Source organism: Ochlerotatus camptorhynchus, unplaced genomic scaffold (genome assembly GCF_037179485.1).
Source record: "Ochlerotatus camptorhynchus isolate MF236.1 unplaced genomic scaffold, CSIRO-AGI_Acam_v1.1 ptg000136l, whole genome shotgun sequence".
NCBI classification, from domain to species: Eukaryota; Metazoa; Arthropoda; class Insecta; order Diptera; family Culicidae; genus Ochlerotatus; species Ochlerotatus camptorhynchus.
The window spans coordinates 1,236,749-1,450,584 of NW_027040626.1; the positions used below are offsets into that span (position 1 = coordinate 1,236,749).

At 40.2% G+C, this 213,836-nt stretch overlaps 6 protein-coding genes across 6 annotated transcripts; 4 read left to right on the forward strand and 2 right to left on the reverse strand.

Annotated features, from left to right (window-relative positions):
• Positions 1-12,967: 12,967 nt before the first annotated feature.
• Positions 12,968-23,771, forward strand: LOC135700431 (uncharacterized). Its single transcript, XM_065220943.1, has 7 exons — positions 12,968-13,076; positions 13,146-13,226; positions 21,879-22,188; positions 22,249-22,331; positions 22,392-22,489; positions 22,560-23,116; positions 23,178-23,771. The coding sequence occupies exons 1-7, from the start codon at positions 13,025-13,027 to the stop codon at positions 23,755-23,757; spliced, it is 1,761 nt and encodes a 586-aa protein (XP_065077015.1). The 5' UTR covers positions 12,968-13,024; the 3' UTR covers positions 23,758-23,771.
• A 22,929-nt stretch (positions 23,772-46,700) lies between these two features.
• LOC135700425 (uncharacterized) lies at positions 46,701-57,746 on the forward strand. The gene is made up of 12 exons (XM_065220925.1): positions 46,701-46,896; positions 46,972-47,052; positions 47,110-47,404; positions 47,470-47,552; positions 47,616-47,855; positions 54,998-55,253; positions 55,316-55,507; positions 55,570-55,822; positions 55,879-56,053; positions 56,112-56,434; positions 57,023-57,114; positions 57,176-57,746. The coding sequence occupies exons 1-12, from the start codon at positions 46,812-46,814 to the stop codon at positions 57,720-57,722; spliced, it is 2,622 nt and encodes an 873-aa protein (XP_065076997.1). The 5' UTR covers positions 46,701-46,811; the 3' UTR covers positions 57,723-57,746.
• On the reverse strand, positions 57,689-91,056 carry LOC135700421 (aminopeptidase N-like). Its single transcript, XM_065220923.1, has 5 exons — positions 90,540-91,056; positions 60,327-60,473; positions 60,130-60,265; positions 58,237-60,057; positions 57,689-57,973 (listed from the first exon to the last, which is right to left on the reverse strand). Exons 1-5 carry the CDS (start codon positions 91,019-91,021, stop codon positions 57,719-57,721), a joined length of 2,841 nt encoding a protein of 946 aa, XP_065076995.1. The 5' UTR covers positions 91,022-91,056; the 3' UTR covers positions 57,689-57,718.
• A 25,505-nt stretch (positions 91,057-116,561) lies between these two features.
• LOC135700416 (membrane alanyl aminopeptidase-like) lies at positions 116,562-122,700 on the forward strand. Its single transcript, XM_065220910.1, has 7 exons — positions 116,562-116,673; positions 119,487-120,155; positions 120,220-121,555; positions 121,618-121,808; positions 121,882-122,047; positions 122,116-122,255; positions 122,324-122,700. The coding sequence occupies exons 2-7, from the start codon at positions 119,488-119,490 to the stop codon at positions 122,625-122,627; spliced, it is 2,805 nt and encodes a 934-aa protein (XP_065076982.1). The 5' UTR covers positions 116,562-116,673; position 119,487; the 3' UTR covers positions 122,628-122,700.
• A 9,228-nt stretch (positions 122,701-131,928) lies between these two features.
• Positions 131,929-195,464, reverse strand: LOC135700420 (aminopeptidase N-like). The gene is made up of 11 exons (XM_065220922.1): positions 194,719-195,464; positions 153,118-154,101; positions 143,005-143,163; positions 142,569-142,948; positions 142,174-142,513; positions 141,708-142,105; positions 132,945-133,225; positions 132,687-132,886; positions 132,309-132,620; positions 132,165-132,246; positions 131,929-132,103 (listed from the first exon to the last, which is right to left on the reverse strand). Exons 2-11 carry the CDS (start codon positions 154,029-154,031, stop codon positions 131,945-131,947), a joined length of 3,225 nt encoding a protein of 1,074 aa, XP_065076994.1. The 5' UTR covers positions 154,032-154,101; positions 194,719-195,464; the 3' UTR covers positions 131,929-131,944.
• Positions 195,465-204,981: 9,517 nt separating this feature from the next.
• On the forward strand, positions 204,982-205,801 carry Alg13 (Alg13 UDP-N-acetylglucosaminyltransferase subunit). Its single transcript, XM_065220898.1, has 2 exons — positions 204,982-205,127; positions 205,185-205,801. Exon 2 carries the CDS (start codon positions 205,211-205,213, stop codon positions 205,721-205,723), a length of 513 nt encoding a protein of 170 aa, XP_065076970.1. The 5' UTR covers positions 204,982-205,127; positions 205,185-205,210; the 3' UTR covers positions 205,724-205,801.
• Positions 205,802-213,836: the final 8,035 nt, after the last annotated feature.

The window sequence follows — 213,836 nt, forward strand, 5'->3', positions numbered from 1 at the left end:
AATCGACGCGAGCATGGCAGCCTATCACGATGGAGCATCGCAACGACTTCGATTAGCATATGCTTATATATAACTGCGTTCTGATATGCTCAACGATCTAGCCCAGTGGTGCTAATCCAATCCAGAATGATTGCAGTCTGTGGAATGAATGAAACTTTTATCAAATTAAGATTTCCTTGAATTTCATGTCAGAGTTCTTTTGGTACTCATTTTGAAACTTCTAATTTTTTAGCCTTTGAGTTATTTTCGGAATTCCGTCTTCAGTTTTCAGAATTCCTCTCTAATTTTCCATAAAATGGCGTTATAATTTGCCTCCGTTGGACTTTTCCCAAAATCCCGTTATACATATTTTTTAATTCTGTTGAATTCTCCTCAATACTCCCTTGACACCATCCATGAAATTTAACTCAACTACTGCTAAATAATCTCTCAATCTCTCCTTGACGCTGACAAAAATATTAAATTTTTCTTAAGATTCCATTGGAATTGAATCAACTTAAGTTACACATTCCTATTCTTTTCACAATTCGTTTGAAATTAATGTCAGAACTCCTAAAACAGTTCTTGTCAGTTGCATCGGTACTCTTGTCTGAATTTATTTGGAGTTGTGGATATTTTTTGGAATTATACTCTGAATTCTCTTTGAGTTCTTGCAGAGATTCTTTGGACATTTCCTCAGAATTGCCGAAGTATTTTCCTGAAGCTTTTCTCTCAAAGCCTATCAATTTCTTTTCAGAATTACTTTCTAGTCTCTTCGGAAGAATACTTTCCAGAATTCCTTAGGAGTTCTCTTCAGAATAACCTTTGGATTATGTCAATTTTCATCGAAATTTCCATTTCTTTTTTTCCTAGTGTAGATCCATCCAAGTTCAAGACAGATTTCAAGTTTTATTTTTAAGCTGAAGGTTTCACTTTCCAAAATTCAACCGTGGCATTCAGCATAGCAGCCTTCGGGTAATTTTCATGATTCTTTAGCTCGGAAAACTTTTTAATGAGGCCTTGGAAAACTTTCAAGATATCCAACTTCGAAATATTAACTTAATATTAGAGCTCATAAAATCTGTTACAGTTTTAAAGAAACAATATTTTTAATGATTCGTGATCTACATTTTTTTCAAGTTTTAAAATTTAATTTTTGTATTGATGCAATGAATTATGAGGAAAGTCGCTACATAAAAATCTTTAATTACACCTTTTGCTTATCTCCCTTGTTTGTTTTCATCATCTCCTTACTACGGTGCTGAGGGAAACTTGCAATACGCCCCGCCATATGCTTTCAGTTGAGCACCACTGATCTAGCCGAGCGCTCATTTGTGGTGGGGCTCACCTCACCATCAACGTGCACTGCAAAAAGTTTTCACTTAGGTTCTATTATGAACACACATAATATTTTTCTAATTACAAAGTTTTTATCTGAATATCACATAACATAGGAAATTCTATGTGAGTAAGTGAGTGACTTACATATCGACGAAGAGGAAACTGCAAGCGCTCTTTGAGATTCGTACAATTTGAATCGGAACGTAATAGACATGAATGATTTTGGTATTGTTTATTGACAAAATTGAAAAATATTTAAAGTACATAAACCATTCAGTCAAGGGTCTCTCCCCTTGGCTAGTTTTTGCACCTTGCTGTTGGTGGGCGGGCTTAATTTCATGCTTTGTAGTGGAGTGTTGGAGACGGTAGGTTTATGGCCGACGCTGCTGGCTCATGCCGCGATAGAATGGCGCTATGGGCAGGCAATGGGTATAACTAGGCTTCCCCTCTCTGATAAACCACTGCATGGGAGAACCAAAGATCTAGTCTAGCAGTGATAGTATCACACTTGTTACTATTTTGTTTGAGAGCCGCGTCGTAGTACGCTTACGTATAGGCACTGACGTTGGGTATACTGGCAGGTTTTGCCGCAAATCACTCTTATTTTTTTTACGCAGATAGATATATAGATAGATAGGGCTCCTTCTACTTGCGTGACAAGCATTCATTGTTGTTTTCATTGAGGTATTAACATACAGGTAACTCTAAGACTAAAAGGTCCCGAAATAACGTGCTCAACTTTTTGGCTCAGCTCTGGTACTATCTTCGGTCCCAAGCTAATCGATTCTCCCCTCGAAACATAGGAAAATCCACTAACCCCTCATTTTATCCGTCAAACTTTCATAGCGAATCAAAAAAAACCTTGTGTAGTACTAGAATTTTAACTAGAATGGGGTACGTTAATCGATTTGCTTGGGACCAATAGGCTAGTCAAGTAGTGAGCCAATTTAAAATCGATAGTTTCGTATTGATTGTTGGTATTACTCAGGGAACAATGTTAAACACCATTTTTGTACATGGTATTGTATTTAACTAATCTTATATGTGCTTCATTTTGATTTGGGATAAGTTTTTGAACTATGGCTCGGGATTTCCACTGTGGCGTGCTTCTATTGTGACATATCCATACGTAATTTTGTGGGACGACATAGTGGAAACGTGTGAGCGTAGTTGGAGCATATACGCTATATAATTTAAAAATCAGCTAGGAAACTAACATCAAAGTGAAGCATTTTAGTCACTTGAAGGTGTCACTTGGGTCGAACTAATATATAATAAATATATATAGGTCAGAATCAAAAGTACTTGAAACACGTTTAATTTTAGATTACAAGCACAAGTGCAGGCACTTAATAAAGCATGGGTTATGATTGATTAGGTGAAATAGAGATTTCAATAATTTATTAAATTAGACTAATGAGATATCATCATCAAACGAACTTAAATAAGAAAATTCAGAAAGTCTAATAACATTAGGTAGATTAACAAAAGAATTAGGTTGCGGGTGGTCCGCTTAGGGAGGCAACTAACCTTTAAAGTTGTGGAAGGAAGATTTACCTATTTAGTCTTGAACTTCAAAACAATAGCATTTAGCAAATTAACAAGGAGAGGAATAGTTTAGGAAATAAGTAAAAGTAGAGGTATGTGACAATCGATAACTTTTAATCTTTTGTAGGTATTGTTTCCCCCTGAGTTTATTGTACTCGATAACTATGTTATTCTCTCAATACGCAAAATCTCTGATATATGCGGTTAAAACATTTGAGTTAACTTATTTCTTAGTGTTCAAGTACTTACATTTGTAAGCAGCAGTCAATGTTAATCTATGAACTAAACCCTATCTGACTGTAAAATCGATATTTTCTTATGTGGTATTGACGCATCGATGCATGTTTAACTTTTCGCGGCTGTCGGATTTAACGTGCCTACGTCTACGGAGCTTACGCAGAAGTGATTCGCAATTCTATAGAGCTTGCCAAAAGTGTTTTGTTCTTATGTAGTTTAGAATTTGTTCGGTACGGTCGCGAAATTTTGAAAGGATTGATACGTGCGGTAAAATAACTAAATTGAAGCAAAGCTCAATAGTAAAATAAGTAGAATATCTAGGGAGGAAATCAAAATTAATCAACTTGCCAACATAGACTATCACATTTATTTTGGTAGCACTCTTTAAGTGATAATAAGCTGTTTTTTATCTACGGTTGTGTCGCGCGGAGTTCGCTATTTGCGCGACTTTCGTTTCTCGGTTTTACTACTCGAGGTCGTTCCTTAAGCGGTTTTGGTGCAGGTTAAACCTTTGGCGGCTGTCGGTTTCAACGCTTACGGAGCTTACGCAGAAGTGATTCGCAATTCGGTAAAGCTTGTCAAACGCTTTTGAGCTTATGTAGTATAGAATTTGTTCGGTACGGTCGCGAAATCTTGAAATGATTGATACGTTCTTTAAATTAACTAATTTGATACAAAGCTTAGTAGTAAATAAGTAGAATGTCTAGGGAGGAAACCAAAATAGGCTATCACATTTATTTTGGTGGCACTCTTTAAATGATTATACGCGCACACGTCACAGTATTTTTTCCATAACTATCTTGAAACAATACACACGGAGTGTTCAAGCTTTCAACATAGGCTTGTCCTTCTGCTGTATTGTCAAAGATAGAAGCAACATTTATTCACATGGGTCAAGTCTTGAAAACTAAGCTGTCACGCAGCTCCAGCTTGATACCCAACAAAAAATAAGCGATTCAGTCAAGGGTCGTTTGGGGGTGGTCTGGTTTTGATCCCGAGTCATTTTGTTAGTCACTAGAAATAACCCAGGTTGCTTGGCCATCCATTTGTATGACTCTTTTCACACCTACTCTATAACAGTCCCGTGGTTTCACAAAATCGCCATTTCAATTTCTGAAATGCGACTAGTTTCAATGCAAGTATTTCGGTTAAGGGTCACGTGGGGGCGGTCTGGTTTCTTCACCATTTCATTGCATTTTCTTGTACTTTCAATTGCTCAAAGAATGGCCTGCTCGTTTTTGCCCGTTTAGAAGTTATTGGTATTGGAAGTTGGGGAAAATTACCCCAAAAAACCAAACAACCAAAAAATGTAAATAACTGTTTCAAATATTAATGATAGCAATTTGCAGTCTTCTGAATAGATATGTAATTTGATATTTATAACATCTTTGTAGAACATGCCACACATGTAGAAATATTTTAGAAAAAGTTACAGGTACAAAATTGATTTTAACGATGTCTCCACAAAAAAAAAAAACCTTTATATCTCAGCAGTTATAAGAACTAGAAAGTTAAAGTCTTCAACAAAGTTGTTCACAGTAATGTTCTCTACAGTTTTGCTAAGCACAATTATTTTATATCTTATCATATTAAAAAAAATTGCATTTCACTTTTAGGTTTTTTTTTTTTCCTTTGGTTTGTTTTTTCCGTCGATCTTGTTTTCCGTGCTGAGCACCAATGCTACCGACGTGCCAGGAAGGCAGCTCCCACACCTGGACCCTACCTATCGACCCATCAACTTATGAACCGGGGACCAACGGCTTTACTTCCCATCCGAAGGAAGGCGTGATCAGAGATGTTATGCCTCAGAACATCCCGGCGGCGCCGACTGGGATTGAACCCAGGCCTGCTGGGGTGAGCTTACTTTTAGGTGGATTAATCTTTAATTTTCTTTTACTATAAGAAGGAGTATTATTACCCGAGAAACTTCTCAGAAGACACCTATAACCTTTAATCAACCATTTCAGCGTAAATAAAAAAGCGCGTGTTTTGATACCCTTGGCACCACTGTGCAACAGGCAAACAGCACAAGAGAAGCATGCATTAAGCAAGGTTGCAAATACTCATTTCAGCTAAAATAATGTTTTTCGGAATAATAAAACCAAAAGATGGTATGATGGTATGTTTTACTTGTAACTTACAAGAAGAGGTTACAAAGTATGCGTTTGAAACATAAAACCTGTAAATTTTGCTTTGTATGAGTCGCAATCAGCGATTTTCTGATCGCTGAGTGAGTGAGTGAGTGCCCGCATAAGCGCGAACCATAAATTGACCTTACCTAAAATGGTTAAAATTATTTATAATTCCTGCTAAACTTCAACTGAAATGGTTATGGAACTTTACATGAACGTTTAATGATAAAGTTTTAACCTTAAGTATTATAGTTTTTTGGAAGTGGACCTTGCAAATAATGGGTTGTTAAGAACCATTACCATTCAAAATTCTTGTTTTCTCCATACATTTTCGGAAAGAAAACTATACTAAAACCTTTTAACTTATGGTTTGAGAACATTAATGGTAATGGTTATGGTAACCAGTAAGGTCCATGAATGGTTTTGTAACATCGATCAACTTTATGTGGAATATATCGCGAATTGGTTGCCTGTAAATTACTGATTACCAATTCACGATATATTTCACGTAAAGTTGAGCGATGATACAAAACCATTAATGGACCTTATTGACTACCATAACCATAACCATTAATGTTCTCAAACCATAAGTAAAAACGTTCTAATATAGTTCTCTTTCCGAAAATGTATGGAGAAAACAAGAATTTGGAATGGTAATGGTTCTTAACAACCCATTATTTGTAAGGTCCGCTTCCAAAAAACCATAATACATAAGGTTAAAAATTTATCACACAAACGTTCATGTAAAGTTCCATAACCATTTCAGTTGAAGTTTAGCAGGGATTATAAACAATTTATAACCATTATCGGTAAGGTCATGTGATGGTTCGCGTTTATGCGGGTGAGTGAGTGAGTTTGTGAAAAATCGCTGATTGTGACTCTCATGAAGTGAAATAAACAGGTTTAATATTTCAAACACATTCTTTGCAACCTCTCTTGTATCCTACGAATTCAAAATTTGATCATGGCATCTAATTATTTCATAATTTAGAAAAACATTGTTTTAGCTGAAATGAGTATTTGCAACCTTGGCATTAAGTAAAGTAAACCTGCATTACGTTACGTAAAATTGCAGGAAAACCATGCACCATATTTTGCCTCACTGTTCTTTTATCAAATTCATTACTTATCACAGATATCAAAACTCCGCCCCTCCCGAGACGTCCGAAGCAGAACTGGCAGCGTTATGTACAGCCACGTGTCAGGTCGTATGGATGAAAATAATGCTTGGAGATCTTGGATGTTCAATCGAGGGTTTCGAGGAGAACAATCAGTCCACCATTCGCATCGCTGAGAACTCGAAGGACTACGGTTGGCTCAAGCACGTAGACACCAAATTTCATTTATTGCATGATCTTGTGCAGCAAATGCACGAAAAATAAGCAATATTTAGAATTTTTTTTAACTCAGTCGATTGATAAAAGATGTACCGATAATTGATTGGAGGGATTTTAAGCAATAATTTTCTGATCAGATATTCACGATCAATTACGAAATTTCGCATAAAATAGGTGCCTTATTGTTCACCCCGTTTTTTGTGTGTGCTTTTTTATAGCGTTCTGAAGGAAGCCCTTCCTGAATATTAAAATAAAAACATAAATGTAGAGACATAGCACTGATTGTCACTGCTGCACAATTAATCAATAATCATTTAGGGAATATGCATTAATGACGTGGAATTTGAGGGGCAGGGGTACAGTAGTAGACACATTTTCTGTGATATGTGACTGCCTTTGCTTCCGACACAGCTTTAAAATTACAGTACCAAACTAAAATGTCATATGATAGGCTCTGTCATTCGACACTGTCGCCGAAGACCGCCACGAGTGTATTAATTTTTGTTTTTCTCATAATAAGAGCTGCTGATGTTGTGATTGTGTGAATTCTGTCCTAGTAAATAATAACATTTCCGATCAGAAATGGTTTAATTGACAACATGTCATATTAAAGCTATTTGATAATTTTTTTCTTTTTACTCGAACGTTGTTCTACCGTTTGTGTTGTGTATGAGAGACGACGGTAGAACATGAGAGTTAGAAAACAAACAGACTGTCACGCACGACAACGGAGCGAGTGTAGCAAAAAACGTCAACAGTTTCAGCTCCTGGTTGTGACTGGCCATGTATAGGTATAGCAACATACGCTACGAGGCGGAAGGGAGGCTAATAATTTATAAAAAAAAATCTAAGTAATTTATGGATGGTCCCTTATTTTAGTTCTAAGAAATATTTTTAGAACTCGGGATCGCAATCATACAAGCACTCCTGAGTAATATTGCACTAAATAAAAATAGCAGATAGTGGGGGGAGGGTAGTTCAGAATTTATGAGTGAAAATTTGGTGTTTTATAAAACTTACACTTTCCGCGTTACTTAATATTTAAATAACACCCAAGCGGACAATAATACCCAAGTAACAATTTTGGTTTTATGAGGGTTCTGTAGACCATGATTTAGACTTGTAGAATGCTATGAAACCGAGATAAAACCCAACCGGTGAACACTCGTGTTTATTTCAGTTACCGTGGGGACGTAATTTTTGATTAGCCCCGGTCCCTTTCAAATTATATCATTATTTATGTACGGTTCTTTATTTTTTAAAATGACGTTTCACATTCATCTAGTGATGGCCGATTTTCATTCGAATAATTGATTAATCGATTAACGAACCGAAAAGTAAAATATTTGTAATCGGTTATATCGTGCCGATATAAGCATTAAAATCTCCAAAGGATCATCACCGATCGTTTCAAACATGTGCTGCACTCTCATTGATTGAAAAATGGCAGCACAGCGAACAAAACCAAAATCGATTAGTTGTTAATCGAGTAATTAAAAAATGGGACACCTCTGATTTTGGTGTGTTTGTTTTGATAAAAATGAGCGCAAAATTTCATCTCTGTCGAGGGGGCAGCAAAACCACAAAATTACCTTGAATACGGGGGGTATTCATTGGATGAAAGGGACCGTGAAAGAGGACACTAAAATAGAAAGTTTTTCTTCCGACAGTTTCATCTTAGTATTCATCTTTGGTTTCATCTTAGTATTCATCTTTGTAAAACCTGCAATGTTACTTGGGTATTGTAGTCTCACTGATAATCGGTCAATACCACCGATTCATAACAAGAATTTAGCTCTGTCTGTAAACACTTCTGGTCCTGAGAAGGACCGATTGTTTGGTCCGTGCCATAAGGCTTCACCTGCTGCTGCTAGTTCCTCTTGTCCACTACGTTGTCCGATGCGAAAATGAGCTTCGGTACGACATCGTTCCTAAATTATTATATAAATTAGCAGCGCCGGTGGTGTAGTGGTAAGCGTGATTTCCTCTCACCCCAGCAGGCCTGGGTTCAATCCCAGTCGACGCCGCCGGGATGTTCTGAGACATAACATCTCTGATCACGCCTTTCTTCGGAAGGGAAGTAAAGCCGTTGGTCCCCGGCTCATGAGTTGATGGGTCGATAGGTAGGGTCCAGGTGTGGGAGCTGCCTCCCTGGCGTCGGTAGGATTGGTGCTCAGCACGGAAAACCAGATCAACGGAAAAAAAATAATGCTCAGCCCACACCTGACCGATATCATCCGATCGACTCTCCACAAATAAGAGAGTGTGCAGATTGAGCTTAATGCAAAAATAGCTCGTTCAAGAGGTGAGTTTTCTTCCACCCCAACGCTGGTTGTCACGGTGATCAACTCATCACGCCACCCAGCCGGGGGCGTTGGATAAGTAGAACTGCGAATAATTTGATCAAATCTCATGCTCCGTAATGGTGCCCTTTATGTTGTGAAGACTAGTACTTCAAAAAGGGTAACTTTTGAGGCAATACAGGGTGTCCTCAACAAGTTAAGGGAACAGGATGCACTAGATGTACACAACAGGTACAGCAAAACATCACATAGACGCCCTTATTCACACTTACTACTCAGATGGTAGACGGCAGAGCTGCCAGGTGGTTTTATAAAAAATCTGTATCCACTCTATTAAAAAAACTGTATTTTCTGTATTGACGATTTTTTCTGAATTAATCATATTTTGTTGTTTTACAAATACAGTGCATACAAAATAACCATAAAAAGTGCTTAACCACCTATTCGGGCTATCGTACTAACCATACGGGATATAATTGCGCCATTTGTGATATCGTCCGTACTTATTTATAAGAGTGATATGAAGCTGTTTGAAAATGTATGGAGATTTTAGTTTCTATTCATTATCTTCCTGATAAGCAGTTTTAAATGCAAAAAAGTGCATGAGTTCATTACTATTTGATATTTTTAATATAGATGAAAACAATTAATTACATCATTTGTATGGTAGTTACACCGAAAAATCGAGAGATGTCGCCCCGCCAGTGCTGGTAAAATCATTTTTGTAGTATGGAGAATATCAGAACATCCGCAATTTCTTACGAAACACATTTTCAATGCAAGTAAAATGTTTACGAGTACTTGTATTTGTACCATTTTAATGTGCTCGGGCACTTTTCTTGTACTTAACATACATGCTTATATTGGAAATATTCAATTAATACTGTAAATCCCCATACAATCTCAAATCGTTTACTACCAGCTCCATATGCATCCGAAAGCGGTTGGTCCTCTGTCCTCTTAATTTTGGAGAGAAGGGGGTACGCTGATAAAATCGAGCAAGTTATTTTGTTTTTATAAATTTTGAATTTTTTTTTCTCAAGCATTTTATAAAAATCTGTATAAATCTGTATTGTAATTTAAAAATCTGTGATAAATCTGTATTCTGTATCGGGTCTGTATTAAGATAAAAAAATCTGTATAATACAGATAAATCTGCATAAATGGCAGCGCTGGTAGACGGTCAAGAAGAGCCACCGCCCCCAACACGCTTTTTCAAAACTACCCAAATTTGGGTAGAATCCACCCAGATCTGTCAAAACTGAACCTACCCAAAAATGGGTAAACTATGTTGGGAGTGACAAGTTGACAAATTAACAAGGTCGATCGGATTCATGTCGATGTTGTTCATTTGTCAACTTGTCACTGCCAACACAGTTTACCCATTTTTGGGTAGGTTTAGTTTTGACAGATCTGGGTGGATTCTACCCAAATTTGGGTAGTTTTTAAATAGCGTGAACTAAAGCTTGAACCGGGTACCTGGGACTGGGACACGATACACTCACGGCAATGTTCAGCAGACGATGCCCTGTGCGTATTTAGTATGCAATATGTTTTATTTGGATACATAAAATGTTTGAAGCCATGCGTCATCTAAACCATAATTTGCATCACCACAAATACACTTGTCAACAATCTTCAACTAGAACGTACTCACCAAATCACTTCACCCGGAAGCGCATTCCCGATGCTTCCATGCATATTTTTCTCTAGTCATCCCTAAACAATTCCTCCTCCAGCGACTCCAACCACACAACAACCAAACATCACTTTTCTTCGCTTTTCTTTTTCAAGTCAATGCACAAAAGCAATGCACATTGCAAAACCCTAACAATAGATCAGCGCCGTTCTCATCACCGCGTAAATAAACTGAAATTAAAATTTTCACTGACGATGCCACAAAATTCTGGTCCGGGAGAAAAAATCAAACCACGCAGATAGCGCCAAATCCGCGGCGCCGGTGGTGTAGTGGTAAGCGTAATTACCTCTCACCCCAGCGGGCCTGGGTTCAATCCCAGTCGGTGCCGTCGGGATGTTCTGAGGCATAACATCGCTGATCACGCCTTCCTTCGGAAGGGAAGTAAAGCCGTTGGTCCCCGGTTCATGAGTTGATGGGTCGATAGGTAGGGTCCAGGCACAGGAGTGGAACTACGGATCGGAAAGTGGCTCCACTTGTTTTTTGCAAACACTAGCGCATCTAGCGGTAGAAGGCATCTTCTGCCTGCAGTTAAGATAGGCTGCATCCTATGATAGTGTGAGTGCACATAGAAAGCCCGTGTGGAACGCTACCACAATACATCGCTTGTTGAGCAGACAAACGAAGCACCTTTTGATTCACCGATTTGTTTGCACTTCCCCTTCTGTTCTGTGGTCCAGGTGTGGGAGCTGCCTTCTGGCGTCGGTAGCATTGGTGCTCAGCACGGAACACAAGATAGACGGAAAACAAATCTTTGAAAAAAAAACATGATGAATCATGTTTTCTTTCTCGATTCTAAAACTTCACGGGAAGCGAGAAAACCACCAATCACACGTATAACCGTCCGGGAGGCAGAGTGCCAGCGCTAATCCGGCAAATGCAGCCGAAAACTATGAAAGCGAATGCACGCACAAGACAGAGAACAAACTTAAAACACCAACATATCTAAAGGCGTTTGAAACTCGACTGGTTCGCCTCCGAGAGAGAAGAGAAAAAAACAACCTGTAACCACCGACTTGCTCCTGTTTGCTGCTGGCAAGACTCACCACGCCGTTCAAAGCGAAAATAAGCGGAAGCACGACAGCAGCACTGTTTCATATTTTTGCAGGTTCAAGCAGAACAAAGTACAACCAAGTGGTACTCGACTATGACGACTGGGTTTGGGGAAACGTTTATTTTATGAAAACAGTAATACAATTATTTCATCTTACTTGTAAATTTTTCAATTGATTTTTAATAGAAAATTGAAGAGATATTTATTTCAGCTGGTTTGTAGAGTTATTAACTATCAATTGGTGTATTTGGATTTTAATTTTATCTATAAATGACAAAGCTATATGCGTTCAAAACCTTTTCGTGATGTTAGCAATTTTAGATTTTCGATTTACGCTCTGTACCTTTCCGTAGTCTACGTCAAAAACATTATTAGACTGGCAGAAGTTCAGCGAGAGCTTTTCATATCACTTCCCGACGAAAAATTACATGAGACAAGAAACTCAACTACCTCATTTCTCAATTTTATGTGAAATAGGTTGAAATTCTTTTTCGGAATCGTTTGCTGCACTGTTTCGCACACCTCGTTCGAGAACTTTTATTCTCATTTCGTTCGCGATTTTTGCATGGCTCATTTTTCAGCGAAATGATTCTTTGAAGAACAGCGAAATAAATTCTTTTGAAAATGAACTGTCCAACACTGTGCGTTCTGTGGGGTATCTAAATTTGTAATACATTTGTGAAATCTAAAAATGGGAAGACAATATGATACAGTCAAACTGGACTGCTACGAATACTTCAAGGCAATCCACACTGTTCATAACTCCAAACAAAGGAATTACAGAAAAAATACTAAATTGGAATAGAAACTCATTAAGCATATTTATTGAGCTGCTTACGGGACACTGCCCGGTTAGATATAATTTAAAAAAGATAAATCGAAGTCCAACAGATGTCCGTCAGTTTTGTGGTTGTGAAACAGAAACCGCTCAACATTTGCTTTACAACTGTTCGACACTATTCGTGCATAGTAAACAATATTTCAACAAGGTCCTTTTGAAATTTGGCTAGAAAATCCGAATTAATTCTAAGAATCATACCTGATTGGGGTATTCCACATTATCAGGAAACAACGGCAGCTACCCTATAACCCTATATAGTATGTCGACTTGCTGAAAAGATGGAATATTAAGCAACCACAATAAACAAAAATCGTATCATTTTCGCGAAAACAATCAATAAAAAAGGGGGTTTTCTCTCTCATCTACTTCTCCCGGTCGCAAGCTCCTGGATTGTCATGCAAATTGCTACCCACCCGTGGTGCACCATCGTCCCGAAGATGTGCGTTTGATTCAGCTACCACCGATCAGTTCCAATCGAGACATCAGCGTGAACAGTTCGGCAATCAAATTGCCGGTGTGATTTTGTATTTTGACTTAATTCGAATTCAACGCTAGAATGTGTCGTTTTACGATATTTTGTCTGGCTCTGGTTGCAGCGGTATTTCCCGGTGAGTTTTGAATCATCATTCTCGTTGTTTTCTCGGAATTCGTTATTTATTGATCAGTGTGATTTACAGCCTCATGCGAGAGTGGCTTTGCGGGAACGCTGCTGGATTATCGAAATTTTTTCATCTCATACGAACAGAAGGGACTCGAAAGTAAGTAGATTCTGGTGTACTAGCGTTTGATTGCTTAACTTATTTGCTGGGGTTTATTTAGCATCTTGGGTGATGTGAAAAATACACAAATTAAATTTATTCAACAAAGCAGACAGCTGTGCTTATACTGTGATCAAAAATGCTCATGCGTCATTAGTATGTGCCGAAGAAAAGATGTTCGTGGTTTCAAAATCAATAATCTGCTATTAAAGTGCAGTGTGAATAAGAATCATTTAACTTTTCTATTAATATAATGTGTATAATACAATTGCTCGTTTCCGGACAATGAGGGTGATATGCACACCTGATTGTCTGAAGGCTTGACTATTGAATCATCGGGTTTTGATCACACTCACTCTCAATTAACAATATTCAATGTAAAAATATAAACAAAAAAAATATATGCCTCTAGCGGTGATGTGATGTAAATTTCAGTGTACAATTCCTAAGGTTGTAAAGTACCAGAACAGTAAAATGCTTACAACATAGTCTATCCTCAGCGAATCCACATAAAGCAACCAACGATACAGACAAAACGGTTGCTATGACTATCATGACAAACTCGCTCTGTAACAGAGCTTGATCGGAGTGGAAGAAGGATAATGATATATCTAGATAGAGCTGGAATAAGGGCGAATGTCGCAAGTGCAAACAAACTGAGGTTAATACATCACGTTATACTACTATTAAAATGCTACAAAACGATACTAAAAATGTTTGGACAAATAATGTACTTTCTTAAAAAAACGCAAAAAACATAAGGGCGAAACCAACTTTTTTTATTACAAATTGAGTTGGCTCTTACGGCCGCTGCCGCTAGATGGGGCGAAACTGACATATTTTCTCCATACAAGGCGAAAGATATAATTTGAATCTTTTCACTACTCCTTGCAATTACCGGTTGGTAATCAAAAGAAAACATTGTTAATCTGATCGAAATAAGCGAAAACACCCCCAACACATGAATTTATCTAGAATCCAACAAACTGCAATAGGTCGATAGTAACAAACCATCAGGAAAAAGAACGTAAACATTGAGGCGAAACAGACAATGTCAAAAACTAGCAGGCGAAACATAGGGGCGAAATAGCTTCTGTGAACGCAGCCGGGCGAATAACCTCAGGGCGATACAAGATACTGTAAATCAAAAGGGCGCATGCAACATTTTCATTTTTTCGAGCTGTAAAAAAAAATAATAATATTTTTATTTATCTCACTATAATGCTAACCAATAATGTAATAATTGGGAACAGTTCATTTCTAGGAATGGGTTATTATAGTTTAAATTATATTTAATAATTTTTGTTCAAAACTTCAGATTCATTTTTCTCAGTTCAAGCCCATTGCGACATTGGCCCTAATTCCAGCTCTATCTAGATATTGCTTACCTTCTTTGTGCTTGATCTGAATCGAGAAAAGACATAAAAAAAATCCCATTAACACACGTGTATCCTCTGCGGCTTTACTTCGTGAAGCAGCATGCCAACAATTGCTCGTTTCCTTCTACAGCCCCGAGTGAGCTGTGTCGCATGGGCTGCTTGTCATGAAAAAAGGAAGAAGATTATATCAGGGTTGCTTCCACTCACTTGCTATAAAAAAATATTTTTCGGAATTATGCAATCATTAGATGTTATAATGATATGTTGTACTAGTAAGTAACAAGAAGAGGGTGTAAAGTATGTGTTTGACTCATAAAACCTGTCAATTTCGCTTTCAGTGCGTCACAATCAGCGATCTTATGATTCGTGAGCGTTCACTCAGAGTAGCAATGCCATCCGGAAGATATTCGGACGTGGCAAATGCGGTCCTGAGCTCTCACAATGACCTTATATAATCATACAATTATTTGAATTGTTTTGTAATGTAGAAACATAAAATTTCCAAGAATGCTCGTCCGTTTTCTCCGCACCTAGAAAATTATTTGAACTTTTAGACCATTTTTAATGTTTTTAATGACACGTGGTCGGTTAATAAGACCGGTTCATCCGTACGATGTGCGTAGCAAGCATCTAGACGTCCGGTGGACTCCGCCGTCGAACAACGCAGAAGTAGCGGAGTTCACTGCCACTCCGTCCGTTCACCCGTCGAACGAGCGGCGTCCATCACCAGCATCGTAAAAAGGTCCATGACCATTGCTATTACGAGGTGTACGAGCATAAACTGATTTTGCGCCAAAATTGCAGGCTTGATGGAGCCTCGCTCACGAGTTTGAAATGAGCCGAGCGTAGAAAATGCCTACTGCCAAATCATTCCACTGAGGCTGTGTTCCATTTGGAAATTTTCACTTAGATTTGACACTTCGAAAATAAATTAAGATGTTCGAAAATCCCTCTGTTGCCGATTTCCGAGAAAAGCTCTGTCAAAATTGATTCCTTGTCTGTCAGAAATAAGTCTGCTTGAATAGCAGGTTTATTTGATAACTTTACATCTGTCAAATTTAAGTAAAAATTCACCAAATGGAACACAGCCTGAGCTTCAGAGCTTGTGAGCGAAGGGGGATAAAATGAGAATGAGGTTTGCTGCCATTCATGTTCATGTTTTCTATCACACGCTCTTACTACCCAGGTAACAATTTGATGCTTAACAAGTGTTGGTTAATCGATTTCAATTCAGCCTTAGATTGAATAATTGCTGTACATAGACCACGTTAACCTTTGTCCAGCTTTTAAACATCTAAATCTGGTGATTTAAATCAGCCAAAAGCTTAACAGTAAAATACATTATAAGGTTTTTAAGGCATTAAATAACAGTCTTTTCCAACCCTTGTTAAGCCTTCTAGTTTTATTTCAAAAATAATAATGGCGGACCGCTTCATATCTTATCTTATGCATTTATATGGAACTGCTTTAACTTGTTGCTGACTAATTGGATTAACATATTTGTTAATATAAGTCTAAAAATTACCTTTGCATTTCGGGATTCGAACCGGCAGTCGCTGATTCATAGGCGTCAACCATACCTACTGAGCCATTTAGGCATATGTGAGGTAAAAGATATGATCATTAACTTGAAGCATGTCAAATTTAAGTTGAATAACAGCAACCGGAAGAGTATTATACAGCAATGCAGAATTGTAAGCAACAACTGATGACAGTTAAACATTCCTCTCATTTTCAAGTGCAGTTAACACAATGTGGACAGAAGTGCGTGATTTATTTTGATGGTCATTTGGATGCTAATTTAGTACCATAATTGAGTAATATTTTTGGAATGCGGTCTGAAACTTCAGTGAAATATAACAGACAAAATACAGGATTATAAATGTATACTTCCGACCGTCGTCGCAGCCTACATCTACCTGGAGCTATTCCTAAAAATCTCCTTTTTCTTGTCTCTACTGCTGCCACTGCCTGTTAATAGAAAGGTAAGCAGTGAATTTAGTAGAACTAAAATGCCGGACATGTAACGAATGACACAGACACTGACGACATTTAACAAATCAAGCTATCAAAATATATGTTACGCATTGCTGATTTGTGGAGTTGTGTTAAGCTTAAATAAGGCTTGTTCAAGCTTTGGATCAGCTAACCTATTGAGGTTGGATTATGGGGATACAATTCGCTTCATGCACTATTAACCAACTATATATTCAGCCTGATGTAAATCAGCTTTGTACACCTTAAATCAACTAATAATCAGCTTCTGTTCTTAATGTTCAGCTTGAATTGTTACTTGGGTATCACTCTGGGCGAACTCTGAGCTTCTTGCGTCGAACCAAAAAGTTACCCGGAGTCTCGAAAAGCGCATCTCACGCCAAATCATCCTCTCGCTGAAGTTTACTCTCCCTCTCTCTCGAGGAGTTTTTGTTTACTTCTTCCATATTCCTGCCGCCACTCACTCGAGGTGAGGGCTGGCTAAACTCGCAGGACAAGAGTGTTTTAAAACCTCCAGTGAGTTTGCGGAGTTTCAGCAAGCCTGCAAAATCGTTACGTTGCAAAGCACGTGATTGGCAGAGTTGCGAAGAGTTACGCAGACTGAAACCAAAATCTACCTATCGAACTGTCAAACCGTCTACCTTATCGAGCATAGTAGACAAACTGACTCTGTTGCGTGTTATCGAAACTTCCACAACCCAGGTGAAGTCATCCGAGGTGTAAATAAAAACAAAGGTTTTCAAAATAACAAAAATGCCCATTGATCGACATCAGTGTTGCAAGCTTCACTTTGCGTAACTCTTCTATTATCAACTCTGGTGATTGGGATTCAGGGACAACCACACCAATTCACAATAGAAATAGGGATCTATGGAAAGGTAGAATAAGAGTAGGTAAGAGACGATTATGAAGAACAAATGAACACTCTGTACTGTAAATATAAATGGATAAAAGCTCCACTGTTTTTGCAAACCCTACAAATGATTAAAATAAAGCTTTTTGAATTAAAAACTTATTTTCGTAGTTGTCGATGAGAGTAGATCCCGATGAAATGAAACTGTCTAAATAGGTATTCATGTTACTGGGTTTTCGTTGGCAGTTATTTTAGATGCTAATTTACTTTACTGGGGCGGGTAACTCTCTAATTTGATCCGTTTGATTCGTGGGAAAACGAGACGGTTTACCGGTGATGAGAATCGCCGTGCTAGTTAATCTTGTTACTGGCCGACAGTTGATCGCATACTCCTAGTGTTAGAATATGGCCTACCTGACTAATTTTAATCTACCATGAACTTGCTGCTACCTTATATCAAGTACTTTGTATCCTTTGTTTTTGGTTTATGAACTCAATGAAATACAGTTGATTTTGATCTACAGTACTTGCAACATAATAATTGCGCATCATGGTGTCAGAAGTATAAAATACTGTGCAATTTGAGAGTTCAAGAGATTTCTTTTACTAACCGTTCCGAACAACAACAAAAAAACCATGTCAGGCAGCGACGACGATGGCGGAGCACCCGTACCACCAGCACCACCAGCACCTGCGGAACGAAATCCAGCACCGTTTGCAATCAACAGCAGCATTCCGTTTCCGGAGCCGCTCAAGCTGGAAGGAAACATTAAAGAAAACGTCACCAACTTTCGAGGTGCATTCTATATCTATTTCATTGCTTCTGAGCTAGAGCTACGTGACGAGCGAGTAAAAGTAGCTACTTTTAAGGCTGAACCAGGAATGGAAGCACGAACAATCTTCAACCTGTGGCCGTTGCAACCGGAGGAGAATAACACCGTGGAAGCTTGCTTGGTGTCCCTGGCGAAGTATATGGTTCCACAAAAGGACGTCAAGTTGGCACGATACGATTTTTTCCATGGTTGTCAACAACCAGCCGGTGAAGATTGTAATGCGGAAAGTGTGACCCATTTCATCAACAGAGCTCGAGAGTTAGTCAAGGACTGTAATGTTGGAAACCTTGAGGACGAAATGGGCCGAGATAAGATCATCACAGGTATTCTCGATACGAATCTTAAAAAGCGATTCATCGAGCAACAAAATTTGACTCCGGCTATGGTAATCGCACAATGCCAAACCGAGGAAGCAACGCGAGCTGAGATGGAGCGGCATAACTTGCACCAACCGGGACCGTCAACACATTCGGTCAACAAGCTACAATCATCATTCACTGACGGCGGTAAGAAGAAGAAGAAGTGTACGCTCTGTGGCAAAGGATTCCATAACAAGCTAGCAGATTGTCCAGCCCGAGGAGTTACGTGCAACTATTGTAGGCAGAGGAACCATTATGCGGCGGTTTGCCGAAAGAAACCGGAAGACCAACACCGGCAGCAACAAAAGAAGTCGAGGCAGTCAAGCAGGAACCCAAACAGCGTCCGAGCCGTAAAGATCGAAAACCGGAAGAAGAAACAAGTGACGAATCCAGCGAAGTTGCCCAGTATTTGTATCATCTTAAGCACAACGAGGCGTCTGTTCTTCGAGCCAGCATCAAGTTCTACGATGTAAACAAGCGTACCGTTTCGGTGAAATGCATTCTAGACTCGGGACGTGTAACGTCATAGGCAAAGCAGCGCGTGAGGATTTTGGGAACATAACAGCTCCAACTGCACGATCAGCACGTTTTGTTGAAAGCTTTTGGCGGAGTATCATTGAAGTCTTTGGGAAGAACGGAAATAATGTGTGAGCACCGTGACCAACGTTACAGAATGATGTTTCACGTTGTTGATTTCGAGCTATTTCGAGAAGCTATTCGTTGACACATGTCTAGCGTTAAAACTCATCAAGCTATGTTACTCGGTCACAGAGGATCAAACCAAAACAGCCAAGCAGATTGTCGACCGATATCCTGAGGTATTTCAAGGACTGGGTAGGTTCACTGGAACCGTTAATTTGGAAGTAGATACCAGCAACAAGCCGTCTGTCCAGCACCCTCGTATAATAGCGGTAACCCTTCGAGACGAACTTCAGCGAACTTTGATCGACATGGAGCAACAAGGCGTAATTGTGAAAGGTGAACAAGCTGTTACCAGAGCTAACTAACGCGAAGGTATTCACAACCATGGATTCTAAATGTGGTTTCTGGCAAGTTTGTCTCGATGAAAACAGCTCAAAGCTAACGACATTCTGGACACCGTTTGGGCGATACTGGTGTCTTCGGATACCATTTGGTATTTCACCAGCGCCCGAGATTTTCCCAAAGAAGCTTCATGAAGCTCTCCATGGCCTGCGTGGCGTGCGAGCACTTGATGACGACATACTGATTTTTGGAAGTGGTGACACCATAGAGGAAGCGGTAATTGATCATAACCGATGTCTGGAAGCGTTCTTCGATAGGGCGAAGCAACAAAATATCAAGCTTAACATCGAGAAGGTCAAGTTGTGCCAGGAAAATGTGAAGTTCTTCGGACATGTGCTTACCTCAAGCGGAGTTAAAGTGGATCCGGACAAGATCAACAGCGTAACAGCAATGGAAAGCCCAAAGGATGTGCCAGCTCTTCATAGATTTTTGGGTATGGTCACATTAGATATGATACAAACTATCTCCCAAACCTGGCAACAGTTGCGAAACCATTGCGTCGCCTGACAAATAAAGATGCACCGTGGTTGTGGACTCAGGAATAAAAGGGCGCTTTTCTTCAGCTGAAAGAAATGGTGACCTCTGCACCGGTATTGCGGTATTTTGATACGGAAAAGGACGTCGTCATTCAATGTGACAGCAGCAGTGTGGGACTTGAAGCAGTGCTCATGCAAGGCGGACATGCTATCATCTATGCGTCGAAGACTCTCAGCAACACGGAACGTAAATACGCAAAAATAGATAAGGAGATTCTCGTTATCCTGTTTGCTTGCCATGAATTTGAGCTGTACATCCTCGGCAAGCCAGTCATGGTAGAAACGGACCACCATCCTTTGTTGAGAATTTTTCAAAACCATTACTCGAAGCCCCCCTCCGTATACAACGAATGTTGTTGTGTCTACAGCGTTACCGGATCACGCTTCGCTTTACATCAGGTAAGAGTGGTAATTGCTGACATGCTTTCTAGGGCAGCACTCTCCGACTGTGACGGGACGAACCTGGAAATGTACTACTTATGAAGTACAGCAGATCAACAGCATTGACTTCATATCTATCTCTAATGAGTGGGTAGAGCAGATTACATCGGATTCTAGGAACGATCCTGAAATTCAAACGATCATACAATACATCATTGATGGATGGTCTAGCAAGAGTGAAGTACCGGATTCGATTAGGGTTTATTGGCCATATCGGAACGAATACAGCACCTACCACGGATTAGTTTACCGGAACGATAGGATTTTGGTACCACGTAAGCTGCGAAAATTCATTTTGGAACAACTACACTAATCACACTCGGGGATCGAAGCAACGATGAAGTTGTCAAGAGACACTGTATTTTGACCAGGCCTAAATGATCAAATCCGTCAAACTTTCCAAAAGTGTGAGGTTTGTACAAAGTTCTCTGCAAGTCAGCAAGCGCAGCCTATGCAGTCACCTAATACCATGCTACCCGTACCAAAAGGTTAGCATGGATTTGTGCGAGGTCAAGTTTGACGGTAGGAAGTCCGTTTATTTGATCACTGTGGATCATTATTCGGATTATTTTGACATAGACGAGCTGACATCGGTTGTCATCGGAGCGGTCATCAAAGAGGAACTTTGCCCGATTCAGACGACCTCAGATCGTGACCACCGATAATGGTATGCAATTCGTTAGCGAAGCGTTTCGTAAATTTGTAACTGAATGGGGATTCCAACAAACAGTTTCCGCACCCTACCATCAACAAGCAAACGGCAAAGTGGCGTCAGCTGTGAAAGTAGCAAATTCTTTGCTAAAGAAGGCTCACGAATCCAAGCAAGACTTTTGGGAAGTTCTTGCTGAACTTTTTTCAGCAAACCGTTTTGGTGGAAAGGAAACATCGCAATTTGGTATGTCTGTTTAGCAAATATTAGGCGTGTATATTAAGTGATTTGAGTCTTGAACGTTAGCGTGACGTTAGACAATGTATCCTCGTACATATGTACAATACTTTACACACATTTATGAAGGAAGAAAGTGATGCAGTAACAATGTTTCAATCAAATGAAAACTGATACTATTTCCAACCAAAGAAAATCCTTTACTGGGCCGGGAATTCTGTCCATGCTTTATGGCCGTTCGCTTTCTGCCTTCAGCGGCTTTCAGATGCATTAATTTACGATACTTACATAAAAGGGAAACACGATACAGTCAATACTGCTTCCAGCTTGTCCGTTTACCTATTTCCGAGAAGCATGTACCGATAATGCTCATGTGGTTGTTATCGAGACACCTAGAAACAATGAGAGCAATCAACCGTCCATCTGCCTTGGGACATTGATTTCCGAGCAGTTCGTGCTAACAACGACCAGCTGCGTAGCTTCAACTCCTCCAGCCGATCTGAAACTGCATGCCAACGATGCTCACGAGAATATGTTTGTCGCATCCGTTTATCATCATCCAGATTACAAACTGACTGCTACTGCGACAGAACATGGGGATCATTTGGCAATATTAAAACTGAACTCCACAGTCAGGTATGTAAAAGCTAAAGAATGCGTGATTCGTAAATTATAAATTTTTCCATGATATTTTAGATTCAACAAAAAGCTGGCAGCTGCATGTTACTGGACTTCCGATTCGTTGGACATGTATGCAAAGGTTCAAGAGATAAGTTATGGTAGGTATAACGCTATTATTCATCAGGGCAGAGTTATTGTCACGTTTTACGTATTAATAGACTCCATCATGAAAAAGCCGGTTCAAAATACTACAATCTGCTCGGGAGAGCACAAAAACGAATGCCTCAAATCAGCACAACAGCTGTGGTGTCAAAGGGTATCACACACGTATACACTTATTTGCACGGTTCGAAAGCTGATCTTATTTTTTCTTCCCAAATTTTCAGAAATCATCCATAGGGTTTTTACAAATCAGGCAGCTAGGCCAGCATCAGATGCATCCGATGGTAGCTAGCTTTAGCTGCTACAATGAAAATGAGATTATTCCAATTGCGAACAACCTGCTATGGATAAGGGAAGTGACGAAAAGTTCGAATCTTGAATACAATTATACAGACTCCGGTCTTGGAGAAAAGTGCCTTAAAAACGATAACACAACTGGAGTATGTCTGCCGATCGAAGCGTGCTCACAGGCTTTCAAGAATATTAAAAATATTCAGATGAACCATGCCGTCAATCAGTGTGGTTTCGACAAAAATGATATTCCATTGATCTGTTGCGCCACAGAAGAAATGCTCAAAGGTCCCGAAACGGAAGCTCTATTCAGAGACATTGTTCAAGAAATTGAAGATTGCGAAATGCTGTATGATGAATTTAGGCGCACTCCGGAAGAGCACCAACTTCATTCCCAGGTAGCCATTATAGATAGCCATGATTCAATCAATTGCACGGCGACTCTAATCACAGCGCGCTATCTTCTCACTTCGGCCCAATGCGTTCTTTCGTAAGTCCTATGCATAATAGTTCAATTCGTTTCATAATTTTTATCTCAATCTATTTCCCAGTCTTGATATGAAAACTGCAACCGTGTGGCTTGGGCTTAGCAACGATATCGACAATGTGGCCCAGAAGAACGTAATCCACTCAGCTTTTCCCCATCCAAAATTCAACGCAAAAACCAATCACTACAACGTGGCCGTAATCAAACTGAAATATCCGGTTCTAATCCAATCATCAAGCGTTCCAGCTTGTCTGTGGCGCGAGAAGGCGAAGATGCCAACTGACCTGAGTGCCGTGAAATTTCACGAAGAAGTCCCTTCAATGGTTTCAGCCAGCCCGATGTACTACAGTGACTGCCGTCGATTGTATAATCCTGATTTGATCCCATCGGAGATGTGTGTCGATCATCAAGCTCCGCTCTATTGTGATCCAAAGGAACAGGAAGATCTGTGCAGGCAGCCTGGAAGTGGACTGTTCTCTAATCTCTACTACGGAGACGATATGAAGCCTGTAACGTATGTCGTTGGAATATACAACAGCGGATTTCAGTGTGACAAAGGTGGGCCAGCTCTGTATACTCGGGTGAGCGAGTATTACGAATGGATTAAGAGTGTAGTTTATTTGGATTCTCAGAAGGCAGAATAAATGGGGATTTTAATTGTTTTGTAGATTATAATAAAAAATCAAATTTCTACAATGCAGGATTTTATCATATCCATTTTTTATTATTGCTTTGAACTGAAGAACTTTCCATTGGTCGAATTAGGTGTTTTTATTTTTATAGGATCTAAAATTAAAGTCAGGATTTTATGTTCTTTATTGTATTATTTTATAATCTCTCCCCAACCTCAACATAGAGGAGAAGGGATATAATGAGCACCTTAAGCAATGTACACAGTTTTTGGTGACCTAATGCAATACAACTTGAAATTTTAGGCTTGTGTGCTTGAATATAATCATTTTCGTTTATGACCTGTTGATTAAAAGTGTGAAATTAGTTGATTTGGACCTTACAGTTTCAGGATTGGCTGACAACGGCAGCATATTTTATAGGAACGAGGTGAGCTCAGCACCAGCATGGGGCATAATGAGCCTATCTACAATAACGGGTAGTGATGGTTCTTATTAATATTAAACGTGCTCTGATGATTAGTTAACAATTAATCAACCTATAAAGAATGAAGCAAAAAGAAGATAAATAGAGGAAATGGCTTTAATGTTGACCTATGAATCTAAGAGTAGGCCCATCGTTAAAAATCTGCTATTTATCAATTTTATCTAGATGAACGCGTCATTACCAATGGTTCATCTTCTACTCGCTCGGTTGATATCGCGTACGATCTTACGAAAAACATTGACTGGCGAAAGTTCACGACCGCGCTTCTTGATGCCAGTCAATCGGTTGACATACTTTCTCTTCTGGACGAGTACTCCTTTCTCGCGGTCTCATCATCGATTGTGCGCTGCGAGCACAGACAAAACGTGTTCCATGTGTTTCCGTTCGCAAGCGACCTCCCACCCCGTGGTGGGATAAGGATTGCACCGACGCGAACAACGAGAAGTCCGCCGCGTTTAAACGCTACCGCAAACACGGTAAGGTCGGGGATTCCGAGTATAGTCGCTATATTCATAGTCTGGCGGATAGAATTTCGATCTATCAAAAAGTGGAACCAATTCAATATATTTTAGACCAACAATTGAAAAGGTACTATCAACATTTATAAACAAACGTTGATTATTCTTTCCACGCCAACCGAACGCAAATTACCGGCATCATCGGATAGGGGAGACTTTCCACAACCCAAAGATGGCATTAGTTTGCGTAGGCGAGCCTTGAGTCACGAGAAAATGGTTTCCGACGTTTTGTTCGCTATAGCTGAAGTGCTCTTTTCTGTTGTTAGTCGTGATTTGCTCGATTGGTTCCGCTATTTGACAGCTCAATTGGTTCCCGAGATTCTATCCGCCAGACTTTGAATATAGCGACTATAATTTAAGGCGGTACACCGACTTTGAGAAAAATTTTAAGGACTTGACGTCTGGAACGCGCAAAAATTGGTCAACTTCAAATTGGTGTATTTCTGTTAAAAATGCATACAAAAACCTCAAATGCTGCATTTGGAAGTTGAGTGTATATACAATGGTGATACTATGATAAGTTTTCACCGTTTTCAACGTTTGCTCTCCAGTTTTCAAAATGACGTCCAAGCAAGAGAATCCGACGTTCTCACACACCAAGTTGGCAAAATTGCTGGATGTGGCCAAATCGACCGTGAAAAACGTTTTAAAAGTGTTCGGGGAGCATCTGTCGACCGCGAGGAAGCCTGGAAGCGGCGGCAATCGTAATCCGGACGTGGCAGCGACGACGAAGAAGGTGGCGGTGAAATATAAGCGGAATCAAAGACATCATATCAAGAAGACTAGCAACTTTGCCAGAATCCAAGCGACAGATACAAAAGCGCTGCGCTTGAGTGAAGGTGGAAGCAACGCATAGAAAAATGAGCAAATACACAAACCTTTCTTCTGAGGATGTAATCTTTGCTATCAAATTCGTTCGAAGCATTTATCTTTGAGCGGCAGATGACGTGATTGTTCCTGTCTCATAGCGTTCGTATGAGAAAATGGAAATGTTGTCAGCCGTCTTAATTTGTTGTCTTCGGTGGAATCCTAACCTCTCCATCTGGGACGTTGCTGGCAAGCTCAATGTCTCCCATAATACTGTGCAGCGGGCCAAGAAACGAGCCGAAACACTTCGGCAAAGCAGCGGTCCCGAAAGCTGTATACGAATCTGGTCACATACTTCGACTGTGTCGTCATGGATGACGAAACTTATGTGAAGGCTGATTGCAAGCAGCTTCCGGGACAGGAGTTTTATACCGCATCAGGAAAAGGGAAGGTGGCTGAAATTTTCAAAACCATCGAACTATCGAAGTGTCCGAAAAAATATCTCGTCTGGCAGGTCATATGCACGTGTGGTCTAAAAAGCAGCATTTTCATTATTACGGGAACCATAAATCAAGAGATCGACATCCAGGAATGCCTGGAAAAGCGGCTGCTACCATTTCTAAAGCAACATAATAGACCTGTGCTGTTCTGGTCGGACTTGGCGAGCTGCCACTATGGGAAAAAGGCAATCGAGGGGTACGATGCGAACAACGTGGTTGTGTTACCCAAAGACCACAACCCTCCCAACAGCCCAGAACTCCGCCCTATCGAACGGTATTGGGCCTTGGTTAAACGGAATTAAAAAAAAAATTCTAATAAATCCATGGAAAGCAGTTTAAATCTAACTGGCGTTCGGCGGCAAATGAGGTTGATGAGACCACTGTGCAAAATTTAATGAAAGGGGTTAAGCGGAAGGCACGGCAGTTCGGATTTGGCAAACCAAAATAATAAACGAACATTTTTCCTTTAAATATATGAATTGAACTACCAAAAGAAAAATAAGAAGATTTTTGTGGTATGACTGAAAGAACAGATTTTTTGTCGACCAATTTTTGCGCGTTCCAGTCTTTAAAGCAAAACAAACGCGGTTACTGGCGTTGGTTCGTCGATGGTCGCGAGAGACTTCCATGAGAACACTCTGGAATGTCCAGCGCAGTGGCAGGCGCGTAGGCAACATGTTATACAGTGACAGCGGGCCCAGCGCAGCAAAATAAATGATTTGAGCCCGAGACATGCTGCCTACTGTCAAACGCTGCTGTTGGTATAGGCCTTGTCACTGGCCTGGGAATGTCGGCAGGAGAATGCGAAACGCGTCATCACCGGTTAACGAACACAAGGAGTACTCAGAAGTGGACCCTACACGATTGCTTTTATTGACAATAAGTTCAATATTGACGTCAATATATCGGTATTGACAATATTTCTGTATTCACATGATCAATATTATTGTCAATAATTCCCCTTCGCGTCAATATATTGATACGTGTGGGGTTCGCTAGACAGTTGGATATTCAGCTTCGCGCGGAAAGTTTGTGATCGTCCTTCGTGTAGTAACGAAATAGATTCCCCGTTTTCGATGGTGGAATGCTCACTTGCGCTCCTCTCATGTAACAACTCAGCTCCAGGAATGGATAGAATCAAGTTCAGCTTGCTTAAAAATCTCCCAGACGTCGCGAAGAGACGCTTGTTGAACTTATTCAATCAATTTCTGGAACACAACATTTTTCCGGATGACTGGAGGCAAGTAAGAGTTATTGCCATTCGAAAACCCGGTAAACCCGCGTCGGATTATAACTCGTACCGTCCCATCGCGATGCTGTCCTGTATACGGAAATTGTTGGAGAAAATGATTCTTTTTCGTCTAGACAAATGGGTCGAGTCGAATGGTTTACTTTCAGATACGAAATTTGGATTTCGGAGAGGCAAAGGAACGAGCGACTGTCTTGCGTTGCTTTCAATTGAAATTCAACTGGCCTATGCGCAAAAACAGCAAATGGGTTCAGTTTTCTTGGACATTAAGGGGGCTTTTGATTCTGTTTGTATCGACGTCCTTTCGGTTAAACTCCACGATAGTGGGCTTTCACCAATTATTAACAACTATTCGAGCAACTTGTTGTCTGAGAAATATATGAGCTTCTCTCATGGAAACTCGGCAATTTCACGAATTAGTTTCATTTGTCTCCCCCAGGGCTCATGTTTATTTGCCCCCTTCTTTATAATTTTTATGTAAAAGACATTGATGGTTGTCTTGATGAACATTGCTCGCTAAGGCAGCTTGCAGATGATGGCGTTGTGTCTGTTATATGGCAAGTGCACCGGACCTGCAAGGACCATTGGAAGATACCTTAGACAATTTGCCTACTTGGGCTATGAAGCTGGATATCGAATTCTCTCCGGAGAAAACTGAGTTGGTTGTTTTTTTTCTAGGAAGCATCATCCTGCACAGTTACAGCTTCAACTAAAGGGTAGAACAATCACTCAAAGTATATCTTTCCAGTTCTTAGGTGTCTGGTTCGATTCCAAAAGCAAAAAGGGAAAACATATTGCGTATCTGAAACAAAAATGCCAACAAAGAATCAATTTTCTTCGTTTCAAGCCTTCTATAGTTCCTCTGTAAATTTTGATCTGACCATGATGCAAGAAATCCATGGAATACCAGATCACCATCGGTCGATGGTTATTCCCTCAATTTTTGCAATCAAGTACCACCATGTAAGTAACGATACAAGTTTTTTTCACAGATAGGTCAACTATAAACGCTTCCACTGGATTTGGAGTATTCAACGAATTTTATAGCGCCTCATATCAACTGCGAAAACCCTGCTCCGTATATGTTTCGGAACGAGCAACCATATTCTACTCAGTAGAGCTCATTGGAGGCTATCCGTTCAATGAGGCCGATGAAGTAAAATTGAGTACTTTATCTAACTGCTCCTATACCATCACTTTAGTTTCAGTCCCATCTCATTGCTCTATTCCGGGTAACGAGAAAGCGGACTAGTTGGCTGAAGTGGGCGCTATGGAAGGCGATATTTTTGATCAACAAATTGACTTTGCCGAATTTCTCTCAATTACCCGTCAGCAAGTCCTCACCAACTGGCAACAAAAATGGAATGAGAGTTATCTGGGAAGATGGTTACATTCTATTCTCCCACAGGTGTCGATCAAAACGTGGTTGAAAGGGTTGGACATGAGGCGTGACTTTATACGTGTCATGTCGAGGCTCATGTCCAATCACTACTCGTTAGACTCGCATTTCTTCCGAATCGGGCTCGCAGGCAGCACCGCTTGTGGTAGTGGTTATCACGAGATCGACCACGTGCTTTGGTCATGCACCCTCTGTTGTGTTGCTAGATCCGAGTTATCCGCATCCCTCAGGGCCCGAGGAAAACAACTTTTGCGGCCCGTTAGATACATCTTGGCGAGCCGAGATCTCGACTATTGCAATTTAATTTATGTGTTTCTAGAACGGATAGATCAGGGATTTAGTAGTTAGTGTCATCTTGTGTTCTCCCAAGTTGTTAGCTTCCCATCGGTGTACCCCCATGTCTGTCTTTTTCATCAGTATGTCGCTTACACACTTAGAAATAACTAATTTTACACGTGACGGAATCCGTCTTTGACATAAAAGATGAGACGTAAACAAACATGTCATGTAATATTAAGTGCTCCGAGACTGAAAAGTGCGTTGCTCGACGAAAAGTACGTTTGATTGAGTTGAATTTCGCGTCTGTTATGACTCAAATTTATGTCAAAATTGACGCTCGTATATGTCACTCTCAGAGAACCTAAATTTACATTAACTTTTCTAAGTGTGTAGTTATAACTGATGTTGGAACTCAGCACTCACCAACTGCCTACTCGAAGATCAAACATACAGCACCCGGTCGACTCAGGTGACAAGAGAAAGCTCCGGAACACCCAGGGTCGGCTAGCTACCAAGTAATCAGAGGGTTTCGCGATACAAGAACGAAGAACTTTCACTTTTCTTTAAACGCATTTATTCGCCACTTTCTGTATTATGTGCGTGTTGTTCTGTGTTCATAATTTCGTGTAATATGTGTCGTGTAGCATAATCACGTTGTTTACTCTACCCGTACATACCGCTGTTGCCGTTGATGGTGAATCGGGATGGCCGACACAGTGACTCCTGTCCTACTGTGCGGCCGGAACTCTCGCCAGATTGGCGAAGCGAGTGGATGACAGGCCAGCGGGCGTTGCTGGACGGTGGGATGACAGGCGTCTCCCTTCGTTGGCACGATCGGCCGACCGTGGCAAGGCCACTTTGATCAAGCCGAGAAGGGAAAACTCCTTTGCGATTATGGCCTACGTTTGGCCAGATATTAATGTTTCGGTCCTTAACAATTAGGCTCGGAAACTGTTTCCAATTTCCCGAGCCGGCCTTGTGCTGACGGATGACCTGAACTTTAGCTTTCCCTAGCGCACCTAGCTGCTGCAAGGGGGGGGGGGGGGGGGGGGTTCTTGGTTCACGTTCTAAAACACCAACCACTGCACTTAGCTAATTAAATGCGTCTTAGCACACGGACGCCTGATATTAAAAGAGCCCGATTTTGGGCAATGGCCGTTCTTTCCTCCCAATTTTCCTTCATCCCATTTTCACAGCGGCACAGAACCCTATCACTTCTGTGGTATACTGCTGTTTTTGCACAAGAAACGTGAAAGTTCTGAATATATAAAATAAATGACAAAAACCTATGAATTTGTGACCAAACGGTTACATAGTTTAAGATCAAGAGCACATTGCGCTCCAAACCTTGTGTTCTCAATTCCTACCCTGCCATCCATTTGTTAGAGTACGGCAGTATAAAAATTATTGAATAGAAGTTGAAAATGAGCGAAGGGCCTTTAATAGGTGAGACGCAAACCAAGTCAACATAAATTTTACGTGTGTTCGTGTCCTTGCTCATCATATGTCGCTATCGGATGAGTAGATGGCGGTAGTGTTTAACGTATTTTAAATATGGCGTCTTGCGCAAGATTTTGAAAGTAGCTTCTATGAGCTGTCATGTCGGTTCGTCGGTGCTATTTATACTTGTTAGGCAAGAATATGTATTTATGTGGTGAGATATGTTGCGAAAATGGCGCTTCGGAAGATTGATGAGGGTAGCATAGTGGTAGAGCCCACGTCTAGCATACTGAGAGGTGTAGGTTCGATTCCCAACTGTAGGCAGTGGATTTTTTCACTATTTTCGCAGCATATCTCACCACATAAATACATGTTCTTGCCTTCTAGTATCGTTTCATAACAAATTGTTCTTACATTCGTCTTCGAACATAATTATATAATTATATAATAATATGTTTCCTGGTGGTGTTTGTTCACCAGGTCGCCGCTCACAGGATCTGTTGGTTTTTATGTGATTTGTTAGATTTCCCAGTTTGGTTAGAAGTTTGTGACTATGGCATGACCAGACACTACCGGGTAACTAACTCAATAGCATGAGACCCTGAACTGTGCCGCAGGGCCGGCATGTTACTGGATATTCGGAGGGGCTACGCGGACAAAGTATGAAACAAACAGGAATATTCACATTTTCTAACATTTATTTGCCCTTTTCTATGGCGTGTGGGTGTGGGTTTTCACATATATGTGGCGTGTATGCGAGAGTTTATGAACGGTACGGTACTCACTGTTGCAGCAGAATCTCCTTCGGCGTCGCGACGCTGGCGTTGACCCACACGGCTGCTCCTGCACTACCGTGTGGCCGGAAACTTGTGGCGCGGGCTGCAGACAGTGTTGTTGCAAAATTGGGAGAATGACGGATCTGGTGGCGTTCATCAGCCACATACGGCTCAGCAGGCGTTGCTGGCTCGTTTGACTGGCAGGCGTCTTCCGTCGTTGACGGCATCGGCTGACCGTGGCATGACCACCTTGGTCGAGCCGAGACGGGACCCTCCTTGGTAATTAAGGCCACCGGCCTGAGGGAATCGTCCCTGACGGACGATCGAGGACCATTTACTATTAGGCTCGGAAGCCATCTTGACTTCCGAGCCGAGCCGTGTGAGACCGTTTTATTGTACGGTGCGAGTTGTACAAGATGTACAAAAGCACAAGAGGTCCTGAACGGAGGCAGTCCTTCCATCCCGAGCCCCTGAAATGGGGGGGTATAAACAATTTCACTGCACTTCACTTTGGTCTTGTTCACACGGACACCTGTTCTCTTCTGCCTAATCTTCCAAATCTAAGATGGCTAGCTATTCATCATCCAATTTGTTCTTCCATTGTCAAGGTTTTCCTCCCTTAAGTAACGTTACGTTCTTGTTCTTTGCAGCGGCACAAGCCCTCTCGCTTTTGTGTGTGTCTACTGTTTCAAGTTTAACAAAACGTGAATTTTCCCAACCAACAATAACTCATACATAAGAAAATCCGCGGATTGTAACCAACTGGTTACAAGTTTCGAAGCTAACGTCAAAAGATCTAATAGAAAGATAGATAGAAAAAAGTGAACAATGGCTTCGTGAAATACTTTTGTGAGAATATCTTGTTTTGATCATGCCTTGTATAATGCTTTAAAACCTCCATAAAACTTGCAATGTTACTTGGGTGTAGTCACATTCTGTCGGTAGTCAATATTTTATTTTATTTTTTCTGTAATTGGGTTTGTTTAGGGGTATTGAGGTAAATACATGTTCGTCATCTGCATTAAAAATGGAACCGATATCCAAAATTTCATCAATTTTGGTAAACTGGAACTATTTTAAATAAGTACGATTACATTAGAAAAAAATCACCATCTTAGCGCCCCTCGGCAGGACTTTGTATGGGAGCGAGCTGTTAACGAATAGATTTAGTGTCATCGATCAAACATTTAAATCTTGATTTAAAAATCGAGATGAATATTTACGGGATTGTTACAAATATCGTTGTGCTCCGAAAACGAAGCTCCATCAGATGATGTATAAAAATCGGTATACTTTTCGAAGTTAAACAACCCAATTATAGTAAATAATAGTTATTCAATAATAGATCATTCAGCCACACACTTAGAAAAAATCAGGTAAATTTAGGTGCTATGAGAGTGACATATACGAGCGTCAATTTTGACATAAAATTGAGTCATATTAGACACAAAATTCAGCTCAATCAAACGTACTTTTTGTCGAGTAACGAACTTTTCAGTCTCTGAGAACTTAATTTTACATGACATGTTTGTTTACGTGTCATCCTTTATGTCAAAGAAATTACGTATTTCTAATTGTGCATATATAGGAGTAAATTCGATCATTCGAGTGAGACCCTTCCATTTTGTTTGTTTACATTTTATTTTTTAAGGAGCTCGGCTAGCTTGACGACTGCCGCTTTTGCTTACTGAGTAGAAGATTGTGGGTTTATTCCCAAGCTCCTACAAAACAAAACAATTACTAGGGGAAATGACGGCTTCGGCATGACAGACTATTTTCGGCAACCCAAATTGAAACACTATTTTCACTGGATTTTCTTACGAAAACACTTCGCTGAATGCATGCAAACGATTCTTTATGCTTTCAGCTTCAATTTGACTATATTTTTACCACTGAGAAAAAGCAATCTAGCAAGGTTTTCTTGAAACGCAACACACGCACTACAAATTGTAGCTGATTTTGAGTTGCCGATAATAGAACAGCAGATTTACATGCAGTTAAAATGGAACGGTTGCCGAAGAAAAACTGGTTGCCGACAATACTCGCTCTCACTAGAGAAGATTGGAGCTTTGTAAAAGCGTTTCAAAACAGTTTTTGACAATTCTTTCGACTGAAATTGTTAGAGCAGCTGGCAGCAAAAGATTGTAAACAAACCAATACTGCATATGTGTGCGTTCCTTAGAGAAAAAGGCTATAGAAAGAAGGTCGCTGCTTAGGTTGCCGAGAATCCCGACTGGGATTGAACCCAGGCCTGCTGGGGTGAGAGGTGATCACGCTTACCACTACACCACCGGTGCTGATTTATTTAATTTACTATGGTCGCACTTAACTTAAACGACCCATCTTCTACCCAACTATCCAACTCCATAGTATCTATCGGGGCATCGGTGTGTCGCTGCACAGCAAAAAATAAATGTTAATACTACTTCCAAGAGGATGCACTTGAACCATGTCGAAAATCTCATGTAATTTTTATGGCTACAAAAATAAACAAATGCAGTAAAAGCAGCGTAATATCGGTTCATGCACTGTATTAATGATAACTTTGTCGTTTTTGGCAAGTAATATTACACCATATTTTCGACACGATTGAAGTGCATCCACTTTGATGTGATATCAAAATTAATTTGTTTTTGTGTGGCCTTCTGTTAAGTAGATGTTACATCAACAATATCGTTCCTTTTCCCCGTAACGGAGATAATGGACGTGACCAGCAATGGTAATTGCGAGGGTAATTGTCATGCTTTTCCTGAATTCTAATTGGAGAACTATCCATTCCCAAATAGTTTTTACATACCACTGCGTCCTAGCAAGAAGTACGGTCGACTTGTTTCGCGCTCCGTTGTTTTGGAAGTTTTCTCGGTATTCGCTTGATATAAATTATCAGTTTTTTCTCACTAAGTGACTCCTGGCATAGTTCCCGGTAAATTGATCGAAAAGTGAGTTTTTTTTAAGTAGAAAGTGTCATTTTCGGAACGATTAATCCGTGCTATTGGTAATTCGCAAACCAATTTGGGCATCATCGTTGCGTGGTCACGCATACGCGCTCACGCATACCCGCTTACGTATCATCATCATCGAGTGTGAGCACCCGTTTCTACATCTACATCGTTCATCAATCATCGTGCGCCTGTGTGCGCTGAGTGCCGCGCCTCGATCAAGTGCACCACAGCGAAGGTCATCCACGCTGCGCGTCGCTTCCCAGCCATCTGTGTAAACGCCTACACATATAACGCTCGGTGGTAGTAGTATAGAATTATCAGATAAGTTTTTGTTTTTTTGTTTCTTTTTCTCCCCCATTAGTTAAATTTTCATTTTGTATTTCTGTGTTGTAGTGTTTTCTGTGTATTGTGTCTGTGCGTTCAGTGGGAGAGCGTTTTGCGCTCCCACTAGTTGAACAAAATGGATATTTTGTCAGAAGACGACATGGATGACCATTCATCTAAGAAAAATGATGATGTCATCCCTGGTTCGTCGTCTCAGTCTGTCAATGGGCAGGCTGAGAAAAACTCCAGATTGCGGGCCTACCCGAATGACTCGACTGGCCCATGGGTTGTCTATTTTCAGCCCAAAAACAAACCCTTGAATGTTGTTCAGATATCTGATGATCTGACAAAGCGATTCTCTGCCGTGACCGAAATAACGAAGGTTAGGCACAACAAACTTCGTGTGACCGTCGCTAACCTGAAACAGGCTAATGAAATTGCTGTTTCCCAGTTTTTCACACTGGAATATAGGGTGTACATTCCAGCCTCTGATGTGGAGATCGAAGGCGTGGTCACTGAGGCGAGCCTGAACCCCGAGATACTGGAGAAGCAAGCGGTTGGCCGATTCAAGAACCCCTTGCTTCCTCCGGTAAAGATACTGGCCGTTCATAGAATGAAGTCAGTATCGCTCAGCGAGGGTAAAAAGAGTTTTACCCCCACAGACTCGTTTCGGGTGACCTTTTCTGGATCTGCCCTTCCTCAATACATCGAGCTGGGAAAACTTCGTCTTCCTGTGCGGTTGTTTGTACCTCGGGTCATGAACTGCCAGAATTGTAAGCGGTTGGGACATACGGCCTCCCACTGCGGCAACAAGGCACGCTGCTCCACATGCGGGGAGAAGCATGAGGATGGCGCCTGCGCAGCTACTGCACCAAAATGCGTGTACTGCAATGGAACTTTTTTTTTTTTTTTTTTAACTCTTTATTTGTTCCAAATTCAAAATAAATTACATTTCATTTTAACCTAGGTGCTCCAGTTACTGCAGTAACGTACCAGCCTTAATTGTTATGATATATATCTAAGTGTTTTTACATTGTTCATATCTTGGCAATTCAGTATTTTAAACAGGTTTTTTAACCTGCATGTCAGTATAACAATTGATATCTTAAAACTAAAAACTAAAACTAAATCTTATCTAAGTATAAAGGGAATTAATCGTTGCAATTGAGGATTGCAACGATTTTTGCCTGAAATTATTAATTATTTTGTTGGACATTTGTGCTAAAGTCTCAACATTCGAAATTCTATGTACTTCGGTTGTACTGTACCAGGGAGGCAACTTCAAAATCATTTTCAGAATTTTGTTCTGAATCCTTTGAAGTGCTTTTTTCCTGGTAGTGCAGCAGCTAGACCATATTGGTACAGCGTAAAGCATGGCCGGTCTAAAAACTTGTTTAAATATTAGAAGTTTATTCGTCAGGCAAAGTTTGGATTTCCTGTTTATAAGAGGATACAAACATTTAATATATTTGTTACATTTGGCTTGAATGCCCTCAATGTGATCTTTAAAAGTTAATTTTTGGTCAAGTATTAATCCAAGATATTTCACTTGGTTTGACCAGGAAATTGGAACTCCGTTCATAGTGACTATGTGACTACTACTAGGTTTCAAAAACGAAGCTCTAGGCTTGTGTGGAAATATTATAAGTTGAGTTTTGGAAGCGTTGGGAGAAATCTTCCATTTTTGTAAATAAGAAGAGAAAATATCTAAACTTTTCTGCAGTCTGCTGCAAATAACACGAAGACTTTTTCCTTTAGCGGAAATGCCTGTGTCATCAGCGAACAAAGATTTGTGGCAACCCTGAGGCAAATCAGGGAGGTCCGAAGTGAAAATGTTATACAATATAGGCCCAAGAATGCTACCCTGAGGAACTCCTGCCCTAACAGGTAGTCGATTAGATTTGGAATTTTGATAATTTACTTGAAGAGTTCTGTCAGTTAAATAATTTTGAACTAATTTCATAATATAAAGTGGAAAATTAAACTTTTTCAATTTAGCAATCAAACCTTCATGCCAAACACTGTCGAATGCTTTTTCTATGTCTAGAAGAGCAACTCCAGTTGAGTGGCCTTCAGATTTGTTTGAAAGAATTAAATTGTTAACTCTTAAGAGTTGATGAGTAGTTGAATGCCCATGGCGAAATCCAAACTGCTCATCTGCAAAAATTGAGTTCGTATTGATGTGAAGCATCATTCTATTCAAAATTATCTTTTCAAAAAGTTTACTTATTGAAGAAAGCAAACTTATTGGACGGTAGCTAGAAGCTTCAGCTGGATTTTTATCCGGCTTCAAAATTGGAACAACTTTTGCATTTTTCCATTTATCAGGAAAGTATGCCACATGGAAACATCTGTTAAATAATTTTACCAAGAAAGACAAGGTACTCTCTGGGAGTTTTTTGATGAGGATATAGAAAATTCCATCATCACCTGGAGCTTTCATATTTTGAAAATTTTTAGTTATAGACCTTATTTCGTCCAAATCAGTCCCCCAGGAATCATCAAAAATATTTTCCCGAGAGAAAATATTCAGAAAATCCCGAGCAACCTGATTCTCAATAGGACTAGTAAGACCCAAACTGAAATTATGGGAACTCTCGAATTGCTTAGCAAGTTTCTGAGCTTTTTCCAAATTTGTGATCAAAATTTTACCACCTTCTTTAAGCGCTGGAATTGGCTTTTGAGGTTTTTTCAAAATTTTTGTGAGTTTCCAAAAGGGTTTGGAACTCGGGTCTAATTTAGAAATATTATTTTCAAAAGTTTTGTTCCTCAGGGCAGAGAATCGCTTTTTAATTTGTTTTTGCAAATCCCGCCAGATAACTTTCATGGCAGGATCGCGTGTTCTTTGATATTGTCTCCTACGGACATTTTTAAGACGGATCAAGAGCTGAAGATCATCGTCTATTATAATTGAATCGAATTTAACCTCGCATTTTGGTACTGAGGCAGCTCTTGCTTCAACTATAGAAGTAGTCAGAGATTCAAGAGCATAATTAATTTCATCTTTGGTTTGCAAAGGAATGTTTGGATCGAAGTTATATTCCATAAATGTTCGATACTGCTCCCAATCAGCTCTATGGTAATTGAAAGTAGAGCTGTTGGGATTACAAATTATTTCTTGGGATATTTCAAAAGTTACTGGAAGGTGATCAGAACCGAAGTCAGCATGGGTAACCAATTGGCTACAAAGTTGACATGAATCAGTTAAGACCAAATCAATAGTGGAGGGATTTCTTGCAGAAGAAAAGCATGTTGGGCTGTTTGGATATTGAATAGTGTAATAACCTGCAGAACAATCATCAAACAGAATATTACCATTGGAATTGCTTTGAGCATTATTCCATGAGCGGTGTTTTGCATTAAAATCACCAATAATGAAGAATTTAGACCTATGATGGGTAAGTTTCTGGAGGTCACCCTTGAGAAAATTCTTTTGCTGGCCTACGCATTGGAATGGCAAATAGGCAGCTATAAACGTAAGTTGTCCAAATTTTGTTTCAACAGAAACTCCCAAAGTTTCAAAAACTTTGGTTTCAAATGAAGAAAGAATTTTATGCTTGATTCGTCTATGAATAATGATGGCAACGCCACCACAGGGTCCATCAAGACGATCATTTCTATAAATCAAGTAATTTGCGTCCTTCTTAACCTTATGGGCAGGTTTAAGGAACGTTTCAGTTATAACGGCAATATGCACGTTATGAACTCTTAAAAAGTTAAATAGCTCGTCTTCATTATCTTTAAGAGATCGAGCATTCCAATTTACAATATTTAATGCTTTAAAATCCATTACTGAATTTTAAAGTCATGACAATATTATTTGCAAATTTTACTCCAGTTTGAATAACATCAAACATGGAGTTAGATTTAAGCATATCAGAAATCATGTCAATTAATGAATTCTGTAAAAATTCCATTTTGGGGGCAGTAATGCTTCCTAAGTCAAAATTGTCAAAATTTCCATTAGAACGTTGGTTAGTATTTTGATTTCTACCCGCTGCAATAGCAGCATAGGTAGCTCCATTAACTCGCTGAACATTGTTAGCAGCGAGGGGAGTAGGTACAGATGAAACATTTGAAGCGGGGGAGATATTTGTACCTACGGGTACGTATGTAGAATTTGTTCCTCGCTGACCGTTGTTAACAGCAGAGGAATTTGTACCTGGTCGGAAACGTGGAGCGTTTCCTACCTGACGGTTAGAACGAGAATGTAGGATCGCTTTGCGAGTCTTACATTCCCAAAAATTGGATTTGTGGTTTTCACCACAATTTGAACATTTAAATTTCTTAGGATCTTCCTTCACAGGACAGTCGTCCTTTGCGTGAGAGGAATCACCACAATTCATGCATTTAGCTGGCATGTAGCAATTTTTAGTTCCGTGACCCCATCCCTGGCACTTACGGCACTGGGTGAGGTTTTGGAAATTTCCTCCAGTCTTCCTGAAGTGTTTCCACTTCACTCGGACATGGAGCATAAGGCTAGCTTTTTCTAAGGCCTTAAGGTTGTTTAGTTCACTAGTCTTGAAGTGAACTAAATAAAAATCATTAGAAATCCCGTTGCGCGAATCGCCAGGACGGGATTTCATTTTCATTTTGATTACTTGGAGTGGCACAACTCCAAGTAATTTTGCCAGTTCATCTTTGATCTGATCCAGGGATTCACCACTGGGCAGTCCTTTCATGACAACCTTGAACACACGTTCAGTTTTGGTGTCGTAAGTAAAAAATTTGTGCTTCTTCTCAGTAAGATACTTGAGAAGACATTTAAATCCGTCCAAGGTTTCAGCCAATACACGGCATTCACCCCGACGTCCAATTTGTAGTGAAAACTTAACTTTCACGAAATTCAAAAGTTCCATGCGAAGAGCATGGAAATCGGTAGTGGTTATCACAATAGGGGGAATCTTTTCCTTCTTGGCATTAAGCCGGGAAAGTTTACTAGAATTTTTCTTGGATGATGGATCATTCTCATCATCCGTGAGCAAATCAAATTGATTACTCAAATTAATTTCTTCAGAAGGGGGGTCAAGAGTTTGCCCCTTTCTTTTGCGTTTAGGCGCCATGGCGGCAGTAAATTTTTATCCAAATCGACTTCCAAGCAGATTACTATAAGAATCTGAAGGATCGAAGAGGAATTTTCCAAATCGATATCCAAGAAGGATTACCTCGGGTAGGGTCCAAACAAGGATCGAAGAGGAATAAGAGTTGAACAAGGTAGAAATTTTTTAAAGGTTGAGCACTGAAAAGTGCTGTTTAAATTTGTTGTAGCTTTAGGTAGTAGTAACACTTCCTTCAGCAAAAAGCAAATAGATCCGCACGGCAAGAGAGCACGATGCGGACTGTACTGCAATGGAACTCCTCCTCATGCTCTCTCGTCGTGCCCGGCGTACAAACAGCTCGGGGACAAAATGAAACGCTCCCTTAAGGAACGTTCCAGGCGGTCTTTTGCAGAAATGCTTAAGACAGCCAAGCCATCGACCAACGAAACAAATCCCTTCGCTCTTTTGTCAGATGACGAGTCTGGCTCTGACTTGGCTGAGGAGGGAGTTTCTTTCAGTTTTCCGGAAGGTTCTGCCCGGAAACGAAAACGCATCCGTTCGCGGAAAGTTGCAGATCAAGAACCCCAAATCAGCTTGCCCAAATCAAGGAGTGGTGGAAAAAAGGAGACTTCTACTCCACCTGGATTCCGCAGAACTGATTATACCCAGGATTTTCCACCTCTTCCGGGGACATCCAAAACCCCTGATGCCCCAATTTTAAGAACAGAAACCCCTTCTTCATCTGGGCTGTTCTCATTTGATGACATTGTGGACGGTATTCTCAAATACCTCAACATTTCTGATCCTCTGAAAAGCATTGTCCTCACATTGCTTCCCACTGTGAAATCCTTCTTGAAGCAATTGACTTCAAAATGGCCCCTTCTTGCAGCTATCATCTCCTTCGATGGATAATTTTCCAAACGAGGTCGGGGATTTGATCACTGTTCTACAGTGGAATTGTCGAAGTCTTATTCCGAAACTAGATTCGTTCAAGTATTTAGTCCATAACAATAATTGCGATGCATTTGCCCTCTGTGAAACATGGCTCTCTTCAGAAATTGATCTCCCTTTTTTTGATTTTAACATTATTCGATTGGATCGTGAGGATTCACGTGGAGGAGGGGTACTTTTGGGGATCAAAAAGTGCCATTCCTTCTATAGAGTGAATCTTCCCGAATTCCCCGGTATTGAAGTTGTCGCATGTCAGGCTACCATTAAAGGTAAGAGCCTTTGTATTGCTTCTGTATATATTGCTCCTAGAGTCTCTGTTAATCGCAAACAACTTTTTGACATATGTGCGGTACTTCCCGCTCCATGGTTGATCATGGGAGATTTTAACTCCCACGGTACAGGCTGGGGGGAGCTGTACGATGATAACCGTTCTACTTTGATTTATGATCTCTGCGACAACTTCAACATGACAATACTTAACAATGGAGAAGTAACACGTTTGGCTGGTCCATCCTCGAATGGTAGCAGATTAGACCTCACCTTTTGCTCTAATTCACTATCGTTGGATTGCACTTGGCATGTAATCCAGGATCCGCACGGTAGTGATCATCTGCCGATCAAAATTTCGATTGCCAGTGGGTTCAACTTGTCAGAATCCGTTAACGTCGCGTATGATCTAACCAGTAACATTGATTGGACTAAGTTCCAATCCGCGATAGACGATACAGTATCGTCAGTGGAAGAGCTTCCGCCGTTGGAGGAATATAATTTCCTCTCTAATCTCATCGTCGACAGCGCACTTCAAGCTCAAACACGACCGGTGCCGCGATCGTCTATTCGTAAGAAAACACCATCGCTCTGGTGGGATCAACAATGCACGGAGGTTTACCGTAAAAAGTCCGACGCGTTTAAACTTTTTCGGAAACGCGGAACACGCGAGCATTTCGACGCATACACATCTCTTGAACGCGAACTCAAGAGCCTCATCAAGGCCAAAAAACGGGGTTACTGGCGGCAGTTTGTAGACGGATTGTCGCGCGAAACGTCTATGAATACGCTTTGGAGTACGGCGCGAAGAATGCGTAACCGGTCTACTAACAACGAAAGCGAGGAATGCTCGGATCAATGGATTCTTAAATTCGCGCGAAAAGTGTGTCCGGATTCCGTGCCGTCGCAGTTGATTCCTCGCGAAACCGCGAATTCGGTAGACGAAATCAGTCACCCTTTTTCAATGGTCGAACTTTCACTCGCTCTCCTTTCGTGTGGCAATTCTGCCCCGGGATCTGATAGAATCAAGTTCAACTTGCTGAAAAACCTCCCAGACGTCGCTAAGAGGCGCATGTTGAACTTGTACAATCAGTTCTTGGAGCTCAATATTGTTCCCGACGATTGGAGACGAGTAAGGGTGATAGCCATTAAAAAGCCTGATAAACCCGCGTCGGATCACAATTCGTATCGGCCTATCGCGATGCTGTCGTGTATTCGGAAATTGATGGAGAAAATGATCCTTTTTCGCCTCGACAAATGGGTTGAGACGAACCACCTTCTTTCAGATACTCAATTTGGTTTCCGTAGGGGTAAGGGAACGAACGACTGTCTCGCGTTGCTTTCCTCGGAAATTCAGTTAGCTTTTGCTAAGAAAGAGCAAATGGCTTCTGTGTTCTTGGATATCAAGGGGGCTTTTGATTCAGTATCCGTTGAAGTTCTTTCAGAGAAACTCCACGCTTGTGGATTGTCTCCATTAATGAATAATTTTTTTGTACAATTTGCTGTCAGAAAAACCTACGAGCTTTTCTCATGGAAACTCTACAGCTTTTCGATTTAGCTACATGGGTCTCCCCCAAGGCTCATGTTTAAGCCCCCTTTTGTACAATTTCTACGTTACAGAAATTGATGTCTGTCTTAGTGACAATTGCACGTTGAGACAACTTGCAGATGACGGCGTAGTGTCTATCACAGGGCCAAAAGAGGTTGACCTGCAAGGACCCTTACAGGATACCTTGGACAATTTGTCTACTTGGGCTATTCAGCTAGGTATCGAATTCTCCACGGAGAAAACTGAGTTGGTCGTTTTTTCTAGGAAGCATAGCCCAGCACAACCGAAGCTTCAACTTTTGGGTAAACCGATCACTCATTCCATGTCTTTTAAATATCTCGGGGTCTGGTTCGATTCCAAATGCACCTGGACATCCCACATTGAGTATCTGAGACGAAAATGCCAACTAAGGATCAATTTCCTTCGATCAATTACCGGAACGTGGTGGGGAGCCCATCCACAAGATCTTCTGACGTTGTACCGGACAACGATTTTATCCGTTTTAGAGTACGGTAGTTTTTGCTTCCAGTCGGCAGCTTAAACGCACATCATCAAGCTGGAACGGATCCAGTATCGTTGTCTTCGTATCGCGTTAGGATGCATGCACTCGACTCATACTATGAGTCTCGAAGTGCTGGCGGGCATGTTGCCACTATCCGTCCGTTTTTCAGAGTTATCTCTGAGGCTCCTCACCCGTTGCGAAGTAATGAACCCACTGGTGATCGAAAATTTTGAGAAGCTTCTGGAGCTAAATCCTCAAACATGTTTTATGACTTTATACTACCTATATTTAACACAGGATGTCAGCCCTTCAAGAAATATTCCCAATCGTGTAATCTTCTCCGATTTCGGCAATTCAGTGAATTTTGATTTATCTATGACACAGGAAATCCGCGGAATTCCAGAGCATCATCGTCCTATGATTGCTCCGTCATTATATGCTGCAAAGTTTGGCCATATTGATTCTGCAAGAACGTTTTTCACAGATGGATCTCTAATAGAGGAGTCCGCTGGTTTTGGTGTATTTAATGAATTTCATAGCGCCTCTCGAAAACTTGAAGCTCCTTGTTCTGTGTATGTGGCTGAACTGGCAGCAATTCACTACACTTTGGAAACTATTGCTTCACTTCTTCCAGCCCACTACTTTATTTTTACGGATAGTCTCAGTTCTGTCGAGGCTATCCGTTCCATTAGGCCGGTAAAGCACTTCTCGTATTTTCTCTTGAAAATACGAGAACTGCTTAGTACTTTATCCGTGCGCTCTTTCATCATCACCTTCGCGTGGGTCCCTTCGCATTGCTCAATTTTGGGCAATGGGAAGGCGGATTCACTTGCGAGGGTGGGCGCTATGGAAGGCGACATTTATGATCGACAGATCGCCTATAGTGAATTTTTCTCTATTTATCGTCAGCAGTCGCTCGTTAGCTGGCAACATCAATGGAGTGAAGGGAGCTTGGGACGATGGCTACATTCAATTATCCCTAAGGTGTCGAAGTTTGCATGGTTCAAAGGGTTGGACTTGAGTCGAGACTTCATACGCGTGATGTCTCGTCTCATGTCCAATCACTATTGTCTAAACGCTCACTTGTTCCGTGTGGGGTTGGGAGACAGCAATCTCTGTGAATGTGGACAAGGTTACCAGGACGCTGATCACATCCTTTGGTCTTGTGCGGAGTATCGTGGAGTCAGATCACATTTTTATGATTCCCTTCGGGCTCGAGGTAGACAACCTAATGTTCCAGTTCGGGATATTTTGGCTAGACGCGATCTGGAGTTTATGAAACTCATATATGTTTACTTTAAGGATATTAACCTTAGATTGTAAGTTTGATTAACCTTGTGTTTAGTTTGTATTTTGTACGTGTGGGTTTTTTTTTTCAATGTTTGTTTTCAAGATGAATAGAAATAATTTCATGCTTTAGGATTAATTAAATAGTTGTATCGTAAACCACATTTCAAACCTCCTTCTTCCCTTTTCCCATCCAAAAAATTGTAAATCTCCACTAACCTCGAGACAACCGCGAGTACTCGGTCCAGTTCCTTTAACTTTAAATTTAAGACAGTAATAATGTATAACGCAAAGGATAACTCGGCTCTGTAAAGTTTATTCGATTGAGCCTGTACAAATAAAGTAATTATAAAAAAAAAATAGTTTTCCTTAACCAATTAGAATAATTAAATTAAAGCAGTGTTCCATAACGTGGGTAGATCACCTTTTCGTGGTACGTTACAGGATGTAAGTTCTACCACCAATTCCTAGTCTTGACTACTTCAAAGTAAGGGAACAGGATTTTTCAGTAATCAAAGGAACACATCTTAGTTCTTACTTTTTATGTCTTTTTGATAGTGACAATATTCGGCTTTGTCCACGGAGGATGATCTTGAAACAAGAAAAAAATGAGTTAGTTAGTCTTCATCTATGTGATTCCTAACCTTCTATTCGTTGTTCCATAGTGGTTAAGACTAGGGTTCTGATGCATGTTCATTATCGGTGTCAGTGTTTAATTTTGTTGCTAAGGAATTCAATTTTGACTGACAAAAGTGTGCGCCTTTGGAGGGTGTTCCAACACTCCGAAGGGTATAAATAGCGGTACCTTTCAATTAGAATCGATTCCTTGCGATAAAGGCATGAATGACTACTGTATAAAAATCGAATACTTCATCATTTCTCAATAGTGATGGAGTAATACCTTAAACTAAGGACACGTGATATACTACAATAGATCAAATTACTGCTCGCAGTGGTGTTATGTCCCGAGCAGAGAAAAAAAGTAGATACATGACAGTTACCAGTATGCGCGGTCACCGTAGTCGAGACGTTTTCTGTAGTAGTCGAATGCCTTTGCTACGTTTGCAAAACAAGCTATCAAAGTACAGTACCAAACTAAAATATCATATGACAGTCTCTGTCATACTACATTGTCGTCGAGGTCCGTCACGTATTTATGTATTTTAGTTTTCTCTTAATAAGAGCTGCTAATGTTGTACTGTTCTGTAAAATTCTGTAATTCTGAAAATAGCAAGCAGTGATGTCCTAGTAATAACATTTCTGATCAGAAATGGTTTAATTTACAGAAAATGGAGGAATTTGAACGAAATAACACATTGTCATATCATAGTTATTTGATAAAATTCGTTTTGCTCGAATGTTGTTCTACCGTTTGTGTTGTGTGTGAAAGATGACGGTAGAGCATGAGTGTACGAATACAAACAGACTGTCGCGCTCGACAACGAAGTGAGTTTAGTAAAAAACGTCGACTGTTTAAACCTCAGGAGGTGCATCTTGAAAGCCGCAAATGATTTACAATGTATCGTGCAGGCTTCATTATGTATCTTGTGTGCGATGTTCTCATAATTTAAGGACAAGGTTTATGGAATCCCTCCATTTTGCATTTTCAATACTAATTTCGACACCCAAAAGACATACAGATCTGGAAATTAAAGGCGATGCTTACTTCTCTGCATTTTGAACTTCGTACATTAAGAAGATCGCCAGATGTGGACCCATCAAAATGCAAAATGGTATTGAAAGTTGTATGGTCAATCGTGACCTTAACGTTAAATAATCGTGTAATGTAGCGAGAATGCAACATCGGGGATAAGTCTTCATTCGTGGCTTGTTTATGAAGATCGAGCGCACACAGAAAAAAATCAGAATTTTATTGGTGATGTAAACATCCATCCATGCAAACATTCATGCATGTAAACTTCCTTTTCACATAAACTTGCAACTCGTATAACGCTCCTTTTAGGTGCATCATAGTAACGGAAATGGGCGTGACCCCGGCGTAGTGGTTACCATCCATACGCCAAAGTCACGAGTTCAAGTCTCACCCCCGGACAAGTCACGAATGACCCAAAAGTGTTAAAGTGACTATAATAAAAAAAAGTAACGGAGATTTACACTACTTTTTTAACTGTGCATGTTAGACCAGTAGTCTTTGTTGTTTTATGTAGGTAGTAATAATTAATTAATACATCAGTTCGGATCATTTTACCGTAAACGTCAACACCTCAATTTAATTCAATCTTAATTTATCTTGATTAATATGCAGTTAGGGGCCTCAGATAGCCTAGTCGTAGAATCACGGCATCACCAAGCTAGAGGGAACGGGTTCGATTCTCGGTTCGGTCGAGGAAATCTTTTGAGCTGGAAATTTTCTCGACTGCCCTGGGTATCATTACGCTTGTCATACAATATACGATTTCATGCATTGGTTGGCATAGAAAGCTCTCAATCAATAGCTGTGGCAGGGCATTAGAACACCTAAGTTGAGAGCCGGCAAAGCGCTCGCTACAGAAGTGTAACAGCCTAGCAGAAGTTATATGCAGTAAAGCAACCTTATATGCTTGAGTCACCCATATTCCTAATCGCGCCGCATTGACCGTAGAATCCCCAGATCAAAACAAAAGCGGTCATATTTAACCGTTTCAGTAGTATCACTCTAGAGCTCGATGCGTACGGACGCTCTCGTTTGTGGTGAAACAAGTTTTTAAACTAAAACCCTCACTATACGCAGTGAATGTCAGGGACTATCCGAAATGAATGGTAAGATGAGAGCAACGACGGGGTTGATAAACCTGTTGGCATTCATTTGCACGTTCGCTGGAAATGACATCAATGGAGGTAATGTGTAATTTACAATCTGCTACCGACGAAAAAATGTATGGTTTTTTTTGTGATTACCGATGACTCTTACAGAACTGTTGCCAGAAAATGTACCCTTATCACAATCGGTTTCAAATAATCCACTCATGCCAAACGATGAACAAAGTGTTAGAGGTAAATATTTACTATTAATGTAAAATTGTAAATGTTAATCATTTGGCTTCGTTTCAGATTGCCCATACACAAACTTTCCATACGCTAAAAGAGGATTGGCTAGTTCAATTTTTGCAGAACAGTACCAGGATAAAACCTTTGCTCATGTAGTCAAACTTGATACAGTCGAGGAATCATCATGTGTCGGCATAATCGTAGATCAATCTCACATTCTGACTACGAAACAATGTGCACAGAAAGAACCCCAAACGATCAGTTTTCAAAATGTAACTTTACCGCGCTGGGGTATTCTCAACACAAAGTACCATCTTAGCCTTGATGTCGCCATTATACAACTTAAAACCAATTTAAGGTACATACAATTGATAAGTGTTGGTTTTGCGTGCTGCCATCCTCATTCATTACAATATTCTTCAGCATAGACAAACAGATCACACCCGCATGCTTGTGGACCGGCTCAACCAGTAATGGGTTTTCCAGAGTTCAACGTGTTTCAAGGGGTAAATCAGTTGAGCGTCATACAAAGAGAAACGGAATAACATAAGTTGTAAATGTCGTTCCAGATTATCATACTGGTGGATTGACGATTAGTTCAACTGAATGTAAAATTGGAGGGCGAGCGCAGTGTTTCGAAAACGCAAAAAAGGCATCCGATGGTTTTCTACAGGTCCAAGCCGTTTCCAACTACCGACAGCATCCATTTCTGATTGCGCTTGGTTCTGATGCTGATGGATCGCTACTGGAAGTGTCGAGTTATTGGGAGTGGATTCAAACCGAGACGGGTTCCAGTGTGGATCCCATTGGTGAGTATGAAAGAAGTTTACGTTAAATGGAGCGTCATACCGTCATAAAGCGGATTTTGTTCATCTGATTCATTATTTTGTTCTTCATGGCGCAGAATGACTCAAATGTTATCCCTTTTCGCTAATTTCATCAAAGATGGAAACCCTATCGGGTAATAATAACTCGTTACGAGTACATTGATTTTTTTTTGTGATTTTTCCGTGTCATTTGAGCTGTCATAGGACCTTACTATGGAAAATGAGGTGAGGTATTCGTTTTAGATACATTTATCATTCATACTTGCTCTTTTCACGAAATGGCTGAAGGCATTTATTACGCAACTTGCATGTGCTGTTGCTGTTTATTTGTGGCCATTGATGTTGTGGTTCCGAAAGAACCGTTGGGTGATGTTGATATTTGTCCCTTCTAAGATGTTCGTCATTTGTTGATTGAGGAAGTTTTCAGGTATCAAGTATATGCCATGATAAAGTCACACGATGATCTTCTAATCATCGGTTGGATGAAGTTCTGTCCTAGAAGAGTAGTCTAATTAATATTGGTGGAGTTTGGTTTTGTAAAACGCACTGTGTTCAAATCTTCAGTATTGAAAGTATCGGTCTGTGATATGAGAAATATGAACAGTATCTCTTGCATTCGGCACTGCAGTTTGTTTAAAATTTGGGAGGGGGGAGTGGTGGCAAAGGGGGGAGAGGGTTAACATACATTGCTTTTCCAAGTCTCATTCCTCATTGTGGTGGTCACGCCGTGATCCACCTTTAGCCGCTGACTTGGTCCTGCTTGCTGCAGGATCAAGCGCCACGCCATCCGAAGCCACAAGTAATAGAAGAAGTAGTAGTAGTAGTAGTAGTAGTAGTAGTAGTAGTAGTAGTAGTAGTAGTAGTAGTAGTAAAATTATTTATTTCTGTTGATTATGATGCTGCATTGATTTATCATTTTAATTGATTAGCCTACCTGGCTCTTCATCTTTGTTAAATTTGATATTCTAATTTAATATTTGCGTTTTTCAACTAGTTTACAGAATACCCCTTTTGGGGGTGTGTTTTTTTTCAATTGAAAAAAAAAAGTGAAAACCTACCTAACTACGAGTATAACTTAACCTAACGTGCTAGATCACGTATGATCTGATGATTTGATCTCAGACAGGTGTCTCTGAACCTTTCCAGGATGAATACTCTCCGTTCTTCTAATGTCTGAATTCCAGCCAGGAGGTGGATCTCAGAATTTTTAGTCCGCGGAGGACTGTTTAGGACCATCCTAAGGATCTTGTTCTGGATCCTTTGGAGTTTAAGGTGATGGCATTTTGCTCAACTCTCCCGGATTGGCATACCGTACTCGATTACAGGAAGGATGATTTGTTTGTAGACAGCAAGCTTATTTTTCAGGGACAGGGTTGACTTCCTGTTGATAAGTGGATACAACGATCTGATCAAGATGTTGCACTTGGTTTTCGTTTTGTCAACGTGCTCCCTGAAAATAAGCTTGCTGTCTAGTGTTAGTCCGAGGTTCGACCTCTTTGGACCATTCCACCACTGTGCCGTTCAGGCAGATCTTGTTATTCTCCGACGGAACAAGTCTGGGAGATTTAGAGTGTGGAAAGATAATGACCTGGGTCTTTGCCGCGTTGATACGGATCTTCCAGCTGTTGAAATGTTCAGACAGGACGTCCAGGTCTCTCTGAAGTTTGGCAGTCAGAGCTCCGATGAACCTACCCTTGTAGACGATGGATGTGTCATCTGAGAACAGAGACAACGATCCACCATCAGGGAGAGCCGGCATATCGGAGGTGAACAGGTTGAATAGGATGGGGCCAAGGATGCTTCCTTGTGGAACCCCGGCACCGATGTTGAAAGCATCCGATGTGATGCCATTTAGAGAGACTCGGAACGTCCTGTCTGATAGATAGTTGTTTATTATCTTCACTAGGAAGATTGGATGACCGTTGCAATTTGAACACCAGGCCATCATGCCAGACATTGTCGAACGCTTTTTCAACGTCCAACAACGCCATGGCAGATGTTTTCGAAACAGACTTGTTCCGTCTGAGAATGTTTGTTACTTGAGTCAGCTGGTGGACGGTCGAACGACCTTTCCGAAAACCAAACTGTTCCTTGAGTAACAAGTTGTTTTCATCGGCAGACGTTAGGAGCCGGTGGTACACTGCTCTTTCGAACAGTTTTGATAGCCCTGAGAGAAGGCTGATTGGTCGATAACTTGAAGGAGAGGACGGATCCTTCCCAGGTTTCCGGATGGGTATGACTTTAGCTGACTTCCAACACGAGGGGAAGTAGCAAAGTCTGAGGCACAGATTATAAATCAGTGTCAGATGGTTGTAGAATCTGGAACTCAAGTGTTTGAGTTCCAGATTCAGGATGTTGTCGAAACCTGGGGCCTTCATGTTTTAAGATGATTGATATAGGCCAACAGTTCGTCAGCAGTAATCTCGGATTCCTCTGGAAAAATGTTACAGGAATCTGAAGAAGATTGGTTGCATTAACAGCAACCTCAGATTCATGAGGACTGACGATGTTTTGTCCGAGATTATGGGAGCTGACGAAGTGTTGACCTATCGCGGCAGCCTTCTCTTCAGGAATTATCAGATGAACCACTGGGTCGCCGGGACGATCCAGTGGGGTCAGTGGTGGAATGGGCCTAGGCTTGTTTTTTAAGAATTTTTGTAAGTTTCCAGAAGGGCTTTGCACAATCTGGGAGAGAGCGGATCTTAATAGCAAAATCGTTATTTCTGAGATCCACCATCCTGGCGTGAATGATCTTTGTTAATCGATTACAATTGGTCTTCAAGTTAGGCAGGCCAGTACGCTGGTACTGCCTACGAATAGTGTTACGGACTCTAATGAGATCTGGTAGGGCTGTCAAGGTTCAGAGTGTTACTCACCTGTCTGAATACTGGCACGTGTTGTTCCCTGGCCCGGGAAATCGCCTCCTCGATGGTTTGTAGACACCGGTCAACATCTTCGGACGTCCCCGGTTGGACATCGTAGTCGATGGTTGTGTCGACGCAGTTGATTTGATGGCAGTTGCGCTGGGAAGCTTCGAATCGGTTTACCGAGGATCCAACTTCGGCCACCACCGGGTAGTGGTCCGAGCTCAGCTCCTGGAATGCCACAGGTTGCGAGATGTTGTGTCCCATGTTGCTTACGTAGATGTCGATGGTTGCATGGACCCCAGACCGACTCAACCGGGTGGGAGAGTCCGGGGACAAGATGGTATACTGGCCCTTTTGCAGGTCTTCATTGAGGATGATGTCGTTTCTATTGCTCCGACCGTTGACCCAAGCTTGGTGTTTTGTGTTCAGATCGCCAGCAATGATAAAGCTCCCGCTCCTCCGGGTGAGTTTGATGATGTCTTTCCGGAAGGCCACTGACGACCCGTTCCTGATGTTGGTTTGCCGCGATGATGGTGATTGGGCTAAGTGATGTGCTCACCTCCACTCCGATGGCTTCAATTGTTTTCAGCTGAAGGTTTGGTAGCAGCTGGCAACTGATGTTCCGTTTTGCAGCGATGGCCACTTCTCCACCTCCTCCAGAGCAGGTGCGATCAAGTCTGACGAGCCGGAAGTTGGGATGGAATACGTTTAATTCGGGCTTCAAATGTGTCTCGGTGATGATAACAATGTCGACCTCCTTGGTGTTGAGGAAATTGAGAAGCTCTCTATGCTTGTTCGTCAGTGAGCAAGCGTTCCAATTTGCAATTTTTATAGCTTCACGGTCCATACTTGGTGACGAGTGACAAGGCAGCATGAAGCTGTTCAGATCGAGTCTTGCAGGTGCGCAGAATGACGATCACCTCTGCAACGAGCGTTACTAGTTCCTCTGATGTTAACGGAGATTCGTCAACTGAGTCACCTGAGGCAACACGAGCATACGGTAGTCCAGGCGCTGAGGCAGAACCTTGATTTGGTAGAGCTGCAGCAGCAGTGAGGCGATGCTGAGCTGAGGGGGCGGCTCGTTGACTGTTGTTGAGAGGTAGCGGTGGAAGATTTGGGACCAGACGACGAGGATGGATTGCCGGGTATTGTTCGTCCGTGATGGCTGGTGGTGCACGTTTATTTCGATGCCGGCCTGGCTGGTTGCTAGTAGCCACCTTCTTCCTCATGGTGATGAATTCCGATCGCTTGGGGCAGTCCCGAGTAGTGGCACGGTGAGTTCCGCCGCAATTCACGCACTTCGGGATGGTGTCATCAGCTTGAGCACAGGTCGCCGTCGAGTGGGCCATAGCGCACTTGTCGCAGCGTGGTTTCATATGACAGTTCTTCGGGCCATGGCCGAAGGAGAGGCAACTTGTGCATTGGGTCACATCACGGTGTTGCGGCTTGTAGTATTCCCAGTCGACAATGACCTGAAACAGGTCACGTATGTTGCTCTTGAGCGCAGCAAGGTTGTTGGAGCCCTTCGTGAGGTGGATCAGAAACAGTTGGTCACGATAGTTGGTATTGGGCATAGACCGTCGATTCATTGGGTGGACTGCCTCTGGTTTCAATCCGAGCCTCACCAGTTCATCTTTTACGGTAGCCGCTTCGTACGAAGGCAGACCTCGTAAAACAACCTTCAATGGTTTCATCGAAGGCAAATCGTGCATCCACTGTGCATCCCTAAGCTGGGCGACGTCCTTCATCGGGGTAAACAGCGGGGGAAACCGCTCCTTTTTTCGCAATTTCAGTGGCGTCACCACCGCCATTTTCTACTCCGAGCACCGAGAATTGGTTGCTCTGTAGCAGCCAATTTGCTGCGTCATCCGAAGCAGCGCTGGGATCCGTTTGCGCCTTCTTGCTAGGGCCCTCCGAACGTAGCAATAAAACGAACTAGAAAAAACTCGATAGCGAAGCGAACGAACGAACGAACTGTACTGCTAGACGGTCCAGCAACGAATGACTCTACAAAAGCACGACAGCAGCGCTGTTTTATATCTTTTCAGGTTCAAGCAGAACGATGTGCAACCAAGTGGTATTCCTTTATGATGACTGGGTTTGGGGAAAACGTTTAGTTCATGAAAACAGTGACCAAAATTATCACTTGCGCATTTTTCAAAAGTTGTTTGATTAAAAATTGGAAAAAAAAATATTTCAGAAGATTAGTTAAGTAATGTCCTATCGATTGGCGTATTTGGATTTTAATTTCATCTATAAATGACAAAATTACAAGCGTTCAAAACCTAGCACTATTTCACCACACATATTTTTTTATTTGTACCCCAGTATAGTCGACAAAGACGTAGTTCTATGTCAAAATCCGCTTGTAAAAAAATTAAAAATTGTTCAATTTGAGGCTTAGATTTGGAAAACTGTGCAAATGAACTTTGTCAAAGACAGCTAATCGATTCAACTTTTGGGCAAAAAGTTAAATTTTTTTCTTAGTGTTCCGCACATACCTACGAACCGGCGTATACTTGAGCTCGTAGGTATACGCGGAGAACTTGGCCTAAAGTAATTGGTTAGCAAATTAATAGTTTAATTCCGGTTTCTTTCCTTTTTTCAATACAAACTTTAAAGTTCTCCCGCAAATCAAGATCGTAACCAAAATCGTTCAAATTTTGCGTAGTTGCTGAGGTTCTCAATACAGATCGAAAGAGAAGTGGGGAACAGGGAGTTATAAAGTTGACTTTAGGATGGGCACGTTATGGGTGTTCCCTGGGTGGACAGATTTTGACTTGATCCTATGATAATAGACGGTATATTAAATCAGACGAACATGGACATTGTAATTTATCAATACCATAGACCTGAATGGTGTGGAGTCGACCACGTTCAATATTCAAGTTATTTTGCTTGGAAAATATTAATTTTCTTGTCTTTGTTTACATATCAACACTGCTCAAAAATTAGTGCCTTTTTTCAGAGCGAAAATGAGAACTCGTTCGTGACTTTCTCTTTATTTGTTTACAATTGCTTCATTCCCTCAGCCCCGTTTATTTTGATGTTTAATTTTTCTTTGTTGAGGATTATTACGGTCATTAGTGATTTTTGTAATGAATTAATCGTACACCATTTGTATGAATAGATTTGGTCAGCCTTTAAACTACACTTATTTTATTACTTTAAAAATTTAATTTAGGGACCTAATGTTGATACTAATACTTTATCTTTCGAACGAATCTGTTTAAGGGACGTAAGCCAGGGGCTGATCGTTGGATTTTTTATGACAACATCTGTTGGATTTTTTCACCACCATTTCGAGTGACTCCGCACCACTCAGCTATAATAATCATCATTTCTTCTACACTCAACTTGGCTGAAAACGAAGAGAACCTTAAAGGGCCACCCACATTAGATCCGTTTGCGTTGCGTTGACGTAAATTTGACAGTTAGACAATAGATTTAGCTGTCACTTTGCCGCAACGCGTCCGATCCGGATCTAATGTGCGTGGGCCTTAACAGATGGACCGACTGCCTGCATGAATTTGAATTTTTACATAACAGCATTCTCATGATCAAGGCAACCTCTGAGTGTTGAAGTCAACATTTGTTTTTCTTCATTCGTGGCTGGATGTTCATTATCGTCTCCGTTGTTGTCAATATTAATAATTGGTGGGGATGATTTTGAAGATCAAATGCAATCAAATTTTAATATAGCACTGAAGAACGTGTGGTGCTGGTTACAGATCGATGGGAAATTATAATTTATTGCCTCATGCTGAATTGATGATAATATCGAAGTTTTAGGCTCTGGGGTCGACAATATTCAAAATAATCATTTTGCCAAAAATGAAACTGAGGATCGATTCTGATTTTGGCAATTTGGGTTGGATAATCAAGCACTGGTGAATATCAACAAACGCGTATTCGTTGATGTATAATGAACTCATTATTTCACTCGTATACGTAACAGCGATAATTTTCAAAATAAACGCAATTCATCTACACTGGGTTGAAGCGCTACTTCTTGCGTGTGATGGTAAATGATACAGACCAGAAATGGTATGAGTGCTTCCTGTAGTGGAAGTATTGCGATCGTGTCAATAATTAAATCGAGCAAAAATTAAATTGAGGTCTATTAGGTAAGTATTACTTACCGGAAAACTACTACCAGCATCCAACAAAACTAACGGTCTTTATTTCATGATGCAGCCTGATCAAAACAACAAATTCTTCCTTTAACTGTCACCCTTAAATAATATTTAATTTCAGAATGTGCTGTAAGATACTTCAAATTACGGGAGTATGATGACCGAGTCGCCACCGTTCACCGTTCTGATAAATACCAATCAATCCAGTTGATGAACGCATATGTTGCCCCCTCAGTCAATAACGGTTATAAAGTTTTGATTGGTCACTACGTAGAGGATCCAGTTAAGGAAACCGTTGTCACCTATAGTTGCTACGGTACTTTGATACATCGTAACTTTGTGTTGACTACAGCGAGCTGCATTGACGGTTTCAAAAAGTATTGTTGTAGATTATGCTACATTTTTTTGCAATTATAATCCATATATATATTATTTTCAGTGAAGCTTTGATTGTAGAAATGAAACAAGATAGAACATATCGGCTGTCCTCCGATCCAAATTTTTTACTGAAAGCCCAAAGTCAGTATTTGGAACAGGTAACCGTGGCAGAAGTTTTTCTACATCCCAATTTTAGTATATCACCACTGCACGACGATTTGGCACTATTGCTACTGGATCCTGTTGAGTTGAAGTAATATTATTCATCATCGATCCGAATTACGTAACATTAAAACATTAAAATTTCCTAAACAGATTTGACACTAACTTTAAACCGGCCTGTCTGTGGACTTACGACTCTATCAAAATAGAAGCATTTCAAACTAACGGTCATGGCCCCCAGAGGACAGTTGAAAATCTAGAAGAACGAGTTGAGCTGTTGCTTCAGGACAGAAGCGAAACAGAGCTCTATTTGATTTCTAAAGTGCTGGAGGATTGTCCCTTCAATTTGACCAGGAATCAAATGTGCGTGGGAGAAACCGGTACACTCGTACCTGGGACCTGCAAGGTAAGCATGGAGGCGATGATAATTGAAAGTACGATTAAACGTTTACTTAATTCTAGTCCAACTTGGGTTCGGCAATGTCTCGTGAAATTGGAATTTTTCATTCTTTTTATTATGACTACGTCTTTGCGATCAACAGCAAAGGAGATGAATGCGGCATCAATGTACCTTCCACGTTCACGAAAGTTGCACCGTATGTTAAATGGATTGACAGTATCATCTTTGGCGAAAATGGTAATCTTGAATATGTCCTGTCTCCCACAAACTCATTGAACTCAATTTCAATTTTCAGTTGAATTCAACAACTCCGACATCTACTACGGTGACGAATGCAAGTTGCGAGGTGGATCTACAGGAGTGTGTCTAACGGTTGAAGAATGTCCCGGAATTGTTGATGACCTGATGACAGGAGACGCTGCAAACTTGGAGCACTGTGGTTTCATGAAGGGAGACATTATGGTGTGCTGTTCCTCCATGGATTCGGCTCCAAGTAATCTACCAAGCACTGATCTCAATGAGTTGGTGAAAGAAATCGATCAGTGTCCGGAGTTATACTCAGATCTTCGAAAGGGTAGATCTCCATACAATTTTTGGAAGGGTGAAGAGACCTTTTTGGTAAGTATTTACTAGCCTATTACTAACGAATTGACCGAGGAAGGTACGAATCGGGTCGAGCATCCCCTTTACCAAACTCATCCGTTGATAAGGGATGGTGAGGGGTCCCACATTCCTCAAAATTGTCCTTTGCTCGATTTCGACTTTCTATATACAATTTTAACACTGCCGTACTACAACTATCAACTCTATGCTTTCATCTTCTCATCTATCGTATAATCTGTCCACTTTAAGTCTGATATATATTGACGTTAAGCATCTCCAACTAAATATTTTCATGCTAATATTTTCAACAATATTTTCGGGGGATAATCAATCCCCCAGATCATTGTTGTATCCGATGGAATAACTGCTGTAGTCAAACAGAAGGGGAAATATTGAAACATTAAATCAAACTTTCTTGATTTTGCGTCAATATGTTCATCAATATTTTCATCGTCAATATTTGCATCAATATGATTGTAAATACTTTCGAGTATTAACAATATTTTAGCCCGTGTGCTTGCTTAAGAGCATGTGAAAGCAAATATAAAAAATATAACCGTTAGCAGCACTTTTTGACGCATACCTTTTGATTCCATCTTACAGGGATTGATCAAATCAAACTCTTCATCAAACACATGCGACGCAACTTTAATCGCTAAAAACTTTGTCATCACCTCCGCTAGTTGCTACAAAAGGTACTGTAGGATAAAGATCTTCAGAATCAGAATTAATTGTTGAGTTTTCATGACATTTCAGATTTTCCCAGGACGAGCAATTAAGTGTCAAAATAGGTTCGAACAATGTACAACACAGCGGCGTGGAGAAAGTCGTGGTTCATCCTCTACACGAAGCAAACAGCCACGAGAACAATCTTGCAGTGCTGAAGTTGAAAAACGCAGTCACCGTTAGCGAAGAATCGATTCCAGCTTGCCTATGGAATACGCGATCGCACATCCCCTTTGCATTGGAAATAATCGGAACGACGAATAACGAAGTTTTCAAAGTTCCAGCCTATCCTCTGTATCAGAAAAGATGCGAAAAGCAACGATTTTCGAATCTTACCAGTACTGAACTCTGTGCAGCGCACGAAGGATCTGCTGTCAAAGAAAACTCGATGATCTGCCATGACGCTGGAAGTGGTATCTACAACTACTACGCCCATGGTTTGTATGAATCACAAGTTTCGTATCTTGTGGGAATCTATACCCGTGGAACCGACTGCGAAGATAGTGCCGTGGGAATCTTTACTCGAATAAGTCACCATTTCGGTTGGATCAAAAGTGTTATTTATCGTAACTTTTAACGAATTAAAGTAAGCAGCAACATAGCCACTGTTAACAAGAATCCGGCCGCAATTGAAGAAGCCCCTCCTCCGTTCGGTTTGATAGTAGTTGTGCTTAGTGTGTAATCGTTCGCTACCAGCCAATCACCAATCGAGTCGGAGTATTCGTCTGCCCATGCTATGTTGCGATCGGCTTGTACGACAGCTCTTTGGGCTGCAGATTTTACCGAATCCGTAAACGTGGCAGCATACTTGGCTACGATGTCTTGAAGCTGTAAGAAATGTTTTTTAAGACTGTTGCTACACCATAGGGGTCACGTAATAATTACGTAAGCACTTTTTTGGGGTTTTCAACCCCCCACTAAAATCTAACATCGAATATTTGAATAGTCTGTATATGACTTGTTCATGCTTACGTAAGACTTGTCGTAGACACCCTCCCTTCCACGTAAGAAAATGTAAGTAAACTTCTAACAACCGCTTCCCCCTAAGTGCCTACGTAATTATTAAATGATCTCATATTATATGAATCTACCGTTGCAAATGTCTCTTTGCTGTTGATCCTGTTTCCATACTCAGTGAAAATGTTTGCAATCGAGCCGAACATATACGATATGTCCGGGTAGTATTGGTACATCAATTTCAAGCTTTCACGAAGCCCTTCGTAGCTACCGCTCAAAACTCCAACGAAAATTTGGTTCCTTTCGACACCGGTCAGTTGAAAACCAGGAAGGTTAGTAATGGTTAGCCCTAGATAGTATCCGATTATGGTTACATTTCTGCTACAACCCATCCCGTTGATGAATCGACCGATCATCCCGTTATCGCTGTTCTTCAGTGGAAGATATCGATCAAACAGAACCTTCAATAAATCTTCACTTAGAGCCGCATCGTGTTTGCTGACGGCACAGAATGCAGCAGACTGAACTTCTTCGGGAACCATGTACGATTCGTCGTCCAGCATTTGATGCATCATTTTCTGAGCATCGTCAACGCAAGCTTTTACTCCGAAATAGCACGCCAAGTAGATGGTATTACCACGGTGAAGTCTGCTGATGTGATCGTTCTTACCTGATAGGCGAACACTGTCGTACATATTCCCGGTTATTTTCCGCACAAAGTCTTCAAACCGGGAGTAGTTTTTGTTACTAGAGAACATTCTGTTCAAGTGGATTAATGCGTTGTAAGCTGTGCTCCACGGAATGTACTCGGATTCTCTTACCAAGTATTGCAACAGTGAGAAAGCGATTTCATAACTTATCTCTCCAGCTTTCGCTAGATTACTAACGTCATCGACCAGTTGAGCTCGGTTGATTACAGGGATGGTATCTTTCTTCACTGAGTTCAATACCGCAGTCAACGAAGCCCAGTTATCATTGTCATAGTTTACTCGGTAATATCCAGTTTGTTGTTTGTTCACAAGGATCCAATCTACAGCTTCCGGTAGCTCCTTGGTAATCTCAGGAATATCTGGAGTCAACCAATCGACTGCTGTCGTATCCTCAAAATTAGCCTCCACGGAAGTAGCGTAGTTAAGTGGCACGTAAAATTTGTTATCCTTTGGCGCCGTTTCACCTTCCACTGGCATCCAGAAGCGCTTTTGAGCGCACGTCACGTATTTGCCATTTCTTGTCACCATAACCACCGGGTAACCAGCGTTATCTGCCCAATTATCAAATACTGCCTTCACACTATCTGGCACCGGAGCTTGGATAAACTTTTCGATGCTTTCATACAGATAATCAGGCTTCGTAGTTTGATAGCTACGGCTTGCAATGTAATCATTCAGGGCCATCATAAACGCATCAAATCCGATCACATTCTGTATCATTCGAATAACCGAAGCACTTTTCGCGTAGACTACGTAGTCAAACAAACCATTCAACACGTTCGGTTCCGTAGCATAGAAACTCATCGGACGATTACCGCTCTTGTCGTCCTGAGATAGTGCCGAGTGTACATTGTTAACCACAAACTGTTCCCACAGATGCCACTCATCCTCGATCTGAGCCGTCACGTAGTATTCAAAATATCTAGCGAATCCCTCGCTCAACCAGAGGTACGTCCACCACTCCGGTGTCACTTCATTGCCAAACCATGAGTGTACAAATTCATGGGTAATCAGATCAGCGATGTTCTGTTTGGTACGTGCCGTTGTCGCCGTCTCATCGTAGATCAAATAAACGGCGCGGAAGGTTATCAGGCCCCAGTTTTCCATTGCACCCATGTTGAAATCAGGAATTGCGATGAGATCAACCTTTGGCAGCTGGAAGTCATGTCCAATTAATTCTTCTAGGTACTTAAGTGATTTTTGCGCAAAGTCTACAGCGTAGGTCGTATGTTGCACTTGATTTTCCTGAAAATGATCTGGAAGGTTGATGTTTCTAGCTAACAGAGTATCATTAGGCTTCCGCTAGTAGTTACTTACCGGGGCATAAACTCGAACACGGTCCTGATCGCTGGCCAAAGTGGTGTAATCGGAAACAATGAATGCCAACAGGTAACTCGACATGAAAGGTGATGTTTCGAATTGAGTAACTGTGAACTTTTCACCATCCTGGGTTCTAAAATAAAGGTAGTCGTTTTCAAATCGAGTGATATTTGGAGTGATTTATCTGATTTTACTTTTGCTTCACGGGCATGTTGGACAGAGCGTGGTACTGCGACCGATGACGGATTGAGATGTTGAAGTATGCCTTGTACGACGGCTCATCGTAGCACGGGAAAACCGTTCGGGCGTAGGTTGACTCGAAATGCGTGGTTGCAATGTATCTGAAATATATTTTATTAAAACATTGGATGAAGATATGTGCCTAGTATTGAAAGTTGTTGGAAGTTCTGGATCATCCAAATTAGTCTACATTAAAGTTTTGAGCTAGGATAAGTGTGCCAAGATCTTAAGTGTCCCAGATTTTTCGTTATTTAAGTGCAATTTGAATTTTTCTACAATTTAAAGTATGAGTAATGTAACAAATGTAATAAAGTAGCTTTATAATTTAAGGAGTGTGTGCGGAGCACTTTGCCTAAACTAAATGGATGGAGACTTCTTGATCAGAAGTTGAATCAATTTTCTGTTTTCGAAAAAGTAGCTCTGCATAGTTTTTCCAATCTAAGTCTAAGGTTGGTTAAAATAGAGCTATTTTTGAACTTTGATTTATTAATATTATTATAGTCCATTTGACTTCGTAGTCTCAATGAAACATTTCAAACTAAATGTAGTCACTCATGAAAAATTAAAAATTGGCCGACAGCAAACCATGACGAAATCTGGAGGCATTTTTGTCAAAGTCAAATTGATGAATCATGGCGACAAAGGAACTGTTTGCAGCATAGTTGGTTGCATATACTACTTCATGTAGCAAGGCTCTCGGACGGAGTGTTCGGGCAGGAGCATGCAGATTAATTTGGTTACCAATTGCTCTGGTAACATGTCATTCCAGTTACGAAGTCCACATGCATGTTAATATTCTTCTTGGTTTTTTTATTCATCTTATATATATATATAGACTATTTGATTACATTCTTTACGCTTTGTTCATGGCTCGTTTTAATATTATTATTGGATTATTTAAAACAACAATAAAAGTATCACGATGAATTAATGGAAACAAAATAATGAAATGCTTTGTAAATTAGTGTTAAGAGTTATGTGTCTTTTTCCATCATGGGATTTGGCATCTCCTCGAGTTAGAGTGAATTCGATGGCTTTGTGTGACAATCGAGGAGGCCCCAAATTATAAAAAAATAACTATTTGTAGGACGCCCATGGCTATACAAAAAAATGGTGAAAGGACACTTAACACAAACTGAACTAAAACCTAAATAAATATCCTTACAAATAGTCAACCAGCACCAAAAATAAAAACATTTGTGAACCTTTGCATGTAGGACAACATATAACAACCAAAAGAAAATAAAACGATGAAACAAACACACGAATATAAAGTACGTGTTCTTAGTTTGTTCCATCGTTCACTTATGTAAATAACAAAGAAGACGGCAAAGCTCCGCAACTAAATTTTACAACCCTATTAAAATTTACTAACGCCTGGACTGTTCGCATCTCTACCTCATCATTGCCGAATTTGAGAGGATATGGATAATCGCTACTCCACCGCTTCGGGCGAAAAGCGATTTCGCCGCATCTAGATCGAGATAATGGATAATGAGAAAGGAAAGAGGAGGAAGGAAAGAGGGAGACCAAGGAGTGGATTTTGGATGCCCGACCAGTGAAGACGTCAAGAACCGTGTAAAATCTGGAGTATTTTTCTCTCCGAGTGCGGAAAATTAAAGGTCTTTGAGACCGACCGCGAGTGTATTCCACCGCGTTTGTGACCTCGGTGAAGAACACGATCAGCGAGTTTCTCCTGTTACCGAACCAGCCGTGTTACAAGGCCAGCAGTTGCCACTTTATACCCGCTGCGTGGTAGCCGCGTTTTACCGGCAGGCGCCAGCTGCTTCAAGTTTTTAAACGAACGGACGCCTTCTGAGTATCCTCGTGGTTCCGGGTCAGACAGTGCGGCTACCCCACGTATTCCGGAACATTGAACCCGTTCCCAGCCAAGCCAGTCAAGTTTAGAGCATCCGGCGGGGCAGAACAGAAGCATCCCCGCGTCGTAGGTTGGGTGAACACGTGACTACGATACGCCTCCGGCTCCGCCGGCCAAGACCAAGTGTCCCAAGGATTTTTGAGGACGGAGAACCACATCCCGGCCGCGTGAGAAGTGCAGGAGAACGGTACAACGACACGACGAAGACCCTTCCATCATCCTGATCTCCGACGTACGAGACGGGCTAGCCAGTGGCCAACGAGACCCCCTTACTATCGTTGTGCCACACGCGTTCGGTTTGGTGAAACGGACGTTTCTGAGGCAGAGGTACAGTGAGGTCCGGAGGGTTCGCCCCCGCTTATTGTTACTGATGCCCATGAGTTTCCCATCCATCTGCGGGCTAAGGTAGAGCTGCAGCCAACATCCGAGGATCCTGCGATCGATTGTCGTGGACAGCACCTAACCTCGAACAGCTCCACTCTTCCTTCCAAGCCCCTGCAGGGCAACTGGTATGAAACAGAACCCTCCTTCCTATCTCTCCGCATGTAACCAAGGGCCCCAACGTTGCAGATCGGCCGCACCGGTACCATCCCCTTTATGTGATATGTCCCTCAATAAAATTTAAGAAAATGATATCTATTTTGTATGTTATTCTTTTCACACTACACGAGCCCATGCATGTCGACTTAGGAAACTGTGTTGTCCGCTTCGCTTTAGTGTTGGGTTGTGAGTCCTCCGAATAAGTGGATGAGCCGCCCTAGAGACAGGTAAGAGTACCGGTGAGCTAGCCGTTTCTTACAATTTTGACCAGTAACTCAGGAACATCATATTATGCGAGCAAGACTTTAGTAACGAAGACGGCCTGCGATACGTTTCGTCGCTCAGCAAGAGTATCCAAACCTAGCAAACGACAGCGGTCAGCTTACGGTGGTAAATTCAGCGGGTCACTCCAAGGAAGATAGCGCAGTGCGTATCTGACGAATTTGCGTTGAACAGCTTCGAATCGTGCACTCCATACTGCTTGGTAGGGATTCCAAACAACACACGCAAATTCCAGTAGTGAGCGTACCTGTTGCAAACTGGGTGCACTGCCTCAGCGTCGCAACCACAGCGCCAGAATGTCCAACGCCGGCGAAAACGAAAACTGGGTGAGATGAGACGAGCAGCGAGTGAGAAAGACGCCGTTGAACAGTTGCAAAATCAAATTAATTTGTTTCAAATCAAAATTTGTTATTTTAAATTTGTTTCTACCTTAAAATGTTTCTACTTAAAACTAACTGGAAGATCGAAATTTGTAAGTAAATCTATTTAAACTAATATATAGTGAATTTGTTGCAAACAATAAAAAATCTACTTGCAGCTAGAAGCTTGCCACACACAAACATAACCTGTGTCTGCTAATGGAAGCGGTCGAACCAAAAAAGAACCCCTGGTAGGAACAGTACCAATGAACAGGAAAGGGCTTTAAAACACAAAGGATCACGGAATTCCTTAGAGATCTTGAACATGAATCCGAGCTGACGATTTGCTTTGTCGATCGTGGTTGAGAAGTAGCGAGTGTACGTGAGCTTTTCATCCAACATGACACCGAGGTCTATTTTTTCCTTAATTTGTTTTCCGTGCTGAGCACCAATGCTACCGATGCCAGAGAAACAGCTCCCACACCTGGACCCTACCTATCGACCCATCAACTCATGAACTGGGGGACCAACGGCTTTATTTCTCTTTCCAAGGAAGGCGTGATCAGAGATAATGTGCCTCAGAACATCCCGGCAGCGCCGACTGGGATTGAACTCAGGTCTGCTGGGGTCAGAGGTGATCACGCTTACCACTACACCACCAGCGCCGCTACACCGAGGTCTAGTTCGATGGAAACTAATTACGCAGCACTTTGAGACGCACTGGACCATAAAATTACGTTCACACCAATCAATAAAGATTTCCAGAAGGTTCTGTAGTTCTAAACAGTCAGAATAGCCTCAAACGGCTAGGTAAATCTTCAAGTCATCGTCGAAAAACAATTTACCTCCACGTAGTAGAAGAAACGTTACATCGTTCACAAATAAAGAGAAGAACAGTGGTCTCAAAGTGCTACTCTGTGGAACTCATGATCCGTTAAAAAAAAACAGTACGATGAGTAGTTTCCAATGCATACAGTAACTTCACGTTGTACGAGGTACGATCTAAGCTAGCTGCAGAACATCAATTTTTTTCAAGCTTTGCTAGCACAACGTCGTGCATAACGCTGTCAAACGCAGCTTTAAGATCAATGATAAGCAAACGAATAGTATCATTCCGTTTCCCATAAAGTTTTCCAATTGTTGTAAAGTTGACCCATCCTACACACCAAAAAATTCTGAATTTTACTGGCGATGTAAACATCCATGCATGCAAACATGTAAACTTCCTTTTCACGTAAACTAGCAGCTTGCAAGAAATGTTGCAAACAAAAGAGGACAGTTGCATACAATATATGGAATATTGCAGGACATGTCGCATAAATTTACACGATCTATAATCTAAACTTGTATGATATATGACGCTCCATTTATGTGCATCATAGTGACGTAAATTTAGCCCCGTAACGTGGGTAGATCACCTTTTCGTGGTACGTTACGGGATGTAAGATCTACCACCGATTCCTAGTCCCGACTACTTCAAACTAGGGGAACAGGATTTTTCAGCAATCCAAGGAACACATCTTAGTCCTTGTTACTTTTTATGCCTTGTTGATAGTGACAAGACTCGGCTTTGTCTACCAAGGATGATCTTGAAACAAGGCAAAAAATGAGTAAGTTGTCTTCATCTATGTGATTCCTAATCTTCTCTTCGTTGTTCCCTAGTTTGAAATGGTTAACACGCTAACTTGAAAGTACCCATTAATGGTTGAAAAAGACCCATTTTGAAGAAAAGTGGCTTAACTCATAAATGATTAAACAATTTTACCCATTAATGAGTATCTGTTACCCATTAATGAGTAATTGTTAATCATTAATGGGTAACAGATACTCATTAATAGGTAAAATTGTTCAATCATTAATGAGTTAAGCCACTTTTCTTCAAAATGGGTCTTTTTTACTCATTAATGGGTACTTTCAAGTAAGCGTGAAGACTAGGGTTCTGATGCATGGTCATTATCGGTGTCATACCTTAATTTTGTTGCTAAGGAATCCAATTTTGACTGACAAAGGGGCGCGCCTTTGGAGGGTGTTTCAACGCTCCGAAGGGTATAAATAGCGGGACCTTTCAATTAGACTCGGATCCTTGCGATAAATGCAAGAGTGGCAACTGTAAAAAAAATCGAATGCTTCATCATTTCTCAATAGTGATGGAGTAATACGACATGCACTAAACTAAGGACACGGGACATACTAAAATAGATCAATTTACTGGTCGCAGTAGTGTTAGGTCCCGAACAGAGGAAAAAAAAAAGACGTAAATTTACACTACTTTTTTTTAGCTGTGTAATGAACATGTTTCCACGTAGGCTTTTGAATTTGCATGAACCTTTCTTGCTCTGAGATCTCGTGATTCTCAAATTTTGTGTGATGTCTAGAATCCTGAAATAGAAAATAAAACATCGAAACCCAAGAGTTTTTTATGTGTATCAAAATTATTGATTATTTCTATGGGTAAAGTGGATGTTGGACATTGCCTCATTACTCTGAATAGTCCATTACAATGAAAGCTATTATCCCTTTTAAAGACTGTACTCGAAAAAAGTGAGACACATTGATTAGTGTGTAACTTTTTAGCGTGTGGGTAAAAATAGATGAAATTTGATTACGCTGGCAAAATTTCTTCACATTCTACAAAGTGGTTATCGCGATGGCATCGGAGCAAGAGCAGATTCGCCAAAAAATCTTGTGACTGCGTCCCACAAATGGATCGGCAAACACCATCGTTTGGCGATCTCCCGGGTAGTGAAGTCATTCAAGGAGACCCAGACGACCCAGCGGCGGGCAGGCTGCGGCAGAAAACCGAAGACAGCTGACCCGGTGAAAGCCAGGAAGGTGTTGAGTCTGTTCAAGCGTCGGCCGAATCTTTCGATCCACGATGCGGTAAAGAAGGCGGATGTCTCCATCCAAACGATGAAACGTGCCGGCTTCCACTTCTACAAGGTCTGGAAGGCACCGAACCGGAACTATAAACAAAACACTGTGGCCATAACCCGCGCCACGACGCTGTACTGGGAGTTGCTGACGAAACCGAGGTGAGTCACGATGGACGACGAGAATTGCATCAAGGCGGACACAAAGCAGTTGCCAGAGCAGGAGTTTTACGTTGCCACATTACGTTTGGCCGTTCCTGAGGAGTGTGCTTTCAGAAACACCTCCTACCCTTCCTGCGGTCTCACGGAGGCGAGACGCTGTTTTGGCCGGATTTGGCATCCTGCCACTTCGCGCGTCTGGTGTTAGACTGGTACAGAGACGACAAGATGTTTCGAAAAATCACGCGTCTATTCAGCAGGACACCCTAAAACAAGGAATTTTCGAGACACGTTCAAAATACTTGAAGGTACGCTATGGTACCAACAATCAATACGAAACTAACGATTTTAAATTGGCTCACCACTTTAGTAGCTTATTGGTCCCAAGCAGACGATTAACGTACCCTATTCTAGTTGAAATTCTATTACTACACTATGTTTGTTTTGATTCGCTATGAAAGTTTGACAGATAACATCAGGGGTGTGTGGATTCATGCAGAACATGCAGGGGTGAGTGAAATAGCTTGGGACTACTTGGGACCGTTGTTCTGGTACTGAGTGAGCCAAAAATAATAATGATTTTCTTCGGGACCCAGTGGTCTTAGAGTTACCTCTATGATGGTACGCTGTTGGTACACTACGAAAAACATTATTTTATCAACCTTTGGTGAAAAGTGGCCTGTTGGACAAATTGACAAATGCAAACAAGCTTTCTGTATTCCCCATTCCTACATAGAAAACACAGATTTAATTGTAAGGCTTGTACCGTAATCGCCAATATGAACGGTAGTGGTTTTCGGTTCATCTGAAGTTCGACCGGCTATGGTGACCAGTGGGCGACGATGAGACTCATTGAGACGGAGGGACAAGACAAACTGCCACTGAATCTTAGTTCTTATCATATTGAACTATGGTGACGAGTTCAAGTGATCAAAAGAACACACACTACGTCTTTGTTTGTCATTGTTTGGAATAGGAATGGCAATATATGGGTGGTGCGGTGATATTTGTTGAATTCAAAAAGCTATTATTGAACACGTGTTTTGTAACTAACATGAAAGCGGATGATCTAAGAAACTTGATGGTATCCTCAATTGATAAATAACGTCAAAATCAATTACTTGTTGGATTCAACGTGAATATAAGGATATTTACAGCAGTAATATCCGTTACCCCCCTGGTTTCATCACCAAACTAAATTTTACGCAAAACAGAACCATGGCTCTTGTACAGTTCGTTTGCATTCGTAAATTTATGTTAGTAAAGTGAGATGAAAACTATGACACAGTCACGTGACGATGCGCTTCTTGATGAAATAGATGCTAGAAAATATGTTCATCATGACTTACAAATAAGACTGCTATACGGCTTGTATAGGGCATCCTAACTTTGTATTAACCGTATCATCATTATTTTAAATTTGCCCATTAATCATTGCTGATCAATAGGGTGGGTTAATTTTATAACCCCATGCTTCCCATTTCTCTTTCATTCTGTATTGAAGTCCCCACCAACTGCGCCAAATTTGGTTATGATCTGTATTTGCAGCAGAACGTTAGAATTTGTAAAGGGAAATGTAAAGGAAAAGGGTAGAAAATATTAATTTTCTTGTCCAAAAATTCACATATTTTTCAATTTTGTTCAAACCTGTGATGTAGATTGAAAAAAAAAAATAATAATGCAGAACAACTTTATCGAAGACCGCAAATCGATTCGAGTGCTGTGCAATAAGTTATTAGTTTTTTATTCTAGTTCAAATGCTCCACGCATACCAACAAGCACATATCTAGATAGAGCTGGAATTAGGGCTTAACAGCTTTTGTAAACAATGGCTTCTCTCAATGATTTTTCGAAAGATATGACTCTACCTGGCAAATCAACATTACCATCGAATAAGGGAAGACTTCTCCTACCCGATAACGTTGCTAAAAATCAACGAGAGAAGTCATTGTTTACAAAAGCTGTTACACCCTAATTCCAGCTCTATCTAGATATACTCAGGTCTGCTTTTATGCGGGGGCTATGTACCGTGCTAAAAAAACTACCACGGTACTTTTGATTTTTCACATGCTTAATTAAAAAAAATATGATTTTGATGCTATTCGTAATTATAGCATGCTGTGGTCCATAAAGAAATATTAAAAAAATACTGCATTTACACCGAAAATTGTGATTTTTTCAATGGGTTATCAACTCTGCATGTTGTGCCGAAACACATCGTGGCACACTGATCGGCGCTTCATGGCACGCGATGACAAGTACGACACAACATATAATATAAAATGGCATCACTGATTTGTGTTGAAATTTTGCCTATCGTTGCTAAGGTTTACTTTATAGTTTACTTCAAAGTAAGGGGTAAATGGATTTTTTGTCAGTGCCATTTTCCAGCGGAATTGTCCCCAATCATAATAAGAGATTGTATAATTGTCGAGACTCTCTTTGTCCTTATGCCTTCTGGGGGATGAGCCTCTATAGAAAGTCCACACGGCTTTTGAGAGATGTCCATAGTTTTAGGGAAGTCCAAACAAACTAGTCAGAGTCACCATGCCCCGCAGAATAGGCCAGAATTAACTAGAATTAAGTATTATCTCGATGGCCATATGATCCGGACCGAGAGCCAATTTTATGAGTAAGGAGCATTGCAGCGATAATGTACGGTGTCGCAGAACACCCTGGTACGATTGATGGTTCACCTTACAAGCTCATTCAATGGACTGAACTCGGATTCGATTGACTGTGGAGGTTTCTTTACGCTCTTTCGCAACTGCTCGTATCACCGATAGCAACAGCAACATTAAGAAAGATGCTGCTAACAGAATTGTGAAGGTAGCCACATTGGAGGTAACAGAGCCAATCTGAATCGCGGTCTTAATGAACGCAATCGGGACCGGCAGCAGTTTCAGGGAGATTAATATGCGATTCCGGCATGACCAAGGATAAATAACGTAGAAGGATCTGTGCCTAGAGGCACGAACGGAAGCTTGACGTATGAAACAGTTATCGCTCAGCTTCTGAGACGTGCAGACGTTTTTCTCGATTGCGCTTATCACTAGTGAAGCATTTACGTTTTGGATACCCTTCTATCCGCTGCGGCGCGTCGCTTGCAAAAGTGTTTCGCGATGAGGCGAGAAAACACTTTTAAGATTGACTATTCGCAGTTCTCCGTCAAGCCTTCGGTCGAAAAACTCTATGGTTTTTGTCGTTCGGTTCTCGGTCTGAATAGGGAAGACATTAAAAGACTTCAGTGCCACAGAGGTGGAGCATGTGCCTTCGTCAAAGTCAGTGACTTGACGCTGGCACAAAAAGTCGTTGACGAACATGACGGGAAGCATGAAGTGGAGTGTGATGGGAAGAAACACAAGCTTCGGATCACGTTGGAAGATGGTAGTGTTGAAGTGCGGGTTTACGACCTTCCCGAATATGTGTCTGAAGAGAAAGTCTTTAGTTTCCTAAGTGCGTTCGGGGAAGTGATCTCAGTTCACGAGGTATCGTGGGGTGAGAGTAACGAATGTGAAGGCATACCGCTCGGCATATGGTCTGCTCGTATGCTAGTGAAGCGGAACATTGACTCGTGGGTTACCGTCGATGGAGAGCAAGCGTTCGTTGTTTACAAGGGACAGCTGCAATCCTGCCGCCACTGCAAAGAGCAAGCGCACACTGGCATATCATGTGTCCAGAACAAAAAGCTACTGTACCAGAAAAGCTACGCGAATGTCACGAAGCAAACTGGACAGGCCAATAGGTCGACAGCCGGTCAGCAACCCAAAAAAGCTGGTGCGAAACCACCAAACACGAAACTAGTCGGTCAAAAATCCACTACTCCGCCATCGTTAGAGTCAGACGTTTTCCCCGAACTGCCAAAGAGCCAGAGTGAATTCTCAGGCCCGAAAACACACACACGCAGCCAGCCTGCAGCAGGGTCTGCGCAAGTACAACGAGCGCACAATGTGTCAAGTTCGTTCCTAACACCACCACAAGCTGTCGTGGCTTTGGATGACGTGTTTAAAAAGCCAGAAAATGCGCTGCGATCGCAGAGCAGAAGCGGCAACGGGAACGAAACCGATGAATCCTCCGCTTCCACAAGCAGTAGACGAAGCCGAGGAAAACCAGCCGGTAAAAAACCCCGCCGGGATGACGACGACGACGAGAGGGACGAGGACAATCGCTTATAAATGGCTCTCACGTCGTACAACATCTCGTCCATCAACATCGGCACCATCACGAACCCCACGAAACTGAACGCGCTCCGAAGCTTCATAAACAGCCATAGCCTCGATATCGTGTGTCTACAAGAAGTAGAGAACGAGCAGCTCTCCTTGCCTGGCTACGTCATTTTCTTCAATGTGGACCATACGAGAAGGGGAACAGCTATTGCCCTGAAGGAACACATCCAGGCCACTCACATCGAGAGAAGCTTGGACGGCCGACTGCTTGCGCTGAGAGTGCAAGACACAACGATCTGTAATGTTTACGCTCCCTCCGGCTCTTCGCTACGTGCAGCTCGGGAGAACTTTTTCAATGGGACGCTTGCCTACTATCTCCGCCATCGTACCACGCATGTCATTCTGGCCGGCGATTTCAATTGCGTGCTTCGAACAAGTGATTCTAGCAGCCCAAACACTAGTCCCGCCCTCAAAACAGCCGTCCAGCAACTGCAGCTCCACGACGTATGGGAGAAACTGTGTCCGCGTGATCCAGGTTTCACGTACGTCTGCCGTATCGCACAGTCGCGACTCGATCGTATTTACGTCAGCAGTGATTTGCGCGATCACCTGCGAGCAGCACATGCACACGTCTGCTCATTTACCGACCACAAAGAGCTGGTACTCCGACTTTGTCTCCCCCATCTTGGTCAAGAGCATGGCCGTGGATTTTGGTCCCTTCGGCCCTATCTTCTGAGTGACGAGAACGTTGCCGAGTTCCAATACCAGTGGCAATATTGGACCCGGCAGCGCAGAAACTATGGCTCCTGGATCGAATGGTGGATTTTGTTCGCTAAGCCCAAGATCAAATGCTTTTTCAAGTGGAAATCTCGAGCCGTCTTCGATGAATTCCACAGTGAACATCAGTATCTCTACAGCGAGCTTCGGTTAGCCTACGACGGGTACTACCAGCACCCTGAAATAATAACCAACATAAACCGGTTGAAAGGTGAAATGCTAGCACTTCAACAGAGATTTTCATACACGTTCATGCGAATGAATGAAACACATGTGGCGGGAGAACCCATGTCAATATTCCAATTGGTGGAGAGGCGAAGGAAGAGAACCGTCATCACGCAGCTGCAGACAGAGCAAGACGAAACGGTAGCAGAGCCACGAGCGATCGAGACGCATATGATGGACTACTTCTCGACGCTGTACTCGGAGGAGCAAACAGAAGAGAATGAGAACAGTTTCGTCTGCGAGAGTGTTATCCCACCCAACGACCCATCGAATGAAGCCTGCACGGACGACATTACGACGGCAGAAATCTGGTCTGCAATAAAAGCGAGCGCCCCACGAAAATCTCCCGGCTGCGATGGTATTCCGAGAGAGTTCTACCACCGCATGTTCGATGTCATCCACCGAGAGTTGAATCTGTTGCTGAATGAGGCACTCAGCGGTAATCTTCCTCCAGCGTTTGTCGATGGCATCATCGTGCTGGTTAAGAAGAGAGGCGGCGACGACACAGCCCGTTCATATCGTCCGATCTCGCTGCTCAACAGCGACTACACCCAGTAAGAATGCCGTCGGACGAACTAGCTGCTGTCGGGCTGGAGAGTTACTCTTCTCTGCTTTTCGCGAGTGGAATTGCTCGAACTGAGCGAAGAAGAGAGTAGAATGCAAAGTAAAACGAAAAAATGAGAGAATAAGCTGTGTGCTCCTGTCTTGGAATATTACAATACATATAGGGAAAACATGTCAGAAGGATATAGCTCGAAACGTAAACAATGACTTTGCACGTCGATTTCTCTTGAATGACCATAAACCCACGTAGCTGCGTAGTTTAACTAGCTCTGCGTAATTTTGTAAAAATGTCCGATAAAAGAGATGTTGACGAACTCGGTGAAGCTGGACGCAGCAGCAAAAAACAAAACAACAGATGTTATCTACGCATAGTGTTGATTTGAACGGTATGCATTCATATTAATATATATCGACATTTTAACGGTTTTGAAACATATGTTTAAAATTTTCTTTTAGACCCGAGTGAAGTTATGCATTTTATACTGCCGAAATGCATACAAATTCGCCGAATTGAAACTTCAAAACGTAAGTTAATGAAAACGTTTTAATCTTTGCGTGCTTAACGTCTAAATTTGCATAGACTTCAAAATGCAATTAGCTAAAAAAAAACATAATATCTCAATCTTTTTCTTTACAACAAAATGCATTTCGTCGGGAATCTATTGAAGTTTTTGAACCCATCTGAAAACATTTGGATCAATACATGGTTCCGGAGTTATTCCGGTTCCCGTTGGGGTTACTTTTGGTCGGCATTCGGCTTTACTGTTCTGCAATATGTATACACACAATGAACATCATGGTTTTTCTCTCAAATGATGTGATTGGACCAATGGCAGTTATACTGACGTTCCACGGTCACATTGGGCTTCCCGGAAATGTTGCTGTGTTTCCGGGGAAGTGGCCAATTCTCGACAAGAACCAAAACCTATCGTGCGACATATCAAACTTCATGATTTTACAAATCTTGGCCGGAAATGGCCTTATTGAGAGTCCATGGTCACACTAGCCCTCCCGGACAAGCTCCAATGCCCCCGGGGAAGTGACCAATTCTCGGCAAGAACCAAAACTTATCGTGTGACATATCAAACTTCATGATTTTACAAATCTTGGCCGGTAATGGCCTTATTGAGAGTCCACGGTCACACTAGCCCTGCCGGGCATGTCCTGGTGCCCCCGGGGAAGTGGCCAATTCTCAACAAAAACAAAAACAAATCATGCGACATATCAAAATTCCTTATTTTACAAATCTTGGCCGGTAATGGCCTTAATGAGAGTCGACGGTCACACTAGCCCTCCCGGGAATGTTCCGGTGCCCCTGGGGATGTGGCCAATTCTCCACAAGAACCAAAACGTGTCATGCGACATATCAAACTTTATGATTTTGTTGAACTTGGCCAGTAATGGTCTTTTTGAGAGCCCACGATCCCATTGGCCCTCCCGGACATGTTCCGGTGCCCCCGGGGAAGTGACCAATTCTCGACAAGAACCAAAACTTATCGTGTGACATATCAAACTTCATGATTTTACAAATCTTGGCCCGTAATGGCCTTAATGAGAGTCGACGGTCACACTAGCCCTCCCGGGAATGTTCCGGTGCCCCTGGGGATGTGGCCAATTCTCCACAAGAACCAAAACGTGTCATGCGACATATCAAACTTTATGATTTTGTTGAACTTGGCCAGTAATGGTCTTTTTGAGAGCCCACGATCCCATTGGCCCTCCCGGGCATGTTCCGGTGTCCCCGGGTATATTTTCAATTCTCGACAAGAACCAAAATCCGTCGTGCGACATATCAAACTTCATAATTTTGCACGGCCAGTAATGGTCTTAGACAGTCCACAGTCCCATTAAATTGGCCCTTCCAGGTAGTGATGGGCAAAACACCGGTACAGCACCGGTACTGATTACTAAATCATAACCAATGTGCTAATCAGTTGTACCGAGTGTTTGGTGCTGCTGTCGGTTCGGTTTGGTAGTTGTAAGCAACACCGCACCGTGTTTGCCAGTTCACTACACACGGTGCGGTTCTGATTTTCCAGTACCGGTGTTCGTGTTCACAAGGATGATGTTTTGAATTCAAGAACCGATCCGGTACTGTTGTATGTTTATATGCGGGGTGCGGCGCATTATTCAGAATTGCCAGTGATGGCAGATATTTAAACAGAATTTGTATTTAATGAATAAAATTATGCAGTGTCAAGTCCAAATAGCGGTTTTTGAATTCAGAAAAATTGTGAATGCAAATGATGTATTACGCAATGTGGGTATTTCCGGAATCAGGGTGACGTCTTGAGACAGGAAATTAATGTCTGACGCCATCTTGAAACCCAAGATGGCGGCTTCCGGTTATATGAAAACTGTGAAATACTGTCAAATATCCTTCAATATGGGTATTTTCGGAATCGAGGTGATGTATATAGACCGAATATATATGACGCCATTTTGAAATCCAAGATGGCGGCTTCCGGTTAGAGAAAAAACAAATGCCAAATATCCTTCAATATGTGTATTTTTGGAATCAGGACGTATATATACCGAAAATCAATGATTGACGCCATCTTGAAATCCAAGATGGCGGCTTCCGGTTATAGAAAAACTGGAAAATAATCCTTCAATATGGGTATTTTTGGAATCAGGATGACGTATAGGTAATGGAAATCAATGTCTGACGCCATTTTGAAATCCAAGATGGCGGCTTCAGGTTATATAAAAACTGGGAAATAATGCGAAATTTCCGTCAATATGGGTATTTTTGGCATCAGGATGACGTATACATACCGAAAATTAACGTCTGACGCCATTTTGAAATCCAAGATGGCGTTTCTGGTTATATGAAAATTGAGAAATACTGCCAAATATCCTTCAATATGGGTATTTTCGGAATCAGGATGACGTATACAGGGTGTTTGCTTCCGGGTTTTACATATTTTCAGGGAAGATGGGGCTCCTAAAGTTATGAAAAAATCTCCATGAAACATAGGGTCGGAAATGACTGCTAAGTGAGTTATTCAACATTTTATGTTTTTTTTATTTCCAAATTTGGTTAGCTATATTTTTTTAATCTTAATGTGGTTTTCTGATTTCAACATTTCAAATGAAAGTTTGAAGTCTTATCTATCAATGCTCTTTAGTAAAGAACTCGATTAAAGTTAATAATCATACATTAAAATTGAAAAGTATGTTGAAAGTACCAAAAAAACTGGTGAAACTTCATACATTTTAGTGTTTTTAAGTTGAAAATTTTCATTACTGTTAATTTAGTTGTTCTACAAAACATTATCCATGCAGTTTTCTAGATTTGTGTCTTTGGTAGTAACCTTGTAGGCTTTATGGTTTCTTCGTAATTATTGATTAAAAACAGCCATAAAAACTTGTGACGTTTTCTTAAAATGCGCTATAGTCACCCTATTCGTTCGTACGTTCGGCTGTTGCAGTGGACTACGCACATGAAAATTTGGTAGAATGTTATTGTAAATGTTGAACTACATTCTTAACTTTCGATTACCGCAAATCTCCTGCGCCGAACGAAAACATAACTGCGGAGATGTTTCGCGGTATCGAATATTGCTCAGTCTCAGCAGAAAACACAACGAGAGACACCGAATCGGCGAATTCTGTGAGCGGAATGGAGAGAAGTAGGTAGTGGTAATTAGTCGATGTCCCTTTTATTTCATAGCATTCGCAGTCGCAGCTCAGCAGAGTAAGCACCTCCGCTGCTTCTGTATACACACTTAGATTTTTTTTTACAGGAGTCAGTATTTTTTACTGGATTTTTGGATTACTGACTCGGTTAAAATTCAAATGACTGTTATTCGTAAATATTGGATAAAATCGATAAATTTTATTTCTCATCATTACACGGGGTTAACAGAAGTTAGTCTGTAAATTTTCGTAAAACATTTTCTCAACTTTGAATTTTTCACAGATTTTTTTAATTTTTACCGAAGAGTTCCGCAATTCAAAAACTCGGTAAAAATTAAGGACTCGATAAGTGTGTACTGATGTATGATTGGTGAAGAGGCTAGCATCTGGAGGGTATTCTCGGGCTAGTGAATGCCACACATCCCCACTTATAATTCAGTAATAAACTATTTATTCATTTCTGTTTGATATGTTTACAAAGTTTGACAAACAGAAATGAGCATTGCAGTGTAGTTACCAATTTTCCAAGTCATAGTCTTCAGATAACTGTTCTAAGTCCTAGATTTTTTTAACGGAATCATGAACAAAAAACCAAAGACCACTATGACAAACGCGATCGGTCTGAAGGGATCTTTTGGCTCCTAGGCATTTTACACTTCTGTAGCAAGTCTTTTGGTGGCTCTCAATTAAGTGGTCTAGATGCAAAGTAATTGATTGAAAGCTTTCTATGTCAACCATTGCATGAATCTGTATTATCTGTGCTTGTACAGTGATACCAACCGGTGGAAACTAACGATTTTAAATTGGCTCACTGCTTGACTAGCCTATTGTTCCCAAGCAAATCGATTAACATACCCCATTCTAGTGAAAATTCTAGTACAATATGTGTGTTTTGATTCGCTATGAAAGTTTGACAGATAAAATTAGGGGTTAGTGGGTTTTCCTATGTTTCGAGGGGTGAATCGATTAGCTTGGGACCGAAGATAGTACCAGAGCTGAGCCAAAAAGTTGAGCACGTTTCTTCGGGAACTTCTGGTCTTAGAGTTACCTCTATGGTGATACCACTAGCGGTCGCAGTAGGGATGGCAAAGATCTGTCGAACTGATCCCGTAAGTTGTTTTGTTCATTTGATAGCTATTTTTGGGTCTTTTGAGCACCATAATTTGATACACATAGGTTTTACAATGGTTCTAGAATTTTAGAACTTCTCAACCAAAATATTGGAAAACTTCACCGGGCTGTCTTTATGCCAAGCTCTATGGATCGCATTCTTCGGTTGACTTACGTTATAATGTGTTTGCTTCGGCTTTTGCTCTAACCGGAAGCCACCATCTTGAATTTCAAAATGGCGTCAAATATCTATTTCTGGTCCCTATATGTCACCTCCATTCCAAAAAGAGGGCCAAGATAAGTCAGTGATAGTTTCATGCCTATTTTTTGTTATTCTTGCACAATCATGTTTATTCATGGTGTCTGAAATGAAATAAATTTCCTCTGAATGATTTTTAATGTTTTGTAATCAACCGTTTTGACATAGAACTACGTCTTTGTCGACTATACTGGGGTTCAAATCAAAAAATATGTGTGGTGAAGGAGTGTTAGGTTTTGAACGCTTGTAACTTTATTATTTATAAATGAAATTTAAATCCAAATACGCCAATCGATAGGATATTACATTACAAACTTGCTGAAATAAATATTTTTCCAATTGTAAGCAAACTTACCCACATAAACTTTCTCACAGTACAATCTTTCTCATAAAGCCTTCTCCGTACATGGCTGACCGTAGACAGTCTAAGTCTAGGTTCAAACTAGATTTAGAAAAATAGTTAAAAAAAAATTTTTAAAAGAAGTGATAAAAAGTGACTGTGAAAACTTAAAAATGGGTAAAACACAATCGAAGAGTGTTTCTAATTCTGGAGACCCACAAGTGAACGTTTTAAATCAGCTTGCAGTGCACAGTGAAAAACATGACGAGCATGATAAATTGCTCATAATTATACTTGTGATAGTGATTATGCAATTGGTGATCACTGCGTACAAGATGTACAAGAGTCACTCCAAAACACAAGCTCTGAAAGCGGCAAAATCAGTAGCCACAATTCACACCGTATAAGGTAAAGTGCAGTGAAATAAAGACAAATAAAGTTCGTGTGCTTCTAAAGTGTGAACTCTAGTTAAATGAGTGAAACGTGGGAAGACATTAAGGCGCAAATTGACGCCCAAATAAGTGCGTTAAAATGCCTTCTCCGTACACATTTTTTCTGTAATTAAACTTTTAAAAATGTACAAATGATATTTTTTTCACTGTGTTCATGAAATAAGCCTTTTTCCCAAACCCAGTCATCATAAACGAATACCACTTGGTTGCACATCATTCTGCTTGAACCTGAAAAGATATAAATCAGCGCTGCTCTGCTAATTATCACTTCAGACTTCGTGGCACTAGGTCCTGCAGCAAGCAGGACTAAGTCAGCTGCCAAAGATGGATGCGGCGTGACCACAATTAAAAATGCGACACAATGAGGAATGAGGAAAAGCAATGTATGTAAACCCCCTTCCCCCTTCACAACAACTTCCCCCTACCTGACAAAAACCTCTCACCCCCCCCCCCTCAACAACCTCTCCCCCTCCTCAACAATAACCCGAAAAAGACGAAAAGAAACAGACGATCACTTTTTCCGGGGAATAAATTTTAAACAAACCATAATTATAAGTAAAAACAGAAGTTTTTCCCTTAATTTCTTCCCGTACCAAAACTTTCAAATTTGAAACAAAAATAGCTTGCAAGACATATTCGATGATATTATGTTGTTGAATAACACACAACTGACTGTAAAACATATCTGGTACCTTGTCCACATTCACAGATATATCTGGTACCTTACTTACCTTACCAATCAGGCTAAGGCCTTGTTGTCCTCTGCTGTCCGAAGAAGTCGTCTCCACTCTACTCGATCCATGGCCACAGTTCGCCAGCCTCGTAGTCTGCGAAGAGTCCGCAGGTCACCTTCTACTTGGTCGATCCACCTTGCCCGCTGCGCGCCTCTTCTTCTTGTTCCTGTTGGGTCGCTTTCTAGAACCATTTTCACTGGGTCGTCGTGCGGCATTCTTACGACGTGCCCAGCCCACCGTAGTCGCCCAATTTTTGCAATGTGGACGATGGATGGTTCTCCCAGCAGCTGGTGCAATTCGTGGTTCATTCGCCTCCTCCACGTTCCGTCATCCATCTGCACTCCACCGTAGATGGTACGCAACACCTTCCGTTCGAAAACACCAAGGGCGCGTTGGTCCTCCACGAGCATAGTCCAGGTCTCGTGGCCGTAAAGGACCACCGGTCTAATCAGCGTCTTGTAGACAGTCAACTTCGTGCGGCGGCGAATTTTATTCGACCGGAGCGTCCTCCGGAGTCCAAAGTAGGCACGATTCCCTGCCATAATGCGTCTTTGAATTTCTCTGCTGGTATCATTTTCGGCGGTCACCAGTGAGCCCAAATACACGAACTCATCGACCACCTCGATTTCGTCACCGTCAATCTGAACTCGGGGTGGGAGGCTAACATTGTCTTCCCTAGAACCTCTTGCTTTCATATATTTTGTCTTTGATGCGTTGATGGCAAGTCCAATCCGTCTAGCTTCAGCCTTCAGTCTGATGTACGTTTCCGCCATCATCTCAAAGTTCCGTGCCATAATGTCAATGTCATCGGCGAAACCAAGGAGCTGGATGGACTTCCTGAATATCGTGCCACTCGTGTCTATCCCAGCTCTTCTGATCACACCTTCTAACGCGATGTTGAACAGCAGACACGAAAGTCCATCACCCTGCCGTAACCCCCTTCGAGATTCAAAGGGACTCGAGAGTGTCCCCGATACTCGAACAACGCACGTCACTCGATCCATCGTCGCCTTGACCAATCGCGTCAGTTTATCCGGAAATCCGTACTCGTGCATAATCTGCCATAGCTGATCTCGATCGATTGTGTCGTATGCGGATTTGAAATCGATGAACAAATGATGTGTGGGCACGTTGTATTCGCGGCATTTCTGCAGAACCTGCCGAATCGCGAAAATTTGGTCCGTGGTAGCGCGGGCACCCATGAATCCCGCCTGGTATTGCCCCACGAACTCTCTTGCATATGGTGACAGACGGCGGCATAGAATTTGGGAGAGTACCTTGTAGGCGGCGCTCAGCAGTGTGATCGCGCGGTAGTTGCAGCAATCCAACTTGTCGCCCTTTTTGTAGATTGGGCATACGACACCTTCCATGCACTCCTCCGGTAATATCTCCTCCTCCCAAATCTTGGCAATTACCCAGTGCAGCGCTCTAGCCAGTGCTTCACCACCGTATTTCAATAGCTCACTTGGTAGTTGATCTACACCAGTTGCTTTGTTGTTCTTCAGCCGACCGATCTCCTCCTCAACTACTTGAAGATCAGGAGCCGGTAGCCTGTCGTCTTCTGTGCGTGCTCCAAGGTCTGTTGCCGTGCCACCTTCGTTTTCTGCTGCTTCACCGTTGAGGTGCTCGTCATAGTACTGCTTCCACCTCTCAATCACCTCACACTCGTTCGTGAGAAGGTTACCGTCCAAGTCCTTGCACATATCGGCTTGCGGCACGTAGCCTTTGCGCGAACTATTTAGCTTCTCGTAGAACTTCCGTGTGTCGTTTACGCGGTACAGATTTTCCATCGCCTCGCGATCTCGATCTTCCTGCTGACGCTTCTTCCTTCGGAAAACCGAGTTTTGTCTGTTCCGCGCTTGTCTGTATCGCTCCACATTCAATCTCGTGCGGTGTTGCAGCATTCTCGCCCGTGCTGCATTCTTCTCCTCTACTAACAGTTTGCATTCGCCGTCAAACCAGTCATTTCTTCGGTCCGGGATTGCAGTACCTAGTGCCGCTACAGCAGTACTACCTATGGCTGAACGGATGTCCCTCCAGCCATCTTCAAGAGAAGCTGCGCCAAGCTGCTCTTCCGTGGGTAGTGCAACTTCCAGCTGCTGCGCGTAGTCCTGGGCAACTCCGGTGTCCCGTAGTTGCTCAATGTTGGGTCGTGGCGTTCGACTTCGACGTGTGTTATGCACCGTCGAGAGTTTTGAGCGCATGCATACTGCAACTAGGTAGTGGTCCGAATCTATGTTCGCACTGCGGTACGTGCGGACGTTGATAATGTCGGAGAAGAATTTCCCGTCGATTAGAACGAGATCGATTTGGTTTTCTGTGTGTTGGTCAGGTGATCTCCAGGTGGCTTTGTGGATATCCTTGCGGGGGAAAAAGGCACTTCAAACTACCATACCCCGGGAGGCTGCAAAGTTCACGCATCGTTGGCCGTTGTCGTTCGATATGGCATGCAGGCTGTTTGGCCCGATTGCCGGTCTATACATTGCCTCCCGTCCTACCTGAGCGTTCATGTCGCCGCTGACGATTTTGACGGCCCGTTGCGAACAGCCGTCGTACACCTGCTCCAGCTGCGCATAGAACGCTTCTTTCTCGTCGTCGGGTCTCTCTTCGTGTGGGCAGTGCACGTTGATGATGCTGTAGTTGAAGAAACGGCCCTTAATCCTCAACTTGCACATCCTCGCGTTGATCGGCTGCCAACCAATCACGCGTTGGCGCATCTTACCCAGCACTACAAAGCCGGTTCCCAGCTCGTTGGTGGTGCCACAGCTCTGGTAGAAAGTAGCCGCTCGATGCCCGCTTTTCCATACCTTTTGTCCCGTCCAGCAAAGTTCCTGCAGTGCTACGACTTCGAAGTTGCGTGGTTGAAGTTCGTCATAGATTAACCTATCGCAACCCGGGAAGCCGAGCGATTTGCAGTTCCATGTTCCGAGTTTCCAATCGTAGTCCTTATTTCGTCGCGTAGGTCTGTGCCGATTGTTCCGATCCGTATTTCTTTCTTCGGTATTTGCAACTTTGTTTTTTTTCCAGGGCGGCTTGTTGGGCCTGCCCCAACCCCCTGTCTCGCCGGGGGACCATCGTGCACAGCTCTGTTTAGAGTCCCACGCTGGCACTAGGACGGTGATCAGCCGCTCCTAACATGGAGAACAGACGCCGTTTTGAGCCGCACCTCCATGGTGAACAGGCGCTCGGGTTTGGTGAGCATTTCCTCTATCACCGTACTATGGTTACCGCGCCAGTGTTCGCGTCGCACCTCTTCACTTTGCTATTGCCGGACTGGCAACATTGCCCAGGCTACGCCAACCAGCTGTGTCCATGTTTCAGCTGGTAGTCTTTTGTTATCACCATTTTGGTACCTATATACATGAAATCATATCAACATCCAAAGTCCATCCTTTTTTCCATATTCTACACAAAAGAAACGTTCTGCCTCGCCCCCATTCATAGTAAAATGGTGGGAAATCCTGTCAGTTGAGGGGCTTAGAAAGTATGTTTTGTGCAGAATATGTAAAAAAGGAGGGACTTTGGATGTATTTTTTCTGCAAAATATGTAAAAAGGAGGGACGTCGGATGTTAACCTAAATGCATATATCATGCATCATAGATAGAGATAGATAGATATGTTCTACGTCATGCTGCGGTCATGTCTAGGACACAACCCTTTAATTTTTTTCTATAACAAATGCAAAGTAAAGTGTCAGCTTTCCTTAGGCAATACACGCCATCAGCAAAACGTCACAGGGTGAACCATACGCTTATTAAAAATTCAAAAAAAAATATTTCTACATAATATTGTTATTTATCCATCGCAGCATATACAAAGATTGACATACTGCATAAAAATATTGCAATAAATAAAAAAAAACCCGAATTTATCCACCTATGGTGTGATCAGACCCTTCTTACTTATTCAAGTTTATTTATTTTATTGTCATTATCAGTGACCAAGCCCCCCACCCCCGTGTCATCCGGTGACCCTACGCCACTGCTTGGGGGTACCCGGAATATATCCGGGTGTAGTCTATTTGGTGAGGCTACCAATCACCTTATCATCGTATTTTAATGTGATTTAATGGGTTTTAATTCAATTCATTCTCAAGCAACTTCCCCGGGGTACCCGGAACCAAGGTTGCAAAGACTCATTTCAGCTAAAATAATGTTTTTCGGAATAATAAAACCAAAAGATGGTATGATGGCATGTTTTACTTGTAACTTACAAGAAGAGGTTACAAAGTATGTGTTGAAAACATAAAAACTGTAAATTTTGCTTTCTATGAGTCACAATCAGCGATTTGCTGATCGCTGAGTGAGTGAGTGAGTGAGTGAGTGAGTTTGTGAAAAATCGCTGATTGTGACTCTCATGAAGTGAAATAAACAGGTTTAATATGTCAAACACATTCTTTGCAACCTCTTCTTGTATCCTACCAATTCAAAATTTGATCATGGCATCTAATTATTTCATAATTTAGAAAAACATTGTTTTAGCTGAAATGAGTCTTCGCAACCTTGCCCGGAACATGTCCAAGTGTGTCCAATGTGGTCTGGAACACTTAACACGACTTGCATTGATCTTATTTTTGAATTCTGTAGTAATTTGATGTGTCGCATGATGGTTTTGATACGTTTTCCGTTAAATCCAGCGTGAAGGCCCATATTCACCGGATCTTATTCCGGCCATATCTCCGGAACCGGCTCACCGATTCCAAAACCGTTCAATAGCGTTCAATGGGACCCCAAGACCTATCATTTGGCGCCGAGTTTGTCCAAATCGGTTGAGCGGTTGCTGAGAAACGTGAGCGCATTCATTTCGTTACATACACACACACACATACACACATACACACATACACACATACACACATACACACACACACACACATACACACATACACACACACACACACACACACACACACACACAGACATGTTCCGATCTCGTCGAGCTGAGTCGAATGGTATATGACACTCGGCCCTCCGGGCCTCGGATCGATAGTCGGTTTTACAAGTGATATCTATACCCTTCTTTGTAAGAAGGGTAAAAACATGTTGTTTAACCTTTACTGGGGCAAAACGAATCATTTTTAAAGGAGCAGAATGGGCCATCTGTCAACCTAAGTTTTGGTTTGGATTTGAGGTGCATTGTGACGTTTTTGGCATTGCGCGACAGACGGTACACAAAACTGCCAAGAAAGTAGCCTAATCATTCTAAAAATTGTTATCTTAAAAATGTATTGACAAAATGTGAATAGAAGCTGTTTTTTAGTTTGCTGAGCATGGTAAATGCCGACTTCGTCAAATCATTTACCTATTACAAACGGCGCCGGTGGTGTAGTGGTAAGCGTGATTACCTCTCACCCCAGCAGGCCTGGGTTCAATCCCAGTCGGCGCCGCCGGGATGTTCTGAGGCATAACATCTCTGATCACGCCTTCGTTCGGATGGGAAGTAAAGCCGTTGGTCCCCGGTTCATGAGTTGATGGGTCGATAGGTAGGATCCAGGTGTGGGAGCTGCCTTCCTGGCACGTCGGTAGCATTGGTGCTCAGCACGGAAAACAAGATCGACGAAAAAAACAAACCAAAGGAAAAAAAAAAAAAAAAATACCTATTATCGTGTGGGGGAATAAATAAAGTCTAAGAATGCTAAATGTTGGCCACCCGATGTCCTCTGAAACGCGAAGGCCGATGTCGCTGACGATAATAGGTAAAAGTATTGATGTTGCCGATATGTATCCTATATTTTTATCATTGTTGACATACACTCAATGTTTTCACAAGGTTTAAAATTTTAATTTTAATTTTTGGCGACTGACCCTTCTTGCTCCGTGCTTATTCAAAGGCCACATAAAAAAAATGTTGTTCAAAAAAGTATTATCACATTTTTTTTTCTTGTAGTAGGGTTGCATGATACTTCATTCTGTCAGAGTATACCATTAATAGCCCTCGAATAACATCACAGTGAAAGATATCACATTAGATACTTAGGTGACCCATCTTGCCTCCCCATCCCCGGTACCCTACCCATAATGTGGGTAGGGCCCACTTAGTAATGAAACAACATGATTTGGGCCTATTTCGGATATGAATTATCGGATTTGAAAACGGTTTTCACTCAACTGCATACTATTCCTTATATTTTAAGAAAAAATACGAAACAAATTATTCGACGCGGTTACTCGAAATTCTCGAACTTTTCCCTTTATACGACTGACTCCAAAACAAGAGCGTTTTATAAACTCAAAAAACACTGTTATTGCTATTGTTGATGTCAACAAATAGACTTCAAAAGCTTCCCAATACGTCCACTACGAGCGCTGTAATAAGCAAAAGAGTCTAAGTGAGTCTAATTACTAAGTTATTTTATTTATTATACTTATTCATATAACACATGGATCTCGATTTTGAAAACACAGCTGTTTCATATATGTTGCCAAAATCGAAACCAACACAAATCGAATTTTTTTTCCACTTGTGCTTAAATTACGTAATATAATTTAAAGAACTTCCTAGCGTGTAGATTCATCACATATAGCATAATATAAAATAAAATGTGATTTTTGAACAATTTCAGAAACTTAAAAATTTAATGTATTTAAATTATTTTATTTGTTATGCCTATTCTTATTATTGTTATTGCTTTTTTATTATTACAGTATAATTATTCTTATTCTCATTATTGTTATGCAAATTGTTATATTCATATATATATTCACAATTCTTATAATAATTGGGTAAGTGTACGTCATAGTAAGTGCAAACCACACTTAAGCTCTTAACCACTTAAAAAATAGTAGAATGTTTCAATCAACTTCTAAATGGATTTACTAATCGCACCGGTTGATTACCAAATGAGTAACAAATTGTTGTGATAATGATAAAATCCTTATACCACTATTAGACGCCCATTCCGTCAAACGGTTTCAATTCTGGCAGAACACATTAAAATCTTTAAAATGCCATTGAAATCCATTCGACACACGAGTGCAGACTGAAGAAATGGTATCGCTCGGCGCTCTTGATTTGTTTTTGAGAAGAATGAATGTAAACATTCATTTGATGCGTTCTCATAATTATAAATTTTTTTGTAACTTTTGAAGTAAACTGTCGTACCAAGGAGCCGATCGAGCCGATTGATTCGGCGAATTTATTGATTTATTTTATGTTTCCGCTCGATATGACGGAAATGGGCGTTTATGCCGTAGATTTTCTCTACCCTATCCTAATTTAATAAAAATCTTCACCCCGATGCGAGCACGATGCCAGGAACAAAATTTTGCCCCGCATCGGCTTCACGTCGGAGTGTCATTCTGATAGGAATACGCTCAAAAGCAAGAATCGACACCCCGATGAGAGCCCGATGCGCCATGCAAAATTTTGTTCCACATCGGAGTCACATCAGTGCTACAAACCGAGCGGGAGCACGCTCTCGAGGTCTACAATTCCGATGTTTCGGTTGCAAATTAGCACGATACAAGGGGTCAAATCGGACTGTTTTATCGGGCTTACATAAGGCCGATAGTCCGATGCATCGGTTTCTCATCGGAGTCGCATCGGACCGACAATTCTTACTGGGCAAGCTCTTCTCCCGCATTCTCAAAACCAGACTCGAGCAAGTGATGAGAGAGCACCACGTCTTGAGCGACGGGCAGAAATGCTCCAACTCAGAGCACAACATATTTCAAGCCACTCTTGCTCTCAAGGACCGGATAGCACATCTCCGCCACCACCGCCGTGCCGGGAAGTTAATCAGCTTTGATCTCGATTACGCTTTCGATCGGGTCCGGCACTCTTTTCTATTCGAAACCATGCGCTCGCTTGGCTTCAACCAGGATCTCATCGCTCTACTCTCGCGAATCGCCAGCCGGTCCACCTCTCGGCTGTTGATCAATGGGCACCTTTCTCGTCCGTTCGAAATTCAACGCTCTGTACGGCAAGGGGATCCGCTATCAATGCATCTCTTCGTTCTTTACCTGCATCCACTAGTGTGCAGACTCGAAAGAGTGTGCGGGAATGATCTGCTAGTGGCGTATGCGGACGACATCAGTGTGATCGTCACATCGACCAGGCAAATCGATGAGATAAATAGGCTGTTCACTCGTTTCGAGAGAGCTGCTGGCGCAAAATTAAATTTGCGGAAAACTGTTGCCGCCGATGTTGGCCTTTGCGAAGGCAACAGAATCAACACTCAGTGGCTACAAACAGTCAATGTAGTTAAAATTCTGGGTGTTGTTTTCGCAAATTCAATACGACTGATGACAACGATGAACTGGAATGCGCTAGTGGGGAAGTTCGCGCAACAAATGTGGCTGCATTCTCTGCGCACGCTGAAGCTGCACCAAAGGGTCATCATGCTCAACACGTTCGGAACGTCCAGGATATGGTACCTCGCGTCCATACTACCGCCGTTGGGAGTGCATACGGCAAAAATCACATCAGCAATGGGTACGTTCCTCTGGAGAGGGACTGTCGCCCGTGTCCCAATGATGCAGCTGGCACGCAGCAGAGAGAATGGAGGCCTGAAGCTGCAATTACCAGCTCTGAAATGTAAGTCACTCGCAATCAACCGACACCTACAAGAGATCGAATCACTTCCTTTTTATAGATCCCTTCTTTTCCACGATAATCCCCGCCCAGCCATCTCAATAGATCTTCCCGACCTTAGACAAATCCTATCAAACTTATCCCAAATTCCCCACCAAATCCAACAGAACCCCTCCACCGATCAAATTCACCAGTACTTCGTCCAGCAAACTGAGCTACCAAGGGTGGAACGTAACAGTCCAGCAAGTGGCTGGTCACGCATATGGCGAAACATTGCATCGAGGCAACTTACTTCAGCGCAGAGGACGAAGCTTTACTTGTTGGTGAACGAGAAGATAGAGCACCGCAAACTGCTATTCGTGAAGCGGCGAGTAGATGACGAAAACTGTACGCATTGTGGCAACCGTACAGCAGAAACTCTCTCCCACAAATTTTGCGCTTGTACTCGCGCCGGCCCGGCTTGGACGGTTCTTCAGCAGAGAATAGCTGTCATCTTGGGTGGATGGAGGCGACTCGAGTTCGAAGATTTGTTAAGACCTGCCCTATTAGGAATAAACGGCAGACATAGAGTGGCAATTCTGAATATGTTTATTACATATATCTGCTTCGTTAACGATTGTAACGGTAGAATTGATTTAGCTGATTTGAACTTTCATCTTGATGTAGCAAATTGACGGTAAAACAAAAAAACTTTGTATGCTAAACTGACAAATAAAACTTCACTTTTACATAAAAAAAAAAAAAAAAAAAAAATGCTAGTGGACGGAACAAATATGTTGATCATTTCCGAACTCTTTCCGTTTTTGAATTGGTGGCCCTGAAAATAACCGGTTGTTTTTCAAATGGTGGCTACACCAGTGCAATAGTCAATGCCGGCCTTTCCTCCGGTCGATGTGGGTGTTTTTGTCGTCGTCGTCGTCTTCGTATTGGTGCGAGACGTGCTGTTCCACTCGGGCGTCGTGTCCGACGCTTATCCGTCCGTTGCTCGAAAGCAAATGACGAAGAAAACGATTGGCGTCTTGCAGTGAAACTTTTCCAAGCTTTCGCCACCTACATTTCGAAGTGAGAACTACTAGAAGGAGGATAGTTTCCAAATTTTCCAAGTAAAACAGATGCTTTTTGGGGCAAATCGGTCCATAAAGAAAAACTAATAATTTCCCGTGGAAACTTATGCTTGAATCGTGTAAGAGAAAACGTGTTTGAAAACTATTTGTTATTATTTCTCTGACGAATTTAGTACCTAACCACGACTGCTGACACTGGGAAGCTACTGCAGGTCTATTGCTGCTACTACTACCACCGGTGGTCATTTAAGGTTGAGTACTTCCTATTTTTCAGAATGTAGCATTGTCCGAGTAGCATGATGATATTGCACACAAGATTCATCTTCCACAGCCAGTTGGGTTCTTGGTTTTGGCAAACGTCTGCCAGAATGACGCACGGTAGAGAACTGTCTTCTCCTGGATGGACAGCTTCTGCCATGAGTCACCCTTCTCCTTCTAACGGAGGGGCTAGTCTTCGAGTGCCACTGGATTACTGGCAACCAGCTCATTGAATATTATCACCTGGGACGGGACTTGACAATCGGGTAGCGATTTCGAGCCAATTTGCTGTCAAATCCGAGCCAGTTGCTGATTGGTCGATTTGACAGTAGCAATCGTCTGATAAAAAGAACATAGGGATCATATCCATCTGCCTGGCAGTGATGCCGGAATCATTGTTGACGTCAATGGCGTTGTTAATTGTTTATATTTGCGAAAGGAAAGTTGGAAAATAGGGTCCAGGGCGTGCTTTAAGAGATGGATATTCTTGTTTGTTTATGGTTGTTTTTATTGTGTTAAACAAAAATGATGTACAAGGTGTTAAGCTGCGGTAGAAAGTCCGAATCAAATTAAAATTAAAATAGAAAAATCATTTTTCAATCCTGGCATCATTGGTCAACTCCGTCAAACACCATGCACTAATTTTCGACGGGCATTCATCAAAAACATTAAGAAGAATGAGAAGCTGGATTGTCAAGTCCCGTCCCGGATTATCACGACTTTATTCCGTCCTTGACTTGAAAATATAAATACACAATCTCAAAAGTCATAAGTTCAGGGTTGCCAAACTCATGGGATACTGAGACTGATAACTTGATTGCCACACTTCGGCACGTTCAGCAAAACGCTTGACCTAACATTCGGCACAGATAAAGTACTCGGCACAGATTGGGATGTGCAGAGTTGAATACCCCTTGGATTTTTTTTTTTAGTAAAGCAATAATATGATTCGAATCAAGACAATAGGTTATCGAGAAATCGTTAAAAACGCACCGTGTAAATTGCGATTCAGCGGTGCTAATCGTGTAAAAAAACGTATGCAAGGATCACTTGGCCTAAAGTAGAAGATTAATAATATTTTTATTCCAGATATCATTTTGTTTTCAGTTGTTATCGCATAACTAATTTTGTTATTAGCCTCGACTCATTTTGTTATCAGTTGTTATCATGAAATTATATGAAATGATGCAAGGTTGCTTTAAAGCTTCAAATATTATCCGCATGGTAAGAAAAAAAAACAATGCCAATCATGTTTCAGTTATCAACGTAAGCCTTTAATACCAAATCGATAAAATAATTTGAAATTTGTTGGAAAAATTTGCATGAATCACAGGATTTGTGATGAAGATGTTTTCAATAATAACTAAATCAGCTATTTTGTTAATATCAATGGAATTTTTTTTTGTTATAATTTGCGTTATGTTGGCTATGTTCAGTTATTAAATCTTGATAACCGGGTATCAGAACTTTTTATCAAATTGGTATAATCCTTTGCTCGGGATGTCAGACTGCAGAATACAGTGTTGCCCACAAATCAGCTGCTTGATTATGCCATAATTTATCAATCTCTTTATCAATTAATAACTATTCGATTTGATGTTTGGCTATGCGAAAAACGATTTTATGCAAAGTTGTAGCTGAGAAAATTTCACATAAAAATTACTATAGAACTATTATGGAAAAGGACAATGAACATAAAGCTTGGTTATCCCATAGTAATTTCCATATAAACTTCAAATGCTTTGCGCCAAGTCAGTTTCATACCAAATTTGTTTGAATTTTATGAGGCTAATCAGGACCCAATTTGAAACCGTTTGAGCACTGTGGAGCGAAAATTTCAAATTTTGCATCAGTCTATTGGCCCACCCTACTGATCAATCTTCCATCTAATTCCTTTTTGACAGTGAAAATTTCTTCGTCGAACACAACTCTACCCTACCAGTACTGGACTAACCTTGTTTCATTTCCAACCGTGTAGCTACTCCTGTATAGCCCCTTCAGATCAGTTCCAATGCTGTTGGAGAATTCAATATACACCTTGTAAATTGCATTCTGCTCCAGCCGCTCAGCAAAGCCCAAATATATCAGTTCCTGTCTCTCCATTGCAACCAGACTGGCCAACGGTAGATCGTCACCGTTCGGTTTCGTCACCTTGATACTGTTACGATCGATTACTAGTCCAGTAGTGCTGAGGTAGAAGGCATTCGTCGTATCTAGATAGCGCATCTCGATGTCGACCGATCCTCGGTAGGAATAGAAATTTTCATCACTTATGTCCAGATACAAATTGTAGGACAGTGGTTCGGAAACCCGGCGTAGCCGATAGGTTTCATCGTTGCTTGATGCCCTTTCTATAAGCGTGGGAAGTTTTACCGGGGCAGATGCTTGCGCTGCCAATAGGATTGAAAATCCCAGCAGCGAAGGAAAAATCCACATTTTTCTGGCTTAGATGATTTGGCGCGTGACGCGGTGGCAAGGCTACTGGTAATACTGAAGTTTCTAGTTGATTCGACATGACTATTCACATTTTTTGTATCTTATCCTATAACGATTGGCTGGGAAAATAAGTAACGGAATCAATAAAAGAATTCAATGATGCTTTTTGCTATGGGAAGCAGAAAAGTACCAGTGGCTTTAAGTAGCTCAAAGCGATAGGCTTCATATCTCTAGACTTGGTAAACTCAGATAATAGAAATTGAGCTGATATAATTCCTATTCAATAGCTATCATTCAATGGCTGCATTGTTTCGCGTAAAATGTGCACATTTATTAGTTTTTGATGGCTTTAGCGTCCAATGGAAGGATGAAGAGTTAGGGGCCTCAAATAGTGTAGTCAGTTAAGGCACGGTATTACCAAGCCGGAGGCGATAGGCTCGATTACCGGTCCAGTCTAGATCATCTTTCGGGTTGAAAATGTTCTAGACTTCTCGGGGCATGAGAATATAGTTAATTGTGCTTGCCACACCATTTACAAATTCATGTATAGGTTGACATACCTTACATACCATACCTGGCCTGGGTGTTCTTTGCTGTACACAGAAATCGTCTGCATTCCACTCGATCCATGACTTACGTTGCCAGCCTTGCAGTCTGCGAAGGCTCCGCAAATCGCCATCCAGCTTGCCTGCTGCGTGCCTCCTCGTCTTGTTCCAGTCGGTTCGTTATCGCAAATCTATTTTCACTGGGCTGTCATCCGACATTCACACTTTACGTTCCCGTCTTCCAGCTGCGCTCTATCGTATATGGTACGCAACACCTTCTGTTCTAAATCACCCCAATCAGTCCCCCAAGAACCACAGCTTGTCATAAAGAAGTTGAAAATACTGTTTAATGATTAATATATGTAATCAATATTATTTTAAATTACTTCATTTCATACATTTATACAACTGTAAAAGTGCAAGAGGTGGAGCCAAATGTTACTAAAAATTTGTCATATAACATGTGTCGCTAAGGTTCAGAATAACCTATCAATGTTATTAATGGCAAAAAGTATCCTCCTATACAAAAATAAGATGCAACCTTGCATGTGTTCTTGGGGTGGTAAGTTTGTAGCTTCCATATCTCTGATAGATATTAAACCATTCCTTATACCGAATTGGGTTTTAAGTCAGTTCCAACCTGGATCGGGTATCAAGAGTGGGTCTGCCTGTTTTGTAACAAACGTCAGTCAGACGAACCTCAGGTCCTGTTCATGTGGTAGATAGTTTAGTGTGGATTAAAAATGTCAAACAGTTATTTGTAGGCGTAACAAATGAGAGTTGAATCAAGTAATGAAACACTCAAGTTGTGTAAAATTGAGTTAGCGTGAAGCATCTCCATCGACATCTACATCAGCAACATGGCCCACATCTCGCAACCGGTTGCCTACCGCTCGGTGATTGTCAAAGTTGGTTACTTTGTAAAACGATTCGAACCTTCCGATGCCACTACCATCGTGTGAACTGGGACAAATATCAACACTGCATCGACAGAATCATCGACTACGATGTCCAATCGGAGACGTACGAAGACGTTGACCGGTGTCTGAAATCCATCGAGGAGGCAATATCCTCGACCAAAGAACGACACGTGCCTGTATCACAGGACAGGTGAGTAGCACTCTGAACATTGACAGCCCTACTAAAAACCTCATTAGACTCCTTAATGCCATTCGTAGGCAGTATCAGCGTTACGGTCTACCAAACATGAAGACCAATTGTAATCGATTAACAAAGATCATTCAGGCTGGGATGGTGAATCTCCGAAATAGCGATTTTGTCAATAAGATCTGCTATCTTCCAGATTGTGCAATCGTTCCGATGATTCAGTGGTTCATCTGATATATTCTGTTGAGAAGGCTACTGTGATTAATCAACACTTCGTCAGCACTCAAAATCTCAGACAAAACATGATTAGTCCACATGAGGCTGATGTTGCTGAAAATGCAGCCAACTTCCATTTGATTCCCAACAACTATTTATTTATTTATTTCAGCTGACGAACTGTCAGCCTATATCAAATCTTACAAAAACATGAAGGCCGAAGTTTTCAATAACATCTTGAATTTAGAGCTCAAACATATGAGTATTAGATGGCTCTGATTTTCAATAAGTGCCTTAGGCTTGGCTATTTCCCCTCGTACTGAAGGTTAGTTAAAGTCATACCCATCCGGAAACCTGGGAGGTATCCTTCCTCTCCTTCCAGCTGTAGACCTATCAGCCTTCTCTCAGGTTAGCACAGCTCCTTGAAAAAGCAGTTTACCGGCGTCTTCTAACATCTGCCGACGAAAATAATATCTCACTCCAGGAGCAGTTTGGTTTTCGACAAGGTCGGTCGACTACTCACAAGCTGACTCTAGCAAACATTATTCTTAGACGGAGCAAGTCTGTATCTAAGACATCTGCCATGGCATTGTTAGACATTGCAAAAGCGTTTGATAATGACTGGCATGATGGACTCGTGAACAAATTACAAAGATACGGTTTTCCAATCTTCCACGTGAATATCACCCAAAATTATCTCTCAGACAGGACTAGTCTCTCTTAAGGTGAAAGTGGATCGGTTCAGAATGACTTACTTCATCGATTGTTTACAAAATAACGCAACGCTAAATCGAAAAAAACTCTTCCGTGCAAAATTAAAGATATAAAATTTCTATCTCTAGATTGATTTATTGTTTAAATTTTCTGAAATCCATTTTCTATGTTCAAACTTAGGACCATAATCATAGTGGTCGCTAACTTTTCTCATCAACTACACAATTATTTAGTAAGAAAGGTCGTATTTTACTTCCGTAGATCGTTTTAAAATATTGTTAGGAATATTTCCTCCGAAGACAATGTACCTGTAAAATGCATTATTTCAATACAAACCATTTTTTTGTGACGCAACCACAAGCATTAGATTTTGTTTTCCTAAGCAATCAAATGGCTTTTGCATGTATGTGTACGTAAGCAGTCTCTAGGTGGAAGAACAATGTGATTTGTGTAAGCGTAAGTTAATTCGAGGATACTCTTGCCATTGTTAAATAAAACATTTTTTTTTTAAACCAAATTGATCCTCAATTTTCACAAGTTGTTTCACAAGTATTTGATGAAGGTGTTCTGATACATGTTGGTTTTTTTTTTAATAATTAGATAACTCCCTGAACTTCGGCAGGTCTTCCCTGAACAGTGAAAGGTTCGGAAAAACATTCCTGAACTTCGGCAAAACTTCTCTGAACTTCGGAAATACTTCCCGAGAGGTAAAATACCAAAGAATATATCAAAAAAATTACATTAAAAATACTTCGCAAATAACAAAAAATGAAATTTGGATACCAAAAGAATACATTTGTGGTATTGTTTTGGTATTTTTTTTTTTTGCCATTATTATAGAGATTTTTAGTTCATCTCTTAAAATAGTAAAAAAAATAAAGAGAAGAGGAAAAAAATGGGTTCTCAGAAGGAGATTCCCAATCTTGGCTGTGGTACAATTATCTTGCTAGAATGAAAAGGTGTAGAAAACTGCCAACAGGGCCAACAAACTGGAAATACAAACAAGGAACACTCAGATATTGTTGTAAAGGTTCGCCTCCTTTAGGAAGTTGATGAGGGCGGGTACTGCCGGGGACTCGTCACCCAACAGGTTCCGAATGCTGATTGACTCCAAGCCGAAGGTAGTCCGAAGGTCCTCCAGCTCCGCGCAGTTCACGAGGATGTGCTCCACGGTGGCTGGCACTCTGCAGGTTTCGCAGGTCCTCCGGAACGGTGTTCTTCCGAAGTTGTGGGAGACTCTGCTGTGCCCGGTGTGCAGCCTTGACACCACCCGTTGTTCTCTTAGGTTTGGTCGATCTTTCCAAGCTCCGGTGGTCGCCTTGATCTTCCGAAGGTGGTGTGTTCTGTTGTTCCTCCACTCGGTGTCCCAGGCTCTCCGAACCGTCCGCTTGATCCACTTTTTGACATCTTGGAGCGGTACATTGCCGGTGGACCTGGGTCCAGTGTGGCCTGAGCTGGCGAGATGGTCGGCTGTTACGTTCCCTTGGATCCCACAGTAACCGAGTACCCACATGAATACAGTGTTGGGCGGCGCATGCTTTACCGTCCCTTGGATCCACGGATGCTTCGGTGTTTCTGTTGTTAGGGCCAATATCACGCTGTTTGAGTCAGTTACGACTAATATCGGCCGGTTGGCCGGTAACTTAACCGCTTGGAGAATGGCCGCTGCCTCAGCTGAGAACACCGAGTATTGGGTCGGAAGCGATCTGCTCAAAAGTAGACCATCTCTGGAGACCCCCATTCCCATTCCGCTCCTGGAGAGAGAGTCGTCGGTGTACCTAATTTCATAACCTTGGTAGTGCACCCCGAGAGTTTCGACAACTGTCCGGCGTAAAGCCAGCGAGTTGTCTCCTGCCCTGAAGCGGTCCTTGATTCGGCTGTCAATTTTGATCTTTTGCGATTGCCAACTTTTGTCTCCGTGCCAGTGGACCCAGTGGGCGATCTACGTCGGCGGCCGTGCGGAGGAGTCGGTGCGCCTCGTCGAGGAGAATGATCCTGTCGTTTCCCGATGTTTTAGCGAGAAAGGCAGCGGCTTTGGTAGCCGTAGCTGCGGTGAAAACGAGCCGAAAAGGTAGGATACCGGCTTCAACGCATGCAGCGTCGGCCGGGGTAGAGGGCAGGAGACCGGAGACTGTTCGACCGTAGCCGTTGTACACCAGTTTCAGAATCTGGACGGGTTTCTCGGCGGCAAGGCATGTAATGTCTATACCGTACAGTAGGCGGCTGTCAATGATGGCTCGAGCTACGCGGAAGCGGATTTCACGATTGTTGGATCGGTGGGGGCGGGATATGGTCTTAATCAGATTGGACCGACTGCGGCAGTCCTTCTCTACTTGTTAGAAGTGCGGCTCAAAGAATAAATTCCTATCGAGGAGCACTCCCAAGACCCTCACGGTGTTTTTGGTCGGTGTTGTTTGTTGTTTAATCATGATGGGCTGTCCGTTGTTGCGATGCCATATATGGCAGCGCACACTCTTGCCGCGGAAAGCTGGAAGCCAACAGAGTCAGCCCATCTGACCACCGAGGAGACTGCCGCTTGCGCTCTCAGTTTCGTCTTCTGCAGGGTGGGACCCACCGTTACAATGAGGACGTCATCCGCGGATGTAAAAGTTCTTGGGTAGTTAGTCAAATACCCCATTCATGGCCACCAGGAAGAGGTTGACCGCGATCACCGAACTCTGTGGCACTCCGGTTTCCTCACTGAAACTTCTGGATTGCACGATTCCGACCGAAACCCGAAAAGATCGGTCGGTCAGAAAGTTCCGGACGAAGTGAAGGATGTGTCCTTTCAGGCCCCAATCAGGAAACTTCTTCGAGAAGGTGCTTTAGCAGCGGGTAGCCAATTTCGTCCGATCCAGCCGAGTTCCCGTTGCTCCGACTGAGAGCGAACACGAGTTCTTCCCAGGAGAGTGGGCTGTTGATCGGTAGGTCGTCGTTGTCTGGAGGAATTCCGAAGGCAGACACAGAGGACAAAGAGGGGCCGACTCGCTGTCGGAAGCTTTCGCTGTACTCCGAGATGCCGGATAGTTTGGCGAAGTATTTGCCCAGTTCGTCTGCTACGACGGTTGGATCAGTGATGGTGACGGTGTCTGTTCGAATCTGGAGCGGAGATGATCGCCACTTGCTGCTAAGGGCGTTAATGCGATTCCATAGCTCCGCTCCATAGTACGTGTGCTGAAAACCCTCCCAATCAGCTTCCCCGTAGCGCCACCGCGGTCTTGGGGTGTTCTCTGGGGGCTATGCTGCAGATAACCGAATCTGTTTTGGTATTGCATTATCATTAAAAGGGAATTGCAATGGTATTGTGGGAACATATCTTTGGTATTATATTTTGGTATTTTACCTCTTATGTCAGGCTCATCCATACCAATTTAAGGTATCGAGATAATCTTTCCTGTTCGGGCTCTCTGAATTTAGGCAGGCCTTCTCTGAGCTTCGGAAGGACTTTCCTGAACTTCGGCAGGACTTCCCTGAACTTCATTAGGACTTCCCTGAAGTTCGGCAGGCCTTCCCTAACTACGGCAGGACTGTCCTGAACTTCAGAAGGACTTCCCTGTCCTTCAGGAGACCTTCCCTGAGCTTGTAATATTGGAATTGAAGTTTTCAATTTAGTAGTAGAATTATTATAACTGTACAATAATATTGTATTTACGAACATGGTCAAAATTTCAATACTTCCCATTTTGCTAATTTGCAATGCTTGTTGGTATTGGTGCATTTTGAATTTGGGTGTGGTTTGAATAGGTGTGGTGTCAATTTCAACGGAAAAGCTTTAACTTTCACCTTAAGCTGATCTTCTGTAGATAACTAGTTTATGGTTCACACTAATCTCATACAACAAATCATCGTAATTAGTTTAAGCACAGTCGGGAAACAGTGGTTGGTGGACGGTACCACCCACTGCATATATGGAGGGGTTACTGTACTTACCTTACCAATTGTTTCATGTTAATTTTTTTTTAGCGTGTTTCACTCAAAGTCGAATAGTAATACGCGCACAACCTTATTAAAATTCGATTAAACTTTATGGGTATACTTTTCGATAATCTGGGCGAAATCTAGCCTAACATTTGAAAAGGGTACAGAGAAGTTACCTGCAAATCGTCCAATAAGAGTTCAGAACAAAACGTTCTAATGAGGAACAGCCATCTCAGCATGGTTTGCACTTTCCTGTGATGGATTGTATTATAATATATGCATACACTCTATCCAACTTCTATAAAACCACCCTCAAATTGTTCCAAATCAACAGGTAAACTAAGTAAAAATCACTTAGTATGTTTTATTCATGAAAAGATTTCAATTCATGTATTTGTGATTAATTTAATTAGAAAAATAATCATTCATTTATTTTTATGTATTAGGTGTGTCCATTAGTAAGCAATATGCATATATGTTTATAACTCATCTCTCAAGTGAATACATATAATAGCGCAGGTAACTTAACGATTATTTAAGGCATGCCTAAAATAATCGTTAAGTTACCTGCTATATAGCAGTTATATAACAACGCAGGTAGTCACATGAGAGATATAAGGTATAAACTTAAAGCACCGCAGTCTGTTTCTACCGACATAATCTAATATTTAAGTTTGGTGATATCACAACAATGCTCATAGTTGCTGTAGTGCATAGTTGTTGAAAGTGTAGTGCTGCATAGTTGTTGAAACGAAAAAGTGTTTATATATACAACAATGGAAAAATCTGCTGAATTGATTATTAAAAGGGTGCAAAATGTAGTGCCAACATATACAATCCCAATTGCAGCCGCAATAATTTACGTAATTTATCATCAAGTCTCATAGAGAAAATACATTCATGGGGCTTTGATCATCAATTGGATGTAACAATGCGTATTTGTGAATCGTGTCGTGGAATTTTAGTGCACAATAGGACACCTCTCCCGAAAAAGAGGCGATCGGATGGAAAAGAATCAAGCCATGCTCGGAAGTTTGAAGAGCCGCAACCATCAACAAGTCATCAGCAATCAGAACATCAGGAATTTGATGATACACTAGGTAAATAATAATAACTTTAACTGTTTCAACTGTGTGGTTTAAGGATTGTACATCGAAGATACAACTTCATTTTCAACATTTTTTTAGAGCACGAGCTGGATGAACCGCTTATCGTACAAATTTGATCGATTGGTAGGCCAACCTCGGTGAACAATCTATCAAATTTTCACAACTGTACGATATGCGGTTTATGCAGCTCGTGCTCCACAAACATGGGGAAAATTCAGATGCTTCGATGTACCGTAAACGGGGATGTCTTTGATAATGGAGGTAACTTTGATAATGCAGCTAATCCAAAAAGTTATGACTTAATGCTCTTCGTATTCATTATTTTGGAAGGGAACATCGGTTTCCTATCCAAAATATTGCGTACGATGTGCCTTAAGTCATAAATTTTTGGCTTAGCTGCATTACCAAAGTTACCCCTATTATCAAAACCACCCCTGTTCATGGTACTATCACCTTAACAGCGTTATATATTAATGTGTGGTAATATTTTTTTTTTCTTTTCTTTAATTTTACAGATACAGATCCATCGCTAGAATCAATCCCATCAGCGGATCAGATCCAAGGTCCATATAATGTGGAACAATTCAATTGTATAGCTTCAACCTTACAGTTATCACCAATTTCATCGAGAAGTATGAGAAGTATGAATTATCGTGTTCAAAAATCTGCAGAGATCACAAAGGCAGTGCGTAAAAATATATTTGGGATGGATTCAGACGATGTCAACAAATCAAATGATTTTGACGAAATGATCATGCAGTTAAAGGAGAAATTTAATTTGCCTTCTACGAGTACAAATGACAAATTAAAAGTGTTATCAGTGCTCCCTAAATCATGGTCAGTGAATCAAATAGTTAATGAGTTTAATGCACCCCATCATACAGTGAAACAGATGAAAAGGCTAGTCAGAGAACAAGGTATTCTTTGTAGTAAGAAAGCAAGAAGTGGTCATGGATTTAATGATACTGAAAAACAAATTGTTTTAAATTTCTTTGACAGTGATGATATTAGTAGGCCTATGCCAGGAAGTAATGATTATGTTTCTGAATATGGAAATGGATATAAAGAGCATGTTCAGAAACGTTTATTGATGATGTCTCTTAAAGAGGCTTTTATGATTTTTGAAGAGAAATACAAAAGTGTTAAAATCGGATTTACTTCGTTCACTCAGCTCCGACCAAAGCATTGCTTACTGTTGGATAGTACAGGTACACATAATGTATGTGTCTGTACTATACATGAAAATGTTAAATTGATTATTAATAGTGTAAAATTTGATTCATATAAAGAAATTGCAGACAAAATACTTTGCAGTAGTCCTATTAGAACCATAGATTGTTTTTATCGTACATGTGAAGAATGCATTTCCACAGATAGTATCGTGAGGGAACTTACATCAGTATTAGAAGCAGATGATATGGAAGAAGTTTTATTTCAACAGTGGTTGACTACCGACCGTTGTAATTTGGAAACTATTATTAAACCTGCAGATGAGTTTGTTCAATATTTGACGGAAAAAGTTGAAAAGCTCATAACCCATGATTTTATTCATAAAGAGCAATCATCTTACCTAAGTAATAAAAAAATTCTCTTCAAAACGGTGAAATTTTAGTGATTTGCGACTTTTCTGAAAATTATTCATTTATTATTCAAAACTCAGCACAGGGGTATCATTGGAACAATAATCAAGCTACGATACATCCTTTCGAAATTTACTACATAAAAGAAAACAAGTTGGAAAATTTAAGCTTTATTATTATTTCAGAAGTATTGACCCATGATACAATAGCAGTTCAATTATTTATATCAAAATTGTTAGATTTCATTAAACAATCTATTAGTTTCACAAAAATTACTTTCATGTCAGATGGAGCAGCGGCTCATTACAAAAATAAAAAGAATTTTGCCAGTTTGTGCAACTTCAAGTCCAAGTATGGATTGGAAGCAGAATGGCACTTCTTCGCAACGTCTCATGGGAAAGGCCCATGTGACGCAATTGGAGGAACTCTCAAACGAATGGCAAAGAAAGCAAGTCTTGCTCGAGATTATGGAAACACAATCACAACTCCACAAGAACTGTATGACTGGGCAGTTAAACAAACAGATACAAGCATAACAAAATTGAACTTCTGCTTCATATCAAATGATCAATACACAAAGATGTCCGATGAACTCAAGGAGCTGTTCAGTCATGTAAAAACTATACCTGGTACACAAAAATTTCATTGTTTTGTACCTATTTCTCAAAACATAATTTCTACTAAGCGATTTTCACATTCAAAGGAAACTCCGAAAAATTTCACTCTGTTTCCGATAGACTAATAATCAATGAAAAACTCAAATTATGTATGGAGAATTATAGGAAAATAAATTATGCACTAAACAAAAACACAAGAGTTTTCATTTATTAAAACACCATTCGAAATGCAGGAAAATCCTCTGTATTAGGCCCTTTCAAATGTTAGGCTAGATTTTTGTTTTAAGCACGCCCAGATTATCAAAAGGTCAAAATCTTTATGCTCATTAAGTTTCAACGGATTTTAATAAGGTTGTGCGCGTATTACTATTCGACTTTGAGTGAAACACGCTAAAAAAAAATTAACATGAAAAAGTTGTTGTTCGAACAACTTTTTTTCCTTAAAAGCGCCCACTTTGCAATGTATGAAGAAAAGTTAGGTAATTATATTGCCTTTCATGAGAAAAAATATCAAGCAAATCTGAGGGGTACCATTTTTGGGAAAATGACTTTAAATTTTTAAATATATTTTTTTAGAGTGTAGAAACCAATTTTTTAATTTATTTAAATTTTTTTATAAAATTTCAGATTATTTGCTTAAAGTTCGCCATACATCACTATTTTGTAGGGCTTGTCATTTTTAAGCTATATCGATTTGAAAAAAAATCGACAAAAAACTTTGACCCTTATCAAATGTTAGGCGAGATAAATTTTGAAAAAAATAAGTACTCAAAGTTGCTTAAAATTGCTAAGTCTCCACACCCACAAAGTTTCATAAGGTTCTGAGAGGGTGCTGCCAACTCCGAAGACGAGTTGGCGTGAAATCCGTCACATAGCTCTGCTTTAAAAAATGATAACTGACCTCGTAGAAAATTTTCTCAGCTACAACTTTGTCCTGAACCACTTTTCAATATAATATTAGCATCAAAAGTTATCAATAATTCAAGCCACTAATGTCTTACGATTATGATCAATCAACTGTTCAGCAGGCAACATTGGTGTTTCTGGCGCTTGGAATAGATCACAAAAATCATGGCTACTATGTCACACTGCAAGATACAGTGTTGCTCACAAAACAGCTGCTTGATCATGCCATAAGATTATCAATCTCTTAAACAATTAATAACTATTTTATTTGACGTTTGGCTCAACAACTACACTCTGCTAAGTTGAAGCTGAGAAAATTTTCCATAAGTATAGCTTTTGAATTTTTGAACAGTGCCATATGGAAAAAGGTAAGAAGACAATGAACAAAAAGTTTGGATTTCCCATAGTAATTTCCATATAAACTTCAAATGGTTTGTGCCAAGTCAGTTTCTTTTCAAATGAGTTCAAATTTTGGGAGACTAATCAGGACCCGATTTGGAACCGTTTGAGCACTGTGGAGCGAAAATGTCAAAATTTGCATCAGTCTAATGGCCACACTTCGCCAGCCTCGTAGTCTGTGTAGGGTCCACAGGTCGCCTACTATTGTAGTTCTCATCAATGGTAGGAAAATCATATTTTCGAGCAAAACGTTTGTAGAGCTGTGAAGCAGCAAAAGCAACAGATTAATTAACAGATAGTTTTGTGTCGGCGAGTATGAATTAATCTCAACGACTATCGACCGTCCTATGTGGCCCCCCAAAGTGGATCAGTGTCTTAAATCACACATGCTGGAGAAAATTGGATCATTCGGGTGAGAAAGTTCCTTTTTGTTTGTTTAATTTTATTTTAAATAGGATTGGAATTTAAATTTAGGAGCTCGGCTAACTTGGCAGCTGCCGCTTTTGCTTACTGAGTAGAAGATCGTGGGTTTACTCCCAAGCTCTTCGAGAACAAAACATTTTTTTTTTCTTTATTAAGGAGACTTTCAGCCTTGGGCTGGTTCGTCTCCGGAACAAAACAATTACTATGGTTGCATCGCCTGCTTAAGCGAATCCTGACCAATTTTCTACCAAACTATCCAAGTCCGTAGCATCTATGGGGTCGCTGGCCTCCCGTTAAGTAGATGCTACATCAAAAATATCCTTCCTTTCCCCGTAATGTCATGCTTTTCCTGTTCTGAATTGGAGAACTATTCACTTCCAAAAAGTTTTCCTTAAGCAATCAGAATAAAAACGTTAAAGTTGATACATGACATGCATACTGGCAATCTACGAATTACACACGCAACGCACGCAACACGCAAAAGTACCAGATTAATTAACAGAATATCATTTAGTAGTATTTTCAACTCCTTTATAACAACTTGCACATTTTCAGTTGGTCGCCATATTGGTATTGGAATACAATATTATGTAATAAAGCACTTGCATCTGTCATAAAATTATCTATTTATATAACAAGTTGCAAAAAGAAGATTTTTGCAGCATGAGTCGTAATTATGACGAGTGTTAAAAAAATCGAGTTTGCAACGAGATACACACGCAGAAAAAAATATTTTAAACGTAATAATATTTGACGTAAAATCAATAAGAATTTCATTTTGTTTTGGCTGCAAAAAGAAATCATTATTGTTTCAACAATCCAGTATTTTTGTTCCTCAAAACCCATGGATTGTTAAATCAAAAAGAAAATCTTTTCGAATTTACAAGAGCTTTCATGGTTTGGACGTAAGCTGTCAAATTTGGCAGCTGGGTCATCAACAAAAATATGTTTGTTTTTAAAAGAGATTTCTTGTTGATGCAATCATATTTATTTTATGAAGTCTGACAATTCACGCAGTAGAAATAAAAATATGTTTATTGATTCAAAAATCAGGAGTGATTTGAGATTTGGGCGTAATTACTTTTGAAAACAAACACGTCAATCACTGATTTCTCTTGAATAAAAGCTCAATCTCACAAACAAACTATACCAAATAATAGAGGAATCATTCCTCTACCTCATAGTGTTATTACTTTTCGAGATTGAGCTTTTATTCGCGAGAAATCGGTGATTGACGTATTTGTTTACAAATGCAATTACGCCCAAATCTCAAATCACTCCGGAAATAATATGGCAAATTTTTTTATGTTTTGTTTTCTTTTTCACTGATCATCCTTCGGAAGGGAAGTAAAGCCGTTGGTCCCCAGTTAATTAGTTGATGGGTCGATATGTAGGGTCCAGGTGTGGGAGCTGCCTTCCTGGCGTCAGGAGCATTGGTACTCAGTACGGAAAACAAGATCGACGGAAAAAAAATCAAGGAAAAAAATTGATTATATTTAGCAACTGCAGCTCAAACTGCAGCATACTTACTTACCTCAAGTCTCAAGATTTTCGGAAATTTTGCACTTATTTCCCGAAATTCACAAGTTTTGTTATTGTTTACATTTTTTCCGGGTGAAAACGAGGGAATGGTTGGTAGTTATTTTTGCATTCATGGCCCGGGGAACGGACACAGCAAATAAATGCTAAATTAAAATGAACTATTGTTGGATTAATAATAGAATTTTGTTATTTTTACAATAGTTGCAGTTGAAAAGTGGCTTATTATAACAAAAAGAATCCTATTTTGAATTTATATGAATAAGTATTATTGAAACAACAAAATGCAATATAATTTCAACCGGAATCGTTTGTTTAAATACAACCAAAGTTTTGTTTGGTTCAATGCAAACAATTTTCTGTCCGTGCAGATGAAATTTACATATTCTCGTCAATCTCAGCAGCGTCCGCGCTTCTATTAGCAATTTCTCAGTGTCACGCACACATTTTTTTTTCCTTTTTGGTTTGTTTTTCCGTCGATCTTGTTTTCCGTGCTGAGCACCAATGCTACCGACGTGCCAGGAAGGCAGCTCCCACACCTGGACCCTACCTATCGACCCATCAACTCATGAACCGGGGACCAACGGCTTTACTTCCCATCCGAAGGAAGGCGTGATCAGAGATGTTATGCCTCAGAACATCCCGGCGGCGCTGACTGGGATTGAACCCAGGCCTGCTGGGGTGAGAGGTAATCACGCTTACCACTACACCACCGGCGCCGTTTTGTGCTCAACGCACACATTTGAAAAAAAATGTTTAGTTACATTTATCTGCTGCTTCAGCAGAGTTGTTCAAAACTGATGGAAAGCGTTTTAACAACCCTTCAAACTTCTCAGGTGAGTGTGGCTATTTTCGGCAACTCAAAATCAGCCGAATTATATTGATGAATCTACGATAATGACGTTGTGCTAGCTGTCAAATCGTATGGAATATTTTTTAGTACATCATCACTTTTGTGGTTTTGGATTTCAAACCTAGGTGTCGCATGCACTGGTGCAGTTTCGCGTAGATTCATCAATAGTGCGTATATTTCATTTAAAGGAAAATCTGACCTAACAGGATTTCTCAGATGTAAAAATGTAATCTGAAAGTCTGAGGAATCGATGAATACATTCAGCGAAGGGTTTTGATGGGTAAATACAGTGAAATTAACGTTTACATTTTGATTGCCGAAAACGTTGCCAAAGCCAAAATGTACCCTCCAACATTTGTTTGCAATTTTGAAACATAAAATTATTTTTAGCTGTATAGAACGCAGTTTCAAGGGTAAAGGCCCAGGTGCAATGACAGCGGAACCGGAACGGTAGCAGCAGCGGAAAAGCCCGATCTGAATAAGCCTACTTGTCAGATTGAAAACTAGTTAGAACCAAATCGATTTCGGTTAGGAATCTTAATGTCATTTGTGATAACTGTCAAACTTGCCGTTTCCGTTCCGCTTCCACCCAAATTGCGTTCACATTACAGCGTATATCACGTGATATACGCTGTCTTGCAATGAGCACTCATACATCTAGTTTTCACTGGAAATCCTATGTAGAAGTGCTCATTACAAGACAGCCTATATTAAGTGATATAGGCTGTAACGTGAACGGGGTATTAACTGCATATGAACGTCCATGCGTATGATCAAAACTGTCTGATCAAGTAGGTTATGAGATATGCCTGTCACAATCATCAGATACTGATTCTTGGAACCCACATTTAATAATCCTTCACAGATAAAATTTCAAAGATAGTTTTTATGTGTCCCACACATGAGTTTTTGCAATGTGATCAACAAATGGTATCTATGTGTCGGACACATACTTAATATGTGTACACATAAAAGCCATGTGTAACCACACATACTATTCATTTGACTTTTAAATTTCATGTGTGCTTCTGGGTGGATTTTGTTTATGTGTTGTCACATGAAAATCATGTGGAATTTTACATGGAAATTCGCCAATAAAAATGTGTGGAATTCTATTAGTGTTTAATTTGTCCTTGAAGCGCACTCGGAAGCCATTTGAGGGGTTGATAAACTTCAAATTTGAGATTTAAGAAATGTCCTTATGACTTACTAAAATAATCAAAATAGAATCATGCAGAACGCTGGAGTCTTCATATTCCCCGGGTTACAGTACCCCTCGTGTCTGTTTGACTACCAAAAGAAAAAAAGTTCAAATTTTCCATGTGCCAGCCCCCCATTTATTCCGTTAGGTGAGAAAACCACTTCCTGAAAGATTCAACTTATTTGGTAGAATTTTCTATAACATGCATGAAAAATGACGCTCCTTCACTCTGTCGATCATCAAGAAGGTTCTTTTTTTAGATTTTACTCAGATTTTCAAAACTTGATGATCGCGCACGGGAGATATCCCTACGTTGTGTTATTTACCTTTCAATTTCTGATCCCGATCGAGACAGATAGCACCGATTGCTGTGCCGTTCTGCCATAGCATATGAGACACCAATTTATTGTTGCTTTGTTTTGTGTACACGCTAATTCAAAACTACCTAAATTTGGGTACAATTCACCCAGATCGGTCAAAACTGAACCTACCCAAAAATGGGTAAACTGTGTTTGGAGTGACAAGTTTACAAATGAACAACATTGACATGAATCCGATCGACGTTTTTCATTTGTAAACTTGTCACTCCCAACACAGTTTACCAAAAATGGGTAGGTTCAGTTTTGACTGATCTGGGTGGATTCTACTCAAATTTGGGTAGTTTTGAAATAGCATGTATTGTAGTGGTACAGTGGGTAGGGTAGTTGAACATATAGATGACATTGCACAAACACTTTAGTTCAAATAATGAGTATCAATTTTGCTGCAGTATACAATCGGATTATTTACCAAAATTTCGGCAACATGTTTTAGAAAATCTCTGACGAATAGGTATGTTGATTGCCGAAATATCAGCAAAATTATGAGATTCCGTTTTAGATCAGCATTTTTTTTAGTTTTAACTGTGCATCCTATTCCTGTGCGTTTATGTCACTGATAGCCAGCTAGGTAGCACCCCTTCTTACACACATTGCCTTGATAAGAGCTGTGGGTGCACGATTTTTTTTAAGCAAACTGGAGATTCAAGACAGAATTTCGAAAATAGCGTGACTGATATGTTTGATATCGGGCCTTATTACGGGTATCACTACACGGTGATAAGGAAGTGATACTCAGAATAAGAGCCGTGATTATCGTACAAATCAAATGGGAATCACTTCACCGTGATGACAAGTGACAAGTTTTCACCGTGAAGTGACATCCGTAATAAGCCCCATCTTTAACATTTTCATTCAAATTTTGAGCTATATAAAGAAGAACTGACTGTTTTCTGATTATCTACCGAATGGTCAACAATTTACATGACAAAAATGAAACAGGTTCTCAATGGAGAAAAATAAAAATCTCCAGTCACACCTTTTTAGCTGCTCACACTTGAATTATGACGTTTGTTTCTATAACATAGTAGCGTATCAGACAGCTGCCGATAACAATTTGCCCATCCCACTAAAGACAACCTTCTCGGCATCGTGTGGGAAGTGTTGGTAACATCCAGGGTTGCTTCCACTCACTTGCTATAAAAAATATTTTTTGGAATTATGTAATCATTAGATATTATAATGCTATGTTGCACTTATAAATAACAAAACAAGGGTGTAAAGTATGTGTTTGACTCATAAAATCTGTCAATTTTGCTTTGAGAGCGTCACAATCAGCGATCTTATTATTCGTGAGCGTTCACTCAGAGTGAGCGCTCACGAGTCGTAAAATCACTGATTGTGACGCACTGAAAGCAATATTGACAGATTTTATGTGTCAAACATATACTTCATGACCTCTTCTTGTAACTTACAAGTTCTAATTAGCATTATACTATTTCATGATTACATAATTCCAAAAAACATTTTTTTATAGCATGTGAGTGGAAGTAACCGTGGTAACATCCTTGGTACGGATGCATCCAATCACGCGTTAGTAATTCTTCTTGTATTATAAGCAACAACTGTTGTTTTCAACCTTTCAACACTCACGGTGTTGTACAAAGTACAAAACGAAAAAAATAATTGAAAAAATTGGTGGAGTTGTGTACAAGACACGACCGCAGTAGAAGTAACCTATGATTTCGGTCCTATGTACATATTGTGGATTTCCTACTTAGTAAAACTTGGTTAAATTCAGGACCTCATAAAAATGCGAATACATATTTTATTACATTTTGTTCCTAAATTACAATCAGACATGAGTAAGGCTTTCTTCAGGTGATTCAGTGAAGCTGATATTCCCTATCACCAGGGTTGCTTCCACTCACTTGCTATAAAAAAATATTTTTCGGAATGATGCAATCATTAGATGTTATAATGCTGTGTTGCACGTGTAAGTAACAGGAAGAGGGTGTAAAGTATGTGTTTGACTCATAAAACCTGCAAATTTCGCTTTGAGCGCGTCACAATCAGCGATCTTATGATTCGTGAGCGTTCACTCAGAGTGAGCGCTCACGAGTCGTAAAATCGCTGATTGTGACGCACTGAAAGCAATATAGACAGATTTTATGTGTCAAACATATACTTCATGACCTCTTCTTGTAACTTACAAGTACTAATTAGCATTATAATATTTCATGATAACATAATTCGGAAAAACATTTTTTTATAGCAAGTGAGTGGAAGTAACCCTGCCTATCACTTCAAGATTTCTAGGGCACAAATCTTGGACGGTTGTGACATCACTCATGAAATTGAAACTGCTTGTGTACTGCACTGCAGCAAACGTGAAGTTCCAGTTTCTTTGTTATTAGTTTTGTGGGAGCTGATATTTGTGCTCTTGAAATTTTGTTGTTGTAATAAGATTGATCAGAAATAAGGTTTCCACAGCGATTCAAAACGCTAAAAAAGTGCACAATTTTGCACCAATATTATGCACCACTTCGTAGTTAATCAGTAAAATCTCGATTAGCCATACATTTTTTATCTACCGATTAAACTAAATATTGCTGAGTTGGTTGGAAATGCTAACATGAAGCTTTAGTGTGATAATTTATTAGCTAGAGAATGATCTTTAGAAGAGAGTAGGTGGATAGTTCCGTTAGAGTACGGCAGTATGAAAATTGAATAGAAATTGAAAATGAGCGAAGGGCCATTAATGCGACAGTTTTTAAAGTTAGACGCACATCTTTTAGCTAACCCGTACGATGTACGCGGAGTCTTGAAGTATGTCTCCAAGTCTACAGGCAAAAAAATGTGCGTCCTTCTTTTGCTCATAAACTGACTGCGGCTGTGGAATAGTTCTAGCGACGTTTCATCACTACCTAAAGCCTCACGTTGCGAGAGAATTTCCAGTCGATGGTGTGTTATAATGCAATTCTTCTTTACCCAACTATTGTGTTGCTTCTCTCGTCATGACCAACTTGGTCATCTCAGAGAGAAGGCAGTAGCGTGGTTGTTGCGTGCTGTATCATCATCAGCATTGTTGACGGCTACTCCCGCCTTGAGTTGTTACATTCAAAGTGTTTTTATGTTACTTCATACGCGAAGTTAGCGATTTTCAGAGTTGGTTGGAAATGCTAACATATAACACACCATCGACTGGAAATACTCGTGAAATGAAACGTCGCACAGTGGTCCAGATCTGTAAAAACCCGGTCAAAAGTGATTATCTCACGAACGATGCATTTTAGACATGTGGTGTCTTGAGGAAAGTCTCTGGATATGAAAAGCCCCTTCTTATGACATTGACAGATCAATGATTAATCCCCCTAGAAGTGAGATCGAAAATTTATTATTGTCAAAGTTTCATATTTTGGATCGGTGTCTTCGGCAAAGTTTTAGAAAATATCATAACAAGAAACTTTGCTGAAGGCACTAAGTGTCCATTTCTTTACCCTATTGAAATATGGAACGTTTTTTATAGAAACCCCCTTAATTTATGTTTTTGCTCTATAACAATGTTCATTCAACTGCTACAGGCTTAAAATGTTCTACAAAATTTTTCAAAACACACAAAATTTCTGAACATTATAGGATACTAAATTGCATAATAGGTCAGTTATTATTGATTTTTCCAAAAAATAATAATTTTTGGCCACTTAATTATGATTTACTACCATTCCCCACGAAATCTGCATAACGTTTTTGGTGCAACGTACATAGCATGCGTTGCTTTTTTGTGTACCCTTCGGTCTTTCAAAATCACATGGTTGGGAGTCCGCACGTGTTTTTCGAGAGATTAAAATTCCAGTATCCAAATCGTGTGCTTGAAGCCGAAATTTAGCAGGTTTGTTTATCCCTTCTTATCATTTGAATAGTGAATTAATTACGTTTTTCATAGAATGAAGCCATTTTCTTCAACGCGACGGAAGCTGCTAGAAATTATCCGTGAGAAATCAGCTTTTAGTAGAGATGAGCAGAAAAACCACGTCACTTTTTATGTGTTGAATTGCGTTTGTTCATTGAATGCAACAAATCCAACGGATCTCATCATCAACATGTTCGAAGCATAATTTCATCATTTTGTGGTATGTTTTGATTATTAATACTAACTACCAATAGCTTAAGACCCATTCAATATATCTGAAATAGACAAGCTTTATAAGCGATGGGACAAATGTCACAGAAAATTTTCTGCTTTTGAAGCTAAGTATAGTAAGTGGTTTGATGAGGATGTTTTGTTTTATATCGAGGATACTTCTGTGGAAATGAAGGAAAAGGAGGCGAATAAAGGTCGGCCATCTGTGGCTTTCAAGAATTCGTCAGCTCGCAGTAAGCGGCGGAAAACAGAGACACTCAGAGAGCAGCATAGTGGTGCAGAGTTGCTGCATGCAGCTGCCATGCAGTTCAGAACCGTTGGGAATGAGTCTGCAGCAAAGCTGCTTCAATTTGTTGCTGAAAATCCTCAAAAAGCCAGTGATTTTCTTGATGCGTACAAGAATACAGAGATGCATTCATTGCCTGTCAAACTGACTCCTGAGGAAGGTGTTTCATTGATCATTGAAGCTGATCTAAGTAAAAATCAATATAATTTGCTTAGGTCTGTTGGAAAAGCGCACCATGCTGACATTTTCCCTGCATATAATGTGGTACTAGAGGCCAAGAAAAAAGCGACCCCCAGCAGAAGCTATCACAGTATCTGAAACAAGTGCAGAAGTTAAGCTCCAGGATTTGGTAGACTTGGACGCTAAAAGGATCGCGGAACACTTGGAAAGTGAAGGATTGTTGGAAAATTCAATTGAGATGAGATTGGAGTTGCTGCATAAGTGGGGCTGTGATGGCAGTAGTGGGCACTCACAGTATAAACAGTCGATTTCCTCCGAGTCTTCAGATGATAGCTCTGTACTGTTGACAGCTATAGTGCCACTACAGTTGAGAACTATCAATGAATCCGGTCCTCCAATCACCATTTGGACAAATCCTGCGCCCTCGTCAACAAGGTTTTGCAAGCCTATCCGCATACAATTCATAAAAGAAAATAAAATAACCTTGAAGCGTGAAGAACAGTATGTATCTGACCAAATTGCGTCACTGCAGCCATCCATGGTACAACTGAAAAATGGAAATGAGTTGAAAATATATCATCGTCTCAGTATGACCATGATTGACGGAAAAGCTCGAACCATCCTGACGGATACGTCATCGATGGCTACCTGCTATGCCTGTGGAGCAACTCCATCCGCAATGGCTGTGGATCAAGTGTTATTGCGACCAGTAAACGCTTCAACATTTAAATACGGAATTGCAGTTCTTCATGCACGGATTCGCTTTCTGGAGCTAGAGTTGCATGTTTCCTACAAAATGGAGCTTAAAAAATGGATCGTAAACCAGCAATTGTATAAAGAAAGGAAAGAGATGATCCAGAAACGATTAAAGGAAGAACTGGGATTGCTCGTCGATGTTGTCAAGCCAGGAAGCGGAACTACCAATGATGGCAATACGGCTCGCAAATTTTTTGATAATATTTCCATTGTGGCAGATATCACTGGGTTCGACAGAGAAGTTATGGAGCGATTCTCGGTGATTTTACTACTCTAGCCTGTGGTCGCGAAATTGATACCGAGAAGTTCAGAATATTCGCACTGGAGACAGCCCGTTTATTTGAGAAAAAGTATCCTTGGTACTACATGCCATCATCAGTGCACTTTATACTAATTCATGGTGCTGATGTAATGGAGTCGATGGAGCTTCCGATGGGTCTTTACTCGGAAGAAGCGTTAGAAGCTCAGAATAAAAATGTAAGGTCATTTCGAGAGCATCGGACGCGAAAGACCTCTCGCCAAGCCACAATGACGGATCTGTTGCAAAGATTAATTTTAACGGGTAAGAAAATTCTTTTAAAAACAGGAAAAATAAGAAATAACATATCTCTTGGTTTATTACAGGCGATATACTTTTGTCAATGACCAGATCAATGAAATCTAAGTTATCCCAAACATTACCTGATGCTGTGCAAAATTTGTTGAAATTATAATGCATGAATCAAGACTGTTTTAAATTAGCCAAGTTTTTATATAATATTAATATCTATTACTTAATATGTACGTTTACCAAACCATGATTGTGCCCAGCTAACAATAAAGTATTAGCAATACTGAAAAAGCAGTTAGGTTTTGAAAAAATAAAGAAAGCTTAATTTTGTTTTGCGGCAGCAAATCGCCATCAAACTGCAAAAACATATATTTTTCAATAAAAATAAAGAATTACTTCTATTTGAGAATACAGTACGGTGGAATATTTTGAAAATATGTGGCCCTACTTTGAAGCAGTAGAGGTTCAAAGAATATTATATGTGCGAAAAACTATGGAAAAAGGTGTTTTCCATAGAAAACATCGCATATTACGCATTATGTTACCTCTAACTCATGTTTCTGCATGTTTCTGCATGAAATGTCGAATGTTTTGATAAAAACACACCTAAACGATTATTTTGCAATTGATTTCATCGTGGGATTTCGTGGAGAATGGTAGTAAATCATAATTAAGTGGCCAAAAATTATTATTTTTTCGGAAAAATCAATAATAACTGACCTATTATGCAATTTAGTATCCTATAATGTTCAGAAATTTTGTGTGTTTGATGTTTGAAAAATTTTGTAGAACATTTCAAACCAGTAGCAGTTAAATGAAAATTGTTATAGAGCAAAAACTTAAATTAAGGGGGTTTCTATAAAAAACGTTCCATATTTCAATGGGGTAAAGAAATGGACACCTAGTGTCTTCAGCAAAGTTTCTTGTTATGATATTTTCTAAAACTTTGCCGAAGACACCGATCCAAAATATGAAACTTTGACAAAAATAAATTTTCGATCACACTTCTAGGGGGATTAATCATTGTCAATGTCATAAGAAGGGGCTTTTCATATCCAGAAACTTTCCTGAAGACACCACATGTCTAAAATGCATCGTTCGTGAGATAATCACTTTTGACCGGGTTTTTACAGATCTGGACCACTGTGCGTCGCTAGAACTATTCCACAGCCGCAGTCAGTTTATGAGCAAAAGAAGGACGCACATTTTTTTGCCTGTAGACTTGGAGACATACTTCAAGTCTCCGCGTACATCGTACGGGTTAGGCAAAAGATGTGCGTCTAACTTTAAAAACTGTCGCATTAATGGCCCTTCGCTCATTTTCAACTTCTATTCAATTTTCATACTGCCGTACTCTAACGGAACTATCCACCTACTCTCTTCTACAGATCATTCTCTAGCTAATAAATTATCACACTAAAGATTCATGTTAGCATTTCCAACCAACTTTGAAAATCGCTAACTTCGCGTATGAAGTAACATAAAAACACTTTGAATGTAAATATTGCTGTTTTTTTTAAAGATTTGGCCGCGTTTTGTAGGCGCACATGCATCATCTGGCACTAGTCGTTTCTGTAGTGGGAATAAAATGACTTCCATATCTATAACAGATTACAAGTTAAGAGATGTACTAGCCTTTGGCTAAAAATCTCTATAATAAAGATTTAAAAAATAAAAAAAGGTTACACATTCGACAGTGAGCATACATAAGAAAGTAACCGCGATGATCGATTTTCTCTTTTGTTAATAACTCACTTGGATAAACATTTCTCGGTGCGTTTGCTGTTGCTTTTAATAGCCAATACAATCTGTTACAGCACTACATTGAAGAAGAAAAATCAGATAATATTCAAGTTGAACATTGCATTAAGTCCTAAGTAACACGGATCGATTCTCTTCGTCGACTTTCTATTTCGTTAATAACTTGAGCACATAACCGTTACTTGTTATTACTTGCCGCTTACTGGGATTGAACACAGGCCTGATGAGGTTAGAGGTGATCATTAGACTGATGCAAATTTTGACATTTTCGCTCCACAGTGCTCAAACGGTTCCAAATCGGGTTCTGATTAGTCTCCCAAAATTTGAACTCATTTGATAAGAAACTGACTTCGCTCAAACCATTTGAAGTTTATATGGAAATTACTATAGGAAAACCAAATGTTTTGTTCATATCCATCTAACAATTTACCATATCGCTCTGCTTTAAAAAATGATGACTAAGTTTGTAGAAAATTTTCTCAGCTACAACTTTGTCCTGAACCACTTTTCAATATAATGTAAGCATCAAAAGTTATCAATAATTCAAGCCACTAATGTCTTACGATTATGCTCAATTAACTGTTCAGCAGGCAACATTGGTGTTTCTGGCGCTTGAAACATCATGACTACTATGTCACACTGCAAGATACAGTGTTGTTCACAAAACAGCTGCTTGATCATGCCAAAAGATTATCAATCTCTTAAACAATTAATAACTATTTTATTTTACGTTTGGCTCAACAACTATATTCTGCTTTGTTGAAGCTGAGAAAATTTTCCATAAGTTTAGCTTTTGAATTTTTGAACAGTGCCATATGGAAAAAGGTAAGAAGACAATGAACAAAAAGTTTGGATTTCCCATAGTAATTTCCATATAAACTTCAAATGGTTTGTGCCAAGTCAGTTTCTTTTCAAATGAGTTCAAATTTTGGGAGACTAATCAGAACCCGATTTGAAACCGTTTGAGCACTGTGGAGCGAAAATGTCAAAATTTGCATCAGTCTAGTGATCATGCTTACCACTACACCGATCTACCGATAATTGAATGGAGGGATTTTAAAATGTTCTGATCGCGAGATATTCAAGATCAATACCGAAATTTCACATAAATGTCCAACCCGTTTTGTGTGTGTGGTGCTGATTTTCACTTTTGCCCTATGTTTAGAAAACTTTCATAAATAACGTAGTAGTTGGGGGGGGAGAGGTGTTCCAGAAGTTTTGAATGGCCATGTATTAGGTTTAGCAAAACACGCTACGAGGGGGAAGGGTAATTAATCGGTCAAAAAAAAAAAATTCTACGTCATTTATGGATGGTTCCTAATTTTTCTTCCAAGGCTGTATCCCACTGAACGAATTAAATTTATCTCGTGGTTAAAAGTGACAGATGAGTTATCGAATAACCCTGTTATCCGAGCGTAGTTAATTCTGGACTCTACAAGGAAACACCTTAACGAAGGCATGAATCATTGTATTTTAAGAAACGCTTGATATCATTCAATTGAGTGTAACCTACACACAAACGGAGCTCTGGTCGACATTTCGGCCCGACACCAACCTAACTTATACCAAACCTCAACCTGATGTTGATCCGACATAAACCCAAAAATTGATCCAACATTGGGTCGACATCGACCTTAAATTTGTCTTGCTTGCTCTGATCGCATCACTTATCACAGTTAATACTGATCAATTAATAACCAGGTCCACTAACACAACTATCCTTCCCGCGGTAATTGTGGAGGTGCAGAGGTATCCAATATTCTACGATCGCTTATGGCCGCCACAATCTGATTGAGTTTCTGGTAGGGAACATAAGATTTGAAGTTTGGGTTGTGTCGTTTGACGTGTAAGCGATCAAATTTGAACGTTTACACGTCAAACGACACAACCCAAACGTTAAATCATATGTTCCCTACCAAAAACTCAGCCAGATTGTGGCGGCCATAAGCGCTCGTAAAATGCTGGAAACAACAATTATCAAAAATCATCCACCCCTCCCCAAAGACCGTGAGGACGTGGCCAGCATCGGTACTCTCCATTGAAGATGGAAATCTAATCCCAAGATCCATTTTATGTTGTTCTCTGTGCAATTTCATTGGTTTTGATCAGTAGCGGAGTATCAACTTCGACGTGCCAGGTCTTTTTAAAAATTAAAAAAATAAATCAAACAAAATGCGTCAAGCTCAGTTTCGCACGTTTCTATTTTCCTTTACGAAATTCTTGGATGGAATCTTATCTCTTCGGATTCCCATTGATGATTGGGATTTGACGCAACGTAAAGGTACTCGTCATATATATTGACTTATTACTAAGCACCTGATAATGGAGGCTCGTAGTGATCATAGACAATGATTTTCGTCCCATGCTGTTAAATAGAGCTATAAAAACATCAAATTGAACAAACCGACCGATTAGTACTGCTGTTAATTTACGGTCGGGTATACCGACGTTCAGGCTTGTTCAGTTTTGGTTCGGTCGTGTAGGTTTATGCTACCGTTACGTGGATAGTCGAATACTGAGTAAAATAACAGGTAGGGATGTTGTCTGCTATAGGAAGTTGGTTAGGTGGTAAAATACGAATAGCAGTGAAAGCTTAGATCAGTTTTCCGATTTTTGTTCTCAGTCAAAAGTTATATTCTGTGAAGAAACTGTGAAAATGTTTGCCACTGATATGTGGAGAAGAATTTCCAGGCAACAGATAACGTTGGTGAATATAAAAAAACTTGACGTGACCCACGTGATCTTTTTTTCTGAAGTGAGGTGACTGTTGTGTGAAGAGATTTGAAGTGCTTTAATGCAGCGGTTCTAAAACTTGCGGCCCACTTAGAAAAATTCCATAGGCTCGGCACCCATCAATATTGATTACAGATGTTATAAGGCCAAAATTACCATGAAAATCTCCAAAATGGCTTTAATATGCCAAAAAAGCCTTGAAGGCATGCATGCCCAAGTAGCATTTCTTGTTTTATTGCACTCTATTAGTGGTTATTGAGATCAATTTCATAAAACCGCCAATAAAATTAATAGCTCCAGCACAACCTTTTGATAACCGCTATAAGATCGTCATACAGCTTAGTGGACCACTCTTGATAAGGTTTATAAAGCATGTTTGAGAATCACAATAAAGCTGTCTTAAAACCTTTTGTCAGGAAGCCTCATACTCTACAAAAGGTTCTCATAGCCTCTATAAGAGTAATATTGTATCCAAGCAGTTTTATGACGCTTTGGTGAAAATCAGTTATAAAGCCAATTTAATTTGTATTGGCTTCAAAGCAACCGCCATAAATTAGCTTGTTGTTGTTCTGTTCTGCTGAAACCAAATGGAAATCTTTAGCGGTTAAAATAGGTTTGAGTGTTGGTGTCAAGATCACCATGCAATCAATTTTGTTTCATGGCGACATTAGTGAAAATCTTAAAGAAAATATATTACTTTTTAGAAGTTCCAAAACATATGCGCTTGAAATGTTATCGTGTATATTGAGATAATATGAGCGTTAAATAAATGCGCCTCCAAAATAATTCAAGTTAACAAAAAAGATTGTTTCAGAAATTAAATGAACTTGATGGAATCACCTTAATTTTACAGAAAATAGATTTCAATAAATAAATTCATACCAATGCACACTGGAAATCTTTTCGGATCTCTTATTTAGCCATTATTTTATTGAAATTTCTTGGATTTTATTCCAAGGCTAATGGCATTTTCATAATGACAATATGGTGACAGAAGACAGCAGGCAAGAAAAACACCAAGCGCAATTTCTTAAAATGTCTAATGCTTACATTGCACACTGGGTCAGGAATGCAACCTAGCGGAGCAAAATTAATAAACGAAGCATTTCCGCGACTTGGTGTCTTCGGCAAAATTTCTCATCATAATAAGGACCATCTATTGACATAAACAAATAGTTCAAAACTCTTCCGCAAAGATGGTGTCACAATCTAACTTCTTTCTCTGACGTTTTGGAAACTTGATGTCTTGGGCAAAGTTGTTTATCTTGACAAAATGAACAGGTCTTTCAAAGACGTAAAATTTCCACAGTCTACTGGTTCCAAGTTATATGGAGTTAAAGAAAAAAATCTTGAAAATATGGTTTTTTTCTGTTTCGGTTTTTTTGCTTACAGCTTTATAGTGTTATATTTTTCTCTTATGAAAATACATTAAATAAATAGCTTTTGTGAAGAAACATACTGGATTAAGCTTCAAATTTCAAAGACATTGTTGAAAAAACGAGAAAAAAAAACACAATTTTTAAAAATCCGAGAGAATAGATCGCCATTCTCGTGTAGTGTCACTCGCAGAAACAGATCACAATCAACCACACGACGCTGATACTACCAGTGGTAATACACTGAATTACACTCGGATTAGCGAATGGATAATATTTCTCTGATTGAGCAGAAAGGTGTTTTTGCACATGTGGTGTTTTTGTATAGACTGGTATTTTTCAAAGCGAAAAAATCAACCACTTCAGCCAATAGTTTTCGCAATAGGTTCGATCACTCCATTATATTTTTGCAACGATTTTTTCGGAAGAGTGTGCCCCACCGCATAAGTTCGTTTCAGGAATGCGGCAAAAGTTTCCAAACTTAAAGGCACTACAAATCTTTAAATACAGCATCATGGTGTGAAGGACACAAAAAAATCACATGTTTGTGCCCAGTTATTGTCAGAACTTGGCGAACAATGTAATCCACTCAAAAACAATGTTTTTCCAGAATAGATTACTATACATGGGTTGTGGATACGACTCGAACATTTGCCACGCTGACTCGAACTTTTGCCCCACTATAGACAATTCCAGCTTCCTGATGACATATCAGCAGTCTGATACTCCTAAAATCGTCTTCAAGAAATTCTTCGAAAACATCACCAATTTAAGTATTCTTTTTCACATTTTCCAATCAAGTGCCAAACGATAAGTTTTATATTGCACAAGCGTCGAAAACCTCAAAACGAACTTTTCCCTTACGTTACGCTAACACTTGTCATTCATCCTGAACAATACTAATCACTATTCAGTGTCATAATTATATAACTGTATAGTAACTCAGCCGGTTTCTATCTTGCCTCGAAAGATATTATCAATTAATGGTCTATGTAAACACTGTAAAGCAATCCTCACATTATGAACGGCTGTCATTCAAGTTCATTATCGTCAACGGTATTGATAAAAATGAGGCGCGTACTATTGCCACCAATCAATCATGAGCAGAAATTAGTTATCAATTCGTTCGAATACTTCACAATTGGCAATGCAGGACTGAATAAGTCATTCACTTCACTATCTGAGTAGAACGTGGTCTTCCCGTGGTTCCACTACAGCAATTCCACTATTTTCAGGATGAAGGGTACTGTGCTGTACCTGTTGGCAACCTGCGTTTGCTGTGCTCTTGCGAGTCCGATAGATCTGCTTAAGCCAGCAGCTGCCGCTGACGAGATTATCCCTCGTGCCGAACTAGAGGAATACCGTCTTAATGCTGACGTGCAACCTTCGCACTATGATATCGAGCTAACACCGTACTTCGAAGATGAAGGCACCCACACGGCCTTCACATTCGATGGAATCTCCATGATGACGTTCAAGGTAACCAGGGCCGGTGTTACCAGCATTGTACTGCACAAATTGAAGATCGATATCACATCGTGGTCCCTGAAGCTTGCAAGTAATAGCGCAGATGTACCCCATGGTGAAGCTACGTACGATGAGGAGACTCACAAACTCAGCATTCCGGTCACTCAGCCCCTGGCACAAAATACGGACTATGTACTGATTTTCAACTATGTCGGTATTTTGGATGACGACATGCATGGATTCTACAGGAGCTACTATAATGTCAATGGAAAGAAAGTTTGGATGGCATCTACTCAGTTTCAACAGACTCACGCCCGACGTGCGTTTCCATGCCTAGACGAACCAGGTTTCAGGTCAACGTTCCAGGTTGTGATCAATCGCCCTGCGAACTACAAAGCGTTTTCCAACACTCCAGTTATTAGGAATACTACCTTGAGGTATGATGTGGTTACATAAGGGTTTTTGTTGGGATGATATATTGAATTTGTTTACTTTTTTCAGTAACGGTCGCATTCAGGACCAGTTTGCGCGGACTCCTGCCATGGCAACGTATTTGCTGGCGTTCATTGTAGCTGATTATGTAGTTAATGAGAAGGATCAAATGGGTATTCTGGCTCGTCCGGAAGCTCTGAACCAGACTGACTACAGCCTGAAGGCAGGAATTGATATTCTGGCAGCACTGGAACAATGGATTGATTACCCGTATTCGGACGTCCCTGAGATGACGCGAATGTATATGTCAGCCATTCCTGACTTCTCTGCAGGTGCCATGGAAAACTGGGGACTGTTGACTTATCGTGAATCAAACATCCTGTATAGAAGTGATGACTCCACTAGCATGCAACAACAGCGTATCGCTGCAGTAATTGCTCATGAAATCGCTCACCAGTGGTATGGAGATCTTGTGACATGTGAATGGTGGGATGTAACATGGCTCAACGAAGGCTTCGCACGGTATTTCCAATATTTCGGTACAGCTCAGGTGGAGCAACACTGGGACTTGGAGCATCAATTTGTCGTTGAACAGCTGCAAGGTGTTATGCAGATGGATAGCTTGGAAAGTACGCACCCCATGACGCACAATGTTTACACGCCATCTCAGGTCAGCGGTATGTTCGATAGTATTTCGTACAACAAAGGTGCAGTTACGCTGCGAATGGTTGAACACATTCTGACTACCGAGAAGTTTATAAACGCCAACCGACAGTATATCAAGGAACGGGTGTTCAAATCTACTAGGCCGGAGAATCTGTTTGAGGCGTACAATAATCATGGAGATCCTGCGATCGGAGCATTTATGGAACCATGGACCGTTCAATCTGGATACCCACTGGTAACCGTGATTGGAAACAACGATGGCTACTCTATTTCACAGCAAAGATTCCTGATTAACAATATGACCCATGATGACAAGACTTTGTGGCCACTTCCGATCACATATGCTACCAAGGAAGCTGACTTTGCGAATACCAAACCGACGATAGTAAATACTGCTACATACAAAATCACTATCACGAAGCCAGAGGAGTTGCCATATTTCATTCTTAATAATCAGCAAGTGGGATACTACCGAGTCAACTATGATGCAGACAATTGGGCCAAAATCAGTGCCGCTCTTCGCATGGAGAACTTTGGAGGAATCCATGTGCTTAACAGAGCTCAAATTGTGGATGACTTGCTCAATTTTGCACGGGCCGGCATTGTAAAGTACGATACGGCTCTGGAGATTCTGGATTATCTTCAGGATGAAACCGAATATGCACCATGGTTGGCAGCTGTTAATGGATTGACTCTCCTGTCGCGAAGGATTCACCCTGAAGATGATGAGAAGTTTGCCGTAAGTATTTATCAATACCAATGTCAAGGATGTTTAAATTGCAACTAGCTCCATTCCCACAGAGATACATTGTCCATCTGTTTAGCAAGGCATACGGCATGGTCAAGTTTGAAGCGCCATCCGCCGAAGAAAAGCGAGTTTTCACCTATCTCCGTATCAACGTCCTCCAGTGGGCTTGCAACTACGGTCACGCGGAATGCAAGAAGGCTGCCGTCGAAGAATTCGTCCGCTTCTATGAGAATCCTGCCCAGAAGTGAGTGGTCTGATTCTGATTATAAGATGATCAAGAGGATAGTCATCATTTTACTAAACTATTTCATTCTCAGGGTTCATCCCGATCTCCGTCAGGTAGTCTACTGCGAGGGAATCCGCCAGGGAACAGACGAGCATTTTAACTTCCTTTGGAATCAATTCCTAACCTCTAATATGGCAACCGAACAGATACTAATTCTGCAAGGTCTCGGATGTGCTCAGGATAGGGAGCAAATTTTCGTAAGTTAATCTTAATGATCTAATCATAGACGAAGGATTCCAAACAACATCCACCTAATTTCTTGCAGACATTAATGGACGCAATCACTTCCGATGACATCCGACCACAGGACAAAGGCACTGCTTTTTCATATCTGTTGGCAAACTACTACACCCTGGACCATATGGCCGAATACCTGCGTACTTACTACGTTCGATGGGCAAACGCGTAAGTTTCCAGCACATTTGTTAAAATCATACACTCATTTATTGACTTCATCTCCCGTTAACTCTTAGTCACGGTTCCTACCTGAATGTGGCATCTGCGTTCAACAATCTGCTCGCGCGGATGAAGACCGATGAACAGATGTGGCGGATACGGTCGTTTGCTGCCCGAAATGAGGAAGTTTTCGGAGAAGCTGCATTCAATTCTATCGAACGTGGTGTAGCGGATTATTTCACGAACAAAGAATTCACCGAGAAGCATCGCGCTGTAATTGGTAACTTCCTGGACAAGGAGCTGAAAGATAACTCAAGTGCCGGAAAGACGACCGTCAGTATGGTCGCTTTGGTTGCCGTCGTGATGGCTTTGCTATTTTAGGTTAACTTTTCGGTGACTACATAGTAGTGTTCATATTAGTTCCATCCAAAATGTGCCATCCATTGTACATAATTTAGACAAATAAAGTGTCTTAAACTGGTGATACAAAAAAGTCATAAATTCGTGTTTGAAGGAGTTGGCAGGATTGCAGAATGTTTTTTTTTTATATATTTTAATTTAAATTTCATTCATCTATTTTAAACGTGGATTTTCCTATGTTTCGAGGGGTGCATCAATAAGCTTGGGACCGAAGAGAGTACCAGTTACCTCTATGGTTTTACCATAGAGGTAAATCTAAGACCAGCAGGTCCCGAAGAAACGTGCTCAACTTTTTGACTCAACTCAACATAGGAAAATCCACTAACTCCTCATTTTATCTGTCAAACTTTCATAGCGAATCAAAACAAACATTGTGTAGTACTGAAATTTTGACTAAAATGGGGTACGTTAATCGATTTGCTTGGGACCAATAGGCTAGTCAAGTAGTGAGCGAATTTAAAATCGTTAGTTTCGTATTGATTGTTGGTACTACCAACTAAGAATCATTTACATTGACCGTGAAATGCATGTTTGATGAACAACGAAGAGCATGGAAATCGGAAGTGGTTATCACAATTGGGGGACCTTTTCCTTCTTGACATTAAGTCGGGAATGGAATTTTGCCTGGATGATGGATGATTCTCATCACCCGTGAGCATATTTCTCAAATAAATTTCATTAGAACGGGGATCAAGATATTGCTTTTTTCCTTTGCGCTTAAGCGCCATGGCGGCAGAAGAAACATTCTCCAAATCGCTTTCCAATCAGATTACTGTAAGGAAGAATCCGAAAGTACGAAGGGGAATTTTTCAAATTGATATCCTGTCAGGATTACCTCGGGATCGAAGGATCGAAGAGGAATAAGAATCGAACAAGGTTGATCATTTGTAGGTATTATTTAGCACTACTTTTTAAATATGTTGTTGCTTCAGGTAGCAGTTACACTTCCTTCAGCAAAAAGCGAATAGATCCACACGGCAAGAGAGCGCGATGCGGACTTGGAATTCCCATGTGATTACAGGTGTCGCATGATGAGTTTTGGTCTATGTCAGAAATTGCCCACTACTCCGGAGTTCCTGGAACATGTCCGGGAGTAGCCAGCGGGTTCCTGAGTACTCAAAGTGGCCACCGTTGATGTTGTTGTTGAATTCTTATGGGGTGAAGCATGCTGGGTATATTACGTTTCAAGTCACTTCTAGGCTTAAGGCCCGTATGTAGCCGAACATGTTTCGACCGTATTTTCGACCATGTTGTTGCGTCCAATTTGGTCAAGTATTTACCGAGAAACACGCCTCTCAAAATGTTGTAACACACCTACACATACATATACGGCTTTGTGGACAACGCCCACAGCAGCGGGAAGAAATCACTGTCGGGGAGCATGCTATAGCCTCGAAGCGCGTTCTTAAATTCCTGTGAGTGATGATCGACGACCGCCTAAACTTCAACAGCTATGTCGACTATGTCTGCGAGAAGGCGGTGGAAGCCATCATCGTGGTAGCTACAATCATGCCGAAAAACTCTGGACCAAGCAGTGAGTTGTCGGTACCGAGGTATGAAAAAAAAAACAACTTTGGTTGTAGCGCTGGAAACCAAACGGGATCAAGTGAAGTTGAACAAAACGTTCCGGCTCGTAAGCGCGTACAGAACAACCTCGTCCAAAGCAGTACGTGTTATCGCTGGAATGAATCCTATCAGCATCACCTTGATGGAGGACAGCCAGTGCTAGAAGCGAAAAGAAACCAGAGGAATACGTAAAAGGCCAATTTTCAGCAGGGATGGGACATGGCGGAGAACGGTACATGGACCAACACTACTACGAAGCAGTGATGCAATACTTATCTCAATATAAACCTAGAATAATAGGTCAATGTTTGTTATACAGTTCCAAAAAGTATGATATTATTGAAAATGCTTGCGTCAAATGATGAATAAAATGTCAAACATAGACAATCTTCAAAAGCTAGGTACAAATTTCATCTGAAGTTCAAATTAAGAAACTTATACGCAACAATCAACATTACATTTTGACAACAAGGCTGACTGAAAAAATTAGAATTGATTAAGAGAAACATCTCTGCATGGGTTAAGTAAATGGAATGGCGGATGTCCTCAGCGCCTAGAAAACGGTTAGTATTCAGGATGACATAGTTTTAAGCTTCAAAATTATAGTGATTAACGTGTGATCAGTCAACATTGAAAAAAATAGCCTGATAGGCAATGTTTACGTCCCCATCATGTGAACTTTATAATAATGGGCAAAACGCAGGAGTTTTAGACTCATTTTTTTCAACAGATTAAAACAGTCACCCCCTGACTAACCATCCCGGATTTTTCAAAGTTGGTGTTAGATGCTGCATCTGCTACCATACCAAAGACCAGTAGCCTACCTGGACGAAAAGCCCTCCGTTGGTGGAGCGAGGATACCAAAAAAGCCGTTAAAGCCCGCCGGAAAGCTCTACGGAAACTCAGGCGAACCCCGAGAGTTGACCCAAACAGGGAAGAGCTATTAACCCAGTACCGTGCACTACATATTCAATGTAGAAAAGAAGTGAGAAGTGCGAAGCTAAACAGTTGGTCTGGTTTCCTTGAAAGCATCAACGCCTCCCAGTCCTCTGCCGATCTCTGGAGCAGGGTTAATGCTCTCAGCGGTAAACGGCACTCGACGCCATTACATGTACAAGCTAACGGAGTTACCATCTCCGAACCGGCAGCCGTCGCCGAAGAACTCGGAGGGTATTTCGCAGAAATTTCGGCCATCATTACGATAGCCACTTTCAGCGGTTGACAAAGCCTACCCATACATCAGTCGCTGAGTTCAGCATCCCGCCTGACACGGACAACCTCGAGATCAACGAACCTTTCTCCTGGGAGGAACTCCAGCACGCACAAAGCCGCAGCAACAGCAAATCTGCGGGACCTGACGATCTCGGGTATCCACTTTTAAAAAAGCTGCCCCTTGAGGGCAAGTGTTGCATACTTGAGATGCTCAACCAACTCTGGGTCTCTGATACCTACCCGACGCTGTGGAAGGAGAGTCTCACATTCTGCATAGCCAAGGTATTCGAACGGATGGTGAACCGTCGACTCAAAATGTTCTTTGAGACCAACACCTTGCTCGACCACCGACAACATGCCTTTCGACAAGGTTTCGGTACGTCCACGTACTTTGCCACTCTGGCAGACGTCCTCAAGGAAGCTTACGACCAGGAACACCACGTTGAAATCATCTCTTTGGACATCTCCAAGGTTTTCAACCGGACGTGAACGCCAGCCGTCCTCAACAAACTTACAAACTGGGGCTTGAAGGGGCATATGATGTATTTCATACGAAACCTCCTGACCGACCGGGTGGGGAACACGCGGTCGAAAAGTTTCAGCGAGGAGACCGGAGTCCCTCAAGGCTCCGTTATCGCAGTCACGTTGTTTCTGGTGGCAATGAACGGGGTATTTAACCGGCTACCTGGGCGCATTTACATATTTGTTTACGCTGACGATGTGCTGATTATGGCCACCGGTCCTACACAGATCCGAGCCCTACGGCAAGCGCAAGCGGCAGTCTCTGCCGTCGGCAAATGGACCGACTCGATGGGTTTCCAGCTGTCCGCCAGGAAGAGCATCCGATGCCACGTATGTTCGTCTCAACACCGAGTGAATAGCACCCCAATTACGATCGACGACCAAGCCATTCCAAACAGGAAAACAGTTCGCGGTTGCTTTACGGAACGGAAATTACTTGCATCGGTTCCGAGAAGCTGGTTAGAACCCTAGCACTAGTCTACAACAGCTACATCCGCATCATAGCTGGTCTCCTGCCATCCACTCCAGCAGACGGCGCATGCATCGATGCCGGTCTTCTTCCTTTCCGGTTCTGCTTAAACGCAAATATTGCCACAAAAGCCGCTACCTTTTCCACCAAGACCTCCGGAAACAATAGGATCTTTCACCTCGACGAGGGGTCGGCCGCCGACATCGACCTCCCCCTAGTGGCCAAAGTCCATTGGCATGGAGAGTAAAGTTGGCACTCTTCACGAATCCAATTGGACAATCGGATCAAGAACCGCTTCAAAGCAGGGGATGCATCCACGATTTTGCGCAGATCGCTCGCCAGTTACTTGGGTCCAACTATGCCGACCACGTACATCGGTACACCGACGGCTCCCGATCGATAAACGGAGTAGGTATCGGGATTTTTGGAGACGGTATTGCTGAAAGCAGCAGTCTTCCTCCACAATGCTCGGTTTTCTCGGCGGAGGCTGCAGCAATCTTCCGTGCCGCTACCACGCCTGTAGACCTTCCAACCCGGGATGTCCCGGGATGAAAATCCCGGGATTGTTACATTTCCCGGGATTTCCGAATCCCGGGAAATTAATTTAAAAATCCCGGGATCGCGTGTACCCCAGGATTTTTTAATTTGAGACTCTTTTACCACTTTAAACCTTTCTTGGAATATCTGTAGCAGAATTTGAATCCAGAATTTTTACATCTTATGAAATATATCTCTTCCCGTAGTTTGCCATTCATTCTGATTTTTCGAAAGAATTGCACACAGACATCACGTTTTGTATATGATCGTTGTACAAGAAGCACTCGTGAAAAATAGATCTAGCAGTGAAACAAATCGTCAACATTTTGATTCAATCAGGTTGAACGTCGTGAGATGTCCATCATTCATAGTTGAACTAAAACCATTGAAATGCATTGTTAAGATGATTGGAAGTACGTAGTGCTGGTCTCAACTGATGAAAAGACTCAGTATTTGCAGTTTTTAGAGTCCTTCCTTAGATTAGCTAGCGGAATCTTGTCGTTACGTTGAAAGGTATGCATTACCTTTACCCGTTAGTATGTAATCTATGTAATCCTAAAGCACGGCAAAATAGTTTTTACAAATACATTCATGAGAGAAATCATCCACCATAATCATCATGATCTGCACAGACTATTGTGCAGTTTGGCTGACAGACATAATATCACGTCCCATTAGGGAACTTCTTAGATGTCAAGAGACATTCATTTGATTTTAGAAAACTTAATAGAAGCTCGTGGAACTTCGTAAAATTTCAGGGAACATCATAGATCTTCAGGATACTTCGTAGAATGTTAAACAACTTCGTGGACGATGATTACGGAACATCGCATGAATTATTTGAAATTCGTACAAGTTCAGCAAGCTGAGCAGAAATTCAGTTGTACCCATCGAAAAATTAAAAGATGTAAGCTATGGAAAAATCTCTGAAGTACTGGGAACTTCGAAGAAGTTGACTAAAAATCCCAGGATTTCGTAGAATATTCTACATATTAAGGGAACTTTATATAGGCTTTGAGTTCATGGAAGTGAGTTTAAGTTCAAGAAACTTCTTAAAAGTACACGAATGAAGACTACGGATTTGTGATGATATCTCTGGATATTATTCAAGACTTTCCAACTTAATCAAGTAATGTTCTGAATATTTGCTAGTGTTCAAAAATTCAAAAGACGTCTTCTTGACATCCTTCTCAGGTGGAAGTTCGATGAGAGAGTATTTAAAGGATGTATAGCTGGTGGAGATTTAAAGACCTCTGGATATTTTTAAAGACTTCAGGTCGATAAATTATTATTCTTAAGATAATTCAACTGTTCGTGAAATTCAAATAACGTCTCTAGATAGTCTCTCAAGATTACTGGTTGGTCAGATATTAGTAATTTCAGGTTGATCAAGAAATCTGAAGATCTTAAACTGGTCAAACATTCAATTGACTCTCTCAAGATGGCAGATCGGTTAGGAAGTACTTAAAATATCTCCAGCTGATCGAAGATTTCAATAAAGTCATCTGGATATTTTTCAATGCTTCAGGTTGATCAAGTATTATTGTGAAGATATTCTCCCAAAACTGAACGATGATCAGGAAGTATTCAAAAGATCTCCAGCTAATCGAATATTTCCGTGAAAGTCCTGTGAATATTCAATTAGATCAAGTTTTATTTTGAAACATCCGATTTTGGTTACATTATTCATATTCAACATATTCAGGCAGAAGCTTAAAATATGAAATCAAAAACTTCATTTATTTAACAAAAATCTTCATATGCCAGCTTAAAATTAAAAAAAAAAACCATCGGAAGTCTGCTTCAGCTTCCGCATGTCTTGAAACAACTTTACATATCATGAAACGTCTTCAAAATGTATGCATATCTGCCTTCACAGAATTTTAAATGTCTTCATAATGAAGATATGTCGTTAAATCTGGTGTCCCTAGTATTACAGAAATCTCCTTTTTTAATCATTCTTCTAAGGAGATGAAACATACATTTCAGAACATCGTTAAAAGAAATTAGATACATACGAACATTAAAAAAATTTACTGCCTTTATTGACTTCCCGGGATCCCGGGATTTCCCGGGATATCAAATAAATATTTCCCGAATCCCGGGATGGTGAAAACCACCGGGAAATGGAAACTCTACACGCCTGCCAACAAACCGATACTTATATTAACTGACTCACACAGCGTCGTTCAAGCGATCACCTCGGAAGCACCAAAACACCCATGGATCCAGGCGATTATCAAGTACGCCCCACCGACCACCGTGTACACATGGATTCCCGGACACTGCGGAGTGCCAGGTAACGCATCTGCTGATAACCTTACCGAAGCCGGGACATCGGGTCCCAGACTCACCAACAAGGTACCCCTAAAGGACATCAGGCGGTGGATCATGCGGACCATTCGAACGGCATGGGAAGCCGAGTGGTTCCGCAACAGAACTGCCTTCATCCGCAAAGTCAAAGGGTCAACTGAACCATGGAGCGAACTGGACAACCTGAGGGATCAACGCGTGATTTCGCGGCTTCGAACCGGGCACACCAAACTCTACTATAACTATGGTAGCCTGCCGTTCCGCAGAAGCTGCATCATCTGTAGGGTACCCTACACCGTCGAACACATCCTGTGCAACTGCCCGGAGTTCCAAAATCTTCGGCAGTCACTCTGCCTAACTTCCAGCATCAGCGATCTGCTCGGGAATGATGCTTCGGCCTCGGCAGCACTAATAACCTTCTTAAAAGATGTCAAAATCTACCACTTGGTATAGCAGGAATTTCTTTCGGCCGTCGGGACATCTCAGCTGGAAGGATTTCCTCTATTGGACCCATGCCAGCTGAGTTCTGTTTTGTTTGAATTTATCGTTTGTAGCTTATCTTAAATCATTTTGTTTTCTGTTGTTCCTCTGTTTCATTAATTTATATATTGTTTAATGAGAGAGAGAAGGATTAGTATTTTCCATTTAATTCCACTACTTAATTTGCTTATCCTTGACAGATACGCGTATTTCGTCTACAATGTGCAGACTTCTTCAGTGTCTTGTACTAATACTCGACTATTAGTACAAGTATTAGTACAAGACACTGAAGAAGTCTGCACATTGTAGACGAAATACGCGTATCTGTCAAGGATAAGCAAATAAAGTAGTGGAATTAAATGGAAAATACTAATCCTTCTCTCTCTCATTATACAGGTATTCCACTAAGACGCCCACATTCATCAGGATTTATATATTGTTATTTCTCCAAATAAGTTGAAGAGCCAGCAACCAAAGTTATTTACAAAATGTTAATATACCATGTATTTAGAGGTTACTCACTCTGAGCCCTCTCCTTTCTCCGAGGATGAACTAGCCATAGGCTAAACATCTCCTTAATAAAGAACTAAAAAAAAAAAGGTCGCCCCCTGATTAAGCCGTTCGCTACCCTATTCCAAAATTGCAAATTTTTTTTTTATGTTTTGAGCATAATTTAATAAAGAACAATGTTTACGTGGCTAAATTAACATATATCCAAATAACAAAATGACAAGCGATCAACGAGCTGAATGATAACGCTATGTCAGCAGTGGAATGCAATAGTGAATAAACTTCTTCCCTTGTTTTCGTGACAAACAAAGACCGCCAATATAGCTATATATATATATTCTGGCATAATCGCCCATTCCCAGCCTATCGAGCACAAAACATCAAATATATCAATGATTTCGTCGTGAAGGTGTCAAACAAACGTTTGGTACATACGAAGCTTCTATTCAATAGCTGCAAGACGAAGTGTTGAAGAACGCAAAATAAGATCTCGAAAACAAAAGGCGCACGCAAAATCACTTTTCTTTCCGTTCGATAGGCCAAAGAGAATCCCAATGGCGTTTCAATGGCTAATAGGCCCAAGAAATCCCGTAAGCCAAGTTGAGTCGCCGGAAGCAGTTTTGCATTTTCAACAATAAACGAATATTTCGCGACCTCTTATCAAAACTAAAGGTACAAATGGAAAGGTAAATAAATTTGGAAGCCATCTGTAATTATTACATTCCGTTTGGTGCTAAACTACGTTAGATTAAGAAATACTAAGTGCGGGTTGTGCTCAATAGGCCGGGAATGGGGTAGTTAACCCTACCATGATTTCAATATACTATGATGCAAAAAAATCCACCACGATTCTAAAAAAATATCACTATGCTTGCTCAAACGACGTAATTTTGGCTGAAAAAATGTTTGTAGAAATGAATGAGATGGGTTTATGCACAAATCTAGTGATGGGATGTTCAATTTAAACCTTCAAAATAATGTTTTTTACACGGGATGAGCCCTCTAGTACAATTATGGGCGACTGTTACCATAAAACGAAAAAAAAATGTTCCAGTCAAACAAAGCAGCGCATTATGACAGACATCAGTTAAATCTATTGTCTAACTGCCAAATTTATGTCAACGCAACGCAAACGGATCTAATGTGGGTAGCTCTTTAGAAAGTCTTTCTATTCTGTTTTCCCAATAATATACCATCATACGTTGTCAAATTAAAATATCCACTGTTTTTATTAAAGCCACTTAAGTACAATTTACAATTTATGGTAAAAAATATCCAGACTAACTAAAACTTACGAAAGTTCTCATTGGTATTCGAGTATCAATTAAGGATTAAAAAAGGTTTGTTTGTTTTTTTTTATGTCTGAGATTGAGATTCTATTTAAAACCAATATCGATAAGTGGTAATTGAAATGTGGTAGATTTGGTTCAATTATTTTCGTGGTAAGCTCCACAACGACATGTCCACTAATACACAGTCTTCGTTTCCACATAATCTAACGATGATCCTAACCGTTCTGTTTCATCATAATTTACGCATATATTTAAGACATAGCATTATATTTGGCACCCATTAGCTACTACAGCTGATTTACCAGCTAGAGCATGATGTTCTTCCTCGTTCAACATGAACAAAAAATAACTACTGATTAAGAAAACAAACACTCGCCTTACATATCATCTTCGGGATCGTACTGAACTTCGCTCAACCACTCAATGATGGTATCGGCATTCATGTCCATCCATACGATGTTTGCCTGGGCCCGTTCAATGGCTTGCTGAATGGTTCGTCCCGTATCCTTCACGTGAGTTTGGGCAAACTCCTTCAGCTGAAAAGTGTTCAGTAGATGTAATGTGATTATATTGTTTGTAAAGAAGTGATCGTATTACCTCATCAAGTTCATATCTTGTGTTTATGCGTTTCGTTGAGTACATCAGGATCATATTCAAATTGGACATCGATGTTCCCAGGCTGTAACAAGAGCATTTTTTTTCTATCAATTTAAAAAGATGGCGATATTTTGAAATACTTACTAATCTTTCATCTTTTTCCAATTGTTACGAATGTAGCTGAACGCAATCGGTTGGCCAATTACGTTGTTTGACACCGCTAGGAAAACTCGGAATACGTCCTGCTTGCGAATACCGAACTCATCCGTCATTGAATACTCGAGAAAGCGCGTAAGGATCCATGTTTCCCTCGAGCATCCCAAGGCGGACAGCAGTGTTTCCTTTTCGCTGGGAATCGTCGTCTTCTGGAACCGTTTCCAAGCGTATTCCCATTCGGCCTGGTCACCATACTTGATTGCCGTGCAGTAGACGATGTTTTTCAAATTGGGAGATACTCTGGAATTAGTTGTATTTGTTGAATTAACGCATTAACGGTGCAGACAAGATTCGGTTTATACTAACGGATTATTGATGTCTGGATTGGGCTGATGCATCCACTCGTAAAACTTTTGGACACATTTGCTGACACAGTCCTTGTAACCCAGATGGCAGGCAGCAGTAAGCACATCAACTCGTTTGTAGATCGTCAGTAATTGACTGTCTTTTGGATCTTCAAATCCAACTTTTTCGTAAATTGGTTTCAGCAAATGCAGTGAATATTTCTGAAAGATGATCGAATGCATTGTTTTAATCAGAGTCAAATCAAGCTGAGATATTTACCTTAAATTTGTCATAGTTGCTGGTTTTGATGAGCATTGAGTCGATGAAGTTCAGCGATCCAATGGCGGCCTTCCAAGGAACATATTCGGTTTCGTGGACCAAATAGCGAGTAACGTTCAACGCCACGCTATAGTCAAGATATCCTCCCCGGGCCAAATTGAGAGCATCGTCGATCAACTGTGCTCGATTGGATGGTGCAATGGTGGTGTGCTTTCGTTTGTCCAGCAGATGGTCAACAATCATACCCCAGTTGCGTTGGTCGTAGTTGACCCGGTAGTAGCCTGATGTGGTTAAAAATATTCAAGAACAAAGCAAATATGGATAAAAATTAGCTTAATAGGTACACGGTGCAAATTAAATCTGAAAATTGCTAAGTTGTAGTAGCCTTCACGTATGTGTTGGTAGAGGGAAAAAGGTAACATTGCGGGAGCGGATGATCACGACGTCATAGCACTCGAAAGCAAATTTGTGAAATATGAAGTACAGCAATTTCTAGATGTACAAACGAAAATTGTTGGGTATGGAATAATAATAATAATTAACATGATAACAATACATATTGAATGCATTAAAACTAGAAAGCTGAGTCGGGTAACGCCATACTCAATTTTAGTAGAATTAAGTTAGCGTGGAGCATTAATACGATGATTTAAATAAACGCACACACAAACGCACGCGTGAACGAGCCGAGGCTTATGTGTTTCGGCTTCTGCATAATTGAACTAGTCATTTGACCAATCTTGTTGCGCACGTATGTGCATTTGCTTTCCGGAGGGTCTTTGTTGCGACAAATGGCCGAGACTGGCAACCTCGGTCAGTTCACGACAAAAGCCAGCCGTCAACTAGGATTTATTTAAAAAATCGTGAAAGACTTTAATGATCCAAATTGCTTGCGTGCTCTTTATTGCTCTCTAGTTAGATCAATACTAGAATTTGCATCGGTTGTTTGGTCACCATATGAAGCTGTGGACGTAAATTTGTCCGGGATGCACGACGAAGTCTACATTTGCGTGACCCAGTAAACCTACCGCCTTATAAGCAACGCCAAAATGAGTACTGAGTATCGAACCGCTGGCAAATCGTCGTAAGATGGATCAAGCTGTATTTGGAGCTAAGATACTTCGCGCAGAGATTGATAGTTCAGCCTTACTGGATCGTCTGAGGATTTATATCCCAAAGCAAGTGTTGCGGTAACGACAACTAATCCAACCAACTCCAATGAACCCGTGAACTCTATAGGCAGACGGTTTCAAGAAGGGTATCATGTTTTCGATTTTAATATGTCTTTACACACTTTTAAACAACGTTTAAGATCTCTGCATATAATTAATTGAACTAGGATTAAGAATGTTTCATTAAGACCACGATGTCAGATGATAAATAACAGCAATAAATAAATAAATAAACATGTTTAACGAAAATTGTTAATTTCTTGTTTAAAGTGGTTAAATTGGTAAAAAGACCAACCAAAACCTGTATTCATAATACTGCGAGGCAAAATGCGCTTACTGATTTCATGCAAAGGAAGCATACATTTAGGCTTTATCTCGGTTCTTCAGGGCCGTTGAATCTGACTAAAATGTATGTTTCGGTTAACTCAAATTCGTATAAACCTGACTAATGCTAACTTTAAAGGGTGATACGGTCAAAATTTGGTCAATATCAACTTGACGTATTTCTTTCAATTTTGCATTTAAAAAACCTGAACACCCCTCATTTTGAAGGTGTGTGTGTGTAGAATGTTGCTCCTATTTTGATTTTGGAATTCACTCTTCAGTTGTCAAAATGCCGTCCAAGCAAGAAGAGCAGCGTATCAAAATTTTGCTCGCGCATCGCGAAAATCCGAGCTACTCGCACGCAAAGTTGGCAAAATCGCTAAAAGTTGCCAAATCAACCGTTACAAATGTAATTAAAGTGTTTGGGGAACGTTTGTCGACAGCCAGGAAGTCTGGATCGGGGGGAAATCGAAAACCGGAAGCCGCTGACACGACAAAGAGAGTTGCCGGTAGTTTCAAGTGAAACCCTAACCTCTCTCTCCGAGATGCCGCAAATAAGCTGGGTGTATCGTCTACAACCGTGCATCGAGCCAAAAAACGAGCCGGACTATCGACTTACAAGAAGGTAGTGACTCCAAATCGCGATGATAAACAAAATACGACGGCCAAAGCGCGATCCCGGAGGCTGTACATGACGATGCTGACGAAGTTTGACTGCGTGGTAATGGACGACGAAACCTACGTCAAAGCCGACTACAAGCAGCTTCCGGGACATGAGTTTTATACGGCAAAAGGAAGGGGAAAGGTAGCAGATGTTTTCAAGCACATGAAACTGTCAAAGTTCGCAAAGAAATATCTGCAGCATTTTCATAGCTTCCGGGACTGTCAACCAAGAAATTTACGTGAAAGAGTGTTTGAATAAACGTCTGCTGCCTTTCCTGAAGAAACACGGTTGTTCCGTACTGTTTTGGCCGGATTTGGCATCTTGCCATTACGGTAAAAAGGCCATGGAGTGGTACGCCGCCAACAACGTGCAGGTGGTTCCCAAGGACAAGAACCCTCCCAACACACCAGAGCTCCGCCCAATTGAGAAATACTGGGCTATTGTCAAGCAAAACCTAAAGAAGACCAAAAAAACTGCTAAGGGCGAGCAGCAGTTCAAGGCAAACTGGCTTTCTGCGGCGAAGAAGGTGGACAAGGTGGCTGTACAAAATCTGATGGCAGGGGTCAAGCGTAAGGCCCGGCAATTCGGATTTGGAAAAGCGGAAGCCTAACTGAATATTTTTCCTGAATTTTATACTAATTGAACTTGAAAAAGAAATTTAATTTGATTTTTTAAATAAACAATTTCACCGATTTACACGCGTTTTCCCTTGACCAAATGTTGACCGTATCACCCTTTACTCAAATATGTGTAAAAGACACTGAAATTTGAGTAAAAATTTACTCAAACTTTAAGTGACTTACGCTTTAGTAAATTTAAGTAAACGGAACTCAAAGAGGGAAAATGGGGATAAAATGTCCATGAAGGGCAAAATGCACGCCCTTATATCTCAGGTGATCAAATCCACGCCAACTGACGAATCGATTTTATTTTACTCTCTCCTAATTTCATGAAACTTCGCAAAATCGGAGGCGAACCAGCCTCAGGCTAAGACTCCCTAATAAAGAAAACTTAACTTCGCAAAATTGTTCACTAGGGGCAATAAATCAAGTATGTGGTGGAATTCGGCTATTTTGATTAACTCCTAATTTTTCAAAATGACATCTTCGATAATTTTCAATAAATCATTGTACAAAAAAGGCTCATCTAATCGAAATGATGTATAAAAGATGTATAAGTAGAAATTTCGAAGTTCTTTTTTCGCATATAATTTTTTTGTTTTGATGTAGAACTACGTCTGTGATTTATATAGGGGGGTTCACTTTGTGAAAACCGAAAATGGAACATGTAACGAAATTATGAAAGATTTTGAACGTTGATAACTCAGCTGCCCCTGGACCAATTTCAATAATTTTATCACCAATCGATCAGATATATTTCTACGCATCGATAATGACTGTTGATTTTCAACAAAAAAATATATTGAAAAAGTGGTAAATGTCAAGCATTGTCGAAAAGCATCGAAGTAACTAACAAATCCACCAATTACGTACATGAATATGCTGCTTCCTCAACACAGTCATCAGAGAATCGTTTCTAGACGAAACATGTCGATGATGATTAGCAAAATAAACCAGCAAAACGCTAGCAACCAAGCTTCTATTCCTGAAGCAATCGGGCCGAGACTCTTCTGAGTGTCCATTTTTCGTAGCGAAGTTGAGGTGTCCTTCGCTGCGCCTTTCCAACCACAGGGTCAACCCGTGCCCAGCAGTACCCAGGCCGAGACATTTCCAAGTGCATATTCGTCGTTGAGGTATCCTTCACTGCGTCCTTCCAACCCGTCGCAGCCACCTAGTCCGAGTGCCCATTCATCGTAGCAAGGTTGAGGTTTCTCTCGCTGCAGCCTTCCCAGCTGTCGCAGATAGCAGTTGAAATCCTGTACAGCAGCAGACGGGCCGAGACTCTTGCGAGTGCCCAATCAATTGAACCGAAGAATATGGGATTGTCCGGTCCGATTTGCTGATCCAGCTGCCTCCACGTCATAATCATCTTCCAAAGGCTTAAAGCCTGAACGACCATCAGCCCTTTTCAGGGCCACCAAGACTTTCCAAAAGAGTTCAATTTCTGAACATGTCCCAACTAAAGTTCATATCAATAGGTTCTTTTCAGGGCAATCATAGTCATATTAAAGAGTATAAACAAATTCCTATTCCTGCACAAAACACAAGCTCCTGTTGCACTTAACAAATAAATTTATTATATAAGACCATGTAGTCCTACGTCACCATTGCGTACAACCCCATGGGCTGTCCCTTGTAGTTTTTTATATGCAGAAATTATTTTTTAGTCTGGTAAGTTGTTTCCGATGCACACATCACATAACTATTGCGCGATCAAAAGATAAATTGATTATTTGTTAATTTTTTAATTTGTTAGTAAATCAATATATTACTATGTGGATTAAACGTGGATCTTTACGTGCAGTTAACTCTCATCTCCCCTATGAAACAGATTCAACGGTCATGTTTCTCTACTGAATTTTACAGATTCACACCTGCCACCGACAAACCGACATGAAACTTAAACTTAACTTTTGCTAGAAAATCAGTAACGGCCGATTAAAATGTCCAGCGAACCGATCGATGCAAACAATTGTAGCCTTCGCTCCATGTTGTAAATATTAAATTAACCATTAATAAAATTATAATGAAATAGACCTTAAGCGAAACGACACTGGCCGATTTACTATAAAAATAGAATGCCTCGCGAGTAACGCCACTCGACCTTGTGCAATGTCTCCCAAGGCCGACTCCAAAGAAAAGTTGGGAAAAGAGAGAGTTGTGGCTACACCCCATTTTGAACGAAGGGCCAACGATCAGAATAATCTCTCGCATTGCCGATCTAGTTCGAAGAACGTTCGCGGGGAAATCGAACTTCGGTTGAGTTCGGCCGAGGTCACCTTCTCTAATCTGAGGGTCACGGTTTCGCTTCACTTTCGTCAGATCCGCAGATTACAGAGAAAGTGTTTCGTTTTGTTCGCGTGATGGTTTTGTAAAGTGAGTTAAAACAACGGGGTTTTACCAACAATCAATACGAAACTAACGATTTTAAATTGGCTCACCAGTTTAGTAGCCTATTGGTCCCAAGCAAACGATTAACGTACCCTATTCTAGTTGAAATTCTATTACTACACTATGTTTGTTTTGATTCGCTATGAAAGTTTGACAGATAACATCAGGGGTGTGTGGATTCATTCAGAACATGCAGGGGTGAGTGAAATAGCTTGGGACTGCTTGGGACCGTTGTTCTGGTACTGAGTGAGCCAAAAATAATAATGATTTTCTTCGGGACCCAGTGGTCTTAGAGTTACCTCTATGGTTTTACCATAGAGGTAACTCTAAGAACAGAAGGTCCCGAAGAAACGTGCTAAACTTTTTGGCTCAGCTCTGGTACTATCTTCGGTCCCAAGCTAATAGATTCACCCCTCGAAACATAGGAAAATTCACTAACCCCTCATGTTATCTGTCAAACTTTCACAGCGAATCAAAACAAACATTGCGTAGTACTAGAATTTTGACTAGAATGGGATACGTTAATCGTTTGCTTGGGACCAATAGGCTAGTCAAGTAGTGAGCCAATTTAAAATCGTTAGTTTCGTATTGATTGTTGGTTTTACCACAGACAAACAGACATAACACTGGCAATTTGTTCATCGAACACGCATTTAACGGTCAATTTAAATGTTTTTAGTTCACAGTATACTCAACAGATGGCGGTAGTGTTTTAGTGACGATGTTTTATATTGAAAAATTTTCAATGTGTTATGTCTGTTTGTCTGTGGTTTTACTTTTGTACTTAAGTTTTAATTTCTCCTCGTTGATTGTTTAGTTATAGTTTATTGTAAAACTAAACGTAGTGTGCGTCATAGGTTAGATTTGTGTGTATAAAAAACAATCTAGACCAGGTAAAGTGTGCATTGTGTGTTAAAGAAAATCTGTGCTTAATGTTTCTTCCAATAGCCGACGACTACGTCAACTTCCAGCGCTATTATCTGCATCCCCGGGGTGAAAAATCCCGGCAACCGTCACCTTGTCCGGTGGAAAGCGATCCGTATCCACATCGCTTATCGGGGCTTGTGGTTGTCAAGCGCCACCTTTGGTGAGATCACCGTCTGTCCACCGACGTGGAAATCGCTGGCCGTTTAACAACTAGCTAGTTTAAGTTAGTAACAACAGCGCAGCAATTAACATCAGTTAAACCAAAAATCAATACGAAACTAACGATTTCAAATTGCCTCACTACTTGATTAGCCTATTGGTCCTAAGCAAATCGATTAACGTACCCCATTCTAGTCAAAATTCTAGTACCACACAATGTTTGTATTGATTCGCTATGAAAGATTGACAGATAAAATGAGGGGTTCGTGGATTTTCCTATGTTTCGAGGGTTGAATCGATTAGCTTGGGACCGAAGATAGTACCAGAGCTGAGCCAAAAAGTTGAGCTCGTTTCTTCGGGACCTTATGGTCTTAGAGTTACCTCTATGGTTAAACCAACTGGTGAGTCCGTTCCATTGGTTTGTTTTGTTGAGTGTGGCGTCCGACGAGGGTGCCACGGAGGATCTTTTTGCCGACCATATACTTCACTGACGTTTGTGAAAGGCACACTAATACTTATAATTTACCCCAAGTTCTGTACTAATACTTGTACATTTAACAAACGTCAGAGAAGTCTATACCAGCAAACACAAATATGCAAAAGCATGCTTTAATTCGAATAAACCTTAACTTACCCTTGGTTCGTTACTACAATGAATGTTTGATTTGATTTCGTAAAATACTAATATTGATCAGAGCTTGGCGTGTAGCATCGTTTTAGGTTTGTGTGCTCTCTTACCGGGAGCTTTAGAGAAATATTTCGTAGATGTGATGCATTATGCTGCTTCGCAATAGGGGTTTCTACCCGATCAATTTCGGTGGTAGTCAAGCTGGCTCGATCTCTTCTTTTTCTAAGGCAGTCTTATCCGAGCAAACTCAACTTGACATGCGGTCTTCTTTGCCGGAGTGGCACGAGATCGGCCGTTGTCGGCTAAACCATAGCATTTTTTATATCTAGATAAAACTAATTTGCCAAGAGTAGATCAGGCACGAGCCGTGTTCGTGCCTTAGCTAAACGTTTTACGTGAATACAGGGACAGATGCCACTAGTGGTCCTGAGCAGAAATTTCATGGTAACTTTTATGGTCATTGTAACCAGTGGTTCCAAACAGTTACTTGTAGGCTCCTCCACAAGTTTCCTCATCCCAAATGGCCCTCCAGCCAGTGAGCACCTAAGACCAATTTCCAAATCCCATTAAAATACTGGACAGCCTTACTGGTGGCCGAAATTCCTAGCTGTCATTGTGATGCGCAGAGCCAAACTGTCCGTTCAAAAACCACCCGTTACGCGTTTCACCTTTGTCGTTTATTGACAGCGGTTTGAGCCCGGACTCCAACCGGTTTAGTACTAATCGACGTCCTGGTCTAAATGGTTAATAATAGATGATCCATAGTAACCGTAGCTTTTTCTTGCGTTGACCCCTGAAGAGAGTGGAAGCAACAATCAATTCGAAACTAACGATTTTAAATTGGCTCACTACTTGACTAGCCTATTGGTCCCAAGCAAATCGATTAACGTACCCCATTCTAGTTGAAATTCTAGTACTACGCAATGTTTGTTTTGATTCGCTGTGAAAGTTTGACAGATAAAATGAGGGTTTATTGGTTTTTCCTATGTTTCGAGGGGTGAATCGATTAGCTTGGGACCGAAGAGAGTACCAGAGCTGAGCCAAAAAGTTGAGCACGTTATTTCGCGACCTTCTAGTCTTAGAGTAACCTTTATGGTGGAAGTGCGCGTCGGTTATAAAATTAATAAATTAAAGCGTTTTAAGCCCTATGATTGTGAAGTGCTTCTTGTGAGTGTGTAGTAAGCCTCGAATACGTTAAAAGTAGTCTGTGTTTGGTGAACAGTGTTAAAAACGTTCCACAATAGGATTATCGTCCGAACGCTTAAGCCGTCCATACACGGTACGAAAAGTGCGAACCTGTAAGAACAGATCCGTAGCTGGGCCTTTTCTCCCCCCCCCCCCCCTTCGGGATCGAATCCTGAAGGATATTTCTCCACAGAAAGGCCAGAATTGCAGAAGGGATTGACGCCCTTATGCATGCTCACTGTCGATTCGTGGACAACGAGATTATAGTAGAACCCCATGGGATTCTACCGGAATCTCTTAGGGGCGATTCAAATATGACATCCACAAGCTTTTCAATTTTTCTACCCACCCACCTCTCTGCCATGCATTTTCCCATACCAATAAATAATGTAATAAATTCTAGGACCCCTTCCCTCCTAAAAAATGGACGTCATAGTGGAATCGCCTGTGATATTTTATGGTATTTGCTTAAGAGTGAGAGCATGAATGCCTTAAATTTGTAAATACTATCCATGATACCCCCATTAGCCACATTGACAGAACCCCAAGGAGGCAAAGTGCGTGGCGATGCTGTGAACAAGCACGCTTCTCGGCAACGGGACAGGCGTGCTGTGTCACAACATTGCCACCCATTTTACAACCTTGGGGTTCTAACAGTTTTAAACATCATCAAATTATCCGCAACACACTTACCAGTCTGTTGAATATTAACAATCATCCAATCGTGATTCGGAATATCCATATCCTGTAAATCCAACTTATCCTCCGCACGCATCCAGATGTTTGGCTTCGTATTGTTGAAATTACTCTCGCCCAAAGTAGTAAACGTGATCGGAATCCACCACAATGGACCCTCTTCGCTTTTTTTCGATGTATTCTTATTGGGCTCAATGAAGATAAACCGCTCCTGAGCGAATACGATGGTTTTGCTCTCGTAATCGCGTGTTACCGTAACAACGGGAAAACCGGTCAGCAATGTCCATGTGTCCATAATTTCTTTTACGGTAGTTGAATCGTCAAAGACATTTAGGTTCCTAGCTTCCGCAGTCAGGAACGTCCAAAGATCATCCTGATCGGAACTCTGATATTTCCTACATGAAAAAATAAATAAAAATATCAATACCCCTATTACATTACCCACATACGCGATTCAACACACTTCTCATTCAAATATTTCGTGAGACCTCTCCTGAACACCTCACTAGTCAAGAAATGATCCATCATTCTAATAATTGCTGCCCCTTTGCCGTACGAAATTTTGTCGAATATTTCGTTGATCTCTTCCGGATTATGCACCTTCACCGATATTTGATGCGAAGACGACAGCGCATCCAACGAAAATACGTTGTGCAACTCGTTGACCACAAACTGCTCCATGGGTTTCCACGCAGGTTCCACGGCATCTACGCCCAAATACTCCATGTAGCTGGCGAAGCCTTCATTCAACCAGAGATCAGTCCACCAGGTGGGTGTCACAAGATTTCCGAACCACTGATGAGCTATTCAAATGTACCAGATATTAATCAATCTCAAATTGAAAAGATTGTATATTACCCAATTCATGTGCCACAATCGTCGCCACTCTCTGCTTGTTACTGTTGGCAGAAACATTTTCCTCATACAGCATAGCGGTTTCTCGATACGTGATAAGACCCCAGTTCTCCATCGCGCCAGCACTGAAATCCGGCAGTGCTATCATGTCCATCTTTGGAAGTGGATATTTGATATCGAAGAATTGTTCCAAGTATTTCAATATCTTAGGTCCCACGTCCAACGCGTATCGAGCAGAGGAGATTGCATCGGACCGCGTCCAAACGGCATAGTTCCCGGAACTTAGATGAACAAAATCACAAACCACGAATGCCACCAAATACGTGGACATCGGTACCGATTGCTGGTAGATATCCCATACGTAGTCTTCCAGTCCATGTTCGCTGTAAAACGAATAGGGGTAATGAAGCAACAAGTTTACCATAATTGAGGTACCTACGGTGCATTATAGGTTTTCAGCTTTGGCATGTTGGAAAGAGAAACCATGTTCTTAGGACGAGCCAGGCTGATGCTGAAGCGTGCCTTCAGCGCTGGTTCGTCAAAGCACGGAAAAGCTCGGCGGGCATCCGTGGGCTGGAATTGCGTTGTGGCTAGCCATCTGCAAAAAAAGCGATGTATATGAACGTATTTTCGAAAAATTTATAGGAAGAACACCCAAGTAATTACTTCTGAAGTTTAAATACTCTAGAGTAGAACGAGTACATACAGAGTTTAGATTACCGAAGTCGGTAAATTTTTACAGGGTTTTTTTAAACAGCTGAGTTTTCAGCAATCAACCCAGTAGTTTTGCTTTTGCTGAAAACTCCGTAAATCGCAGAATCTCTAAACAGTCAAAAATTACCGTGTTAGTCAGCACTAGTATTGTTGTATTTTTCAGTAATTTATTTGTTTACATAGTTTTTTGCTGAGTTTTTCAGCATTTTATAAATTTTTTTATGAATAAATCAGTAAATTCATCAACAATGTTCACTGAGTAAAAGTGACTCTCTGTATGACACTGCTTGTTGCAAGTTACCCCGAGGATGGGGAAACTTGTAGCAAACATGTTTTTGATTTCTCCTAGAACGAATATTCATCGTATATTTGTTTTATAATTACGTGAAGCTGTTTTATCCTAGACCTAATAACTTGCTGTGGAATACAATTAATAAAATTTTGAAGCAATAATTTATTTTTATTATGCTGATGCAAATATTATATTATTTTGTCCGTCATCATTCAAATAGGTCGAAGAGAGGGGAGGCGGGCAAACTTTAAATAACAAGGGGCGAAAAAAATATTTCTAAACATCCCATTCAACAATAAATGAATAAATTAATAATATAAAAATAATGTGCATAGTTTTAGGATCAAGTGCAGCGAAAGTGACTATTTTGAACAGTGCTGAACACTCTTGGGCTATATATACGTGACTTGTCCGGAGATGAGATTTGAACTCATAACACTTTGGCGTGAGAGATATGGATGTTAACCACTACGCCGGATCCGTCCACTGAAACACATGTTGTTACACGCCTTCAATTTTGAAAATTGTTGTTAGTTGCCCCGTATCTGTCAAGGATAAGCAATTAAGGAAGTGAGATTAAAATGTAATTACTTATCCTTCTCTCTTTATTTGTAGTATTTCAAAACGGACACCATTGTTCAACACGGTGATTTTGAACAGGATTTTAACAAATGTTACCGTTTGTAACATCTGTTGTTGTATTTATGTAAGTTTTTCGAATTTTGCACACACTAATCCAGGCCTCCATCGTTCGGTAAATTTTGAACTACGGTAAAAGTTTAAAAATCAGTGAAAAATCCAATTATTAGAAAATTTATTCGGAACTTGTACAGAATTTGTTCGGTTTACCCCATCTATTAATGAAAAATAAAAGTTATAAATTTTCTTGATTTCTCACGTGCAACGGTCGTTTGAAAATTTTACCGACTTGTTCTGCTGTTCAAAAACCCGGTAAATTCCTACCGACTGCTGAATTAAGTGTGCATGTCTCCGTTTTAATTCTAATTATAATTGCTATAAAGGTGCCTCTAGTTTTAGTACACTATACAATACCACAGTACAGCAGATGATAGCTGGAATAAGTGATGAGCCAACCAGTGTTGGGAAAATATCAAAAAATCAAATCTCATCAACGCCCAAGATCACGCTTGATTTTCGTAGACAAAAATCAACAAGCAAACAACTGCGGTTGATTTTGCAAGCCGTGATATCGTAGCTGGAATATCAAGTTAACAAAACTCACCAACTGCAAATCTCACCAAACTGTGGTGAGGTTGCGTTTAATGATTTTTTATTTACACTGCTACCGAAACTTCCATAACGGCTTGCAGCAGTCCCTTCGCGTCTGCTATCGGTAAAGATTAAAAAGAGATAGCAAACTATGCTTTCTCTTTCTAAGAAAACGATGTGCAATGGAATCATTGTTGTGTCGAGTCAACTCTCAGCTTGATGTTTGCACGTTGTGAATAGTCTCACAATATCAAAGGAGCTTGTAAAATCAATATCAAGCATGATATTTTGTTCCAATATCCCGCGTGATATTGCGAGCCCATGAGAGCGGAAAAATGTCAAATGATTTCTGGAGCCAACAATTTGAGTTCAGTGGAAAATAGGAGAATGGGTACGAGAAGTACAGAGAAAGGGATCGGTGAGTAGCACGGAAACATCTTCCGCCACTTGCCAAGTAAACTTTAACGAGAGCAGTTGGATAAGTTGAAAACCGTTAAAAGTAAAGTGAAGTAAAGTAAGAGTGTCGTAGTAGCAGGAGTGGAGAGAGAGAGAGTCAGGTATGGAACAGGGATTGAAGTAGCCACCATTCAAAAAAGGGCCTAAGACCGTCTCTTTTGTGCCCTTTTGGACCCGTTAGTTGTAAAGGTAGCTTTTGGTGGAGAACTGGCCTCTCGACGGTACCGAGGTTGGACTCGCTTTGGAGTAATTGTTTAATTATCCCGCGTGGTTGCGCTATACCGGTCGTAGTTTCCCGACCAAGCGGTAGGAAGCTGGAAGATTAGGATTTGAGTTCCACCGCAAATTGTACCGAACAGGTCTCCACACACCCGTAAAATCCAAGGCTGCCATATCCAGGCGTGGAACCAAAACTCTCAGTGGAGCCAACATTTGTTCGCCAGAGTCCGCCATTGTGCTTACCGACTGGCGTCGCCAGACGCTTTCACCGAGTCTCCATAAGCCTCACTGTTTCCCGCCATCAAGCTAGCCACCGTCATCGACCCTACCACCACCAGATAATTAAATATAAACATTTTAACCAAGTTTGCAAACAAAATCGAGCTGGTTACAATTACAGATATAAATTTCTGTTAAATATGCTATAGGCATCAACCAAAAACATTCACAGGTGTAACCAGTTATCAAGAGTCCAAGTATAATCCTCGACAATACTTTCATTTACACGTTTAAGCTTCTGCAGTGCCAGGACTATATCCAGGGAAACGACTTCCAGCCATTGTAGACTATTTTTCTATTGCTACTACAAAATCGAAAAACTAAAAATTCATCATCGCTATCGTGGGGAACAATGTAGTTTTTTGAATATGCTACACAAGTTAGTAAAATGTCTTAAAAATATAATTGATCAATAGACAGCTTTTACATGTGAAATGCAGCGTCTCTTAAATTCTGTAAGTGTTGTTGCACTCCTAATGTATGTAGGCAACATTTATACCTTTGAAAAATTATGAATTTTGTGAAGCATTATTCAACAGATGTGGTATTCTTACTTCATCCGCGTTTATAGTGTTATATATATGAAAATCACTTCCTCTTTCAATCCGATCACACAACTAACGAGGCAGCAAACCGTTAACTACTTTATAAATGAAAACCATATTTTTTTTTTCTTTGGTTTGTTTTTTTCCGTCGATCTTGTTTTCCGTGCTGAGCACCAATGCTACCGACTTGCCAGGAAGGCAGCTCCCACACCTGGACCCTATTTATCGACCCATCAACTTATGAACCGGGGACCAACGGCTTTACTTCCCATCCGAAGGAAGGCGTGATCAGAGATGTTATGCCTCAGAACATCCCGGCGGCGCCGACTGGGATTGAACCCAGGCCTGCTGGGGTGAGAGGTAATCACGCTTACCACTACACCACCGGCGCTGTTGAAATGAACACCATAGTCAAATACTCAATTCTTTGCCATTGCCAATTGCAAAGCGCCCAGCATAAAAGTTGAGGAAATGAATAAAGGGTGGAACGGTCAAAAATTGGTCGGCTCAAATTAAACGAATTTTTTAAATGTGCGTTTTTGACGTAGGACTACGTCTGTGATTTCTATATATGAGAGTAAACTTTGTGAAACCCGAAAATGGAATATGTAACAAAATTATGAAAGATTTTGAACGTTACTCAGCTGCCTTTGGACAAATTTCAATAATTTTATCGCCAATCAATCAGATATATTTCTACGCATCTGCTAGATTTAAGATTTAATTATTTTTAAAAATGTCACTGTTGAAAATTGCACGAATGCGCAACTGTTGCTTTGATAATTAAAATTATCATCGATTACCTGCGAAAACCGATTTTCCTAACACAGATTTAAATTCCATCTGGTCTCACCAAACGGTGTTTACTCAATCACCGCGTGGTGAGTGGTGATATGCTCCAGCACACAACGAAAGGCTCCCCGCAAGCAGCTAGCTACCAAGGCTGGCCTCAACCCCTAATAGGATTCAGTTCCAATCACCGTGTGTGGTGGTGTGCGGTCGTCGGCATCAGCTGCAACAGTGCTTCGGCACGTGGCGTTGAACATTGTTCTCCAGTACACAACGAAAGGCTTCCTGCAAGCAGTGAGCTGCAGCCCACATGAGCCGAGACATGAACATCCATAGAAGGAGGAAGAAACCGCACCGCTATTTGATCGGAATAAGTAGTTTTTCGAGTGTCGCTGTTGGCCGTACGCCAATCGATAGGAATGTTTTCTACGAATCCTCTAAAATTAAGACCTTATAATTTTCCAAAATGTCACTATTGTAAATTGCACGGATGTGCAACAGTTGCAATGATAATTAAAATTATCACCGATTGTCTGCGAAAAGCGATTTCCCTAACACAGATTTCAAAGTTGAATTCCATCCAGTCTCACTAAACGCTGTTTACTCAATCATCGCGTGGTGAGTGGTGGTGTTCTCCAGTTCTCAACGAAAGGCTGCACATGAGCATCCATTGAAGGAGGCTGAAGCTGCAGCGCTATTGATCGGAATCAGTAGCTTTTCGAAAGTTGCAGGGCTGTTACAACAGGCGTGGATTTCACAGATTTCGCGGATTTGTCGTGGATTTGTTTGTTTGTCAGTCGATTTGTTCTACTATATCAACCATACTGTAGTATCGAAATATTCCCAAACAGATTCAAAGTGTCTATGTGGATTGTACCCGACCTATTGCTACGTATACAAGATGTTATAGGTTCTGAAATCATTCTGGAGATCAGATCATTTTGCTATTAGATCACCCTAGACTAATTCAATATCTGTAGTATCGAAATATGTCCAAACAAATTTGCAGTGTCTATGTGGATCATTCCAAGCTATTTACGTGAATGCCAAATGTTCTAGGATTTCCAAATCGATATTTCAATACTACAGATATTATCCTAGCCTTTGTTGATCTAGTAAAACAAATCATCTGAACTGCAAGACGATTTGGAGAGCCTTGAGCATCTGGTGTACGTGGAAATAATTAAACATTATCCATATAGACACTATGAATCTGTTTGGACATATTTCGATACTACAGACGTTATCGCAGTCATGGTTAGAATAAATCACCTGAACTCCAGAACGATTTGGAGAACTTAAAACATCTAGTTTACAAGACAATAGTTCATGCATGATCCACATAGACACTGTGTATCTGTCTGGAAATATATCGATACTAAAGACATTGTCCCAATCTCGGTTGATCTAGTAGATCAAATTATCTGAACTCCAGGACGATTTGAAGAACCTACAACATTTGGATTACTCGGAAATAGATCGCGCATGATCCACATAGACACTTTAAATCTGATTGGACATTTTCCGATACTACAGACATTTTTGCAGGCTTGGTTGATCTAACAGAACAAATCAACTGATGTCCTGGACGATTTGGAAAACCTGTAATTTTTGGTATACATCGTGATAAGTCGTGCATGATCCACAAAATCACATATATACGATTCGGTTATGATTTGACAACGAAAAGTGCTAGGTTCATATTAGAAAAAAAAAATGAAAATGTCTCACCATTGGACAGACCCCATGAAATATTTGTGTAAATACAGAACCGCCACGTGACCAACAAGTGTGACTTATGAAACTCTGGTAATTTCTCGATTATGTGGTTGAGAAAACTAGACCCAAATTAACTTCAATATTTAGGACAGCAAAATACGGCAGAGACGCAAAGGTTAATTTTCAAGAAAATTTGCATTTCAAATGAAAATGCATGTATTTTTTTTTAAATAGTATTTCATAAAATCTAGGCTGGTATATTGCTCAATAGAATCTCATAATCTGAGGGTGTTTTATTATGTTCACTAATTACTCAGAATTTATACTATACCTAAATAACTGACGATAATACAATGTTATTTAAAAAAAAAAAAACAAATTTTACAAACGATACTCCTTTAGCTCAGTCGGTAAAGGCTCAGCTACAAAGCAAGTCCATGCTGGAGGCGAATGAGTTCGATTCCCGTCCGGTCTATTAATTTTTCGGGTTGGAAAATTTCTCTATCTTCTTGGGCATAGGATAGTACAGGTATAGAAAGTTCTGAATTAAAATGTGGAAGTACTTTAATGAACACTAAGTTGAGAGCAGGCAAAAATCTAATGTGCTATAAGCAATATTTAAGTCTGAAATGCCATGTAGTATAGTATAAAAATACTATGTTTAGGCAATGAAAACATTTTGTTGTTGTCTCGTATTAGTATTTGAAGGCACGGATTCCTTTTGAGAAGTCACGGATTTTGCGGATCTAATTTAAAAAAAATCTTGTGACGGCAGAGGAATTGCTGTGGGCCATCCATGTCAAGCGCGTCATACTAAAGAGTATAAGTAGAGAGAACTCCGCTCAAATTCCTATGCCCATACAAAACACAAGCCTCTGCTGCAGTTAACGAATAACATTTATTATATAAGACCACGTAGTCCTGCGTCACCATTACGTACAACCCCATAGGGCTGTCCCTTGTAGTTTTTTAAATCGTGCACCCTACATTTTGTAGGTTTGTGCGTCAAAATGGCGTCGAAGCAAGAGGAACAGCGTATCAAAATTTTGCTTTTTAAGCGAAATTCAAATTATTCTCACGCAGATTTATTGAGTCAGAAATTTGATTGCGTTATAAGTTCAAGCAGAAAAAATTGTCAAATTTTCCGAAAAATACTTGGTTTGGCAGCTTATTTGCACCTGTGGACTCAAAAGCGGTGGCGCTGAAATATAAGCGGAATCCTAACCTCTCCATCTGGGATGTCGCTGGCAAGCTCAATGTCTACCATACTACTGTGCAGCGGGCCAAGAAGGTGAAGGTGACGAACCAAGATTACAAATAAAACCCGTCGGCAAAGCAGCGGTTCCGAAAGCTGTAAACGAATCTGCTCACAAAGTTCGACTGTGTCGTCATGGACGACGAAACTTATGTGAAGGCGGATTTCAAGCAGCTTCCCCTGTTTTATACCACATCAGAAAAAGGGAAGGTGGCTGAAATTTTCAAAACCAACAAACTATCGAAGTTCCCGAAAAAATATCTCGTCTGGCAGGCCATATGCACGTGTGGTCTAAAAAGTGGCATTTTCATTACTACGGGAACCATCAATCAAGAGATCTACGTCCAGGAGTGCCTGGAAAAGCGGCTGCTACCATACCTTAAGCAGACCTGTGCTGTTCTGGCCGGACTTGGCGAGCTGCCACCATAAGAAAAAGTAATCGAGTGGTACGATGCGAACAACGTGGTTGTGGTACCCAAAAACTACACCCTCCCAACAGCCCAGAACTCTGCCCTATCGAACGGTATTTGGCCTTGGTCAAACGGAAACTCAAAAAAAAAAACTAATAAATCCATGGGAAACGAGCAGCAGTTTAAATCTAACTGACGTTCGGCGGCAAATAAGGTCGATGAGACCACTGTGCAAAATTTAATGGAAGGGGTTAAACGGTAGGCACGGATTTGGCAAACCAAAAAAAAAAATAAACAAACATTTTTTCCTTTAAATATATACCAAAAGCAAAATAAGAATATTTTTGTGATATGAATTTTGACTGAAAGTAACGATTTTTTTGTTGACCAATTTTTGTTCGTTCCAGTCTATATATAAAGAAGAAGAGAAGATAGTTTTCCGACTTTTCCAATTTTCCATTAACATTTTCAAATTTTCTTGTCGTAAAAATGTTCCATGGGCGGTGATGAACAAAACAAACAAAAAATCAGCTCAATCTTCATTCCTTTATTTAACGTCGGTCTCTGTTCCGCAATCTAGTGCCAGTGACCGACGAACATCGATTTACATCCTTTGACGGCAATTGAATGTGCAGGAAAGCAGCTTCCGCACCTGCCAACACAAATGGGCCGGGACCAACGGCTTTACTTTTCTTCCGAAGGAAGACGTGAACAGAGATTTTTATGCCACTCAGTGTTATACACACTTAGAAAAATTCATGTTAATTTAGGTTTTCTGAGCTGACATATACGAGCGTCAATTTTGACATAAAATTGAGTCATATTAGACGCGAAATTAAGCTCAATCAAACGTACTAATCGTCGAGTACCGAACTTTTCAGTCTCGGAGCACTTAATTTTACATGACATGGTTGTTTACGTCTCACCCTTCAAGAAAGATGGATTACATAACGTGTAAAATTAGGTATTTCTAAGTGTGTGTATAGATGGATTTCTGTTTAAAATTTCACAAAAAAAATATTCAACAATTTGTTCTAAAATTGCTATTGAATGATTTAAAAAAAAAGAATTAAGTGTCCATCTTGAAAATTTTACAGTAGATGTGAGTTTTTAAAGCTTTTCAAACATTAAAAAAAAATATTGTCGAGTGTGATATTTTGTTCATTTAAGTTTTTTTTACCCAAATTTACATTTTACGGTTGCGGCAATCCCAATCATATTTATCGTTTACCTATTCAAATACGACATTAGTTATGAATCGACAAAATCCAAAAGATTTTTTTAATGACCACCATATCTGTAACTTTCATCAAAGGCTACTTTGGTGCTAACGTTTCAATGGTTAATATTTTTGTTTTCTAATCTGGACGAATTTTCATATCTGTACCACTGTGCATTGTATGTTTATTGAATGGAACAGTAAATAGTAATGCACGATAAACTAAATTAAATAGGGTTACGGTATGTAATGTGGGTCTAGTCCTTTCATTCGGCCTATCACGCAAATAAATAATTAATTAAGGAATATTACACAAAAAATAAGGAAAATATTGATCACTGATGGTTGATAAATGTGTACCACACACAAATCAATTTATATCACAACATTTCAATACATTTTCAGCTCTCGTAAGTAATAAAACTGGTTGAGAATATCACAATGTTCGGAGTTTTTAGCCGCCATGACTTATAAGGTTAAGATGGGAAGGTTGACTGACGATCATCAAATGGCCTGATTATGGCATTTATTGATTGGAATTACCTGATAATACACACTAGACGTAAAACTTACAGTTGCTGTTTGAATATTTTATGTTTATTTTAATTGTTTAACAACGTTTTCACAAGTAAAACATGGACCCAACTTTAGGGACACATTTCTTTTCTATGTTCCTAACTTTGGCCCATGAAATTCATTTGACAGCATATAGCAATAAGAGTAACGTCAACAATGTGGTTTGCATTTGGATGATAAGGAACGAACAGGAAGGGAGATTTTTTCTGCCAAATCTGTATAATGAAGATCACAATGTTTTGATTTAGATATTCTGCGGTCGAAAGACGATAAGCGAAATTTTTAATTTTTAATTTTTAACTTGAGTGATTTAATGTAGTTTTCGTAAAATTTTCTCTAAGAAATGTTTTGAGGAATGAAGAGCATTAAGTTAACAGTGATAGTGATAAAAAAAAATACATCAGAAAACGTTACCAAGAGCGTTTTTTTGAGGATCAAACAAGATAGGACGAAGTTGCATCCATAAATAGACCCAATTTGGGGACAATAGACCCATATTACATACATTTCCCTCGTGAGTTATTGTCTTAAAAAAAGTAAGTTTTTCAACTTTTCGTGGTTTCTGATAGCAAACGACATGATAAGCATATCTAAGCATACCATTTAGCAGTAGAATATCGTTTGCAGGTAAATTCATTGATGAGTTATGATTAAAAACGTAATCGATGGCTGCATATTAGACCGAGGTTAGGGACGTATACCCTATATGACCAATTAGCGTTCAATAGAAGACAGGTAAATTTACTACATCGTAGATGTATTGCCATAATCGGGCCTACGTTGTCCTATTCTGTTAATTGTATGCCTATTACCAAAACAAAAAAAAATATAAACAAACCAGTTGCTCACCTTGTTTCATTCCGCACAACATACGAGCTACGGTAGAATCCTTGCAGATAATCGTTGAGCACCCCAACGTAATTAATCCTCACCACGTATCTTTCACCAGCGCGCAATTTCCGCTTGAACATAAGCACATAAAATTGTTTGCTCTCCACAACAAACTGTCGGTCTATTTCGATTCGCCTTGAATCACCGGCATCATCATCAGCAGCATCCCCAACATTGTCCACTTCGTTTTGCTCTCGATTATCACCACTGTCGCCTGTTGCATCGCTTGTGGTGCGAACGTGCCGCGCGTTGCGACCTCCATTATCGCCATCGTCGTCTTCTAAACTAGCGCCAGGCTCATGCCGTCGAACATGTGCCTCGTGGATTTGCAGGGCCACCGCGTGCAGTGTTATGTTATCACAGTCTTCCTTCACCCGTATCACGATGTCAACCGTACCGGTGAATGTAAAATTATCTTCAAATATGAACGGTATTAGTCGAATGTTGTACGCAATCGGTTCGATCGATCTTGGCAACCGTACATCGTCTTCTTGGGCTGTTTTTGGCTGGCCATCAGACGAGCTGGTAGATTGATGGCTGATTTCGGTGACACTTGTGGTCGTAGTGCTAGAAGACGTGCTCGTCGTCGACGGTGCCGTGCTAGCGTCTAGTGGTGTTGTGTCGGGATGTAACCGGGAGAGGTTGGACGTAAAGTGGTAACGATGATCGCATATGCTGGCGTGCACTGGTATTTCCTGGCAACCGGCAAAGTGATATATGAGCAGTCCTGTGCCCACCAGCAGGCAACTGAATATGGCTACTGTCGTCAAAAGTGTCATCCGAGTGATGAAGTAACCCCGATTTTCAGTGTACGTCCTGGTGTTTCCGTCCATCGTTAAGTTCTCCCGTATTTGCATCTTACTGTTGTTCATCTTGAGCCAATTTGGATGGGGTTGTGATGAGATGCGGTAGCGTTGAATAGTGTCAATTCATCCGAATAATCTGTGGACGGAGAGAAAGCAGATAAAGAAACATGAAAGCGTCGTTTATTCATCCACTAATTTATTTTGATTAAGATGGGACCTAATAAATTGATTTAAAGGAGTGTTGTGAGTACAAATCCTCATGAAGACTTATGGTTGTTTTAGTGTAGCATAACGTTTTGCGTAGTTGATAAATATTGACGAACAAGAGCTTCTTTTATCTTTGCTGATATGTTGTTTTATTTGAGGTTGCTATTTCGATTGAAGTTTCCGCTTGGTGGATAAGAATTATATGGTTAACTTACAGGGAGTGTTTGGAAAGAATATTAGAAACTCAGAAAGCATAAAATTTTATAAGCAACCGATAAATTCAGCGTGCTTTTATAGTTGCAGTAGTGTAAATCCAGGGCAAAACATTGAGAAAAAAAATGGAATTTCTGATCCGACTCTCTGTATGAAGCTTTGAATAAACTCTCACTGTGGGAAATCATTTAATGGAATGCAGCCATTTCACCCCTGGCCCCTTTTTACAAAATGACGAATTTGATTTTTTGCAATACAGTCAACTCTCCATAACTTGATATTGAAGGGACCATCGAGTTATAGAATTATCGACTCATAGAATAAACAAATTATTTTTTATCGTCTATAATTTCAAGAATAATACCGGTATACTTCATCTACTAGAATATCTGGCCTTATTTACGCATATGAATTCGACAAATGGTTCAAGGATCCATTTAAGGAAGTTCCGAGTAGTTAATTTATAATATTAGTGAAGAGCTTTGAGTGTGTTGGTTTATTTCCTTTAAATTCCGTTATAACTGCTTATCTTTTGACAGATACGCGTATTTCGACTTCATCAGTGCCAAGTACTCAACACCATTCCACACCCAGGCCAATATACACAAAACACGCAATAAGGTTGCCAGCTATTGACATTTAATTTGCGATTTTACAAAGGTTCTGGTCATTTTCGAAGGTGGGACTATTGTCAAGAGGGCGTCCGGCCATTAGGCCGAATGGTCATTAGCCCAGACTTAAAAAATGTTAGACGAGCTTCATTACACAGTTATGTTTTTTAAGATTTTAAACATTTAGATATTTGTTCTTAGTATTTAGACGTTTCAGAATCTTGGGAATTTGTCCATATCCAGAACATTTTTAAATAAAACTAACGATTTTTCTTAATCCAGGATCATAAAATTTTTTAAACAAAAAATCTAAAAAAAAAACTTATCAATTTTTCCAAATCTTGATTCTTTTCCTTTTTGTATCTCGAAAATAGATTCTATCATCCCTTGGAAATCTTTACAGGATTTGTTCAGTATTTTGTGTAGAATTTGCTTGAATCATCTCAGAATACCCTCAGAGTTCATCTTAGACCTTTTTCTGGTATTTTATAATTTTCTCCATAATACTCTTGAAAATTATCTGCAGAATTCGTTAAAGTCAATCTGCAATGCCAGCGGCGTGATTACCTCTCACGCCAGCAGGCCTGGTATCAATCCCAGTCGACGCCGCCGGGACGTCTGAGGCATAACATCTCTGATCACGCCTTACTTTGGAAGGGAAGTAAAGCCGTTGGTCCCCGGTTCATGAGTTGATGGGTCAATAGGTAGCGTCCAGGTGTGGGAGCTGCCTCCCTGGCGTCGGTAGCATATGTGCTCAGCACAGAAAACAAGATCGACGGAAAACAAACTCAAGGAAAAAAATCTGAAATTCTTTTTAATATTATAATTTATTTATGCAGTATGACGAACAATCAATACGAAACTATCGATTTGAAATTGGCACACTACTTGACTAGCCTATTGGTCCCAAGCAAATCGACTAACGTACCCCATTCTAGTATAAATTCCAGTACTACACTATGTTTGTTTTGATTCGCTATGAAAGTTTGACAGATAAAATGAGGGGTTAGTGGATTTTCCTATGTTTCGAGGGGTGCATCGATTAGCTTGGGACCGAAGATAGTACCAGAGCTGAGTCAAAAAGTAGAGCTCGTTTCTTCGTGACCTACTAGTCTTAGAGTTACCTCTATGGTATGACCTAGGAATTGCCAGGAGATTTTTTACGGAAAATTCGCTTGGCGTTCTGCGCAGCATTAACTTTGTATTATACAGAAATTCCTATGAGACTTTTCTATGAATTCCTTTAAAGTTTTGATCAGGACTCCCATAAATTATTTGAAATGCTCCTCACAAATCCCTTGGAACTCTCCTTTGAATTCTTTAAAAATTATCACCGGAACATGATTACAATTCTCTTGAAATGTTCCTTGAAATATATTTGGAATCATCCTCCAAATTCAATTCCCACTGAATTTTCATCGGAATTACCTTGAATACTTCTCAGTAAGAAGTAGATTGGAATTATTATCAGATTATCCAATAAATTCATTTCAGAATGTCCTTTGAATTTTATTCCTTCCCTTGGAATTCTACTCACTTTGAAAGTTTCCTCAGAATTCACTTACAGTGAAGTAATAAATTCCATAGATTTCTCATCAACATTATTTGGCATTCAACTCTCATGGAATTATTTCCCAAATTTCTATGTTTTCTGCAAATACTCCCATGGAATTTTGCTTCGGATTCTTTTTCTCCCTGATACTTATTGGCATTGTCCTCAGAATAGCCCTGGAATTTTTTTTTTAATTTCCATGAATTAACTTCAGCAATTCGTATGAATTACCATTAAAATGTCTTTCAAATCCTATTCAAATCCTACAACCGGTAGAAACTAACGATTTTAAATTGGCTCACTACTTGACTAGCCTATTGGTCTCAAGCAAATCGATTAACGTACCCCATTCTAGTAAACATTCTAGTACTACACAATGTTTGTTTTGATTCGCTATGAATGTTTGACAGATAAAATGAGGGGTTCTTGGATTTTCCTATGTTTCGGAGGGTACATCGATTAGCTTGGGACCGAAGAGAGTACCGTTTTTTGCGTAATGAGCCAAAAAGTTGAGCACGTTTCTTGAGTTCCTCAGGACTACCTTGATAGCAAATTGTACTTGATCTTTTCTTCACTGTTCTTCAAGGAATCCTGAGCAGGAACGAATATCTCGATACCTTAAATTGGTATTGATGACCTGATCAAAAAATAATGCCAAAAAAATGTTCCCACAATACCATCCTAATACCAAATTATGCAAATGCAATACCAAAACAATACCCCACAGGTATTCTTTTGCTATCCTAATAAAAATTTTTGTTATTTACAAAGTATTTTGCATGTAAATTTTTGTTATTATAGTCAGGCTGATAATGTATTATAATTATTCCCTGACTTTTGACGAAATTCCCTGAGAATGCCAGGTTTCTCCAGGAAAAGTAAAATTCCCTGAGGATCCCTTGATCCCTAAAGTAGGCTGGTTGGTTGTCTGTCTTTATTAAGGAGATTTTCGGCCAAAGATTTCTAAAGTAGCTTGTCTTCTTCTTCTTCTTATTCTTCTTTTCTTCTTCTTATTTGTATTATTATTATTCTTCTTCTTTTTCTTTCTGATATGAGACGGAATTGTTTAATATTTGAGTCCAAAATGGTATAGCCTTATTTATCCATATTTCATTCCCTTTTCCAATCCAGAAAATTTTCTTCGCAAATGCTAAGATTTTTTTTTTGGAATTCAGCCTAATGACCATTCGGCTTAATGACCGTTCGGCATAATAACCATTTGGCATGGCCTTATAACTTCGTCCTGAGCATTCAATATAACCTGTTTGATGTACCTCATGATAGGTCCTGGTATAAATTAAAGGTACGGACCATTTCACCGAAACACCAGGAACATGTTCTGATGTGGTCGATGGGTCTTGAGTACTCACCAACTATCGTGTTTTTAAATTTCCTTTGATTTTAACATCAACATCACATAATTCAGGAGCTCTACCTTTGACATATCGAGTTATAGAATCAAAATAACATTACATAGATCATCGAACAAAGGAGACATCGTCTTGTAGAAATATCGACTTCTGGAGAGTACGATACATGGGAAAATGAAGGGAACGCAGAATCTATCGAGTTATAGAAAATATCGAGATGTGGAGAGTTGACTGTAATTCATAACATGAAACCTCATCTATTCGAAATGTTAGCCATCTATTCGAAAAATTACATACTATCTGTGTAATACATACCGTAAAACGGGGTAAAGTTGAGACCGGTACCGCTGGTAGATCACCTTTTCTTGGTGCATTACTGGTATAAGATCTTCCTCATACAAACTAGAGGAACAGGATTTTTCAGTAATCAAAGACATAAATTTTAGTCCTACTTAATTTTTAAGCTTTGTTAATAGTGACAATACTCGGAGAAGTTGTCACAATGCCTGTTAATTTGTGAAGTTAATCTAAATGTAATTCAAAATTAAAATGAAAATTTCTTGAAAAATTGGTTACTTTTGGATAAGCTTCACTGGGTAAATTGCTCAGCGCTTATCTACTATAGTGCAAGGTAAAAGTGTTTGTTGATGATATTTTTTAATGAACTCGGCCGCAAATTGCGTATCAAATGGACTTCCCAACTAACATTTTCAGCATTGTGCTATAAAGTAGCTGAAAACAGCTGCACAACTACAAGCAGAAGCTAGCAAAATAGTTTTGGCGAGCGTTTACTCAACTTTTTCACAACCATTATTCAATTTGTCAGTCGCACTGAATAACAGCAGCCAATAAACGCTAATGTCACTTTTATGCAACTATTAATCAACATTCAGTTTGTAGCTGCAAAACAAAGTTAATAAAGAGAATATATTACTCATTAGATGGCTCTTGCTGAATAACATAAACATCAAAAGTGATTTTTCAACAACAACACAACCTGTACTGCCCATAAAAGCATAACTGTCCCATATGAATAGGAAATCAAGCAAAGATGGAACAATTATGCTAGTATCGGCAATGTACTCAGCTAATAAACTGTGTTAGCGCTACTTTGGAAGCATTTTTAAAATCACCTAGGTTTATTTTTAGACCTGTGCAGTTTTACAGCGTTTACCCCGCTCCTTTACAAAGCTGAACTAGCTAGTTGAGAAAAGTGTTTTATGTGCACTACTATAAAGCCAGTCAGTTCAAAGTGTTGGCGTAGCGAAGTGTCAAGGTTTGCCAATGCGGTCGTCTCGAGTTCGAGTCCAGGTTTCTGTGCAGGGTAGTAATTAATTTGGTGGTGTGTGTGTGTGTGCTTATAACTAATTTCGAGGAATTTTACTCGCAGTAAAATAAATTCAATAAATACCTCCATCGTATAAGAAGCAAACAATATTTAACCCGGCTTCAAAATCAAGCTGTGTAGTGGTTATTGGATAATCGGGAAATGGTTGGATAAGCGCCTTTCAAGTTCACTTACAACTAAACAGCAGAATAACAACTATATAGAAGCGTAAATGGATATGCAATAAGAGCTTGCCACAACCATCCCAACAGTCATAAGTACCTGACTAAGTTCGCCAGATTTGCTTGTATAGAGGTGTTGAGTAAAGGTTATCTCATATCGTATTGCATTTGAGTACAACTTGAGGCTGTATAAATGAAATGAGCAAAGCGTTTAAATTGTGAAAATTGTTAGTTGGGTTGTGCCTAATCGTATTTTATAAAATGCTATGTACGCATCCGGGAAGAAAAAGAAAAGTTGTATCATAATTTTGATGGATGCAGATAATTTCGCTGTTTATAATGTAGTGTGATTCAAAGAGTTCGATGGAGGTTTTATGGTGGTGGGTTTTGCATTAGGACAAGAAGTGGTCACTATACAATACACACTTATTTTGTGCCTACTTTTTTTCTCAGTGTGCCGGCAGTGCCAAGAGTGCCAGTCATCAGACTGACTTTGATTGCTTGTGAATAATGGCATTCTTGGCAACCCGATTAATTTGACAGTTCAAATGTTGTATTTTGAAGGCTAAGAAACAACAACAGAAGCAGCTATACAAACTGATACCGGACAAACTTACCCGACCAAAGGATCTCCTCTAGAAGGCGATCGAGTCCCTCAGATCGCTGTTTGATAAAGACCTCGGCAAAAGGTTCGATATTCCTGATTGTATTTTAAATGCACAGTCGCCGGGTCAAGCTGCTGTTCAAATCGCTGCAACTTTTCCGGGGATCGAAATTGGCTGCGGAAATCAACGTAGGATACTATGCAGCGAACCGGGACAACACGGTTTAAAGTGGCCATGACACTGTGAAAATGACACTGGAGAATGCGACGAAAGTGTTCCACTTCTTCAGCGGTGTTACCAAACAGCAAGTGGAGAAAAGCTATTCCCCCGTGTGTTCATCGATGATACCTCTCATCACCACCCAGTCTTCACTGTCGGCATTTTCAGTGACCGTCGCTACCAGTGCCACCATCTAAAACTAGTCAAGCTCTTTTCGAATTGCTCAAACTAAAACAAAATTATTATTATTATTATTATTATTATTTAATTTTATTCATCGGACTATTGTCTACATGAAACAACCTTAAAGCTAAAACAATTCAAGTGTTTCTAATCCGTGCCAAAAAGCGAGATGAAGATTCCCCAAATTCGAATAATTCTTCGACAGCCGTAAACGTACGCATCATAGTTGTTAGTGGTTCGTTGTAACCGAACGCCGTTCGATGGTACCGTGGTTGGAGAAGGGTACCACTTCGTAATGTTCTCGGTGGTACTCGGATATCCAACAGCGAGAGAAGCCTCGAGCAGTCGACCTCACCATTCAATAGTTTGGCAACAAAAACTGCTTGCTGATTTTTCCGTCGGCATTCCAGAGTATCCAAGCTCAGCAGATTGCAGTGATCAGAATACGTCCGGAGATTTTGCGGATCACGCCATGGTAGATTACGTAATGCTATCCTGATAAACTTGCGCTGAACACTTTCGATCCTCAAGCTCCAAGTCAACTGATGAGGAAACCAGACCAAGGAGGCATTTTCCAGGATTGGTCGCACAAGTGAGCAATAGAGAGCTTTCAGGCAGTGTGGGTCAATGAAGTCCTTCGATATTTTCGACACAAAACCTAGCTGGCGATGGCTTTGTGATCAGAGCAGAGCGGTGGAGGTTGAACGTCAACTTATGGTCCAGTAGAACACCAAGATCGCTGAACTGGTCGGTTCTTTGAAGAACCACACCGTTGATGGCATAGTCAAAAACAATCGGCTGCCTGATGCGGTAATACGACATTACCATACATTTAGGAATGCTGAGGGTAAGCTTATTCCGACGACACCAATCAACGAACAGATCCAATAGCGATTGAAGACGAATGCAATCCTCAGCAGTCCGCACCATGAAGTACAGCTTTAGGTCATCGGCATACGCAAGCTTACAGCCATCTCCAAGTAGAAGAAGTGCGTCGTTGATGTACAACACAAACAGCAACGGGCCAAGATTGCTACCCTGTGGTACACCTGACGAGTTCGTGAAATACGAGGAAGTACTGGAATCGAGTTTCACTCGCAGAGACCTGTCAGTCAAGTAGGAGCACAACCATGGTTGATCGTATCAAACGCTGCTTTTAGATCAGTGTAGATGACGTCTATTTGTGCCCCATTTTCCAGTTGCTCAAAACATGTCGTGGTAAAATCTAGAAGATTTGTGGTAACCGATCGTCCAGGCATGAAGCCATGTTGGTCACTAGAGATATAGCATTTGGTGTGCTCAAGAATGAAACCACTCACAATTATCTCAAACAGTTTTGATGCTGCAGAGAGATTAGTAATTCCTCTGTAGTTTTTAACGTCACGTTATCTCCTTTCTTGTGTATCGGAACCATAAATGACTCTTTCCAGATTGCAGGAAATTTCGACTCTACAAAAGATTGGTTGAAGATTCTGCAAAGCGGTTCAACAAGCGCTCCAATGGTACGACAATACACTGCAGAAGGAATGCCATCTGGTCCAGGCGAGAAGGTACATTTCATTTTCTTGGCGGCATTAGTTTAGCATTAGTTTTACTTATATAATTATATATATATATATATATACTTTTACTTATATAATTTAGGTACATTAACGAACGGGACGAAATCATGTGGCAAGCGGTACTAATGGCTGTGGTTAGGTCCACAAAGGGCTTTTTTCTTTCATTCTATTGGCAGCTATTGTCCAGAAGAAGCGCCATTATGTCCTGGTGGTCAAAGGATAGGACGAGCACAATAGACAACGCCATCTTGGAAGGTTCCACGTGTTAGCCCATCGTCAGCATCGATTTCGAGAGATGAACTAGCCTTCGGCTAAAAATCTCTTAAATAAAGATTTAAAAAAAGTATCGATCCCAGAGGACTGGGAACAGACCCCGCAGGTGTGGAATTAGTACCAGGTCATCGGGAATTCGGACGGGAATTAGTTCTTGATAAAAAAAATTTAAAAAATTTCGTTTTCGAGTTTTTTTTATTTATTCAAAGGTGGATGTTTCTCAGAGTCTTAAACTATGTTAATCATCGATCGAGTTTCCACTTGCTGCAATTACGGCCTCCGCACGCTTCCGGAAGGCACGGCAGGTTCTAATAATGTAGTCTGGATCCATTTCTCTCCAGGTACGGGTCAATGTTTGTCTGTGGTTTGCTGTACTCGCGTGGCGTTTAGATGAGGCATTGGCCTTCATGACGCGCCATATTGAGTAATCCAGCGGATTAAGATCGGGGCTGGTTTGCGGCCACATATCCTTCGCCCAGAACGGAAGGTGTTCCTGCAACCACTTCTGAGTGCGGTTCGAGGTGTGGCACGGAGCCCCATCTTGTTGAAATACAACATTTGGCTTCGGACCGTACTGTTCTTTGAATCAACGGAAGAACATACTTACTTAAAATCCCGACATAGACCTCCGTGTTGACCTTGTCGCCTTCTGGGATGAACACCGGGTCCCTTTTTTGCCATCTCTTAAGGAAGTTCAAGATTTTCTTGCATCGTTCGACTCGTAGCTCCCGGATGCGGTTGGAAATCATGTGAGTTTTTTTTCCGTGCCCTCGACTTCGCCCCGCAATCATCCTTTACGATCTACCGTGCCGTAAAGTCACTGATCCCGTGTTCCTTTGAAATTTTTCTTATTGAACGCACTGGATTCACCCGAATCTTCCTTTTGATAGCAGCGATAACTCTCGGAACCCGAGCTGACCTCGGACGACCTGTGGCCACCTTCGCGGATAGTTGTCCTTTCTTTTCTCGGACTAAAACCCTTTTGACGGTCCACCGGGACACTCCCACGGCGATTGAAATGTCTTTTTGCGGCAAATGCGCGTGGGACAAATCACGAATACGCTGCTACTTCGTCATGGTGCAACTGTCAAACTAAGTAAATCATTTTATTTTATACACAGCCTACTACGGTATGAGCTATAGGTTACGTGCATGCAAAGAAAACCAAGGCATTCTATGTACAGGTGAAACGGGAACCTTATTGGTACGATGGTGGAAACATTATCACGCATACGGTAGTTCCAGTTAGAACCAACACGACCATCGTCAAACGATTGAAATATTCGAGAATCATCTGGTTGGAAAAGTGCATGCTCCAGCTGGAATATTGGCTCCCTTGTACGGACACTGCATGCCCCGTGCAAGAATGTGCATGTACGCGATCTAGTCAGCAGTTCGGCCATCTATCTGCCACAGATACAAACACCACCACCATCTGTATTGCCACCGCCACCACCATCAAAATCTAGTATCACCCAAAAACCCAAAACCGCAAGTTGACTCTATCTATGTACCTAAAAGTTTATTCAACGATAACATTATAGTTCATGTATTTCTATTGGTTTTGAAGGTATTTCCTGGGATAAGAAAATTTCACTTTTATTTGTGTTTTACCGTCTCTCCGGACTCGAAAGGAGTTTCCATACCTCCCTCCCTTAGTGGTTTGCTCGATATAGATTTAATCCTGGGGCTTTTGAGCATTATAACCACTAAGCAAACCCCACACGTATCAATATATTGACGCGAAGGCGAATTATTGAACATGATATTGAAGATGTGAATTCAGAACCGATGTATTGACGTCAATATAGGATGTATTGACAATACGATTATTGTCAATAAAAGCAAACGTGTAGGGTCCACTTCAGACGATTACTTTTGATTGTCTGTCTCGCTGCCCTGTTTATGGATGATACCCTATCGTCGTGAGTTCCTGCTGACAGCATAGATTGATGAGAGTGTGGTGTACCGTATTCCTTCCTTCCGACCCTGGTGATACCTTTTTCCACTAAGTAGCAGAGGGGTTTACAAACTTTTTTTTGACACCAGATTCGTCTTCAGCGAACAGAAATCAAGTACAAATGCTAACTTCTGTAACTATTGTATAAAAACCAAAATAAAAACCTGTAAGACCAATTTCACCCAAGAATGGAAAATTTGCAATTGTGATCAAATTTTTATACTTAAAATACAATAAACATGTAATTTAAAAAAAAACTATATTCGTACATTGCAAAAGCATATGCTAGTACATGTTTAAGAGCTATTGGTTTGTGTGCCAAACATATGATTAAAAAACATGAAAGTATATCAGCAAAGAGTGATCAACTTCCCCCCGTTTTACGGTACTTGTTTAAATACAGCAAAGAAGGCTAATCAATTACTGCCGTCAAAGCTATCACATGAGTGGCGCCGGTGCTGTAGTGGTAAGCGTGATTACTTCTCACCCCAGCAGGCCTAGGTTCAATCCCAGTCGGCGCCGCCGGGATGTTCTGAGGCATAACATCTCTGATCACGCCTTTGATCCAGGTGTGGGAACTGCCTCCCTGGCGTCGGTAGCATTGGTGCTCAGCACGGAAAACAAGATCGATGGAGAACAAATCAAGCTACAACATGTTCAATTGTGACAATTTCAGACTGCTGAAGTGAAGAGCGTTAGGGCCTTTTCATAAACTACATAGACAGTTTTTTGGGATTCTTGAACCCCCCCTCCCCCTGCGTAGACAATTGTCAATTGGATAATTGTCAACCCCCCCCCCCTCCCCCTCCCATAAACTGTCTACGTAGTTTATGAACAACCCCTTATTTGCTTGAATCAGGAATAGGGTTCACAACATATTTGGAGATCAAACCAGATGAGTTAACGTATCAGAATTGGAATGATCAATTCTAACGTGAAATATGTCCTGAAATATGCCAGTGAGACGTTGTGTGTATCAGTGGAAAACACTGAAAAGTTGTTCAACTGATGCCTGCGGTATATAAATAATTTGTGTTTGGTGCTCTTACAACTGAATCTTGACGATATCATCAGAAATTCGATAACGTAAGCTAAGATGGGACAGGTTCACTCTACGAAGGGTTGGAAATGAATTCGCATGCAAACACTGGTTTAGCATCATGCAGGTCTTTGCAGTAGAGGCAGGCCAAAGGCCTCATGGTAGCTGAATTTGTTTAGATTTCTTCGATCAGGTAGTTATTCCTTAAAATTCTTAAATCAAAATTCCTTAAAAAAAATATTCCTTAAAATTCTTAAATGTATAGTACTGGGAGCGGCGAAGAAGATCGTTCACCTACATTTTACCATGGTCAAGACTTTTTAGATAGCAAAGACGAAGAATCCCCACTGAAATTGTTTGCGCTTTTCTTCTGTGTGTCCACGAGTGGTCTCATTTGAAATCAAATCAAGCTCATTTCAAGGGTCAAACACTGGGAAACTCTATAACCCTAATTGCGCACTAAAGCAAGACAAATAAACTACCAAAGCGATGGAAGTCCCATCCATCAGATTCCGGCACCGAAGTGAGTGGCTTTTAATTGGAACTAAAGCGAATCGGGATGAAACAAATTGAGCACACCGAAGCAGAAGCACCACGACGACCAGATGAATTAAATCTTTATCTCCCGAGAGGATAAACTTTACGATAGTGGCAACTTTTATAAACGCAAGATAGATAATGAAACTTTTCGCTCGACACACGCATTTGAAATTCCGGTAGCACACATTGGCAATGCTACATAAAACAGCGAACCAACTAGTAGGGATGAATAGCAAACCAAACGATACGGTGTCTGGAGTATTGAAGATTGGATCGCATCAGAGTAGAAATAACTCAATCTGAAGTTCACAATTTAGGAGTGGTTATTTGTTTGCTTTCGAATTTTTAACCGAGTTGGTAGCAGTGAGGAGCATAAATCTAGTAATTGCTTAATTGCCTCTGGGAACCGTCATAATTCCGTAGCTCTGAACCACAATTGAACGGTTTGAATTGGGTTGGGGAACACATTTATGAATTTGAAATTAATTTCAATCACTTGCTCCCGCTTGGATCCATTCATGGCGCTAATATGCGGGCACTTTGATTAAGCTTATTCCATTGGTTTTTCCTTTTTCGAAGTTAAAAGCGAAGAACTACAACACCAAATAATGGATCTGATTTCGAGCCAGGTTCAGTTTTACCCTCGAAGTATCATCCGTCTGCATCGATCGAACATTTCCTTCCGAAACTCGCAAACCGGGAGAAGATATTTAATCCGATTAAAACGTAAATGACTTTCGATCATTTGTCAACAGCTGCTTCTGTTGCTGTCGGTTGCAAATGTGTCGCCCTGTTTACGAAGGAAGGATATCCATGTCGTGCTTGCAACAACATATGGTGTGAACGAAGTCGAATATTTTATGTGTTAATTTTGTGCCAGTCACTTTTTTGTCGTTTGGGAAGGCATACAGGAATCGCGCAAAAATAGTGCAATGTGTTTATGTACGTACGAGAATCTTGCACATGAATAACGACCATGGGAACATCCGCTTCCCTGACATTAGACGGATTCCTTTAACATATCACTCGACACATTAATACCTATATTTTGTGTGCATAGTTAACGTTTTATAACCCCAGTAAACTGCAGGGCGAAATAAATTTTCCGGATAATTTAGTCGTCTAATTCCTCGTTCAGATTGCAGCTTTATAACATTATTATCAGGATAGTCTTATAACAAGTTTTAAAGCACAAATTTATTTATTTTATTTTTTTTTATTAAATGTTCTTGGTTGGAAATGCTAACATGAAGCTTTAGTGTGATGATTTATTAGCTAGAGAATGATCTTTAGAAGAGGGTAGGTGGATAGTTCCGTTAGAGTACGGCAGTATGAAAATTGAATAGAAGTTGAAAATGAGCGAAGGGCCATTAAAGCGACAGTTTACAAGATAGACGCACATTTTTGCCTAGCCCGTACGATGTACGCGGGGACTTGAAGTATGTCTCCAAGTCCACAGGCAAAAATGTGCGTCCCTCTTGTTAATGGCCCTTCGCTCATTTTCAACTTCTATTCAATTTTCATACTGCCGTACTCTAACGGAACTATCCACCTACCCTCTTCTAAAGATCATTCTCTAGCTAATAAATCATCACACTAAAGCTTCATGTTAGCATTTCCAACCAACTCTGAAAATCGTTAACTTCGCGTATGAAGTAACATAAAAAAACACTTTGAATGAAAAAACTACTTTCTCACCATTGTGAACAACACTTGAAGACAACAGTATCTTAAACAATTAGATTTAAAAAAAAATAGTGTTTTAAGACTGAGAAAGCCATTAAACAAATCAATTCTCTACAAGTCCCTGTCATAAAAATCTCTGGTCACGTCTTCCTTCGGAAGGGAAGTAAAGCCGATGGTCACGGCCCATGTGTGTTTGAATGGGTGCGATATCCTACGCAGGTGTGGAAGCTGCCTTCCTGCACATTCGATTGCCGTCAATGGATGGCAATCGATGTCCGTCGGTTATTGGCACTAGATTGCGCCAACAGAGACCGACGTTAAATAAAGGAAGAAAAAAAGAAGAAGTAGCCCGACATAAGAGGTAAAATACCAAAAAATAATACCAAAAATATGTTCCCTCAATACCATTCCAATACCAAATTATGATAATGCAATACCAAATAAATACCACCCAGGTATTCTTTTGGTTTCCAAACATCAATTTTTGGTATTTGCAAAGTATTTTCCATATAATTTTTTTGGTATTAATCTTTGGTATTTTACCTCTTATGTCATGCTGGTCAATACCAAATTTTGGTATCAGATCAGAATTAGGTATCTATTAGTAATTTTCTACTGCTCGGGAGTAGTTGAAATCGTCATTTTCCTGCGCTTAATTAATTGCTCCTTTATTATGGCATTTAGAGATATGGTGTCTTCAAAGCAGTCAATATCCTACTGCGCTTCTTTTCAGTTATTCAGTTAAAAGATTAAACCCCCTAAAAGTGAGATAGAAAATTTATTTTTTCAACTATTCAATACTATTACTCTAAGGCTACCATCATCGCTGATCTCCTACGATCGGACATTAATTGCGGCTTACTTCTGCAACAGTTGAACATCAATATCAGAAGAGTAAATTTACGTTCTTATTATTTTTTCAACATCCTGGCTTCTCACACAAACTACGCCGCTAGCATTTGCAAGATTTTCAACAAATGTTATAACTGCTTTGATTTTAATATTTCCCGTGGCTTAAGAATCTCCTTATAGTGCACTTTTAACTTCCTGACGATTTCGGTTTTATGTACTTAAATTAAGTTAATTGTGTTATCATTAATATCGTTTTATATGTTTTGGAATTAGTTCAAGCATATGTTTCCTACAGTTATCTTTTGGGGAGATGTTTCGGTTTAAGCTAATGCGGGAATGAAATACGACACGCGCGTACGGTTCAACTGGTGGTTGATTTATTACTGTCCATATGTACAATATATACAATAGTGTTCCAGAGGTTTCACAATAGAGTGGTGTTGGTGATTGTGTTTTGAGGTTCGATCGAGTGATCGGTTACAGTATGAGGGTTCCGAGATCGGGTGTTAGTGAATGGAGAGAGTGGGTTACCTGAGTGGTGATGATGATATTTAGGGTACCATAGGTTGCCACAATCTGTTGGTACTGAAATAATGAGGTTTTTTCCTCCAAATAAATAATTAAATAAATTAATTAATAGATATACAGGGTTGGTGTCTTCGACAAAGTTGTAGAAAATGCCTTTACAAACAACTTGCATAAAGACGCCTGATTGATATCTTTTTTACTTTTTTACTTTTCAAGATATGTGACGTTTTTTGCAAACGGTCCCTCAAAAATTGGTTACTCATCATAATTTTTGGACTGCATTCTAGTAAGTTGTGACAAAATACACAATATTGCAGAACACCGCATCGCTGTATCTTTTGTAGAAAAAAGTTAATGAAGTTTTTATAGATTTTTTGACCATAATTTACGAACTTGTAATTTAGTAAGGGGCAAAATGGGGCAAAATTCTTCTGAACCATCTGAAACTATAAGAAATTTACTTCAAAATGATAGTAAACATCTGCTAATGTAAGCGATTGTAAGATATGTTTCGCGTTAAAACTTTTTCTTCGTTATAGACGCATTTCGCGCCAAATCGAATCGAAGCTGGCAGCACCCTCTCAGATTTCAATAAAATTTTCTGGATGTGTAGACTTTGACTTAATAAGTACTTTTGCATACTCAGTTTTTCCAAAATTTATCTAGACTAACATTTGAGAAGGGCCAAACTTTTTCTGCCGATTTTTTTCAAAAAAATATTATGGAAAAATGACAACTCCAACAAAAATATGTTGTATAGATTACTTTTAGGAAATTGACCAAATTATCGAAAAAAAATACTGAAAAAAATATCATTTGAGACCTACACTGAAAAAAGTCGATTTTTAAAATTAAAAGTCGATTTAAAAAAAAATGGCCATGTTTGATTTGAATGAAACTTTGCCTCAAGATAGGTAATTATGCTAACTACCAACCGTCCATACATTGCAAGATGGGCACTTTTAAGGAAAAAAAGTTTTTCTTACTAAAACTTTTTCATGTCTGAACTGTTTTTTTTTTGATTTGCCATTTTCACACAAAACTAAAGCAGTGAAGCTCAAAATCATCTCAGAATCCAATGAAGCTCAATTTGCGTTTCAATTTTGTCTAATCAGCACTTAAGTTCACTTTGATTAATCGAGAATTTCATATGAAAAGGGCTCATAATGCATTTCTCGCCAAATCGTATTTGGAATTGGCAGCACCCTCTCAGAGTTCAATAAAACTATTTGGACATGTAGACCTTGTCAAAAAAAATATCATTCCGGTAGTAATTTTTGGTCAAGTACTAATCCAAGATATTTCACTTGGTTTGACCAGGAAATTGGAACTCCGTTCATAGTGACTATTTGACTACTACTAGGTTTCAAAAACGAAGCTCTAGGCTTATGTGGAAATATTATAAGTTGAGTTTTGGAAGCGTTGGGAGATATCTTCCATTTTTGTAAATAAGAAGAGAAAATATCTATACTTTTCTGCAGTCTGCTGCAAATAACACGAAGACTTCTTCCTTTAGCGGAAATGCCTGTGTCATCAGCGAACAAAGATCTTGGAAAATCAGGGAGGTCCGAAGTGAAAATGTTATACAATATAGGCCCAAGAATGCTACCCTGAGGAACTCCTGCTCTAACAGGTAGTCGATTAGATCGAGGGGGACGACTCTATCTACGATGCAGGAAATATTGTGTTTTGCTATGGCTAGCTATGCGTACGCTGAGTAGATAGAAAGAAGATTTATTACGATTTTGAAGATTTCCTGCAAAAAGATGATGCGCGATGCAAGTAGATGCGAGAAATGAAAGAAGATTTTTCGAAGATTTATTCGCTAGTGTGAGATTTATTGAGTATCTAAATTTGAGATTTAGATGTGTCGCCCCCCTCGGATTAGATTTGGAATTTTGATAATTTACCTGCAGAGTTCTGTCAGTTAAATAATTTTGAACTAATTTCATAATATAAAGTGGAAAATTAAACTTTTTTTCAATTTAGCAAGCAAACCTTCATGCCAAACACTGTCGAATGCTTTTTCTATGTCTAGAAGAGCAACTCCAGTTGAGCAGACTTCAGATTTGTTTGAACGAATTAAATTGGTAACTCTTAAGAGTTGATGAGTAGTTGAATGCCCATGGCGAAATCCAAACTGCTCAAAATTGAGTTCGTATTGATGTGAAGCATCATTCTATTTAAAATTATCTTTTCAAAAAGTTTACTTATTGAAGAAAGCAAATTTGTTGGACGGTAGCTAGAAGCTTCAGCTTGATTTTTATCCGACTTCAAAATTGGAACAACTTTTGTATTTTTCCATTTATCAGGAAAGTATGCCAAATGAAAACATCTGTTACAAGGTACTCTCAGAGCGTTTTTTGATGAGAATATAGAAAATTTCATCATCACCTGCAGCTTTCATATTATGATTTTTTTTTTTTAATTATAGTTCTTAATTCGTCCAAAACAGTCCTCCAGCAATCATCAAAAATATTTTCCCGAGAGAAAATAGGATTAGTTAGACCCAAATTGAAATTATGGGAACTCTCGTATTGCTTAGCAAGTTTCTGAGCTTTTTCCGAATTTGTGATCAAAATGTTCCAACCTTCTTTAAGCGCTGGAATAGGCTTTCGAGTTTTTTTTTTCAAAATATGTGTGAGCTTCCAAAAGGGTTTGGAACTCGGGTCTCGAAAACTTATTTTCAAAAGTTTTGTTCCTTGGATTCAATAGATTTTATGAAAAAGAAAATCTACTCGAGTTACAGCTAATAAAAAAATATTTATGTAAAAACTGAAACATAAGTTTAATTGAATACCGTGCAGCTCTGATTCATACTCAATGCCGTCAGCCGGCATCCAAAAATTAACGACAATTAACCAGCATGGCACGATTTCCAACCAAAACCACAACGTGCTCTTCTGTTTAAAACGTAACGTAATACGATCAACGACGATCGGAAGCGATATATCATAAACGGTCGGCCGGATGCCAACATCATCATCATCGGGTATTCTTCCTTTGTGCACCATGAGGGTAGCCGGCTATCGTCTTCTTTCGTGAGCTCATTATTAACCGTTTTTATTGAACCTCAAACTCACTCAATCACATTCAACCATTTTAAAGCGTAAACTGAGTTCATGATGATCCCAAAGTGCATTCACTATAAATCATTTTGTCAACGTCGTCATGCAAAGGAAGGCAAAGGAAAAGTAAATTGCATCCATTCATAAAGACCATGATGCCCACAGGGCTCGTACAGTAATAACAACTACATAGAATGGCTACAAGGCGCCCAAGCATAAGGCAGAACCGAATAAAAATGTCCTAAAATGCATATCACTTCTGCTTCCATTCAACCAGTGTACAATGGTGACATGTCATCTAGTCAGGGCTATCTTTATTCTATTCATTTATTATTTACCATCCGTCAAAGAACACGGAAGTTCAACAGAGATGTATCGAATATAAAAGTATGAATGCTTGGCCTTTTCGTTTGGTTTACTATTCATGCAGAGATGCTACACTAGAGAGCATCATTTTGAAATAATCTTATAGGCCACCCTCTAGTTCGATTCAGTACCAGTACCAGAGAGACTATGCCAAAAATGGTAAAGAATGATGAAGAATTAGAGGTCCCACCAATGGATTGAAGTTTGTATGAAGATTTTGGTGAATTACTATGTACCAACCGGTGGAAACTAACGATTTTAAATTGGCTCACTGCTTGACTAAATAGCCTATTGGTCCCAAGCAAAACGATTAACGTACGTCGGAATTCTAGTTCTACACTATGTTTGCTTTGATTCGCTATGAAAGTTTGACAGATAAAATGAGGGGCTCGTGGATTTTCCTATGTTTCGAGGGGTACATCGATTAGCTTGGGACCGAAGAGAGTACCTGAGGTGAGTCAAAAAGTTGAGCACGTTTCTTGGGGACCTTCTAGTCTTAGAGTTACCTTTATGGTACAGTCATGCACACTAAGATTTTTTTACAGGAGTCAGTATTTTTTTACTGGGTTTTTGAATTGCTGAAAAAGTCGGTAAAAATTCAAATGACCGTTATCCGTAAGGAATCAATGAAATCGACCAATTTTATTTTCTATCATTAAATGGGGTTAACAGAACTAAGTATGTACAAGTTCAGAACAAATATTATCATTAATAAATTTTCCACAGATTTTTAAACTTTTACCGAACAGTTCCGCAATTCAAAAACTCGGTAAAACCGTGCTGACTCGATTAGTGTGTGTTGAGCTCCTAGAATTTGTGTCAGTAAGTGTAATAAGGATGGGAAAATGTGTGACTTAGGAGGGTGGGGAGGGGGAAAGAATCGAAAAAATTGTGGATGTCATATTTGAATCACGAGCAAAATTGAGTAATAAGACTGGTATGCGAGTACTTTTGCGTTCGCCTCATAATGTAGAAACTCGCATTTCTGGCCCAGTAGCAAAATTGATATTTGTTTGCTGAGATTCAGTGAAGCATTTTTTGGCACTCAACAACCAAACGACACTTTTGCTGAGATCCCAGTAATGTTTTCTCCGGAAGCTTGGCTGTTCAAATCAAAGTATAAATGGCTGAGATTCAGCACACGAAATTAAGTGTTTAGTTTTCCTAGAGGGCTTTAGTCTCAAGCTCATCATCGAAGACCTTTGCGCTACTCCAAAACTTTTACGTTAGCCCTTTGCACCATTGGATGGGAAAGGTTACCTCAGTGCCAATCACTTAGTTTATCTTAGATATTTTACTGCTTGGTCTCTCTATTAGAACTAATTTTGACATGGAATATTTTCTATTATTGTGTCGAAAGTCTACTGGATAATTTACCGGAAAAAAAATCTCCACCAGCATTGAAGTGAACCACACTGGTAATTTTAACACATTTTAGGTCATTCGTAACTGGCCTGAGGATGACATTTAAACTCATCACCATCAGCGTGAGAGGCATGGACACCAACCACTACGCTAGGCCAGCCCCAACTGAACCATATAATTTGTCATTTCCCCAAACTTTAACCGATACGAACGCACCTAAATTCACTCTTCGTTGAGCGGAGTGAATTAGATCGTCATCAGCTGCCCCATCCCAATGCAAATTGACCCTCACATTAATAGCCTTCGTCAATTCCCATCAGAGCCGAAGCCTTTCATGTTTAATTAGAGCAGTAGAAATTTGATCCTTCGTCAATGGTCTTTTCATATTAGGCTCAACCGTTGCCGTTTGCTAAGCTACTACTTTTACGTTAATTCATCATCATTTCTGATGCATGTGTCACGCTAACTGAAAGGATTTAAATTGGTGATCAACCAGGATCAATTGCACCTAAGCCGGTTACAAATGTAACAACCTGTATGTAGTAGCAGTACGTACACCAAACCGTGCACAACAAACGGCAGACATTTGAATTGATGGTCAAGTTTAAGCTTAACCGTTCGTTTTCCCCTATCGAAGCTTACCGTATGAGGTAATCGTTTGAACGATTATTTAGCGTGTACTTGCGAGAGTCGCATCCAACAGGTAGCACACCCGTGTCATATCGTTTTGTGGAATAATGATATAGACAAACTACAATTTAAAGGTAAACGCACGTGAATGTGCCGGCTTTTGCATGTGCACTCATTCCCACAAATTGTTATCAATGCAATGTGTATTTTTTTTTGCTGTCCACTGTCGCGAGCAAGCATAGCTTTGCTTGCTGTAACGGCAGCGTTTTACCCTTATTACAGAGAAGATATGCTATGTGTGCTGGGAAAGCCAACTATCGATCCGAGACCCGGAGGGCCGTGTGGAATTGATTAGTTTTGGAATCGGTCAACTGGTTCCGGAGATATGGATGGAACAAAATCCCAAAAAATGGCGGATTTGAGGAATTAATTCATTCTAGAAAAAAATCGAGACGTGTTTCTCATCAATCACTGAACAGAATTGGACGCATCAACCACTTCATTGTCCTATGGAACCCTATTGAAATCGGTCAACTGGTTCCGGAGATATGGCCAGAACAAGTTCCTGATTGTACGGCCATGAGACTAAATCTGAAACGAATAAAATCTATCATGTGGCACATCATACCACATGAGAATTCAAAAACCAGTTCAGTGGAAGTCATTTGGATTACCCAGGACCACACTGGCCCAGTGGCCAGTTTCTATTAGTAAGAAGGGTCAGATCTCACCAAAAGTAGATTATGTCGGGATTTTGTTTGTTTTTTAATGTTTTTAAATTTTGCATGCACGTTTCACAAAGCTAGTCAAAAAGGAAGATCTTGGACCATGCTAAATTTATGTCAAAACTACATGCATGAACATTTAAAAAGACGTCCGAGATAAAGTTGTGGAGATGCAATGTGTTTATGGAAAAAATAAACAAAACACTAATTGTTAAAAACCCATATAGCGGAAATGGATGTAATGTCGGCCTAAATGCCCCTAATTTGAGCCCATACACAAATTCAGCAATCGTCTAAATTTTCAATAGCGACCAAAAATATCCATTAATGCCGTCCCAATGACGCGTTCATATATATATCATATCTATAGATAAAATTGATAAATAGCATATTTTAAGCGATGGGCCCAATCTTAGATCCATAGGCCAACATTAGAGCCATTTCACTTACCTATCTCAAAATTTTCTTGCCCGATTTTTGAAATTTGAAAAAATGCAAACTTTTGGAATATTCAAAACCATGGATACATGAAAACTGACAAATATTGTAGAACACGAACCTTTGGTCAAATTTTTGAACTTTTTGTTCGTACGCTTTTTGCACTGAAAATGATTTAATTTGTTTTCGGAGTATAAATAACATGAAACACCGTTTAAACAAAAAGTTCATAAATTTGACAAAAGTTCTTGTTTTACGTTTTTTGTCAATTTTTAACATTCAAAAAAATTTAATTTTTCATGAGCTCATTATAAAAAAAAACTAGTCAACGACATAATATAACGGGTGTTCAATAAAAAATGAGATTTTTTTCAGTCACATAGCTAGTAAAAATTAAATATTTTTCAACGAATTCAGTATTTTTTATTAAAAACATAATGTTTATTCTTTAAAAAAAACGTCAATGAATATTGGAGAAGGGGCCCTGGTCAGCCGTACGACGCAACTTAGTCGCGATGCTCTCATAAGAGACCTGGACGGCACTGAAATCATTCTCATTTTTTATTGAACACCCGTTACAAACTACAGACCTACGGAACAGCAAGTGCTCCATTCTTGGCCACGAAGACCACTCAAAGACATAATATATACAGTCAAGATTCCTATATTAGGACCTAATTGAGGGCAAACACTTATTGTAGGTTAATTTGAGGATATAACTTCCTGGTGTCTTCTGAAAAGTTATTAACAAGATACATAACCTCCTTTTGGGACAATTTTGCATCTGGAAAGTCAGAGGTCTGGTCCTCCGGAAGACCCGGAACATCCGTAAAAGTGGTAAATTAATGAAACTGACCCTAGAGCTACGTGAAATTTTCGAAACCGTTCGTAGACGTCTTATTACAGTTAATTCGGATCTATGACCGGAATTTGGACTCTGAGGACTACGCGGTGGTCCACTAGAAGATCCGGAATATCCGTGAACCCCAGCAAAACACATTTTCTTTAACAATTTATATAACCTTTGTACGACTGGTTTTGGTTGTAAAGCAGTTTACTCAACATAATTCTATGCATTTGTGTTACTTGGGAAAAGTGGTCAATTCATGAAACTGATCCTTGAACTCCATGCTTTTTTTCTAAACCACTCATAGACGTCTAATCACAATTCGTTGTGACCGGAATTTGGACTCTGGGGACAACAGGATGGTCCACTAGAAGATCTGGAACATCCTTAAAAGTTATCAATTAATGAAACTGATCCTAGAGTTCCGTGATTTTTTTCTAAACCACTCTTAGACGTCTAATAATAATGAATTCGGAGTTGTGATCGGAATATGGACGCTGTGGACTACGGGATGGTCCACTAGAAGATTCGAAATATCCGTAAAAGTAGTCAATTCATTAAACCGATTCTAGAGCTCCGTGTTTTTTCGAAACCGATCTTAGACGTCTTATTACAATTAACTTAGAGTTATTACCTGAATTCGGACTCTGGGGACTACAGGATGGTCCACCGGAAGATCCAGAACATCCTGAAAAGTGGTCAATTCATGAAACTGATTCAAGAGCTCCACGAATTTTTTGAAACCACTCATAGACGTCTTATCAGAATGAATCCGAGGTTGATCCCGAACATCCGCTAAAGTGGTCAATGCATGACACTGATCCTAAAGCTCCGCGTATTTTTCGAAACCACTCATCGAAATCTTATCAGAATGAACTCAAAGTTGTCACCTATAGACCCTAGAGACCACGCGATGGTTCACCGCAAAATCCGGAACATCCGTAAAAGTTGTAAATTCATTTTTTTCCTTTGATTTTTTTTTCCGTCGACCTTGTTCTCCGTACTGAGTACCAATGCTACCGACGCCAGGGAGGCAACTTCTACACCTGGGCCCTACCTATCGACCAATCAACTAAACTCATGGACCGGGGACCAACGGCTTTACCTCCCTTCCGAAGAAAGGCGTGATCAGATATTTTTGTGTCTCAGAAAATCCCGGCGGCGTCGACTGGGATTGAACCCGGGCCCTTTTGAGTGATAGGCATTCACGCTTACCCCTACACCACCGGCACTGCTGTGATAAATTCATGAAACTGATCCTAAACATCCGTGGTTTTTTCTAAACCTCTTATAGAAGTCTTATTATAATTACTGTGAAGTTATTACCGGAATTTGGTCTCTGGAAACCACGAGATGGTCCAATAAAACATCCGAAACATTCGTAGAAGTGGTCAATGTATGAAACTGATCCTAGATCTCCGCGGTTTTTGCAAAACCAATCATAGACGTCTTATTAAAATTAATTCATAGTTGTGACCAGAATCAGGCTTGCTTAAACTCCTCAAACTCACTAGAGGTTTTAAAACACTCTTGTCCTGCGATTTTAGCCAGCCATCACCTCGAGCGAGTAGCAGCAGGAATATGGAAGAAGTAAACAAAAACTCCTCGAGAGAGCGGGAGAGTTAACTTCAGTGAGAGGATGATTTGACGTGAGGTGCGCTTTTCGAGACTCCGGGTGACTTTTTTGTTCGACGGTAGAAGCTCAGAGTTCACCCAGAGTGAGAGTAAGAGCGTGTGATAGAAAACATGAACAAGAATGGCAGCAAACCTCATTTTCATTTTTCCCCCTTCGCTCACAAGCGCTGAAGTTCAATTGAATGATTTGGCAGTAGGCATTCTACTCCTCAGAAAAAGGCTACACTCGACTCATTTCTAACTCGCGAGTGAGGCTCCATCAAGCCTGACCAGAATACAGACCAGGGAATAGTTAACCGGAAGATTCTGAACATCTGTTAAATTGGTCAATTCTTGAAACTGATCTTAGTGCTCCACTTTTTTTTTCAAAACAACTCATTGACGTCTTAGCAATATGAATTCGGAGTTGTGTTCGGAAATTTTACCCTTGAGTCCACGGAACGGCCCTCCAGAGGATCCAAATCATCCCTTAAAGAGGTAAATTCATGAAACTGATTCTAGAGCTCTTCTGATTTTTCGAAATCACTCATAGATGTCTCTTCAGAATAAAATGGGAGTTGTGACCGAGATGGTCCATCAGTAAGATCCGGAGCATCCATAAAAGTGTTCAGTTCTTGAAACTGAACCTAGAGGTCCATTTTTATGAATACCACTCATTGGCGTCTTATCAGAATGAATTTGGAGTTATGACCAGACCTTGGGACCAGTGGATGGTCCTCCGAAAGATCCGAAACATCTGTAAAAGTGATCAATTCATGAAACTGATTTTAGAACTCCGTGTTTTTTTTTTGAAAACTCTCATAGACGTCTTATAAATATGAATTCGGAGTTGTGATCGAAAAATAGACCATGGGGATCATGGAATCACAGACAAACACGCATTTAACGGTTGATTTGAATATTATCAGTTCCGCGAACTACTCGCCGCAGCGTTAACATCGGATCACTTTGACGTTTCTATACATTCTATAGAACTTTTATGCAATATTGTTTGCGAGTTAGCGAGCAAGCTTGTTTTCCGCGAGAAGTCCGAGACATGTCGCTACTGAGGTCCTAATGTTTTGAGATTTTATGTTTTCAAGAAAAACTTTTTCAAAGAGTTACGTCTGTTTGTCAGTGATGGAATGCTTCTCTGGAAGATCATAGCCATCTTATCAGAATGAACTCGGATTTGTGACTGGAAAATGTTAAAGTGGTTCGTCCAAGAAAACTGATCTCAGCACTTTGTGGTTTTCTTAGAACTGCTCATAGACCTAATTTATCTATTTATTATCATGGGTGCTATCTAGGTAGCTTTTAGCGATTTGAATATAATTCCTTGCATTTCTTGGACTTCTTTCTCTTAACTTCTTGGAGATCTTTCTTTGGAACTACAATTTAACGAGGGAATATCTTTAATGTTCTCCATTTTTATCCATCACATCAAAATTTAATCAATTAAAACCAATTAAAAATATCGTCTTATTAAGTTCTTATTCATATATGAGTGGTCGATATCGATTTATAGTGACTGTAACATGGTCACGACGCATGGCAGTCTAGTCGCATAGGGGTATTGAGCGAAAACTCAAAACATGATAACTTAAAAAAAGTCAAAAACGAAAAAAAACACAACACAATTTTCAAGGAAACATAAAAACATATTGCGGCCTCTATCTACAAGCCATGAAAATTATAATCTAATCTAATCTAATCTAATCTAATCTAATCTAATACAAACGCAGCCAGTACGAGAAAGCATCCATTGAAAATGATTAGGTTAGATGAGGTCTAATCATGTTTCTTGTCTAATTGATGTTTACAGCATATCTGAGATATGATATAAACATCAATACGGCCAGGCCTACTGCGATGTATTTGCCGCAAAGATGATTCTTGGAATTGAATGGGAACATTTCTTGAATCTACAGTAGGTGAAGGATGCGTGGACATACCGTACCAAACGCTCCGAGTTACTATGTGTAGTTGTGTGTAATGTGTAAATATTTGTACAATATTGAAGAATCATAAAATAATGCAATGGAAGGATCTTACCGAATTTTTTCCTATGTTGGTAATGATTCTTTTGCGCTTAAAAGTTTCGTTGGATGCATCCGCTCCTTGTTTATCATGGGGTTTGGGATGCAGTTCTTCGCCATTGCTCGTGGATATGTTTAGTGATGTGATGGAGATCATTTCTTTCACTAGGAACTACTACTCCTGGCTGATCCGCCAGCCTTGCATCGAGCTGGAACTGCAAGCAAGCAAATCAATTGCCTCTTCGCTCGAATCCTTCGTTGTGAGTGGTTCCGATATATACGCGCCCATTTTGGCTTGCAGGCAGCAGCACTTTGCGGGAGAAAATTTGCACGTTCGATTTTAACCTACTTCCACTGGATATCACCGTTACCTCTTGGACTTATTTTGTAACTTCCGGCTTCCGGATCGTTATGCACTTGTAACTAAACCCAAACGGACACGATTCAACAGCGTACATTAGAAAATTCAGCGGAGATCTGCTTTTTCGTAACGTTTCACGGCGGCGGCGAAGGAAGAAAAAACCGGGTTTGTTCACTCGCGGTAATCTTAAAAACTCATTCGATCCTATTTTTTTAAATAAACAAACACAGCACTAATAAACACACGCAAAATTATTGAAAAAGTTTTCAAGTGTCCAAAATGCACCAGCTAAAGGACTTATTGCACTAAATTTTCAATAAACATCTCGGAAAATAATGCAGCAGCAAATTCAAAACACGTCAGTTTGCACGGCCTACCTCGATCCCAAGCCATGAAAATCATAATAAACAAATACAGTCAATGATTTTCAAGACAAAATCTATTTTTTCAATTTCTTTTCTAAATTTTTTTTAATTAACTTTCATTTTATATTCTGATCTTTGAAATCGACTCAGAGGTTCAAAAGTTACATCTTTTTTGGATAAAAAAAGTCTGAAAAAAAAACGATTTTTTGGACCAGCCTAACATGGAAATGGTCACTCTAAGGACAAAATAAAAAAAATACGGTCTAATATTTTGCGATAAGGAACAAAACTACTATTTTATTCTGAGAACCACTACATCAATTTGTTCGAGGTTTTGTTATGCAATGGCTGTACTATATACAACCTATATGTTAAAACGGGTTATAACATTTTTTTTTAGTTTTTGCTTGAAATTACTAAAAACCTGGGTACTGCGGAGTCGACCAATTTTATTTTGCAAGCCAATGGAAAGCTGCTTGAAAATTTTCTCAAGTTTAAAATTGGTTTGCTCTTTCTCAGTTGATTCTCGCCAAAAGCTCTGAGCCAGGAGTGCTTGAGCCTCCATGACTCTATCAAAGTTTGTTTACATACATGTTTCGCCAAATTATATTTTACTGAAATTGAAAACTCAGCTGCCTCATAAAAACTATGCTGGTTTTTATACTTTCATCACTAAGCTTGTTGGTTTTTATCTTTGAGCTTAAAATTAAAAATGTGTTATGCAAAAGTATAGATCATTTTTATGAGATTACAATCCTTGACGGTAGATAAGAACAGCAACTGCATTTGCTGCTTCTGAATGTTTGGCTCCCGCTTGACAGTTCACACTGGCTCCCAAGTGACAAGCACCTTGAGTGAGTCTGCAGTACTCAGCTAAGAACATATTTTTGTATGTTTTTCCCATAAAAAAATCTCTCTACAAGTTTGTCCCATAAATCATTTCGATCAGGAGTGCCGTTTCCGAGCTACAATAAAAAAAAATTCAAAGACGTCATTTAAAAAAAATATGAATCAATAGAGGTTTTCACGTCTGGTTGTATTGGTAGGATATATGAGAGCGTGTTAGTGAATATCCGAGGAAAATACATAACAAATCGATGTCAAACTCATTTTGACAGATCTAATTTCATACATTTTTTAGGTTAGCCAGAGGAAAATAATAAACAACTTTACACGGCGTTGCTCCCGCTAGTGTGCGTGCGTTAAACATCACTAATCTCTATACCAAACAATTCTAGGTAAACATTTCAAAAGGTCCTATCTGCATTGATCGATTCTCTTCATCGACTTTCTCTTTCGTTAAAAACTCAGCTGCAAAACCTTTCACTGTTGTATTTGACGTTTTGGACGCTAGATAAGAACCTCCTTTAACAAACTATGTGGTCAAATTAGCGCGATATCTGTTTGCATAGCAGTGGTTATCAAAAGGGAAAGTCGATGAAGAGAATCGATCAAAGCAGATAGGACAATTTGAAATGTTCATCGAGAATTTTGCAGTTTCATGCAAAAGGTGCATGGGTTTCGTATAGAACATTATAAAATATGTTCAAAAGAGGACTGACAAAATCGGATCATTACTGTAATACAAATTATTCGGGGTGCGTTTTTGCACGAACATTTTAGTCAGAAAATGGTGCACTGAAATTTTACGGTATGCGCTCAAAAATCTTAATAAATTTGGATCTTTTCCGTCAGATTTGAGTGGCGCCGGCTTAATCATTAGAGGCCTCATAGCCTAGTCAGTAAAGGCACGGAATTACCAAGCCGAAGGCGGCGGGTTCGATTCCCGGTCCGGTCGAGGGAATCTCTTTCGGGTTGGAAATTTTCTCGACTTCCCTGGGCATAGAGTATCATTGTGCTTGCCACAAAATATACAAATTCATGCATTGGTATTGGCATCGAAAGCTCTCAATTAATAACTATGGAAGTGCATTTAGAACACTAAGTTGAGAGCACGCAATAAGCTAATATGCGCTAAGTAATAAGCTTGAAATGCGAACAAGAAGAAGAAGGCTTAATCATTGCACCAGTAAATTGAGTCCTGATGAATCATGAACTTTGAACATGAAATAAACCGCGGCTCTTCTCAGTGTAAAAGCATGCTAACCGCAAATGCACCCACAGCCGATTAAACCAACTTAAATTTGAATTTCGCTAAAATCCGCAAATACGTAAGTTACTCATAGGCTGAGTATAATTTTCTTAATTTTTCATGGGAAAACTTTTCTAATATGAGGAAAACCGAGAGAGTTATTGGTATACTTCTAGACTGAGTAAAATTTTCGTCGATTTGCCTCATATTTGAGCAGATTTTTAAGAAAAGCGAATAAAATTTTACTCACTCTATTAGTAACCTACGATTTCGCGATTTTGAGTGAAAAACCACTCAATTTTAAGTCGATTTCATCGACCGTGTCAGGCCATCGCCATGACTGACGACACTATCCAAACAATCTCATCACAAAAAAAAAACACTTACTCCAACTACTACCGATGGCCTGCCGTGCAGAGTGCCTTAAATTGTAATTGATTTATTTGATAAAGTAAAATATAAATAATGGCTCATCATTTCTCGCTCGAATGGCCGCGTGCTGTCGCGCAGTGACTGCTCCCTCTTCAATGGAAATTGCTAATTTAAGTGAAAGAGTTTATTGTCGCCGCCACCGTTAGAACGTCGCAAAATGCCGTGCGTTGCATCATGTACCTACCTACTAGCAATGCATATTGTGCGCTTTGATGGAAGCAGCACCCAGTGGGGTTTATTTATATTGTTGTCTTTTGTGAAGATGGATTACATTCCATTCCAACTGATTCACTGTCTATTCTTTAGAAACGACGACCATCGTGGAGAAAAGAAAGTTTGTTTTGGCGCGTAAGATAGTTAGCTACCAATTAATTATAATCTAAAGAGTTACACATGCTTTAAGGTACCGATTTATTGAAGTGTGAATCATGCAGCCTTTGAAGATAATCATTCTCACTGTTTATATTTTTTGAAATATATTTGAAAGCATAACAATTATCAACCATTTCACACAGTATTCTGACCAAATGTATGACCTCTTGAAGCGATTAGAACTCAAAAGATGATTGTGACGTTCGAGTTTAATTATTTGAATCGTAAATGAACTAAAAATTAACATCAACGGCTGATACGGACATCACCTGCTGCTACTGATATTTATAAAAATAAATCATTAAAATTCAAATGCTTGTGTGCCGCACGCTTTTAGTCAATTGAAGTGAGAGTAATGACAATCACATCCGTGATTATTTGATTGAATGTTATGTGTGTTTTATTATAATTCTTATGCATAATCAAGGCCGTCCTTACGGTAGGGTTAAAGTGACTTAACCAGGGCCCCAAGTTGGTGGGGATCCCCAGCCAGCAGGTATATGAGAGCATTTTTTGTCATGGTAATTCAGCTTCTATTCTGCTGTAATTTATATTTAGGAGATAAATGTTTTAATCATATAAGTGTAACGATTTATCTGATTAATTTAAATTTTCTGTCAAGCAGCAGAAAACTTAGTTAAGGAATGCATGCTTCACAAAAAGTATGTATACACATTAATCCGAACACCTTCAAACCATCCAAAAATTTCGCTGAGTTATAGCTGGGCGTCAATAATGAAAAAGACTATTAGCGAATTCGTTTATTATTCAGTTCCAACCTGGATCGGGTATCAAGATTGGGTCTGCTTGTTTTCTGACAAACTTCAGTTTGCTCGTTTGTTTTTAAAACCTAGCTCAGGTTGAGGTTCGCACTGACAAAAAGTTCGGTTTCGCACGGATTTTGTACGGACGTAATGCAAATCCTGACTTGGAACTTGCAAAAAAAAAATGGATTTACCTAAGTTGAACAGTGGACGGTGTGCTCTAATAATTCTTATAATTCTGAAGTCGTATAAAGTAAAAATAATGATTTCGGAACTGTAGACATGTGGAGCTTATGGCTTCTGATAGTGACTTCGGAACTGGTATGAATTATCAAACATCAACAGTAGAGCTAGCACCTTCTAATTCCCGTACTAAAGCTGCTTTCAATTATCTCTAATATGATAATTTCAAGTATATTTCTTCCATAATACCACTTGCTAGAAATGTTGCATACTATATTTTGAATGTTAACTTGTATGCTACATGACGCTTCTATTATATGCATCATAGTGATAGAAATTCACATTACTTTTTTCAACTGTGTAGGCTAAGAACCATTTTCAACCAACTTGGCCAAATTCGAGTCAACGCCAATTGAATTAGAGTGTGAGCACCGGAATGATGATTCGCGGTAGTGGTAGAAGGGCTCTTCGCAATGCGCCGTGGTATGAAAGGTCTCTTTTGTTCCCCCGTTGTTTGGATGGATGATGGACTTTGACATCAAACTCCGTCATCCGTTTGATCGGTCTTTGTCATGAAGCAGGATCTAAACTCCATTGATGATGATGATATTAAACTTCTTTCAGTTGCTCTGCTACAGTCAACTCTCCATAACTCTATGATTCCTTCAATATCAATGTATAAATTCATGTTGATCTTCGTCAAGCTTCGTCTACAATTTGGACTTCTACATCAACACATGTCAAGCAGCTAAGCTTGGTTTTTTTTTCCCCTGGTGCTGAGCACCAATGCTACCGACGCCAGGGAGGCGCAGCTCCCACACCTGGACCCTACCTATCGACCCATCAACTCATGAACCGGGGACCAACGGCTAAGCTTGGTGAGTTCGTTCCACTTGGTATATTTTTATCTTTTCAAACCGGTAACGTTGGGAGATCACCTTTTTGTGGTGTGTTACTGGTATATGATTTACCACCGAGCCCTAGCCGTGAAAAATTCAAACTAGGGAATCAGGATTTTCAATTATCATTCCTATTTTATTCCTTGTTGCATTTTATGACTTGATAATAGTGACAAGACTCGGGTAGTGACCACCGCCGTTATGCATTTCTATATTGTATATTTCAAATCAAAAATATTGTTTATGTTCATAGATTTCACATAATCCTTTTCCCTTTGTCCTTCTCCTTTTCCTTTCCCTCTTCTCTTTTCAGAAAGCGAGTAATGGCGCTATAACCATGAGTCATAAAAGGCTAGGACAAGGGTTGGTGCTCATGTCCCAACCGTCAGAAGAAAATGGAGCATCACTTAACCTTTCTAGCTTTGATGCTTCCAACGACCAACCAATCATATAATTACCAAAATCGGAACGTTACGGTACGAGATGTCCACGTTTCATCCATTTATTGGATTCTGAAGCATCGTGTTTAAATCTTCGATTTAAACGATGTTTTTTTGAATCATCTTGCCCCTTAAATGCTGCACAGTAGGCCTGGCCGTTTTGATATGTGTGAGGCATCTTCGATGTGAAACATATATCAAATAGACAAGAAAAATGATGTAAGTATATATATCATTTTCCAGGATGCTTTCAAGAACTGGCTGTGTTTGGTGCTAGATTAGATTAGATTAGATTAGAAGTCGTATAAAGTAAAAATAGTTCCAAATCGCAACTTGAAAGCAAAATCACGGGCTCGACGTTTGTACTGCGAATATTTGACGAAATTTTCATGCGTTGTTATGGACGACGAAACTTGTGTCTTGGAGGATTTCAAGCAGCTTCCAGGGCTGTCTTTCTATTCTGGAGTAGAATTCACACCACCATAATCGAATCGGTAGGATAAAGAAAATGATAGTGTTTATTCCCTCTTAGACTTCGGCTGTCAATCATACCATCGTCCAGCTTCAGTTTGAATGATACCCTGATGCTCCCTCCCAACCCAGTATTTATTTATATAATAAAAATATATGCAATGGAGAAATGAAATATATCAGAACATTAAAATATGACATAATGAAATACATTTATATGGATAATATAGTTGCTACTGCAATTAAGAAATATTTTACATATAATAAGATGCAGCTCTACACCTCCTCAGCTCACAACACTGCAACACTGAAATGTATAGGATAAATATATTTTGCTCGAATGATACTAACAATAATGCTAAAAATTGTGATGAATAACTAACATGACGAGAAATAACCTGCTTAATAATTATAAACATATAATATTATTTAATGTTTCTGCTTCATCAGCTTCATATTAATTTCGATGACTTGCTTGTGTAAACTGAAATATTAAGCTAAAGGTAATAGTATATCATGCAATGTATAATTTATATAATATATGTAGTGAAATGCAAAATGTATGTATGTATGCAGGTATTTCCTTAAAACACAGAAAATATAACAAAATACCAGTGGCGTCCCGTAACCTCACTATTTACCTGTGCACCAACTTTCAAAACCAGATTTAATGCCATATTCATATTCGAATCGGTTGAAAATACACTCAATCTTCTAGTTTACTCGATATCTATCTATTGCAAACAATACATTGATTATTATTTATGTTTTGAGAGTTGGTGCACAGGTTGATCGAGGTTAAGAAAACGCCACTGGAAAATACAGAAAACCTCGATTTTAGTCACTCAAATTCTTTACACTCAAGCTATATATGAATATTTTAATTGCATGGTATGATTGAACTCAACTTTGCCAATTTAATGAATCCACAATTTAAGTAAAGAATCAATTTGCTAAATAATCGAGGTTGTTTGAGCATACAAGAGTTATAAAAATAAGCATCAATTATTAATTCTTGAAATAGCAAAACTCTGCAAAGGTAAAACAATGTAATAACATATGGTGATATTCAATTTATTCTCTGGGTAATCAAAATTCTGAAAACCATAGATATCATATTATATTATTATAAAATAAATGTAAATAACAATGATTTGATATTTGATACACCTTCTGTAAATGAAAATTATAGTTACAATGATATAATGAGATTTTAAATATGTGAAATAAAATAACTTACTAGTCATGCAATATATAAAATATAATGAATGTAAAATAAACAAGTACCGTAAAACAATGAATGTTTTTCAAATTTTATATTTTTAAAACAAGTACTGAGGATCCAAGAGTTAATTTGTTAGTAATATGTTGAACGAAAATTAAAGCATTTGCACTATTTTTTTTTTAGTTTTGTGACCTAACTTCTGCATTTTGATTTGGGATTACTTTGATAAAGCTCGATGAATGTAGAAAAAAATAAGTGAAACTCAAACAATTTAGTTCTTTAAATATGAAACTTTGAATGAGTATATAATCAGAAAACTTTAAAAGCAATAATAATTCAACATTGAATTTATGATGGTCTATATCAGCCGTATATCAGCATTATATTGCAAAAAAGGGCGATTAGCGGGCTTGTTGGTGACTTGGGTAATGAAGCGGAAGCTTTCTGGAAAGAAATAAGGATTCAAAGATATCAAACACTTCCAACATTTTTTTTTACAAATACGGCCACCACGATATCTGAGGAGTCTGTACAAACCCCCTTGGATGGAGTTAAACACAAAGTTCGAAAATTTTATGCAAATACCGAAAAACTATGTTTTGACTTCGTGAATTTTTGAATCTAACAACTACAATTGAAATATAATGCGAAATTTGTGTTTTACTTAAGTTTTCATGTGCGCGGATTATTGTGGATACAGACCTTTTAAGCGGTATCGATTGGATCTACATAGACTAAAGGCTGATGAATTCTTCTAGTGATCATGATTTTTATAAATTTATTTCCACTATGCTGAGACTAAAAAAAGTTGATTTTCTTTCATAGTTAAAAAAAAAAACTATTGTAACGACCAGGCTCATAACGAATCGATATACCAGATATCATATGAGCTCATTAATTGGTTATTAGGTCTCATATAAGATTTAAATGGCTTTGTTTTCGTGTACCGGTTTTTCTAAATCATACATGGAACATGATATGTATATATATTACGTGTAACATGTGGGAGCGACCCCGGCGTAGTGGTTAACATCCATACCTCTCACGCCAAAGTCACGAGTTCAAATCTCACCCCCGGACAAGTCGCGAATGACCCAAGAGTGTTAAAGTGACTATAATAAAAAAAAAACGTGTAACATGTATCATGTTGTGTGTTACATGCAACATTTAACACGTAACATATTACATGTAATATGTTACATGGATTCAAAAACGTCGAAATACGTAGTTAAATAGTTGGCATAAACACTGAAACGGATTAATGCGATATTGCGCCTAAGTTTACATGAGATATAATGTCAAATTACGCTAATTCTCGCATTAATTTACATGAATTTTTGATACGGTGTATCACATATCCATATTGGTATAGTGTCTTATGCGTATGCGTCATCTTTATCATCAATTCCCACCCGTCTGATGTCAGTAAGATACTTGAGGAGACGTTTGAATCCGTCCAAGGTTTCAGTCGATACACGGCATTCACCCCGACGGCCAATTTGAAGCTAAAACCTAAATTGAACGAAGTTCAAAAGTTCCTTGCGAAGAGCATAAAAGTCGGAAATGGCCACAACAATGGGGGAAACTTTTTATTTTTTGGCATTAGGCCGGGAATGCTTAATGGAATTTTGCCTGTATGATGGATCATTCTCATCATCCGTAAGAATATCAAATTAATTGCTGCTTTGAATTTTATCAGAAGGGAGATCAAGCGATTGCCCTTTTCTTTTATGCTTAGGCGCCATGAGAGACTCGGGCGGCGATTCAACACACGCCAACTGGCAGACCCAGCAGTGAAGAGATCGTTCGTCGAAGAACTCGAGGCTCACGCAGCTAATATTCCGGAAGGTGGCAGCGTAGAAGAACAGTGGAATGCCTTTATTGAAACAAGCGAGAATAACCTGGGTGAGCTGCGCACTCAGAGGAAGGAGTGGATCACCGATGAAACCTGGAGGAAGATCGAAGAGCGGAGAGAAGCAAAAGCCGCGATAGAGCGAGCAAGGACCCGAGGAGCCAAGAACGAGGCCCGTCAGTGGTATTCGGCTCTAGAGAGGGAAGTTAAGCGCTCCTGTATACGGGACAAGCGATCGTGGGTGAACTCCCCGGCTGATGAAGGGGAAAAAGCCACAGCAACTGACGATATCCGCCTCCTCTATGATGTTTCACGACGCCTGAGCGGGGCAAGGATGCCTGTGAAAGACGCGACTGAACAGTTGCTCACCGACCCCACTGACCAGTTGAAACGTTGGTTTGAGCACTTTGAACAACTTCCCGAAATTTCAACGGTCAACCAACCATCAACATCTCGGCATGATCCGCCAAGGGTGAAGCGCATTACTCGCGTCAACATTTAAGCTCCATCATTGCAAGAGAAAGAAGCAGCCATCCAAAGTATGAAGTCCAACAAAGTCCCGGGGGTCGATCACATATCACCAGAGATGTTCAAAGCTGACCCCATGCTATCCTCACAAATGTTGCATCAATATCTGGGACACCGTGACTTTTCCGACCAACTGGATGCAGGGTGTCTTGGTAAAAGTCCCCAAGAATGGGGATCCAACTGTATGCGACAACTGGCGAGGTATCATGTTACTGTGTATTGTTCTCAAAGTTCTGTGTAAAGTTATCCTCAATCGGGTACAGGAGAAGATCGACGCGACTCTCCGACGACAGTAGGCAGGATTCCGTGCTGGAAGATCCTGTGTGGATCATATTGACAAGCTCCGCATCATCTTGGAGCAGGTCGATGAGTTCCAAGAGTCCCTGTACTTGGTATTCATTGACTACGAAAAATCTTTCGACCGACTAAACCACAAAAAGTTGTGGGACGCTCTGAGACGCAAGGGAGTCCCTGATAAGATCGTCAACCTCATCGAAGCGCAGTACGAGGCTTTCTCATGCAGAGTGTTGCACAACGGAGCTTTGTCTGACCCTGTTCGGGTAATCGCGGGTGTGAGGCAAGGATGTATATTATCACCACTACTGTTCCTCATCGTAATCGACGAAATCATGGTTGGAGCCGTTGCCCGTGTACCGAACAGTGGCTTGCTGTGGCTATTACCATGGAGCATCTCAACGACTTCGATTTGGCTGATGATGTTGCGTTATTAGCACAACGGTGCTCTGACATGCAGAGTAATCTCGACGACCTTGTGGAACGCTCCTCTGAAGCAGGTCTAACCATCAACGTCAACTAGACCAAATCGTTAGATATCAACACGGAAAACCGTTCCAATTTCACGGTAGCTGCGCAGTTTAGTGGAGAAAGTCGAAAGCTTCCAATATCTTGGCAGCCAGATAGCGTCGGACGGCGGCACCAAGAGCGACATAGGTGCACGGATTAAGAAGGCGAGGGCTGCTTTTGCCACTTTGCGAAATCCTAATTTTTAACTCGAACGTGAAGTCTGTGCTGTTATACGCCAGTGAAACATGGTGTGTATCAGCGGAGAACACTCAGAAGCTGCAGGTGTTTATCAACCAATGCCTGCGGTACATAATTCGTGCCTGGTGGCCCCACAATTGGATCTCAAATTCCGAGCTTCATTGTTTGTGCCATCAGAAGCCGATAGAGACAGAAATTGATGAACGGAAGTGGAGGTGGGTTGGCTACGCACTACGACGGAGCAGAAAAGAAATCTGCAAGCAAGCACTGGACTGGAATCCAGCAGGACATCGCAGCAGAGGCAGACCCAGAGGCTCGTGGCGGCGGAGCCTAAACAGTGAAGTTAAGAACGTTGACCGAAATTTGACTTGGGCACAGGTCAAGGCCAACGCTAGTAATCGCCCAGGATGGAAATCTTTCACAAATGCCCTTTGCACCCCTGGAGGTGCGCAGGATCGTTAAGTAAGTAAGTTAGGCGCCATGGCGGCAGAACCAAGCTCCTTCAAATCGATTTCCTGCTGTTTAAATTTGTTGTAGATTTAGGTAGCAGTAACACTTCCTTCAACAAAAAGCAAATAGATCCGCACGGCATGAGAGCACGATGCGGACTGATACTGCACGGCAAATGAGAACAACCTAAATTTGTGTTTGGTTCACTCATAATCGCCAAAAGTGCAGGAACTCAGCGATGAGTAAAATTAGTCTCATGTTTCCCAGGTTTTTCCAGGATTTTCCACGGAAAAATTCCCGAATTTGAGAAAAGTAATGATCGGATTCCCTCAGTCTATTGAAACTACTCCGAGACTGAATAAAATTTTCGTCAATTTCCTCATTTTCCGGCAGATTTTTTAGGTTTTCCACAGGAAACCATGAGACACATTTACTCATCGCTGAGTTCCTGCACTTTTGGCGATTATGAGTGAACTAAACTCAAGTTTGGGTCCTTCTCATTCGCCGTGTGCCGTACTCCAGCGGAACTATCTGCCATTCCTATTAGGGTAAAAAATTACATCGGTCTAGTCACCTCACTATGAATATTCACACCAGTGGAAATGACACATCCTCATCCCTCATCAATTTTATCCTCAAATCCGCATTGTAATCCACATCAACGAAAAAAAATTCAGATTTATTTTTTTCTATACCAGACACCCCTTTTCTATTTTTATGCATCCCTGTTTTTTTTTTTAAATATACTGTACATCCCTGTTTATCCTTAAGTCTAATTCGATCTATTCTTTCAATCCCACTTGCATTCCATAGCAGCGCTGCCGAGTTTTTTTTTTAATAAAATGCATCTGAATGATTGTCGTTCCCCATTTTTTTTCTCAAAACAAAATACTTGGAGTGCGAATCCATTTTTCCATTCCATTTTCACCTTCACCTGTAGGACGATGAAAATCCAATGGCATCGCAATGCGTTAGAATGAAATTGATACTCGTACGGCGAATTTATAATCAATCAGTGTTCGATTTTTAACAATGTCTTAAAAATTTGTGACTTATTATCAAATCTAACGGAATGGTAAACTCATTTAAAAGTCATCTATAGTAGAAACATTATTTTTTGTAAAAATCCTCTGAAAAAAGAGAGGTAAAGAGAAGATTATTCTTGGTAGGCCCAAATTAGATCTGAACCCTACCTTAGGGTGCCAATGAAAATGGTTATCTAGAATTTCCAAAACCGATCATATACAAAAAGTTTATTGCCCCAAAATAAGACCCTGCGCCAAACTTGGACTCAATAGGGCATGATTTAGGGTTGGCGCAAAATCGTCAAAGTTTGAGTTTTGATACATGAAATTTCGGTTTTCGAAAATTGTTTTTTGATGCCAGATGGTGTTCAGAGGTGTTAAATGTCATAGAAATGGTATAGGGTAGAGAACTACTTCGACCTAATCGCCCATTTTGGGCCTATCGAGCAGAAAACTTCAAATAAATCCATGATTTCAGAGTTAACAAGTCAATTATGCGTTTGGTACGATACTTTAGTTAATAAGCTACCGAACGAAGTCAATGAGAACGCGTGGTATGAAGGTTTGAAACCATTATATCCAAAAACAAAAGAAGCGCTCCGACCGAATCAATTTTTATCTTCATCCGATAGGCCGAAGTGAATTCATTGGCGTTTCAATGGCGTTTCAATGCGTTAGGCTGAGTTTAAAATTCATAGGCCGAGTTTGGCGTCGTTTTCAAATCTTACGGTACGTACATACGGTAAATACATTTGGAAGCCATCAGTAATAATAACATTCCGTTTGGTGCTAAACTTAACTAGATTAAGAAAGACTAAGTACGGGTTATGCTTAATAGGCCGGAAATGGGGTAGTTAACCCTAGGGAAAAAATGTCGCGTCATTATTGTAAAAAAAAAAAAGTCTCGTTACCACCTCTGCTGGTGTTATCTAAAACAAAAAACATTGTCAAACATCGACTTTCTTGGACTTAGAATAATGAAAACATGTGGGAGGCAAAATATGGAATATGTTCACCACTAGCTCAAAACTACTTGTTTATCATTTTAAATATTCACTAGCATATAATACGTTCGTAGAAATGATCACATATTTTTCATTAGGGTGGTCCTTTTCGTATTTAAATCACAAGTTTCCACTGAATGCATCTAAAAACGCTCTATAGCAAATGAAATATCCTCCCTCCATAACAGTAACACTGATACCACAGACAAACATACATAACACATTTAATATTTCTCACTGTAAAACATCGTTACTTAGAACACTACCACCTTCTGTTGAGTACACTGTGACGGGTAGTACGCTTAATAGATGGCGGTAGTGTGTAAACGTCAAACGCAAAGGAATAGAATCATGCGTGCCACTGGTGGCGGTCGATGAACAACTTGCGAGTTTTATATCTGTTTGTCTGTGCTGATACGTTATGTGCATCCAGTACGTCAATACGTTTTATAATAATGCCATTGGGTGGTTATTTTTAATTGGAAATTACTTGTAATTAATACTTAGAAAAACCAAAAATCGTACATTCATATCATTGCTAATGCTATGAGTTGGTTTATTTTTTTAAATTTAATTTATTATTATTGTTTGATATTTGAGAAAAATAAACCACTTGTGTTACTACTTTTAGCGTAAACCATCAAAAAGAACGTACCATACACTAACATAGTATGGAATATGTAAACACAAGTCACTCGTTTTTTTTTCCCAGCAGCCGGATATTACCAGATCAACAGTATCGCACAGTATTTTCCATTTCTTATTATATACTTAAGGTGAGCGGATAAACTATTCAAGAGTAAATTTCCGCTGGCGAGTGCTTGCAGAACAGCATCATGGTCATATAGAAAACGGCGTAATTAAACAAACACACCGTGATTCTGTTGATCATCATCACCTGTCTCGGGAGAAAATTATGTACAACTGCGAGTGAACCGAATAACATACCCTTACAATTTTAATGAGAACATCAATCAGTCTTTGTCAACCCCACTACTAATTATATCAGTGGATAAGCGCAAAAAAAGCATTGCAAATAGGTGTAGTAGATGCTTGAATCTATTTTCAGAAATCCGTGACCGACCGATGAAATTGAGCTCGAAAAAAGCGAATTCGAATCGCTGTACGGCTTTTCAATGCACATTACGTCAATCACTTTGGAAAAGTAAACAGATTGCAGTCTTAGTTCTATGGTCTGATCTGGATGGCTTTTATAATTTATGCACACATATACAATTGTTTACTGATCTACCGGTTAAGAACCCCTTTTTTTAAGATTCTTCTTACCTTTCATACGGGGAATTCAAGAACCACTCAAGGGCTCATTCCCTCTGGTTTCTCGTATCCCACGTTGTTCCCGTTAGGAAAAGCACTATCACTTGGTGAAATTCAATACAATTTTTATCCTTTTCAATTACCGATAGCACTGTGTGATCTTAGCTGATGATGATGGATTGTGGCAGATACGAGACCTTGAAGCTAATCACACTTTATAGCGTCCTGCTAGTAGAGCTGCTACTGATGATGGGGATGTAATAACACTTTTCTTACTCTCTTCCTAAGGATAGACACACTACTGCAGTTCACTGTCATGCACTCTGTTCAACTTTATGACTAGGAGAAAATTGATTAACTTGGATCTACACAGCATTTGCTCTTGACCCTGCTCTGCCATAAGCCGTTGTCGTAGTTTTACACTTCCAACTTCTTCCTTTAATTCGATTAGGAAAGTAATCAGAATATGAGATGATAGTATGATTACCCTCCACTTTGTGCCATTCAGCAATCAGGTCGGCATAACTGTGACGCATTCGGTTAATTCTACTTGATTCAAAAATCACCATTCACCAGGCTAGACATAATATTCAAAAATTCAAACTCTCACAGACGGTTATCAGCGGCAAAGAAAGACCGGTTGATTTGCTGAGAACAACCACCCAACCGTGAAACGGAGGGGAAACTACACTACTGATATAGAAGCACTTTCTTCCTATCGTGAGACTACTCCAGGACGTAACCGTACTCTAGCAGTGCTCGCGTGCAACTGTTGTTCGGTCTTGGGACTTCAAGCGGTGAAATTACCCTATACCCATTTGGCACAAGAAACCATAGGAGCGAGCATACATATTCTCTCGAATGGCGCTCTCTTGCGTTTCTACACTGTATACCTAATGATTCTTGAATGAAGGGATCCGCAATGAATGTGAAAATGATTGAGGAGAGTTCGTTGTGTAGAGTACTGGTTTGTGTCGAAAGGCAAACAACGAAACGCGCCAATGCTAACGAAGTGGTTACAGGATAAAAGGATTCTAAAGCATCAATGCTGCTCACGTTGCAAGCGTTATTATTGCACACAACTCGTATGGTAACTATATGCCTACAATCGTTGAAGCAACAGGTTTTCCACGTTAATGGTTTTGTTTCGATTAAGAAGTTGGGTATGAGCATTTCCAAGCCAAATACGGCCATGTTAAGACATTCTTTTTTTTTTTTTTTTTTTTTTTTTTTTTTTTTTTTTTTTTTTAAAGACATTCCCAGCTTCTTTCAGCTCACTTACTTTTATTTAAATGGTGAAACAATAAATTTGATTATATTTTTTCATAGCAACGATTGAGACCGTGATTGGGGGAGCCTTTAAAGCTTACTGCATTTGTACAAGCAATGATCCTTTGTTCATGCTTTTTGTAATGAAATCACATAGCGTCCGGATGTCATAAATTTAAGCATCTCAAACATAAGAAAATGCTCAGAGTTAGGTGAATTTTGTTATTACCCAAGTAAGCATAAGCATTAATAATAAACTGTTAGTCGAAAAATTGATCGAATAAACTCTGTTACAACTCATGTAAGTCGAATGAAAGCTTCTCGAAATACCTTATACAACTTCAAGTAGTTCAATGTTGTGGCTGAACAGAAATTATTATTAAAAATAGTACAAGTATTATTGTGCATGCAGTTGAATGAATTCGTTAAGAATTCGTTTCTTCAATAGGAAATAGTTTGTTGGGATATCAATATGTAAGCGTAAGTCTATATGCGGGATTATCGCAATGCCATATATCTCGAGAACGAGTGAATATATCGTAAAATGAACAAAAAATCACGTGTTTAGGAGCATATGTTTTATTTGAAAAAGCTCATCGTTCGATATTTTGGACGCTACCTCTAAATGTTAACGGAAAATGCTCAATTTTTTATATGCTTATACATTTTCACATGTCTTGGCTTATGTCATTGACAGGCACGTTCCGAAAAGAGTTCACCGTAAAATTTCTCATCCTCCCTGGCAGACGAGTGAACTGCGTAGGTTGAAGTCGACCAAGAGAGCCGCATTAAAAAATTCACTAAGTATCGTACGCTTTCGCTGAAACGTCACTACGTTAGGCTCAATTATGAGTTCAAGCGAGTTAGCCGTCGATGCTATTCGCGATATCAACGAGGGATTCAGAGGAAACTCAAGTCGCACCCGAAGTCATTCTGGAATTACGTAAATGAGCAGCGCAAGGAATCCGGCCTACCTTCTTCAATGGTGTTGAATGGAGCAGTTGCATCCACTTCTCAGCAGATCTGTCGCTTGTTTTCTGAGAAGTTCGCCAGTGTTTTCACGAATGAGGGATTAACTGACGAACACGTTACCCTAGCAGCTAGTAATGTTCCACTGTACGGTCAAACACTGGGTGCGATGGATGTCAACGTCGAGATGATTTCCACTGCCGCATCACAACTCAAGTCGTCCTTCAATCCAGGACCCGATGGCGTTCCATCCGTATTCCTGAAAAAGCATATCGCCAGCTTGCTGATGCCCATGCTTCACCTATTTCGATTGTCCATATCGAGTGGTACATTTCCATCTTGTTGGAAATTCGCACATATGTTTCCTATCCACAAAAAGGGCAGCAAACGGGATGTGGACAATTATCGTGGAATTACGTCGTTGAGCGCAGTTTCGAAGTTATTCGAGTTAGTCATCATGGAGCCTCTACTCTCTCATTGTAAGCAGTATCTAAGTGGTGATCAACACGGCTTCACTTCCGGTCGTTCTACTTCCACAAATCTGCTGTGTTTGACATCGTATCTTACGGAAAGCATGGCAGAGAGGACTCAAACAGACGTCATATACACCGACTTGTCAGCTGCCTTCGATAAGCTAAACCATGCCATCGCGATTGCCAAGTTGCATAGACTTGGGGTCAGCGGCAACCTCTTGCGATGGTTTCGTTCATATCTCACTGATCGGCAACTGATGGTTGCCATTGGTGACAACCGGTCCAATATATATCTAGCTACGTCAGGAATACCTCAAGGAAGTCACCTGGGACCTTTGATTTTCTTACTCTACTTCAATGACGTGAACTTGGTCATCGAAGGTCCACGACTATCGTATGCAGACGATCTTAAAATCTACCTACGAATCCACTCGATTGATGACTGTCACTTCCTTCAACGTCAGTTCGAAGCCTTTGCCAGCTGGTGTAATTTGAACCGAATGGTGGTTAACCCCACTAAGTGTTCAGTGATCACTTTTACTCGGAAGAAAGAACCAATCACATTTGAATACAAACTTATCGGCACTGTAATCGACCGTGTGAACCATGTGAAAGATCTGGGTGTTATTCTAGATTCTCAACTTACGTACAAGCAGCACATCTCGTACGTTGTCGACAAGGCGTCTAGGACGTTGGGATTTATCTTCAGGATAGCAAAGAATTTCTCCGATATCTACTGTTTGAAGTCACTGTACTGTTCCTTAGTGCGATCCATTCTGGAATATTGTTCTGTGGTCTGGAGTCCAAACTACAACAATGGTGCTGAGAGAGTTGAGTCCGTTCAACGCCGTTTTCTTCGATTCGCTCTGCGGAAGCTGCCTTGGAGAGACCCATTTCATCTGCCCAGCTATGAAAGTCGTTGCCAGCTGATTGATCTGGAGCCTCTCCGAACTAGAAGAGACACCTCTAGGGCCCTGTTCATTGCGGACACTTTACAAGGTAGAATTGATTGCAGTGCAATCTTGGGGCAAGTCAACATTAACGTCCAACCCCGTGCGCTACGTAACAACGTTATGCTGAGATTGCCACTTCAGCGCACAAACTATGGCATGAACGGTGCAATAGGTGGGCTGCAACGAGTGTTCAATCGAGTCTCGGGCATCTTCGATTTCCATATGCCTCGACAGCTGCTACGAAGATACTTCTCATCGTTCTTTTCTGGCACAGTTAACCGTGAATGATTGTGTGTTTTATTTATGTATTTTATTCTTAGTTTTTATTTTTTGATTTGATTTTTACCTATATAAGTTACTTAAATCATCATTGGGGCTTTACACAGCCTGTTGATGCAGACAAATAAATAAATAAATAAATATGCTACTTAATTAGTCCCAATCAGGCATGGAAAATCATTTGCATTAATTTCGTGCATTCATTTACATTCATTTGCCTCTAACTTTTTTCTTCAACAGCATTCCGCACAATGATGTATATAGCTTTTGTAGTTTTTTTTTATCAACTACAACTTTTGTTAACAAGTCAAACCCATATCTTTGATGCATGACGAACTAGAGCGAACAGAAGCCACTACTGTTTTTCAGTGAATGTATTTAAAATTATTTTTTCAAGTTCTGCCCGATCTAATTTGTGATGCATAAGAGATACAGATTTGAGTTACTGCTTCAGTATACCTCAAACGATTAATTCTTGGTTGTTAATAGAACTTCCTTGATGAAATCGGCTGCTTCATGCAGACTGAGCAATTCTGATTATAGTATCAGATTTGTTCTGTATACAGAGGAACTGGGAGGGCTTATTAGAAACTTCTCACCAATAAAGTAATGATCTTCTAGTTAATTTTGCATATAATTTTATTAATATTTTATTTTATTTAAGCATATTATTTTTGTTACAGTCAATTAGCATTAGCATACGATACAAGAGATTTAATATTACTTGCTCGTTTTTGCGTAAATTAATCAATATTTATTGTACTTGTAATTACCTTTTTTTTTTTTTTCCTGATTTGAAAAATTTCCCAATTTGGTTAGAAGTTTCGAAGCTAACGCATATCCACAGGCCTAATAGAAAGATAGACAGAAAAAGTGTATCATGAAGAATGGTTGCTTCCACTCACTAGCTATAGATGAGTGATTTTCGGAGTTTTGAATTCGGAGCCTGTCAATTTCGCTTTCAGAGTGTCGCAGTCAGCGGTTTTATGATTCGTGAGCGCTCGCGATTCGTACAATCGTTGATTATGACTGAAAGTGGATCTGGCGGGTTTTGTGTGTCGGACGCTTGCTTTTTGACCTCTTCTTGTGTCTAACAAGTGCAGAGTATCATTATAGCGTCTAATTGTTTTGAGATTCCTAGTTGCGTGAAATAAATTTGTGAGAATATCTTTTTGAGATTTTAGTTGTCACGTTTTGTTTGTAGTTTATTTTTTATTTCTTTCATGTAATTATCGTAAATAATAGTTATTCAATAATAGATAGTTCATCCATATATTCGTACTTTGACGCGAAGCGCTGTGGATTATGAGATGCTTGATGACCCTGGAGGGATCGATTTTGCTTACTGAGCAGAAAATCATGGACTTAACTCCAAGCTCTTCCACAGCACAATAAATCGCCACCATCATTTGTATATTTGATATTAAACATTAACCTCGGAAACTATTTGCATATCAAGCGAAAACGTAGTCCTGTATTGTCGAGAAGCGTTATGGTTCTGAGATGCTCGATGACCCTGGAGGGATCGTTTTTGCTTACTGAGCAGAAAATCATGGGTTTAATCCCAAGCTCTCCGTCATGACTCTTAAAATTCATGATCACTAAACAAAATGAATATGTTCTTTCGATAGCCGGCTATCGAGAGATTAAATAAACAACAAATAAACAATACATACTTTTGGTTGCATCGCCAACTTGAGGTGAATCCTAACCGAATACCCTACCCAACCCTCCAACTCCGTAGCACTTATGAGGGTGTCGCTAAGTCGGTGGCCTCTCGTTAAGTAAGTACTACATCAACATTTCCTTCCCTATCCCTAGTTATGGTAAAGATGGGCGTGGCCGGGAATAGCGGCAGTCATGCTTCTGTTACTCTTGTTTAGATTGGAACCAATGTTTACTCCCCAACATTATTCCTGAAAGTAGTCTAACTGAGAATTTCAGAAGAGACGTGAGTGTCGCTAGTATCCAATCTACGAAGTATATCATAACAACGCTAACGCTAACGCTAACGCTAACGCTAACGCTAACGCTAACGCTAACGCTAACGCTATAAGAGATACAGATTTGAGTTATGAGCAAAAGTTGTAGCTAACAAGAAAACCTACAAAAGCTATCTACATTATTTTGCGAAATACTGTTGATGAAAAAAGTTAGAGACAAATGAATGTAAATCAATGTATGAAATGAATGTAAATGATTTTCCATGCCTGGTCCCATAATCATTTTCCACATGGGAAAACATGTCCCCGAACGATTATTAAAAATAAGCCCCACCCTAGTGCAGAGTTATAAATAAATGAGCAATTTGTGAGGAAAGTTTGAGCAAAAAATAATTTTAAAATTTCCGAATATAAATTTAAAAATTGTCGATGAAATGTGCGGTGAAAGGATGTTGCTTGCAGACAATACAAAAGTGTGGTTTGCATCTCACTGCAGTCTGAAAAAGGGCAATCTCTTGATCCACCTTCTGACGAAAATGTACCCAAGAAAAAATCGACTAATGCTGTGAACCATTTGCCGAGTTAAGTTTAACTCGTGGTTAAAAGTGACATTTCGAAAGTTATTCTCTATTTTCGAAAATCCCTGTGATGTCGATCTACCGGTTTTCGAGAAGAGCTCAGCCACGGTTGTCAAAATTGAACTTCTTGTCGGTCAGAAATAACCACGCTCGGATAGCAGGATTATTCAATAACTTTTCATCTGTCAAATTTTAACCAAAAGTTAAAAAAAATCCACCAAATGGTTCAGAGCCTAAGTCCACGTAAACAGTAGGGGTACCTGGGGTAACATGCACCATTGGGGAAAGCTGCACTTCCTTTGTTTCAAGCCTAAAATACATTTTTACAACAAATTAGTTAAATCTATGTTGCCTCAGAACATACCGGGTGGCGCCGACTGGGATTGAACCCAGGCTTGCTGAGGTGAAAGGTAATCACGCATACCACTACATCACTGCTCTAGCAGCTCTATGTTATCAGATAATGTAAATAAAAGCAAAAACCAATTTGCATTGGATATAGTATAATTTTGTACACCGCATTGTTAAGATTTTTAAGCGATTCAAACATTATTAAGCGTCATCTTAATACATCTACATCTTTCAGATAAAATACCGGTAAGTTTTAATATGCATTTAAATTGTATGATCACAATCATTTTCTTTATGCATTCAGGGCAAAATACACTCCTAAGTTCGGGGCAAACAGTAAACAAGCTTGTTTACGTTCAATTCTTTGTTCAGAAATCGTCCGCAACGTTCCGAAGTCTACTTAGCGGTCATGGGTTTTAGAACAACTACGATCGGAACTGGAGGCAATCAAAAACGAAGACGTTCTGCATCAATTGGACATGATAATTTATAAGACGGCAAGGAGAGTCATATTGCTCCATTGTTGGGGTGTATTTTGCCTCATTATGATGATGATGGTTCCAGCTCTTACCCCTACAAAGGTTTGAGCTGGACGATTTATCTTTAGGATAATTAAATATGACATTTTAACCAGGTTAGTAAACAAAATCGAACTGGTTTCAGTTACAGATATAAATTCCCTTCAGAGTTTACAGTTGCTTCACAGCGATATAAATATTGAAAAGCTCAGGCGTCCACCTCTTAGTTCGCCTTTTGTCTACCTAAAATATTCATAAGTATTACAAGCAATCAAGAGTTGACGAACAATCAACAAATCATCCTATTACACTAGTAACCCCGCAATCTGATGCTATCATAATTTTCAACAATGTCAGGAATGCTCACGAACCCCCAACATTTGCCAGAAAACTTACTACTAAAGGGCGTCCACGATGAAATTGCCACACTATGAAATTGCTCTAACTTTTTAACCGTTGGGTAGAATTTAATGAAAATTTGGGTGGATTTAGTTCATAGTGCATTATTTACATCCTGTGATCAAAACTCGCGGAAATGGAGTCGAAAGAACAGCTCGTGCGTGCTAAAATCTTGCGCATTCATCACGAGAACAAGGATCTCTCGCATCGTTCCATCGCTAAAACGTTGGGAATCGCGAATTCCACGGTGTCGCGAGTGATTAAGCGGTTCGAGGAACGGTTGACCACCGATCGGCAGCCCAGAAGTGAAGGAAAAAGTATTCCGTACAACACCAAAAATCACAACCGCGTAGTTGGGGCCTTCAACCGAAATCCGAACGCCTCCGTTAGGGATGTGGCTAAGAAGCAGCACCTAAGCCGAAGTTTTGTCCAGAAGGCCAAAACTAAGGCTGGGCTTCGAAAGTTCAAGGTACAAAAGGCCCCTAATCGCGACGAAAAGCAGAACAAGTCCGCCAAAACCCGTGCCAGGAAGTTGTACCTCAACATGCTGACGAAAGTTGAATGCTGCATCATGGACGACGAAACATATGTGAAGGCCGACTTCAAACAGATCCCCGGCAACCTGTTTTTCACGGCCAAGGATAAGTTCAGCGTTCCGGAGCATGTCCGCACTCAGAAGATGTCCAAATTTGCGAAGAAATTCCTGGTTTGGCAAGCCATCTGCACGTGCGGGAAGCGGAGTGCACCTTTCGTGACCCAGGACACGATGAACGGACAGGTGTACATAAAAGAGTGCCTCCAGAAGCGGCTGCTTCCTCTCCTGAAGGCCCACAACGTCCCAACAATCTTCTGGCCGGATTTGGCCTCATGCCACTACTCCAAGGACGTGCTGAAGTGGTATACGGACAATAAGGTCAATTTCGTGCCGAAAATGTTCAACCCTCCCAACACTCCGGAGCTCCGCCCCATCGAGAAGTACTGGGCGATTATGAAGCAGCACCTTCTTAAACGACCTAAGGTAGTGAAGACAATCGAGGAACTGAAGAAAGTATGGGTTTACATGCAAAAAACGGTTGATTCACAGGTTGTGCAGAATCTTATGGCCGGGGTTAAGGCCAAGGTGCGGGCATTTGCGTATGGACTGTAAATAAAATACGAGTAAAATGGTAAAATGAAGTTTAATAGTTATTTCTCAATCCCTGATAATTTGATGGCAATCGGATGAAAACTCGAATTTTGCGAATCAATTTTGTGTGTGGCAATTTCATCGTGGACACCCTTTAACTCAAGGTATCTTCCAAATAAGCTTCAAAACTGCATTTATATAGGGGAAAAGTTGGCTTCGGCAATACCTTAACCTATTATCGTCAGGGGGGTAAACAACGTCCTTGAGAGCTCAATTTTGGCATGTGGATATATTGTGTTTCAGAGCAACTTTTGGCCAAATTTGAGTGCTCTAGGACTTTGTTTACCCCCCTGACGATAATAGGTTAAGGTATTGCCGAAGCCAACTTTTCCCCTATATACAATATATGACATTAACTGTTGCTTTTAATTTTAATGGGAAAACACCTTGATTTCTGCAACTGGTACATTTTACTCCTACCACTGAACTGCCATCCGATTGAGGTTAACCCCGGCATGGAAAAATTTATATGGTGAATTTAGGCGGCGTCGAAGGTGTAGTGGTAAACGTGACTGCTTTCTCACCCTGATGGGTCTAGATTCAATCCCAGCCGAGGTCGGTGTAATTTTTCTGAGGCATAAAAATCTATGGTCACGTCTTCCTTCGGAAGGGAAGTAAAGCCATTGGTCCCGACCCATGTGTGTTGAATGGGTGCGATATCCTACGCAGGTGTGAAAGCTGCCTTCCTGTTCAATGGATGGCAATCGATGTCCGTCGCTGATTGGCAATAGATTGCGGAACAGAGACCGACATCGAGTCCGACGTTAAATAAAGAAATGAAGAGGAATGGCTAATTTGCACTGCAGACGTTATCGACAGGTGTCGATTAATAACCCTGGTACCTACCTAATGTCTCTGGTCTATTCACCCGATTCATCCACAACCACCAAGTGCAAGACCACGTGTTGATGATAAAAATCCCGCCAAACCAAAAAAAAAAATAAACCAACCCTAACATTTTCTTCAATCATGAAGATTATATGAAAATGATTCAAGATGTATAGCAACACAGTATCGCACATGAAATGTGATGAAGATGAAGAATTGTAATAGTAATTGTAAATGTAATTGTAATATAATACATTATTATACATTTTGGTGATAAAATCGATTTTTTCTACATCTGTTTCTTGATCTGTTTAGCAAATTGAAACCCAACTTTCACACATACTGAAACAATCAACTTCGTTCAAAACCTCTTTTCTACTACATTAGACTGACACCACTACATTGGAACGCAAACTGATGGTATGAATGTGTTCCATTGAATCAGTGGGCTATTGCAGGCAGTCTGGAAAAGAGTGTGTTCGGTCGTATGTATTATTTACTAGCCATCGAAGCTGCATTATCAAAAGCAAAACAGAGTAGACAACACATCACTTCACTTCACTGACTACACCGGATTCCGACAGCATAACAGTAACATCGTCAGAAACAGTTGGAATCGGAGTCGTAATTTAGTGTTACTAATAGGCCAGACTAGAAAATCATTTCATATCGAAGGTATGTACGACTTCGAAATCATTCATTATGAATATCACAGTAAAATTTGAATTACAGTGCGGCTTCAATCTCACAGACCAGAAATGAAAAAGCCAACTTTCGAGCGAGTCTTTGTGACTGTCGGATCTACTCAATTTGAGGAACTGATTGATTCGGTCATTGACAGCTCAGTGGTGAATGAGCTGCGCCGGATGGGTTGCCGGAAGCTGATTCTCCAGATAGGACGTGGCAAAGATCCCAAAATAGTGAAGGAAATTTTCGGAAACGATATCGATGTGACATTTTTCGATCTCAAAACCAGCATCGCTGAGGACATTAAGCAGGCAGATTTGGTCATCAGTCACGCTGGTGCTGGAAGTTGTATCGAAGTGCTTGGAGCCGAGAAGCCGCTGGTAGTGGTGGTAAACGAAAGGCTGATGGACAATCATCAAACCGAACTGGCGGATCAGTTGTCCAAGGAGGGCTATCTAATGTACTGTACTCCATCGACATTGGCACAAACCCTTGCGGAGAGCGACTTTGGACAGCTTAAACAATTTCCGCCGGGTTCGGTATCAGATTTCATCAGCTATCTGGATGCATTCATGGGCTTTTAGAAAGTCTTGGTTTCCGCTGGGTGCTATTTTTCGGAGGACCCGACATATTCAGTGAATTATTTATACATATTTATTAGTGCAGGTGTTTCTACCTCTATAAGTTATTCAATTTTTAATAAATATTTTATACTTTCATCGATAAGCGAATGGTTGTGCTCCGCATATTGTATTCAACAGTGCTTGTCAAAATCCCTTCTGAAGCAAGGTAGTAGACATCTGTCGTATAAAATAGTAAAAAGCCACCGCAATAGTTAGGCATAAATAGGGAAATATAAAATCCTTTTAAGCTCATCTTTTAACACCATTGATTGTACCACAGAGTGAAACTCTTGCCTCGAGTTGATAGCCCTCTGTTTATAATATAGAAGACAAGTTAGAGCTGGTGCCTACATTTAGGCGTAACATTCAGTTCAAATCCATTTACACTTTGCGAAATAATTATAAGGACAATGCTCACTGGTCCATGATGGAAATTTAACAAGACAAAAGCTCTCATGCTTTTTGATTTTTTCTTAAGTATTAGACATTTGGTGAAATTGGTATGCTTTTTTTTAATAAAAAAGCTTCTTTTTTTTACGTTTTTAAAATAAGGGTGGTCGTAAAATTAATTGATAGTCATAAATTTAATTTTTATTTTTGAAAGAGGAGACCAAGACCACATGCTTTATTGAAAAAGTTGTAGCTGAGATGATTTCAACACAGCAAACAGTTCAGAGCCACAAATAAGCATATCTATCGAATCAGCACAGGCAAACAGACATACACATTGAATATTTTGAACATAAAACATCGTCGATAAAACACTACCGCCATTTGTTGAGTATACTGTGATGGGCAGTACATTGAACAGATGGCAGTAGTGTGTAAACGTCAAACTCAAAAGAATTGACTATGCGCGCCACAGGTGACGGTACTACCAACTAAAAATCATTTAAATTGATCGTTAAATGCGTGGAGGTGTGTACATCTGAATAAAGATGCTTAAAAACTTTATTGTGTTTGATCTGAGTAATTGACTTATTAAAAGCATTATAAACGTTGGTAGTCTTCATGATTTGATAGCTGAAGTTTAGCGAACCCCACACGGTAAGAAATATTGTCAATAATGATAAGTATTGACAATAATATTGATGATGTGAATACATAAATATTGTCAATATCGATGTATTCACGTCAATATATAATGTATTGACAATACGATTATTGTCAAAAAAAATTGTCGTGTAGGGTACACTTTTGACACGGTATTACACGACATAAAATTTTTTCAAGTGATCTGTTGTAGGTTGTTAGCAAATATATCATATAAACAATATGTTCCATTCATGCCATTTCCATACTTTACAGCACCGACCCGAGCACCATCTAACTTTGAACAACGACAGCAACATTCATCTTATCACAATCGAGGGGCGAGGATATAGTACTTCTTACAAACATAGAAGCACAGACAAACATACATAACTCCCGCAAGTTGTCATCGAACAAGCATTTACCAATCAATTTTAAAGTATCGTGGTTGGTAGTACCGCCATCTGTGGCACGCATAGTTAATTCCCTTGCGTTTGCCGTTTACACACTACCGTCGTTCAGCGTACTGCCTACCACAGTGTACTCAACAGATGGCGGTAATGTTTTAGCGATGGTGTTTTACAGTGAGAAATATTCACTTTGTTATGTCTGCTTGTCTGTGATTAAAGTCTAATTTGTTTCATTAACTACATTTTGTATATTACACGTCCCTGTTGTCATTAAATAAAATAATATGCTGAAATACATCAATTAAAAATATTATACAAAATTTTCATTTGGTTTACCTGTCGCGAAGACGAACAAATACTTAGGTAGCCTTTTTGGCCGCCGAGGCGCTTTCATCACTAAACATTTGGTTCGCCAGCTAAAGGAAAGAGTGGATCATATTGTTCTTAGTCTAGTCTATAAATATTTGTTCTTAGTCTAGTCGAGTACACAATGAAATCATATTTGCAATTGTTCTAACACCCACAAAATTTAAAGTTATTGTTAAAAAGCCAATTTTGGGTAAGTGACCGCATACAATCATCAGTAACTCAATAATGTTTAAACCGAAATTCAAAGTTTTCAAAATATATACTCATTTCGACACTCATTTACGGTGATTTTATTGAAATTCGTTAAGGTTTTTCTTATTAAATATGGCATTTTTCTAACTTTAGGTGTCACTAGGGTGACGGAAACATGGCCCTCCCCCTCGTTATAATACCACTTGTTTTTGTTGAGAGCATATAGTACACGTTCAGACCGAACGGATATCGCAGTAGCCATTATTTAAATATGTACTTGAATAAAAATACTTCACTCCTGTTTCTTCCACCGAAGCAGGAGTTTCTCAAGCAATCCCGCAGCGAACCCAGAAACTTTCAAGCCTTCCACACGGATAGAAATCTCCTTATACCTTTTGGCAAATTTCTATTGCTGATTATTAATAAAATGTATAAGTCAACTTATAAGCAAACACCTTGCAAAAAGTTAATGAAAATCATATGTCAAATGAAATGTATAAGCGGTCACACATACCTTTTATGCATTCATATACGACCTATGTGGTTTGCCTTATGGAATGTATAAGGCTGATGTTTGGCAAAAATGTATAAGTTAAACACATGAATAAAATAATTGATTTTCGTTTCGTGCACCAATCGAGCGATTAAATGGTCGTGAGAACTGGTGCACGTGGAAGTTCGCCGTAGAGACGTACCTCATGCTAGAAGAGCTATGGGAAGCGGTGAAGCTGATTCCGAATCAAGATGGAACCCTGTCAGCAATTGACACGAGGAAGTGCGAGGAGCGTGATGCTCAAAAGACCCTAACGCTTGTATCAATACCAGTAAATTTGGATGTCTGGCACAGGAGAATGGGTCATTTCAACGTTCGCAGCCTTAAGCTCATCAAGATTAGCATTGCTACAGGGATCGAGTTCAATGAATCAACGATTGGCAATTGCGTCATGTGCTCTCGGAAAACAAACTCGTCTCCCATTTCCCACCCTAGAACTCATATTCATAAAAATGAGGGCCTTACTATTTGGAACAACTTTGTATGAGAGACTTTTAGCGAAGACATCATATCAAGAAGACTGGCAACTTTGCCAGAATCCAAGCGACAGATACAATAGCGCTGCGCTTGAGTGAAGGTGGAAACAACGCATAGAAAAATGAGCAAATAAACAAACCTTTCTTCTGAGGATGTAATCTTCAAATCGTTCGAAGCATTTACCTTTGAGCGGCAGATGACGCGATACTACCTGTCTCATAGCGTTCGTATGAGAAAATGGAAGAGTTGCCAGTCTTCTTGATTTGTTGTCTTCGCTTTTAGTCTAAAGTTTCAATTTCAGGCTCAAAACATATCCTTCCACCTAAATCTGCATTCTGGATCATCTGCATTGCCTTATATGCATGTTAATTTGGGACACGTACAGAAGGCCGAATCACAAAAGACAGAAGCAAAAAAGGCCGAAAATATTCTAAGGTACCACAAAAGGCTGAATATCGAGAAGGCCGAAAGCCAGAATGGTCGAAAATTTATAAAACCGAATTTGTTGAATACCGCATCTGTTAGCATTTCTGCTCGCACAACTGACTCGGCTCGTTAAAATTTAATGGTTTGCATTCACAAAAAATTAAGCCAAGATGAAATTAGATATAGAGGTGTTCTCACTTGCTGACTTTTTGTAAAAAACCAGTAAGTGGTAAGCTGCGGGTAAGGGATGCGTAAGGAAATTAGAGATGCGATAGAGGTGAATGGTTTATTTACGTATACACAACATTTTGATTTGGCGTTTTTTTTTTTTTTATTCATCGCTGTGACCATTACTTTGATCTATTGTGATATTCCCCGTTTTTATATTGCTTTATCAGTTATGTCGTATCACTATTTTGTGAAGCGACCGACATAGACTGACCAAAAGCATTTTCCCAGCCAGGTATTATATTTCGAATGAAATGTACTACTTTACTGGGACCTGCATTCCAAATATCAAAGGGTTCTGCCAGCCCCTTATCCAGAAAAATACGCCTTTTATTGAAGACTGCTGCACAAGAGCATAGAAGGTGTTCAGAGTCTTCCTTTTCTATACCACAGAATCGACACATATCCTCTTGAAGTTTTCCTATTAGCTTCAAATGATATTTACATGGACAATGTCCTGTTATCAAACCAGTATAGACACTGAGATCTTTCTTTGATGATTCAAGAATTTTGCTAGTCATTGAAATGTTCGGAATTATGAACCGTTTCGACTGCCTAGCAATGGAAGTGTTGTTCCTATTGGTCTCCACTTTCATTTTTTTTTCCATTTCTTGATCTCCATTTTAAGAGAACAAGTAGAAACTCCACAGAATGGTTCTGGTCCTATGACCCAGGTGGCCAATATAAGTTTACTTGGTTTTGACAGGCCAATTTCTGAAGTGACATAGAGATTGCTAAAGTATGATTGTGTCAGTGATTTGTTTTCATCGGGAAAATTTTCCGCTATGAAGTTTTTTTCCCGATGAAAACATTTTGCGTATACGTATACGTGACATGGTGTGCGTACGATAAACGTCAGCAATCTCTATTGCACATTCCCATACGAGTTTGGAATTGTATGTTGCTGATTTTAAAGCATTTAATGCTGCTTGACTATGAGATATAATGCAGATATTCGAATGTTTATAATTCCTGCGCAAGCATATTACAGAGCATTCAAGAATTGCTTGAATCTCTGCTTGGAACACGGTTGGCCAGTAACCCATGGATATTGAGATATCAATCCCTGGACCAGTTACCCCTGCTCCCACACGGTTGTTCAATCTTGAACCGCCTGTATAAAAAACAGTTGAACCTGGACGGATGTTTGGTCCCCCACTTTCCCAAACATTACGATCAAATTCTGCTGCATTGTATAAACGATCGAAATTATATTTTTTTTCTCCATCCAGTCTTCATTTTTTAATACAAGAGAATCAATATCAAACATTTTTTAAATGCTAAGGTGTCCTGTAAGATCACCTTCAAGGAAGTACTTTGTTCGTTGAATCCTTAAAGCGCTCCTTTCAGCTTCTAATTGGATAAATTGATGCAACGGAATCAGATAAAGTAGAGCATCTAGTGAAATACTCGGTGTGCTGTTCATTGCACCAGTTATTGAGAGAGGAGCTAGTCTTTGCAGTCTCCCCAGCTTCTTCTGAGCCGATTTTTCATTAGTTTTCGGCCACCAAACTAATGATGCGTAGGATATTCTGGGTCTTACAATCGTCAAATAAATCCAGTTGATCATTTTTGGTTTTAGGCCCCATTTCCTACCAAATGTTTTTTTACTTATCCAAAGAGCATTTATTGCCTTATTAACAACCTGCTCTATATGTGAATTCCAGTTAAGTTTACTGTCAAGAATGACTCCCAGATACTTGACTGTTCGTGAAAGTTCTAAAGAGGTTTCTTTCAATTTTAAGTTATTTATAGAAAATTTTCCTTTTCCGTGTGAACGGTACAATAGCGGTCTTAGGAGGGTTTATATTCAACCCTTCTTTAGCGCACCACGACGAAACATAATTTAAAGCAGTTTGCATTCTATTTGAAATGATATTATCAAATTTTCCTCGTACTATTATGACTATGTCATCAGCAAAGCCAATTATCTCGAAGCCCTTTGCTTCTAAGTTTTTGAGAAGTTCGTCAACAATTAAAGACCATAAAAGAGGTGAAAGCACACCTTGATTGAGTAGCGAATTGCGCAAGCAGTTGAATGTGTGTAACTAGAACGTTCAGCAAAACAAACCAAGAGAACTATCGCTGCTAATGACGATTTTCGATTTGAGAATACCTCCCATATTGAATTTCATCTTGAACGAAGCCATCATCGTCAATGCCTACTCAAATATCTGGAAAAATAAAGCTAACTATCACTTTCTCTCTCATTCAGCATCTGAAGCCTTTCTGCTCTTACAACTGAGTCACCTCGTTGAATTGTCCGCATTCACAAAAAACGAAGCCATCTTGTCATTAAATCGTCGTTAAACACTCAAACAAACATAAAACTAAAGCTACCCGAATGGCTGTTAAGTAGCTTCCATTAGCGGCGCCGGTGGTGTAGTGGTAAGCGTGATTATTTCTCAACCCAGCAGGCCTGGGTTCAATCCCAGTCGGCGCCGCCGGGATTTCCTTCGGAAGGGAAGTAAAGCCGTTGGTCCCCGGTTCATGAGTTGATGTGATGGGTCGATAGGTAGGGTCCAGGTGTGGGAGCTGCCTCATTGATATCGGTGGCATTGGTTCTCAGCACGGAAAACAAGATCGATGGAAAACAAATCAAGGAAAAAAAAAAGTAGCTTCCATTATATTTTATTTCGAAGATGCAGAATAATAATCATTTTAACTTTACTTCAATAATGTAATTTAATTTATTAACAACAAATTGACAAACGCCCGAATCGGGAAAGTGACAAAGTGGACCGGTGCGAGCGCGATCGCACCGGTCCACTTTTTCGGTTTCCCGAGCTTTTCGGCCTTTCGTAGTACTCCCACCGGTGGACCAGTCTCTTGGGGCTTTCGGAAGTAATCGTGCGTAGCGTTAAGTTCGACCGAAGCGGAGTTCGTGGGGCTCGCAGAAGGATGCAAGGAGCTAGTCTAGACCTAAGAGGAAGAGGTGACAATTGGCTTCTTACTCTTTAATTTCTATCTCTATCTCTATCTTTATCTTTATCTCTAGGCCTGGTAATCAATCCGGATCTGACAGAGGAGGAGTGTTGAGAGAATGTAGTAGACGTTCAGACCGAATTGCAATCTTAGTAGCCGTTAGTTAAATGCTTGAATAAAAATACTTCACCTCTGTTTCTTCTACTGTGAAGAGTAGCTCGTTTTTCTGCCTTTCCCAAGAGTTTTCTATGCAATCCTAAAATTTAAGCCAAATCGGTCAACATTTACCTATTTGAAGCTAGTTTTTTAGGAGTTGAAGGTTGTATAGAAAACAACCATTTTCAAAGTTTGGTCGATAGGTGGCGTTGCAAACGGTGCAAGGATCACTAAACCAAATACCCTAACAGGAAAGCAAAGACAAACTGACTTAACACTCGCAAGTTGTTCATCGAACAAGAATTTAAAAGGTCAATTTAAAAGTGTCGTAGTTGGTACCGCCACCTGTAGCGCGCATAGTCAATGGGCCTTATAACGGGTGTCACTACACGATGATAAGGAAGTGATACTCAGAATAAGAGCTGTGAAATCACTTGACCGTGATGACAAGTGACAAGTTTTCACCGTGAAGTGACATCCGTAATAATCCCCAATTCCATTGCGTTTACACACTCCCCTTAATTCTGTGCCGCGAGTGAGGTGAGGTGACTCACTGTCACTAGTGACGTGACTCTCCGTGGAAATCAAAGGGAGAGTCACCTCACTCGCGGTGACTTTTGTCACCTCACTAGTGACAGCGAGTCACCTCACCTCGCTCGCAGCGCAGAATGCCCACCACAGTATACTCAACAGATGGCGGTAATGTTTTAGCGACGATGTTTTACAGTGAGAAATATTCAATGTGTTATGTCTGTTTGTCTATGAGGAAAGTATATGCTCAACAACTATGTCGGAGATTAAAAGACTATCCGATCCTGAAAAGTTATTAGCACAGACAAACAGACATAACACTCTCAAGTTGTTCATCGAATAAGCATTTAACGGTCAATTTAAAAGTATCGTAGTTGGTAGTACCGCCACCTGTGGCGCGCAGTCATTTTCCTTGCGTTTGACATTTACACACTACCGCCATCTGTTCAGCGTACTACCCACCACAGTGTGCTCAACAGATGGCGCTAATGTTTCAGCGACGATGTTTTACAGTGAGAAATATTCAATCTGTTATGTCTGTTTGTCTGTGTTATTAGCATTTTGTTGCTGCAAAAAAAAAAAAAGAAATCAGGTGTACCTGGTCGCATGTAACAAATGTTATTAACATTCAAAACTGAATGTTACTTAGGGGTAAGAGGGGCATAGTGAACAGATGGGGCATAGTGAGCACCCCGTGCACCAGCTTGGTCTTCCGGCCGTTTGTAACAAATTGGTTGGTGGTAGGATCAATATGATAATAATATTAAACCTGCTT

What these genes read in the sequence shown, in the direction of transcription:
- LOC135700431 (XM_065220943.1), top strand. Translation starts at nt 13,025, where the DNA reads ATGTGTCGTTTTACGATATTTTGTCTGGCTCTGGTTGCAGCGGTATTT. An exon ending in AAACTGAACTCCACAGTCAG is followed by an intron (nt 22,189 to 22,248) that starts GTATGTAAAAGC and finishes ATGATATTTTAG; the next exon opens with ATTCAACAAAAAGCTGGCAG. An exon ending in AACAGCTGTGGTGTCAAAGG is followed by an intron (nt 22,490 to 22,559) that starts GTATCACACACG and finishes CCAAATTTTCAG; the next exon opens with AAATCATCCATAGGGTTTTT.
- LOC135700425 (XM_065220925.1), top strand. Translation starts at nt 46,812, where the DNA reads ATGAATGGTAAGATGAGAGCAACGACGGGGTTGATAAACCTGTTGGCA. An exon ending in AGGGTGAAGAGACCTTTTTG is followed by an intron (nt 56,435 to 57,022) that starts GTAAGTATTTAC and finishes TCCATCTTACAG; the next exon opens with GGATTGATCAAATCAAACTC. An exon ending in TCCGCTAGTTGCTACAAAAG is followed by an intron (nt 57,115 to 57,175) that starts GTACTGTAGGAT and finishes ATGACATTTCAG; the next exon opens with ATTTTCCCAGGACGAGCAAT.
- LOC135700421 (XM_065220923.1), bottom strand. Translation starts at nt 91,021, where the DNA reads ATGTGGATTTTTCCTTCGCTGCTGGGATTTTCAATCCTATTGGCAGCG. An exon ending in AACATGCCCGTGAAGCAAAA is followed by an intron (nt 60,266 to 60,326) that starts GTAAAATCAGAT and finishes CCTTTATTTTAG; the next exon opens with AACCCAGGATGGTGAAAAGT. An exon ending in GCAAAGAGACATTTGCAACG is followed by an intron (nt 57,974 to 58,236) that starts GTAGATTCATAT and finishes CATTTCTTACAG; the next exon opens with CTTCAAGACATCGTAGCCAA.
- LOC135700416 (XM_065220910.1), top strand. Translation starts at nt 119,488, where the DNA reads ATGAAGGGTACTGTGCTGTACCTGTTGGCAACCTGCGTTTGCTGTGCT. An exon ending in ATTAGGAATACTACCTTGAG is followed by an intron (nt 120,156 to 120,219) that starts GTATGATGTGGT and finishes TACTTTTTTCAG; the next exon opens with TAACGGTCGCATTCAGGACC. An exon ending in AAGATGATGAGAAGTTTGCC is followed by an intron (nt 121,556 to 121,617) that starts GTAAGTATTTAT and finishes CCATTCCCACAG; the next exon opens with AGATACATTGTCCATCTGTT.
- LOC135700420 (XM_065220922.1), bottom strand. Translation starts at nt 154,031, where the DNA reads ATGAACAACAGTAAGATGCAAATACGGGAGAACTTAACGATGGACGGA. An exon ending in CTGAAAACCTATAATGCACC is followed by an intron (nt 142,949 to 143,004) that starts GTAGGTACCTCA and finishes TTCGTTTTACAG; the next exon opens with CGAACATGGACTGGAAGACT. An exon ending in AATCCAGACATCAATAATCC is followed by an intron (nt 132,621 to 132,686) that starts GTTAGTATAAAC and finishes AACTAATTCCAG; the next exon opens with AGTATCTCCCAATTTGAAAA.
- Alg13 (XM_065220898.1), top strand. Translation starts at nt 205,211, where the DNA reads ATGAAAAAGCCAACTTTCGAGCGAGTCTTTGTGACTGTCGGATCTACT.